At 39.9% G+C, this 204,686-nt stretch overlaps 7 protein-coding genes, 2 long non-coding RNA genes and 1 other non-coding gene across 21 annotated transcripts; 3 read left to right on the plus strand and 7 right to left on the minus strand.

Moving 5' to 3' along the window:
- Positions 1 to 10,464: 10,464 nt before the first annotated feature.
- On the minus strand, positions 10,465 to 63,899 carry COX16 (cytochrome c oxidase assembly factor COX16). Of its 6 annotated transcripts, none has more exons than XM_045396633.3 (5): positions 63,703 to 63,899; positions 56,083 to 56,154; positions 42,572 to 42,634; positions 31,334 to 31,386; positions 10,465 to 12,439 (listed from the first exon to the last, which is right to left on the minus strand). In XM_045396633.3, exons 1-4 carry the CDS (start codon positions 63,817 to 63,819, stop codon positions 31,378 to 31,380), a joined length of 261 nt encoding a protein of 86 aa, XP_045252568.1. In that variant the 5' UTR covers positions 63,820 to 63,899; the 3' UTR covers positions 10,465 to 12,439; positions 31,334 to 31,377. The 6 variants fall into 6 exon arrangements, with proteins under 6 accessions (XP_045252568.1, XP_045252566.1, XP_073853747.1 ...); XM_073997646.1 differs by lacking the exons at positions 10,465 to 12,439; positions 31,334 to 31,386 and adding exons at positions 39,536 to 39,914; positions 43,198 to 43,229 and having other exon boundaries at positions 63,735 to 63,899; XM_073997645.1 differs by lacking the exons at positions 10,465 to 12,439; positions 31,334 to 31,386 and adding exons at positions 39,536 to 39,914; positions 43,198 to 43,229.
- On the plus strand, positions 12,024 to 32,907 carry LOC102115172 (uncharacterized). 3 transcript variants are annotated; one of them, XR_006699601.3, is made up of 6 exons: positions 12,024 to 12,466; positions 14,492 to 14,581; positions 26,856 to 26,977; positions 28,382 to 28,436; positions 28,902 to 29,331; positions 30,471 to 32,907. It is a non-coding gene; the product is annotated as an uncharacterized lncRNA (long non-coding RNA). The 3 variants fall into 3 exon arrangements; XR_012415909.1 differs by having other exon boundaries at positions 32,256 to 32,907; XR_012415910.1 differs by lacking the exon at positions 30,471 to 32,907 and adding an exon at positions 29,771 to 29,949.
- A 1,205-nt stretch (positions 63,900 to 65,104) lies between the features above and the next one.
- On the plus strand, positions 65,105 to 65,300 carry LOC123574928 (U2 spliceosomal RNA). Its single transcript, XR_006700110.1, has one exon. It is a non-coding gene; the product is annotated as a U2 spliceosomal RNA (small nuclear RNA).
- Positions 65,301 to 76,893: 11,593 nt separating this feature from the next.
- On the minus strand, positions 76,894 to 121,729 carry SYNJ2BP (synaptojanin 2 binding protein). 4 transcript variants are annotated; one of them, XM_065548966.2, is made up of 5 exons: positions 121,561 to 121,729; positions 92,798 to 92,934; positions 86,536 to 86,652; positions 80,142 to 80,237; positions 76,894 to 77,604 (listed from the first exon to the last, which is right to left on the minus strand). In XM_065548966.2, exons 1-5 carry the CDS (start codon positions 121,622 to 121,624, stop codon positions 77,464 to 77,466), a joined length of 555 nt encoding a protein of 184 aa, XP_065405038.1. In that variant the 5' UTR covers positions 121,625 to 121,729; the 3' UTR covers positions 76,894 to 77,463. The 4 variants fall into 4 exon arrangements, with proteins under 4 accessions (XP_065405038.1, XP_005561717.1, XP_073853745.1 ...); XM_005561660.5 differs by lacking the exon at positions 86,536 to 86,652; XM_073997644.1 differs by lacking the exons at positions 86,536 to 86,652; positions 92,798 to 92,934 and adding an exon at positions 119,796 to 119,885.
- A 47-nt stretch (positions 121,730 to 121,776) lies between these two features.
- LOC102119524 (disintegrin and metalloproteinase domain-containing protein 21) lies at positions 121,777 to 145,579 on the plus strand. Of its 2 annotated transcripts, none has more exons than XM_005561657.5 (2): positions 121,777 to 121,850; positions 142,549 to 145,579. In XM_005561657.5, the coding sequence occupies exon 2, from the start codon at positions 142,700 to 142,702 to the stop codon at positions 144,866 to 144,868; it is 2,169 nt and encodes a 722-aa protein (XP_005561714.3). In that variant the 5' UTR covers positions 121,777 to 121,850; positions 142,549 to 142,699; the 3' UTR covers positions 144,869 to 145,579. The 2 variants fall into 2 exon arrangements, with proteins under 2 accessions (XP_005561714.3, XP_065405037.1); XM_065548965.2 differs by lacking the exon at positions 121,777 to 121,850 and adding an exon at positions 141,261 to 141,432.
- On the minus strand, positions 137,037 to 144,617 carry LOC141407300 (uncharacterized). The gene is made up of 2 exons (XR_012415911.1): positions 144,504 to 144,617; positions 137,037 to 139,128 (listed from the first exon to the last, which is right to left on the minus strand). It is a non-coding gene; the product is annotated as an uncharacterized lncRNA (long non-coding RNA).
- A 6,536-nt stretch (positions 145,580 to 152,115) lies between the features above and the next one.
- LOC123574586 (disintegrin and metalloproteinase domain-containing protein 20-like) lies at positions 152,116 to 160,305 on the minus strand. Its single transcript, XM_045396634.3, has one exon. It carries the CDS (start codon positions 156,664 to 156,666, stop codon positions 154,435 to 154,437), a length of 2,232 nt encoding a protein of 743 aa, XP_045252569.2. The 5' UTR covers positions 156,667 to 160,305; the 3' UTR covers positions 152,116 to 154,434.
- Positions 160,306 to 175,349: 15,044 nt separating this feature from the next.
- LOC101865400 (disintegrin and metalloproteinase domain-containing protein 21) lies at positions 175,350 to 178,949 on the minus strand. The gene has a single exon (XM_045396635.3). The coding sequence runs from the start codon at positions 178,637 to 178,639 to the stop codon at positions 176,411 to 176,413; it is 2,229 nt and encodes a 742-aa protein (XP_045252570.2). The 5' UTR covers positions 178,640 to 178,949; the 3' UTR covers positions 175,350 to 176,410.
- A 4,046-nt stretch (positions 178,950 to 182,995) lies between these two features.
- On the minus strand, positions 182,996 to 189,170 carry LOC102118143 (disintegrin and metalloproteinase domain-containing protein 21). Its single transcript, XM_015453943.4, has one exon. The coding sequence runs from the start codon at positions 185,736 to 185,738 to the stop codon at positions 183,510 to 183,512; it is 2,229 nt and encodes a 742-aa protein (XP_015309429.3). The 5' UTR covers positions 185,739 to 189,170; the 3' UTR covers positions 182,996 to 183,509.
- Positions 189,171 to 189,332: 162 nt separating this feature from the next.
- Positions 189,333 to 202,705, minus strand: LOC102117775 (disintegrin and metalloproteinase domain-containing protein 20-like). Its single transcript, XM_005561651.4, has one exon. It carries the CDS (start codon positions 192,834 to 192,836, stop codon positions 190,608 to 190,610), a length of 2,229 nt encoding a protein of 742 aa, XP_005561708.3. The 5' UTR covers positions 192,837 to 202,705; the 3' UTR covers positions 189,333 to 190,607.
- Positions 202,706 to 204,686: the final 1,981 nt, after the last annotated feature.

Raw genomic sequence — 204,686 nt, forward strand, 5'->3', positions numbered from 1 at the left:
GCCTCCCAAAGTGCTGAGATTACAGGCATGAGCCGCCGTGCCCGGCTACAAAAAAATTTTTAAACAAAATTGTATATGAAACAAAGAGACATCTGCCGTTCTAGAAATAACATGTCTATGGAGAAAAGAATGTCACTTTTCCCTTTTAGAAACCATTTCTTTTATCTTTTCTTCTCCCAGGAGTACCCCACTGGGAGGAATAACTGTAGTCACAGTGTTAAACATGGTAGAAATAGAAGATATTTTTCCCTAGAAAACGAATGCAGGAACAGAGAACCAAATGCTGCATGCTCTCACTTATAAGTGGGAGCTGAATGATAAGAACACGTGGACACACAGAAGGGAACAACAGACACTGGGGTCTACTTGAGGGGGGGGTGGGAGGAGGGAGAGGAGCAGAAAAAAACTATTGGGTAGTGGGCTTAATACCTGGGAGATGAAACGATCTGTACAACAAACCCCTGTGACATGAGCTTACCTGTATAATAAGCCTGCCCATGTACCCCTGAGCCTAAAATAAAAGTTTAAAACAAAAAAGAACACTTTTCTGTTTAGACTTTGTGTATCACTGCTGGTGTAACAATAATAAATATATTTTCCTAAAAAAAAAAGAAAAAGAAATTGAACTTATTTACTATGCCACAGAAAAATCAAGTACCAAGGAGGTTAATTTCAACAACACAAAGTTATAAACCAAATCCTGTGGAGTGAAAAGAATGAGAATTCCTTGTGATGATCAAAAGTTCCTGGGATTATATGGTGGAACAGATATCATTTGGGCCTCTATCTAGTTGAGCCCAAAAGGAATCATTTACTTTACTGACCTGATAGTGAAGAAATCCCGCACCTGTGTATCTACTAATTGCAAATGAACACCAGGCTTGAAGCCTTCTCCCAGAAAAAGGTATTTCATTCCTTCTGAAAAGATATAGATGGCCAGGCACCGTGAGTCAGGCCTGTAATCCCAGCACTTTGGGAGGCTGAGGTGGGCAGATCACGAGGTCAGAAGATCAAGACCATCCTGGCAAACATGGTGAGATCCCGTCTCTACTAAAATACAAAGAATTAGCCAGGCATGGTGGCAGGCACCTGTAGTCCCAGCTACTTGGGCGGCAGAGGCAGGGGAATCGCTTGAACCCGGGAGGGAGAGGTTGCAGTGAGCCAAGATTGCGCCACTGCACTCCAGCCTGGTGACAGAGCGAGACTCCATCTCAAAAAAAAAAAAAAAAAAAAAAATATATATATATATATATATATATATAGACAATGAAATACAAATGTATATCAATTTTTGAGCCACCAACTGGGTACTGCTGTGAGTATAACAATGAAAGTGATTTGATCTCTGCTCTCTAGGGGCTCATGGTCTCTTGTATTACTTTTGCAGCCTAAAGTGTGAAAATGTGGATTTATAGAAAAACTGCAGCCGGAGTAAAAGTTCAAATGATAAAATAATTAATCAGATTGCTTTGAACATACTTTGATATTAAAGAATTCATGAGAACCACTGGGAACTGTATCTACTGTGTATACGAACAAAGGAAATACCTATGCTTAAGGCAATTCTTGATAAACAGATTGGGGGTGGAAGATGAGACCCTGAGAACATGAGTCAGTAGAGCTAAAGGTGGAGTAACAGGTAGCTCAATTACTTTGCATTCACAAAGATTAGCCATGTGGAAAGCAGGAGGAATGAGAAAAGGGTGAGTTTAAACTAGAAATGTCTGAGGAACTTTTAGGAACACAATCATTAAATATATACCCTGAAATTACACACTGTTGGCACAAATTAAATGAAAACATCTTCATCACTCTAGTATTTAATAAAGTCTTCTGCACACACACACATAAACACACACAAAAAACACACACAAACACACACACATAAACACATACACACACAAACACACACACATAAACACACACAAAAAACACACACAAACACACACATAAACACATACACACACAAACACACACATAAACACACATAAACACACACACATAAACACACACAAACACACACTCAAACACACACACATAAACACACATAAACACACACACATAAACACACATAAACACATAAACACACACACATAAACACACAAACACACACTCAAACACACACATAAACACACACACATAAAAACACACACAAACACACACACATAAACACACACACATAAACACACACAGACCCTTTGGAGAGGGCTGTTTTGAGTGGAAAGAAAAGAGACTGAGTTCAACGTCTGTTTTAATGCATAATAATCACCTCAGCATAATAATAATAATAATGTAAAAATGTTGATTATGTGCCAAGTGGAATTCTAAGCTCCATACACACACTAACATGTTTAAATGCTTTATAGTAACTATCTTATTTAATAATACTCAATGCAAACTGATAAGGTAAGCAATTGTATTTTCACCATTTTGTGAGTGAGGCACCAGAAGCAGAGAGGTTAAGTGATTTGTCCAAGGTCACACAGCAGGTAAGAGGCAAAACTAGATTCTAACTTCAGCAGGCTGGTAAACAGGGTGTGGAAATTATCTGTAAATGGAATGCACTCAGTGGAATTGGAATGTGGAGTCAATGGGGGATCCTAGCGGACATGGGCCCATCTAGAAATTCACAGAAATCTTAGGGAGGGATTTGGAATTTCTGCAGTTCAGGAATGGTGGTTTAAATCAGTCTTAGCCATGTTTTAAAGGTCACCCCAACTTGTTCATTCATATTTCCTCTCTCTGTCACACACACACACACACACACACACACACACACACACACACAGAGTTCCAAGTTTCTTCATTTCTGAGAGTTCATAAACAAAGAGAGAGCTGAATACCTGTACTTTATAAACACTTCCCCATTCTCCCCAGAGCTCTGGGTCCAGCCAGCTTCCTCTTGTTAAGCCCCAGCTGGGGCTATTTGGCATTGTTTCCTTGGATACATATGATGCCCCTTGTTCAGTCCTTTTCTCACAGAGCTCTCTCACTGTCTGCCATAGATGTCCACCTGCCTTGATTTTTGTTTTTTGATTTCTGTTTTTTTGAGACAGACTCTTGCTCTGTCGCCAGGCTGGAGTGCAGTGGCACCATCTCGGCTCACTGTAACCTCCACCTCCTGGGTTCAAGCAGTTCCCCTGCCTCAGCCTCCGGAGTAGCTGGAACTACAGGCACCCGCCACCACACCTGGCTAATTTTCATATTTTTAGTGGAGACAGGGTTTCACCATATTAGCCAGGATGGTCTCAATCTCCTGACCTCGCGATCCGCCTGCCTCGGCCTCCCAAAGTGCTGGGATTACAGGCGTGAGCCCGGCCATCAGCCTGCCTTTTAAAGTCCCCATTACTCCGACCACATGGTGTTCATGCACAGAAAGCGACCTTGCAGATGATGTCCAATGTGAGAGGGGGATCTCCAACAGCAGTCCTAGGCTGTTAGCATTCACATTTTCCCTACCTCTCCTCCTCAGCAAGCTTTCCTGCCCTAGTGTCACTTGCCTTCTTTCTCCTGGCTAAGAGGAGTGCAGAATCTTCCTATAGGCAGCACTCATACCCAGGGCATCCAGGAAACAAACAAACAGCAACAAAAAACCAAATAAGAAAGGAGTGGCAGCATCTGGAAACATTTTCACCTCAACTCCAGTTTCACTTCTGTAAGACTCTGGCCAAGTGGATCTCTGTCAATCGAAGCAGCTGTGCATGTATGTAAACATTTGATGTGCCGTATACACGTGTGATTATACCCCCTCCTTATTTGGAACAGAGCCAAAATGCCAGGCGTTGTTCTGAATGCTTCATCTATATTTATTCACTTCATCCTCACCGGGTGAGGGACATGAGACCTGGAATGGTTAAATAACTTGCCCAAGGTAGTAGACGAGTGACAGGTGAGAGGAGGCTTCCTGACAACGTTTCTTTTAGTTGTCCTTGAACAGATGATTCTACACAACATAGGCCTCGCCACATTCTGGGTTTTATGTGCAGCTCAGAGGGCTCTGGGAAATAACTATTGGGGTTTACACTTAGAGTTAAAATATATTCATTCCTACCTGATGGTGAGAGTAGCCAAGATAGAGGGAGGGAAAGCAGGTCTCCATAAGCAATGGAGGAACTAGACATCCTGTGTTGGAGTTAACCATGATGCCTGAGTGGCAATGGCAGTGTGCCCAATGCCATGTGAGTCTGTCCTTGCGCGTGCCTTCACTCAGCCTCCCCATCCCTTTAAGGAAGCATCTGTGCACCCAGGAGGAGCAGAAGGTGGGAAACGTGAAACATTAAAGTGCTGTACTGCCAGAGCCTGAGCAGCTCCCTTTCCAAAAGGGCTAAATAGTGCTTCCTTACGAACAGAGCTAATTCAGAAGTGAGCATCTCTGGGTGGGAGAAACAAGGAGGGCAGGTGCCTGAACTCTAAATAGCTTTGGAGGCAGAGAGCGAGCCAGCACCAACATGAAGGAATGTCAGGAGAGTTAGTAGGCTGAGGACCAGAGATGTGTAGGGGAGAATGTGAAAGCTGACGAATTCAAGATGACCATAGAGTAGAACTGCAGAGCAAAGGCCCAAGAGCCCAGCAGTTTAAGCTGACATTCACCAGAGTAAAGGGCAACTTTCGATTACGTGTACAAGGGTCCTGCCCTTTGGGGTCTCTGTAAGGAGACACAAATGGGGAAATCCTTAAGTCCTGCCCTTTGCAATGGGAGCTGTTGAAGACCAAGAAGCAAAGTGTTCAGACAATCTTATCCAGGACCCCTAACAGGGATGTTCTCAGCTTCTCAGCAACAAGTGTGCTCTGAACACACATACACACATATGTACACACACACACATACATGTAAGTTTATGTGTATGCTTTCATTAACTCTTTTGAGACAGAATCTTCCTGTGTCGCCCAGGCTGGAGTGCAGTGGTGTGATCATAGCTCACTGCAGCCTCAACTTCCCCAGGCTCTAGCGATCCTTCCTCTTCAGCCTCCCAAGTAGCGCACCACCATGCCTGGCTCACTGTATTTTTTGTAGGGATGAGGTTTCATTATGTCGCCCAGGCTTGTCACAAACCCCTAGGCTCAAGTGATCTGTCCACCTTAGCCCTGTGCTGGGATTACAGGTGTGAGCCACTGTGCCTGGCTACATGTATGTGTACACTTAATTTCTTTTTATGTAAAATATATGCTTTAACCTCTTCCTTTCTCCCTTTCAGCCTGACATTTTCATCTCTGAGCAAGTGATTAGAGCACGCTGCTCAAAGTTTTTCAGCAAGTATCACCATTTTCTATAATGGCCCTTATTTCTGTTTGTTAATTTCCATGCTGGGGGCTGCCACCCAGGCTCATATTCTTACCCCTTTATTCCTGGACTACTGCTGCATCTGTTCCACCAGTCTCTCAACATCACCTTTTCCTTCAAGTTATCCCTGCCACATTCCCATTTCCAAGCCTTCTCCTCCTATTTAAAAATTTTTTTATAAATAGAGATGGGGTCTCACCACATTGCCGAGGCTGGCCTCAAACTCCTGAGCTCAAGCAATCCCCCTGCCTTGGCCTCCCAAAGTGCTGGGGTTACAGACGTGGGCCATCGCTGCCAGCCCAAACCTACACCTATAACAATTTTTCTGATTCTGAAATCTTCAGGGTTACCCTTTGCCAATGTAAAAAAAGTTCTCCATAATATGACTGTATTCGTCCATTCTCACATTGCGATAAAGAAATACCTGAGACTGGGTAATTTACAAACAAAAGACGTTTAATTGGCTTAAGGTTCTGCAGGCTGCACAGGAAGTGTAGCGGCTTCTGCTTCTGGGGAGGCCTCAGGGAACTTCCAATCATGGCAGAAGGCAAAGGGTGACCAGATGTCTCACACGGCAGGAGCAAAAGCAAGAGAGCAAGGCGGGAGGTGCTACATACTTTTAAATAATCAGATCTCATGAGAACTCACTCACTATCTCGAAGACAGTACCAAGGCGGATGGTGCTAAACTATACATGAGAAATCCACTCCCATGATCTAGTCACCTCCCACTGGGCCCCACATCCAATATTATAATTAATGTTGGGGATTAACTGTTGAACATAAGATTTGGGTAGGGACACAAATCCAAACCATATCAATGACCCTAACCAACTTAGTCTTCTCTCTCTGGATACCACTCTACTTCTCTGTCCCCCTTAACTGCAAAATATTTCTCAGAAGTTTCCCACATCCACTGTTTTCACTTCCTTACTTTACATTCTTTCTTCAATCCACTCCAACGAGGCTTCATGCCTATTCTTCCTCAGTAAAGTTTCCTGATGACCTCCATGTTGCTAAACTCAATGATCGGTTCTGTATCCTATTCTCACGTAACGTCTCAGAAGCATTTGACACAGGTGGACACACTCTCCTTGACTCCCAGAGTCATTCCAGAGTGAATCGTTGCAGTTTCAAAAACTAATTAGATGATACAAGTGAGCAAAATGATCCAGGAAGACAGAGAGTCCACTGAGACCTCCTTTCCTTGCCCTGGCATGCCCTGCTAAAAAGGATCATGATGGATTCCTCACATCTTTCTTTTCCAAAATCCTTACGTTCCTTCTCTGTCATCCTCTGAGCTATTCAAATTCCACTGCTTTTCAAAGGATTTGCTCAGCAACTGCTACAGGAGCCAAGTGTCCTACCGACTTCTTTAAATGCTTTCCAGGCAGAACTAGAGATGTGTTAATTAAAATGATGGCTATATTTCTCACTCACTTACACAGATACAGTTTTATAACAAGAATGTTTCTTTAGAAGCCTGGGCTTCCCAGGGACGACCTCTGGTTTTCTGCCATCCTACGATGCACATCCCACAAGTGCATCCACACCAAAAAGTAAGAAGTAAATGTGTAGAGGTCTGGGATGATTTGAATTTGCCATTTATCCCTAAGGATTTTTTTTGTTTGGAAAAGACTCTTTGCTGTTTACCAAAATGTCTTCATGCAACAAGAATTGAGAGAAATATCCATTATTCAAAAGCTAGGTGATAACTTCATCTCAGTTCTTAATAAAGTTTTATGAAGTCCCTAGGTAGTCTGTCATCTTTTTTCCATCTTTCAGAGTCTTCCTATATTTGTTTGTTAATTCCAGGGTTTTTTAGTTGTAAAGGGGGATACCGGGGACAAATGGGGACACTCCACCTTGGACAAAACTAGAAGTCCTCTACCCATACATTTTTAAAAGGATAGGTATTATTTTAACATATACATAGATCATAATTTATATATACCTCTATATACATATATCAGAGATAGATATGTGCCAGGCATATATGGTATATATAAATTATGATATATCTATATTTTCATATATAGAGAGATACTATCTCTTTTTTCTTTTCTTCAAAATTACAAACAATCTTGTAAAGAACATCTCAATATTTACTTTGCAGAGGTGGAAATGTTAGGCCAAAAAGGATAGCTATTTTAAATTTTTGGTACACTTTTCAAATTTACATCAAATTAATTAATACGCACATCACAACAGTGAATGTGCATATTTCTACACATTTTCATTAATCATGTGTAAATGTTTAACGTGTAAACATTGTCAAATGTTGTCATCTTTACACATGTCAAAATCATGTGTAAACATTGTCAAATGTTTTCATCTTTGCCCATCTGATAGGTAGAGAATTCTACTTAAGGTCTCATTGGTTCATAGTCGATATGGTTTAGCTATGTCCCCATTTAAATCTCAGCTTGGATTGTATCTTCCAGAATTCCCATGAGTTGTGGGAGGGATCCAGGGTGAGGTAATTGAATCATGGGGTCCAGTCTTTCCCATGCTCTTTTCATGATAGTGATTAAGTCTCACGAGATCTGATGGGTTTATCAGGGGTTTGCACTTTTGCTTCCTCCTCATTTTCTCTTGCTGCTGCCATGAGAGAAGTGTCTTTCACCTCTCACCATGATTCTGAGGCCTCCCCAGTCATGTGGAACTGTAAGTCCAATTGAACCTCTTTTTGTTCCTAGTTTCAGGTATGTCTTTATCAGCAGCATGAAAACAGACTAATACAGCAGTGCTTCGATATTATGAAGGTTGAAAAAAACCTAAGGGTTAAGTGGTAACTTGTAGATGGCTTTATAATTGCTATTCGAGTACTTTAGAGATATATATATATACACACACACACACATATCTCAACACACTAAAATAATAAAATCTTTGTATAATAAGATTATCTTATTATATAAGATGTATATAATAATAAAATCTTCTTGTTGTAGGCAGATGCCTACCTTATAATCCCTGGACACTAAATATGTTATTTTACATGGCAGGAAGGGATTAAGGTTGAAGATGGAATTAAGGTTGCTGATGGCTGACTTTAAGATAGGAAGATTATCCTGGATTATCCTGGGGGTCCCAGTGTAATCATAAGGGTCCTTAAAGGTGAAAAACGGAGGCAGAAGTGGAGGTCAGAGTGATGCGATGTGAGATGGATTCAATTTGCCATTGCTGCCCTTGAAGATAGAAGAGAAATGCAAACAAGGAATGAGGGCAGCCTCCAGAAGCTGGAAATGGCAAAGAAATAAATTTTATCTTTGATTCTCCAGGAAGGGTTGCGGCCCTGCCAATACCTTCATTTTGGCCCAGTGACACCTGTGTCAGATGTCTGATTTCAAGAATCGTAAAATAATACATTTGTGTTGTTTTAGCCACTAAGTTTGTGAGAGCTTGTTAGCACAATATAAATCTAATACAGATAGTAGGGTGGTACACAGATATTGCAAAAAATAGAAAGGTGGGCATGAAATTTGGGAAGCACTGTGGGCTGAGAAGATACTGAGGTACATATGCGTGTCTAGGGGTGTAACTGTCCATGGAAAGTAGGATTAGCTTGGAGGTGGACACAGTTAGCAATTTCACTTTTCTGCTGAAACTTTCTCTTAACCTAACTACATTATAGCAAACCAAAGTTAACTTGAATATGAAGCACCTTCTTTTGCTGGCCGTAAGGCCCACATTAGGAGACTACCATAGCAATATCAAAACCCTTGTTACATTCAACATTGCACCTGCCCATCAATATAATTTCAAGCAATGTTTATCCAATGGTGAAAAGCAACATACGCGTGGTGGAAAATTTCCTAGTTGGAATTCCGAAAACAGGGCATGTTAAAAAGGACTGGCAACCTGCTAATGGACTCCAAGGAAATCCCAGTAAATTGAGATTACATGTATCACCCAAATTATAGAGAAAGAAGGCACCCTGTTCTTCATCTTTTACTTAATGATTGAGGGAAGCCAGATCACTTTCCTCTCTACACAGGTTCACTTAGTAGGTTAAAGACATGAGCCTAGCTGCTCATCCAAGTATTTAAAGTGGCAAATGGGCCAAGCACGGTGGCTCACGCCTGTAATCCCAGCACTTTGGGAAGCCAAAGCAGGGGGTTCACTTGAGGTTAGGAGTTTGAGATCAGCCTGGCCAATATGATGAAACCCCATCTCCGCTAAAAACAAAAAAAATAGACGGGTATGGTGGCACACGTCTGTCGTTCCCGCTACTTAGGAGGCTGAGGCATGAGAATTGCTTGCGCCTGGGAGGCAGAGGTTGCAGTGAGCTGAGATCGCACCACTGCACTCCAGCCTGGACGACAGAGTGAGACTCCATTTCAAAAAAAACAAATAAATAAAATGGCAATTTGCCCACAAAGTGGTTACTTCATGTTTTTGTATATAGTAGCTATGTGGGCTACCACAAAAAATAATGGGGAGAAAAGGAAGTAGCACTGATAAAGGCAAAACTTTGATTCCTACAAAACAGCAGAGATATAAAGTTCAGACTAACTTACTAACATTGTTGTTCTTTAGAAAGAAAAACTATCTGTATGTAAATACACACACAAATATATATACATAAATGTACATACATGTGTATGTGTGTGTGTGTATGGCAGATAGTATTTTCCAGAGATAGCTTCCATTCTACATTTTTTAATGCTATGTAACCTTGCTATTCTGCCACCAAGAGGTGGAATCTCAATTACCCTACCCTTGAACCTGGGCTTAGCTGGCCTTAGTGGTTGTTTGTAACTACCAGAGTGCAAGAGACATGAACCTGATTACTTCTGAGGCTAGGTAAAAATATAAAATAAAATACAATAAAAATTTTTTTAAAAAAAACCTTTCACCTGTTCACGTGGAACTAAGTCTCCAGATTTTACCTCCCAGAGAAGCTCCATCTGGGAACCCAGCACCGTGCTACGAGAAGGCTAAGCATAACGGTTTTATGTAACACAGTAGTTTTTAAAAAGCAGAATGTGCATAAGGAACATATACTGCAAAACAGTCAGGGTAGACAAAGATGAGAAAGTATTAGATGTGAAAATAGTGGATCACTGGTGATAGAGGAATTTTGGGAATAGGTAGGGAAGAAGCTGAAGCAGAAAATTCAGTATTTTTCAAAAGGTTTATTGAGAAGAAAAGGAGATTGTTAGCATATACCTGGTGCTCTATTTTTAAAATACTTTTATTTTAGGTTCAGGGGTACATGTACAGGTTTGTTAAATAGGTAAACTTGTGTCACGGGGGTTTGTTGCACAGACTGTTTCATCATCCGGGTACTACGCCTAGTACCCTACAGTATTTTTTCTGATCCTCTCCCTCCTCCCACCCTCCACTCTCAGGTAGGCCCCAGTGTCTGTTGTTCCCTTCGTGTTCAGGTGTTCTCATCATTTAGCTCCCACTTACAAGTGAGAACAGGTGGTACTGGTTTTCCTGTGTCAGTTTGCTGAGGATAATGGCCTCCGCTCCATTTTCCTGCAAAGGACATGATCTCATTCTTTTTTTATGGCTGCATAGTATTCCATGGTGTATATGTACCACATTTTCTTTATCCAGTCTTCCATTGATGGGCATTTATATCTGGTACTTTAAAGTCTTCTTCAGTATGTTGTTGCACAAAGATTACTAATATTTACTAAAGAAAATAATCCACCTTGAAGATGTTATAGTAATTATGGCATTTATGTGATAATATGCTGTTTTTACACAAGATTCCTATATGGGAAAAGACCTATTACCTGAGTTCATTCTAGGAAATAGTTTTGTTGGAATAAAGAGCATTGAATCTAATGTTTTCGGTCTTTCTGGCTCCATTTGTGCCAACAAGTTAATTAGCATATTTGGCAGGCTACCAAGATAAGACTCATAACCCTTCCAAAAGTAATACTTACGTTGTGTGTAAATGAAGTGGCCTTGTAAGTACAACTGGACTTAACTCACACTGGAAGGCCTAGCTCCTGTTTCAAAGCTTTATCCAAATGGACAAGACTGAGGGTTGCAAAAGCAAACAACTTGCACATTTGGGGGAAAAAAAAGCACATAAAAGGAATTGTTTGTATTTCAACTTGGGTTTGACAAATTCCAAGGTTTAATCTTTCCATTGTTATACCTAAGTCAACCTACATTCCCTTTAACAATGGGACAAGGTCGCTTACCTCAGGGCTTTCAGGGTAGAAGGGGACACAATTATACAAGAAACATCTAAGATCATGCCAACAGTAATATACTAAAGGTACGTACAAAAGAGTTGTAGAAACAAATGACAACACAGCTATCACTTTGGGAGCCCCCACCATTTGGCAGACATTTGGCTAAGCACTTTATACATCTCTACAACGATGTGAAGTACGAATACACCCATTTCACAGACCAGGAAACTGACCCGTGGAAGATGCCCAAAATGGTACAGTTAAAGAACCACATTTAGTCCCAGTGATCCTGGGAAGCGTCCTACTGTAATAAGAAAAATGCAGGTTTTGTAATCATCAAGACTGAGGTTAAAATCTGACCCGAGGTCAGTTAATGTTGTTGTCTCCTGCCAGTCTCTCACCCTTGACAATAAAAAGAACTGTCTAAAAACTCTGCGTCCCTCGAGGCAGGGTCCCTGTCCTGGTCTCACTTGGAAGAGATTCCCTGCAATCTCCAGACTGCCCAGCAGGTGGCCCCATCACTTCCAAATCCCCGCCCCACACTTCAACAAGCCTCCTGGCTGCCGCCTCTTCAACTCCACATCATCATGCGCCTCCGTAGCACAGGATCGTGGTCTAGCGCACTGCCTGGGGTGCAAAAGTGATTACATCTCTGGCTGACTGGACACCTGCCAGGCAGACCCAGCGCGGCCTCCGGAATCTCAGCGGCCCAAGCACCTGCCAAGATGAGGACGTCACGGACCCGCCACCTTCCTGGGCCAATGGGTGACCGGGCCTCTCCTGAGGAGTATCTGCCAGGCAAAAGCAATCGATCCACGGTAACATATTGCGGGTCCAGCCGGAAATTGGAACGTCAGCGTTTTCATTCCGGAACGCCCGCGTGTAGTTGAGATTTAGGGACTTGAATCAGGTTCCCTGTCACCATCCAATTGATATGGAAACCGGTCCTTCTCCTTTTCTAACGTCGTCTCAGAACACTCCATGGCACAGAACCACTCGATAAAATCAGCTAAGGAAAAAAGGTACTTTGAAGTTAGTACTCTAGCCTCTATGGCTATTTGTCAGATGGGAAGTTTGGCAAATTAATAAAAGCTGTTTATAAAAATGCAAGGAAAGGTTAGGTTGAACCCTGATCAAAAAACATACTGTCTTGCTATCATTGAACCATTAATGCAAATGCTTACACTAAACCCGGGCACTGTGGTTCACGTCTGAAGTCCTAACACTCTGGGAGACCTAGGTGGGTGGATTACCTGAGGTCAGGAGTTCGAGACCAGACTGGCAACATGGCGAAACTCCGTCTCTACTAAAAATACAAAAATTAGCCGGGTGTGGTGGTGCACGCCTGTAATCTCAGCCCTTTGGGAGGCTGAGGCACAGCCTCAGGAGGCGGAGGTTGCAGTGAGTTGAGGTCAGGCCACTGCAGTCCAACCTGGGCGACAGAGCGAGACTCCACCTCGGAAAAAAAAAAAAAAAAAAAAGAAAGAAAGAAAAAAACAAAACAACAACAATGAATGCTTACACTTAGAGACAGCTTGTCATCTTCGTCTAGGAATGCCTATTTTCCACTCATTCAACGAACATACAGCCCACCTTGTGCCCTATCGTTAGAAGGCTTTAGGAATACTGAGATGAAAAGGTATGAGCTCTGCCTTAAAGAATCTAGTAATCTAATGGGCATCCGAATGAACGTGTGTCTACAGTGTTAGGTTAGGAAACAGCCCAGACACATGCCATTTTCCAGGGGGAGTCAGAGCCTCACCTATGATTTGGGGTGACAATCATATAGAGTGCAAGTGACATATTTCCACACACTGTATCCCTGAAATCTTTTCATCTGTCCCAGCTCCTCTATTGCCACTGAAAGATATCTATTTTAATCCCTTGTCTTTCCACCTATTAGGGTATCCCCCCATTGAGTCTCCAGAGGAGAGACTCCTAATCTCTATGCCCATGATTTACAGGGTCAAAACAGAGAAAAAAGAAAGAAACTTCATTGTGATTCTCAAGTCTACCTTTGACACTGCTGAAAGTTACCTAAGAAATATAAATAATTATGGGATTCTTCTGCTTTTGCCTGAAAGTGTTCACTCTAATTTTCTTAGCAAGGAATTTAAGACCCTTTGTTATATGACGTTGATCTGCCTTTCTGCCACTGTTCCCCCATTAACTTCATATTCCATCCTAGAGAAGACAACATTTCCTGAGTATACGAAAATTTCCACAACTTCAAAATGCAGCTGTAGTGAAATCCGGTTCATGACGTTTTTCCCCATTCTTCAGACAATGTAAATTACTCTCTCCTCAGAGCCTTTGACTCCTATATCTAGAAAAGCACTTATAGTCTATAAACACTTTTAATGTATAAATTGGTGCTTTGACTAAAGTATAAGCAATATGAAGACAGGAAGGAATCTTCCTCTTTGAATCCCCAGCATCTAGAAAAGTCCCTAGCACATGGCAAGTGTTTGATAAATGTCCTTTGAGTGAATGATGATATAGATTATTTTAATAAAAGTGTTCTGTGCCAGTGCCTTGATCAAGTTGGTACTGTGAATGAGTTTTGAGGTATATTTTGCTTGTTGGAAAGTAGTTTCTTTCCTGTTTAGGAAAAAAAGCAGCTGGAATTAGCCAAAAAAAAAAAGGTGAACTGAGGTGTTAAGGCCTCTGGCTCTGTGTTGCCCACTAGAGGAGCCTATACTCTGCCAAGTGGGGCCTGTTTAACATCCTTGGAGTGGCTCTCTTGAAGTAGGTACACTTTCTAGGGCACAAAAATGGACAATCACTGCACAAAAGCTTATTACACGTTGGGAAACATTTCTGGAATTTCTGCATGGGATTGTTCAAAACAAACCTCTCCATAGCTGACTCGCTAGCCGTTTGTTTGTTTGTTTGTTTGTTTTTAGTGAAAGCAAATTTGTTAGAAAAGTAAAGGAATAAAGAATGGTTACTCCATAGGCAGAGCAGCCCCTAGCTGGTTTTAAACTTTCCTTCTTTTGCTGCTTGTGACACATCTCCATATTTCATTTGTTCATTTCCTTTTCTAGATGTGAAATGTAAGATCATCTGAAGGGGAGCTTTGGTTCAAGTCAAATGCATGCCTCAACTTGGCAGAGCCGAAGAGATACTTGTATGATGTAAGTCAGATTATATCATTCTTCTGCTCAAAACTCCCCAGTAAATAGCTCACCATTCCCTTCAGAGAAAAGTCAAAAGACTTAAAATGGCCAACAAAACCTATCATCTGTGCCCCCCTCCTCCCTCTACCTCACTTCATCTCTCTCCCTGACTCATTTGCTTTCAGTCCTACTTGCCTGGTACGTTCCTTCAGTTACACTCCCATTTCAGGCCCTTTGCACTGATTGTTTCCTCTGCCTGGAGCCCACTTGCCCCAGCTTTGTACATGGCTACCTCGCTTACTTTCTTCAGGTGCTTGCTAAAATACCACCCTCTCAATGAGGCCTACCCTGAGCACCCTATTTAAAATTGTAACCTGCGTTCCCTCCCCCTACAAACTCTCATATTTCATCATCTTTCTTTAGTTTTTGTTGTAACACTTATCACTTTCTAATATACCATAGAATTTACTTACTTACATATTTATTGCTTAATGTCTATATCTGTCTATGAGAATATAAGGCCCATGAAGTCAGGGATCTTTTTCTGTTCTTAATATTGCTGTATTCCAAATGAGAGACTGTTGCTTGGCTCATTGTAATCGCTCAGTTAATAGCTGTCACATTAATTAATCCTTGCCATCTCTTCTGTGCTGGAATTTGTCCGTGATAGAAACCTCCTGATCTGCCAGACTAATGTTGTCCTAATATTTTATTCAGTCCAGAATCTGTAATGATTTTATTGCCAATAAAGCATGTGAAAGGAAAATAAATCTTGGGTCCCCAAATCACTAATACAACTCCTCTTTTTTTGGAGTTTTACTTGCTTCCAACAAGGAAGGCAAGATTTCCTGTTTCCATGATGATGGAAGGCAGATAATTCCTTTATGGACTTTGAGCTCCCTTCTGACAGGGAAGATGAGGTTTTTTCCCTGCTTCTAGGATGGTAGAGAGCAGTCTACAGCCTGAGACCCATCCCTAGGTAAGTACCTGAATTAGGGTTTGTCTTGGTTAAATTTAAGACTAACAACCAGCTAGTCTCAATTTCTCCTTACCATTAGAGCACTCAGTGATCTTCTAAGTTGTACCATTGTTTGTTTTGCTTAACTGTTTTTTTGTTGTTTTGGTCTTTTTTCCCATTGGGTTTGATCAACTCTATCTGACTTTGTCAAATCCAAAGGAGATTCCAAATTATAGGGAAGAAGGCCTCTGAAGTGGCTAAATTCCCATACACACACAAAAAGGTGGTATGGTGGAGGAGAAAAATGGCCAACCGAGGAAAACAAAAAGAGGAAAGGTTTTTTATTTTGACTACTAAAGAGGCTTTATTTACATAATGAGGCCACCTTTTTGCTAGCCAGGACAAACTGAAATGGATATTACCCCATACTGCAGTTTGATAGCTAAGGTTCTGCCTTCTCTTTTTTTCCACCACGATAGCCTGGGTTTGGTTCCTAAATCAAACCCTTTCTGGTTTGGTACTTGGTACTGCTGAAATAGCAGCAGTTTGTCCTAGCTGGAATATAGTAATGAAATTTTAAAAGATTTTTTTAAAGGAGCTCAATGGTTACAAGTCATCTTAATTAAAAGCTAGTGTGTGTGTGTGTGTGTGTGTGTGTGTGTTTGTATTTAAAAGGCCTTCATGGGTTTTTTTTTTTTTTTGTCCTCCTAAGACCCTGTCTTATTTTTGAGCAAAAGTTTTTTTCCTCTCAGTTGAATGAATTTTGTTTTCTTCATTAATAGCTATTGCAACAGAGGCTACTCTGGGGTTTTTAAGGAAGGGTCTAATTTAGACACTTTGAAATGTCTTTGTTAAAAAAACTTTTTTAAGTGTGCTGTAAAAGCATCACATGGTCTAACCTCAAAATAATTCCTCTGCCCAGAGCTCAGAGATCTGGTTAAAAAATAGATAGTTCCTATCTAAATAAAATTGGTCTCCTTATACAATCCTATTATAGATTTCTATAATTTTATGTTTGATTTGGCATTCATCTTTAATCTCCCTCTAGCACCACCAGAATTTTTCTCTCTGTACCTTATGATGTAAATTTTGCTATTTGATTTTCACCTGAGTTGTTTCCTTTAATATGCAAATTTAAGACTTTTTATCTGACAACTGCCTTGAGTTGTGAAACAGGTTATCAAGAATCTGAAAGTCTAAGATGGAGGGAAAAAGGTCTTTATTAATCTATAAGATGTACTTCTATCAGCATGCCTAATACATCTATGTATTTATGTGTTGTGTACACAATATTTCACAACTGAAAATATATGAGAGCTCTAATTAATTGGTTAAATAAAAATAAAAGCACTTAAATACTTTATCAGAAAAAGGAAAGACTAGTCAAATGCTTTTTCAAGTTTATGTGATTTAAATAAAATCATTAATAAATAAGTTAGCTTTAAAATTATTGGTAAAGTAGTATTAGGAATGTCTTAAGAATTATCAGCATACATTTTTATTTGCATTTATTAATCAAGCAGTTTCATACTTATCCCTGCCAAATACTATAAGGTGTCAGAATTTGGCACAGGGGTTACAAAACTATAAACCTAGCCTAATACAGATTAATCTTTGCTTGTGTGATCTTTAATAAATAAGACATTGATATTGACTTAATGAAAATAACTATATCTTGAATTATTTAGTAAAACTAATATTAACTTCTAATCTTGTGGCTATAGGCAGTATAGTCCACAGGCAGTAAGGAGATTTGTTTTGGGAAAGGACTGTTACCACCATTGTTTCAAAGCTAAACTATAAACTAAGTTCCTCCCAAAGTCCAGGAATGAATAAGGACCAGCTTGGAGGTTAGAAGCAAGATAGAGTCAGTTAGTTCATATATTTTTCACTGCCTCAGTTAGAATTTTGTAATGGCAAGTTTCATAACTTTAAATGATGAGTATCATAGTTTTCATAAATAATCTAGGTAAATGAATAAAATTAAATAATTAGGTAAATATAATGAGATAAATACTTGTAGACAAATGTCATGATTTAGAATCTAAAATTAAATTAAATGATAGATATTTCATTATTTGGGTATTTTCCAATAAAAATATATTGTAGGAAAACGTTCTTTCTAAAAAAAAGTGTCCTTTTTAAAAAGGTGAACAATTTTTGTCTAATTAAAAGCTTATTTAAAAGTTATGTATAAAACAAGGTAAAGGAACCAGGAAATAGGAGAAATGTAAAGAAAGGTATAGAGATAAAGAGGTATTTTTTTTGTAAGAAAGCTTAAAGAGAAATAATTTTACATGAGAAAGGATTGAAGCCACCTTTGTAAAAATCATAACTGAGAAAATTATGACAGTGAAAGATATCAGACCTAACTGATCCCATCTTGCTTCTAACCTCTAAACTGTCCTTGTTTATTCCTGGGCATAGGCCAAACTAGCTTTGGGAAGGGATTTAGTGTATAGTTTATATAATAGTCCTCCCTAAAAGGCTAAACTGTTCTTGTAAAACAAATGAAAGGCCACCAGCTGCCAAGTCAAGATGAGAGGGGCTGGAATTCTAAATATTACCTGCCATTACTCCACAGGTCATAAGATTTGCAACTTCCCCAGTTACTCTGAAGGTAATGTAACTATTGTGAACCTAAGATCATCCTTTTGAGATGTCTTTTCAGGGTTTTGCATTTTTAACAAACAGATGGCCCCACCTGGACATGCCAACCAGTTCTGTGGCTCCCACCCAGGAACTGACTCAGCAGATAAGAACCGCCTGGACTCCCTACGATTTCATACCCAAGCCAAACAATCAGCACTCCCAATTCACTGCTCCCGACACCCCACCCCACCAAATTATCTTTAAAAACACCAATACCAGAGTTTTCAGGGAGACTGATTTAAGTAATAATAAAATTCTGGTCTCCTGCACAGCCAGCTCTGCATGAATTACTCTTTATTGCAATTGCCCTGTCTTGATAAATTGACTCTGTCTAGGCAGCAGATAAAGTGGACCCCTTGGGCAGTTACAGAATCTTGTATGGTAAATTTAGACCTAGAATAAAATGGCTGGTTGTTTAAGAAAGAGGAATGTTCAGGACAAACCAGAAAGTCCAAACATGTCACTAATGGTCTGTGTAAGTCACAATAAAAGGTTTTATTTAAAAAAAAAAAAACTTTTATATGATCAAGTTACCTATAAGTAAAGGGCAATTATAATGGTCTTTCTAAAGATTGGGCTTGATGTAAAAAAAAACTTGTACACTAAAAAATTGATTAGAACAATAAAATTTTCTAAAGGGATTGATTCACTCTTAATAAATTATAAGAGATTTTAATTTTTTAACCCAAAGTTCAACAATTTACTGCATCTCACTGTTTTTGGTTTTCTCTCCCCTTTTAAAAGGCATGAAATAATAACACTCTCCTTGAACTCATTTTCAGCTCATATTTTTTTTCTTCAAGTTCTGTTTGTTGTGGCCTGATGCTAACAATACTTTCTTAAAGATGTAAAGGAAATGTTTTCTTACAAAATGATATTTGGTACATTGCAGAAGGTTTTTTCTTTTGCCTTTTGGTAACTGGCCTAACAGATTTTACATCTTATTAAAATAATTCCTATATCATTATTATTACAGTTTTGGTTTGTTTAGGAAAAAACCAGATTAAATTTTTTTAAAATTGAGGTTATTACATCCATGTATCCTTCTGTATGTGATTTTAAAGTACTTGTGACATTAAGTTACAAGGCTTTGACGCTTGGGTCTAAAAAGGACACCAAGTCTTACTAAATTTATTTATTTTTTGCCTTTTTCTAAAATTATACTTTAAGTTCTAGGGTACATGTACACAATGTGCAGGTTTGTTACATATATATACATGTGCCATGTTGGTGTGCTGCACCCATTAACTCGTCATTTACCTTAGGTATTTCCCCTAATGCTATCCTTCCCCCCTCACCCCACCCCATGTCAGGCACCGGTGTGTGATGTTCCCCACCCTGTGTCCAAATGTTCTCATTGTTCAATTCCCACCTATGAGTGAGAACATGCAGTGTTTGGTTTTCTGTCATTGCGATAGTTTGCTCTAAATGATGGTTTCCAGCTTCATCCATGTCCCTACAAAGGACATAAACTCATCCTTTTTTTATGGCTGCATAGTATTCCATGGTGTATATGTGCCACATTTTCTTAATCCAGTCTATCACTGATGGACATTTGAGTTGGTTCCAAGTCTTTGCTATTGTGAATAGTGCCGCAATAAACATATGTGTGCATGTGTCTTTATAGCAGCATGATTTATAATCGTTTGGGTATATACCCAGTAATGGGATGGCTGGGTCAAATGGTATTTCTAGTTCTAGATCCTTGAGGAATTGCCACAGTGTCTTCCACAATGGTTGAACTAGTTTACAGTCCCACCAACAATGTAAAAGTGTTCCTATTTCTCCACATCCTCTCCAGCACCTGTTGTTTCCTGACTTTTTAATGATCACCATTCTAACTGGTGTGAGATGGTATCTCATTGTGGTTTTGATTGGCATTTATCTGATGGCCAGTGATGATTAGCATATTTTCATGTCTCTGTTGGCTGCATAAATGTCTTCTTTTGAGAAGTGTCTGTTCATATCCTTTGCCCACTTTTTGATAGGGTTGTTTGATTTTTCTTGTAAATTTGTTTAAGTTCTTTGTAGATTCTGGATATTAGCCCTTTGTCAGATGGGTAGATTGCAAAAATTTTCTCCCATTCTGTAGGTTGCCTGTTCACTTGGATGGTAGTTTCTTTTGCTGTGCAGAAGCTCTTTAGTTTAATTAGATCCCATTTCTGAATTTTGGCTTTTGTTGCCATTGCTTTTGGTGTTTTAGTCATGAAGTCCTTGCCCATGCCTATGTCCTGAATGGTATTGCCTAGGCTTCCTTCTAGGGTTTTTATGGTTTTAGGTCTAACATTAAGTCTTTAATCCATCTTGAATTAATTTTTGTATAAGCTGTAAGGAAGGGATCCAGGTTCAGCTTTCTACATATGGCTAGCCAGTTTTCCCAGTAGCATTTATTAAATAGGGAATCCTTTCCCCATTTCTTGTTTTTGTGAGGTTTGTCAAAGATCAGATGGTTGTAGATGTGTGGTATTATTTCTGAGGGCTCTGTTCTGTTCCATTGGTCTACATCTCTGTTTTGGTACCAGTACCATTCTGTTTTGGTTACTGTAGCCTTGTAGTATAGTTTGATGTCAGGTAGCGTGATGCCTCCAGCTTTGTTCTTTTGGCTTAGGATTGTCTTGGCAATGCGGGCTCTTTTTTGATTCCATATGAACTTTAAAGTAGTTTTTTCCAATTCTGTGAAGAAACTCATTAGTAGCTTGATGGGGATGGCATTGAATCTTTAAATTATCTTGGGCAGTATGGCCATTTTCATTATATTGATCCTTCCTTTCCATGAGCATGGAATGTTCTTCCATTTGTGTCCTCTTTTATTTTGTTGAGCAGTGGTTTGTAATTCTCCTTGAAGAGGTCCTTCACATCCCTTGTAAGTTGGATTCCTAGGTATTTTATTTTTTTTGAAATAGTTGTGAATGGGAGTTCACTCATGATTTGGCTCTCTGTTTGTCTGTTATTGGTGTATAGGAATGCTTATGATTTTTGCACATTGGTTTTGTGTCCTGAGACTTTGCTGAAGTTGCTTATCAGCTTAAGGAGATTTTTGCTGAGATGATGGGGTTTTCTAAATATACAATTATGTCAACTGCAATTAGGGACAATTTGGTTTCCTCGTTTCCTAATCGAATACCCTTTATTTCTTTCTCCTACCTGATTGCCCTGGCCAGAACTTCCAACACTATGTTGAATAGGAGTGGTGAGAGAGGGCATCCCTGTCTTGTGCCAGTTTTCAAAGGGAATGCTTCCAGTTTTTGCCCATTCGGTATGATATTGGCTGTGTGCTTGTCATAAATAGCCCTTATTATTTTGAGATACATCCATCCCATCAATACCTAATTTATTGAGAATTTTTAGCATGAAGGTCTGTTGAATTTTGTCAAAGGCCTTTTCTGCATCTATTGAGATAATCATGTGGTTTATGTCTTTGGTTCTGTTTATATGATGGATTATGTTTATTTATTTGCATATGTTGAAGCAGCCTTGCATCCCAGGGATGGAGCCCACTTGATCATGGTGGATAAGCTTTTTGATGTGCTGCTGGATTTGATTTGCCAGTATTTTATTGAGGATTTTTGCATCGATGTTCATCAGGGATATTGGTCTAAAATTCTCTTTTTTTGTTGTGTCTCAGCCAGGCTTTGGTATCAGGATGATGCTGGCCTCGTAAAATGAGTTAGGGAGAATTCCCTCGTTTTGTATTGATTGGTATAGTTCCAGAAGGAATGGTACCAACTTCTCTTTGTACCTCTGGTAGAATTCAGATGTGAATCCATCTGGTTCTGGACTTCTTTTGGTTGGTAGGCTATTAATTATTGCCTCAATTTCAGAGCCTGTTATTGGTCTTTTCAGGGATTCAACTTCTTCCTGGTTTAGTCTTGGGAGAGTATATGTGTCCAGGAATTTATCCATTTCTTCTAGATTTTCTAGTTTATTTGCATAGAGGTGTTTATAGTATCCTCTGATGGTAGTTTTTATTTCTGTAGGATTTGTGGTGATATCCCCTTTATCATTTTTTATTGCGTTTATTGGATTCTTCTGTTTTTTCTTCTTTATTAGTCTTGCTAGCAGTGTATCAATTTTGTCGATCTTTTCAAAAAGCCAGCTCCCGGATTCATGAATTTTTTTGAAGGGTTTTTTGTGTCTCTATCTCCTTCTATTCTGCTTTGATCTTACTTATTTCTTGCTTTCTGCTAGCTTTGGAATGTGTTTGCTCTTGCCTCTCTAGTTCTTTTAATTGTGATATTGAAATCTTGATTTTAGATCTTTCCTGCTTTCTCTTGTGGGCATTTAGTGCTATAAATTTCCCTCTACACACTGCTTTAAATGTGTCCCAGAGATTCTGGTATGTTGTGTCTTTCTTCTCATTTGTTTCAAAGAACATCTTTATTTCTGCCTTCATTTTATTATATACCCAGTAGTCATTTAGGAGCAGGTTGTTCAGTTTCCATGTAGTCGTGTGGTTTTGAGTGAGTTTCTTAATCCTGAGTTCTAATTTGATTGCACTGTGGTCTGAGAGACAGTTTGTTATAATTTCCATTCTTTTGCATTTGTTGAGGAGTGCTTTACCTCCAACTACGTGGTCAATTTTGGAATAAGTGCGATGTGGTGCTGAAAAGAATGTATATTCTGCTGATTTGGGGTGGAGAGTTCTGTAGAAGTCTATTAGGTCTGCTTGGTGCAGAGCTGAGTTCAAGTCCTAGATATCCTTGTTAACTTTCTGTCTTGTTGATCTGTCTAATGTTGACAGTGGGGTGTTAAAGTCTCCCTTATTGTGTGGGAGTCTAAGTTTCTTTGTAGGTCTCTAAGGACTTGCTTTATGAAGCTGGGTGCTCCTGTATTGGGTGTATATGTATTTAGGATAGTTAGCTCTTCTTGTTGAATTGATCCCTTTACCATTATGTAATGGCCTTCTTTGTCTCTTCTGATGTTTGTTGGTTTCAAGTCTCTTTTATTAGAGACTAGGATTGCACCCCTGCTTTCCTTTTGTTTTCCATTTGCTTGGTAGATCTTCCTCCATCCCTTTGTTTTGAGCCTATGTGTGTCTCTGCACATGACATGGGTCTCCTGAATACAGCACACTGATGGGTCTTGACTCTATCCAATTTGCCAGTCTGTGTCTTTTAATTGGGGCATTTAGCCCATTTACATTTAAGGTTAATATTTTTATGTATGAATTTGATCTTGTCATTATGATGTTAGCTGGTTACTTTGCTCATTAGTTGATGCAGTTTCTTCCTAGCATCAATGGTCTTTACAATTTGGCATGTTTTTGCAGTGGCTGGTACCGGTTGTTCCTTTCCATGTTTAGTGCTTCCTTTAGTAGCTCTTGTAAGGCAGGCCTGGTGGTGACAAAATCTCTCAGCATTTGCTTGTCTGTAAAGGATTTTGTTTCTCCTTCACTTATAAAGCTTAGTTTGGCTGGATATGCAATTCTGGGTTGAAAATTCTTTTCTTTAAGAATGTTGAATATTGGTCCCCACTCTCTTCTGGCTTTATGTATAGTTTCTGCTGAAATACCCGCTGTTAGTCTGATGGGGCTTCCCTTTGTGGGTAACCCAACCTTTCTCTCTGGCTGCTCTTAACATTTTTTCCTTCATTTCAACCTTGGTGAATCTGACGATTATGTGTCTTGGGGTTGCTCTTCTCGAGGAGTATCTCTGTGGCGTTCTCTGTATTTCCTGAATTTGAATGTTGTCCTGCCTTGCTAGGTTGAGTAAGTTCTTCTGGATAAATTCCTGAAGAGTGTTTTCCAACTTGGTTCCATTCTCCCCGTCACTTTCAGGTACACCAATCAGATGTAGATTGGTCTTTTCACATAGTCTCATATTTCTTGGAGGCTTTGTTCATTTCTTTTAACTCTTTGTTCTCTAAACTTCTCTCCTCACTTCATTTCATTCATTTGATCTTCAATCACTGATACCCTTTCTTCCACTTGATCAAATCAGCTGCTGAAGCTTGTGCATGTGTCATGTTCTCGTGCCATGGTTTTCAGCTCCATCAGGTCATTTAAGGTCTTCGCTACACTGTTTATTCTAGTTAGCCAATCATCTAATCTTTTTTCAAGGTGTTTATCTTCTTTGCAATAGGTTTAAACATTCTCCTTTGTTATTACTAATCTTTTGAAGCCTACTTCTGTCAACTCATCAAAGTCATTTTCCACCCAGCTTTGTTCCATTGCTGGTGAGGAGCTACGCTCCTTTGGAGGAGAACAGGCACTCTGATTTTCAGAATTTTCAGCTTTTCTGCTCTGGTTTCTCCCCATCTTTGTGGTTTTATCTATCTTTGTTCTTTGATGATGGTGACCTATAGATGCGGTTTTGGTGTGGATGTCCTTTTTGTTGATGTTGATCCTATTCCTTTGTGTTTGTTAGTTTTCCTTCTACCAGTCAGGACCCTCAGTTGCAGATCTGTTGGAGTTTGCTGGAGGTCCAGTCCAGACCCTATTTGCCTGGGTATCACCAGCAGAGGCTGCAGAACAGCAAATATTGCAGAACAGCAAATGTTGTTGCCTGATCCTTCCTCTGGAAGCTTCATCTCAGAGGGGCACCTGGCTGTATGAGGTGTCAGTCGGCCTCTACTGGGAGGTGTCTCCCAGTTAGGCTACTTGGGGGTCAGGGACCCACTTGAGGAGGCAGTCTTTCTGTTCTCAGATCTGAAACTCCACACTGGGAGAACCACTACTCTCTTCAAAGCTGTCAGACAGGGACATTTAAATCTGCAGAAGTTTCTGCTGCCTTTTTTTCAGCTGTGTCCTGTCCCCAAAGGTGGAGTCTACAGAGGCAGGCAGGCCTCCTTGAGCTGCAGTGGGCTCCACCCAGTTTGAGCTTCCCAGCCACTTTGTTTACCTAGTCCAGCCTCAGCAATGGCAGACACCCCTCCCCCAGCCTCACTGTTGCCTTGCAGTCCAATCTCGGACTGCTGTGCTAGCAGTGAGCAAGCCTCTGTGGGCATGGGACCCTCCAAGCCAGGCATGGGATATAATCTCCTAGTGTGCCACTTGCTAAAACCATTGGAAAAGCATAGTATTAGGGTGGGAGTGTCCCGATTTTCCAGGTACCACCTGTCATGGCTTCCCTTGGCTAGGAAAGGGAATTCCCCAACCCCTTGCACTTCCCAGGAGAGGTGATGCTCCAACCTGCTTTGACTCACACTCATGTGGGCTACACCCACTGTCTAACAAGTCCCAGTGAGATGAACCCAGTACCTCAGTTGGAAATGCAGAAATCACCCTTCTTCTGCGTCACTCACCCTAAGTGCTATAGACTGGAGCTGTTCATATTTGGCCATCCCTTGCTAAATCTTAAACATTGACAGCAATTAAAGCCTCATCTTCAGGCCCCATAGAAGATGCCAATCAAAATAAACTTCATTGCTGAGACACAGGGCCAGAAATTAAAGCCATTCAGCTCCACAAGGCCCAGGGACTATCGTGGAAGAGTTGGGCATGTGAGATTGTGAGGGCTGATTTTAAGAGATAAAGTTAGTTCAGTTTCTCTACAAATTAACCATTAATGTCAAAGTCACAGTGATGCAAGACTAGCATATGGGTAAAATTTGAAAAACAAATTTAATTGACTTCATGCTGTTTTTATTTGGGCTTACTGTTTGGAAAATTAAGTCTTCTCTCTCAAAGAATGAAGGTTTTCTCTTTTTTTGAAATCCCTATCAATTTGGTTAAATGAATGACTTACTTTACAATGGCCTGTAATCTCATTTTGTGATATCAAATGTTTTATTTATTTGTTTTTATTATTATTACTTTTTAAAATGGAGTCTTGCTGTGTTACCCAGGCTGGAGTGCAATGGCACGATCTCGGCTCACTGCAACCTCTGCCTCCTGGGTTCAAGTGATTCTCTTGCCTCAGCCTCCCAAGTAGCTGGGACTACAGGTGTGCACCAACACACTCAGCTAATTTTTGTATTTTTAGTGGAGATGGGGTTTCACCATGTTGGCTAGGCTGGTCTCAAACTCCTGACCTCAGGAGACCCACCCACCTTGGCCACCCCAAGTGCTGGGATTACAGGAATGAGCCACCATGCCTGGCCTGGTATCAAGTATTTTAAACCTTTGATATTTGACAAACTTTCCAAAATCAAATTATAAATTATGTCTTTTCTGACCTAATTAATCCTTTAAGATATTATTAATAGGATCCCTAAAGTCAAAAAATGATATGTTTGGCTTATTTGATATAGAAATTACACAGGAATCATTGTCAAATATGAAATGGTGTTTGGTTTTTCTTTGGGCTGTATTTGAATAAATATGTTACTGGTATGTGTTCCAAAATTATGGGAAACTCCTGTTATTCTGATATGACTCAGTGTATGTTATCTGTAATAACTATAATTATGTTAAATTATTGTGTGACACAGAGGTAACAAATTTCCTTGTCAATTGTGTCTTTGACTATGGCTGCCCTTGTTGTCTTGTTTTGGTCCTCTTTAGAAGGTGGTTTTATAATCAGCTATAAAACTGTAAGGTACTCTTGAATGCAGGTTTCTGATAACTTTGGAGATTGTGACATCAGAATAGAGGGAAAACTTTCAGGGCTCATGGAGAGCTGAAATGCTCCTGAATATCAAGCAGAATAGGAATTAACTGCATGGACTAAACTAATAGAAGTCTAAAGTAATCTTTTTAACTTTTTGCTTAAAACGTTGCTGATCCTTTGTTTTGTTTTTCAGAGTCAAGAAGACTTTTAAGCTATTTACAACTTTTAACAATTGAGTAAAGTATATTCCTTTGAACAAAATTTGGAGCATTTTGTTTCTCTTTACCTGATTTCTACATAATTTGGAAATGATTTGTAAGTATTCTTTTTTTTTTCTTTTTTTTTTTGAGACAAAGTCTCACTCTGTTGCTCGGGCTGGAGTGCAATGACACGATCTCAGCTCACAGCAACCTTCACCTCTCAGATTCAAGCAATTCTCCTGCCTCCGCCTCCCGAATAGCTGGGACTACAGGCACCCACCACCATGCCTGGCTAATTTTTATATTTTTTGGTAGAGATGGGGTTTCACCATATTGGCCAGGCTGGTCTCAAACTCCTGACCTTGTGATCCACCTGCCTCAGCCTCCCAAAGTGCTGGGATTACAGGCATGAGCCACCGTACCCAGTGTGTGAGTATTCTTAATTATGATAATAGTTATTTGCATAAGTACAATAAGAATCTGTTTTCATTTGTAACAGGACACAATTGGAGAAACTGGTTATTTTACCAAGGCTTTGACTGGAATGGTGTGCTTTCCTTTAAGGAATCAAACTTGACTTATGGAGCCAATATAAGCCCCTTGGAAAAACTGGCTTCATACCTTTGTCTGCACAGTCCCTGTATAGGGTTCCTGACCTGTGGTAAGTAAAGAATGTCACTTTCTGACAGGCTCAGGAGCCCCAAGTTTATCTTGGAACCTGAAGAGGAGAGAATTCACCCAACTCATAGGTATTTAATGGTCCAAATCCATGGCGTGGCTCAGCTTTAAAAAATTCTTATGTGAGATTCCTTCTATGGAACAAAATTCCATGAAATCCAATTTAAAAGCCTATGTAAAAAATAATAATTATTCTTGCTACACTATATACAAAAAATCAATCCAAGTATAATAAAGCAAATCAGTCCTACCATGATTTGTCTTTTGTAAAAATGGAAAACTAGGCCAGGCGCGGTGGCTCACGCCTATAATCCTAGCACTTTGGGAGCCTGAGACAGGTGGATCATGAGGTCAGGAGATCAAGACCATCTTGGCTAACACAGTGAAACCCCATCTCTACTAAAAAAAATACAAAAAATTAGCTGGGCGTGGTGGCGGGTGCCTGTAGTCCCAGCTACTCGGGAGGCTGAGGCAGGAGAATGGCATGAACCCAGGAGGCGGAGCTTGCAGTGAGCCGAGATTGTGCCACTGTACTTCAGCCTGGACGATAGAGCAAGACTCCATTCAACAAAAAGGAAAACTGGAGAGAAAAAGTATGTTTCAAAACCTATAGTACACTTAGTATGGTTTGGCTGTGTCCCCATCCAAATCTCATTTTGAATTGTAGCTCCCATAATTCCCACATGTTGTGGGAGGGACCTGGTGGGAGATAATTGAATCATGGTGGGGGGGGCAGTTTCCCCCATACTGTTCTCGTGGTAGTGAATAAGTCACATGATAGTTTTATAAGAGGAAACCCCTTTTGTTTGGTTCTCATTTTCTCTTGTCTGCTGCCATGTAGGACATGCCTTTTGCCTTCTGCCGTGATTGTGAGGCTTCCCCAGCCATGTGAAACTGTGAGTTCATTAAACCTCTTTTTCTTTATAAATTACCCAGTCTTGGGTATGTTTTTATCAGCAGCATGAAAATTGACGAATACACCACCTGTTTTTAGGTTCTAGTCTTGCCTAATGTTTTTTCAGTTTTTATTATTTTCTACAGTTTGGACTGAATTCTAATTTTTCTTGGCTATAAGCCTGCAAAATAATGTTTTCAATCTTTTTCCTTCTTTTTTTCCCCCATTTTTCCTAATTTGGAACCACCAAAAACTAAGTTGTGCTTTTGTAAAGCCCTGTGAACTGAAGCTAGACAACTAAATTTCAGAAGAAAATAACAGCAACCTGTTTACATACCTAAGCCACTTTCATACCTGCCTACTGATATGTGGACTTCATAGTAATGTGGCCTATATTGATTTCTCAGGATTGTTCTTTAGTCTGATGTTGTTTTTCTCCCTTGCTCCCCCTATTTTCTCTTCATAGGATATGAGACTTCACAACCTGCTGAAAATGAGCTTTCCTCATAACTCAGGACCTACGCGTCTAGGAATAAACCATCCTAAACATGAAAGATCAGACAAAATGTGAGACCAGAGACTCATTTACAGGATTTCAATACTTTGTTACCGGATATGGACTGGTATATGAAATGAAATAAATGGCCAGATAGGTGCTAAGAATTTAAATAGTTCACTTGTTATACCAAGATTGTTTCATGAGATACAAGCAATTCAAACCTGAATCCTGCATCTCTCTTCCAAGTTATCAGTCCAGAGAATGAACTCTTGTGAACAAAGGAAAGGGAGAAATGAAGCTTGGGATTGGGAGTAGATGTGTTAGAGGCTAAGAGGTGGAAATGCTGGCCTTCTATCCACTACGGGGACCTACCACCCAAAGAGCACACCATCGCAAGGTAAGATGACTTTCCTATGAAATCCATTCCCTCCTTGAGGCCTGTGGCCTGACATAGATCTGGGACAATCTGGGAGATACACTCTAGTTACTTAATGTTAAGGAAGATTAGGAAATGGAGCCCAAGGAAGTTAAGTCCAATCCTGGGATCACAGACTGGACTCAGCACACCTGATGCTTTCAGACATCACTTATAAATAGATACTCCCTTCTCTCACTCAGGCTTCATACCCAGTGGAAAAACATACTCCTGATATCTGTATGTCCCTGATTTGTCTGCTTTTGTTGAGTCTTGAATCATGGGTAATATTAGGCATATATCCACTCCCTTTCTCTGCGTTCCCACAGGTCCCATCCATTCATTCAATAAATATTTTCTTAGCATGTACCTGCCACCTGCCAAGCATTGGTAAATTCCAGAGATATTGTACCTCTTCTAGGGCCTCGTATTCTCACCCACATTCACAAATAGAGACATGCAGACTTTATTGGAAAAAAATTAACTGGCTTCTACACAACGCTTTAAACTGAGGTGAATGGGACTGTCTTCACCTGGTAATCAGGGTAACTGGATTTCAGCCCAGAATCTTCCACCAACCAGCTGTGTGACCTCAGGCAAGTCACCTCTCTTTTCTGGCCTCATCTTTGCCTTCTGTAAAGTGAGACCCTTGGTCTAGGATGGGTGATCTCTAAGTTTCTTTCTCAATTTCCCATTTTGTAATTCTCATTCTTTAATAAAAATAGGCCCTGTATCTGTTGTAGGAAAAACTGAGATTATTATCTGGGGGAAATTGATAACCTAGATTTTTTTTCCTAGCAAACTGAGGGTCTAGTATATTTTCTGAGCCACATCAGGAACTGTGTCCTGAGCTCAAGGAATGGTATAGTACAGGCCTCTTGGACCTTCACATATCCGAACTTCAGAGAAAGCTCCCGTTAAAAGCAATTAATACAGCATACCAAAGGGAGAGAAGAGAGGTGACAACTGTAGTGGTTTTTGCCCCGCCTTGATGAGATGGGAAGGGGAATCTAGCAGGTGGGGCAGACAACGCTGCCCTTGGGGCAGTTTGTGCTTCACAGTGTTGTGAAGTCCAACTAAGAGGGTTTTGTCAAGATTCTTTTTTCTGTGTGTTTAAACAGTTATACAACAATTGAATTAGTCTGCTCGCCTAGACTCCCTGCCATGAAAATCATCAAACAAGCCTGGAAGAATCCTACTGCGGGGCCTTTGCCAGCAGAGTGCTAGGATTTCTGGAAGCTGGGCATCTTCTCACACACAGTGGCCAGCGTTGGCTTTGGAGTTTCTTACCTTGTTTTCCCAGCACCTGAGGAGAACTTTGGCCCCAAAGAGACTGCCCAGGTCTGGGGCAATGCTATTTGACATTGTATCCTCGGTCATGGGAGTAAATATGCCCCCTTCAGGTGTGGCACAGACTTGAGACTTATGCTGAGGTCAGGCCTCACAGCTGCCTCCCAGGGCTGCTGTCCCAGGTGGCCCCTTCCCACGCACCGGCCACCGTGGAGGGATTAGCACGCACGTGTATGTGTGTGTGCGTGTGTGTATACGTTTGTGTCTTTGTGTCAGTATTTCTGTGAAGGAGGCAGTCCATGGGACCAGCAGGAGGATTTGTAGCTGGTGTGTGTGTGTGTGTGTGTGTGTTTTGTATCAGTATGTCTGTGAAGGAGGCAGTCCAAGGGACCAGCAGGAGGATTTTATTATTACTGCCTAGAGACATCTGATGCAGGGGAGCCCTGGTTTCTTGTGGTTGATATACCTGGGTAAGGAAAAGGGAGCTGAGAAGGAATCGGAGAAAACTGAGCAAAAAGGATGAAGGCAGGAGGAAATAGCTGAAAGAAGACAGAAGAGCCCAGCTCAGACACAGGTGGTTAGCAGTTCCTCAGGGTTCCTGAGCAGTTCCTTTGGGGTCCAGGGTTTGTGAGGCTCTGCTGGACCACAGGCATCAGACACCCCTGAGGGAGGCAGCTCTGCACAAAGAGGATACAGTAGCTGGAGTAGCCAATTCATCCAGCCAGGAATCTTCTGGCCTCACAGCATCTAAAGGGAAAATGCAGAGAGAGCAAATCAGGATTCTTGATTATGGGACTCCCTGCGGAGGACAAGGCCCTAGCGAAAGTTGGACATCATCTAAGAGTTCTGGCTTCAAAACTCTGTATTGTGTGGTCTTTGTGCACCGTCTTGTGGAGTGAACAGTGACTCCTGAAGGCTTGCCCAGACCAGGATCATTTCCGTTGGGAGTATCATAGACCAAAGTCCATCCTCAAAATCTGGTCTCCACTCTCACAAAAGGAATGCATACAAATGTCATCCAACTGAAAGTCCTATTTCAGAAACCTTTTGTCCACTCTCCTTCTATTATTCTAGTAATGATTACAGTAGGCTAAACATTGCTTAAGTTTCAAAAGGCAGAACACCAGAAAATTTTTTAAAAAAATTGTATTATATGAAGCAATGCTTGTAGAACAATCTATCCTCTATAAGCAGACTATTTTCCTTGTACTGATCAATAACTACTCCTTTATTAACGATCTTTTCTTTCCTGTCTCTTCAGTGAGTTCCACGCATACCTCACTCAGTCACACAACTGTTGACACAGTCACAAAACTGCAGTTTGCAGATGAGGCAACTGGAACTCAAAGAGGTTATGTAATTTGTGTAAGATTACACAGTGTGTAAGTGACAAAGTCCAGAGTCCAATTCAGGGCTACCAGTTTGCATGGTTTTCCACTGAACTTCACTGTTGGCAAAAAAGAGATGTATAAAAATATTATTTAGATAGCTCCTTCCACCCACACAGAATTTATTGCTACTAATTGAATGGGCTACTGAGTAATGTTATTAAAATATTATTTTAGGTGTGACATTTTGATAAGAATGTTTTCTTTTTTTTTTTTTTTTTGAGACAGAGTCTTGCTGTGTCACCCAGGCTGGAGTGCAGTGGGGCAATCTTGGCTCACCATAGCCTCCGCCTCCCAGGTCCAAGCGATTCTCCTGCCTCAGCCTCTGCGGTACCCACCACCAAACCTGACTATGGTTTTGTTTTGTTTTGTTTTCTGAGACAAAGTCTTGCTCTTGTTGCCCAAGCTGGAGTGAAATGGTGTCATCTTGGCTGACTGCAACCTCCACCTCCCAGGTTCAAGCGATCCTCCTGCCTTAGCCTCCCAAGTAGCTGGGATTACAGGCACCCACCTACCACCACGCCCAGCTAATTTTTACACTTTTAGTAGAGACAGGGTTTCACCACGTTAGCCAGGTTGGTCTCGAACTTCTGACCACAGGCGATCTGCCCGCCTTGGCCTCCCAAAGTGTTGGGATTATAGGCGTGAGCGCTAATTTGTATTTTTAGTAGAGATGGGATTTCACTGTGTTGGCCAGGCTGGTCTTGAACTCCTGACCTCAAGTCATTCACCCGCTTCAGCCTCCCAAAGTGCTAGATTAGAGGTGTGAGCCACCACATCCAGCCAATAGGGGGATTTCTTGAGTTACTTCTTGTGTGGTACAGTATAAACCATCTCCTCTCTTCCCTATGAAATTATTAGTAAATGTTACATTTATTACTAATACTTTGTGTTGGAGTAAATTTTTTTAGGGTGGGCAACTCAAAGACAGTGGTAGAAAACAACCAATTAACTGCATTGTAAATTTAAATGTTCTCATGGACTTTCAAAGGCAAAAGAAATCCACATCTTACACTGAAAGGTTAATACATTACCAGAATCTTGGAAAGCCCAATAAAAATACCTTCCACATCAGGCCAGCTCAGCTTTGCTGTTGTGGTAGAGAGAGAGGAGAGGAGGAGAAATGAGGCAGAACATTTCAAAGAAACATTCCCTGCCCTTGTGCTTACAGTCTTACCATATCCTAATGCCACTCCTATAGGTGTTTACTACCCCACCTTCTATTGTACAGTTAAGAGAAAATGAAGTCCAGACGAAGGCGACAATTTGACTACGTCTATATAAACTCCCAGTTTCCCAACTGCCCTGCTTTTTAGGCCCCATTGAATCAAATGATATGCCAACACTCAGTTCTACCCTTTATACTCCATGAAACACCCAGTTCTAAGCTGATGCCTCTTATGAAACTGACCAGTAGGGTTGGAGCACTATTTCTCATATCTCTACCTCTTTGCTGTAGTATGATTAGGACAGTCAAGTGGCAAATAAGGAAACTCCCAGTGTACTTCCACACTTATAAGTGAGTGTTTTTTTTTTTGTTTTTTTTTTGTTTGTTTGTCTTTTTGAGATGGAGTCTCGCTCTGTTGCCCAGGCTGGAGTGCAGTGGCACGATCTCAGCTCACTGCAACGTCTGCTACCTGGGTTCAAGCAATTCTTCTGCCTCAGCCTCCCGAGTAGCTGGGACTACAGGTGCCCACCACCACGTCCAGCTAATTTTTGTATTTTTGGTAGAGACAGGGTTTCACCATATTGGCCAGGCTGGGAGTGACTGTTTTTTCTTTTCTTTTTTTTTTTTTTAAAGCCAAACATCTTTATGAAATTATCAAACTATCCTTTGCAGGCATTAAATTCTTCAGCTTTAGATTCTTCACCTTCCTTTTGCTTTGTCATATAATGACTTCACTTTCTCTTGACTCATATGAGTCTATAGGTATACCTTTCTTATAGCAACCCAGCACCCACATAAAAGCTGCATTTTCAAAATGAGATAAAAAGACAGTTTGCAAAAAGTGTAAGGTTTTCACATCTGCTGGCATAGCTGCAGTGATGACTTCACAAATTTTCTTTTCTTTTTTTCTTTTTCTTTTCTTTTCTTTTTACAAAGGCCCTTATGCTGGAGTCATGTATCTTGAAATTGTGGGCAACTGCAGCTGCAGACCTCAATCTATGGTACATATCAAGCATTTCAGCTTTTTATTATAATGTCATGACTTTTACCTGCTTCTTGGGGCACTTTGAGCATCATTAGCGGCACTCTGCATGGGTCCCATGGTGTTATTCAAGGTTTATGGTATTGCAGTAAACATGATGAAAAAATATGTGAGAACTGTAAAACATCACTTTTTACTGCAATGTAAATTTACTGGAGAGGAACTGCTCACGTGGAGATGATTAGTGGCATATGTATTCATATTTGCAACATATCCTAAAGACTCTTCAATATTTGTTGTAATTTTGTCTTTATTTCTTATTTGATACAGTTTTAAGAGTAATATATAATTACTCATATATATGAGTATATATACTCTTAAAGTATACATATATACACTTTAAGTTCTGCAGAATGTGCAGGTTTGTTACATAGGTATACATGTGCCATGGTGGTTTGCTGCACCTATCAACCCGTCGTCTACATTAGGTATTTGTCCTAATGCTATCCCTTCCCTAGCCCTCCACCTGCCAACAGGCCCCAGTGTGTGATGTTCTCCTCCCTGTGTCCATGTGTTCTCATTGTTCAACTCCCACTTATGAGTGAGAACATGTGGTGGTTTTCTGTCCCTGTGTTAGTTTGCTGAGAATGATGGTTCCCAGCTTCATCCATGTCCCTGCAAAGGACATCAACTCATCCTTTTTTATGGCTGCATAGTATTCCATGGTGTATATGTGCCACATTTTCTTTATCCAGTCTATCACTGATGGGCATTTGGGTTGGTTCCAAGTCTACCGCTATTGTGAACAGTGCCACAATAAACATATGTGTGCATGTGTCTTCATAGTAGAATGATTTATAATCCTTTGGGTATATACCCAATAATGGGATTACTGGGTCAAATGGTATTTCTGGTTCTAGATCCTTGGAATCGCCACACTGTCTTCCACAATGGTTGAACTAATTTATACTCCCACCAAGAGTGTAAAAGTGTTCCTATTTCTCCACATCCTCTCCACCATCTGTAGTTTCCTGACTTTTTAATGATCGCCATTCTAACTGGTGTTGAGATGGTGTTTCATTGTGGTTTTGATTTGCATTTCTCTAATGACCAGTGATGACGAGGTTTTTTTCACGTTTGTTGGCTGGATAAATGTCTTCTTTTGAGAAGTGTCTGTTCATATCCTTTGCCCACTTTTTGATGGAGTTGTTTTTTTCTTGTAAACTTAAGTTCTTTTAGATTCTGGATATTAGCCCTTTGTCAGATGGATAGATTGCAAAAATATTCTCCCATTCTGTAGGTTGCCTGTTCACTCTGATGATCGTTTCTTTTGTGGTGCAGAAGCTCTTTAGTTTGATTAGATCCCATTTGTCAATTTTGGCTTTTGTTGCCATTGCTTTTGGTATTTTAGACATGAAATCTTTGCCCATGCCTATACGTGAATGGTATTGCCTAGGTTTTCTTCTAGGGTTTTTATGGTTTTAGGTCTTACATTTAAGTCTTTAATCCATCCTAACTTAATTTTTGTATAAAGTGTAAGAAAGGGGTTTGTTTTCTGCATATGGCTAGCCAGTTTTCCCAACACTATTTATTAAATAAGGAATCCTTTCCACATTGCTTGTTTTTGTCAGGTTTGTTACATAGGTATACACATGCCATGGTGGTTTGCTGCACCTGTCAACCCATCGTCTACTTTAGGTATTTCTCCTAATGCTATCCTTCCCCTAGCCCTCCACCCCCCAACAGGCTCTGGTGTGTGATGTTCCCAGCATCTATAGTTTCCTAACTTTTTAATGATCGCCATTCTAACTGGCGTGAGATGGTATCTCATTGTGGTTTTGATTTGCATTTCTGTAATGACCAGTGAGGATAAGCAGGAGGATTGCTTGAGCCAAGGAGTTTGAAACTACAGTGAGCTATGATTGTGGCATTGTACTCCAGCCTAGGTAACAGAGCAAGACCCTATCTCTAATGTATATATTCTTTTTTCTATTAAACACATTCAATTCTATAAACTTCCTTCAAAGCACCTCTTTTGCTACATCCAACAGATTTGGTAAGGTTTATTTTCTATTTCATTTAGTGCAAAATATCTTTAATTTCTTTACATTTCATTACACATGTGTTATTTAGAGGAGTGTTGTTTAATCTACGAGTATTTTGGAATTTTCTAGCTATCTTTCTGTCATTGATTTCTAGTTTAATTCCATAACAGTCTGAGGGCATACTTTGTATGATTTTTATTCTTTCAAATCTGTTGAGGTGTGTTATGTGGTTGTCTGTCTTGATGAATGTTTTTGAACTTGAGAAGAATGCCTATTCTGTTGTTGTGGAGTACGCTTTAGATGTCAATTAGATATAGCTGATTGATGGTGCGCTTCAACTATGTCCTCAATGATTTTCTGCCTACTTGATTTGTCAATTGCTGGTAAGAGGATTGATTAAGTCTCTTTAAGTCTATTCATATATTTCTCATATATTTGCATCTCTACCAGTTTTTGCTCATGTATTTTGCTGCTTTGTTCGGTGTATATACATTAAGAATTTTGTCTTCTTGGAGAGAATAGGTCCCCTTTATCATTATGTAATGCCTCTCTTCTTCCATGATTTTCAGTGCTCTGAAGTCTGATTTGTCTGAGATTAATACAACTACTCAAACTTTCTTTTGATTAGTGTTAACATACTATATGTACTTTTCTCCCTCTTTCTTCAGTTCTGTTCACTCTGTTGATGACCTCATCAAAGGCACTGTTCACTTGTTAGTTTTTTAATGCAAGAATTTCCTTTTAATTCTCCACTTCTTTGCTTTTATTGCCCATTTGTTCTTGCATGTTGTACACTTTTTCCATCAGAGTTCTTAGCATATTAATCATATTTTAAATTCCCAGTGTGATCATTGCAATGTCCCTGCCATGTCTGAATCTGATTCTGATGCTTGTTTTGTCTCTTCAAACTGTGCTTTTTATCGTTCATTTTTGTTGAATGTTGGACATGATATACTGGGTAAAACGAACTCGAGTGAATAGGCCTTCAGTGATGTGGTGGTAATATATGCGGTAGGGAGCATTCTGTAAGTCCTATGATTAGGCTTCTTAGTAAGCCTAGGTCCCCAGACTGAACATTCACAAGTGTTTTTCAGTCTCCTCACCCCCATTTAGGTAAAACAGGAAGGTTGGAGGAGGCTGGAGTGGTTATTCCCCTTCCTCCAGTTGGCTAGGCACTGGTAAAACCCAATGCGATTAGGTTCTAACAAGAGTTTACTTTGGGGCCAGGCTTACATTAAAGAAAACAGAATTCTCTGGGCATATTTCAGAATAGTTACTTTCACCTACACCTGCTAGGAGCACAAGGGGATTTTTCTCTGATATTCATTATGAAAATCAGGTGGGACTCTTACAGGTAAAACTCGCAAGTGTCCCTTCTCCAATCCACACATGGCTTGGCCTCCTCTTAAGAGATTTTCTCTGTTAGTCCACGATCAGCCTCCAGGAAGTATTCAATTACCTTTAGGTATTCCTACCCAATGCTGGCTCCAGTGGTGGTTTCTGGGCAGGTGCTCCTCCAGGTAAACTATGATTTTCTGCACCTGCCTGTGTCTCCAGTTTTCAGGGTGGTGGTTTGTCCTGTGACTTCAACTCAAAGTAAGAGTTTAGTTGTTCAGCTTTTTTCTTTGCTATGATGGGAATTAAATTTTTCAAACTTTTTACATGTCAACCTGGAAACCAGAATTCCCTTATGCTTTTAAAGAAACTGCCAATTTTCTAGACGAGTTGTACCATATTACATGATACCACCAATGTATTAGAGATTTCATTTCTCCACATCCTTGCCAGCATTTCATACTGTCATTAATTTTTTTTTTTAGGTATCTAATAGATTTGTAGTGATCTCAATGTAGTCTAAAACTGCATTTCCTTCATAGTGATGTCAAACATTCTTTTCAGAGCTAATTTGCCATCAGTGTATCCTCTGCAGTGAAATGTCTCTATGTTTTTTGCCCATTTTCCAATTGGATTTTTTTAACTGAGTTTACAGAGTTATTTATTCTAGATATGAGTCTTTTGCCAGATATGTGGTTTACATGTATTTTCTCTCAGACTCTACATTTTTCATCCTTTTAACAGGGCCTTTGGCAAACAAAAGTTCGTAACATTGATGCGTCAATTTGTCAAGTTTTTCTTTTATGAATATTCTTTGGTAAGAGCTATTCAGTAAGTTGAAGCCTTTCTCCTGCGGTTTTTCCTAAAAGTTTTATACTTATTTTACGTTTAAATCAATGATCCTTTTTTGAGTGACTTGTTTAATGAGTGAATAATAAGCGGAGACTCTTTTTTTCTCCTATGAAATCCAATTGCTCCCCCAGATAACTATCTTATGAATCATGTCTATCACAAATTATTATCACTAGATAATCAACTTAATTTACTTTTTGTTAAAACCAACTTGCTGAAAAGAATACAAATTTTGACTAGGAGGAGAAAGGTGGAGTGGATTTATGATTTTATGGCAATTATAAGGGGAGTGTTTCAATGGAGACTTCAGGCAACTAGAACTCAGCATGAAACCAGAAGGCAGAAGCTGATAAAGACAGGGGTAAAAAGGAGAAAATGAGTTCAAAACAACTAACTTTCAGCCAGGTGCGGTGGCTCATGCCTGTAATCCCAGCACTTTGGGAGGCCAAGGTGGGCGGATCACGAGGGCAAGAGATGGAGACCATCCTGGCTAACATGGTGAAACCCCGTCTCTACTAAAAATACAAAAAATTAGCCGAATGTGACGGCATGTGCCTGTAGTCCCAGCTACTCGGGAGGCTGAGGCAGGAGAATGGCGTGAACCCGGGAGGCGGAGCTTGCAGTGAGCCGATATCGCGCTACTACATTCCAGCCTGGGCGAACAGAGTGAGACTCTCTGTCTCAAAAAACAAAACAAAACAAAACAAAACAATCCTCAATTCTGTCCTTTTGCCTAGGGATCAGATCATTGCAAACACCAAATTAAAACACAAAACAAAACAACAATAGAGGGCAATTTTGCATGCAAATTATGCTAAGGTATAAAGCATATCTTAGTATTTCTCAAAATGTAGTCATCTGTGGATTTACTGAACGAATTTGTCATATCTGCTTATAATCATACACTACTTCATAATTTTTGACAACCATAAATAATATAATTTCTTGACATGTTATCATTGTAATTATCAGGTGATGCTTTGGAGGCTGATTATCATACTATGTGAGGTATTACAAAGAAAATCAAGACTCTTAGCAGACTGTGATCATTTTTCTTTCCCTAATAGATTTGACAGAAAATTACTGCTTGATTTTACTGTGAGAATGAGTAGAATACATGACTCTGTTTTGGACCAGTATTTACATTTTTTATTTCAAGTTGTAAAATATACGTGGCCAACACTGTTACTTTCATCCACAGATGGAATATCTGGGAAGTATAAAAACCTGTACATGACCTTTTATCAAGATTATTTGTCATCAAATTACCCATATCCAAGTTTCCATGGGCCTGGAATTTCCTTTCCACTTGATAGGGATATACATTAGGAAGTCCAGTTGATAACATTTTTATTTTTTTTAAAAAAAGGAAAAAAGAATCAGCAGAGTCAAGTTGTCTTAGTCTTAAGGCTTTCTGGATTTCTTCCTTGGAGGACGTCAGGATCTTCCCAAGGCCTGGGTCCTCGAATATTCTTCCAGTCATCAAACTTGGAGTCTTTTATTTTCTATAGAGCCGCAGAAAATTAAAGTATAAATATTAGTATAAGAGCCCTGTGGCTTTGATTAGGACACAACTCAATGAATAAATGAGTAGAAAGTATCCGATAGGTCCTCAATTACAATTGTAACAAATAAATCAACTACAATCATAATCATTGATGAAATGTCATCTTAAGATTTAGAACTTTTCTTGTTTGTTATTGATGTTAATGCCTATCTTACTCCACCTTAACCATAAAACTATTAAAATAGAGAAAGAATCTACATGCCTTATTTTTGAGAGGACAAGGAAAAGGCCGAAGCTGGGAAAACAAAAGTACAAATTTGAAGGTTGATCCAGCACGATAATGACTGAAAGGGTTATCAGGGATGATGGTAGAAAATAAGAAGAAAAGAACAAAGATGGAGACCCTAAAGTCTTCTATGAAAAAGAAAAGACACCAAGATAATTTGTCTTATGTCTGGTCTTAGGAATGAAAAGACTTTTCCTACAGCTACCATAAGCAAAACACTTTTGGGCAACTGAAACTAGTTGTAACTACATTATGGATCATCCTACCTTCATTTAGTCTGAAGTATCTCTCAAGCACAAAAATAAAGGTGGAATAAAAGGGGGAAAATAAATGTTTCTTCACCTTTCTCTTACTGACCACCACTCTGACATTAACTTTTACATATCTGCTGTTTTGGTTGTTCTGGAATAATTGAGTAAGACAGGAAAAAAAAAAGACTGAGAAAACAAAGGATAGCTTATATCCAGAGACAGGGAAAATGATATAAATTTACCTTGACACTTGGATACTAAGCATTAGTCTCTTACTAACTAGCTATATAATCTTTGGAAAGTGATTTAAGCCACCTGGGCATTAATTCTCTGATAAGTAACAATGAAAAAGTTGGACCAAATAGTCTACATGGTTTCTTCAGCTCTTAGATTCTACAGGTCCTAGAAGAACTAGAAGGAAAATCTACTCCCAGACAAACTCTCCATAGCATCACTACTGGTATAGCACTTGTAAAACTACAAGTTAGCAAGTTACAGGATTTTTTTTTTTAATCAATGGGAAAGTAGTAAATGAAAATACTGTTCACTTATAGTTTTACCAGGAGTCTGTATTACATGTATACACAAAGGAACAAAATTCAACTAATTTAGCATACAAGAAGAATTTAAAGTATTTTCAAGTATAGTTATTAAATGATCTAAAGTTATTAAAAGATTTTAATAAAGAATAAATGACCATTATCCAGGTAACATAAGATATATATGCTTAACAGAATTGAAGAAAATTGTTAAATAACAAGTTCATGTAAAAGTGGTCTAGTCTTTAGAGATCTTTGGTGAAGGAGATTCCTTGTAGAATTCTACAAAACATGCACAGTGGCTGAAGAATGGGCTGTGTAAATGTGCTGAGAAAAACCACCCAAGACATAACACTTCACAGCCAACTGGCATAGGCTTGAGTGTGGAACAGCATGAAGAAATGCTGAGAAAAAACAGTGTCAAGAATATGGAGTTTTCAGGCCTGCCAACAGTGGAGAACTTTCTTTTAACATTTTGTTGCTAAGCTGACATCCACCTAAGACACCAAAAGGGCGGTTCTTCAGGAGTAAAAATTATGCCTGAGAATAAGATTTTATTGAGATTCACCCCAACAAAGCTTCAAGCCAAGCCTTGACAAGATTCTCTGGGGAGACAGTTTGGAGATTAAGTCCCAACAAGGGAGAAGGGTCAAGGAAAGATAGTAGCCCTTCAACAGATACTTCCCTACAAAGCACAAAATGAAGTTCAAGGTGATTAGCCAACAATTAAATTGTCTGCTAAAACAAAAATGAACACTCTTCAGAATTTTCTTCAGTGTAGTATTCACAATGACTACCTTTCGATACAAAATGACCAAACATACAAAGAAACAGGAAAATATAATCCAGTCAAAAAAATTACAAACTCTAAGACGTGAAGAACATCCGACCTCACCACATCCCATAATATAGTGTGCTATTAAACTCCTTGATTTTTGCTAATTAGATGGGTGAAAAGTGATACCTCATTACACTCTGATATTCCTATTATGATAAATTGAGCATCTCTTCATATGTTTAAGAATGATACTTATTTCCTTTTGTCCAAAAGTTTTACATGCTATGCTTTCCCATGTTCTTACTGAACAAATGAATTGTTGAACTTTTCACACTGATTTGGAGATGGTCTTCATATTTAAGTAAATGAATGTGCCATGATAAGATTAAACTATATTTGTAGGATTTCTCATATAACTTGTGACTTCATATACATTTTTTTAGTCTGAACTTTTGAATTTGTATGTATGAACCCATTAATCTTTACTTTTAGAGCTTCTGGGTTTTATATCACATTTAAATAGGCTTTTTTGACTCAAGACAACAAACAAAATTCCCCATTTATATTCTCCTAGTACTTTTAGCATTTTGCTTTTTACTTTTAAATTCTTGATCCATCTGGAATTTATTTATTTGTAGTATATTAAGTATGGATCCATCTATACTTTCTTTTCAAATGACTATATAGTTTATCAAATACTATATATTCAAGATAATTTTTTTCTGTACTATTAATACTTTTAAGGCAGATAAAACCAGTAACTGATTGTTGTAAGACAGAGACTACATTAACATACTGTACCTCATATTCCGACTCTAAAGATATTTTATTCTCTTTCAGTTTTTTTTCAAGCTCAGGATCCATCTGTAGAAAAGGAAAAAAGGTAGTAAGTTATCTAAGTCTGTTAGACTCAATTTTCAATTTTAAGTTATAGAGGAGATGGCTGAAATAGTATGGCCAAATACAAACACATGGCAAAATCTCCACCATCTACTCTGATCACATAATGATAACTAATGTACTACTGCCACCATTATTCAACTAACAAGAGTTAATATCTACTGATTACTTGTTATGTGACAGGCATTTTGACATATACTGTCTTGTTTCATCCTCACAAAATCCATGAGATACATATTATCTTTATCTGTATTATCATATGTAAGGAATATGGGACACGGGGGGGTTTGAATAACATGTCAAAGAGGCAGAGCTTGGCTTTGAGTAATGGTTCTCTGCCTCCAGAGTTCACACTATTAACCACCAACCTAAATTATATTATGGAGAAATAACATAAAAATACTAATATAATGCTGCACTTGAAAACAAAAAGGAATACCTTCCATGAGCCAGAAGTAGGTATCTACAAAAAAAAAAAAAAAAAAAAAAAAATCCATAGAGGTAAAAAGGAGCTAATGCTATATTACCTGTATAAAAAGTCTTCTGTATGTGGCAAAGCCTTCAAGAAAGAAGAGTATGATGGCTGAAATTAATAAACAACAACTACAAAAAAGCAAAGATCAAGTAAGTAAAATAGAAGCATAACCAGAGGATTTCACTGGAATAATGGATGAAGAGATAAAGACGAGATGAATGAAAAAAAGTATTTTACAAAAGCGAGACCTAAAAGTTCTAACACATAGCTAATAGGAGTTCCAGAATTAGAAAATAAAGAAAAGGGAGGGAGAGCAATAATTAAATAAAAATAGCAAAGAATTCCCCACTACATAGCAGTGAGTCCTCAGACTGAAAGAATACAGTAAGAAATAAGCACAACAAAACAAAAACATTTTTCATCAAAGTGAAATTGATTAAGAAAAAAAGAAATCACAAAGAGTATTTAGATGAAAAGGTCAACAGCACAAATTCTATAGGCAATAAAGAGATAGTATAATAATATGAGTAATTTTATGCCATTAATTTGAAAACTTAGATAAAATGGACAGATTAATAGAAAAATACAACTTTTCAAAACTGACAAAGGAAGAATAGACAACTTGAATAGTTTTACAATCTACAAAGAATTAAATCTATAATAACCTCACACAAAGAAAACTCCTGGGTCAGATGGCTGTGCCAGTGAATTATCCCAAGGAAGAAATAATGCCAATGTAACAAATATTCTGTATGAGTTATGTGGTAAGCATAACCCTGGTATCAAATTTCACAAGAAAATTAAAATAACAGGCCAGTTTCATATATGAACACAAATGCAGAATTCTTAAATAAAATAGTGTAAAAAGAATTCAGCAACCTACCAAAAAGATAGCATACCATAATCAAGTTGAATTTATTCCAGAAAGGCAGAGTTAATTTGGAAATCACAATGTAATTTGCAAATAAACTAATGTGACAGAACAGAGAATCCTGAAGCAGACTTAAAAACTTATATGAACAGCTGATTTATGACAAATGAGGCACAGAAGAGCAGTCAGGAAACAATGCTATTGTCAGTATATGATGACTGCACAATGTCTTATCTATTAATATTAGAGAATATATTCCTCATATCACATACAAAAAAAGAAAAAAATCAATTCCAAATAGAATGTAGACCCAAATACAAAAGGCAAAATTCAAAACTCTTAGTAATTCACATAGAAAAATACTTATACTTTGGAGTAAGGAACATGTTTCTTAAAAGAAAAAAAAATCATAAAGTAAAAGAGGAATAAAATATAGTGTACTAAACTTTTTTTTTTGACATGGGAATCTCACTCTGTCACCAGGCTGGAGTGCAGTGGCACAATCTTGGCTCACTGCAACCTCTGCCCCCTGGGTTCAAGCAATTCCTCTGCTTCAGCCTCCTGAGTAGTTAGGACTACAGGCACGTGCCACTATGCCCCGCTAATTTTTTGTGTTTTAGTAGAGACAGGGTTTCACCATGTTGGCTAGGATGGTCTTGATCTCTTGACCTTATGATCCACCCACCTCGGCCTCCCAAAGTGCTGGGATTACAGGTGTGAGCCACCATGCCCAGCCAACTGTATTAAACTTAAGAAAATTTGTTCATCAAAAGATACCATTAAGAAAGTGAAGACTAAAAGTTTTATAATCTGGCATGCATAAAAAAACTCCTAAAAAATAGTAGGAAAAACCCCAATAATCCAGTAGAAACAAATGAGGAAGAGGCCTCAATAGACATATCACAAAAATGAATATACAAAATAGAATATAAAAATGGCCAACAGACATATAAAAAGTGATTAACTTCATCAGTCACCATGGAAAATTTAAATTCACCTCATAATTAGATAGCAATTCATAACACACTCACCAGAATTATTTTTAAAAACAAAACAAAATTAAACTGACAATACAAAGTATTTGCAGCCTTAACGATAAATTGCTGGTAACAGTATGGACGGATGGTCATTCTGAAAAACAGTTTGGAACTATCAAATAAAATTGAAGTATGATACAACACCCTATAATCTAGCAATTCCTTTTTGTACATGTACAAGAGAAAAGCATACAAGAATGGAATGTTCAGGATGTCACCAAGATGGCAGAATAGAAGGTAACCTGCTCATATCCCCCCATAGCAACAAGAATCCTGCATCTATCCACAGTAAAAAGTCTCTCTGCAGGAGCCTCAGAATTCAGGTAGGAGGTTGTCAAACCCTGATGGAGCCAAAGACCTAGGAAGGTTGTTTTGAATGCATTCACACCTAGGTGGGTGATTCACTGAGCCTGCTTCTAAGTTCAAGCCTGGAAAACAGCCCAGTCCTTCAAGGGGCTTAGCTAACAGCCCCATTTGGCCTTCAGTCTACAACCAAAACCAGCCGCCAAGAGGTCCAGAAGGAATCACACATGCTAGTGACTTAGCAGAAAGGCTTGTCTGCCTGCTGATATTGGTCTTGACAGTAAGCCTGAAAGTGGCCCTGTGGCTCTGCTCCAACCTTCAGCTGGAGGTCCCAGCTCAGACCTGTTTACACAAGGACCCAAAGGGAGACTCAACCATATCTGGCAGCCCAGGAGTATAGGCCTCCCCAATGGGCTTGCCAACCTCCTATCACAGCAGATCCTGAGGGGGCCCAGCCTCAGCTGCAGCCTCTCTGGCCACAGTTGGGGAACTATCCTGTCTAGGGACCTGCTGGGAAATGCACACCCACCTGAGCCAATGTGACAGGCATGCCATCCTCTCTTCTACAGTAGATCCCAAGGCAGCTCAGTCTCAGCTTCAGCCCCTCCTGTGGAAGTTGAGGAACTACCCTACTGATGCAGTGACCTGCCAAATGACACATGCTCATCTGTGGCAATGAGAGGGGGTCATCAGCCTCCCCACAGCAGATCCAAAAGGGGTCCAGTCTCAACTCCAGTTCCTTTTGCTACAGTCAAGAACCCATCCTGCCTATGCAGAGAGCTGTTGGGAGGCATGCTTGTCTGGGGCACTGAGACAGTCTTCTGGACTCAAGTACCTGGTCAGCATTCCCACACAGCCCCAGTACCTACCTTGGATCTTCCACAGATCCATTTGGGCCAGGAAGCCATGCCAACCTTGGAGCCCTCATGAGACTCATGGCAAGCCTGGGCTTTGAGCACTCTGTAGTGCTGAGGCAGCTCAAGTTGTCACAGGCTCAGAGAAGACAACAGTCAGTGTGCTTAGAATCCCTGGAAAACCTTCTGAAGAAGGACAGGCACAAACAAAACCAGACTGCACAGACTAAGATAAATAGAGGCTCTCAATGCACACAAATTGTCACATTTCTTCGAGTATCAGAAACCTTTAGGAAAATATGACTTCATCAAATGGACAAAATAAGGCACTGGAGACCAACCCTAAAATGATGGAGATGTGTAATCTTTCAGACAAAGAACTGAAAATGGCTGTTTCAAGGAAGTTAAATAAACTTCAATAAAAGACAGAGAACCATTTAGAAATTTATCAAGAAATTGAACAGAGAAGTTGAAATAATTTCTAAAAAAATCAAACAAATCCTAGAGCTGAAAAATACAATGAATGAAACAAAAAATGCACTACAAAGCATCAACAGAATTCAGCAAACAGATGAAAGATCAATGAGCTCAAAGAGAAACTATTTGAAAATACACAGTAAGAAGAGAAAAAAGGAAAAAGAATGAAAGTAATAAACAGCTTACAGGATCTATGGAACAACTTAAAAACAGCAAGTATTCAGGTTATTGGAGTTAAAGTGGGAACTAAGAAAGATGAAGGAGCAGAAAGCTTCCTCAAAGAAATAATAACAGAAAACTTTCTAAACCTGGAGAAATATATAAATATCTGGGTAAAGCAAGGTAAAATGTCACCAATAAGATTCAGCCCAAATAATACCCCAAGACATATTATAATCAAACTCTCAAACACCAAAGTCAAAGATAAGATGCTAAAAGTAACAAGAGAAGTGAAGCAAACGATATGAATGACATCCATATTCCTGGCAGCAGACTTCTTAGCAGAAACTTTATAGGCCAGAAGAGAGTGGGACAATATATTTAGAGTGCTGAGGAGAAAAAACAAACTAAAATACTGTAACAACCAAAAATACTATATCCAGCAAAGTTATCCTTCAGAAATGGAGAGACGACTGCCAAACAAAAGCAGAGGTAATTTATTGCTACTAGACCTCTCCCAAAAGAAATGCTAAAGAGAGTTCTTCACACTAAAAGATAAGAACACTGCATGATATACTAATACTGCAATCCTAATGTTTAGACCACTTTTATCTTTAGTAAGAAGACAAAACTATTAAAAATAGTAACTGCAACAGTTTGCTAAGAGATTGGCAATATAAAAATGTAAATTGTGGCCAGGCACAGTGGCTCACATCTGTAATCCCAGCATCCTGGGAGGCTGAGGTGGGTGGATCACTTGAGGTCAGGAGTTCAAGACCAGCCTGGTCAACATGGCAAAACCCCATCTCTACTAAAATTACAAAAATTAGTTGGGTGTGGTGGTACGCGCCTGTAGTCCCAGCTACTTGGGAGTCTGAGCAGAAGAATCACTTGGAAGGTGGAAGTTGCAGTGAGCTGAGATTGCACCACTGCACTCCAGCCTAGGCAACAAAGCAAGACTCCATCTCAAAAATAAATAAATAAATAAATTGTAACATCAAAAATTCAAATTGTTGGAGGAAAGAGAGTTAATGTGTATAGGTTTTTATTTTGGTTTTTCCTTTTTCTGTAATCAAAGTTAAGTTGGTATCCATTTCAAATAAGTTGTTATATCTATAGGATGTTTTCTGTAAGCCTCGTGGTAACGCAAAGCAAAAATCCATGACAGATACACTAAAAATAAAAAGCAACAAATTAAAATATACTACCAGATAAAAATCACTTAATCACATAAAAAGGAATGAAAAAAGGAAGCGAGGAGTTATACAACTAGAAAACAAGCAATAAAATGGCAGTAGTAAGGCCTTACTTATCAATAATAACACTGAATGTAAATGGACTACACTCTCTAGTTAGAAAACATAGAGTGGCTCACTGAATCAAAATATAACACCCAAGTATATGCTGCCTATAAGAAATTCACCTCGTCTATAAAGATACACATAAACTGGAAGTGAAGGAATAGAAAAAGATATTCCACGGAAATGAAAACCAAAAAAAGAACAGAAGTAGCTACGCTTTTATCAGATAAAATAGACTTTAAGTCAAAAACTAAAAAGAGAATGAAGGAAATTATATAATGAAAAAGGAGTCAATTCAACAATAGAATGTAACAATAGTAAATATATATGTACCCAACACCTGAGCACCCAAATATACAAAGCAAATATTAACAAATCTAAAGGGAGACAGACTGCAATACATAATATTAGGGGATTTCAACACCCTACTTTTGGTGATGGACAGATCATCCAGGTACAAAATCAACAAAGACACAGTAAAGTTAAACTATACCCTAGACCAAATGGACCTAAGACAAATTTACAGAATGTATCATCCAACGGCTGCAGAATACACATTCTTCTCATCAGCACATAGAATATTCTCCAGGATACACCATATGTTAGGCCACAAAACAAGTCTCAACAAATTCAAAACAGTATCAATCATATCAAGTGTCTATTCTGACCAAAACAGAATAAAAATAGAAATCAATAACAAGAGGAACTTTGGAAGCTGTACAAATACATGGAAATTATACACAATGCTCCTGAACAACCAAAGAGTTAAAAAAAAAAAAAATTAAGGACCAAATTTTAAAAATTTATTGAAACAAATAAAAATGGAAACATATGAACATAGCTATGCTCATTTGTTTACCTTTGTCTATGACTGCCTTTGTACTACAACAGCAAACTTCAGTAAATGCAAAAGTTCAAATTTACTATCTGGCTCTTTACATGAAAAGCTTACTGATCCCTGACAGATTTGAAGCACAGATGAACTTCACATATATAATATTGAATAAAAGAAGTCAGCACAAAAGAATATATATAATTCCACGGATATAAAATTCAGAACAAAGAAAATTAATCAAAAGGTTTTGGGATGTATTCTAAGATGGTAAAACGAAGGAATTGATTACTACAAAAAGCACAGTAGGGCTGGGCGCAGTGGCTCATGCCTATAATCCCAGCACTTTGGGAGGCCGAGGTGGGAGGATCATGAGGTCAGGAGATCAAGACCATCTCGGCTAACACAGTAAAACCCCGTCTCTGCTAAAAATACAAAAAATTAGCCGGGCGCAGTGGCTTGCACCTGTAGTCCCAGCTACTCAGGAGGCTGAGGCAGGGGAATCACTTGAACCCAAGAGGTGGAGGTTGCAGTGAGTCAAGATCGCACCACTGCACTCCAGTGACACTCTGGGTGACAGTGCACTCTAGGTGACAGAGTAAGAGTGATTGCACCAGTGCACTCTGGGTGACAGAGTAAGAGTTCGTCTCAAAAGAAAAACAAAAAAACAAAAAATGAAGCACAGTAGTGTTTATCTTAGGGGCAAGAGGAAGGCATGGAGCAGCAGGAGGAGAGATTAGGAAACAGCACACAGAATGTGTCTGGAGTGCTAACACTTTTTACTTTTTGACACAGATAGCAGTTACTTGGGATTTCAGTTTATGATAATTTATTAAATTGTACATGTATGTTCAATACACTCCTTGGTTTCTGTATTGTGTTTCACAACAAAACAACTTAGATAAATAAAAATAATGAATTACTATATTAATAATTGCATGTATGTAAAAGGGATAAAACACAAACCTACAATACAAGTTAACTTCCTCATATGCTTTCAACTAAGAAAACAGCAAATGACCTACTGCTGATGGGCACGAGGAACTGACTGTATTATTGAGAGATATATCTGTACTTTGTGTGATTTAAAAGAAATTTTCAGTGCTAATTTTGATTGTGTGAAATGTCTGTCTTACCAGCATACATTAAAATCAAACCTCTACCTAAGATGCTACTCTATTGTATACTACTTTGATAAACTTTCTTCCTGTGTCTTTATTTTCTGTACAAAATTTATCCAGTAATCTAAAATTTATCCAATAATGCCAAAGTAATTTGCAAAACAAAATAATCAACCAAAAAACGTTATTACCTGCAGTCTCTTGGAGTTTAAGAGATAAAGACCTAATAAAGGAAGGGTTCCAAAAGAGCTTAGAGTTGAAAGCCCGTTTTTACCCTGGAAACCCTTGACACACCTAGTAAACCCATAGGATAAGAACCAAGGTTTGAAATCAGGTAGATGGCTGCTACTGGGGGTTACAGAAACCACCATACAGGGCTATAATGACAAAAAAAATAGAGATCAAAACACACACAACAGACAGTTTTGAAATTCTAGAACTGCGTAAGATAGGAGTATACCACTAGGTTGAAAATTCTCTGAAAAATAGAGCATAATTTCCTGGAGTATCAATTTAAAGTCATGTAGGTCCATGGACATTATTTATAAACAACTATAGAGGTTCCAGATAATATTGTTTTCCTCGAGGAAGGTTTTTTGTTTTCTTTTTTTTTTTTTTGTTTTTTGTTTTTTGTTTTCAATACAGACAGATTAGAGGCTAGGAATAGGGAAGAAACAGACAGGACAGCCTAAGTCTTACTTAACTGAAATCAAGCCATGACCTGGCTCACACCTGGATGATATTAAGACGGATCAGCCCTCAATCTATCTGCATCGCAGAAAAAAGGATACGCCTTTTATGGAAGAAAACAATACTATCTGGAACCTCTATAATTGTTTATAAATAATGTCCAGTATTTAATTGAAAAATTATGAGGCATGTTTAAAGATAGAATCATATAACTGAAAAAAATAAGAGAAAAATTAGATAATAAAAGCAGGTCTACAGTGATCCTTATGTTGGAGACAGGCCTTTAAAGTAACAATAATTTGTATATATTCAAGATATCAAAGGAAAAAATAGATTAAAATATGGCATCATAGAAGATTTCTCCAGAGTACTAGAATGTGTAATAAAGAATTAAATGTGCATTTTAAAACTAAAAAATATAGTAATTGAAATCACGAAATCAAGGGATGGCTTTATGTGGAGATTGAACATAGCAAAAGAGAAATTTAGTGACTACAAGATAAAACAATAGAAAATATACAAAAATAAAGTACAAAAAAAAAGAATGGGGGGAAAACGCTGAAAAATCATAATAGAAATGTTGGGCATAGTTAAAGAATAGAACATATATCTGATTGGCATCCCATAAAGAAAACTGGGCAAAAGCAACAACTGACAAGATATGAACAATTTTTGGTTTTACATTTTCTGTGGTTTCATTAAAATCTTCAAAGAAATCAGAAGATAATTTGGCTTTTTGGGTCGTTTGTTTTTTTGAGACAGGGTCTCGCTCTGTCACCCAGGCTGGAGTGCAATGGCACGATCACAGCTCACTGCAGCCTCAAACTCCTGAGCTAAATCAATCCTCCCAGATCAGCCCCAAGCAGCTGGGACTACAGGCACGCACCACCAGGCCTGGCTAATTTTTTGCATTTTTTGTAGAGATGAGGTTTCATCATATTGCCCAGGCTGGTCCTGAACTCCTGGTTCAAGTGATCCACCTACCTTGGTCTCCCAAAGTGCTGGGATTAACACATATGAACCACCATGCCTGGCCCTAGAATATAATTTAAAACTCAGTTTTTTCTTAATCAAGTACCTGGACATTTCTTGGTGCCATTTTTCAGTTTAGCATTGATATACTATAGAAAGCACGATCCTTGGTAAAATTTAACAGTATACATAGGAGGACAACAGACCTGGTACCAGTCCCCCTTTTGTTCATCCATAGGATATTTTAATAGTTCTAACCTCTGAATCAGAAAAATGTCACTTTAGTCAATTTCATAGAGCAATCAAGAGAACAATATGATAATGCATGTTCTCATTGGTATGGTATGCACAAGCTAACTCAGCAGCTCTATTTTAGACTGAGTATAGTATTGTATTTCGGGGAGATGAGTAAACTTATGATTGATTTATAAGTACTTGCCTGCCTCATCCTGGACCTGTGAGATTCAGTCTTCGTATCTGTTTTCACATCCCTGTCTCCACCATGCCCAATCTCAATTTCTTGTTTGCATATTGTGCAGTATGCTCCGTTTTGGTTATTTAATTCCTTAATCCAGTTGTATGTGTCCTTCCATATGTCATTAAAATGACAGTCATTTAGCTTCCTTTTTCAGTGATGTCTGAATCATACTGGCACTGGTATTATAACTGTTCTCATTTTCATTATCTAATCTTAGAAAACTTGGTCACAATATTTATAATGTTAAAAATTGAACTAACACCATCTGTTATAAAGCACAACAGGCAGGCAAAGTTGAAGACTTACTGCTCGCAAATGTAGCATACTTATATTGCACACTTAAATCACATCACTTGGTCTGATGCAACAATGTATGATCCATTATTGTGGATCCTTGGTGGTTAGTATCAGCACTCATGAGAAAAAATCAGCAACAGCCACTAGGGACAGCAGATAAACTATTCCAAATCGTTTTCTAAAACTTGAAAGCTGTTGCTTCCAGCTCTTACTTTTTTAGGCTTATACTTTCCCCTGTCCTTTGCACATCCTTTACAGAGAAGCCAGATGTTTTCTTTCCTGGGATGCCAAACTTTCAGTACAAAAATCAGGACTGTCTCAGGCAAACAATGATGGTTGGTCACCCCAAATCCATACTGTCCTTTCTACATCCTTTTCCAAACTTCTCAACTGAACCCATCCTCTTTTGATCCAAGTTTTTCCTTTAGGCCACAGTGTCAACCCCCCTTGACCTTAGCAATTTACCCTCTTAACCACCCTAACTTCAATCTCTTAACCCATGCAACCACTATCAGCCTCAACCAGTCTTATCCTTTCAATCCTCAAGGACAAAACTCAACCTCTTAACTCCTCTCAACATTACCTCATCTTCTCTACCTAACTGGAAATGAACCTCACCCAAACACTGACTCTTGATCACCTGAGTTTGACTTTTCAACATCAACCAACCTAGGCCTCTAAATCTCATAGGCCTTGTCTTCTGATCCTTCTCACCTCAACTATGTCCTCTCATCTTCCTCCTATAGACCTTAACCATCCCCCATTCTTTTAACTTAATTCCCTTGACTTCAACTGACCTTGTCCTCTCAACTTCAATCAACCTCATTCTGTTAACCTTACCTAACCTTGTTCCATTTACTTTGACTCCATTTCCTAAACCTCACCTGGTAGCTCAACCTCCCCTGTTCTCCTTAACTGGGTGATATGGTTTGGCTGTGTCCCCACCCAAATCTCATATTGAATTGTAGTTCCCATATGTCATGGGAGGGACTCAGTGGGAAGTAATTGAATCATGGAAGTGGTTCCCCCATGCTAGTCTCGTGACAGTAAGTTCTCACAAGATTTGATGGTTTTATAAGGGATTTTCCCCTTCATTAGGCTCTCATTTCTCTCTCCTGCCACCATGTGAAGAAGGTCACGTTTGCTTCCCCTTCTGCCATGACTGTAAGTTTCCTGAGGCCTCCCCAGCCTTGTGAAACTGTAAGTCAATTAAACCTCTTTTCTGTATAAATTACCCCGTCTTGAGTAGGTCTTTATTAGCAGTGTGAAGACAGACTAATACACTGGGTTACTGGCACTACCATTTACCCAGTCCTTAAAACCAAAACCTTGAGTCATCCTAGATTTATTCATATTTTTATATTACATACATTAGTCATCAAATACTATCAATTTGCTGCTAAAATTATTGCTGGAACTCATTAATTTCTCTTTATCATCATTGCAAATATGTTATTTCAGGTTCCATTATTGTTCATCCGTGCTACTGCCCCAGAATCCTAACAGGTCTCTTTACTTCCAACCTAAACAATATTTTCTCTTCCATTTTGGTCCCCCAAAAACCATCCACCTGTACTCCACTGCCAGCGAGCTATTTCTAAAATGAAACACTGACCATGTGCCCAATACTCCCTCTACCTTATAGAATATAAGTTATTTCTATCATTTAGTTAATTCCTGCTCATTCTTAAAGCCTAATTCAAAGGCTAATGCCTTTAGAAAACCTTCTCTGATTCACCTTTTCCAAGTTAAAACTATACAGCTCTCCTTGAACTTCTAATAATGGCATTTTACTGGCATTGCTATATTATATGTCTGGGTACATTTTTTTTATTAGCTGTCTTCCAGCCTCAATTATAAACTTTATAAGTACTAGTTTCTGAATACTTTACTTGCAGTATCTAACAAATATTAACACATGACCACTATTCAATTATTTTCCAAACACATACTTATTTTCTCCTTCAAATGTCATATACTACCATAATTTTCATCTTAAAGGGAAAAAGAAAAAAATTCCTTGACAAAGTAATTGGGATGCTAACTGAAATCTTCTAACACAGTTAAATTGAAAGTTAACTGAAAATTAAGTAAAATTGCTCATTAAATAAAATTGTTCTATTCCTTCATAGAAAGTACACATTTTTTAAAATTTAATATTTACCCTAATACCCACTGTCTTTAAAACTAGCTGATGTTGGTTTCTCTAAAACCATAAAATTAACTGAGGAAACTGAATAGGGCTTTATACTCTACTTTTCTATCGATATTACTGAGGTCTGCTAATAAAATATATATATTACTTGGGAAAAAAAACTACAAATATCAGATATGTGCCACAAACAAAAGCTATGTACTTCTGAATGAAAAAAACAGAGTTCTTATGTAACACCTGAATTTCACAATTGTGTGATTACACAGGGTGAGAATCCTAGCTCTACCCGTAAGTAGCCATGTGACCTTAGCCAACTTAATTAAGCTTTTTAAATTTTTCTTCCGTTTTTTTCATGTAAAGACCCACTATAGTTAATGTATAGACCCCCTGTTTCCTCACCTGTAAAATAAAGATGATAATATATAGACAGTCCCCAACTTGCAATGTTTCAACCTACAGTTCTTTTACTTTACAATCCACTTAATCAGGTATTAAATGCATTTTTTACTTATGATATTTTCAATTTACAATGAGTTTAAAGCAAGACATAACCCCATTATAAATCAAGGATCATCTGTGTGTGTGTGTGTGTGTGTGTGTGTGTGTGTGTGTGTGTGTATGAACTAATATAGTCCTACTACAAAGCAGACACTATAAATGTAGGTGTCTTTATTTATACTGAAAAATAGTTTTCCTTTCTTTTAGTAACAATTATTAAAGATACATATCAATATACTTTATACAATTATGAATATTAATATGAAATATAATTAGAGAAAAATAAAGCAAAATTATTGACCTATGTTTTTTAATCCCTTCTAAATCCTAAAAACAGCTACACCAGATCACATTTTGTGGGAGAATGCTAACAATATTGCAAATTTTCTAATGAAATAAGAAAGATTACTAGACTGGGTGGAAGGCCAAGGCAGGTGGATCATTTGAGGTCAGGAGTTCAAGACCAGCCTGGCCAACATAGTGAAACCCTGTCTCTACTAAAAATACGAAAATTAGCCCAGTGGTAGTGGCACGCACCTGTAATCTCAGCTACTCAGGAGGCTGAGACAAGAGAATCACTTGAGCCTGGGAGGCGGAGGTTGCAGTGAACCAGGATAGGCCACCGCACTCCAGTCTGAGTGACAGAGTGAGACCCCATGGGAATAAAAAAAAAGAAAGAAAAAGAAAGAAAGATAGATTACTAAATTAGTTACATTTCATGATTCACTGCCACGTGATCACTAATGTTATTTTAAAGAAAAAAACAAAGATCACATCTTAGCGTTGAAAAGCAAGACAAACGCAGACTGCATAGTGTACTGAGTATACAATTCTCCTAAATGAGAACATACATACAGACAGACACATGTCAAACTCTAATTATATTTCTTACTTTAATCTTCACAGCATCGTATCGGATTTGAGAAAACTCACGAAGACCAAAAGAACCTCCAACAATCAGCAACTAAAACAAAGAAAGGAAACATTTAAGCAAAACAGAAGAGCAGAATTCAAATTCAGCCTATCTATAGATTGCTTATCTAAACAACAATAGAGGCACATTATACAAAAATTCTATAGAGTAAATGCAGTATATACTGGCTAGGAAACCATTATAGCATATCATTACCAAATACCAAAATCGTCACCTTATATCTGTATTTGACCTTATGATTTAAATGACATCATAACAAGCATTATGTTATTTGACTCTTACAATAGACCTATTTTTGGTTTTTGCTAAGAAAAAACAAAAACAAAAAAAACCATTCAACAAATGAGGAAATAAAAGCACAGCCAACTAAATGACTTGCCCATTGTTAACTTAAATTTTGCCCAAGGCTGTCTCTGTACTTCTATTGCTACGCAATCTTCCTTAGTAAATAAAGAAACTGAAACCTGATCAACTGATCAGACCATGTCCATATAAGGCAGATGCCTAGCTATAACCAATCAAGCTATTTATGTACTTCACTTTCCTGTTTTGTCTATACTCCTTGCCCATATTGAAGAATGGAGCTCTCTCAACTTCTGTTTCTGAGTGCTGCCTGATTCGTGAATTTTCTTTGTTCATATAAACTCTATAAAATTATCTTTTTGTTGTTTAAGGTTTTTGTTTCTTTTAATACCATGATTACACAGGGTAAACCCAGCAGTAAAACTCGCCTTTTTTTTTTTCCTTCAAGACCAGAATTCTTTTGATTTTATGATTTTTCAAAAGAAGCCAATTGGAGTCCTCATTACCTTACCAAGTGATAAAGAAATCTCATGAAAGATTAATGCAGAATATTCTCTGTATCACATTGTATTCCCAGGTACAACATAGCTATACAGATCACAGGTAAAGAAAGTTTTCAAATTCTTACTATATACTAAAATTCTGAAACATCATCTTACGATATACAGAATCACTTTCATTTTTTTGCTGGCACCTCTTTGAGGCACAATATTTTCAAAAGATTTAAACTTCATAATTAAGAATTGTAACCACCCAATTGGTTCACCTTGCATGCTGCCTAGTCAGAGCCGATTTATCAAGGCAGGGGAATTACAATGGGCAATTGCAGAGCTGGCTGTGCAGAGACTGGAATTTTATTATTACTCAAATCAGTCTCCCCAAGAATTCAGGGATCAGAGTGTTTACAGATAATTTGGTGGGTAGGGGCTTGGGAAGTGGGGAGTGCTGATTGGTCAGTTTGGAGATAGAATCATAGGGTGCAAAGGGAGCTTTTCTTGCTGTTTTCTGTCACTGGGTGGGATGGCAGAACTGGTTGAGCCCAATTACCCATCCGGGTAATGTCAGTTGATCCATCCAGTGCAAGGTCTGCAAAATATCTCAAGAACTGATGTCAGGTTTTACAATAGGGATGTTATCCCCAGGAGCAATTTGGGGAGGTTCAGACTCTTGGAGCCAGAGGCTGCATGACCCCTAAACCGTAATTTCTAATCTTGTAGCTAATTTGTTAGTCCTGCAAAGGCAGACTGGTCCCCAGGCAAGAAGGGGGTCTTTTTGGGAAAGGGTTATTATCTAATTTTGTTTCAGAGTCAAACCATGAACTGAATTCCTTCCCAAAGTTAGTTCAGCCTATGCCCAGGAATGAACGAGGGCAGCTTACAGGTTAGAAGCAAGATGGAGTCAGTCAGGTCTGATTTCTTTCACTGTCAGAATTTCCTCAGTTATAATTTTACAAAGACGGTTTCAGTATTGGTACAAAAGTTCATGACCACGAGGAGAAACTCACTCATCATTACTTACTGTGTGTCGCTCTTATAAAACAAGCTTAGAACGGACTTTGGATTTCAGAAGACACCTGCAGATTTCCCTGGCATCTCAAAGCAGGGATGAAAAGTGTAAGATTCTCCCTGGGACCTGAAAGCTTAAGGAGATGAGTAACTCCTCCCTTCTCAGGCCCAGTCCCAAGGCGCAAGGCTACTTGCGCTACTAGCGTGCGCCAGCAGGATAGCAGAAGCAGGAAGAGAGGCGGCAGGAAGATGCGTACCTCTGAAGATTGAGAAAGAGGCCATCGTGTCCAACATAGCAATTACGTCAGACTAGGACACTTCCTGTTTACAGGAGACTATAAAACCTTTGTCTAGCCCTCAGCCCACCTGCGCCCAGGCACTCATTAAAACAGCATCCGGCCGGGCGCGGTGGCTCAAGCCTGTAATCCCAGCACTTTGGGAGGCCGAGACGGGCGGATCACGAGGTCAGGAGATCGAGACCATCCTGGCTAATATGGTGAAACCCCGTCTCTACTAAAAATACAAAAAACTAGCCAGGCGAGGTGGTGGGCGCCTGTAGTCCCAGCTACTCGGGAGGCTGAGGCAGGAGAATGGCGTAAACCCGGGAGGCGGAGCTTGCAGTGAGCTGAGATCCGGCCACTGCACTCCAGCCTGGGCGACAAAGCGAGACTCCGTCTCAAAAAAAAAAAAAAAAAAACAGCATCCACACCACCTCATGTTGTCTGTTGGTGCGCTCTCAGGGTTTGAACCAATACAAGAACCTTGTATGTGCCAAAACCCAGGAGGGGTTCTGGTCCACATCCCCCGTGGACCTACCCCTCCACCCCAGAGAGCAAGCCACAGCAGCCAGACAAAGGAAGCTCCTTGGTCTCTAGTTGCTTCTCTGTGCATGCACATTGGTCACTGATCTCACCTACTGTTTCCCCAGAAGTTTCCCCAGAAGCCTGGTTAACAGGGAAAATCCGCAGAGCCTCTCTTAGTTTCTCTGGTCCAAAAATCCAACATTGGTTCAAGAAGGCTCCGGCGTGTGCCAGGCACTCGCTGATCATCTGGTCTTAGGGGGATGCCTCTAAGCCATTTGATCCTGTTCCCGGATGGATGGACGAAAAAGGCAGCGGTGACAATTGCTCCTTTTATCATCTCCCTCCAGGACGGTCTCCTTTTTCCCTGTTCTCCCGAGCCTACCCTCTGTTATGGGAAACTCCCAGTTCTGCATTCCAAACAACAGCCCTCTAGGCTGCTTCATAAAAAACCTGCAAACCTTAGGCCTCAGGCAAGATATTCGCCCTAAGCGCTTTGTCTTTTTTGCAATACAGCCTGGCCACAGTACCAAGTAAATAATGAGTCCAAATGGCCCGCAAATAGAACATTCAGCTTTATAATGTTAACTGACTTAAGCAATTATTGCTAATGACTGGAAAAATGGGGAGAAATTCCTTATGTCCATGCCTTTTTCCACTCAGATCACAACCTGACCTCTGCAATTCTTCTTACCTGTTCAAATCCTTCCCCTCCATTCTTACCGCCCTGATCACCTTTCTCCTCCCAACTCTACCTCTTTTTCCTCATTTGATCCAGTTGACTGCTGTCCACCCCTCCCAGCCCCTACCTTTTCCTCTCAACTGTCTTCTTTAACCCCCTCAAGCCTCCTCATCGTCTTCTCAGCTGCCATCTTCCCAGTCAGCTGTATCCACTTCTTTTCCTACACCATCCCTTCCTCAGGACAATTCTAGTATTGCCTGTACCCATCATCTTCCCCCACTGCCCTCTCCTAAGGCTTGTAAACCCATCCCGCCACCATACGCCCCTACCTAAACTCCACTGCCTGTTGACTCAACCTCCCTTCCCCCTTCAAACCCTCAGAACGAACCACTATCTTAAACTTTCGGTTCATCTCCCAGTCCACCCCCCATATTCGGTGCAAGCTTCAGAAGCTTGACGACGGCCCTCAAACCCCAGAACAAGAACTTCTTAATTTAGCCTTCATAGTCTTTAACAATCATGATGAGGAAAGTAAAAGCCAAAAATGGATGGAGTTTCAAATGCTTGCCTCCGCCATCAGGGGCCCTGCAGGCCTACAGGGCCGCAGCTCCACACGGAAGCCTCCTAGCAACCTACCTCCACCTGGCACCTGTTTCAAGTGTGGCTATGAAGTCCACTGGTCCAGACAATGCCCAAATCCAGGTAAGGCCACCAGGCCATGCCCCCTCTGCGGAGGACCCACTGGAAGTTGGACTGTGAGCGGCCCCTGCAAGGACCGCCCTCATCCCTTCCAGAGCTGATCAAACCTCCTATTTGGATCTCACTGGCCTTGCCGCTGAAGACTGACGGTGCCCTGAAACGGATGCCCCGGAAACTACCATCGCTGCATCCAAGCCAAGGGTAACCCTGATGGTGGCAGTAGGCCAGTATGTTTTTTTAAATTAGTACCAGGCAAACTGCTCTGCTTTACCTAATTTTTCAGGACCCACTCAGTCCTCCCTTTTCTCTGTTGTGGGAATTGACGGACAAGTCTCCAAACCCTGAGCCACCCCTCCACTTTTCTGCTCCGGGCACACCTTTTCCTTCACTCGCTCTTTCTTAGTCCTGCCCTCATGCCCAACTCCGCCCCTAGGCAGAGACATCCTTTCAAAACTCCACACTACTCTCAGCTTCCACATTCCCCATAGTACCCAATGCATCAACCCAGACCCCTCGAGGCACCTAATGACATGGTGGAGTATCTCCAAAAATTCTTTCCTCCACAAAAACAGTGAGCATGTTTGTAAAAAACTGTCAAATAAACTTTTTTAGAACTCTGAAAATTAAGCAAAAACTTGCAACAACGTGCACAGTATTTACCTAAGAATGTTGTTATCTGAATCTCAGGAACAACAGTTAGCTTGGTGGCATTCTTAATTTGCCATATTCTCACCCCTCCACCCAAGCTCCATAACAACCATGAAAATCAACAGCCTGCAAACATGATGTAAAGCCTGGCACCAACTGGAGAGGGTAGAGAGCTTGGAGCTCTTTAAAACACCATTCCGTGAGAATTGTCATCATTCCAGCAGTCTGGTAGTTCCTAGAAGATGCTATTCACAAAGCTGTCTTTAGTTTACCTGACTTGGAGCTCAACTAGTATGAACAGACTTCTAGGAAGTGTTTGTCAAACAAACAAAAAAATTCCGAGGTAATTGTTTAACATTATGACTGTCTGATGTGGTAGATAATAGGAATAAGGTGTCCTTAGAGGACCCTGAAAAGCTCAAATATATTCCTGAGAATTTAGAAAGTCATGCAAATAAGCAGAACTGTGTACATGCCCAGAGCAATGTATATGCCCAAGAAAGACCTAAGAAGGCCCTAAATTCTCAACTTATGACTAATTTTGAAGCTCTGAGCAAGTAAGAAGTGAAAGCTGTACACTGAGCTGTAAATTGCATGGGTGAATGTTGAAAGCATGCCCAAAAAAGCATGCAGAGCCTCTCAACAAAGACTGGCAGATTTGTTGGTTTCAGGTTTTTTTTTTTTTTTTTTTTTTGAGACGAAGTCTCGCTATGCCGCCCAGGCTGGAGTGCCGTGGCCGGATCTCAGCTCACTGCAAGCTCCGCCTCCCGGGTTTACGCCATTCTCCTACCTCAGCCTCCCGAGTAGCTGGGACTACCGGCGCCCGCCACCTCGCCCGGCTAGTTTTTTGTATTTTTTAGTAGAGACGGGGTTTCACCGTGTTAGCCAGGATGGTCTTGATCTCCTGACCTTATGATCCGCCCGTCTCGGCCTCCCAAAGTGCTGGGATTACAGGCTTGAGCCACCGCGCCCGGCCTGGTTTCAGGTTTTAAAGAAACCTCTGTCTAACAAAAGGAAACACAGTCCAATTAAAAAATGGGCAAAGGATTTGAACAGACATTTCTCCAAAAAGATAGTCAAATGCCAATAAACATTTGAAAAGATGCTCAACACAATAAGTCGTTAGGTAAACGAAAATCAAAACCACAATGAGGAATCACTTCACACCTACTACAAAGGGTAATAATTAAAAAGATGGACAATAACAAGTGTTGGCAAGGATGTGGAGAAATTGAAAATTATATATTGCTGGTGGGAACGTAAAATTATGCAGCCACTTTGGAAAACATCTGGCACATACTAAAAAGTTACACAGAGTTACCATATGACCTAGCAATTCCATGCCTAGGTATATTCCCTACCCAAGAGAAATGAAAACATACTTCCACACAAAGCGTGTACATAAATGTTCATAGCAGCATTACTCATAATAGTAAAAAATGGAAACAACCCAAATGTTCATCAATTGATAAAATATATCCAAACAATGGAATTATATCCATCAAAAGGAATGAAGTATTGATATATGTTACAATGTGAATGAACCTTAAAAACATTCTAAGTAGAAGAATCCAGTCACAAAAAACCCACATGTTGTATTAGTGTGTTCATATGAAATGTGCAGAATAAGCAAATTTATGAGTAGAAGTAAATTAGTGGTTTACCAGGCCAGCATAAGAAGTAGGAAGAAATGGGAAGTGATTACTATTAGTTATGATGCTTTTTTTGGGGTGATGAAAATGTTCTAAAATTGTGGTGATGGGTCCATAACTAAGAATATACTAATACTGAATTTGCTAAAAACAACAAATTGAACTTTTTTTTTTTTTTTTTTTTGGAGAGACAGAGGTCTTGCTGGTCTGGAACTCCTGACCTGAAGCGATCCTCCTGTCTTGGCTTCCCCTAACACTGGGATTACAGGTGTGAGCCATCGTGCTTGGCCCAGATACTTTAAATGGTTGAATCTTTTGGAGATTCCTAAAATCCAAATTTGATGAATCTATATTTTTCAAAAATGTGTAAAATACCCATTACCTTTCTAAGGTCACTTATTTCCTTTAGTCTGCTTAAATGGAAAAGTTGGTCATTTCATCTGTGCCAATATTCATACAAAATAAAAATCTTTTCTGTATTTAAAAGAAAGCAGCTTCTGTTCATATGCTTTAATTATTTCATTTACTAACACATCAAGGCTTGCTGAAGCAAAATAAATTGCCCGTGATCAAAAAGCAAATAGAGTCATCTGGATTTCAACTCTGGTTGTCTTAAGCCAGCCTCAGCCTGCATTTTCACAACATCCTTAGGGAACTCAGTGTGGAATTGGATGCAATCATACAAACACGGAAGCTGTTTTCAACGTGCTTAAGAAATTATAACACAGCAACCATTCTGGCTACAATGTGGCGGGCACCGTACTCAACACTTCATTCACAAGGTGTTATCAGTTCATCAAAACAACTCTAAGAATTAAGCTAATTCACAAACTAGAAAGATGAAACAGAAAGATACCAGGAATTGGTACAGTTAAATGGAATACATCTAGTCCCAATGATCCACAGTATCGTCAAAATATAGCTAAGGTGGCGGCGAGGAAGCAAGCTTAGTAATCATCCAAACTTGGCTTAAACTGTGGTTCTGACTGAATTCTCTGAGCTTCAATTCACTTAACTGTGAATCAAGGGTAGTAACAATGACCGCGTTCGACGATGGGAATGATGCCACGCTCACAAGCAGACAGATCCTAGTACACCTGAGATCCAACTGGGAGTGGAGGACAGCGGCGGGGAAGTGCGGGGTGTGGGTAGGAAAAGACTGGTAGAAGAGCTTTCAGGAAAGCTCTCAGCCCGTCGCTAGCCCGTTCCTAGCCCGAGTGCCCCCGTTTAACTTCACATTTTACAGATTCCCTCCCAGGTATTGATCCTGCCGAGGAGGAGGGTCTCACCCCTTGCGGAAGATCCTCCTCACTCCACTCACCAACATGGGGACTCCGTAGCGGAGAGTCTTGTTCTTGCGAAAAGCACGCATCACCGCGGGTGCAAACATGACTGAAATCTTCCATCCGCTCAGAACTCCAAGCGGACCCAGCGCAGACTCCCAAATCTCAGCGGCCCACGCTGTCACCAAGAGGAGTACGTCCTTGACTCACTTCCTTTTCCTTGGTTATTTAGTGCTTGGTCCTTACTGAAAGATTTCCGCTAGGCAAAAGCAATCGAGCCATCGTAACATACTTGTGCGTCCGCCCATAAATGCGGGCGTCAGAGCGTTTTTGGTTCCGTAAATTCGGCGTGCAGTTGGGATTCAGAGATTTGAATCAGTTTACGATCACCACCAAATCGATATGGAAACCAGTACTTCCCACGTTCTTGGTCCCGACTAACGTCTTCTTAGAACACTATAATAGGCACCTGGCCACTCGATAAAAACAGCTAAGGAAAAAAGTATTTTGAGGCCAGGCGCGGTGGCCTGTGTGGGTGTCCTGTAATCCCAGCACTTTGGGAGGCCGAGGCGGGTGGATCACCTGAGGTCAGGAGTTCTAGACCAGCCTGGTCAACATGGTAAAACCCCGTCTCTATTTTTAAAAAAATATAAAAATTAGCCGGCTGTGGTGGCAGGCGCCTGTAATCCCAGCTACTGGGGGGCGGAGGCAGGAGAATCGCTTGAACCCGGGAGGCGGAGGTTGCAGTGAGCCGAGATCTCGCCATCGCACTCCAGCCTGGGGAACAAGAGCAAGACTTCGGCTCAGAAAGAAAAAAGAAAAAAAAAAGTATTTTGAAGCTGGCACTCCAGTCTCTATGGCTATTTGTGGGATGAGGAATTTACCAGTTTAATGGAGACTTTTAAAAACAAATCGCTAAAAAGATTAGGTTGAAATGTAATCAGTGTAGTGTCTTATCAGTCATTACTGAGCCTTTAATGCTAATGATTTTACTGTGAGATAACCTGTAATCCTTAGTTATTTATGAATGTCTATTTTCCAATGATTCAGCAACCATACAGGCCACCTTTCAGTGTGTCATTGAAAGGGTTCTAGGAACACTGAGATAAAAATATATGATCCTTACCTTAAAGACACTGGCGATTTCATGGGCACAGAAACAAACAGGTGTGTAAATTACTGGGATAGCTTAGGAAGCCGATCCCCCACGTGTCCCATTTGCCAGAGTGAATCAGAGTGCAGGTGATATGGAATATTATCTTCCATGCTATTCCTGAAATATTTCCATCAGTCCCTGCCTCTGTTACCACTGCAATGTTCCTTTTTAAATTCCTTATCATCTTTTCACCTATTAAATTAGCCTCCTACGTGGTCTCCAGAGGAGAAAGTCCAGATCTACTGCAGGCTACTCCCGTGAAACCCTTTTGGCTAAGATCAAGTGTAGTATCTGTTCTTATCAGTTTAATATGACACATTCTCTATCCAAGGAAAATATGTTAAATGGGTTTTTGAAGCAAGGAGATGGAATAGGAGTTTGCTCCAGCTACTCTACACATCAACCTGTATTTCAATACCTCCAGAAACCCAGGAACGGTGCATCTCTCCCATCTTATTTACTTCCTTTTGATATATCAAAATTCATGCAGACCAGGCATGGTGGCTCACGCCTGTAATACCTGCACTGTGGGAGGCTGAGGCAGGAGGATTGTTTGAGCCCAGGAGTTTGAGACCAGCCTGAGCAACAAAGCAAGACCCCATTTTTTACAAATAGTAATACAAAAAATTAACTGGGCATGGTGGGGTCTCAGCTACTTGGGAAGCTAAGGTGGGAAGATCACTTGGGCCCAGGAGGTCTAGGCTGCAGTGAGACGTGATCATGCCACTGCACTGCAGCCTGGGGGGCAGAGCTAGACCCTGTTTCAAAATAAATAAATCTCACATGGCATCCAGGTTAGTTAAGCGTATCACATCTCCTACTTTCCCTAAGATCCTAGAAGCCAAAGGCACTGCTCTAAAACTCTAGCATTTTCCTACATCTTCACTACACAAAACATCAGCCTACTGGATACTACTCCATCAAAACCCTGCACCTAAATAGTAGCTAATAATGGGTTAAATCGTATACATATATTCAGAATAATGCTAGAGTCGATAATCTTACACTTTTCAGATAAGGCAGCTATCCAATTTAAGGGAGTTTATGTCTTTAGTATCTTGTTTGTTCAATCACTCAAATCGGCATTTATTGAGAACCTTGAGATGGCCCCGAAAGAGTAACTGTGAACAGCAGGAATTACAAGTATGCTGGCAGATTGTCAGGGGACCAAATCTGTGACCCTGAGGAATGTAAGCACCTATCAAATCATACTGCATAGGTGGTAAATTTCATTGTCGATGCATAGCGCCCCTCTTGAGCATCACTACTGTATACTTCAGTTTTTCCATCTGTTAAATCGGAATAAGTGATATTTGTTATCATTTTACAATTCCCACAAAAAGGGAACACAAAATTTCTTATCAGTATGGAATCTGTTGCCCTCCCAGAAATATGACTCAAATTCCATCTGTTTCCACTGTTAATAAACAGTTAAAATGCTGACTCAGCTATCTTAACTGTCACATTTCCAAGTAAGAAGATTCAAAAAAATGTATATTAAGGAAATGGGGCATCTCCACCATCTATGCCAGTCCCTGAGGACTGGTATGTACTTGATATCCAGGCAGGTTACATTATCCTCTGGTATCTGCTCTACCAGCATTTAACTCATGCAAGTACATGGGAGCATTGTTATAAAACAAAAACAACAAAAACAAAAACACCAGTCTTCTTGAGAGCTTTAGTCCTAAAGTTTGGTTTTAGAATTATGGCCAGAGCTGGCCGGCCACAGGGGCTCACACCTGTAATCCCAGCACTTTGGGAGGCCGAGGCAGGCAGATCACCTGAGGTCAGGAGTTTGAGACCAGCCTGGCCGACATGGTAAAACCCTGTCTCTACTAAAACTACAAAAATTAGCTGGGCATGAAGGCGCGTGACTGTAATCCCAGCTACTCGGGAGGCTGAGGCAGGAGAATCACTTGAACCTGGGAGGTGGAAGTTGCAGTGAGCGGAGATGGTGCCACTGCGCTGCAGCCTGGGCAACAGAGCAGGACTCTGTCTCAAAAAAAAAAAGAAAGAGAGAGAGAGAGAGAGAAATAATTATGGCCAGAATTCATGGTTATGGTAACAGAAAGATTAGCTACTTCATGAATCTTTGTTTACTTTGATAATGCCATTGAATCTATTTTTTTTTTTTTTTTTTTTTTTGAGACAGGGTCTCTATATTTTTCAGGCCAGTCTTGAACTCCTGGGCTCAAACAATCCTCCTGGCTTGGCCTCCTGAGTAGCTGGGACTACAGGTGTGTGCTACCATGCTAGGCTTACTATCTAATGTGATTCACTCAAAAACCTTATGAAGTTGGGGGCAGAACATGATGCCAGACTCATCTTAAAAACAGGCTCAGAAAAAGGTAAGAGGCAAACACAAGGTCTCACTTTGGAAGTGGTACAAATATTCCACACAGAACTAAATTTCCTGTAGAACTGGACAACACTATCTCCTTGAAATTCTCTCCTCCTGTGGCTTTTATGGAAGTTTCACTGCCATGGCTCCCTCCAACGGTGAGACTTCTTTTTGTTGTCTTCAAATTTACAAACCTTATACTGGAGTCCTTAGTCCCGCATTTCCCTCTGTCTCAGTTACTCTCAAACTTTAGTGTGCACCAGAATCCCCGGGAAAGCATTAAAACAGACTGCTGGGCCCCATCACCAGAGTTTCAGATTTAGTAGATCATGGATGGGGCCTGAAAATCTGCCTTTCTAACAAGCTTCTGGGTGATGCTGCTGGTCTGAGGACCACACTCTGACAACCACTGCTCCATCCTCTTTCCCTAGTTAAACTCCACTTTCATGTTGGCTTCAAATTTTATCACAGCATGGAAGACTTCTGGTACACTTCCAGGTTTTCTAACACCTCAAAGTCAACATGCCACCAAGGTTTATTTTAATCCTTTTCTCCATTCAATCTAATTTCTATGGCTAGAACTAGAGTAGGTAAGAGTTGGTCTAGTTCAGTCCAACTTGAAACCAGTTAAAATTGTCCTTGATATTGTTCAGCTAGAAAATTAACTGTTTCTTCTTTAATACACATTCTCTTATGATAGTGATCATGAGCATTCCAAGTTTAGAATTACTGCTGTATTTGCCTTATTACTTTTTATGGAGTACAAGATATGGGGTAAATGGGACCATGTCTAATACATTTCTGTTTTCCATGACTTCCTTAATAGTGTAAAACCACAATGCATAATTTTCTGGAAAAACAAATGAAATGACAGGAGCAGCCAGGAGTGGTGTCTCACATCTGTAATCCCAGAACTTTGAGAGGCCAAGATGGGAGGATCACTTAAGCCCAGGAGTTTGAGACCAGCCTGAGCAAGACCCTGTCTTAAAAAAACAAAACAAAAAGCAAAACAACAACAAGGAAATGGCAGGATCTTCCCATATCATGCTATACAGTGAAGGATGAAGAATACATGGCTCACTGCAGCCTCAACTTCCTAGGTTCAAGTGATCCTCCCACCTCAGCCTCCCGAGTAGCTGGGACAACAGGTCCATGTCAGCACACCTGGCTATTTTTGTTTTCATTTTTTGTAGAGACAGGGTCTCACTATGTTGCCCAGGCTGGTCTCAAATTCCTGGGCTCAAGCAGTCCTCCCACCTCAGCCTCCCAAAGTGCTGGGATTTCAGGCATGAGCCACCATGCCCGGCCAGTAATTCTCAAACCAAACAACAACCTGCTTTGTAACACTTTGGAGAGAATCAAAGGTAACTATTCCATACAAAAGTGCCAGAGGTCTCTTCTGTACAGACAAAAGAAACTGAAAGGAATTCAAAGACAACTGCAATGTCCTGACGTACACTATTACCTGGATTACAAATGTCATCAGGTAGAGCAAAGCAGGAACTCTAGCCTGCTGGTTGTCACAGGGTTAAGCCCTATCTGAAAGCTTTCTGTCTAAATACTGTTAATTAACTAGGGTTTCCTTTTTGGGTAGCTGGATGGGTGCTTCTGTAATATAAGTCAGTGGTGAAACAGGATTTTATCTATTGAACTTTATGTTTAAAAAAACTTTCCAGAAACACTTGTATTTAGAAATATGAAGACAAATGTTTGAATTGAGAGCAAGTGAAGTGCACTTTTATGTCAAGATAAACTTTCTGAAAGGAAACCATTAAAAAATGTCCTGTCTGTATGTGTGCTTTGTGTTGTTTTAAATGCTTGAATAACATCTATTGTCTACCACTGGTTTTTTAAAAAAAGATTAGTCAAATATCATTGTACACCCAAAGTCTCCTATAAAACAAAACACAATGCACATCTAATAGAATTAGAACTCGATGCCTCAAAAATGAATCTGTTTCCTAAAATAATCACTTCCAAATTAAATAACATTTTGAATAACCCCCAAACTGAGGATATCAAAATAGAACTTATGTTATATGGTAGTTAATAAAAAGGAAAAAACTTCATATGAAGTTCTATGATTGCACATGACTGAAAACAAATATCCAACTTATGAAAAGGAAAAGAACAACAAAAAAAGCCCAAAACCAAAAACACAAACAAAAGAAAGCATAACGAGGGAATTAATCAAAATAAAAGCTAAATTAAAAAATAGGAAACAAGCAAAAATATAAGAATTGATTAGTAAAACCATCCCAGGTGATATCAGCAGAAGAAACAGTCAGTTGACAAAATCTTTTAAAAAATTATTAATATGCTTTAAGCCACTTAAGTTTTGTAGTGGTTTGTTACATAATTGGTAACTGACACACCTTTGCCTATCAAGAAAGAACAAGGCCATTCTATACATTCTATAGACTACCAATTTGACTTCAGGCCTGAACTGCTTAACATGGGTGACAGAGCAATGATGACCAATGTAAACTGCCTTTTCTCTTCATATCAAGGTCAGCTATATGCAAACTAACTTAGAATAAAGGTCAACAATATTCAGTTCTGACAAGTCCTTACTCATCCTATGGCACAAACCCACTTCTGCCTTCTATGTATCTTATAAGGCTTTGGGTGATGAAGGGGATACAAGTAAGATAGTATATGGTGGCAACTGCTTTCAAACATTGCGAATAAATACACAATGATACTGCTACTGCTATTATAAAACATTTAACCTAGTGCAGTCAATTTCCTATTATCCATAATGGAAGGATGTGATAGCATGGTTGAATCAAATTGAGTATAGTGAACCTTACTTTTCTAGAATAGTAGAAGGGCAGTGGACTCCTCATTGGCTTGAAGTAAGTTCCCAGGTGTGGAACTGACTAGTTATGTATCTTGAGCCAGTTATTAACTTCTTTAAGCATCGAGTTACCTCACCTATAAAAGTGGAATATTGATACTGCCTTGCATAGATAGAGAATTTGGCATTAAGTCATACAAAAGGACAGCCTAATGCAGTGCCTGGTACCATGGAAAGTAGAGACAGTAAGGTGCTATAGTTATGAATGCAGGTTTTGAAGCCAAATTGCCTGGGTTTAAATCACAGCTTTGGCACTTAGTAGCTGTATAACTTGGGCAAGTTACTTAACCTCTCTATGCTTTTTATCTATAAAATGAAGATAACAGCAGTTACCTTAAGAGTTGTTTTGAGGCTTAAATAAATATTATACATGCAAAGGCCTTAGAACAAAAGCTGGAATATTGATAAAAGCTCAGTAATTGTTAACAGGATATCAATGTCCTGTTCCTTATCTCCTATGTCAAAGCCTCAAACTGATCATTTAGATTTCTTCCTCTTTCGACGATTCTGTCAGAGGTGTTACCCTAAGAACATCTAGTATATAGTAAGCACTTATTAGATATTTGCTGAATGAAGGAAAAAACCCTCATCTGGCAGAAAAAAAAAAGGAGATATTTAATCAACAGTCTTCAAAATAAGGTAAAAAAAGATTGTAAAGATTCAATGACAAAGTTTTATTAAATACCAATACTGGCTAGGCACAATTAGACACATTATTATCTCATGTGCTGTATCTGGTATCAAACAGCAAAGCCTGAAAGATTACCATAGATTTTGATGGCCTCATTAACATAATTAATCTGTAGTGACAGTCCCAGGATAATAAATACAGTTTTATGTCTGTGTGTCTTCTGTGTCTTCCAAGCTGCTACAGGGCCCTATTTGATCTGAGAAACTGACTGCTGTTTACATCCAGGTAGGCAATGTGACATTAGAATCGAAGCAGAAAGGAAGCAAAACAAAATAAGGTTCATGAGGAAAATAATCTTCTAAGAATTAACATGGCCTGGAGGTAAAATGCAAATATATCCAGTAATAAGAAGCCAGATTACTGCAGATAAAAGATTAAAATAGGATTCAATTATTCATCTCCATTTGCTAATCTACAAACTAGGAAGGACTAACCCTTTTTCCTGGGCTTAGTAACTAAATTTAATGATTACAGCAAATACAAAGTTCTTTTGTAAATTATTGTTGGTTAATGATTGACTTGCATTGAGAACAAACTTTAGCCCACGCCCCTTTTGTTCTCCCCCTGCAAGAACAAAGGGAACATGAACAGTGAGGAAAACCTGGGAACAGGACTGTTTGCTATCACTTGATTCCTTTGAAGGAGCAATGCTTTCTCAAAATATAGGTTTTATATATGATCAAGTACATTAGTTACGCAAATCAAGTGCTTTGTGTTTTGTAAATAAATTACATAATACAAGAGTCTGTGGCAGTTAAGAATCTGGTTCTGCACTTTGGGAGGCCGAGACGGGTGGATCACGAGGTCAGGAATTCAAGACCAGCCTGGCCAAGATGCTGAAACCCCATTGTCTACTAAAAATACAAAAATTAGCCAGGCGTTGTGGCACGTACCTATAATCCCAACTACTGGGGAGGCTGAGGCAGGAGAATCGCTAGAACCTGGGGGGCAGAGGTTGCAGTGAGCTGAGATGGTGCCACTGCACTCCAGCCTAGGCGACAGAGCAAGACTCCATCTCAAAAAAAAAAAAGAATCTGGTTCTGATCAGAATTCCTTAAAATGCTGTCTTCTTTTTGACCACAATTGCCCTTTTGGATGTGAGTGCTGGTCTCAAAAAGATCTGCAGTTAAAAGAGGAACAGCAAAAGAGACTTACACCAAAATAGCAACCAACTCTAAAACTATTATAGGTGAGAGGTAGAGAGCTTCATAACTCAATCTTCTACTTCTAGGTGATGTTAGAAAAATACTTTAACATCAAAATCACCTACAAATATTCCTCCACTTTCATATGCTGGGCAATTTCAGTTTAGAGTGACTAAGTCTTCTTTATCTCTGTATCTTCAGCACCTAGCACATAGTAGGCACTCATCAGCTATTGCTGAATAAAGGAAAAAACCTTCATCTGACCAAGGATAAATTTCTCTAAAATTGACTATAATAAAATCTTTATGGGGCCCCACATGGAAACTACATGAACTTCACTTCCCCACATACTTGACAGCCTCTGTACTTCCTTAGTTTCATTTCTTTAAATATACTTTAAAAATTGCTTATTTACACAATAAAAGCAATGTCCACCATTAAAAAAAAAAAGTCTCTAGTTTAGAACTATCGGAATTAGTCTCAGAATAACACATCTCACTGGATTTGATGAGATCATTCTCAGATTGTTCTGTGGAATCTCCCAATTCCAGTAATGATGCTTGCAGTATCCTTTAGCTGTCTATCAGTTCTTCTGGTCTTTATTCAGGCCCAAAGAGAGAAGAAAGAAGTAGACTAAGATAAAATGGGTAGTTTGTGTATTCATGTAGTGAATATATTCAAGACACAAATATGAGACAGAAAGGTCACTTCTGCAACAAACTAAGTCTGATCAGAGTTAAGTTAGCTTCTCTCTCTGAGCCTTGATTTTTCTCATCTCTATGACAGATTCATCCTAGAAGCTCTCTGATCCTTTTTAACTTCAATGTTCTATGACTGGTTCTCATTTAATAGATGCACAAACTGAAACACTCACTAATCATACATTTTGCTGGAGGTTGATCAATCCTTAGCAAATCAGGAAGAAATGAATGTTCCACTTACTTCATGCAGAAGCTCAGAAAGCTGGGCTCTAAAGACCCAAGTTTGTTGTTGTTGTTTTGCCTGAAACAATGTATGTAATTTAATAATTTAAATAGTGTTTAGTTTAATTAAATAGTGTCTGGTTTAATGCTATATAACATTTTCAACTGAGGCTGCACACCAGAATCACCCAGTGAACTTTATTTTACTGCTGCTTGAGTCCCACCCTCAGAGGTTCCCTTTAATTGATCTGTGTGCAGCCTGGGCATGGGGACATTTACAAGCTCTCCCGATGATTCTAACCTGAGCAAAGGGAATGATGATAGGCATAGAGCAATGAATCTCAAACTTTAGCAGGAATCAGTCACCTGGAAGGATTACTAAAACACAGATTGCCAGATGCCACCCTCAGAGTTTTTGATTCACTAGGTCTGGGACTTTTTTTTTTTCTTTTCTGGGAAATTGCTTTTTTTTCTTTTCTTTTCTTTTCTTTTTGAGACAAGATCTCACTCCATTGCTCAGGCTAGAATGAAGTGGTGCAATCACGGCTCACTGCAGTCTCAATCTCCTGGGCTCAAGCAGTCCTCCCGTGTAGCTGGGCCTACAGGTGTGCACCACTAATTTGTTTGACTTTCAGTAAAGACAGGGTTTCACCACGTTGTGCAGGCTGGTCTCAAACTCCTGAGCTCAAGTGACCCGCCTAGGCAGGGTGCTGGGATTACAGGCATGAGCCACCATGCCCAGCCTATGAACTTGCTTTTCTAACAAGTTCCCCAGTAATGCTGATGCTTTTGTCAGGACCCTGCTTTGAGAACCACTTCCAGTGACAGAATATCATTGATGCTGGCATCTGAAGTCCTGAGTTTTAATCCTGATTCTATTATTCCCACCTATGGAATCCTAGTCAAGTAATTTTTTCTCTCATTTTTAGTCTCTTTCTGACAATACTTAGATCCCAGAATTGTAAGGCATGAAATAATGTACCAATCAGAGTTTGGTACAGTCCCTGGCATAGAACACAATAACAAATATTAACTGCCTTTTTCCATTATACATGGCTACATGGAACAATTAAGTTAAATCAAGAACACGTAAGTTGAAACTTCACAGGAAAACAAAGTACAGATAGTCAAAGCAAACAATATCTTATAATTATACATGTAATACAGAATTATAAATATAGAGAAATGTTTTAAGTACTTAAAAATACCTTTGTTCAATTTTCAAAACTTTGAACGTAATAATTTAGGTAGTAGGAACATCAGATACAATCTGTAGAAGAAATATTAGACTCAATCTATGAAGAACATGAATTTTTTTACAACCTATAATGGATTCTGATACCTCATCTATAATTTTAGTTTTCTATAGAATCAATAATATAATTAGTGTACCTGCTTAAAACTGTATTACATTGATCTTAAATGCTATTTAATTTCTAAGAAAACCTAAGTTATAAGAGTACATCAGAATCCCTATTATCAAGCAAAGCAAAACTTCTACCAATGACAGGAGAGGATGAATACTTTTTAAACAAATTTACATATACCAACAAGCAAAAAACTAGAGCTTTCATTCCTGCTTGACATTTTTTTCACTTTGTGCGTCTCAAGGTTCTCTCAGGAATTAGTGCCCAAACCATGAGGTGAATCCTAGGAGGTAAGCAGGCTTGCTGTAGAAGCCACTGTACATACCTTCAGAAACAGGAAGGGTACCAGAGGCTGTGCCCTCCTAGTGTGGCTGGTTGGAGTGACAACTGGAATACTGTCTGTGTTTTTCTGGGGAACCTACAATGAGTCCAGTTGTCTAAGTGAGTCTCATAGGTATTAAAAAATTGATGTCAAAAGGCACTTTATGTCAGGACTGTTTAAAGCAAGTTTCTCCCTATATCAATAGTGACCCAGAGGCAAGGTCTTACTGGACCTTTTATTTTTAAAAGCCTTCCCTTTCCAGTCTAGCCTGATGCCATTATGTGACATCTTTTCTCACTTGCTGTTTTTTGAGACAGAGTAACCCTCTGTCACCCAGGCTGGAGTGCAGTGGCATGATCTCGGCTCACTGCAAGCTCGCCTCCCGGGTTCACGCAATTCTCCTGCCTCAGCCTCCAGAGTAGCTGGGACTACAGGCACCCGCCACCACGCCTGGCTAATATTTTTTGTATTTTTACTAGAGATGGGGTTTCACCATGTTAACCAGGATGGTCTCGATCTCCTGACTTTGTGATCCGCCCGCCTCGGCCTCCCAAAGTGCTGGGATTACAGGCGTGAAAATGTGATGATTATCTGCATATTTTCTTTGTTGCTGCATCGTGTTTTGCATGGTACCCCTTTAATATTGTTTTCAACACTTAGCCTGCTGATATACTTTTAACTTCTCACCTGTTTATGAATTCTCTCAACTAAGCTGTGAGCTCCTTAAGGGTCTTTAACTTGTCCCTTTCCTCCACATAACTTTCTCAAATGCCCCAGTTCTCAGTAACTTTTCTCTTTTGCAGTCTGTAATATAAACATGACCCCTACTTACACTGTCCTACCTATGTGGCTAATAAGAGTGTTCTCTTTGCAGTTGGAACCCAAAACCCCTATGGGATGGAGGATATGCACAGTACTTCTTTGTAAAAGTGTCTTGACAAAGCTGATGTCCAATCAACATTTGTTTAATTACTAGACTGTTCAAGCTAGAAATGAAATACAATTGATTGCCTGAGTCCTGATAATCTTGCTGTCAAAATTATATAAGGCCTATAGTATGGCCAATATATTTGGTTAATGGAAATGATTTTCTTAAAACTAGAAAATTCAGCTACCCACAGTGCTTAAAACCAGCCTTAAAAGAACATTAACAGGATGGTTCCCACCTTATTGATATCACTGGCATTCTGTAGTATCCATTCATTCATATCTTCCTCCTAGGCCGCATGAAATACCTACCACATTTCCCTACCTCCTAAAGCAAACAAAACTCTTTTCCTCCCTCTTGCTGCAAAAAGGTTGATTAATTAAAAACCGTATGTAGTGTATAAAGCCTTTCAAAAATACTAGCAATCCATGCCCCCCCCCCTTTTTTTTTTTTTGAGATGGAGTAGCCATCTCAAAAAAATGTACTCCTGTAGCCCAGGCTGGAGTGCAGTGGTGTGATCTTGGCTCACTGCAACCTCCGTCTCCCAGGTCCTGGTTCAAGCAGTTCTCCTGCCTCAGCCTCCTGAGTAGCTGGCATTATAGGAATGCGCCACCATGTCCAGGTAATTTTTGTATTTTCAGTAGACATGGGGTTTCACCATGTTGGCCAGGCTGGTCTTGAACTCCTGACCTTGTGATCTGCCTGCCTTAGCATCCCAAAGTGCTGAGATTACAGGTGTGAGCCACTGCACCCGGCCTCATTTTAACTAAATATGAAGCAGAGTTGATGTGATGCCCATCCTGCCAGGGAGGCAGCTCCTTCCCTCAGGTTTGTTTGGTACTAGAACCAAAAAGATAGCCTGAGAGGGTTCAGGTGCCACCTCGGAGGCACTATCCTATCTTCTGTCCTTTTGGAGTTTTCGTGCTGGGGTGTTTGGCCCCAGCACCATAGCCCTTACCACAATCATTCCACTGTTCTTCAACAGGACTGTGAGGTATCAACAGATTCACTAGGGCAGCCCAGAGATTGGTACAATTTACCTTTACACCTCACAGTTTCTTAGATGTGAGCAGCACTGGATTATGGCAATCTACCTTATAATAACCCACCATAGTTGGTTGTTATAAGAAGAAATATTGTTCTTCTAAGATTTTTAATTAGTTGCTTCAGTTACTACATTTTTTTTCTATTTTTTTTTAAATAGATATGAGGTTTTGCTATGTTGCCCAGGTTGGTCTCGAACTCCTGGACTCAAGCAATCTCCCACTTCATGCTACCAAAGTGCTGGGATTTACAGGTGTGAGCCACCTCTCCCAGTCTCAGTCATTATTTTAATAAATGAGACTGAACGTCCTCTTATAAGGCTCACTCTGTTGCTCCTACTACATTTGCTCTTTAAGTATCTCTTTAAATTCTTCAATTAAGATCATCCCTTTTATCAGAAACTTAGACACCACAAAGTAGCTTTCTCACCTTTAATTCTCCATAGGTATCACTATACTATAATATTTACATATGTATGTGTATATGTGTATTTGCTTTTTTAAAAAAGTAAAAATGTTCTTCTTACTCTCCTTTGTCTGATATAGGCACCCAGGTATGTAATTAGAAATTAAATAAAGGCCACAATAATTTCCCAAGGAAGATCATTAAAAAGAAAAATCCTTTCTTCCTCTAATATCACACAGCTGGTCTTTATGGCATGCCAGCTAAGAAAAATGATATTGCCTATGGTGACACGAAGACTCAATCTTTCTCTCTTTGGGTTGTAGCTGAATTTCTATCGAAAGTCCTAGTAAAATATGTAACTCATTTGTTCTAAGCAAGTCTTTTCTTCAGTTTTCCTTCAAACAATACCTTTACTTTCCCATTAGAATACGAAGAATTGGAGATTCTGAACAGCAAGGTTTGGGGTGGGTATCAGTCACTTCAAATCTGGCTATGCAGACAGTGAAAGACATGGCAGAATAGCAGGGATGGAGGATGAGTGAAATGTATCTTCATTGGGAGTACTGAAAGAGAGCAAGTTTTTCAAAGTTGTTGCCGGTATCTCATGAAAACCCAGGCTGCTACCATGGTAAGGGCAAACACTGGCACCAGCACCATAAATATGGGAATACCACTTGGGTCCCCTTCACCTCGATGTCCTATAGGTCCATTCTGCACCTGTAACTGGAAGGGAAAGAAAAATGTTAACTCTGGTGACTAATGTGTGTTTACAACTGAAACTCCCAGGTTGATACATCACCTGGGTTTGTAGACTCTAGACCACCCAAAACTGTAACCCCCAGCAATACCTAGCAGGAGTCCTCTCTTTGTCCTGAGCTGATTCATCAGTGTCACAGGATCTTTGGAAAGAAAATAGGTCTGATGGGGAGGCATTTAACCTTGCTGACCTAAAGGGACCCCTGAAGGCAAGTCAGGTAATTTCTGTTTCTGTACTGCCTCTACCTTGCTATTTGTATATCGTATCAGGAAAATGAAGACATGAGATAAAACCTATGATCTTATAGAGAACTTGGATATTACTTGGTGAGGAAGACGGGGGATCTTTCTGGAAATGTTTACTTAGATAATCAGTCATCAAAATGTAGTAAGAGCAGACGTGGGCAATGTCAACATAGGTGCAATACCAACACAGGTCCAGTGCCATTACTTGAAAAATGCTTTCCAAATCCCAGAAGGCACCCAACTCCCTCCAAAGATGGGGTTTTGCCCTTCATCTGTTCATTGGTAATACTAGAGAGAGATGAAGGTGAATCTATATGGAACAGATGTAAAAAAGTAAAAAGAAATTATATCCTGGTGGTTATAATTTTCTATTGGCTAAGTGTTTCCTTTTGAGGCTGGATGGTCTTCATTTTAGTGATGGTTTTCAGGGTAGCTCTTCTTAATATCAACTTTTAGTGGCTAAGTTGCAATAATTATGGCACCATTGTATTTCAGTTAGAGTTAACTTCCTCATTACACTCATAAAACTGACACTTCAATCTGAAAGGCAAGACTGCACGAAATACCATTATACCCTCTATTCCACCTCTACGTTTTTCATTCATTTGCTGATGAGCTGTCCTGAAAGAACATGCTCAATAGGAAGGCATGGTTTTTAGGGATAGGACAATTCCCTGAACAGCAGGGTCCTTTTTATTAGGAATTATTTATGGATGTTTCCTTACAAGTGAACACTGGAAATAACTTCTCACATACCTTCCAAAAGAATTGTAATCATATTGAAGTGTGTGCCTATATTTACTTGTTCTTATCTACTGCACAAATGCTCCCATGCTTTAGAAAGAGAAGAGCCAAGGCAGAAGCAACTGACGACCAATATTATCTCTTATTAATCTGTTTTCTAATCCATTACACCCAGATTCTGCTTGCAACTGGTTGTTTTCTCAGGTATCTCTCACGTTCTGCCTTCCCTACTTTTTTAGGAACTCCTCTAAATCTTCTTAAGCTTCTAAATCCTTAGCCACTGAGTAAGGAAAAGAGTGCACCTATAAGTAGCAAACGGATTTAATTTAAAGGCACATGGAACCTGTTTTGTGAATACACTCAGAAATTCTCAATGCTATAGGAGGAATTATACCTACCCAGGCTTCCCTTTATATCATCATCCAAATTATAAAACACTAGGAAATAAGAAACAGATGCAGGGATAGGTGCTGCCTTGACTGAATTCTGAATTCCATTTCCTTTTTCCTGGAGTTCTCCTATGAACACTGAAGATTTGGTTAAGAGGGTCACCAAGTTGATAAATGAAGGGTTCATGGCAGTGACAGGGAAAAGCATATAGTGGGTACCAGAAAACCCACCATCTTTGTAGTGTTTTATCAAATGGTTTTATAAATAAGTTTTCAAGGATAGACATATGGTTCCTTCCCTACCAAAAAGTAAAATCGGCTATGTTTTTTTAACCTTATTTATTTTCCATTGGTCCATGTGACTCTTAAAATCTTTTCTTTATTTTTATAATTATTATTATTATTTTAAGAGATGAGGTCTCTCTATGTTGCCCAGGCTGGTCTTGAACTCCTGGGCTCAAGCAATCATCCCACCTTGGCCTCCCAAAGTGCTGAGAGTACAGATGTGAGTCACTACACCTGGCTTTTCATTTAACCATCTATTTTAATTTGGTTGTCAAGCTTTATCTTTAAGGCATATTACCTTGAAGCAAGGACCTCGGTTATAAGCCCTACTGTTGTGAATTTCTCCTTTTTTTTCTTTTCTTTTCTATTTCTTTTTTTAGACAGGGTCTCATTCTCTTGCCCAGGCTGGAGTATAGTGGTATGATCTTGGCTCACTGCAACCTCCACCTTCTGGGCTCAAGCAATCCTCACATCTTAGCCTCCCAAGTAGCTGAGACTACAGGTGTGCACCACTGTGCCTGAATTTTTTGTATTTTTAGTAGAGACGAGGTTTTGCTATATGGGCCAGGCTGGTATCGAACTCCTGGGCTGAAGTGATCTGCCCACCTTGGCCTCTCAAAGTGTTGGGATTACAGATGTGAGCCACTGTGCCTGGCCTGAATGTCCTTCAATGATAAGCAGAAGTACCAATGGATCCCTCCCTTTGCCTGAGAAACTCTTCAGGGGAATGAGTGTAAAACGAACAAACAAAAAGCAACACTGAAGATTACACACATTGGGTTTATTCAAAGTACAGTGCGAAAGCCTGGTGCCAGGTTTCTGGCTGGAGGTGATACCTACCCTGTGCTGCACTCTCAGAGACACAGCATAACCTGCATTACGAAAGAGGTCTACGGCATCCTGGTGCAGCAGGTTCTTTAGGTCTTGGCCATTTACCTGTCAAAACAGCAAAAAAGAGTAGTAAGAAAGGAAGAAGACTATTACAAGCCAACAATTTATTTTCAAATGGCCAAACTTTAAATAGCAAACTCATTCAGAGCAAATTGCAAGGACTAGAAGTATGGGCAAAGTTACTTAGAGCTCAGAACTTAGAACTTTTTTCATTTTCAAAACTACGTTTTCCTAGAACTGAAGTTCCACAGGCCGTCTGAAGAGAACCTAGGTAAAATTAAAAGTGGTTTCTCCTTCCTCTTAGCTTCTATGCCTGCCTCGTTTTGACACTTGGGAATCTGTTACTGTATTAGTATGTCTTCCATGAGCATTAACCTGCTTCCTTACAGACAGCATGTTCTTCCAGGTTACCACCCTATCCTTTATATTCCTAAGCCCTGGCATTGCCAGCTGCAACTGTAAAAATATAACTCTATGAAACTCTCCACCAATTTATTTTGATGTGGTATAAATCTATACTAGCCCATTCTACTGGGCTTTTCATAGTGAACAACTTCCCGTGATTCCACGGATACTCCTATCCATTACATCCAAATTACTGAATTAGTCATTTTTTAATCAAAATTTAGTAAAAACCATATTCCTGTGATGATATAAATTCTTAAAAAAATTTCAATGTAGGTCACTCCTACCACTTAGAGGTGAGAGATGTGAAGGAATACTTGTATTAATACTTTTTGCTGTTAGGAGTGACATCGGTCACATGTAATAATCTATCCTATGCTGTATTCAGTGGCACAGCAAGATTACATATCTTTTATACATGTCAATGTCATCGTTAGCAGCAGCAGCGACAAGAACATCTGATATATTTATTTTGACAGGTTCTGTACTTTACATACATTATCTCATTTAATTCTCATGCTAACCCTATGAGGCAGACATTATTTTTATCTTGTTTCCACAGATGAAGAAACTTCAAACTCAGTGAGATTCATGCTGGAGCTAGGGCTAGGATTTGTAAATAATGAAAGAAAGATCAAAGTGCCCTTGCATTTCACTGTTCTTCTGTACTACTATTCTTCCATCTTGACTCACCAACTATCCTCTGCTCAGCTAATGCTCAAGTCACTCACTTATTCAACTCTCTCATTTTCCTTGTCACAATCTTCCTTCTCCAAGGCATTCATAATCTTCCCTCTACTCTCTCTCTTGCCAATACACTTGGTGAATGAATCTACCAACACTTCTGCCCTACAGACTGTCTATCTTTGTAAACCAATAGTTTCCAACTCCATTTCACTTCAGTCACCAATTGACGTAAACTTAGACTTCAATATTAGACATGCGTCAGCTCCAATATCTCAAACTCTTAAAAACCTGACAGCAATTTCCACTCTTTTCACATTTTCTATTCATCTACTGAATTTCCTCCTTGTAACCTTTTTAGACTTCACTTGCATCCTTGCCCATCTAGGAGTTCCTGTTGTAATTTCAACAAAGTACTTGGTAAATCATTAGAATCCTTTGTCCTCATGATCTTCTGCCATCTTTCCAGTCCTGGGCCATATTCTGCAATACTTTTCTTGCCATCATTGAGTTGAATATTCTGGGAAAAAGATATATTCTCATTCTCCACCATACACCCATGCTAGCTGACTCCAGCTCATCCTTAAAACCCCTTTTACTCATTTACTGAACTCCTTAATAAACATGCAGTGATGGCTGTTCCAGACCTTTTTCCACCACCATGTCCAACCCCAGTTCTACCTCTCTCCCTAGCTAATTCCCTTATCTTTTGTGAGAACACTGAGGACTTCTGATAAATGCTTTCTACATTTTCTTTCCTTCTCCCTCAAAGCTTGTTTACATCTTCTCACTACTCCTTTCCCCTAGTCTCTGAATTAGATCTATTTCCTTTTCAAGGTGAAACCATCCATTGATGATCCTGATCACACTTCTTGTAGCCTCCTTACAAAACTCACGCAGACACTCTGTCCTTTTGATTACTTAATTATTATCTTTCTCTGCTCGTTCTCTCAACTAAAATTATATACCTCTATAAAGAAAACAAAACAACTATTTCTTGGAACCCATTATCACTCTCTTCCCATCTTCTTTCCTCTTTCTTTGACTGCAAAATTTGTTGTAAGAACAGTTTGCATGCACTACCTCTATTTCTTCAGCATTCATTCTCTATTCCCCTGTAATCTCACAATATATGAGGTAGAAGGGAAGAACATGTTTTTCTAAAGGCCACCAATGACTTCCAATCACCAAATCCTATAGTCCTTTTTGTCTTCAGACCACCTCCTCCCTTTTGTAATTTTCTCCTATCTTGGCATATGAACACTTAGCGTTCTTAGTTCTTAAATTATTCCTTTCTGGATTTCCTCTCCCCTTTCTTTCTCCTGAAGGTGAGTCAGCGTTGTTCAGTGTCAATCCTCAATCTTCTTTCTTTCTCTCCCACCGTGAGCTTTAACAATTTCAACGATAATCTGCTCCCAGATTTGTATCCCTACTTGTACTTCTGGATTTGCCAGTTACTTGCTGGATGTCTATACCTGTATACTCTGCTAGACCCTAATTCCACATATCCAAAACCTCTTTATTACTTTCCACAAAAATCAGACTACATATCTGGCTTCTTATTGCCACTATCATTCCTTCAAACTTTTTTTTTTTTTTTTGAGACAGAGTCTTGCTCTGTCACTCAGGCTGTCACAGTGGTGTGATCATGGCTGACTGGAGACTTGAACTCCTGGGATCAAGTGATTCTCCTGCCTCAGCCTCCCAAAGTGCTGGGATTATAGGTGTGAGACATTGTACCCAGGCCAGGCTAAAATTTTGATAATAGTTTTAAATTGTCTCTCTGCTGTCAACCGTCATATACAATAGATGGCCAAACTACATAGTCTAACACCATGACATCTCTCATAAAGTATTTTCTTGCCTATTTTAGACTGTTGACACTAAAAATAAAATAAAAACTTGGGTCCCCAATCCACTACTTCAAAAGAAAAAAAATTAAGCTGCAAGCTGAGTCATGCAATAAACTGCTTTTCATTTTGTTCCTAAGCAGATAGCTACAGATAACAGGTTAAATATCTCCACAGGTAATTACTCTACGTTCACCTTATCTTATGTAAAGTCCCAACTTACTAAGCAAAAGAAAATACATAATTGACTATTCCCTTGCTTGCTCCTTTCCTCTGGCAACATGTGGATTACCACACCTTCCCTCTTTGCTCTTCAGCCTACTTTTCCCCTTTAAACATTAAAGCCCTCAAAATCATCTTTGGAGAAAGGTACATACCTGTCTCCTAGACGTGTCCTTAACCTTGGCAAAAGAAACTTCAATCAATTTAGAAGACTCTTGGTTTAAAATACTCTTGGTTGAACTACTGTGATCACTTCTCTCTGATTTACTTTTCTCTAGGTTCGAACCAATTCAAATACTAGGTCTCCAGATTAATCTTCCCAAAGTACAATTCTGTTAGTACCACTTTACTGCTCAAAAAACAAAAACAAAATTGGGGAGCAAGGAAAGAGTACATACCTCATTTCTTATGCTGATATGGAGAGTCTTCTGGGAAATGGCTCTAACCTATCTTCTCAGGTTAATCTCTAATTCTTTTACTATATCCTATACTCTGGCTAAGTCACATAACTCACTGACCGGGACATAAAACATATGTTTTATCTTTATACCTGTGCTCAAACTGTATCTACCACCTAGATGCCTTTCCCTTTTGAAAAATTCTATTTATCTTCCAAGATTGATCTTTAAAAAGGATCAGTCCTGCTACCTACAGTGTAGAAATGAATACAGTTTTCTAGTTGAGGGTCTTTAATTTCATGTTATGCCTTGGTTTTCTTGGTAGCTATGCTGTAGGGAAAGAACTTTAGAATTTCTATAACTATCACAATGAATTCTCAATGACTCAATTTTCTAGTTATCTCCTGGGAGACAGAATAGGTGTGAGATTGCTGACCGTCATGAGAATGCTCACTTAAGTAATCTAGCCCATGTGATAGCTGTATTTCTCATTATAAAGAAATAAGTATTTTCTTTAGAGGCAGACAAGTAAGTTAATGATGCAGTCATGTCAATGAATGCCAAATGATGTCACAGCTCAATATCAGAGCCAAGGTTTCATAGTAGTATAAATGCAAATGACATAATTGGGTCACCACATTAAATGGTAGAAATACTGGGCTTAAAATAATCTTTGCCATAGTAGTCAGTAATAATTGCAGAGAATTATTGAACATAACCATGTCTGGAGCTGTCTGTTCATCTTACATGTATTAACTCATTCAGTCTTCACAATGGCTCTGTAAGTTAGGAACTCCTATTTTATAAGTGATAAAACTGAAGTATAGAGAGGCTATCAATTTATCTATGGGCAAACACAATGAAAGCAGCAAAGCCAAGGATTCAAACTCAAGCAGGCTGGCCCAAAAGCCTTCACTTTAAAACACTAACCTATATTAATTTACATGGCAAGCAAGGATTTTATTTTAGCAACATATTACTGCCTATCACATATATGTTGTAAATTAAATTTTTATTGGTTTTGCCATTTAGTTTGTATTTAATGTTAGACATTTTTAAAATGTTAGAGTTGAGGCCAGGTATGGTGGCTCACACCTGTAATTCCAACACTTTGGGAGGCCAAGGCGGGCAAATCACGAGGTCAAAAGTTCGAAACCAGCCTGACCAATATGGTGAAACCTCGCCTCTACTAAAAATACAAAAATAAGCCAGGCATGGTGGCACACACCTGTAATCCCAGCTACTTGGGAGGCTGAGGCAGAAGAATCACTTGAACCAGGGAGGCGGAGGTTGCAGTGAGCCGAGATTTTGCCACTGCACTCCAGCCTGGGCGACAGAGCAAGACTCTGTCTCAAAAAGAAAAAGAAAAAGAAAAAAAGTTAGAGTTGAATAAAAATATACTGTTCATTTGTATATACTGAAGTAGCATTAAAATTAAAAAAAAATTTAGTTAGGTGCCACTTCATTGACAAGGCCTTTCTAGATAACTTCACTAGATCTGACTGATTTGCTTCTTTGAATACTCTAACTCTGAAACCTATGCAACTATACTTTGAATACTATGTAACTCTCTTAAAGTCCAAATTGAACTCTGCCTGATACCACTTTATATTCTATTGTAACTTCAAGATCTATCTCAGCTGATCATTATAACTCTACAATATGTAAGAGAACTTTGTACACTTGAGCATAATAAATAGCACGTGCTTTCCTGAAGTTTGGCTGCAGAGTGCACCCTGAAAAAGCCATAAATACACAAAGCCTGACTGACATAATCTCAGTAATACATAAAGCTGCAAGGCCTGGATTCTAATAGTAGCTTTACCTACCAGTGATTCAGTGTGTAATCCTGCCCCTCATCTGAGTCTCCTTCTGCTAACAGGGAAGAAAGACATTGGTATATCAGGCAAAAGATGATGTTATAAAGGGCATAGGCCAGTTAAGCCAATTATGCCTTTCAACTCTCCTAGTTAAGCCTAAAGGTATTCTAATTTAAGAGACGTTATTCTAATAACTACTTTAAAACCCCAAATAAGAGACCTTTTAGAAATGCAAAGATAATTCTTTTTTAAAGAACCATTTCTCATCCTTTACCCAAGGTAAACCAGTCCTAAAACATGTCATGACTATGACTTTCTCCCTTGACAATGTCATTTCTATTCCAAAATTGAATTTGCTCTCCAATACTGACATCCTCTAAGCATTTTTAGATTCCAGCTGCTCAGTGACTAACCACCAAATTCTGTAGATTTTACCCTTAAATGTCTGTGGAATTCACTCCTTTTACTACCATCCTTACTAACATAGACCAATGGTTCTCAAAGTGTGGTCCCACGACCGGCAGTCTTAGCATCACCTGGGAACCTGTTAAAAATGCAAATGTTTAGGCCTCTTCCTAGCTGCACTTTAACACGCCTTCAAGGTGATTCTCAAGTCTGAGTTAGTTCTTACCTAATCTGCCTGAAAGAGTCTTTTGACTGGTCTCCACTTCCGGACTACTTCTCCTATTTAATACACCCCTTTCTACATATCCCTTGCATCTACAGATTTCATTAGTACTTTTACATTCACTGGAGTAGTAATTTTTCAAATACTGTGAAATCAATCCAGTGGGTCAAGACCAGTTGTTTGGCTGGGCACGGTGGCTCACGCCTGTAATCCCAGCACTTTGGGAGGCCAATGTGGGCAGATCACGAGGTCAGGAGATCGAGACCATCTTGGCTAACACGGTGAAACCCCCTCTCTACTAAAAATACAAAATTAGCCGGGCGTGGTGGCGGGCACCTGTAGTCCAGCTACTCGGGAGGCTGAGGCAGGAGAATGGCGGGAACCCGGGAGGAGGAGCTTGCAGTGAGCTGAGATTGTGCCACTGCATTCTAGCCTGGGCAACAGAGGGAGACTCTGTCTCAAAAACAAAACAAAACAAAAAAACAGTTAATTTTTAAAAAGTGAAATTAGAAGGAAACAAAATATCAAAATTCATCACATATAGAAAAGTATTGTGTTAAACTTTTGCTTCAAATACACACACACACATACACACACACTTAGTTGATGAATAGGAAATGTATGTTATTCCTGTTATGGGTCATAATTTAAAAGGTTTGAAAAACACTTGCCTACAGCAGTGGTTCTCAAACTTTACTGTGCACAGGTTCACCAGGGGATCTCTTAATGCAGAGTTTTACTCTGTAGGTCTGGGAAGGGCCCTGAGATTCTGCATTTCTCACAAGCTCCCAGGTGATGGCCAGACTGCTGGTCCTTGAACCTCACTTTTAGTACCAGGAGCTACTCAGCTGAGTAATCCCAGAATTAACTTGCTACTTCAGCCTCCTTAACTCATGACATAGTAAGGTTTATTGAACCTAAGATATGGCAGATTTGCAATGTGCTAGAAAATTTTGCTGACTCTGAAGGTTCAGAGAATGAGCATGGTGTTGTTCTAGTTAACTGATGAGGAAACAAAATTTTTTTAGTTTAACTCTGGTTGTTAGCATGTTAAAATGTGTTTCCTGTTTCCTGCCTTATGAAATCAGCTGAGTTAAAATTAGTTTTCTTTGATTAAGAATTTTGAATTGCCTCAGGATAATCTAAAACAAGATCTCTGACTTGCAAATGTAGAGACATACAGAAAGAATGGGCTCAATTTAATAAGCAATAGATGTAAGAATATACTCTGGATATTGTAATTTTTTACTAAGATCCTGTAATTTTTTACTAAGATTTTTTGGTCTCTTTTTTCATCAATTTTTGAAGACACCATAAAAATAGATTATTTAGATCCAATCCAAAAAAATCAGTGTGTTATAATGGAGAGGTTAACTCAGGGAACTAACTTATTAGATGCTTACTCTGGGCCAGGTACAGGACTAGGTGCTGGAGATAAAGAGATGATAAGGCAAAGACCCTTCCCTGGAGGCATTTTGTTTAAAGAATGCTGCTGTATATTTCAACATCCCTGCAGCTGATTGGATGGGGGTTTCTGCTGGGTCTTTCTCACTGATTTCTAAGGTAAGGGCAGAGACCAGTGTTTCATTTTCTTTGTAACTTTCCATAGCACTTGGCACAGTGCTCTGAAGGCCATTAAGTACAATAGTTGATAAATGTTGATGACTAACCAACTCTTTCATTTACCAAATTAAAAACTGTACTTACACAGAATATGAAATGAAGCTGGCTAATGGTCAATCTGTGCCATTGTGTTACATAAGGGGTTTGTTCCGTGTTAAAATGGAACATTCAACTGTGTAGTATGACCAGATATGTCACCCTTAGCTTAATAAAAATGTCATGTTCACTGAGGAATGACTATTCTTCACCTCCCTTCATTTAGGCAGACACACAAGGAATGAGAAACTTAGTTTACTTTTCTAAAAATAAAAATAAAATTATCCCAGGTTCCACATTGGTTTATTATTGCAACCTATTCTAATAATAAACCATTCTCATCATCATAAACACACAAAATGAACTATGGGTGAGGAATTTCCAGCTTTCATCTCGACCTCATGTCTGTTCTTCCATTGGTAATAGCCATTTTTATTTCACGGTTGTCAGATGCAACATGGCCTTAAAATCATTTATCATCATTATTTAAGAAAATTTATTTTTCTTTAAGTTTAAATCATCCACAGTGATCATAAAAAATGAAATTTCACTTTTGATGAGAAAGAGGAAACTACATGATAAATCATGCAGTTATTTAATTTTAGAACTTGAAAACAAGATAATATGTGGGAATTACTTGGGGAGAATGAAAAGATCAAATTAATAGCTAATAATAACTCCAGGAAATTTACATGTCACATAATATTACTTCTATCGGCTATCTATAATAGATACGTGCTAAGGAAGAGATATATTTTTAGCTTATCTAGCAAACATTACTAGGGGAAAAATGGGGCATATTTTACAACATGGAAAAATAACCCATGTGAGAATAGGAAAGTACATAAAAACTAAATGGGAATATAGACTAATACATAATTTAGCATCATTTTTACAGAGAACTTCAAAGCCAATAATAAATGAATACTTAAGTACATTTCACGGTTCTGGCTTCGAGGTTCACTTAAGGACAGAGAGGGAATAGGATGTCACGGGTAAGTGATGCAATAGGCGGTTTCGTAGTATTTCTTAAGGAATGGGATCTAGAAAGAAGAATTTTGAAGCAAACTCTTGTAATTCTCACTTGTCAAGGGAGGGACCTGGTGGGAGGTGACTCGATCATGGGGGTTGTTTCCTTCTTGCTGTTCTGGTGATAGTGAATTCTCATTAGATCTGGTTGTTCGATAAGTGTCTGGCACTTCCCCCTTCTCTCTCTCTCCTGCCACCTTGTGAAGAAGGTACTTGCTTCTCCTTCACCTTAAAAACATGATTTTAAGTTTCCTGAGGCGTCCCAGCCAAGTGGAACTGTGAGTCAATTAAACCTCTTTTCTTTATAAATTACCCAGTCTCACGTAGTATCTTTATAGCAGTGTGAAAACAGATGAATACACCCCCTATATGTCTTCTATCTCTGCCTCTCCTTCCCCTGGCTTTTCCCCTCTCTTCTTTTGCATGCCTTTTCCTTAAATGGCCAGAACATAAACATATCATTCCTTGTAACATATCTTTGTAATATTTAATATCTTGTATACATCTTTATATTTCTTATATTTTGGTAAAGCAAAATCCTCTTTGCTATAAATTTAGACATCTACTTTTCTCTTCATTGACATTTATCTTCCATCATTTATCAGCAGCCCCAACACTTTTTTAAAACTTGAGAGGCCTTTCAATAATTTATTTTCTCTGTAAGGAAATGGTCCACATAAGGTTCCTCATTTCAGCTTGTATCTAATAATTTTTTTTTACATTGAGGTTTATTTCCTTATTTCTGATTCTACCATTTATAGAAAGATGAATTTCAGTTTTTATCTTATTTTATTTTATTTTATTTATTTTGAGATACAGTCTCACTCTGTCGCCCAGGTTGGAGTGCACTGGCATGATCTCAGCTCACTGCAACCTCCGCCTCCCAGGTTCAAGCAATTCTCGTGCCTCAGCCTCCTGAGTAGCTGGGGGACTACAGGCGCATGCACCAAGGCATATGCCACCATGCCCAGCTAATTTTTCGTATTTATATATATTTTTAGTAGAGACGGGGTTTTGCCATGTTGGCCAGGCAGGTCTCGAACTCCTGGCCTGAAGTGATCCACCCCCGTTGGCCTCCCAAAGTGCTGGGATTACAGGCATAGGCCACCGTACCTGGCCTAATTTCAGTTTTTATATAAAACCATCCATGCAATCTACTGTTAATTCACCATGTAACTTTGTCTTTAGGATAACTAACCTTAGCTCCTCATTTACCTTTTAGGAGGCAGTATAACATAGTGGTTAAAAACAAAGGCTACAAATTCAGACTCAAACAAAGTTTGAGTCCCTTGCTGCTTACTAGTTGTGTGACTTTGGGCAAATGGCTTGGGCACAATAATCATGCCCACCTCATAGGGTTACTATAATATTAAACAAAATAAATTTCAAGTTCTCAGCATGTTACCTGACATTTAGTGCTCAAATAGTTCTCACCATTCTCATTTTGCAATAATCTACCTTTAACCAAAGCTTTTAAAATAATATAGCTCTCTTCTTTCTCTTCTTAACTCCTATTCTTCATCCACAGAGCCCAGATTCCAGTGTTCTGAGGATAATGTAATTTATGTGTCAAAATATTAAGCTGCATAGATTCTAACTACATGCTACACCTTTATTTTAACAACCCACTCTCAGCATTTCCTTACAGTACCACTGCCAAGTTGATTCATATTGGATGAATGTCTTTCCCTGGGAGCTAAAGGAAATAATCTGCTTCTAAACTTTTCACTATCCTTTTGAGAAGACAGTATATTATCACTGTCTCCATCTCACAGATTAATAAATAGGGTCTAGGAGAAGCTTAACGGATGGAAGAGAGGCAAAACAGTCAATGAGAAGGACTGAAATACTGTGGTGCTTGATACTATATTTATATTATAGATCAGCGAGGGCACATGCTTAGACATTCTTGAGCTAATTTAGGTGGCTCTAATAGCTACTTGTTCTGATTTTCTTTCTTTTTTGGGGACTAAGTGGAGTCACGGTCTTCCTGAAGAGGCATTCAGATCCATACTGCTGAGCCTGATCACTCAAATACTCAGATGCCAAATGAAGAGAAGATGGATGTTCTTTCTCTTTTCCTTTGTATCTCTGCCTTCAGGTACTACTACCAAATGGGCTGCGTGGCAGAGAAGTGTTCAGTAAGCTGGCAACTAAGAAGAGCAAGAGATTTCACACGTATGACCTGTAATCACTAATCACCTGAACTGCATGAAAAGTGAAGTGAAATTCAAATGAAACTATATAGCAAAAAAAATTTAAGGGATGAAGCTAACTTATTATAGAGGTAGGTTCAAAATCATGTCTCTGAGACTAATACTTAATTCTGTCAATCAAGACTTCTCCTGTCTATACTTCATTCATTTATTTCAATCTTTTCCCAACCTGGCCATCCTGCCCTATTCAGTTCTAAAAGAAAACAGGGAATAGTTTTCTCCTCTTCAGACTGTGGGCTTATGGCCCATCTGGAGAAGACAGGAGCTTCTGCTTAGGAGCTTCTCCTATGAGAAGCCCTATCCTATTTCAATTTCCTTTTATTTAAGTCTAGCCCTTTGAAGCCAGCTCTCCCAAGAATATTCTAGATAATATCTCACACCCTCAGCATTTTTCCATTCTTTATACCAACCATCTGTACTGTTTCCATACGAGTAATAAGTTGGCCATTTTTCACTAGTCCTGAAAGTTAATAAAAAAAGAAATTCTACAGAATAATTATCTCCAATCTACACCTCCTTATCCCCCAGCAACTGATAGTATCATAGGATTACTGTGACCTATGGTAATGTGGAGAAATGAACAATAGGGCCAGAGTTATATTTTGCATTTTAATAGTTTTTACTGTAGGCTTGTTCTAATTTATTTTAAGACCTGAGGTCTGTGGGCCCGTATTTATCAGCTAGTCTTTTTAGGTTTGCCTGAATTTCTTAACTTGTTCATTTCTTAAACATTATTAAACATTGCGCTATGATTCAACATGTTAAAAAAAAGATCTTAGGCCAGGCCCGGTGGCTCACGCCTCTAATCCCAGCACTTTGGGAGGCCGAGGAGGGCGAATCATGAGGTCAGGAGTTCGAGACCAGCCTGGCCAACATGGTGAAACCCCATCTCTATTAAAAATACAAAAAATTAACTGGGCATAGTGGCAGGCACCTGTAGTCCCAGCTACTCAGGAGGCTGAGGCAGGAGAATCACTTGAACCCGGGAGGCAAAGGTTGCAGTGAGCCAAGATCATGACACTGCACTCCAGCCTGGGTGACAGAGCGAGACTCCATCTCAAAAAAAAAAAAAAAAAAAAAAAAGGATCTTGTCACTCCCCTTGAGGAAATTCTAGAAAAGAATAAGATTAATAATTTCCATGTAGTAAGTCTTGGTAGAGACATTAGCAGGATGAAATGGGAACACAGTGGACAGATACCCAAATCAACTGCATTCCAAATTTTCATGTTAATAATGGGTGAAAAAGGGCTCTGAGTCTGAAAAGGACACTTAATTCCAACCTTCCTTCTTTCTGTTTTTTGAAGTTAAATCCAATTATAAGGGCTGACATTCCCCCAAAGGAAGATACACATTAGTGTTTTAATCAACAAAAGGAGGCAATGACGGATGAAAGACAAAATTTGTGGATTTTATATCTCTTTTCCCCGTATGAGTCCCTCGCTGCTTCCTGCCTCGTGCTTTTTGAACAAGTAACTTCACATTCTGGGCTTCACATTCTCATTTATCAGGTGAGCATAATATTGCCCTCCATGCTCAATGATAGGGTTGGAAAGAATGACTGATCAGAGTTGTTCCCATTCAGCTCTATAATCTGTATATTTCCAGACCCAAATCTTTCCAAGGAAAGGGATAGGGGTAGGACCTAGGGCTTAGGGAGCAAAGGACAGTGAAGGAGGCCGAAGCCCATTCTCACCGAAAGTATCTTATCACCCTCCTGGAGCCGCCCATCCAGGGCCGCAGCCCCATTTTCTTTGATGCGGCTGACGTAGATGCCACTGTCGTTGGAGACATACTGCTGATCTGTCCCACCGACGATGTTGAAGCCCAGCCCTGAGAAAATCATGGAGGAGTAAAAAGATGGGGGTGAAGAAGAAAGAAAGGGATTAGAGAAGATGAAGAGAAAGGGAGGAAAAGCCTACTGGGCAGGAAAGGCTGATGGAGAGGAGACGCTGGCGAGTCAGGCTGTGATGGAGCTGGTGAATGGTCATGAACAAGGTCAGCAGTATCAAGAGTATTGAGTTGCTCACTCAAATGAGGCACAACTGAAAATATAAACACAGTGATTCACCTGTTTTGTTGAATATATAAAGAAAGATATATATAGAACTTAAAGAGTAATGGTGATTACTCTAAGTTCTTTCTTTTTTTTCTTTTTCTTTTTTTTTTTTTGAGACAGTCTTGCTAGGGGGCATAGTGGCGGGCGCCTGTAATCCCAGCTACTCAGGAGTTCATAACTCAGTTTCCCAGGCTGGTTATGAACTCCTGGCCTCAAGCAATCACTACTGCCTTGGCCTCCCAAAGTTCTAGGATTACAGGTGTGAGCCACCATGCCCAGCCTACATGTAAATTCTTCTACTCACATTTAATTTTGATCCTGTTGATGGTATTCAAAGGACCCAATTCCTGACATTCCTGATATTACCACAGCAGGGTTAGTTGTGTTCATGAGAAGAAGCTATGCATTTTTACCAATTATCAAATGAACTGTTCCTAATTTAGTGTGAGAGATTCCTAACCATACCTTCCCTTCCACACTTTCCTTCTCCCAAGCTTCTGGAGAATTTATGTATGATAGTGCTTTGGAAAAATCTCTTGAGAGTTTCATTTTTTTTTTTCTTTCTATTTTGGTTGGTGGAGGCAGTGGTGTAGGTATTGGCAGAGAAACCTCAGAATCAGAAAGGTAACTGCTGTTTCATGGTAGGACTAAATCACCAAATTTACCTTCCCTTCCTTTGCTACTTCAAGTACAACTATATATAGGTTGAGTATCCCTTATCCAAAATGCTTAGGACCAAATGTGTTTTGAATTTTGAATCTGGGGGATTTTGGAACATTTGAATTAAACTTACCAGGTGAACATCCCTAATCCAAAAATCTGAAATCTGAAATGCTTCAATGAGCATTTCCTTTGAACATCATGTTGGCCCTTAGAAAGTTTTGGAGTTGGTGCAGTGAGCCGAGATCGCGCCACTGCACTCCAGCATGGGTGATAGAGCAAGACTCCATCTCAAAAAAAAAAAAAAGTTTTGGAGTTGGAAGCATTTCAGACTTCAGATTTTTGGATTTGGGCTACTCAATCTATATTTGGGTATAGTAATTGACAAGTTTTATTCACTGTAGAAAAAACTGACTACTCATTGATTAGCAACTCCCCAGTTCTTCTTCCCTAAGTCCTTGGAAACCACCATTCTAATATTTGTTTTTATGAGTTTGACTATTTTAAACACATATAATTTTAGTTATGCAAGATGAATCAAGTTCTAGAGATCTGCTGTACAACACTGGCCTATAGATAATACTATATTGTACACTGAAAAATCTGTTCAGAGTAGATCTCACGTTAAGTGTTCCTACCACAGTAAAATAAAATATTTTAAAAAAGAAAAAAGAGAAGGAAAGAAAACTGAGTATCAAAGTGCTATTTCCATGGACCAACAACTAAGTGCTAGAAAGGATTTCACTGTACAGAAACCATTGTTATAAAGGGATTTTACCTATGCTTAAAAAAAAAAAAGGAAAAAGGAACTTCCCTAGGGTTCTTAATGTCAGCTACTGGTAGAATTCAGGGCCATAGTGTAAGAGAAAGGAGATAGTTTGGAAACAAGAACCAAAAATCTGGTGGTGCAATTGGAAGGAATAACCATAATCACCAGCCTACACTGGTCACAATAGAAAAGATACTTAAAGAGACATATGCGGGGCGGGGAGGGGGCGGGGCGGTGGCTCACGTCTGTAATCCCAGCTGAGGAAGGCGGATCGCAACGAGACCATCCTGGCTAACACGGTGAAACCCTGTCTCTACTAAAAATACAAAAAATTAGCTGGGCATGGTGGCAGGTGCCTGTAGTCCCAGCCACTCGGGAGGCTGAGGCAGGAGAATGGCATGAACCTGGGAGGCGGAGCTTGCAGTGAGCAGAGATCGCACCACTGCACTCCAGCCTGGGCAACAGAGCAAGATTCCGTCTCAAAAACAAAAATAAAAAGAGACATATGTGGGCTTTCTGAAAGTTCTTCCCATTGGTGGGAGAAAAGCTTACACCTGAAGCTCACAGTATTAACATAAGCACTAGCAAATCAATTTGTGATTTAAAGAAAAACATGACCAAACAAAGACTCAACAGGAAACATTTAATTTAAAAAGCATACCTTAGCCAGGCACGGTGGCTCACACCTATAATCCCAGCACTTTGGAAGGCCAAGGTGGGTGGATCACTTGAGCTCAGGAATTTGAGACCAGCCTGGGCAACGTGGTGAAACCCCATCTCTACCAAAAATACAAAAAATTAGACAGGCGTGGTGGCACATGACCAACCTTAGGAGGCTGAGGTGGGAGGACTGCTTGAGCCTGGGAGGCAGAGATTGCAGTGAGCCAAGACTGTGTCACTGCACTCCGGCCAGGGGTGACAGAGTGAGACCTCATCTCAAAAATAAAATAAAATAAATAAAAAGCATACGTTGTGCATAAAATCTCTGCAGCTACAGAATAAAAAGAATTTATTCTCTAAAATAATAAAATAAAAAGATACATCATAGAAAGTGCTACTTCTGGAGTTTGTGACCTGGCTGGGCAACACAGCAAGACCCTGTTTCTCTAAATAAATTAAATAAGAAAGTGCTACTTCTGGAAGATGCTATTTTAACTTCCTTGAAGGGCTGGGTATTAAAAATAGTAGCTTAACTTACTAAATGATTTTCTTGGAGCACAGCACCCTCAATTTGTATCATAGAGGTGGGAAGTATTGGAGAAGGTACAGAAATTTGAGATAAAGTGGAAAAGTAGATGGAACAAGATTATTGAAGGTTTTTAAACGACTTAAAAACTGTGACAGCTTTGAACAAGTGGGCCAAGGCCAACCCAGCTCTCCCAAGCTAGAACAAACTATGTAGAGAAAATCTTTCTATGAAATCCAACATCCTCATCAAACACTACAGGTGCCTCTGGTGATCTTGGGAACAGGAAACAAATGTTAAGCAGCTGAATGCAATATAGTAGTTAGCAAGAGAAAGGACTTTGCTACTGGTTATTCAAAGTTAACTGCATAAGAAAAGGAAGAGTAGAAGAAATTTTACTGAGATTTACCATAAACAAACAAGGGCCTCTACTACACACCCCATCGAAGTCATATTATATAGGTACATTTTTAACCTGTCGCTACTTCTGTTGTAAATGAACCAAACTATTTAACATGAGAACTCCTGGACTGACCTGAAGCACTTTGTTCAGCCAGAATATTTACAGAACTGGGTTTATCTATAAGCCAAAGCACTGCTGCAATAAAAGAGTTACCACAGCATTGAGGAGTGGCATGACCAACTGAACTTAGGCCATACAGATACCTACATAATCCCCAGTTCACTTGCTCAGTAAAAATTACTGATTGAATCTCATGTGTCAGATGTTGTGTTATCAATTGAGGAAGACATAAAGTAAAACTGCACACTCCCTGCTTTGATAACAAACTGGAGTTTCTCTTTTTTCCTGTCCCTTTAAGATACTGCAGAAGCAAATCATCATTCACTATGTGTTAGGCATTATGTTATGTTCTGAGGAAGACATAAAGCTAACCTGGACAGTTCCTACTTTAACCACAAACCAAAATTTATCCTTTTCCCTGTCCCTTTTAGATATTGTAGAAGCAAATCAAAGTCAGAAGACTTGATTCTAAGTTTATAACTTACTAGATATGTGGACTGAAGCAAGTCAGTTTACCTCTGATCCTCAGCTTCCTTTTCTATAAAATGAGAGTTATAAATTCTGCCCTCTCTACCTCAATGGGTAAGTGTTAGGGGCCAATAACATAAAATATGAAAAAAATTCTTCATAAACTACATAGTAGTTGCTCTACTGGGATAAGGCGCTAGGAGTAGTTGTCCATAAATTAATGGCTGCTAAAGCTCCAAACTAGATAGTCTGACAAAGAAAGGATGAATAAATATACAGTACAAATGCAGAATCTCCAAAAAAATGGGAAGACGTTTTAAAATTCCACCCATCTATAAACAGGAACTCAAACTTATTAAGTATGTCTATGACATGTGACCTAGAAATCCCCCTTAAGACCAAGTATGATGCCTAAAATCTTTGGCAATCATCTAGCATATGGACCAACCAATTGAAACAGATGCCAGTGGGAAACCACCAGAAAGGGAAAGGCTATTCAGTATGTATCTTGCTAATTATTGGCTATGTCCCAGAAAAATCTTGCATAAGTAGGGTGACCACATATCCCAAAAGCAATTGCCACAAAAGCCAAAATTGACAAATGGGATCAATTAAATTAAAGAGCTTCTGCTCAGCAAAAGAAACTACCATCAGAGTGAACAGGCAACCTACAGAATGGGAGAACATTTTTGCAATCTATCCATCTGACAAAGGGCTAATATCCAGAATCTACAACGAAAAAACAACCCCATCAAAAAGTGGGCAAAGGATATGAACAGACACTTCTCAAAAGAAGACATTTATGTGGCCAACAAACATATGAAGAAAAGCTCATCATCACTGGTCATTAGAGAAATGCAAATCAAAAGAGATGCCATCTCATGCCAATTGGAATGGCAATCATTAAAAAGTCTGGAAACAACGGATGCTGGTGAGGATGTGGACAAATGGGAACGCTTTTACACTGTTGGTGGGAGTGTAAATTAGTTCAACCATTATGGAAGACAGTGTGGAGATTCCTCAAGGATCTAGAAGCAGAAATACCATTTGACCCAGCAATCCCATTACTGGGTATATACCCAAAGTATTATAAATCATTCTACTATAAACACACAGGCACACGTATGTTTACTGCAGCACTGTTTACAATAACAAAGACTTGGAACCAACCCAAATGCCCATCAATGATAGACTGGATAAAGGAAATTGGCACATACATCATGGAATACTATGCAGCCATAAAAAAGGATGAGTTCATGTCCTTTGCAGGGATACAAATGAACCTAGCAACCATCATCCTCAGCAAACTAACACAGAAACAGAAAACCAAACACTGCATGTTCTCACTTATAAGTGGGAGCTGAACAATGAGAACACATGGACACAGGGAGGGAAACATCACACACCAGGGCCTGTCATGGGGGTGGGGGGTAAGGGGAGGGAGAGCATTAGGACAAATACCTAATGCATGCAGAGCTTAAAACCTAGATAATGGGTTGATAGTGCAGGAAACCACCATGGCACATGTATACCTATGTAACAAATCTGCACGTTCAGCACACGTATCACGGAACTTAAAGTAAAATTAAAAAAAAAAAAAAGATTTGAAACCAAAGGGGCAAAAAAGATCTTTAATAATATATTCTTAGTTTTTCATTAACTGACAGGAAAAGTCTGACCACCCATGAGACAGAAACCTATTACAGCTATTTACAAGGTAACCAGGCTTGTAAAAATATAAAAATGTAAAAAATAAATATAAGAAACATGGAGTTTTAAAATGTAATGTTAATATTCATAGCACAACACCTCCCTATAAATAAAAACATATACACAAATATTACCTATTTACAAATATGCATGCATATTTAAAGAAATATAAAGACACATTAGAGTGGGTATTTATGAGGAGAAAGATACAGGATAGGGTTTAGGTATGAAGGGTAAAAAAAGAACCTGAGAGGAACATACTGATGATAACAGTGTATTTTGGAGCTAAGGGGTATAATTAATTCAGCTCTTAGGCATTTAAGGTCCAAAAGGAGTTGAGGGGAAAAGGAGGAAGTAAAAAGACTGGGATTCAACTTTTTTTTTTAAGTGAATGAATGAAGAGCTTAGTGAGCTCTGGTTATAATGTGCCAACACATTTTAAAATATGGCAAGATTAAAACGGGTTGCTGGGTGTCTAATTTAGATGAGCAGTCTAAATGCAAAATAGTAAAGGTAGCATAAGAATGACACCACTATAGGATTAAGAGAGAAAGAAAGTGTACCTAATAGAAGAGCCTTGGAAAGTTAAACAAGAAATACCTTCTTTTGAACCCCTGACTGTATGTCTGGACCCTGAATCTGTCTAAAAGAGCAATGGCAGATGCAACAGCTAATGTTTACCTACACCTTATTATGTACCAAATAATATGCTATGTACTTTATATACATTATCTCATTTAATCTTCTTGACAAACACAAGTACTCATTTTTTCAAAGAATTTAAAAGGTGAGGCACAGACAGATTAAGCAACTTTACAAAAACGTCACACAGCTCTTTGCAAAGCTAAGACTTAAGTCAGGCTGTGTGATTCCAAAGCATGAATTTTTAGCCATTTTGCTACAATACATCTTTGCAGAAAACATAAACTGCTTTAAGAAAAAAAAAGTGTTCTAAGCATTGCTGGCTATCTTAGGAGCTAACTGGTCTCCGGTTGGCTCCGAATAAGCAATGCTGGGATAATGGTTGTAGAACAGTCCCCAAGGGTAATATATTATAGAGGAAGAATTCACCACTATAGAGTTCTGTAACTGTTGTCAAGGTTCCTATTATTTACCTTCAGACCAGAAAAGGAAAAGCCCTTCATTTCATTCAGATTCTTATCTACAAAATCTAAAAGTTGTAAACTAAATGACCAGTGTTAACCTGTTATTCTAGAAATAACAATTCTGGACATAATTAAAATGAAACAAAATAGTTCATTAACACCAAAGATTATAGCCATTTGTTGAGCTTTGAAGACTAGATTAACAAACACTCTATTTTCCCTTTTCTTTCCCAAGATCAATCTCACTAATTTTCTCCCAGACATCAATCAAACTCCATTGGATACACAACCCCCCTGTCTGTCTTTATCTATATCATAGTAAAATAAACAACATAAAATTTAACATTTTACCCATTTTTAAATGCATAATTCAGTGGCATTAAGTACCTTCACAATGTTGTACAATCATCACCACCAACTATATCTGGAACTTCTTCAAATAAAAACTCTATACCCACTAAAAAATAGCTCCTTATTCTCCCCTCTCCCAACCCCTGAAAACATCTGTTATACTTTCTGTCTATATTAATTTGTGTATTCTAGGTATCCCATATAAGCAGAATCACACAATATTTGTTATTCTGTGTCTGGTTTATTTTGCTCAGCATAATGTCTTCAAGGTTCATTCACATTATAGCAAATTTCAGAATTTCATTCTTTTTTAAGGCTGAATTATAATCCTTTGCATTTACATACCACAGTTTATTTACCTATTCATCTGTCAGTGGATGTTTGTGCTGTTTCCACATTTTGGCTGCTATGAACATTGGTGTACAAATATCTGTTTTGAGTTCCTTCCTGCAATTCTTTTTTTTTTTTTTTCAGACGGAGTATTGCTCTGTCGCCCAGGCTGGAGTGCAGTGGCACGATCTCCGCTCACTGCAAGCTCCGCCTCCTGGGTTCACGCCATTCTCCTGCCTCAGCCTCCGGAGTAGCTGGGACTACAGGTGCCCGCTACTATGCCTAATTTTTGGTATTTTTAGCAGAGAAGGGGTTTTACCGCGTTAGCCAGGATGGTCTCAATCTCCTGACCTCATGATCCGCCCGCCTCGGCCTCCCAAAGTGCTGGGATTACAGGCGTGAGCTACCGTGCCCGGCCCCTTCCTGCAATTCTTTTGGGTATATACCTAGCAGTAGAATTGCAAAATCACATGGTAATTATATATTTAATAATTTGAGGAGGTGATAAAGTGTTTTCCACAGTGGCTGCACTATTTTACATCCTCACAAGCAATGCACAGCTACCCCAATGATATGTGTGTATGTATGTGTATATGTACACGTGTATATGTATATACATACATATATACATATGTGTATATATACACACACATATATATATATAAATATATATGTATATAAAATAGTCATCCTAATGGGTATGAAGTGGTAACCAATTGTGGCTTTGATTTGCATTTCCCTAATAGCTAGTGATGTTAAATATTTTTTCATGTGCTTATTGGTCATTGGCCATTTGTATTACCTTCTTTGGAGAAATGTCTTCTCAGCTCCTTTGCTCATTTTTGAATTTGGTTGTTTTCTGTTACTAAGCTGTAAAAGTTCTTTACATATGCTGGATATTAACTTCTTAGCAAATATATAATTGGTAAATACCATCTCCCATTCTGTGGGCTATCTTTAACTCTCCTCATAGTGTCCTTTGAAACACAACATTTTTTACTTTTAATGAAGCCCGGTTTATCTTTTGCTGTGTTGCCTGTGCTTTTGGTATCACATCCAAGAAATCACAGCCAAATCGGAAGTATTGAAGCTTTTTCCATTCTCCTAAGAGTTTTATGGTTTTAGTTCTTACATTTAGGTATTTAATAAATTTCTAGTTAAATTTTGTACATTATGTTAAGGCAAAAATCCATCTTTCACATACTTCTGCATGTGAATATACAGTTTTGCAAACACCATATGTTAAAAACGTGCACTCTGCTGTTATCTGATGATGTTATATATATATATATATATATATGCCTGTTATATCTAATTTGTTTATAGTGTTGTTCAAATCCTCTCGTTCCTTATTGATTTTCTATTGGTTGTCCTATCCATTACTGAAAATGAGGATACTGAGGTTTAACTATTATTATAAAATGGTCTACTTCTCCAGATCAATTTTTCAACATTTGCTTGATACATTTTGGCACTCTGTTGTCTTGTTACAGGAACTTTGGGGTGTCGCTTTTCTGGCAGGAGACCTCTGTGTGGCTGCCGCAGCAGGGTGGGCAGCTCCAGGTGCCGGCTCTCTGCAAGGCTACAGCTGGACCAGGCATAGCACAAGCAGCTTCTACAGCTGGCATTGGGGAACACGATGGCATTTGGAAGCCTGGAGATGCCAGGAACTGTAGGGTCCCAAGGAGAAAGTCACAGCCCTGGCTCAGGGAGCTTCCAGGTCTCGGATCCATGAAGGGTTGCAGCTTTTCTCTCCTTCTCTTCACCCACAATGTGGCAAGCAAGGGGCATGTCTCAGCCCTGATTGCGTTACAGCTCTTTTAGCCTCACCATTCGATGGATCCTGAGTTCTTGTCCAGCAACCAGGAAGAATGAGATACACAGACAAGAGGAGTGCCAGCAAGACAAAGAGGCGCTTTACTGAGTGACAGAAGAGCTCAGAGGGGACCCGCAGGGGGCAGCTCCTTTCAGCATCCAGAGTGTCCTGATGAGTGTTCGGCTCCTAGCTCTTCTCTGCTATGGAGGTTATCCCAATGAGTGTTCAACTCTCAGCAAAGAGGGTAGCTCCTCTCTGTAGGCAGGTCATCTCAACAAGTACTCAGTTAGCAGAGAGGGTAGCTCCTCTTTGGAGCTTGTCATCCCATCATCCTCTCTGATGTGGCTGAACCTGGGGCATTTATGGGCCTCAGAGCAGAAATGTGTGCTGACTGGTCCATGGGCAGCCATGGAAAGCCCATAAAAGGCACCACAAGTACCCATTCCAGTCTGCAGGACTGGCAGCCCAGCCCCCAGCCTTCAGGCCCACCTTGGCCTGAAGGTGGGGCCTCACCAGGGACCAATACCCTTCCACCCAGGAGACTGTCTGCCTCCTGCCGCCATCCATGGTGACCAGGCTGCTTGTGCCAAGGGGCACCTGCAGGCCAGTGCCAAGCTGCCCTCAGCACCCCCAGGATTGCCCTCATGCTTGCTGGTGCCCAAAGTCTGGGGGGCCAAAGCAGCGGGGGGCTGGCGTGTCAGCACTGCCCTAAGTGTGTGCACACTGGGCCCAGCTTTGACAGCACTCAGGTTGGCCCAAACCCTGCACTGAGATCAGAGTAGGTGTTTGGAGCAGGGAGAGGCCAGGCAGCAGGAAAAGACACCCCTGAGCCTGTGGGGGCAAGGGGAACCTTCCTGGGCCCTTGAGGGTGAAGAGTGCAAAAAGGCCTAGGTCCTTGCACCTGGGAGGGCGGAGCTCTCATCTGCTCCATGAAGTGTGCAGCCAGCCCTAGTTGTGCCTCCTCACAGCCTGGGGTGGGAGCTCCAGGTCCTCACTGGGTCAGGGCCAATATCCAGGGCAGGAGTGACATCACCACAGGCTCCCCGCTGTGGCCCTGGCGCTGAGGGGTGGCCTGGGGCTCCCTGTCGCTTGGCTCACAGCCCTGCCTGTGGGGGGCCTCCAGAGCAGATAGTGGGCCCCAGCCCCGGCCACTGCAAGTGTCAGGCTCAGAAGTCACCATGATGCAGGGCGGACCCCGGGGATGAGGCCCTGCGGAGCCTGCTCCCAAGGTGCAAGAACCCAGTGCAGTGCCCTTGGTGGGGTGGGTGTGGTGGGTGATCTGCTGGCCAGGTTCCCAAAGCAGGTGCCGCTCCCACTTCCCACCCTGGGGCCCCAAAGTGCGGCCCCAGCTCTGCACCCCTGGCCCAGCCCCCATGCTGTGTGTATAAGCACGGCACTGCCCCAGGCCCAGCTTGGCCTCAGGGCCCCTCTCTGCTTAACTGCACTGCTCACCTGCGGGCACACGTCTCGGCCTGGCCCCATAGCACAGCCCCCAGGGCAGCAGGCTCCAGTGGGATTCCTGCTTGTCCCTGGCTCCCGCTGGCTCCATGGAGCATGGCGCTGCCCCGGGTCCAGCCCCACCTCCTCTCCAAGCTCTCCCTGCAGTGGCAGCAGGCAAGAGTGGCAATGCAGGGCCAGGGTCTGAAGCAACAGAGGCTTCGGACCTGGGGGTGAGTTTGGCCTGGCCATGTGAGGGTGGGGGACACACATTTGGCTGCCCCAGGGACACAAGGCACAGGGGACCCACCACTGCCACTGCTGATCCCGCAGCCGCTCCTGTTGTTACCGCCCACATCTCCCTGCTGCAGCCAGTGTGATGGCACTGCCATCAATTCCCCCTCTGAAGAGTAACATCTAACTGCTGTTAAGATAGGGACGATGACTGCTCTTAACTGCTTCATGCTGACAGGGGGTGTTGTTTTGTGGAAAACAGGAGATTTTCTCTCAGGGTCCTATCTAAGGGTCAGTTTCATGCTGACAGGCGTTGTTTTGGGGAAAACAGCAGATTTTCTCTCAGGGTCCTATCCAAGGGTGCCCAGTAAAAGGGAGCCATCATCCGAGGCTCCATTTCCATGACCATTTGGAGTTTGACGGCACACCCCTTTTATTTTTTTTGAGCTGCAGTCAGAGATCACTGGTTGGTTCACCCCTACAATTGTCAAAAGCTGCAAAAAAGAGAAACATTTCCTTGACTCTGAAATACAAAACAAATGATCAGCAATATTCCAAGCAAAATTCAAAAAGGATTATTTCAGTCTTCCATCAGTTCAGATCACTCAGTCAACTCCTGTTCACAATCTCCAAAGTTATCACAAACCTGTACTCAAGGACTATAACCATCTTTTGAAGAGGATCAAAACAAGACAACAATTGTCTGTGAATGCCAAAATATCCTAGGGTCATTTCATTCAAAAACACAAATGACTAAGAAATTTGGTCACCTCTGTGGATTACAATAACCCAACACAATAACCCTAATTATGAGTGACAGCATATACTCAGACATTTGGATTTTTGAAGTCTCATACAATTTTGGAACATACACTAATATTATTCACCAAAATATAACCTGAAGAAGACTAAACTCTATCTTTATCTTGACAATTCCTTTACAAATTTTTGTTAAAGAGTAGAACAGCGCCTTAAGAAACCCTTGTGGTTTTATTCCAAAGTTCACTTTATAAAAAAACCAAACAATATCCTTTTTAATTTAGTCAGTATTCCCACACAGAATTTTGTTTTTAAGATTAACCTTTACAAACCTTCCACAATTTGTTTAAACCTTTAGCTTTATCTCACCTAATTTAAAACAATCATTTAACCCTCTAGGCAAAAATTTATATTCCCATGCCTTCTTATACTCTTACTAAAGACACATTTTACATTCTTTACACACCTTGCATGTAAATCTATTTTCAGTAGTCTCGATTACATGTTATAATGATAACTGTTAGCAATTCTTAATTTTGATGGAAAATCTGGTAAGTTATTTTAATTATTTACTTAGATGCAGATAAGGTTGATTTCCAACGTAGGCGTGTGGCATGTTCTCTAGCCTTACCCAACTGTAAAGCAGGCAAGTTGAATAATTTTCAAAAGCCAAAGAAGCAGTTTATGACTTTTGAAAAGTTCACAAATTATGAAAAATTAAGCTTCAAAATTCGAGTGCTCTTTTTAGAAACACCAGCATGATTTAATATAACACTTATGGGACATCCTCTTGCAAATATCTAGGAAAGTGGACCCACCTAACTTGGGATGGTCATAAGCAGCAACAGCCAAAACAGGGATCCTCTGAAATGTATAAAATAATTCATTTGCAAGCACAAGAAGGGGGGTAAAAAAAAGCTGGTTTTAGAACCATGCAAACTGAGAGACCTACCTTATAACTGTCTTGGTTAAAATCTGATAATAAGAATTTGAAAAGATTATTTTTTAGAGTTCTCTGATCAGAAGTCAGCTTACTTAGGGCCGGGCATGATGACTCACACCTGTAATCCCAGCACTTTGGGAGGCCAAGGAGAGAGGATCACTTCAGGCCAGGAGTTTGAGACCAGCCTGGGCAATGTAGTGAGACCCTGTCTCTTTAACATTTTTTTAAATACAAGAAAAAAAGCTTAATTAAAAGTAATATTTAGGCTATCTTTTGTGGGGGGGAAAGGACTTTCTGCTTTTTTCCTCTCTTGGATCCCGGTTCTTGGTGGGTTTTTTTGTTTTTGTTTTCAGTCAATTGAGACCCCTTTTCAAATATGTTTGATCCCTTGAGTCCTCTGTTTGTTTCCAATCTTGCTGGCATAATTTTTCCTGAGAAAAGTATAAAACTTCACTGGCCTTTTACAAAATTTAAAATCTCCAGGCTCTTGCTCTGTTGCCCATACTGGAGTACAGTGGCACAGCTCACTACAGCCTAAATCCCTCAAGCTCAAGTGATTCTCCCACCTCAGCCTCCCAAATAGCTGGGACTACAGGAGCACACCACCACACCCAGCTAATGTTTTTCTTTTCTTTTTTTATGTAGAGACAGGGTCTTGCTATTTTGCCCATGCTGGTCTCAAACTCCTGGCTCAAGTGATCCTCCCACCTCTGCCTCCCAAACAGTTAGGTTTACAGGCATGAGCCACTGTTCCTAGCTAAACTTGTTCTACTTCTTTCTACTCTGCTCTTCCTTCCTTTTGCTATTTTGGTAACACAGGAAGAAATCTAAAGGAGACTTCTAATGACTGACATCCCTTAAGGAACACAGAACACAGAAAAAACACACCATTTACTCCCTTTTTGGGGTATTCTGTCTTCTTGTGGAGTCTGAAAAGTCATGGACAGGTTCCTCTCATATCTAAAACTCTGCTCTCTTCCATACTGCATTACTTGATCTTGTTGGCTTTTGACAGTACCAGAGATTACTTTGTACTGTGAGAGAGACCTTTGTGTATGTTATGGCTGGTAAATCACTGACAAGAGCTACAATATGGAGGTGACCAACAGCAGTTGTTTATGGTGAATGGTTGTTACTACAGGCAGCTACTCATTTTATTTTATTTTTTTTAAACATTTAGGTAAGAAAGGTGTGGCTTAGTCACTTAGAGAAACGTCTTTGTAGTGAGGTGCACTACGGAAGTTTGTGCGGCCTGGTATCATGGCATTTTGCTCTTTGTGGAGACCCAAGATTCACTGTAAAAGTGGTTTCCTTGATTTGTAAAGATCCAGATGCACTGCCTTGCAAATGTGCCTGGTTTTTAGACACTTAATATCAGACCCTGAGGCAGTCCACACTGAGACAACAAGTGGTGCACCTGTAGTCCCAGGGAGGCTGAGGTGGGAGAATCACTTGGGTCCAGGAGCTCAAGACTAGCCTGGGTAACATAATGAGAGCCTACCTTTTAAAAAAAAAAAAAAAAAGGAAGAAGAAGAAACAAACAAACAAACATAGAAATTTTTTAAATGTATATGTATTAGGCCCTGGAAACTGGAAATACTTTCCTGGTCCCATTCATGAAAGGGCTCCACTTTGAAGTCAGTAATCTAATCAAGAAACGAACTAAGTATCTAACAAGATTAGTCTCCAAAATACAACTTTCTAGCACTTAGCTGGCTACTTTGAAACTCTATGTAAAATAAATTTACTTCTATAAAGGAAATCTCCATTTGTAAGGGCATCCCCCTATACCCAAGCAGCTAGAAATTTTTACAATGGGAAAGACACTGGCTTAAAGTTTACATAACAAACCTTACCTATGTTTAAAGATACTTTTCCTGGCAATCTTATCTTGATTGATTCTTTTTGTTTCAGCAAATAATGGTATATAGACATAAGTTCTGTGCCTCTGGGGGTATAAATTTTCACCTAAGAGTAATGTTTGCAATTTAGGGCTACCTAGTTAAACAGCTGTTTAGGGCAATGAATTAAGTAATCAAGGAAGTGGTAGCCTAAACAGGAAGAGATTATTTGCAAACTAGCAAATGAAGAATCTTAGAATGCCATAAGATCTGCTTCTGTCTCTGTGTCTGTATGTCTCTATGTTTATGCATCATGTGTACGTGATATTTCACTAACAAAATACATGAAAACATTCTAATGAATTTGTCAGAGGCATTTAAACCACAGCAACTCCATCTTGAATAGGGGGTAGGTAAAATAACGCTAAGACCTGCTGGGCTGCATTCCCAGTAAGTTAAGGGATTCTTAGTCACGGCGTGAAAAAGAAGGTTGGCACGAGATACAGGTCATAAAAACCTTGCTGATAAAACAGGTTGCTGTAAAGAAGCCAGCCAAAACCCACCAAAACCAAGATGGTGATGAGAGTGACCTCTGGTGGTCCTCACTGCTACACTCCCACCAGCGCCAAGACAGTTGACAAATGCCATGGCAATGTAGGAAATTACCCTATATGGTCTAAAAAGGGTAGGCATAAATAATCCACCCCTTGTTTAGCATATAATCAAGAAGTAGCCATAAAAATGGGCAACCAGCAGCCCTCGGGGCTGCTCTGCCTATGGATTAGCCATTCTTTTATTTGTTTACTTTCTTAATAAACTTGCTTTCATTTTATGGACTTGCCTCAAATTCTTTCTTGTGTGAGATCCAAGAACCCTCTCTTCGGGTCTGGATCAGGACCCCTTTCCAGTAACAAAATGGCTTTAAAAGTAATCTCTTAAATCAAGTATTTTATCAGAAATACAGAAAGTAACTCAAATGCCTTTTAGTTCACATTACTAAAGTAAGACTACTTTGTTGGTTTAATGAAAATAGCTGTAGCTTCTGATCAGCAAAATATGCATGTATGTAATGTCAGGGTTTCACAAGCTGTGGAAACTATTAACAAAGAAATAACTTGAGGCCAGGCATGGTAGCTAACATCCATAAGTCCAGGAGCTCAAGACCAGCCTGAGCAACATGGCAAGATCCTGTCTCTACAAAAATAAAAAACAAAAAATAAATTAGCAGGGCATGGTGGTGCACTGCTATAGGCCTGCAGTGAGTCATAACAGCACCACTCTACTCCAGCCTAGGTGACAGGGCAAGACCCTGTCTTAAAGACAAACACACAAAAATAAATAACTTGGGATGATGGCCAGCTTTGTTTAATGACCTTTTCAAGTCTAACTGTTAAGAATGAATAAATTAAATGAATGTAAATGGTATAAAAGTGTTTAAGCAAGTTTTTCATAATTTTAAGACTCTTTTTCAGAAACTTAAAATCATGTTATGCTAAATTAAATAACAGATAATTATAAAATGTCTGAGTCATTTATATGGCACAGAAAAGCTAAATATATTTAGATCTGTTAATAAACAGATTGAGAAGGTTATCTTTCTGGAAATTATGAAATGGTTCTATCTACAAATACTGGTATAAAACCGCTGAAAATTACCTTACTCCCTAGGTTCTTCACCGGAAAGTAGGGTTACTAAGAGTTAAAGTTATAGTTAATATATACAATTAAAATTACTGAATACAAGAGAAACAATTCTAAATACAGTGCATATGAAGAAAGTAAGATGTGAAGAAAGTTGACAATAGAGATAACTTTTCTTTACATGGTAACTTTGTGTGGACAACAGGAGGAGGAAAGAAATGTAAATTAAATGATAAGGAGGGCCAGGTAGAGTGGTTCACGCCTGTAATTCCAGCACTTTGGGAGGCTGAGGTGGGTGGACTGCTTGAGTACAAAGTTCAAGATCAACCTGGGCAACATGGCAAAACCCCATCTCTACAAAAAATACAAAAAATTATCTAGGTGTGGTGGTGTGTGCCGGTAGTCCCAGCTATTCAGGAGGCTAAAGTGAGAGGACCATCAAAGCCCGGGAGAATGAGGCTGCAGTAGGCTGTGATCACGCCACTACACTTCAAGTTGTGTGACAGGGTGAGACCCTGTCAGTCAAACAATCAATCAAATCAATCAATAAGAAAGAAGGAAATGTACATTTCTGTCTTAAGGAAGAATGCCAATATCAAAAAGTCAGCATAGGACAAAACTAAAGGTTTAAACAGATTGTAGGTTTACGGAAAAAAAAAAAGAATGAATGAATGATAATGGGGAAATAAATGTATAATAAATTTCCATCCTAAGGTAGAATGCCAATATCAAAGAGGAAGTATAGGACAAAACTGAAGGTTTGAACAGGTTGTATTAAGTTGGTGCAAAAGTAATGGCAAAAACCGCAATTACTTTTGTGCCAACCTAATAGAAGTTTTGTGGAACATGAATCGTATGAATTTTGTGAGTGATCAAGTTGGCTAAAATTAGAAGGGGATTATTTCACTTTTTAAAAAATTGAGCATCAAAATCAAAATTGAGCATTAATATCAAAAGCATACTGATGCAAGGCCAGAGTCAAAATAATGGGTTTTGGGGGCCACTGATCTGCTCTTTAATAGATTATAAAAGAGTTATGGGAATGTTGTGTGTTCACAGCTGATTGAGATTAAATGAATTTGTTTATTAAAGTTAGCTTTAGCATTAACAATATACTGATGCAAAGGTAGAATTTGGTTTTCTCTTTTAAACAATATTTTCATATACTAAGAGATAATAAAAGACTTGTTCACCTTTTGAGTAATCTACAAAAATGGAAAGAGAGAAAGATGTGTTGGTCTTGTGCTGTCTTTATTAGGTCTTTTGATTGTTTAGGAAACCAAGTCTCCTTTCTATTAAAGAATAAAGGTCTTTGCTTTCAATTATCACCTTGACTTAATTAATGACTATTATTTTATTGTGTCTTGTGATCTTGTTTTGATTAAGTGTTTTCAACCTGCATTATTTGACATGCTTTCCAAAACCAAATTTCAAATTCTAACATTAAGTCTTTTCCAAAAGGAACCCCTGGAAGGCCAACAGATATGTATTAGGCTTATATGTTAAAATCATATTGTTATAGTAGGTAGCCAGTCAGGCATAAGCAGGGCAGGAGGGGGCCTACCACCACACACACACACCAGGAACATCAGGTTACCTTTGCAGAATAACACACTCAACAACTACAGAATAAACTCTATATTTAAAATGCTTATGAAACTGCCTTTCAAAAAATTGTAACTGAGAAAATTATGATGGTGAAAGAGAGCTGACCTAACTGACTCCATCTTGCTTCTAATATCCAAATTGTCCTTGTTCATTCCTGGGCATAGGCCAAACTAACTTTGGGAGGAACTTAGCTTACAGTTTAACTTTGAAACAAAGATAACAGTCCTTCGCTGAAATAAACCCCCTTCTTGCTTGGGGACTATACTGCCATTGCAGGACTAACAAATTAGCCACAAGATTAGAAATTATGATTTAGGAGTCATGCAGCTGGAGGCTGCAAGATTCTGAACTTCCCCAAATTGCTCCAGGGAATAACATCACGATTGTGAAATCTAAGATCAGTGCTTGTGAAATTTTACAGACCCTGCACTCAATGGATCAGGCAGCACCACTTAGATCTATAAACTAGCTCATCTAGTCTTTGTAGTCCCCACCCAGGAAATGACACAGCACAAGAGGACAGCTTCAACTCCCTGTGATTTCATCTCTGACCTGACCAATCAGTACTCCCCACTTTCCGACCCTCCACCTGCCAAATTATCCTTTAAAACCCTGATCCCTGAGTTTTCAGGGAGACTGATAATAAAACTCCAGTCTCCTGTACAGCTAGCTCTGTGTGAATGAAACTCTTTCTCTATTGCAATTCCCCTGTCTTGATAAATTGGCTCCTCTAGGCAGCAAGCAAGAAGAACCCGTTGGGTGATTACACCTGCACTTCATTGAATCTGAATCATGCCTCAAAAAAGTTGAGATGAACCTGGTGATTATGTATAAAAATGCAAGCATTTTCAACATTTATTAATGACGCCTACTTATTAGGTTGGTGCAAAAGTAACTGTGGTTTTTGCTATTAAAAAATGGGAAAAACTGCAATTACTTCTGTACTGACTTAATATTAGTCAATAATAAAAGGCTAAAGTTTCTCAAAGCATCGATTTTGTATTAAGCAAAAAAAATTTGTTATAGTCTCCTCCTTACAGTAGACTTTTTCTACTATTTCCTAGGCAAATATGATAAAATGATTTTTAAAGAAATTCTAAGTATATCCCCAAGATGAAAATCAAAGTAAAAAAAAATGTAGAAGATGAAGTTTAAACTCAAAATCCCCATAATCTACTTTTCTAGCCATCTTTGGACATTCTCTACTTTGCATTATACAGTAAACAAAATTTAATATTTGCTATCACTTTTCACCATATCATCCTCACCCATCCCCACCCACAGCTACTGCTTATCTCCATGACTTTGGATGCCTTCTTCCCTTTGCCTGAAAACATGAAATTACTTGTTTAATTGTCTCATTACCCTATTGCAATATTCATTCCTAGAAGACAAGGTAATTAGTTTATATTCATTTTTGTACTTCCTGTGCCAATATAGTACCTAGTACATATACAAAGCCCAACTGGAGTCAATTGACTGTTATTGGAATTGAAAATTACACCTAGGTCAGGAATTTCTAACATTTCCAGTTATAGGGAAACCTCGCAAGGGTAAAAATGTTTCTGGGAGCTTCTAACAGGTTTGGTTTTCTTTGTTGTTGTTGTTTGTTTGTTTTGGAAAGGACTATTGCAGTAATAGGGTTTTTTAATAAACTAAGGCATAAAAGGAGGGAAAAATAGAAATAGAAGCCCCATATCCCTGAAATTACTGACACAGCTTACCCTACCCTTCCTAGATGACTCAACTCTTGCCCCATAAAGTCTAATCCCCACATAGTAGTACCCTTAAAGTACTTCAATGAATTAAATGAGTTGTTTTGTGGTAAAGTGCTTAAGACAGTACCTGGTACAGATTCGTCACTACAAATGTATTTATAAAACAAAAATTGGCTGGGCGCGGTGGCGCACACCTGTAATCCCAACATTTTGGGAGGCCAAGATGGGTGGATCACCTGAGATCAGGAGTTAGAGACCAGCCTGGCCAACATGATGAAACCCCATCTCTACTTAAAATACAGAAAAATCGGCCAGGCGTGGTGGCGAGCGCCTGTAATCCCAGCTACTTGGGAGGCTGAGGCAGAATTGCTTGAACCTGGGAGGCAGAGGTTGCAGTTAGCCGAGACCACGCCACTGCACTGCAGCCTGGGCAACAAGAACAAAACTCCATCTCAAAAGAAAAAAAAAAAAATCATTTAATCCTCACAACTCTATAAGTAGATTCTAATAATACTCTCATGTTATAGCTGAGGAAACTGGGGCAGATAGAAGTGAGGTGATTTGCACAAGGTCACACAGTTAGTGAGTGATAGAGTAAGGATCTGAACTCAAGCATTCTGGCATTTTTTCTTTTCTGAGACCGAGTCTCGCTGTGTCGCCCAGGCTGGAATGCAGTGGCACAATCTCAGCTAACTGCAACCTTCACCTCCTAGGTTCAAGCAATTCTCCTGCCTCAGCCTCCCAAGTAGCTAGGACTACAACAACCTCAAACTCCTGGGCTCAAGCAATTCTCCCACTTCAGCTTCCCAAGTAGTTAGGACTACAAGCATGCACCATCAAACACAGCTAATATTTTGTTTTGTTTTGTTTTTGTGGCAGAGGTGGGAGTCTCGCTATGTTGCCCAGGCTGGTCTTGAAATTCTGGCCTCAAGCAGTCATCCTCCTAGATCTCCCAAAGTGCTTGGATTACAGGCAAGAGCCACAGTACCTGGCTTGAACTGCAAAATTCTTAAAAACAGGGATCATTTTTTATTCTTTATTCTAGTGTCCATGATTCCTAATCATAGTGTAGGCACATAATAAATGCTAAATACATTTTTAAAAATAGTTTTACTTTACTTTTCAGTCTTCTGAAACCAGCAGTTCTGACCCTATCATCTAAGTATGTTTGGCTATTTTTCCCTCAATAAATAATTGTGTACTTATCACATGTAATCATTGACCACTTTTCTGCCTAGTCACATGGCTTCACAAAATGTTTCTGCAGTTGAACATCTATCAGCTTGCCTTTCTATTTTCCCAATGTAATTCCTAGATTTTTTACTGTAGTTTTTCTTAAGTATTGTTTTGAAAAGATCTTAATAGGATCTGAAAAGATCTTAATAAAGATCCTTGAAGTAATCTTTAGAGAATTATTCCATTTACCTGACTCTCTCCAAGAGGTGTTCCATCTACTCCTTCTCCTTGTTTCTGGTATCTTAGCCAGTTTCCTATCCCTCATAATACAATGTGCCCATCCTCATTCTCTCTCGAATTGTATTTAGTGAAGAACCATGTATACCAGTTTTTGAAAGCTGAAACAGATCACGTTACTGCTTCTCTTTATTTAAAACATCCCATTATGGCAGGCACAGTGGCTCATGCTTGGAATCCCAGCACTGTGGGAGGCTGAGGCGGAGGATCACTTGAGCCCAGGAGTCCAAGGCATGACTAGGCAACATAGTGAGATCTCATCTCTACAAATAATTAAAAAAAAAAAAAAAAAGTAATCAAGTGTGCTGGCGCATGTCTGTAGTCCCAGCTACTCAGGAAGCTGAGGCAAGAGGATCACCTGAGCCCAAGAGGTCGAGGCTGCAGTAAACTGTCATAGTGCCACTGCACTCCAGCCTGGGTGACAGAGTGAGACCCTGTCTCAAAAATAAATAAGTACGTCGGGTGTGGTGGCTCACACCTGTAATCCCAGCACTTTAGGAGGACAAGCGGGTGAATAACTTGAGCTCAGGAGTTTCAGACCAGCCTGGGCAACATCATGAAACCCTGTCTCTATGAAAAATACGGCTAATAAAAACATTAGGTGTGGTGATGCACGCCTGTAGTCCCAGCTACTTGAGGGGCTGAGACAGGAGGATCACTTGTACCCAAGAGGTCAAGGCTGCAGTGAGCCAAGATCGTGCCACTGCACTCCAGCCTGGGTGACAAAGTGAGACCCTGTGTCACAAATAAATAAATATAAAAACATTCCATTATATTATTCTTACATCTATCGGTTTGTTCAGTCATTTCATGAACATTTACTGACCACCGTGTGTCATGCACTAGACAAAGCATTAAAAAAACATTAAAGACACATGCATGTGTGTGTTCACTACAGCACTATCCACAATAGCAAAGACATGGAATCAACCTAAATGTCCATCAATGGTAGACTGGACAAAGAAAATGTGGTACATATACAACATGGAATACTTTGCAGCCATGAAAAAGAACAAGATTATGTCCTTTGCAGGAACATGGATGCAGCTGGAGGCCGTTATCCTTAGCAAACTAACAAAGGAAGAGAAAACCAAATACCACACATTCTCACGTATAAGTGGGAGCTAAATAATAAGAACACATAGACACATAGAGGGGAACAACAGACACTGTGGCCTACTTAGAGTGGAGATTGGGAGGAAAGAGAGAATCGGGAAAAATAACTAATGGGTACCAGCTTAATACCTGGTACAAATCTGTAGAACAAACCCACATGACACTGTTTACCTATATAACAAACCTATACATGTACCCCTGAACCTAAAATAAAAGTCAAATGAAAGAAAATAAAATATATGTTGTTTGAATCAGAAGAGCTCAAAGTGAAGTAGAAGGAGGAGACATAAGTGAGAAAGCAAACAGAAAAAAAAAAAAAAAGTTATTTATAGTGATTCAGAGCTTGGAATTTTAAGTCACACAGACCTGGATCCAAATCTGCACTTAAAAGAGTTGTATAATGCAGAAGTCAAGGTTTCCTCATTTCTGAAATGGGGATAATAACCATTTCATCTCTTCCTTTTTAGGAGGGGACAAGATAAAGTGCTTAGCTTGGCAATACATGGGAATATGTTACAGGCAATCTATAAATGATGTATAATATAGACAATAAGAGAACATTTATCCCGGGTAAAGACTGCTTCCTGGAGGAGGTAACTCTTGAACTGAGTCCTAATCAATGATTAGGAAGTAGAAAGAATCCAGATAGAACCTCAGAGAAAGGTTAAGTTTCCATACTAACACTAAAGACTCTCCATAATCTGATCTCCACCTACTCAGGTTACTACTCAGCTACCTCTTCTCTCTTGAATCTCCTAAAGGAAACTTCCCTTTTGTCCAGGCCAGTTTGCTCACTAACCTCAGAATATGCTCTGCTTATTTTCTTCTCTCTATTATTGTTTATGCCATACTCATGCCTGACTCTGGCCCTAGCCTAAAGCCTGCCCATTCCAGAAAACCCACAAGTTCCACCTTTTAATTGACCATTTTAATGGTTCTCAGCAGTGGCTGCATTCTTGAACTTTCCCAACACAGGGTCAGATTACCATGCTCCTTTCCACATTTCCTTTGCCCTCCCACTAACTACCTGCTCATCATTTTCCTTAACTATCTGCACCTTTGCAGTGAGATTTAATTTTTCATATGTGGACATCATATCTCTATTGAATTGTAAACTCTATGAAGGTGAGACTTCTTGTAAGCAAGATAAAATAGAGCAAGGATATAGCATTTAGTCTCACATCCATTTGATATGTGAAGAAAGGAACAGATTCAGAAAACTACTAGCAACAGTTTCAGTTAGCATAAAACCCAAAGCTTATGACAGGTCTACAAGGGCTTAAATGATAGAACTTAATGGGGCATCTTGATTTTTGTTACTTACCTTGATATGCCCTCAACTCTATCAAAAGCAAGCAATAAAAACTTTCCACTGTAGGTTGTGTTAGTCATTTAAGATGCCTCAAATGCTTCTGGGAGTAAGGCATGATATAATAAAATAAAGGTCAGGGGAAATGTTGGCAGTCAACTTCTTAAACATGGCTACTGCCGTGGAAAGTAGTATATGGTATAGCAGAATTAACACACCTGGGTTAAAATCCTTTGAAATTTACTAGCATTAGAAACTGGGCAAGTCCTTAACCTCTCTCAGGCAATTTCCCAGTCTAATAATGTGGATTAAATATTTACCACTCAGGGTTGCTGTGAAGATTAAATGAGTATGTATGTATGTATAGTATATATGCGGTATATATAATATATGTATATGTAGTAATTAGCACACTACCAGAAAGACAATACCTCCTTTAGCAGTCATTATTAAAACACTGCCATCAACCCATCATCTTTTCCAAAGCCTTTAAAGAAAGTAAGAAAATAAATATTCTCTTCCCTCTTTAAAGATGGCATATCAGGAGTAACTTGCTGAAACCCACTGGGGACTCGGACCTAAAAATAAGATTCCTAATCATAGCACTCAATGTACAGTAAGGTTGTCTTTATGGACAATCTCTTACCTGTTGCAGTGTAAAAAAAAACATATTAAGAGTCTGGTCATACTTTTTAGAGTAACTGAGTTTTAAGACTCATTAAGAGACTTTCAATTTGATAAAGAAAAAGTGAGAGCCTTAGACACTATAATCAAGCTATAGAAAAAAAAACAGCGATCCACAAAAGATAAAAGATAAACTGTTCAACCCTTGAAGACACTTGAGATTGTAGCCACTGCCTTTGAAATTCTTCAGCTCATACTATTAGTCCAAAACGGCAGGAATCAAATAACAAAACAAAACAAACAAAGCCCCAAATGGTAGGAGTCATAAAATAACATGTGGAATGAGCCAGAGAATTATGAACTCTTGGAGATGGAAGAGACCTCTGAAGTCATCTAGCCCAAGTCCCTCCTTACAGTCGAGAAAGCAGACAACAGGAGAGATTCCATGCTCTCAGGCTGGTGCAAAAGTAATTGCGGTTCTGCCATTGAAAGCAGTGGTACTTATGGTTGGGTGGGGTGGCTCACGCCTGTAATCCCAACACTTTGGGAGGCCAAGGTGGGTGGATCACTTGAGGTCAGGAGTAAAGACCAGCCTGGTCAACGTGGTGAAACCCTGTCTGTACCAAAAATACAAAAATTACCCGGGCGTGGTGGCAAATGCCTGTAATCCCAGCTACATGGGAGGCTGAGGCAGGAGAATTGCTTGAATCTGGGAGGCAGAGGTTGCAGTGAGCCAAGATCGTGCCACTGCACTCCACCCTGATGACAGAGCGAGACTGTGTCTCAAAAAAAAAAAAAAGAAAACAAAAGAAAGTAATTGTACTTTTGCACTAACCTAATACATGTCAAGCTTCTTTTGCCTCTTCACTATTGTCGTAATTTCCCCAAGATTTCATTACTTCCCTTGCAGTAAGCAGATCAGTCAGGAAAAGGTTCGACTGCCTTATAATATGGGCCCAAACACCAGAAATATCCACAATTCTTGTCCCTGACAGAACATAAATGGGCAATGGCACACATGTTCTTGGACCTGATTAAACCATCAGGTTCCAGGGTACACAGCTGTACAAAGAGTGGACAATGCTGTCTACAAAAGAAATGCACACTTAGAATTAGAGGATTTTCATATTTCTTCTATAGAAAGAAAGATCCTTATGGGACTACCAAAATTATGTGGAAGTTTCTAGTGGTGATTAGTTTCTAGTGATATTTTGTTTCTAGTGGTATTTTGAGACAGTCTCCTTCCTATTTATCTTCATGATCATACCAGGAAGAAAAGCTGAATTAGACTCTGAGAAGAAGAGTATCACATACTAGGAAACCAGTTCCGATAAGTGATTAACATGAAACATTTCCTTGTTAACTGAACCAACCAAATTTCAAATGACTGTTTTCACCCAAGTTCATTCCTAAACTTGAGGCTTTACTCTCCCAGTAAGTTCACTGACTTACATAATTAATACATGCAAATGCTTATGAAAATTTAGGAAGCCACTGAGTGAATAAATACATTCATTTGTAATAAATAAGTGATACAGAAATCAAACCATTTTTGGGTGAAATATACTAGCTAGATATAATTATTCCCTTTAATTAGTCCTTGAAGCTTGTCCTAATGCCAATGTTTTGAGAAAATACTAACACTAGGAAATTTATGACTGCAAATGCCAAAAAAAATGAAGTGAAATTATATTGAATTTTTAAAAGATTTCATGTTTAGAACAAGAGATAATATCAGGGTCCTGCTCTGCTTTAGACAGGAGATCTGAAAATACTGTGGATGCCCCAGCAAAAAGACTATGTCAAAGTACATTAAATTCTTAAGCAAAAGGCAAGAATCAAATCTCAAGCATCTGGAGAGGTAGTAAAATAACTGAAGATATGTAGGATAAAGAAGAAAGAGGCAAAACAGGAGCAGAACAACTAGAGCCTTTAAATAAATACCTGGACAGCAATCAGAAAAGGAACTAGCATTGTTTTAGTTGGTCCTAAGAGAACAAGTTACCAATGGATTAAAAGTACAAAAAAACAGACTTTGGTTTAAAAGTAACTCTCTGTTAGCTCAAAAGTCAATAAATATTAACAGTGCGTGAAGGATAAATTTACATAAAATAGCAAAAAAATGAATCCAAGAAACTTGGGCATACCAAATGAACCTTTGACAAAAGTTTAGGCGCACATAATCCATGACACTAATCCATTAAGATTAGTGATAGGCCAGGCATGGTGGCTCATGACTGTAATCCCAGCACTTTGGGAGGCCAAGGTAGGAGGACTGCCTGAGTCCAGGAGTTCAAGACCAGCCTGGGCAACAAAGCGAGACCTCGTCTCTAAAAAAAAATAATAATAATATTAATAATGATATTAGTGATGGGTTATATTACAATAAGTAAAACCAACTTCCAATTATTTATAATAGAAAGGAAGGCCAGGCACAGTGGCTCACACGTGTAATCCCAGGACTTTGGGAGGCAGAGGTGGGTGGATCATTTAAACTCTGGAGTTCGAGACCAGCCTGGGCAATGTAGTAAAACATTGTCTCTACCAAAAATACAAAAAAATTAGCCAGACCTGGCAGTGCACACCCATGGTACCAGTTACTCAGGAGGCTAAGGTGGGAGGATTGCTTGAGCCTAAGAGGGAGAGGCTGCAGTGGGCTGAGATCACGCCACTGCACTTCAGCCTGGGCAACAGAGTGAGACCCTGTCTCAAAAAAGAAAGGAAAAAGAAAGAAAGAAAAGAAAAAAAGACACAAAGTATGGATAATTCTGAAAGTTATATTTTATAAAGAATAATCTATCCATGATGATTAAGCTACTGCAGAACTGCAGTGAGAAAAGGTGATGGGCTGTCCTAGGTGGTGGCAAGGGAAAAAGGAGTGAAAGGATTTCAGGAACATTTCAGAGATGGAGCTCATAGTACCTGATGATTTATTAGAGACTCTTGGAATACAGTATTAGTAGGATCTACTGTGTCAGTTTAGCTATTTATCCATTAACAATAACAACAGTACCCCCTCTTTTCCTTTCTCCGCCATCGTGGTGTGTTCTTGCTTCCACTTCTCGCCATGTCTTCTCACAAGACTTTCAGGATTAAGCGATTCCTGGCCAAGAAACAAAAGCAAAATCGTCCCATTCCCCAGTGGATTCGGATGAAAACTGGAAATAAAATAAGGTACAACTCCAAAAGGAGACATTGGAGAAGAACCAAGCTGGGTCTATAAGGAATTGCACATGAGATGGCACATATATTTGTGCTGTCTGAAGGTCACGATCACATTACCATATCAAACTGAAAATGTCACCACTCTCTGGAGAGTTCGACGTATTTTCCTCTCTGAATCTATTATGAATGCATTGGTTGGCTGGGTTCAGTAATAAATATGTGAGGACTTTCATTCCAAAAAAAGAAAAAAAAACAATAACAACAGTAGGAAACACATACTGCTTACCATAGGTCAGGCAATATTGTAAACATTTTACATAGATTAACTCATTTCATTCTCACAACACTATGAAGTATATTTATAACCATCCCCATTTTAGAGATGATAACCTAAGGCTTACATCAGTTAGGTGAGCCAATAAGTATCAAAGAATCAGTAAGCGGTTAGATACAAGATTTGAACCCAGATACTGTAATTCCAAAGCTAAAGCTCTTAATCGATCAACTAAATAGCTGTAAAGGAAAATAAACAAAGTCGAAAGAAGGCAGAATGTAGTAATGTCAAGAGCCCAGTTTAATGAAGAGCCTCAGTGGGGTAAGAGGATAGCAGTTTGGCTGCTCAAAATCACATGAGGTGTTCATAAAAAAAACTTAAATAAATAAATAAATAAAATAAATCCGTACTGAATCCAAATCCCTGCAGATAGGAGATAAGAATTAACTTTTTTTCTTTTTTTTTTTTTTTTTTTTGAGACGGAGTCTTGCTCTGTGCCCCAGGCTGGAGTGCAGTGGCGCGATCTCGGCTCACTGCAAGCTCCGCCTCCCGGGTTCACGCCATTCTCCTGCCTCAGCCTCCCGAGTAGCTGGGACTACAGGCGCCCGCCACCTCGCCCGGCTAATTTTCTTGTATTTTTAGTAGAGACGGGGTTTCACCGTGTTAGCCAGGATGGTCTCAATCTCCTGACCTCGTGATCCGCCCGTCTCGGCCTCCCAAAGTGCTGGGATTACAGGCTTGAGCCACCGCGCCCGGCCTTTTTTTTTTTTTTTTTTTTTAAAGCCCTGGGAAATTTTGTGGCGGAACCAAGTTTGAGAACCTGTGTAATAAAAGATTTCTAAGGGCTCTTCCTGCTTTAACATTCTAGTTGGCACTGTAAATGAATTTCCCAGAAATCAAAGGAGCGAGGGAGGGATCCTAGCTGCAGGAAAACGGCTATGCATTCAGAGTCTACACCGCTTATGCTCCCATTTTACTAAACGGTCCCTCATAGCGTGAAGGATAGAACAGGCAACGGTAGGAAGGATGTGGTGTCCACGACAAGCAGGCTAAAAAAGCAGACTTTTAAAAAGACTTTTCTAGCACGATTTGCAGAAAGAACCCTTTCGTGACTATATATATTTGTGGTCATCCGACTGGATTTTGAGGTGGATTCCTCAGATCCGTATCTGGCTAATGATGGATTTCAACATATTTTCTCTAAGCACCCCAAAGCGTTGCACGAAACCTCTAGGTTGGGGCCTGCCCCGAGGCCAGGTGAATCCGGCTCAGCAGCAGAGATGTCTGCAATTACACCCTCTAATCCCCTACTATCAGATATGACCCGTTCCGCACATACCTGAGGGTCCTCTGGTAAGATTGATCTCTTCCTCAGCGACCAAATAAACCACTCTTCCGTTCATGATTTACAGCTCGTCTGGCTTCCTACTCGGGTCAGCTGGAGTTCCGCACAGGAGAAGGTGAATCAATCTCGGCGCTGCTGCCCACAGCACAGCACTTTCGGTTTCAGCAGCCTCGAGACCCGGAAAAGGAAGCCCGAAGGACTCAGAGCGCTGGGAATGCTGGGAATCGTGGTTCCTGCCGCCAACGGATTGCAGTTTCTCACCAGTTCCCAAGGCCACGCATGAGGTGAGCAAGGGGCAAGTTATTCTAATTTGCCATTGGAAGGAGGTGGGAAGGGGGTGGCTAGTAAAAGTAAGGGACCTAAATAAATTGATATTGTCGAGAAAAAAATTTTTTAAAAAATCCCCTGCCATCCTAGAAAATCTCCACAAATTTAGAAAAGAAAAAAAAGTTGTATTATTCTGTAAACATCGAACCAGACCGGAATGAGTGTCACAGGCAATCCACTAATGAGATTGCAAAGAGAGACAACAATATCACCTTTTATGTAGCTAAAGCACACGCACGTTCTCAAGTAAGACGAGTTAACATGGTTTGATATTCAATTTTTGGTAGTTCACCGTTGGAGTGGCCGTCTGTGTTGGTTAATTGCCTTTATCCAAAGGAAAAATAAAACGTTATCTCTGTGACAAACAGGTACTTACGGCTTGGAGCAAGTCGCTTAGGGTAACTCCCGCGAGCGTGGATCATAGGGGCACTGTCTACCTTGATAGTTACATTTCAAGGAGTTGGCTCCCGGGACCTGAAGAAAAAGATTCCTGGGTTCTATCTGACAAGAGGCTTATTTAGCTTTTAAAAAGTTACACACACACACACACACACACACACACGCACACACACACACGGATTATAATTAGAATTTGCTCAAGAAAATTTTTTAAGAAAGGGGACTAGGGGAATGGCTCATCCTTTTGGCAACTGGGAAAATTCAGTCTTTTTAATGTTTTAACTCTTACAATAAGGTTAACTCACGACTTAGGTATAACTTTAGGCCAGTCTTCCTGACTTTTGGAATGAGATATTCCAAACTGAACTTGAATGAAACTTCAGGGGTCAAAAACACAAAAGCCTAAAGAACCAGGAAGGTGACAACCTTGTGAAGCAACCTGGAGTTAGACCACAGCGATTGGTGGGGATCTTAGAGGAGTAGAAAGTGCAAGGCCAATATAAAGACATTCAAATTTATAGTAAAAAACCAAAGCAGCAGCAACTATGTTTACCAAACAGAAGGAGATAGGGGCAGATTCGGCAGGAAGGCCTCTTGTTTGCTCACTCTGAGAGAAGTAAAGATGGAATAGTGGAGGCTGGGCGCAGTGGTTCACGCCTGTAATCCCAGCACTTTGGGAGGCTGAGGTGGGTGGATCACCTGAGGTCAGAAGTTCAAGACCAGCCTGGTCAACATGGTGAAACCCCGTCTCTACTAAATATACAAAAAATTAGCTAGGCGTGGTGGCGGGCGCCTATAATCCCAGCTACTAGGGTGGCTGAGGCAGGAGAATTGCTTGAACCCCGGTGGTGGAGGTTGCAGTGAGCTGAGATTGTGCCATTGTGCTCCAGCCTGGGCAACAAGACCAAAACTTCGTCTCCAAAAAAAAAGATGGGGCAGTGGAAATAACACAGATTATGACTTACAACCTGGGCTCAAGTTTCCATTCCATTCCCTTAAACTTGTCTGTCTTTGACCAAGGAATCCTACATCTCTGAACTCTGTTTCCCCATCTTAAAATGGGATTGATAGTAGCTCTTTATATGTTGGTTGGATGAGTGAATAAAATTATCATTATAAAAGGCAGAGAATGATAAATTAAAAAAGTAAAATATAAATAAATGACATTGGGGGCTGGGTGCCGTGACTCACACCTATAATCCCAGCACTTTGGGAGGCTGAGGTGGGCGGATCACTTGAGGCCAGGAGTTCGAGAGCAGCCTGGCCAACATGGTGAAACCCCATCTCTACTAAAAATGCAAAAAAATTAGCCAGGTGTGGTGGTGCGGGCCTGTGGTCCCAGCTACATGGGAGGCTGAAGCAGGAGAATCACTTGAACTCAGAAGGCAGAGGTTGCAGTGAGCAGAGATCGTGCCACTGCACTCCAGACTGGGTGTCAGAGCGAGACTCCATCTCAAAAAATAAAGAAAGAAAATAAAATAAATGACATTGGAATGCCAAGAGAGAAAAGATAGAAATGGGGAAAAATAGAAATGGGGAAAAATCAAGAAGTCATCAATGAGGAGATTTGTAAGGAAAAAAAACACAGGGTTTCTTTTAGACCACTGTGGGGGTGGGGGTGGGAGAATCACCTCTCAGTACCTGGGAAAATTGTCCTTTTCATCTGGGCACACAGCTTCAAATGAAATACGTAGGGCAGTGAAAGAAAAAAGTATCCTAAACAAGTTGAGGAAATACTGGTAGTAAGTAGAGTGAGAGATGGGGTGTGTAAATTGCCTTTATTCCCTAGTAGAAGTATGGGAATAATGGTGTCAGAGGCTTTTGAACTGGAGCGACTCCATCTTGAATAGGGGCTGGGTAAAATAAGGCTGAGACCTACTGGGCTGCATCCCCAGGAGGTTAGGCATTCTAAGTCACAGGATGAGATAGGTCAGCACAAGGTACAGGTCACAAAGACCTTGCTAATAAAAGAATGTGGTAAAGAAGCCAGCCAAAACCCACCAAAACCAAGATGGCGATTAAAGTGGCCTCTGGTCATCCTCACTGCTCATCATATGCTAATTATAATGCATTAGCATGCTAAAAGACACCCCTACCAGTGCCATGACAGTTTACAAATGCCATGGCAACATCAGGAAGTTACCCTATATGGTCTGAAAAGGGGAGGAACCCTCAGTTCCAGGAATAGCCCACCCATTTCCCCTAAAACTCATGAATAATCCACCCCTCGTTTAGCATATAATCAAGAAATAACCATAAAAGTAGCAAACCAGCGGCCCTCGGGGCTGCTCTGCCTATGGAGTAGCCATTCTTTATTCCTTTACTTTCTTTGTAAACTTGCTTTCACTTTACTCTATGGACTTGCCCTAAATTCTTTCTTGCATAAGTTTAAAGAACCCTCTGTTGGGGTCTGGACCAGGATCCCTTTCCAGTAACAACGGAAGAACAAGGAAGCTAGCTGGGCATGGGCATGGTGATATGCTTGTAGTCCCAGTTACTCTAGAGGCTGAGGCAGGAGGATCATTTGAACTCAGGGGTTTGAGGCTGCAGTGAGGTATGATTGAAGCACTGCACTCTAGCCTCGGTAACAGAGCAAGACCCCATCTCTATTAAAAAATGATAAAAGTAGGCCAGGTGCGGTGGCTCAAGCCTGTAATCCCAGCACTTTGGGAGGCCGAGACGGGCGGATCACAAGGTCAGGAGATCGAGACCATCCTGGCTAACACGGTGAAACCCCATCTCTACTAAAAAAAAAAAAATACAAAAAACTAGCCGGGTGAGGTGGCAGGCGCCTGTAGTTCCAGCTACTCGGGAGGTTGAGGCAGGAGAATGGCGTGAACCCGGGAGGCGGAGCTTGCCGTGAGCCCAGATCACACCACTGCACTCCAGCCTGGGTGACAGAATGAGACTCTATCTCAAAAAAATAATACTAATACTACTAATAATAATAAAAGTAAATAAATTTAAAAAAAAAAACAATGAGGGAGCTTTAATATGTAGGAAAGCAAATGACAGAGAAAATGAGATTCTACTCAGAGGAAACAACTGAGAAAAATTATGGAATCAGGCCGGGCGCAGTGGCTCGCCCCTGGAGTGTAGCCTCTACTTCATGGTCCAAGATGCTTAAAATGGATTTGGAACTTCATCATATCTACATTTCAGGAAGGTAATGAAGGAAAGGCAAAGAAGACCTCCTGGAAATGTCACAGACTTCTTGTAATCTCAGGGATGGAAATGTGCCAACCATAAAAATCAAGGTTATTACTATCAACTGAAAATGGGAGAATGGATATTGGGATGCCATTGGTAGTCTCTGACACAAGAAGTGACACTTTCTGTCTGAACTAACCTTTCTGTTTATGACCTTGAGTTATGTAAAAAATATGGAATGAAGTGGCAACTTCAATCTATCATTCACAAAATTAGTGGAAACCTCGCCTCACCTTAATCACACCTTGCTCTATTTTTGCATACTTCCTGTCATATATTCACTTTGTCTTTCTAATCTCTCTTGTCTGCTTCAGTCCCCCCCTACTTCAGTATTTTACTCTATCAGCCTCTTTGATGACCAACTCATGAATATGTTTGTATTTGAGACTTATCCACCTCTCCTTTGACATAGCATTTGTTCCAACTTTTTGCCCTTACCTATTTAGTTTCAAATTCCTGCATATTTTATTTTTTCTATGCTTCCTTAGCTGATGAAACTCCTTTCTGATTGACAAACTTTTTTCTTTATTGTATTATTATTACATTTAATCAGATGATATTAGTTTGTTAGTGTTACTGTAACTAATACTAGAGACTGTGTAATTTAAACAATGGAAATTTATTTTTTCACAGCTGTGGAATCTGGAAGTCCAAGATCAGGGTGCTGGTAGAGTTGGTTTCCTCAGAGGCTTCTCTCCTTGGCTTGCAGATGGCCATCTTCTACCTCTGTCTTCACATGGTCTTTCCTCTGTGTGCACACATGTCTGTTTCCAAATATCCTCTTCTTATAAGGACACCATTCATATTAGTTTAGGGCCCACCCTAAGGACCACATTTTAACTTACCTCTTTAAAGACCTTTTCTCCAAATATGGTTACATTCTGAGGTACTTCAGCAGATGAATTTTGCAGGCATACAACACAGCCCATAGCACAGATTCCAGGGAAGTCACAGCCTTTGGCATTGCATATCTCTGCTCTGGCCCATTACATGTTGACTTTAAAGTTTAGACCTGATAGCAGTATTATTGCTTTAATTTTCAAGTTCTTGCAGAAAGTTGCACTGCTAACCCCAGCTATTGATGACAGCAGGTATCCACAAAGCATTTACAATTATTTTATCTTCTATTCTCCTTTTTGATTGGTACTCTTTATTCTTCTGTATATGTATGCTATCTTTATAAGAAGTCTAATTCAGACCCCTGGCTGTAATGCCATTAATATGCCAGCTGTCATGTCTCTTCACTGAACTTCAGTCTTGTGTAACCCAGTTGTCTACCTGACATCTCAAAATTTAGATGCCTAGCAAGCATCTTAAATTATGATGAAATGAGAATTCCTAACCCTTATACCCCTAAACTGATACCTCCCTTAGCTGTTCCCCTTCCTTGAGGAACTCAGTTTACTCAGTTCACATGAATATCTTAAGAACAGCTTTTGATTCCTTTCTTTCCCTTGCATTCTACATTCAACCCATCAAAAGTATAGTTGTTGCTATGTATGAAATACAGTCTATCTGACCATCTCTGATACTACCAGCTTATTACAAACCATGAGTATGTACTGCCACTACTTCTACTGTTCTTTCTGAAAGTTTTTTCTGCTGCTCACTCGATACCTCCCATCTGTTCTTCCCTCAACTGGAGCAATCTTACAAAGATGTAAATCAGATCACATCATGCCCCAATCTAAATCTTTCAGTCATTTCCATCTCATGTAGGAAAAAATCAATATCCTTAACATTGCCTCTAAGACCAGATAATCTGCCTTTGTCAAGCTCCCTAACTCATCTACTACCATAACCCCCTTCCCTCATTCATTACATCTACACTGAACTTTCTTGTTTCTCAAACAAATACATTTGATTCAGTTTAGATCTTTGCATTTGCTGTGCCATCTGCCCCACTGCTTCTTGTTCACTGCTTTATCTCCAGTACCTATAAGAGTTGCCAACACAAACTTGGCTTTCTTTTTGTTTATTTTTTTAAATTATTTTTTGTAGCAATAGGGTCTTGCTGCATTGCCCAGGCCGATCTAAAACTCCTGGCCTCAGGCAATCCTCCTGCCTCAGCTCCCGCAAAGGGCTGGGATTATGGGTATAAGCCATCATGTCTGGCCTTATAATAGGCTTTGAATGAATGAATGAATTTTAGTGATGATGAAACTTAAACTCAGTCACTTGCTAAATGTCACACTGCAGTTGTCATTTGCTATCTCATCACCTGCTGCAGTCACTAGTGTACTAGTTCTACTGCCTGAATTCCTCTCAGCTGTTCTCACTGACATTGCTGATGTGCTCAAAATGAGTCACATACACCAGTGGAATGGAAGAGAAAACCCAGAAGTAAACCCATATATCTACAAAGGACTAATTTTTTGACAAAGGTGCCAAGAACATACATTGGAGAAAAGACAGTCTCATCAATAAATGGTGCTAGGAAAACTGGATGTCCATATGCAGAAGAATGAAAGTAGACCCTCTATCTCTCAACATATATAAAAATTTTAAAAATGGAGTAAAGACTTACATCTAGGACCTCAAACTGTGAAACTACTACAAGAAAATATTGGGGGAAACTCTACAGGACACTGCTTGGGGCAAAAACTTCTTGAGTCATACCCCAAAAGCACAGGCAATCAAAGCAAAAATGGAAAAACGGGATCACATCAAGTTAAAAACCTTTTGCAAAGCAAAGGAAACTATCAACAAAATGAAGAGACAACCCACAGAATGGAAGAAAATATTTTCAAACCACTCATATGACAAAGGATTAATAACCAGAATATGTAAGGAGCTCAAAACAACTCTATAGGGAAAAAATCTAATATTTCTATTTTAAAAATGGGCAAAATATCTGAATAGACCTTTCTCAAAAGACGACATACTAATGGCAAACAGGTATATGAAAAGATGCTCAACATCATCAGTCATCAGCAAATCGAAACTGTAATAAGATATCTTTTTATCCCAGTTAAAATAGCTTTTTTTTTTTTTTTTTGAGACGGAGTCTCGCTCTGTCACCCAGGCTGGAGTGCAGTGGCCGGATCTCAGCTCACTGCAAGCTCCGCCTCCCGAGTTCACGCCATTCTCCTGCCTCAGCCTCCCGAGTAGCTGGGACTACAGGCGCCCGACACCTCGCCCAGCTAGTTTTTGTATTTTTTTAGTAGAGACAGGGTTTCACCATGTTAGCCAGGATGGTCTCGATCTCCTGACCTCGTGATCCGCCCGTCTCGGCCTCCCAAAGTGCTGGGATTACAGGCTTGAGCCACCGCGCCTGGCCCTTTTTTTTTTTTTTTTTTTTTTTTTTTTTTGAGACGGAGTCTCGCTCTGTTGCCCAGGCTGGAGTGCAGTGGCGCAATCTCGGCTCACTGCAAGCTCCGCCTCCCAGGTTTACACTGTTCTCCTGCCTCAGCCTCCCGTGTAGCTGGGACTACAGGCGCCCGCCACCTCACCCAGCTAGTTTTTTGTATTTTTTTAGTAGAGACGGGGTTTCACCATGTTAGCCAGGATGGTCTCGATCTCCTGACCTCGTGATCCGCCTGTCTCGGCCTCCCAAAGTGCTGGGATTACAGGCTTGAGCCACCGCGCCCGGCCTAAAATAGCTTTTATCCAAAAGACAGGCAATAACAAATCCTGGCGAGGATATGGAGGAAAGGGAACCCTTGTACACTGTTGGCATGATTGTAAATTAGTACAACCACTATGGAGAAGAGTTTGGAGGTTCTTCAACAAACTGAAGGTAAGTTACCAAAAAAATCCACTAATCCCACTGGTAGGTATTTAGCCAAAGGAAATGAAATCAGTATATCAGAGATGTCTGCACTCCTGTGTTTATTGTAGCACTATTCATAATAGCCAACATTTGGAAGCAACCTAGTGTCCCTCAACAGACGAATGGATAAGGAAAATAGTACTCCATTGTGTATATGTATTACACAACTCCTGGTCTCTATGGAACTTTCATGGTGTGCTACGTTGTGTCAGATGGCTGGTAAATGAAGTTCATTGCCCCCTTTGGACCTGGCCCTGTTTATCATAATAGATGGATCCCCGGGTTTCTCAGTGGGGTGTCTGCAAAGTTCTGGTGTGGCCAGATCAAAGGCGGCCTGCTTGATCATCGTGAACTTCCTTCTTGACCTCCTGGGATGAGGGCTCAGATTTCTCCCTTTGGGGTGTAGCCTGGGCATATCGTCATCTGAGTCTGGCTGCTCAGGGCCCAACCTTGGTAAAGGGGAGTAGATTGGGGTATGTGGAGGAGGAATTTCTATCTCCTCTGGTGATTCCTGCAATACTGGTTTTTCCTGTTGCTTTCCCTTTGTCTCTGTAGCTGACAGCAAAACTGATTTTCTTTTTTTATCTTAGGCTCGGCTTGAGCTACCAGCATTTTGCAATAAGCTGCCAAGCAGGGCTGCAGCCATGCAGGTCAAATTTGGACTATATTTAGCCATGAGTCAATGTTAGGAGATTGGTCTGGATGCCCTGGCTGTCCTCCAATCCCAGTGAACACCTTAAATATACAGCCAATTGTTTCCCTATCTATAGTTCCTTCGGCCAGCCATCTGACACTAAAAAAGGGCCGCTCTATTACACAGAGAGTTCTCAACCTCTTGGGGGTCAACTTGATCCCATAATCTCCTGCATAACCTTTCCTGAAGTTCTTTAACATACATTCTAATGGGGTGGGTTTTGACAACTTCCCTCCCATTTCCTCCCAATTATTGCACAATTCACTCACTCTTTTACTTTCACTTCAGACTAATTAGACCATCCCCCTCATGGGAGTATTTCAGATGCCACTTAGCTTAGCATCGGAAGGTTTGTATAAACCCCAGACCCGGACCCCACACTTACTAAATTGTGGGGTGCTTCCATAAGCCATATGTGGTAGCCCTGAAAGAAGTTTGCCACTAGTACTGGTCAGTCCCACACTTCACTTGGGGCGTATGGTCTATGCTAAGAAACCTGCAGCCCCACACACTTCACTCCCCACATAGGTTCCTTTTGAAACCGCCTCTTTCACACGCATTCACACACTTTCCCGCTCCCAGTTCCTCTTTCCTGGTTGGGGTGTAGGTTTCTTCCTAATTAGAGAGCCACTCTCGCATCCTGCGTCGGAGCACTAGGTACACCCCAGGAGGTGGTCACCAGGCTCCCCTTCCATCCTTATGGGATGGGTCCTGCCTCAGGCCCAAACCTTACCATGCTCCTATAGTGCGCTGTCCCTGGAATTGTCCTGTAGCCCCTTAGGTTCCGTTGCGCTGTCAGGGAGGGGCCCCAAGTCGTGGGAGAGCTGCTTCCTTCTCCGGGTTTGAGATCCCCCAGTGGCACATGAGGTCACGGGTCTCCCCCAGCCTGGGGCCCTAGACCCACAGGCAAAGGAGACAGCAAACCTGTCGTCTCCACTCCTGCCCGGCTCGCCAAAATGTTGTGGGAATCAGGAGACCAGAGAGAGCAATGGGTGGAACAGGAGGATTTTATTAGGTGGTCACTGACTCAGTGGATTCATATCCAAAGGCTGCACCAAACAAGACAGGACTTGACTTTTATACATACATCTGAAAAGGGCGTGAAACCCATAAGGTGGATAAGCAAGCTTACAGAAGCAGAACAAAGGCAGTTCATGAAACAGTGACAGGTTTTACAACTCAGGCATGTCTTGTGACCATTGCCATACTGCACAGCTGGAAAACAGGAACTTACAAAATCCTTGCAAACTTGCAGAAATAATTGTGGGAGCAGATCAAAGGATAATGGTATAGGAAAAGAATTTCAAAGGGGAAAACTGTTAAGAACAACTTGTTTTTCTTATCCTTGCTCTGGGTTGGGGAGGTGTTGGGAGAGTCTCTGGAGCTCATTCCTTTGGGCTCTGGCTTTTCACATAGTATTATCAAGGCCCCACTAGGGCTCTGCCTATTGTTGGCATTGGAGTGAGTCAGCCAAGTACAGGAGTACTTGTTTTTCCCTTTACTTATTTTTCTTTTTACATTTTCTGCTTCATTAACTCACATGATCACAAGGTCATCAGCAGGCTAGGGGCAAGGAGAGCCAGTCCAAGTTGTAGAACTGAAGAACTTGGAGTCTGATATTCAAGGGCAGGAAGCATCCAGCACAGGAGGATGGAGGCTAGGCCAGTCTCTCTTTTCACAATTTTCTGCCTGCTTATATTCTAGCTGGGCTGGCAGCTAATTAGATTGTGCCCACCCAGATTAAGTGTGGGTCTGCCTTTCCCAGCCCACTGAGTCAAACATTAATCTCCTTTGGCAAAACCCTCACAAACACACCCAGGATCAATTCTTTGTATCCTTCAATCCAATCAAGTTCACACTCAATACTAACCATCACACCACTATTTTCTCTTCACAGGATATGAGACTTTACAGCCTGGTAAAAATGAGCTATTGTGACCTACACATCTAGAAATAAGCCATCCTAACCATGAGAGATCACATGAAACAAGACCAGAGACTCATTTCCTTGTAAAATGCTTTCTCCAAAGATTTTTAAAAAGAAAAGGGGGGAAATGTGAAAGGAAAATATCTTGGGCCCCCTCAAGCTGGGAACCACTGAGGGCAAATCTGTCTCCCATTCTATTCAAAGTCATCTCTGTGGTCACAGAGATAGATGCATATTTTGATTGCCTCCTTTGAAAATACTTATCAGAAACTCAAAAAAAATGCAACCATCTATCTCTCACCTACCTGTGATCTGGAAGCCCCCAGTGGGGGGGCCTTGCTTTGAGTTGTCTCCACCTTTCTGGATGGAACTGATGTGCATATATTGATTGATGTCTCATGTCTCCCTAAAATGTATAAAACCAAGCTGCGCCCCAAGCACATGTCTTCAGGACCTCCTGAGGCTGTTTCATGGCTGCATCCTCAACCATGGCAAGATAAACTTTCTAAATTAACTGAGACCTGTCTCAAATTTTGGGGGTTCAGAATCCATAAGTCTCTTTTTATTTCTTGATGATTAAAGTCACATTTACTAAAAGGCATTATAGCTTTTATTTTTTCTTCAAAAATATTTGATCCTAGTGTTTATCCTTCTTTAAGTCAATTAATTAGAGCTCTTTTTAAAAATAGACATCACACACTACACCTATATAACCACACAGATAAGCAGAAGCAGATCCAGTAGTTATCAGATTTTCAGTTCTGCAATCTCCTAGTTGAACTGTTCACCTCTGAGTGGTCCCTTTAAGAGCATGGCTAGGAAAGCATGCAGTTTCTAGGGCCTAAAAAACAGGTATAGCTGAAAGACAAAATCAGATTTTGAGAAGGATTCATCTGCCTCCAATTCCTAGGGCTCCATGAGGAAAACAGGGGTCTCTCCCAAAATGGAATCTGTGGCACCTTTTCTGTTTTTCCCAAGAAGCCCCAGGCCATCAGAAATTATTTTAGGGCCTCTCATGCATGCCGTAAGGGTGGCAAGATACAATGGAGAAAAAGAATTCACCTGAGAAAAAAAACTTTTTCCACTAAAACAAGATCCAAGAAGAGAAAAACATAAAGGCCTTTTAAATATACCTATAACTTGGATATCCACTTTTAGTTAAGATGAACACTCTTTAAGAAAGTCCTTTTAAATCCCTTATTATGCAACTTTGGCCATGCCAAGGAGTCAATATTTCTAGCTTTTGAACTTTATGAAACGTAACTTCCCAGGTGCTCACAGAAAGGAAAATTCAAGGTGGTTCATGGAAGGGAAGAGAATCAACAAATGGTAAAGGTCACACAGGTATCAAACCAGAAAGGACTCATTCCCTAAGCCAGGATTGAACCTGGGCCACCGTTGTAAATGGCAGAGGCTAAAACAAAGCACTGCCACATGGTTACAGGTCATGCTTCTAAGTATGTAAAATATGATGGAGGCCTTCAGCAAAGTTTGCCACTGACCAGTTTTCCAGGCTGGCTCGAGCAGAAGGCCTATGGAGTCCTAGGCCTACATCCCATCCTAAGGTACCTCTCTTTCTTAGAGAACCATATAGAGAGGCATGCAAAGCACACCAGATTGGCTACAGCTTAAGACCAACCTCCCGAATCCTTTTTCATAATTAAAACTTTACAGAGAATATAAACAGTGATGCTTACCATTCCCTTTACCAGTTTGCACAGGGGGGCGGGGGGGCAAAAGCTCAACTGGTTAAAAAAAAAAACCCTCCTACCCTTTTGCCAGCATGTCAGGCTTCTGTGTTCCCTCCCCACTGAGCTCAATCCCAAGACAACTAGTTTAAGGCTTGGGAAGTTAACTTTTCCCAGTTTGGAGGCTACATCTGAGGGGAGTGTCCTGCAGCATGGGGACACAAGCATCCATCTGTGAACAGAGGAGGAAAAAGGAAAAATATGGCATTTTTTAAAAGGAGCCCCAGGACTCAGGATGCATTCAAAGAGGTACAGACTGAAGATGAAGGGCTACTCATCTAGAAAGAGGGGAGCAATGTGTCCCTGGTTCCCTTCTCTTCCTAGCGAATACCCAGGTAGAGAAAGCAAGGCATGTCTCTTTCTTTCTTCCATCCTTATATTTCTGAGTTCCGGCAACCACAACAGGTTACCGCCCATGGGTATCAAAGCAGCTTTCACCCATGTTAACAGATGGGTCTAGGGGGTGGAATTATCTTCTCTTACCCACATATGCCCTATCTCCCCTGCTGTCAGTAGCCTTTGAGTTCCTGAACTTGGAATTGAGTTTGGGTAAAAAATGTTTCTGGGGGGTTGAATTGCATGGACTCCTTATAAGCTGAATGCTAAGGTGAAGCTGTGGATTTGAGTCCTTCTCCAACAAGGGATAGAAAAGAGTGTCTTTGAATTGGGGTCCCAATCTAGTAAAACATCTTCTGAAAGGGGGGAAAAAAAAGCCTTTCACATAAAAGTTAACTTCTGACCTGGTAGAGAAAGGAAAAAATAACCTAAATGCTGGGCTGTGTTAATTGCTGAAAAATGGAGAAAAGAAAAAGATGCCTGGGGAAGAAACCTCTTATTCTTATGCAAATGAGTTTCTTCAACTGGGAGAGAAACTTTTAATTGCTGTTTCTTCCCTGGGGCTTGGACCGAGCTAGACCCCTTGGCCAGGGGAGGGGAAGACTCCATGGGTATGTGACAGGAACGCTGGCCAGCTGTTGGTGCAGAGTGTGGGACCCTGAGGCTGCTTTGGGGCCCGGGCAGTTTCCTCTACCCTCAGAAGAAGTGTGAGGACAAAAACGCTCAGAAATGAAAGGGAAAGAGATTTTTGGGTCCGCACTTTACTCGCCCCTCCTCATGTCCCTCTACGGGCTACCAAATGATGCAGGATTTTTTGCTCCTTAGTTCAGCTGAAATCCAGGTTTCTGTCTCACAACCAGGAAAAATTAGGCACTTGGACAAATTGAAGGATGAGGAGGGTAGATCTCTTAGGCAAAAACAAAGCTCAGCAAAGAAAGAAGGGGTCCCGCCAACATGCTACCACCTCACAGATTGAAGACCAGGCCACTTCACACAAGCTGAAGAGGCTGGGCCCCTCCCCCAGCATAAGATGTAAATTCCTGATGGCTCCACCCCATTCTTCCAGTGAATATACGGGCCCCCAGTTCATTGTGAGCCTGCTCAGGCAAGACCATGGGCAGTTTCCCTTATCTGCCTCCTGCATCTATCAGCTCTATCTTTCCTAATAGACGGATCCAAGTCTCATCATTGTCATCTTCTCAGAATTCTCCTTTTTCTCCTTCCTTACACAAAATGTACTGTGCCACATATACTTCTCTTAATCTTGTTTTTTAAACTTACTGACCCTGGAAATCATTGAATATTAATGTAAAGAGATAATCCTTTTTCATTTATGACTGCATATTATTCATGATGTAGAAGCATTGCTGTTTACTTCATAGCTTTCTAATGATGGAATTAGAATTGTACACAAAGCTTTGGTAGTACACATTATCCCACAATAAACAATTTTGTACAGATCTGATTTGATCTCTTTGGAATGTAACCGTTTATATTAACACCTCCTAAAAAATGACATACTTAGGTATAAATCTAACAAAACATTTGGTATTAACTATTTCTCTATGTTCAAGTTTGCTGATTTTTTTCTCTATTCTCTGTCCTGCTGTCGAGTCGTCCAGTGAGTTTGGATTTGGTTATTGTACTTTTCAGTTCTAAAATTTCTATTATTTTCATTTTTATATTTTATATTTCTTTCCTGAGACTTTCTCATTTTTTGCTCCAAGTTTCTATTTTTTTCATTTTAGTCGTATTTGTAATTGCTCATTGAAGCAGTTCATGATGGCTATCTCAAAATGCTTATCTTTTTGTTGTATGTCTATTGGCATTAAAATGTTACATACTTCTCCAGATTGCTTGAGGTTAAAAGAAAACTCACGGATTCACCACCATATTATTCCTTAGCTCCCAGGGTAGGTAGCTTCTCTGCATGATTTTCTCTACCTTTCTTAACCTTCTTATGTTTGTTTTCTATTTAAAATACAGTGTTTTTACTTGCACAATAAGTCCTCACATCAGCAACAGGTTCTCAGAAACTGTGACTTTAACAATGCAAAGTAACATATAACAAAACAAATTTTTATTTGTCTCATCAGTGTTGTAATGAAACACATTGGACAAAACAATGTTATTTCAGTACCTACTGTACATTGTTTCACCTAAAGTTGCAGTTTCCAAGAACCTATTCATGACATTGAGGACTTACTGTACTTACTAGGAGTAATAGGAAGAAATGTGTCTATTCTATCTTTTCTGGAACCAGAAGTTCTTAGTGCTGATTCTACAAAGAAATAAATGTTGTCCGGGTGCCTGTAATCCTAGCACTTTGGGAAGCCAGATCACTTGAGCCCAGGAGTTTGAGACCAGCCTGACCAACATGGAGAAATCCTATCTCTATAAAAGATACAAACAAAAAAAAAAAACAGCTGCACTTCAGCCTGGGTGACAGAGTAAGACCCTGTCAAAAAAAAAAAAGAAGAAGAAGAAGAAGAAATAAATGTTATTCCTTCTTACAGCTAGAGAGATCAAGCCAAGCTGCTTTCAGAAGCTTTCATTCTTTTCCCACCTGTAGATCTTGCAGGTTACTATTTGTTGAAGCAGGAATTCTATTCTTCCTCACTTATCTTTCTCCCTGCATAGGGTTTCTTTGCTCTGCTTACTAGTGCTACTGGCTTGCTACTAAGCTTTTTCCATGACTGAATGTATGTGATTTCCTCTACTCTCATTTTTTGGGGCTATGTATACTTAATTGTAAGTGATGTCTGGTATAAAAGCAGAGGTTATCCACTGAGTCCAGCGGAAGACAAACCTCTTTGTATCTATCCCTCCTAAGGCAGAGGTGTCTCCAGTTTTGCCTGTATGAGCAAAACAGTTTATAAAAAGGAACCTCGTCAGATTTCTAAAGAAACCAGCATAAATAGTAGAATCTTTTCCAGCAGGAAGTGGAAGGGGACTGTAATTAAAACTGCTTCTAATTGATGGTTATCTCATGAGGCTCTGATTCTACCAGGTAAATTAAGAGTTGACAAGAATCTAAAACAGAAACTCCCAAAGTTAGAGTTAATATTTTATTAAATTAGTCCTTATCCTGTGTAGTTTTTATATATTGAACTCACCTTATTGATTATATATTTTAACAAACACTATACCATAAATTCTCCACCAACCATTTTGAGCATATTTTTCTCCAAAACATTATAGTCTAATAGGAGATGCAATTTTTAAAACTCACGTATAAAACAGAAAATAGCAAGGATATAAATTTTGTCACACAAAAATGTATTGCATATTATAGTTATAAAGAGAGTTACAGGATGTTAATGTTTTCTGGATTATTTAGGAAAGATTTGATAATGGAAGTGGAATTTGATCTTGCCCTAGAAAGTTACCGTAATTCAGTTCAATGGGAAAAGTGATTAGACAGTCTAGACCAATGCAATGGCATGAGCAAAATTACAAACCTGTGCTGTCAGGGTTCATAGACTGGAGGTGAGGAGACAACCCAATTCCAACTGGATTGAATTTGGAAATGAGTATAGAAATAGCAGGATGAGAGCAAGATATTCTTGAGAGTCTATTATTATTTCTGTAGAATTGAAAGTTCCTTGTTGCTAAGTAGCTAAATCTAGAATTTAGTCACCTGAGAGACAAAAGGGAGAGGGCTTATGTTTCCCTTTGCTCTGTGGCCTCAGCTACAAACCATTGATAAAGGGTGGTATAAACCATCTACACAGAAATGGCCATGGAAACTACTGTTTCTTCTGATGGTAAGTCATCAAGTTTGGTTCTATGCATAATTTGGTATCCAGAGTAGTCCACTGGATGCTGTGAAGTCTCTGAATTTTTGTTTTGTTTTCATTTGTAAAGATATGAGTGACTTGAGCATGGGTGTAGGTAGGGTGATGAACTATTCCAGTTGGGTTGGGACTGAGGGGATTGCTGGGTGCAGGACTTTCAGTTTTAAAACCAGGACTGTCCTGGGAAAATCAGGATGAGGTAGTCACCCAAATTGCCAGTAAGGAATAGAAAAAGTAGTAGAAGATGAAGATGCAGTTGAGAGTAGGGAAAATTGATAGAAACAGTCCTCAAGTAGGTGGGAGAGATGATCTGGAACTATGAGGGGCTAATGAGACTAGAGAGGGAGTGAGGTAGAGAAGAGGTAGACGTAGGTGGATTCCGATGGTGAAAGGCCTAGAAACCATTTTGTCTTTGAATTTGGTATATATATCTATCTCATACTCCAGAGAAAGAAATCCATTTTATATTGTGACATTGTGGCCTTCCACACACTTAAACCCAAATATTTGGCACTGTGTGTTCAAGAGTTGCTAAGGATCTTCTAGGGATGCCTTCTGATATTTCTGTTCTATTCCCTTAAGGAAAACAACTGCAGGCTATAACCAGCTGAATTACTTCCATGACTCTAATGGGACAGATACTAGTGACAGACAGATAGGAAAATAGTGCATTAGGGCATTGGAATAAGAGGGAAGATGGGTAGAGAGGGGTCTTGATGAATTTGAAACAGCTGTGGGGAAAGGAAGAGTTTATCAAACATGAATAAGTGGGCTGTTAGCTCACTGGACAGTCCACTGATGTTAGAGGACATGGATTTAGAGTGGGACCACCTCACAGTATCCCTGGTAGAATGATGGTACTTCAGGAGCTTTGGTCTCTGTAAGCCCTAGGAATGAAGACAATGAATCTGGCTTACAGATATTTTTGAAGTTATTCTGTTATTGCCTGCTCTCATGCTGAGCTCCAAGAAAAAGAATAATATGATACGAGTTTGTGTAGCTTATCAGTCCTTTCCACAACATTATATCTTTGATTAGTGCTTCCCATTTTCAATCTTCCCAACCACAACAACTGTCACTCCATAATAAGCAGAAAACATATCAAGAGAAATACCGAGAACAAATCTGGCAGTTAGAATTTCCTCCCAATTCAGAGATCTTTGTTCTTTGAAGTTTTGTCTATGAACTTTGCTTTTCTCTTCCATGCTACTTGCACCTCATGGAATAAGGTGCCTAACTTGCAACAGTGAAAACCGCCCAGATGAATCCAACCTCTTTAGGCAAGTTGATGGCAAGGATAATGTTCAGACTGAAACAAGTTTTCCCCATCTTCCAGCATCCACATAGCCAATCTAGGACAAGAAAAGAAAAAAACCTTAAATACTTTATATTAGAAAGAAAAGGTACTTGGTTAACTAACTCTACTGTGATTGAGAGACAATGAGAATGGATTTTCAGCTATTGGCACTATACATAAATGATGAAACTCAGAATATTGAGGAGGTGCGAATGCAATATCCAGGAGAATAAAGAAAACAGCAATGTGGCATAGAAAGTTTTGAAATATCTACTGGATTTTATATCTCTATTCCTTAGGCTGGGGATCCAGGAGAAGCCATTTCAGTTTTGATTTCTATATTCTCTTTTTAAGCCTTTCACAAACACATTGGTTTTGGGATTTTTTTTTTTTTTTCCAGAGTAGCATTGGTGTCTTTGATGTAGGAGTGGAGAAAGTATGTGAAGATTTAATGCAGTTCCTGCCCATCCCCGACCCCCCAACAATCTCTGTCACAGTTAGGACTTTAGAGAGTTAAAGATTTTGGCATACAGTGCTTGAAGGGATTAAACTGGTAGCAGAGCTCGAATGGATTGGAAGACAAGAACATTGAATGAAATGGGAGACGATGAAAGAAAAGTGGGTTCTCTTTGAGTTTGAGAAACAGGTATAGCAGAAGTAAGGGGGAGAACTGGGAGAACTAAAATTGTTGGTAAATTGCTTAGGATATATGAAATTGTGTGTTGACAAGGTATACATTATGACTATGAGTGAGTGGGCTGAATTACACTGAAGATGAATTGAAGAGGTTAAAAAAAAAAAAACTTAAAAAAACCCTGTCTTGTTTTCAGATGGGTTGTTTTCAAATACTTGCTAATAGTACTTTAAGATGAGGGTAGGATTTATGGTGGAAAATAATTTTATTAGTTAGGGGCCAGAGCCTTTCAGTTTTGTCCAAGTGTGATAAGGGTGGTTGAAGAGACATCTGAAAAATAGTGTAGTCTGATATTGCAGGATAAATGATTTGGCGTTGATGTTGTGGGCTGTGGAGAACAGGAACTCTGGACCTTGTGGTACATGTGATTTCTGAGGATGGGGTTTCTCAAGAGGAAGCCATTAGGCAAGCAGTAAATTCTATTAAACCTCAGGTTTAATAAGGTAAGTAGATGTAGGGAGCTTTCTGTGAAGAGGTTCAGGATGGAGTTGGTTCATTCTCTCTCTCGCTCTTTCTCTCTCTTTCTCTCCCTCCTTTTGTCTTTAAAGGAAGACTCTGGAAAGCACAAGGGAAGTTATAAGAAGAGAATATAAGGAAACTTGAATCAGGGCAAAGAAAGCATTGATTAGAAATGGATTCAAAATCCAGGAGATGATTGGTGTTGCGTCAGGCATGTTCATTTGTATATCTTCTATGTAAGTCTTCTTAGATTAGCTTGATTTAAATGCTTTTCCTTTTTGTTCTTATAAGAAATGGCACCTACCTTCATCAATACATTGATCACAGTCAGAGATGAAATTAAGTTTTTGGGCCTGATGCACCTACAAGATGAGGGCCCACTTTGAGAAAAACAATACCAAGTTACAATTGCAGAAAATAAGTATGAAAATGAGGATCTATTTAGCATAGGAAAGAAGCCACAACAAATTATAAATATTAAAAGGTTGAAAACGCCATAAACATCACAAAATTTAATCCCCTCATATTTATACTAATCAACTTCCTGACTCACTTCCATAATACCTTTTCCCTACAGTTTTCAAATTGCTTCTTATTTAATTGCCTCCCTTAAGAGAATTATTTTGTTATAATTTCTATAGCAAGAACTGAAAGGCATTTGCCTTTCCTTAGTATGTTTAATAGAAATTTAGTTTGTATTATTAATAATTTAGAAAAGAAAATTCAGCTTCACAGCTTGTTCTTGGTAATGAGATAAATAATTAAATTTACTATTGTCAAATTTTAGAAAACCTTTATTAAGTCTTTTATGTGTGCAATGTAATATTTCAGGGTGTTTGAGATTTTTCTTGTATAGTGACTAATTTTGATTACTTATAATTATATGACTTTCATAAAGTCCATTGCTGAGCCCCTTACAGGGTCTTTATAGAGGTCTGTACAATGAGGATCCCTGAAGCATAAACTTTGTTATCTGGTTTTGATCATATTATATTATAATTATCTGTTTTTTGTTTGTTTCTACACATGCTCAGTGCTTATTAGCCTCACTTTTGACAGTCATTTGAGACTATGATGAAATATATGGACGGACACTCTCCTCAGCAAAAAAAAAAAAAGTCATGAAATATATAAAATATCGAATACAATATTATAGACCTCCTGAAGCTTATTCTTGCTCCTGCCACAAGTTTCTACACTAAATTGGTAATTTATTTAATGCTCTGTATTTTGATTTTCTTTCTCTAATATCTAGAACAATGTCCTGCACTTTATATGCTCCAAACACATAAAGACTTGTTTAATAAATAGAAAAAGAAATAGATAAGTATTGCCAGCCAGACTGTATGACAGGTGCAGAAATTCCCTACTTTCAAAAACTCTTGGTAAATATATTTGAGCAAACATTGGGACTCTTCCCTGGCAATCCTAAAATGCCAGACTCTCCAACGGTTTTGCCCTAATAAGACAAGAGTTCCTTTTCCCAAGACCTTTAAACTGCACAGATTCTCATTTTCTCTTCTGAAAGCTTTTGCTTTTGTCTTTGGGTTTCTCCTATGGCTAACTGGAGAGAACAACATTATTCTCTCCTTACCTTAAATCACGTCAATGTTTCCTGAATTTTTTTTTCTTTTCTAAAAATTATACTACAATATGAATACATTTTAGTAGCATTCACTTACAATCCAAGACATTTCACAATTCCTCCTCCCTCTTTCCACTTTTCATTGTACATAGAGCTCTATGAGGCATTACAGAGGATACTAAAATGAAAGAAAATCATAAACCATGCAGTCAAGAATCTTTCAGTCTAATGAAGTTATGAGTAAAGGTGAATACAATGAGGACTAGTAAATAACTTTGAGATGAAGAAACTAAAGTAAATCATAAGACTGATGCAACTTGACACAGAATTGTGATTGTTTTTGATGTTTCCAGTTTGGACAGTCAAAGGAGACACTATCAATAGTTATTGCAAGGGCAACAGGTATAAACTAATATTATCTTGGACAAATTGAGATATAGAGTCACCCTACTCTTAAGTTTCTTTACTTTTGCTTTTACTTTTTATTATGGACATTTTCATACTGCCTGTAAAGACTGAGATAACTATTTACGTACCCGTCTTCCAACTTCAACTATTATCACCATGTGGCCAATGTTGTCTTTTCTGTACCCCCTAACTTCCCACCCTTATTTACTAAAAGCAAATCCAATGCATTTTCTTGATTCATAAACCAGTTTTTCACCACTCCATTCTTTTTCTCTCCTGATTTCCTTACTTATCACCTTTCCAACCCATATTTTTATTTTTACTTCCAGCACTGCAGTTCTGATCTAACTCTGCCAGGACACAGATCCATAGGGTCAGCCCTGCATCCTGAGCAGCTTAGAGGGAGGAGCCAGACCAGAAGTGCCTCACACTTTGTCCTCTTCTGCTCTGGACAGATGGCTCCATGACGACAACTTCATAATGGCAGTGGATGGGACACTAGTGTACATCAGGGTCGCTCTTCTGCTGCTCTGGCTTGGGGTGTTTTTGTCCATTTCTGGCTACTGTCAGGCTGGGCCCTCCCAGCATTTCACTTCCCCAGAAGTGGTGATCCCCTTGAAGGTGATCAGCAGGGGCAGAAGTGCAAAGGCTCCTGGATGGCTCTCCTATAGTCTGCGGCTTGGGGGAAAGAGACACGTTGTTCACATGAGGGTCAAGAAGCTCTTGGTTTCTAGACACCTCCCAGTGTTCACCTACACAGATGAGCATGCCCTCCTGGAGGATCAGCCCTTCATCCCAGATGACTGTTACTATCATGGTTACGTGGAGGGGGTCCCTGAGTCTCTGGCTGTGTTCAGTGCTTGTTTTGGGGGCTTTCGAGGGGTATTACAAATAAATGGCCTCACTTATGAAATTGAACCCATCAGGCACTCTGCCACATTTGAACACCTGGTTTATAAGATAAACAGTAATGAGACACAATTCTCAGCTATGAGATGTGGCTTAACAGAGAAGGAAGTAGCACGCCAACAGTTGGGATTTGAAGAGGCTGAAAACTCAGCTCTGGAACCAAAATCTGCTGGTGACTGGTGGACCCATGCATGGTTTCTGGAGCTAGTTGTTGTGGTGAACCATGATTTCTTCATTTACTCTCAAAGCAACATCTCAAAGGTACAAGAGGATGTATTTCTTGTTGTCAACATAGTGGATTCCATGTATAAACAGTTAGGTAGTTATGTAATTTTGACTGGAATTGAAATTTGGAATCAAGGAAATGTTTTCCCAATGACAAGCATAGAACAGGTCCTGAACGATTTCTCTCAATGGAAACAAATCAGTCTTTCCCAACTACAGCATGATGCTGCACATATGTTCATAAAAAATTCACTTATAAGTATACTTGGTCTAGCCTACATTGCAGGAATATGTCGTCCACCTATTGATTGTGGAGTTGATAATTTTCAAGGAGATACCTGGTCTCTTTTTGCCAACACTGTGGCCCATGAGTTAGGTCATATTTTGGGTATGCAGCATGATGAAGAATTCTGTTTTTGTGGGGAAAGAGGTTGCATCATGAATACTTTTAGAGTGCCAGCAGAGAAATTCACCAATTGCAGTTATGCTGATTTTATGAAGACCACTTTAAACCAGGGATCATGTCTGCATAATCCTCCAAGATTGGGGGAAATCTTTATGCTAAAGCGCTGTGGGAATGGTGTGGTTGAAAGAGAAGAGCAGTGTGACTGTGGATCCATACAGCAGTGTGAACAAGATGCCTGTTGTCTGTTGAACTGTACTTTAAGGCCTGGGGCTGCCTGTGCTTTTGGGCTTTGTTGCAAAGACTGCAAGTTCATGCCATCAGGGGAACTCTGTAGACAAGAGGTCAATGAATGTGACCTCCCAGAATGGTGCAATGGAACATCCCATCAGTGTCCAGAAGATAGATATGTGCAGGACGGGTTCCCCTGTAGTGACAGTGCCTACTGCTATCAAAAGAGATGTAATAACCATGACCAGCATTGCAGGGAGATTTTTGGTGAAGATGCAAAAAGTGCATCTCAGAATTGCTATAAAGAAATCAACTCTCAGGGAAACCGTTTTGGTCACTGTGGTATAAATGGCACAACATACCTAAAATGTCATATCTCTGATGTCTTTTGTGGGAGAGTTCAATGTGAGAATGTGAGAGACATTCCTCTTCTCCAAGATCATTTTACTTTGCAGCACACTCGTATCAATGGCGTCACCTGCTGGGGTATTGACTATCATTTAAGGATGAACATACCTGACATTGGTGACGTGAAAGATGGTACTGTGTGTGGCCCAGGAAAGATCTGCATCCACAAGAAGTGTGTCAGTCTGTCTGTCTTGTCACACGTCTGCCTTCCTGAGACCTGCAATATGAAGGGGATCTGCAATAACCAACATCACTGCCACTGTGGCTATGGGTGGTCCCCTCCCTACTGCCTGCACAGAGGCTATGGGGGTAGTGTTGACAGTGGCCCAGCATCTGCAAAGAAAAGAGGATTTTTGCCACTGATTGTGATTCCTTCTTTGTCTGTTTTGATTTTCCTGTTTACTGTTGGGCTTCTTATGTATCTGCAACAGTGTTCTGGTCCCAAAGAAACTAAGGCTCATTCATCAGGTTAAGAAAATGTCTCTAATTTAATATTCCATGCATTATTACAGTTTAGTCTCTTGGCAGTAGAAATGGTAGTACATCCCTGAAACAGCATATTTCTGACCATTTCCAGAAAGCTGCAAAGATCTTCCCTTACGTCAGAACCACAAACATTGTCATTAAGTTCAAGTTATTCTTAACATGTTTCTATCTATTGTTCATTGTTTTAAGCAGCAAATAAAGCTACATTCCTTCCCTCCCTTTAGTCCTTGTTGTGTTTCTTGTGCACAGAGATGACTTATGGGAAAGGCATGAGATGTGTCTGCATCAGAGAGTCCAGGGGTGAGGCTTACCTCTCTACTGACATTTATCAATGTGGGAAAATTACTTACCTTTTCTGATGTTCTGCTTCAAAATCTGAAAAGGTGTAGGGGTGATAATAATATTTGTCCCCCCCAACTTCTTTTATTTGGTAACCAAAAGAGAGAAATAAGTGAATTTTTGTTAAGTATAAAGAAATTGTTATCTGATGAAATTTCCTGATTTTGCTCCCTGTGTGCTTCCTAGCTTTTTGTCTTAATTTGGCAGTTTGGATATCCTTTTGGATCATTTGCTTGCTTCACATACCAAAATATAATCTCCATGACGGCGGGATTGTTTTCATCTGTTTTGCTCACCATTGTATCCTCAATAGCTGGAACACTGCACAGTGCTTACTACTCAATAAATACTTAAATGAAGTCATGAATCTGAATGGAGTATTAAATACATGAAATTATGAAAAGTAAAAATAATATTTTGATACCTTGGGATGTCATTCTGATCCTCTTTTATAAACTACTGGAGCTGTTGCTCAAAATTAAACTTTGAATATTTAAAATGCTGCTGTTTGTACCTGACGCATTTTGCTGGTCTTTTCTTCCCCCAATGTATCTTCTCCTCTGTCTATTCTCCATGTTTTTGGAAAGCCTGTCTCTTGAAAACACAGAATGAGTCAGATACCCTTTGTATTGATCAGTTAACTTCTGAATGGCACTCTGTAAATTGAGTCAAAATACCTTTTGCATATCATTTTTCATTATGCGTTGCCAACTTTGCATCTTCTATTTCATGTTTCAATATATTTGGCTGTGTCATTCTCTGCATATTCTCTGTACATGAAATCTCCAATTCCCAAAATGCTGTTTACCACCCTGCCCCTACTCCCTTGCCCTGGAAAACTCCTATTTTCTCTCAATAGAGGTTAAATGTTATATCTTCATAGAAGCATTCCTTATGAAATGGTAAGTGTTCCACTTGTGTGCCCTGTCACTTTGTGGTCACCCCTTTATGGTTTGATGCCCTCTAGGAATAGAGATGGAGAGGGTCCAACAATGTGTTAGCAAAAAGAAGCAGAGGACAGCTACTGGAGCCACACGGAGGGAGGAGTGAACCAATAATACAATCTGGTCAAATCAGAGAAAGTTCCACATGTTGTAAGTGTACACATCCATATGGAGACAAAAGATAGCTGCTCCAGTTTATTGATTCTTTGTTGAAAGGCTTTATGGTAAAAAACCATTGAAGTTGATTAAAGTAAAATTTGTCAGCCTAATGTTCTTTTATATTTGCTGAGTTTTGTATTTCTGCTTGAGATTACTTTGAAATAATCCATTGTTTCTGGGATTATGTTGGTTTCATCTTTTATGCTTAATTGTGGAATTTATTTTGCTATAAGGAATGAGATAGGTATCTAATCGTATACTTTTCCAAATGGGTAGCCTGTTGTCCTGATACACTTCATAGAATAAATCCTTTATCACTGCTTTGCTGGTAAATTGGGATCCTGTATTGTATTTTAAAGTTAATTTGTTAGAGTCACCTTTTTTTACTTTTAATTTTTACAAGAAGCAGTGCACTTTGCAATATTCTTATTTTAAGAAAAGCTGCATAGTTATTTTATATTCACTGAGTTAATTAGCGCTATATCAGTCAATTATACCAGGATTGGTGGGTAGAATTCACCTGTTTATAACAAACATAGAGTCTTACCTCCTGTTTTAATTGGGATTGCCCAAAAAGCAGACCCAGAGACAGGATTTAAGTGGAGTTACTTTTCTGGGGAAGCACAAAACAGGGTAGACTAATGAATAGATTTTCTCTGTGTACAACTGGAGCCATCCCTGTGCGCTTTCTGAGAAGTCATGTGAAACACAACTTTGATTAATACTCCATGGTTCAGGAGAAAGCTGTAAGGAAAAGAATATCTGAGATATAAGCACGTGAAGTGGTAAACTCTCAGAGCATGGAGATTGTCTACTGTGGCTGCAAGTGAACTCAAGTGGGACGAGAAGATGTAGGGTGGGCTTTCAGCATCTACTGTACCCAGGTTCCTTAGAAAACATATGCTGAGGCAAGGATTAAATCTAAATGGTTTACTTGGAAAATACAATCCTAGGGAAATGAGAGTAAAAGTAAACGTATTTGGGGCTGGAAAGTCTGGTACAGCAGATGCTGGTGGTACCTGCCTGTATCCTCTTAGGCTGAACCTTGAGGCTGTCTGTAGCATGGATGACAAGTCCTATACACACTAATGGCTTTCTGCTTTACGGGGGTGTGCTCAGTGCACTCATGGAGGAAGCTGGAAACAAGAAGGAGTTAAATCATCTGAAAGCAACTCTGGACCAATGAGAGATGTTGTGTGAATGAGCATGGTAGTTTCCCCAGTCCTCATGGGACTTCTATGTGGTGTTGGGATCCAAGACAGGGTGTACATTGTTAGTATAACAGGAACTGGTTCTCTCTACCTTCAAAAAACAAACAAACAAAAAAACAAAAACAAACAAACCCAAACAAACAAACAAAAAAAACCCAAAACCCTTTTCTTTTCTTCACAAAGTCCTCTTTGTTCTTTGAGCACTTATTGAAAAAGCTGACTGGAGACTATCTCAGTCTATTCAGTTCTCCCTCTGATCCTCCACTATGGACTTTCTTTCAAACTGTGTCTTATTGTTATTAACCTTTACTGTTTTCTTAACAGTTTAGGCACAGAACTAACATCACTTTGCACGAGTTTTCCAAACCCTGGCCACGTGAACTAAGCCATCTGATTGCTGGTATATCAGCATCTAGATTATACAAAATTATCTGAACTTATTTTCATTCCTGCTGATGCAAGTGCCTGGTGGGTCAAGTCCAGAGCATGGACGCATGACAAAGTATGGCTTCCATGAAAAGAAAACAACGTCACACTACCTCTCTTTTTGGTGAGTTGGACACCTGTGTAGAAGGTTGAGGAATGTCGTTTGTTTAGGTAAAGATATTAGAAGGGGATTTTTCCCTTTGTACTGAAAGCAGAGATGATGCAGGATCTTTCACAGGTAACTTCCCAAGGCAGTAGCACAATCAAACCCTGTGACTTGATGCCACAGATGGCACATAAGCCTCTCACGAAGGTCATAAATGGTCTTGACACTCCTATGGTACAAACACTTGCCACATCACCAGATGTTATGGATGGCCCAGAAGTCAGCCCTGTGCAACTTGGATTTGCTCACTTGCTCTCCTCATTAGACTGATAGGCACCAAAGATTACATGGTGATAGCATGGTGAGTATTCAAAAAATGTGGAATAACTTGGCCAGGTGACAAAATCAAGCCCTATAGCTGCCAAAACCAAACTAAAGATCTCCTATATCTGATATTGTGCAATCTGTTCTGCTCCTATGGACTGACAGAGACACATACAGATTCACAGATGCCAATATGACAGAAGACCAGGCACAACAAACCCCAATCTGTTGGGTCACAAATTTGACTCTGATATTATTTGTGAACCACACTGGTCTTTTTATCTTGCGTGGTGACAAGGTCTATGAAGGGTTCTCACCTACATGGTCAGAATGATGGGGACTCAGATACCCAATGCCTTTGTCACCAAGTACTCCTCCTTCAATGCCAGCCAAATTATAAACTTGGGCTCCTTTTTTTATAAGGTAATGCCACACAAGCGTACTAAATGAGATGTTACAGAAAATCCCCTTATATGTCAGAATTCTAAGTTCCTTTCCATGCTGAGATCCATTTTCCCAGGCTTTGGAACTTATGAGAGGGAAAGGGCAATTCTCAATGTTTCCATGGTAATAGAACAGGAGTCAGTATTACTATGCAAGCACTGAGAAGACTCCAACCAGAAGTTAACAGTTTAGCCTCTGTCGTACTCCAGAATCACCATGTCCTGGATAGAATGACAGCCCAAGAAGGAGCAGCATGTGCAATCATTGGTGAGGAACGCTGCTTATATGTAAACCACCAGGGACAAATAGAATCTAATCTGAACTTTTTGAAAGACAAGATAAACACTCTTCGTCATATAAATGAAGCTAAACCATTCAATTGGCCTGACCCATTGTCAGGGATAGGAGACTGGTTGAATGGAGTATGGGTAAATGTGTTTAGATTGTGCTTTTCTGCTTATTAATTCTCCTTCTAATCTGTGTTCTTCTCTCCCTTTGCAGATCCCTTGCCACTCAGCTGCTAACACAACTCTTCTCTCCACAAATACCAACTCAGCTTTTAATTTGAAACTGTTACGGAAGTTTCAGACAGGAAAAATAAAGGAGTTAAAAGTGTGCCACTCTAAAATATGCCAAATTAGTGTATTGATTACTTCAAGCTCAAAGCACTTTGGAAACTGTAGTTCCAGAAGTGACTATCTGACCTGCCTTTTCCTGCATATAGCAAGCCATAAAACTTCCATGGAGAAAGATGCCTTCCCTGTGCCAGGACAAGAAAATAACCGTATCCCCAGGTTTGGAAATTTTTGCTGCAGTAGACCTGTACAAATAAACTAAAGTAACTCTTATCTCCCACTAGCTTTATAACTCCTCCTTGACATTCCACACCAATAGATCTCCTAGTGACTTCCCTGGAATTCACTGTCCCTAGCTTAGATCTTTTTGTGTCATGGCCCCAGTCCCTGTTGGACGGAACAAAGGGGGTCGCACATGGAAATAAAGACAAAGACAAAAGAGTATATTTGGATGACGGGGTCAGGGGGCTCCTTGCTTTTAGTGAACAAGGGCCCTGAGCTTATAGCTTCCTTCATATTTATTGAGAAAAGGAGATAGGGAGAAGGAGGTGGTTGTCAGTAGGCTGCTTGACTCGGTGCAGGCCTGCACCACTGTATTCTCTGAACAGTAGTCTTTAGATGTTCCAGTAGATAACCTCAAGGACAACGGTACCAGGGAGTGATTGTACTCAGCATACCTTCTGGCGGCTGTGAGTTTTCCCACATCCTGCATTCATGACAAACAGTTTGTTGTTTGATCATATAGCCTCCAGTGGAATGCTGAGTAGGTTACAACCCACAGGCTTTTGGCTCTCTACACTGTTGTCTTGTCATTTCTTCACAAATTTATTGTTCTTTTTCTAAAAGTATAAAAACTTTCTGCTTTGACCATTATTTTGGGTCTTCTCACTCTTGAAAAGATACTCATGTATATGAATTCTCCAGGGGCACACAAACAGGTGGCCATAGTGGCAGAGATGGAGGTGCATTGGGCTCAATAGCATGGACTCCCACTTGCCAAGGGAGTTAATCAAGACACTTCTCTCATGAATGTCCAACTTGCCAGTGACACAGATCAAGGCTGAGTTTCTGGGAAGGTGCTATTCTTCAAGGAAAACAAACAGTGAAATAGTGAGACATTGACTACTTTGTGCCCCTTTTATCCTGGGAGGGCCACCGATTAGTTCACACAAGAAAATATACATATTCTAGTTATGATATTGTCTATAGAGCTCGAGCCTGCACCACTACTGTGGGCATACGGATTGTAAGATCTTTAAGCATGGAGTCTCATACAACTTGGCATATGAATAGAGGATTCATTCACCCTTTAGTGTATGAGGTGCAGGAATGGTACATAGCAATGAATTATATTGTTTGTATCATATATTCAATATTTAGTAGCATCTATTCTCCTAAAGTGCTGAGAATGGCCTGCAGAAGGCAGAGCCAGAGTGCCAGCTCAGAAACAATATTCTGAAAGAATTGAGTGCCAGCCTTCACAATGCATTGTGTATATTAAGTCAGAGATTCCTACATGGTGTTGTATATGCAATAGAAAGAATATATGGGGCCCAGAACCAAGGAAGAGAAGCCGGGTGGCCTCACTTATCATCACACTTGATGATCCACTGATCTGCTTCCCTCCTTGCAACTACCTGTTCTCTAGGCAGGTCTTGGTCCACAAAGAGAATGCATCTTTGCCAGAGGACCCAGCATAAGTTCCATAGACCTGCAAGCTGCCCTCAGGGCATCTGGGATATCTTCTGTTCAAGGACCAGCAGGTAAAAAGAAGAGTCATTTTGGCAGGAGTAATTGACCCTGAAGAGCAGGGAAGGTAAGGCTGCTGAGCCCCAGTAGAGGCATGGAGGGTTATATGGAGAAACTAGGGGATTCACTTGGGAGCCACTTGGAACCACCCAATGCAATGGTAACTGCGAATGGATATGTGCAGCAGTGTTGACCTCCCGGGATGAAGGTGCAAAAGATTTAAAACAAACATTAGCAAGTGCTCTGGGTCCTCCCTGACTGCCACTTTTGTCCTTTTTATTTTTCCTTCTTCTCTTTATTTTTTTAAAGTTAAAACAAAATTAATGTTATAAAGATGGGGTCTTGCTTTGTTGCCCAAGCTGGTCTCAAAGTCCTGGGCTCAAGTATTCCTCCCACCTTCGCCTCCCAAAGTGCTAGGATTATAGGCATGAGCAACCATGCCCAGCGCCCTCCCCCAACCCATTTTTTAAAAAACCATATACCTCTCACAGCCCATGGCTATCCAAAAACCCACAAGGTTTGTAAAGACGGTTCTCAGAATTATTGTTCTGTTGGTTATTAGACTCCAAAGAAGGTACAAGTAAATATGAATAGTCTCCATCTATGGGTTTTGGTTAAGGTGAACACTGGTGCTAAAATTGAAAGGACAAGGACAGCTACTCAGAACGTTCCCATCTTGTAAAAACCTTGACCCTGCTTCACTTGTGACATCACCTGGTCTTCAGGTACTCCCTCATGTAGTTCAATTGAATAAAGCCTTTAACCTCTATGTGAGTCACTTTAAAAAACTTATATAATATATATGTTTAATAATTTTGTGTTGTTACTTGGAATAGTTTTGTGCAAAATGCCAACACTGCCCAGTTTTGTGCCAAAGACAGCATTATCAAAGAACCCTAATTTCCGTGGGTGGAATGGTCAGCCGTGCTGTTGGTATCTGATTCTTTTTTTCCCTCATTTTTATTTTTGTTCTTGATTTCCAACTTTTATTTTAAGGTCAGCGGTAGAGGTGCAGGATAGGCTATGCAGGTTCATTACATGGGTAAACACTGCCATGGCAGTTTGCTGCACAGATTGTCCCATCACCTCACTTTCTTTCATAGCATGGTGGTTGCATGCTTTGACTTTTTCTAGGTACCCTTTTGTCAGACTGAAGTCAGCATTTTCCTTCCATCTTTCAGAGTTCTGTAGATGAGCAGAGAGTTTAGGTAACTTTCCTAAGGTGAGAAAAGACTCTTCTATTATCTCAAATTTCTTCTACTATGGAAACTCCTATTCAACCCAAACACCTGGTCAGATCTGTGTAGACATATGGTCTGGTGCAATGTTGATCAATCTGTTAAATTCTTAAGTGGCGTGATTTCATCAGGTATAAATTTGAACTGGAGTGCCTTTGGTTACTTGGGGCATGTCAAACTTGTGCATTTTTGTGTCACCTTAGAAGAAAAGGGTAGCAGAATAGCTGACACTCCACAAATAACTTACTTTATTTGGTATGAAGAAACCATGAAAAGAAATATTTTGAACAATCTCTAGTCTTGAGTCCTGTTTTCAACAGCTTCAATGATCTTCCTTTCCCAAAGGCCTCCTCCCTTCTGTCTACCTCTATTTATGCTTCTGATTCTCACCTCCCTTCTATCCTGATCCCTATCTTCTTGAAGTCCCCCTTGCTTCTTTTCTTCCACATCTCCACCTCCCTTGTACTATGTGACCTGGAACATCACCTCTTGTTGGATATGACAAGCCTTAAAAACAAGAGAAAAGTTTTTAAAACACACACACACACACAGACACACATACACATACAGACATACAGTGTCACTCTGTTACCCAGGCTGGTGTGCAGTGGTACAGTCATGACTCACTGTAACCTCCAGCTCCTGGTCTCAAGTGATCCTCCTGCCTCAGCCTCCCAAGTAGATGGGTCTACAGGGACACACTATTCCACCGGGCTGATTTTTAAATTCTTTTAGAGACGGGGTCTTGCTATCCTGCTCAGGTTGGCCTTGAATTCCTGGCTTTAAGTGATCTTCCTGCCTCAGCCTCCTGAATAGCTAGGACTACAAGCATGCGCCACCATGCCTAGCTAATTTCTTTATATTTTGTGTTGATAGATTCTCACTATGTTGCCCAGGCTGGTCTCAAACTGATACTCCCTCCTCATACTCTGGAATAGCTAGGACTACAGGTATATGCCACCATGCCTGCATAATTTTTTTTTGTTTTTAAATATTTTATAGAGACAGAGTCTCACAATGTTACCCAGGTTGGTCTCAAACTCCTGGCCTCGAGGAATCCTCCCACCTCAGGCCCCCAAATCTCTGGGATTATAGGCGTGAGTCACTGTACCCCACCTTAGTGCACTATTTCTGAAGCGATTCTTTAGGTAAGATTTTGTGTCTGTACATTTATCAGACTGTGAGTTCCATCCTGTAATTTATAGATAGGCTGGGCTCAGGCAATTCCTGGAGATTTAAAATATGATGTCCCATACCTTTAATTTCCAGATAAATTGAGAAGTGATTTATCAGTGAATAATGACCCTTTCTGTAATAGTTTAACAGTAAAGACAAAAAGTCAGAGACATTACATATGGAATTCCCCAGGCTTAGCATAATGCAAAAATACTGAGAATAATGAAAATGATAGCAGATAGCATGTACCAAGTGCCCAGCACTTTGGGAGGCCAAGGTGGGTGAATCACGTGAGGCCAGGAGTTTGAGATCAGCCTGGCCAAGATGGTGAAACCCTGTCTCTACTAAAAATACAAAAATTAATCTGGTGTGGTAGCATATGCCTGTAATCCCAGCTACTCAGGAAGTTGAGGTGGGAAAATTGCTTGAACCCCGGGATGCAGTGGTTACAGTGAGCCGAGATTGTGCCACTGCACTCCAACCTGCCAGGCTACGCACCAGACACCCTACCTCAAAAAAAAAAAAAAAAAATTAAGAATGTGAGCAAATGTATATTAGTGTACATGGGATTTGCCACAGGGGTATCTAGAAAACATTAGCCTCAAATCTTAAATGAGTACAGGTCCTCTTGTTAGTGAATCTAGGAGTTTCTGCCGTCATCTAAATAAGTATTGAGAATATGACCAGACAGGAAATGTTAAGTAAATTTAAACACACAGACCCTTTTTAAATTGCCAAGTGATTTTATTTCAAGATGACATCAAATTGCTAAGAGGTGATGTAACCATCATAATGACTATTGATTACAACTCCCAGTAAGTGTCAATGAGATTTTCTCCATTGTGTGGGCTCCCATTAGTATTTACTCCTCAGGTTCAGTAGTTTGCAATACTTTCTCTTCCATAAATTCTATTGCTTGTAAAAAGCCACCAAAGAGAAGCGAAACCAGTAAAAGGATGTAACGAGTAAATATTAAAAGTAGTGCTCGGTTTGTATTCACAAGGATGCTGCCTGCAATATGATATTGTTTGTCAGGTGGAGGGCCACTATCTATACTACCTCCTGTTCCTCTCAGTTCACATGTTGGTGGTTGCCACCCAAACACACAGTGACAATGTTTTTTGTTGTTACATACTCCTTTGTAATTGCATGTTTTAAGATCACACTCAAAATGCAGGTCTTGATAAAAAGTACAATTGTGTTTAAGACAGTAGCTCCCTGGGCCACACGTTGCACCATCCACTACCAGCCCCATTTCTGGCAAGTCTGTTCCCTGGTGTGCTTCATAGCCAAAGCATTTTTCTTCTTTTATGTCGCGTACTAATATACTACGAAATGTAGTGTGCTCACCTCCACCGGGAATCTCGCTGACACCACTACAGTGCAACATTCCACAAAAAACATCATCTTCTTCACATGGAAAAGGTTTACTTCCTCCTCGCTGTAGAATAACCCCACAGTTTCCAAATCGGTCACCAATCCTATTCAATTGTTGATAGCACGCTGGGGAGCCGTCTTTCACTTGGTAGCCAAAAAGGGCTTGACACTGCATATCACGGTCACTGCAGTTTCCTCTTACACAAACAGATACTGCTGAACATGGGGTTCCATCCTGGACATAGACGTCATTTGGACACTCTTCGTTTTTCCCATCACAGTATTCCGGTAGATCACATATACCACCCAAGTCTCTGCAAACCACTCCAGGGGCAGCATATTTACACTCACGGCAGCAAAGTCCTGTATTGCAAACACTGCCAAGAGAAAGGATACAAGAGGTCTCACAACATCTATCATTGGCACAATCTTTAAGGGAGCCACAGTCACATTCTTCCCTCTGATTTTTGATCTTGTCTCCACAACGAGGAGCTACATAAGGAAAATTAGTGTATGGAATATTTGGTGCACTCAAACAAAGATCCCATCCATTCAACCTGAGTTGAATCCTCTCATAAGAACAATTGCTCATCATATCATTAAGATCAGGAACAGGAGCCATGAGACAGTTGGTTCGTCGAAAACAATAACAACCAGCAGAATCATGTGTCAAGCCCAAGTTATGACCTAGTGCATGCGCTGTTAAACATGCCCCCCTAAATAAGTGATACCTCATTAAATACACAAACATTGCTCCCCAGTTGGGGTTGCACATTCCATTAAACTGGGCATAACAGTCCTTGTTTTCAAGTTGATATGCTGTAAAAACAACTGAGGTATCATGTTCAATTTTTGTGTACCATCTAAATAATTTCCACAAACCAAAGTTTTCTACAGCAGTTCCAGCAGATACTCCATAAAACTTTATTAAATCCCTTTTATTCCATATGCACAAAACACGTACATAGACATTTAAATAAACTGGTTTGAAAATGGTATGTATGATACTGTTAATAATCACTACATTCTCTATTATGTGTGACACATTAGGGTTCCGCTGGAATAATCCATTAGTAACCGTGTAGTGAATTTTCAAGTTTTTTCTATGATGCCTCCACAAATAAACGTGGCCCGCTCTGGGAGTTTCAGACAGTTTTACCTTTTCAGATTCTTGATCTCTCTCTCCCCCTTCAGTCTTACATCTACTAGCCTCTCCCGGTCTTTCTTCTGACACAAGCAGGGATACTACATGCTCAAATTTGGAAGAAGCCTCCAGGGGTTTGATTTCATAAGTCAAGTCATCCACCTGCAGCATGCCACGCAGCCCTCCATGGCAGGTGTCCAATGTGGCCACAGACCCAGGAACCCCTTCCAGGTAGCAGTCATAGTAACAGTCTCGCGGGACAAAAGGGTAGTTCTCCTGCATGGCCCCCTGGTCATTATCAGTAAAAACAGGTAAATGTCTGGGCATCATGTTCTTCTTGAGCTTCATGTGAATCACGTGCCTTCGGCCCTGGAAACGCATGCTGTAAGAGAGTTGGTCTGGCATCTCAACTCCACGCCTCCTGTGGGGCACTTTCCTGGGGATTACAATTTCTGAGGAAGTAAAGCGCCATCCTGGTGGGTCATGAAAACAATAGACCTGGGACAAGAGTGCCCAGAGGACAGGCAGCCAGAGAGCACCTGTCAAGGGGTCCTGGACCCAGGCAGGTCCCATGAATAAGGGAACCTTTGACCAAAGAAAATGCAATCAAATGGGAGGCACAAAGAGGATCCCTCAGTCTTCAGGCTTCTCCTCAGGGCAGTTATGATGAAAGCAGAGTGAGTCTGCAGGCTTGGCACCCCCTGATAGGTGAGTGGGAAGGGTTAGGCTATTACATAACAATGGTGTGCTCGTCAGGGGAGGCTGTTTTCAGTGAGCTGGAGAGGTAGGTAAGGGGGTCAAAGGAAGAGGAAAAAAATGGCAGGAATTCAGAATAGCAGCATATAACTGAGCTGAAATGTCCCATGTCCTCTAAGGGAAGTCATAAGTGGGGTTTGATGAATAAGTGGGTTTGATGCAAGTTTAGGACACTTAAGGACATTTTTCTCAAGCCTAAATGAGGAAAGGTCTCAACATGTAATTAAAAGAGGGAAGCGTATCCAATGATAAGGAAAGTGGAAACTTCTCCTTAAAAGAATTTTGAGTGCTGCAATAAACATATGTGTATAGGTGCTTTTATAGTATAATGATTTATAATCCTTGGGTATATACCCAGTAATGGGATTGCTGGGTCAAATGGTATTTCTGGTTCTAGATCCTTGAGGAATTGCCACACTGTCTTCCACAACGGTTGAACTAACTTACACTCCCACCAACAATGTAAAAGAGTATCAATTTCTCCCCATCCTTTCCCGCATCTGTTGTTTCCAGACTTTTTAATGATTACCATTCTAACTGGCGTGAGATGGCATCTCATTGTGGTTTTGATTGGCATTTCTCTAATGACTAGTGATGATGAGCATTTTTTTTCATGTTTGTTGGCCGTATAAATGTCTTCTTTCAAGAATTGTCTGTTCATATCCTTTGCCCTATTTTTGATGGGGTGATTTGTTTTTTCCTTGTAAATTTGTTTAAGTTCCTTGTAGATTCTGGATATTAGACCTTTGTCAGATAGATAGATTGCAAAATTTTTCTCTCACTCTGTAGGTTGCCTGTTTACTCTAATGGTAGTTTCTTTTGCTGAGCAGAAGCTCTTTAGTTTAATTAGATCCCATTTGTCAATTTTGGCTTTTGTTGCAATTGCTTTTGCGATGAACAACTTCAGCAAAGTCTCTGGGTACAAAGTCAATGTGCAAAAATCACAAGCATTCCAATACACCAAAAATAGACAAGTATAGAGCCAAATCATGAGTGAATTCTCATTCACAATGGCTACAAAAAAAATAAAATACCTAGGAATACAACTTACAAGGGACCTGAAGTCCTCTTCGAGGAGAACTGCAAACCACTGCTCTAGGAAAGAAGAGAGGACACAAACAAATGAAAAAAAATTCCATGCTCATGGATAGGAAGAATCAATATTGTGAAAACGGCCATACTGCCCAAAGCAATTTAGACATTCAATGCTATTCCTATCAAACTACCATTGACTTTCTCCACTGAACTAGAGAAAGTTACTTTAAATTTCATATGGAACCAAAAAAGAGCCCATATAGTCAACACAATCCTAATCAAAAAGAACAAAGCAGCAGATATCACTCTACCTGCCTTCAAACTACAGTACAAGGCTACAGTGACGAAAGCAGCATATGATACTGGCATCAAAACAGATATATAGACCAATGGAACAGAACAGAGGCCTCAGAAATAACACCACACATCTACAACCATCTGATCTTTGACAAACCTGACAAAAACAAGCAATGGGGAAAGGATTCCTTATTTAATAAATGGTGCTGGGAAAACTCGTTAGCCATGACAGTAGATTTCTCATCAGAAAACATGGAAGCGAGAAGGATGTGGCACAACATTTTTTAAGTACCGAAAGGAAAGAGCTGTCAACCATGCATTTTATATCATGTGAAACTGTCCTTCAGGAATGAACAGGAAATAAAGACATTCTGAAAGGAAGGAGAACTACAAGAGTTTGCAGCTAGCGGATCTACTGTTAAAGATTGGCCAAAGGACACTGTGGAAAGTAGTTTGGAGATTTCTCAAAGAATTAGAAAGAGAACTTCTATTCAACTGAGCAATCCCATTACTGGGTATCTACCAAAGAAAAAAAATTGTTCTATCAAAAAGACACATGCACCTGTATGTTCATTGCAGCACTATTCACAATAGCAAAGACATAGAACCAATCTAGCTGCCCAACAATGGTGGATTCGATAAAGAAAATGTGGTACATCCACACCATGGAATACTATAGAGCCATACAAAGAATGAAATCATGCCTTTGCAGTAACATAGATGCAGCTTGACACGATGCGTATCCGTGTCCCCACCCAAATCTCATGTTGAATTGTAATCCCCAGTGTTGGAGGTGGGGCATGGTGAGAGGTGATTGAATCATGGGGATAGTCCTTCATGAATGGTTTAGCATCATCTTCTCAGGTAATGGTGAGTGAGTTCTCATGAGATCTGTTTGTTTAAAAGTGCGTAGCACCTCCCCCTCCACTCTCTTTGTCCGTCCTTCTCCAGCCATATGAAGTGATGGCTTCCCCTTCACCTTCTGCCATGATTGTAAGTTTCCTGAGATCTCACCTGAAGCCAAGCAGATGCCAGCATCATGCTTCCTGTATTGCCTGCAGAACTGAGTCAATTACCTTCTTTTCTTTATAAATTACCCAGTCTCAGGGATTTCTTTATAGCAGTGTGCGAATGAACAAATACACAGATGGAGGTAACAGAAAACCAAAAACCAAATACAAATAAGAAATAGCTATAACAAATAGAAATAAATAATGAAAGAGAAGACTTAAGCATTAACAATAATTACCTTAAATGTAAATGATCTTAATACACCAATCTAAAGACAGAGAGAAGCAGAGTGGGTAAATAAACATGACACAACACTATGCTGTGTATAAAAAATTCACTTCAAATCTAATCAAATAGGCCGAATGTAAAAGAATTGAAAAAGATTTACCATGCAAACACTGATTTTAAAAAAGCAGGAGTGGCTACATACTTTCACACACAAATGAGTACAAATATAACTGAGGCAATCTGAGTAAGCCCAGGAAATTGTATTGATGTCAACAACCTAGTTATGTTATTGTACTGTTGCAGGGGCTCTTGAAAAAAGTATGGTGAGAATAGATAGGGCTCAAGGACAGTATCTCCAATTGAACTTTTAATGAACTCCCATAGGCGCCAAGAAGGCGGACAAATAAGGAAGAGCATAGAGACAAGGAACTAAGCAGAAGGTTACATCCGTGTAAAGAAAGTTTGTTTTGCATTGTGTTCTTTCTGCTGACGTGGGATTTATGGACTATAAATAAAGTGAGGTGGAGGCTCTGGGCGCGGCCGCCATGTTCTCTGTATGTCTTCTTCTGTGTTGTCTTGTGTGTTCATTCCTTTGTTTAGAAAACACTTGGACCCCAACAACTGGCACAGCGAGCAGGATCCGTGGCTCCACGAGAGCAAGGAACCGGAGGGGGAGCACCCCGGGTTTGTAAGTAAAACAAAAAAAGGGGGACCCACGGGAAAATTATGGGGAATTCTATCTCTCTGACCTCAGAATATTTACGGCTGTTTCAAGGACTGTTGCTGTCTATAGGAGTAGAAGTGAAAGAAAAAGACTTTGAAGTGATTGTTTGCCCATGTTGAACAACATTGTTACTGGTTTCAGTATCAGATTAAAGTGCAGCTGAATTGGAGAGAATGGTTACAGGTAGTAAAGCTTTGCTTAGAGCTCACCAGTTAGGGGATACTATGCCTCTAAATTTGTGGACCTTGTGTAACTCTATCACTCAGGCATTAGAGTTACTTGAGACTGATTCAGAGTGTGGTGATGTAGCCACAGGAGGAAAGGCATCTGAGGATTTGGAAAAAATAAATCTGAAATGGAGCCCATTTATGCCAGGGTAACAGAGGATGGGGGGGTAGCAAACGGGGGAAAAGAGGAAGAGCCAGTTCTTCCTTCTTCTAAGGGGAATTCTGACATGCAGTGTATTATGGAAATGCTTCAACAGATATTACAGATACATTCTTCTAATTCACCTTTGCGAGCTTTCCCTGTTTCTTTTCCTTCTGCCCTGTTAGAAGAGGATTTTCCAGTGCCTCCAAACCCCCAGCTTCCTTACCTTTGTCTGGCAAAGTTTTCTCAGTGCCTTTCCCGCCATTGGGGGAGGGAAAAAAGGAAAAGATAAGAAAATTTAAGGAGCTGGATCTGTTTCCAATTATTCGTACTTCTTTTGCTCCTAATGCTCAGTTTCCAAATGGTGGCAATAATGTCCAATTTAATGCCTTACAACTTAAATTTTTGAAAGAAATGAAAGCTACCATTTCTAACTATGGACCTCAATCTCCTTTTATCCTTGGTCTTCTTGATGCTTTTTCATCAGAAAATTTGATGATTCCTATAGACTGGGAGACTTTGGGGAAGGCTTTTCTTGATCGTTCTCAGTGGTTACAATTGCACAGCTGGTGGATGGACAAGGTGCATGTACAGGCTAGAAAAAAAATGCTATGTGTGATCCCCCAGGACCCACTGAGGAACAACTCACAGGCACGGGCCAATATGCTACTCTTAATGCTCAGGCTGGCCTAGATGATGTTGCCCTTACTCAAATCAAGACTTTGTTTTTAAGGGCCTGGAATAAGGTAGAGATAACAGGAAAATCTTCCCTTTCCTTTGTGAAGATTTTACAGGGCACAAATGAACCATATTCAGATTTCGTAGTCCGTCTTCAGGATGCTGTCTTGAAAACTGTGGGTGTTGGCCCTGCTTCAAAAATTTTGTTACAAAATTGTCTTTTGAAAATGCTAATGCTGACTGTTAAAAATTGTTGAGACCGTTAAAGGCTAGTGGGGCCAATTTAGATAAATATATTAAAACTTGTGCTGGTGTTGGAGGGGCTATTTATAATGCTCAATTATTTGCTGGAGCTTTGTCTAAAGCCTTAAAAGAAAATAACAAACAAGGTGTTTGCTTTCAGTGGGGTAAACCTGGACATTTCAAGAAAGAATGTCGCAAAAAATTGAACACTTTTATCCCTCAAGGCAGAAAGCTGCCTTCAGAGGTGTACAAATGTTGTGGTAAAGGTCAACATTGGACAAATGAATGTCGTTCCAAAACTGATAAAAGTGGAAATTTACTGTCTCCTCTCCTGGGAAACGGGAGCCGGGGCCCACAGGCTTGGGGCCCCAACAATTACAATACAAGTCTACTACAATACCCAGTGAGCAATGACCTACAACATCAAGGAATGAATTCAAGTCCTCCTTAAGGATCCCACACCTTACCCCAGTTTCTCAGCTTTATGCGGCAACTAAGCAGAGCGCCGTTGCTGACTTAGCTATTACTCAGCCTTATACCTTGTCTCCTAATAGAGGAGTATATAAATTAGCTATTAGAGTGTGTGGCCCTTTGCCAAAAGGACATGTAGGACTTTTGTTAGGTCAAAACAACAGTGCTATACAGGGGTTAATGGTGATTCCAGGAATCATTGATCCTGATGTTACTAATAAAATTCTTATTATGGTACAAGTCTCACAATTTATACGCCTAGAGGCAGGGGAGCGTATTACACAATTACTTTTATTGCCTTTTTTTTCCATTTCTATCTAGAGAGGTATCTCGACAGGGAGGGTTTGGTAGCACAGGAAAAACTGTTTTTTGGGAAACTTTAGTTTCTAATCAAAAGCCCTTATGTTCATTGCACATTAATGGAATAGTTTTTAAAGGGTTAATTAATACGGGGGTGGATGTGTCTATCATTTGTTTAAATTAGTGGCCTATACAATGGAAAAAAAAAAGACAAGTTTCAGTTATACTCACTGGCTTGGGTGCTGCTTCTGTGGTTTATCAAAACGTAGAACCTTTAACCTGTGTCGGTCCTAAAGGTCAACAAGGTCAAGTGTTTTTTTATATTGTTCCTATCAATATTAATCTTTGGGGACAAGATCTTTTACAACAATTTGGTGCTTTTTTAAACATTCCTCATATTTCCTCAGCTGCCAAAAATATGATGTTCAAAATGGGCTACAATCCTTTAAACTCATAGCCACTGTTCACCAGCCTCAAGTTTTATAATTAAAGTGAAAAACTACCGCTTCTGTTTAGGTGAAACAGTGGCCATTATCTAAAGAAAAACTTAGGGCTTTAAAAGAGTAAGTCAAAAAACAATTGGCCGAGGGGCATATAAAGCCAAATACTTCTGCATGGAATTCCCCTGTCTTTGTCATGTTAAAAAAAAAAAAAAAAGTGTGAAAAATGGCGTTTATTAACTAATCTTAAAACTATAAATGTTTACATAAAATGGTAATCTTAAAACTATAAATGTTTACATAAAATGGCATTTATTAACTAATCTTAAAACTATAAATGTTTACATTCAACCTAGGAGAAGCTTACAACCTGGCCTTCCTAATCCTTCTATGATTCCTCAAGATTGGGTACTCATGGTTATTGATTTAAAGGATTGTTTTTTTTTCTATTCCTTTGGATCAAAAGGATTGTCAGCGTTTTGCCTTCTCTGTCCCTGTTTTTAATAATTCTCAGCCACTTTCTCGATATCAATGGAAAGTTTTACCTCAAGGTATGTTAAACAGTCCTACCTTGTGTCAAGAATTTGTCCATCGGGCCCTGGATCCTGTTCAAAAGCGTCATCCTTCTGTTCTTTTATATCATTATATGGATGACGTTCTTCTTGCTGCACCCACCAGAGAAAACCAGCAAGATGCTTTTGCATCATTACAAACTCAGCTTTCTTTCTACTCACTTAATATTGCCCCAGAAAAAATTCAAGTGGATTTTCCTATTCAATATTTAGGTTATACCTTGGGAGCATGAAATATTCGACCCCAAAAAATTCAAATTTGACATGATCATTTAAAAACATTAAATGACTTTCAAAAGCTTTTAGGAGACATTAATTGGATGTGTCCTGTTTTAGGAATACCAGCGTATCAGTTACAACATCTTTTCTCTATTCTAGAAGGAGACAGTCACTTGGACAGCTCACGTCATTTAACTCCTTTGGCTTTACAGGAACTCCAGCTTGTAGAAGAGCAACTTCAAAAGGCCCATTTACATTATATCCTTCCCGACGTTCTCCTTTCCTTTTGTTTATTTCATACTTTACGTTCTCCCACAGGAATGATTCATCAAACTAATCGGCCGCTAGAATGGATCTTTTTGTCCAATAAAATGTTGGGGTCCGTGCCGGGGGTGGTGGAGAATGAAAGAACACACAAAAGACAAAGACACACAGAGAACATGGCGGCCGCACTCAGAGCCTCCGCCTCACTTTATTTATACTCCATAAACCCCACGTCAGCAGAAAGAATGCAATGCAAAACAAACTTTCTTTTCCCACATGTAACCTTCTACTCAGTTCCTTGTTTCTATGCTCTTTCTTATCTGCCCACCTTCTTGGCGCCTACGGGAGTTCATTAAAAGTTCAATTGGAGATACTGTCCTTGAGCCCTATCTATTCTCAGCATACTGTTTTCAAAGGCCCCTGCATTTCCCCCTTTTTGTTTTTGTTTTGCCTCAATCCTAAAAAGGTAGCCCATATTTGTTCCTGTGTTTTCTTTTGTTTTTGGAGGCGATGGAGGGAGCATCGAATCACCAAAAGAAGTAGACTCAATCCAAGTGCCCAAAGCAATATACTTCCAGAGATTGTAGAAATCCATGTTTTCATCTGGGTCCATGGGTTAAAGGCAGCAAGGCGCTGACCTAGCTCTGCAGGGTTACGGTTCCAGACAACACATGTAATTGTTGTCGAAATGCTTCGGAAATGTTCTGAATGAGCTCTTGGATGTCCAAACTAATATTTTTATGGCCTACTAATAATTTTCGGATTACAGTCCAATTTTGAGAGATGTTAAAAGGTACAGGCGTTACACAAAATTGAGTGGAGTTCCAATCGCATTGTAATGTCATCCGAGTACTGAGTACAGTGAGCTGATCTCCAAGCCATGTCAATGCTTTCTCCATGTTGTCCAATCTTTCAGCAAGTTGAGAGTCAATGTTTCGTTGTTGAAGCCATAACCGGTGAGATTGTTCGTGCCATTGCTGCATAAATTCAGCATTTTGTATGCTTTGATGAAGAGCGAGTCCTGCTACGGTCACAGTGGAGGCGATGGCAACAAGACTCATCACCGAGGCAATTATAAGTCCAAGGGCACGGCAGGTTCGCTGAAGAGAAGTCCAAATATAAGTTTCAAGAGGTGATGCCCCCCATGGTCACGTAAGGTTAACAGGTAGCCAAATTTCCTTACGAGCCCTGAGGATATAAATATCCCCAGTAAAGTTGTGCCACCAGGAATGATTGAGGCAAGATAAAAATGTACACATATCTGTACAACTAACAATCTCTGTATCATTATCCCATGTCAAATTCCCTGCTAATAATAGGTAGGGCTTACGGACACAAGCAATAATATATCAGGAGGTATTTCGATATAACTGAATATGAAAGGAGTTAGTTGGGTTAGAAAGATTAAGGGACATATTCCCCACAAAAGTGCTAATGGCATCGCCTGCAGCTAACAACTTCCAAAGATGACTCTGTACTTCAGGCCTCCTTCACGCCATACCAAGGTTTCATTACTGTTAGCAGCAATACTTTTATTTACCCAGTGTCATTTCAAAGGTATGTGACTAAATTTTATTTGAAAATCACCATGCACACTCCAATCAGTTATTTACATTCCATTGTATTCTAATAAAATCCGGGTTTTAGTTCTCCGACATTGTTGTCACTCCAGCACCTCAATATTAGGAGAAACCTCTAGAATAGGACAAAAAAGTAAAGAACTAGGAATAGTTTCATTACTATATACAGTATGATTATATTACAAACTTCTAGTTACAATAATAACAGTATTAGCAGCCACATGACTATGATTATAAGGAACAGCCCAGGCTTCATGCGATTTTCGGAGACAATGAGAACTATTTCCCATACATATTGGAAGTCCTTCCACTCCAAATTGATATATGTTGTTTATAATTCCCGTTTCCCGTTCTATATTGTCCTTGTCTATATAGGGGGACGGCATCCAAGTAGTGTCATTGGTGAAAACCTTAATTTCCGCCTCCCCTCAGGTGACTCCCTGATACAAGGGCGGAAAGGGAATATAAGTCCAATATTCATACAAAGCCTCACTAAGGGAAATAAGTCCCCCGCCGAGGCATATCCAACAAAGGAAGAAATGCATGCTGAATCCAGTTTTCAACAGGGTTTCAATCATCTTGTAGGAAACCACTCAGGTCCGCTCCCTGTAAGGACAAGAGCATAGCCCCGTCCCTGTTTTAGAACTTGCCCTTGAACATACTTACCTTCTTCATTAGGATACCAAACCTTTAAACTGTCAGCAGGGACTATCACCAAGGGAGGTGAGGAAAGATGGGTTACGACAGCAGAATCTTGCAATTGTCTCCATTGATTCAAAAAAATTAAGGTAAAAAGAACCTTCAAAATCTGGTTTCAAAATCTGGTTTCTGGGGGGCTCATTTCCCCCTTTTTGTTTTGTTTTAATAGTTAAGTTTTTAAAGTTAAATTTGCGCGCTCAATGATGGCTTGACCTTGACTGTTGCCCGGGATACCGATGATATGTTGAATATTGTATTGCTGTAAGAAAACTTGTAATTTACGAGAGACATAGGCAGGGGCATGATTAGTTTTAAGTATAAGAGGAATGCCCATGATGGCAAAACAAGCTAAGAGATGTGTAATAACAGAATCAGCTTTCTCAGATGTCAATGGAGTGGCCCATTGAAAATAAGAAAATGTATCAATGGTATGATGAACATACTTAATTGTTCAAAAGAAGGGACATCTCATGGATTAACCCCAGGATGGAAGGATGGCATGCTCAAAGGAGCACAGGAAGGACAAGCTCGAATAAGAGAACGAGCTTGTTTATAAGTTAAATGAAACCGTCGTTGAAGGCCAGAACTATTAGTGTGATGTAGAGTATATTTTTGTTCTGCAGCATGTAGGTGGCCTATTAAAAGTGAATCAATTTGAGTATTACCATGAACTAATGGTCCAGGAAGTTGAGAATGAGAACGAAGATGAGTGATGAATAAAGGAGCTCGACGTTGGCTCAAAGTAGAAGATAACAAGGAAAAGAGTTTTTGAAGAGAAGAAGTAGCACAAAGAGGTAAAGTGGCCTGAGAAATATAAGAAGTAACATAAACAGCGTATTGAGAATCACTAACAATGTTACAACCAGTAGTAGGGAAATCAAGTAAGATCATCAGAACAGCAAACAATTCTCCCTGTTGCACCAAGGGATAAGAATAAACTGTAACTCGAGATTGATGAACACTCCAATATCCAGCCTTATCATTGCTACTAGCATCAGTAAAATAGGTAGGACCTTGAACAGGAAATACAGAAATTGGTGAGAAAGGCAACACAGAATGTTGCCTAAAAAATGAAAAGATCGGAGACTTAGGATATTGGGTAGAAAATTGTCCAACAAAAGAAGCGCAAGCAACTTGCCAAGAATCAGAAGTTGCAAGAAGATAAGTGATCTGACTATCAGTGAATTGAGAGATAATTAAGGAAGGATCTCCTCCCCATAGTTGTTGACAGTGATGCCGTCCTTTGATGATCAGTTCAGCTAAACGATCGATATAAGTAGCCAAGCGTTTAGATATTTTATTGGACAAAAGGATCCATTTTAGTGGTCGATTAGTTTGATGAATCATTCCTGTGGGAGAAGGTAAAGTATGAAATAAACAAAAGGAAGGGCCTTTTGAAGTTGCTCTTCAACAAGCTGGAGTTCCTGTAAAGCCAAAGGAGTTAAATGGCGTGAGTTGTCCAAGTGACTGTCTCCTTCTAGAATAGAAAAAAGATGTTATGACTGATATGTTGGTATTCTTAAAACAGGATGCATCCAATTAATGTCTCCTAGAAGCTTTTGAAAATCATGTAATGTTTTTAAATGATCACGTCGAATTTGAATTTTTTGGGGTCGAATATTTTGTGCCTCCAAGGTATAACCTAAATATTGAATAAGAAAATCCAGTTAAATTTTTTCTGTGGCAATATTAAATGAGTAGAAAGAAAGCTGAGTTTGTAATGATACAAAAGCATCTTGCTACTTTTCTCTGGTTTTAACTTTGTGGGATAATGGCAGGATTAGGAAGACTGGGCTGTAAACTTTCCCTAGGTTAAATGTAAACATTTATAGTTTTAAGACAAGACAAAGATGAGAATTCCATGCAGAAGTACGTGGCTTTAGATTCCTCTCGGCCATTTGTTTTTTGACTTACTCTTTTAAAGTCCTAAGTATTTCTTTAAATAATGGTCACTGTTTCACCTAAATAGGAGTGGTGGCTATGAGTTTAAAGGATTGTAGCCCATTTTGAACATCATATTTTTGGCAGCTGAGGAAATATGAGGAATGTTTAAAAAAGCAGCAAATTGTTGTGAAAGATCTTGTTCCCAAAAATTAATATTGATAGGAACAATATAAAAATAAAAAAAACACTTGACCTTGTTGACCTTTAGGACCGACACAGGTTAAAGGTTCTACGTCTTGATAAACCACAGAAGCAGCACCCAAGCTAGTGAGTATAACTGAAACTTGTCTTTTTTCCCATTGTATAGGCCACTAATTTAAACAAATAATAGACATATTCACCCTCGTATCAATTAACCCTTTAAAAACTATTTCATTAATGTGCAATGAACATACGGGCTTTTGATTAGAAACTAAAGTTTCCCAAAAAACAGTTTTTTCTGTGCTACCAAACCCTCCCTATTGAGAATACGTTCCCCTGCCTCTAGGCATATAAATTGTGAGACTTGAACCATAATAAGAATTTTGTTAGTAACATCATGTCCTTTTGGCAAAGGGTCACACACTCTAATAGCTAATTTATATACTCCTCTATTAGGAGACAAAGTATAAGGCTGAGTAATAGCTAAGTCAGCAGCGGCGCTCTGCTTAGTTGCCGCATAAAGCTGAGAAACTGGGGTAAGGTGTGGGATCCTTAAGGAGGACTTGAATTTATTCCTTAATGTTGTAGGCCATTGCTCACTGAATATTGTAGTAGACTTGTATTGTAATTGTTGGGGCCCCAAGCCTGTGGGCCCCGGCTCCCGTTTCTCAGGAGAGGAGACAGTAAATTTCCACTTTTATCAGTTTTGGAACGACATTTATTTGTCTAATGTCAACCTTTACCACACATTTGTACACCTCTGAAGGCAGCTTTCTGCCTTGAGGGATAAAAGTGTTCAGTTTTTATGACATTCTTTTTTGAAATGTCTAGGTTTACCACACTGAAAGCAAACACCTTGTTTGTTATTTCCTTTTAAGGCTTTAAACAAAGCTCCAGCAAATAATTGAGCATTATAAATAGCCCCTCCAACACTAACACAAGTTTTAATATATTTATCTAAATTGGCCCCATTGGCCTTTAACGATTTTAACAATTTTTAACAGTCAGCATAAGCATTTTTAAAAGACAATGTTTGTAACAAAATTTTTGAAGCAAGGCCAGCACCCACAATTTTGAAAACAGCATCCTGAAGACGGGCTACGAAATATAGATATGGTTCATTTGTGCCCTGTAAAATCTTCACAGAGGAAAGGGAAGATTTTCCTGTTATCTCTACCTTATTTCAGGCCCTTAAAAACAAAATCTTGATTTGAGTAAGGGCAACATCATCTAAAGCAGCGTGAGCATTAAGAGTAGCATATTGGCCCGTGCCTGTGAGTTGTTCCTCAGTGGGTCCAGGGGGATCACACATAACATTTTTCCTAGCCTGTACATGTTCTTTGTTCATTTACCAGCTGTGCAATTGTAACCACTGAGAACGATCAAGAAAAGCCTTCCCCAAAGTCTTCCAGTCTATAGGAATTATCAAATTTTCTGATGAAAAATATCAAGAAGACCAAGGATAAAAGGAGGTTGAGGTCCATAGTTAGAAATGGCAGCTTTCATTTCTTTTTTAAAAATTAAATTGTAAGGCATTAAATTGGACATTATTGCCACCATTTGAAAACTGAGCATTAGGAGCAAAAGAAGCACAAATAATTGGAAACAGATCCAGCTCCTTAAATTTTTTTTTTAATTAAAAGTATATATAATATATAATAATACTCATATCCCCAAATATAAAGAATCCCAACATATTAATAGGAAAAGGTAAATAACCCAACCAAAAGTAGCAGAACAAAGAAATGACAATAAACCTATATGTCTAACATCATTACTCACTAGGAAATATGTATATTAATACCAAATTAAGAATCATACATACATAATACAATGGTTAAAATTTAAAAACACAGAAAATATCAAGAGGTAGTTAATGTGTTAAGCAACTCGAATACTTAACTTCTGTTTGGAGTGTAAATTGGTGGAACCTATGCACCCCTATAACATAACAATTTCCTAGCTGGGGTTATTAATACTATATTAATATTAATAGTTAATATTAATGTGCTTATTGACTATTGAAATACTCATAATATTTTAACAAACAATAAGATATACATATACACTGGTTTTGACATATTAAACAGATGTTTAGTATAAATTTAAAGTATGTCTGATGTGAACAGGGCTTCAACTTTGCCAAACAAAGGTAAAGATAAGGAAGCCGGGGGGTTGGAGGCTCTGGAAAATCCTCTTTTAACAGGGCAGAAGGAAAAGAAACAGGGAAAGCTCGCAAAGGTGAATTAGAAGAATATATCTGTAATATTTGTTGAAGCATTTCCATAATACACTGCATGTCAGAATTTCCCTTAGAAGAAGGAAGAGCTGGCTTTTTCTCTTCCCCCCTTTTGCTACCCCCCCATCCTCTGTTATCCTGGCACAAATGGGCTCCATTTCAGATTTATTTTATTTATTTATTTTTTTTTTTCAAATCCTCAGATACCTTTCCTCCTGTGGCTACATTACCACACTCTGAATCAGTCTCAAGTAACTCTAATGTCTGAGTGATAGAGTCACACAAAGTCCACAATTTTAGAGGCATAATATCCCCCAACTGGAGAGCTCTAAGCAGAGTTTTTACTACCTGTAACCATTCTCTGGGATTCAGCTGCACTTTAGTCTGATACTGAAACCAGTAACAATGTTGTTCAACATGGGCAAACAATCGCTTCAAAGTCTTTTTCTTTTACTTCCACTCCTATAGACAGCAACAGTCCTTGAAACAGCCGTAAATATTCTGAGGCCAGAGAGATGGAATTCCCCACAATGAAAGCTTAAGAAGGTTCCCCTTAACAAGATCTGGGCCTTACCCGCCCCTAGGGGGTTCCCCTTCTTGTTCTCCCCTACTCACTTATGACCCTGCTCGCTGCGCCACTTGTTGGGGACCGTGCCGGGGGTGGTGGAGAATGAAAGAACACACAAAAGACAAAGACACACAGAGAACATGGCGGCCGCACTCAGAGCCTCCGCCTCACTTTATTTATACTCCATAAACCCCACGTCAGCAGAAAGAATGCAATGCAAAACAAACTTTCTTTTCCCACACGTAACCTTCTACTCAGTTCCTTGTTTCTATGCTCTTCCTTATCTGCCCGCCTTCTTGGCACCTATGGGAGTTCATGAAAAGTTCAATTGGAGATACTGTCCTTGAGCCCTATCTATTCTCAGCATACTGTTTTCAAAGGCCCCTGCAGGCCGCTAGAATGGATCTTTTTGTCCAATAAAACAGCTAAACGCTTGACTACTTATATCGACTGTTTAGCTGAACTGATCATCAAAGGACGGCATCACTGTCGACAACTTTGGGGAGGAGATCCTTCCTTAATTATCTCTCAATTCACTCATAGTCAGATTACTTATCTTCTTGCAACTTCTGATTCTTGGCAAGTTGCTTGCGCTTCATTTGTTGGACAATTTTCTACCCAATATCCTAAGTCTCCGATCTTTTCATTTTTTAGGCAACATTCTGTGTTGCCTTTCTCACCAATTTCTGTATTTCCTGTTCAACGTCCTACCTTTTTTGCTGATGCTAGTAGCAATGGTAAGGCTGGATATTGGAGTGTTTATTAATTTTGAGTTACAGTTTATCCTTATCCCTCGGTGCAACAGGGAGAATTGTTTGCTATTCTCATGGTCTTACTTGATTTCCCTACTACTAGTTGTAACATTGTTAGTGATTCTCAATACGCTGTTTATGTTACTTCTTATATTTCTCAGGCCACTTTACCTCTTTGTGCTACTTCTTCTCTTCAAAAACTCTTTTCTTTGTTATCCTCTACTTTGAGCCAACGTCGAGCTCCTTTATTCATCACTCATCTTCGTTCTCATTCTCAACTTCCCGGACCATTAGTTCATGGTAACACTCAGATTCATTCGCTTTTAACTGGCCACCTGCAGGCTGCAGAACAAGAACATGCTCTACATCACACTAATAGTTCTGGCCTTCAACGACGGTTTCATTTAACTCGTAAACAAGCTCGTTCTCTTATTTGAGCTTGTCCTTCCTGTGCTCCTTTGAGCATTCCATCCTTCCATCCTGGGGTTAATCCATGAGGTACTCAAGTTAATCAGATTTGGCAAATGGATGTCACTCATGTCCCTTCTTTTGGACGATTAAAGTATGTTCATCATACCATTGATACCTTTTCTCATTTTCAATGGGCAACTCCGTTGCCATCTGAGAAAGCTGATTCTGTTATTACACATCTCTTAGCTTTTTTCGCCATCATGGCATTCCTCTTATACTTAAAACTGATAATGCCCCTGCCTACGTCTCTCGTAAATTACAAGTTTTCTTACAGCAATACAATATTCAGCATATCACCGGGATCCCGGGCAACAGTCAAGGTCAAGCCATCATTGAACGTGCAAATTTAACCTTAAAAACTCAACTGCAAAAACAAAAAGGGGGAAATGAGTCCCCCAGAAACCAGATTCTGAAGGTTCTTTCAATGGAGACAATTGCAAGACTCTGCTGCCGTAACCCATCTTTCCTCACCTCCCTCGGTGATAGTCCCCACTGACAATTTAAGGGTTTGGTATCCTAATGAAGAAGGTAAGTATGTTCAAGGGCAAGTTCTAAAACAGGGACGGGGCTATGCTCTTGTCCTTACAGGGAGCAGACCTGAGTGGTTTCCTACAAGACGATTGAAACCCTGTTGAAAAGAAAACTGGATTCAGCATGCATTTCTTCCTTTGTTGGATGTGCCTTGGTGGGGGACTTATTTCCCTTAGTGAGGCTCTGTATGAATATTGGACTTATATTCCCTTTCTGCCCTTGTATCAGGGAGTTGCCTGGGGGGAGGCGGAAATTAAGGTTTTCGCCAATGACACTACTTGGATGCCGTCCCCCTATATGGACAAGGACAATATAGAATGGGAAACGGGAATCATAAACAGCACATACCAATTTGGAGTGGAAGGACTTCCAATATGCATGGGAAATAGTCCTCATTGTCTCCGAAAATCGCATGAAGCCTGGGCTGTTCGCTATAATCATAGTCATGTGGCTGCTAATATTGTTATTATTGTAACTAGAAGCTTTCAGTATAATCATACTGTATATATTAATGAGACTATTCCTAGTTCTTTACCTTTTTGTCCTATCCCAGAGGTTGCCCCTAATATTGAGGTGCTGGAGTGGCAACACTGTCGGGGAACTAAACCCCGGATTTTATTAGAATACAATGGGATGCAAGTAACTGATTGGAGTGTGCACGGTGATTTTCAAACAAAATTTAGTCACATACCTTTGAAATGGCACCGGGTAAATAAAAGTATTGCCGCTAACGGTAATGAAACCTTGGTATGACATGAAGGAGGCCTGTCGCCACGTATGCCTCATCTTAGACACTCTTTACAAGTACAGAGTCATCTTTGGAAGTTGTTAGCTGCAGGCGATGCCATTAGCACTTTTGTGGGGAATATGTCCCTTAATCTTTCTAACCCAACTAACTCCTTTCATATTCAGTTATATCGGAATACCTCCCGATATATTATTGCTTGTGTCCGTAAGCCCTACCTATTATTAGCAGGGAATTTGACATGGGATAAAGATATGGGGATTGTTAATTGTACAGATACGTGTACATTTTTGTCTTGCTTCAATCATTCGTGGTGGCACAACTTTACTGGGGATATTTATATCCTCAGGACTCGTAAGGAAATTTGGCTACCTCTTAACCTTACACGACCGTGGGGGGCATCACCTCTTGAGACTATATTAGGACTTCTCTCCAGTGAACCTGCCATGCCCTTGGACTTATAATTGCCTCGGTGATGAGCCTTGTCGCCATTGCCTCCACTGCGGCCGTAGCAGGGCTCGCTCTACATCAAAGCATACAAAATGCTGAATTTGTGCAGCAATTGCACGAGCAATCTCACCGGTTATGGCTTCAACAACGAAACATTGATACTCAACTTGCTGAAAGATTGGACAACATGGAGCAAGCCTTGACATGGCTTGGAGATCAGCTCACTGTCCTCAGTACTCCGATAACATTGCAATGTGATTGGAACTCCACTCAATTTTGTGTAACGCCTGTGCCTTTTTATATCTCTCAGAACTGGACGGAAATCTGAAAATTATTAGTAGGCCATAAAAATATTAGTTTGGACATCCAAGAGCTCACTCCAAACATTTCCGAAGCATTTCGACAACAATTACATGTATTGTCTGGAACTGCAACCCTGCAGGAGCTGGGTCAACGCCTTGCTGCCCTTAACCCATGGACCCAGATGAAAACATGGATTTCTACAATCTCTGGAAGTATATTGCTTTGGGCACTCGGATTAGGTCTGCTTCTCCTGGTGACCTGATGCTCCCTCCGTCGCCTCCAAAAACAAAAGAAAACACAGGAACAAATATGGGCTACCTTTCTAGGATTGAGGCAAAACAAAAAGGGGGAAATGCAGGGGCCCTTGAAAACAGTATGCTGAGAATAGATAGGGCTCAAGGACAGTATCTCCAATTGAACTTTTAATGAACTCCCGTAGGCGCCAAGAAGGCGGACAAATAAGGAAGAGCATAGAGACAAGGAACTAAGCAGAAGGTTACATCTGGGTAAAGAAAGTTTGTTTTGCATGTGTTCTTTCTGCTGACATGGGGTTTATGGAGTATAAATAAAGTGAGGCAGAGGCTCTGGGCGCGGCCGCCATGTTCTCTGTATGTCTTGTCCTGTGTTGTCTTGTGTGTTCATTCCTTTGTTTAGAAAACACGCAGACCCCAACATACTATAGTTTAATAACTATATCTTTCTTCCATTGGGAGAAACTAGGTAAAAGCTATATGAGATCTATTATTTTTATAACTATGTATAATTATCTCAATAAAATTTTCAATTGAAAGTTTGAATGAGTAGTTTAAAATCTTCCTAAATGGAAAACAAGCTTTGATGGTTTTATAAGCTAAACCTAACGGTCAAGAAATAAATAACTCCAATGTTGTATCATTGAACATTCTTCAATTCATTTTAAGAGATGGTATAATCATGACACTCAAATCTAAGACAGAGGGCACAAGAAAGAAAATTATAGCTTGCTCTCAATCATGACCATGGATTTAAAAATCCTACAAAAAATAATACAAAAAATTACCCGGGCATGGTGGTGGGTGCCTGTAGTCCCAGCCTCTCGGCAGGCTGAGGCAGGAGAATGGCATGAACCTGGGAGGTGAGGCATGCAGTGAGTCGAGATTGCACCACTGCACTCCAGCCTGGGTGACAGAGTGAGACTCCATCTTAAAAAAGAAAATCCTGCACAAAATATTAAGTCAGATTTATAGTATATTACAACCAAGTTGAATTTATTTTAGTAATGCAACATTGTTTCAACATTTGAAAATCAATCAATATAATTCAGTACATTAAAGATTAAGGAAGAAAGACTATATAATCAGATCCAATAATGCAATTACTTGGCTAAAATCCAACATCTATTCACCACTAAAATAAAAAACAACCATTAGCAAACTAAAATGAACCTACAACAAACATCATACTTATCTGTGCAACAATGTAGCATTCTCTTTAAAATTTATTACAAGACACAGATTATGTATTACCACTGTTGAAATTCAAGGTGCCTATGACACAAAGATTTTTAAAATCTTCCTACCATGTAAGTGCCAAAGTAGCCTTTTATGCTTCTTTGTTTAACACTAACAATAAAATGGACAAATAACAAACATCTCAAATGTAACCAATCAGAAAAAGACCTTAAGGCTGGGTGCGGTGGCTAACGCCTGTAATCCCAGCACTTTGGGAGGCCAAGGCAGGTGAATCACTTGAGGCCAGGAGTTTGAGACCAGTCTGGCCAACATGGTGAAATCCTCTCTCTCCTAAAAATACAAAAATTAGTCAGGCATGGTGGTGTGTGCCTGTAATCCCAGCTACTCAGGAGATTGAAGCGGGAGAATTGCTTGAACTCGGGAGGCAGAGGTTGCAGTGAGCCAAGATCGCACCACTGCATTCCAGCCTAGCAGCCTGGGCGCCAGAGTGAGACGCTGTCTCAAAAATAAGGAAAAGAAAAAGACCTTAAGAGTGTTAAAGCAAAGTAAATGTATATTAGTGCACACAGGATTTGCCACAGGGGTATCTAGAAAACATTAGACCCCAAATCATAAATGAGTACAAGTCCTCTTGTTAGTGAATCTAGGAGTTTCTGCTGTCATCTGTAGAAGTATTGAGAATATGACCAGACATGAAACGTTAATTAAATTTAAACACACAGACCCTTTTTAAATTGCCAAGTGATTTTATTTCAAGATGACATCAGAATGACTAAAAGATGATCTAATTGTCAGAGTGACTATTGATTATATCTCCCAGTAAGTGTCAATGTAATTTACTCCATTGTGTTGTCTCCTTCCCTTTCTCTTCCATAAAAATGTAATGCTTGTGAAAAGCCACCAAAGAGAAGCGAAACCAGAAAAAGGATGTAACGAGTAAATATTAAAAGTAGTGCTCGGTTTGTATTCACAAGTATGCTGCTTGCTATACGATATTGTTTGTCAGGTGGAGGGCCACTATCTATACTACCTCCTGTTCCTCTCAGTTCACATGTTGGTGGTTGCCACCCAAACACACAGTGACAATGTTTTCTGTTGTTACATACTCCTTTGTAATTGCATGTTTTAAGATCACACTCAAAATGCAGGTCTTGATAAAAAGTACAATTGTGTTTAAGACAGTAGCTCCCTGGGCCACAGGTTGCACCATCCACTACCAGCCCCATTTCTGGCAAGTCTGTCCCTTGGTGTGCTTCATAGCCAAAGCATTTTTCTTCTTTTATGTCGCGTACTAATATACTACGAAATGTAGTATGCTCACCTCCACCGGGAATCTCGCTGACACCACTACAGTGCAACATTCCACAAAAAACATCATCTTCTTCACATGGAAAAGGTTTACTTCCTCCTCGCCGTAGAATAACCCCACAGTTTCCAAATCGGTCACCAATCCTATTCAATTGTTGATAGCATGCTGGGGAGCCGTCTTTCACTTCGTAGCCAAAAAGGGCTTGACACTGCATATCACGGTCACTGCAGTTTCCTCTTACACAAACAGATACTGCTGAACATGGGGTTCCATCCTGGACATAGACGTCATTTGGACACTCTTCGTTTTTCCCATCACAGTATTCCGGTAGATCACATATACCACCCAAGTCTCTGCAAAGCACTCCAGGGGCAGCATATTTACACTCACGGCAGCAAAGTCCTGTATTGCAAACACTGCCAAGAGAAAGGATACAAGAGGTCTCACAACATCTATCATTGGCACAATCTTTAAGGGAGCCACAGTCACATTCTTCCCTCTGATTTTTGATCTTGTCTCCACAACGATCAGCTACATAAGGAAAATTAGTGTATGGAATATTTGGTTCACTCAAACAAAGATCCCATTTATTCAACCTGTGTTGAATCCTATCATAAGAACAATTGCTCATCATATCATTAAGATCAGGAACAGGAGCCATGAGACAGTTGGTTCGTCGAAAACAATAACAACCTGCAGAATCATGTGACAAGCCCAAGTTATGACCTAGTGCATGTGCTGTTAAACATGCCCCCCTAAATAAGTGATACCTCATTAAATACACAAACATTGCTCCCCAGTTGGGGTTGCACATTCCATTAAAGTTGGCATAACAGTCCCGGTTTTCAAGTCGATATGCTGTAAAAACAACTGAGGTATCATGTTTAATATTTGTATACCATTTATGATATTTCCACACACCAAAATCTCTTACAGCTTTTCCGACAGGCATCCGATAAAACCTTACTAAATCCTTTTGATTCCATATGCACAAAACACGTACATAGACATTTAAATAAACTGGTTTGAAAATGGTATGTATGATACTGTTAATAATCACTACATTCTCTATTATGTGTGACACATTAGGGTTCCGCTGGAATAATCCATTAGTAACCGTGTAGTGAATTTTCAAGTTTTTTCTATGATGCCTCCACAAATAAACGTGGCCTGCTCTGGGAGTTTCAGACAGTTTTACCTTTTCAGATTCTTGATCTCTCTCCTCCCCTTCAGTCTTACATCTACTAGCCTCTCCTGGTCTTTCTTCTGACACAAGCAGGGATACTACATGCTCAAATTTGGAAGAAGCCTCCAGGGGTTTGATTTCATAAGTCAAGTCATCCACCTGCAGCATGCCACGCAGCCCTCCATGGCAGGTGTCCAATGTGGCCACAGACCCAGGAACCCCTTCCAGGTAGCAGTCATAGTAACAGTCTCGTGGGACAAAAGGGTAGTCCTCCTGCATGGCCCCCTGGTCATTATCAGTAAAAACAGGTAAATGTCTGGGCATCATGTTCTTCTTGAGCTTCATGTGAATCACGTGCCTTCGGCCCTGGAAACGCATGCTGTAAGAGAGTTGGTCTGGCATCTCAACTCCACGCCTCCTGTGGGGCACTTTCCTGGGGATCACAATTTCTGAGGAGGTAAAGCGCCATCCTGGTGGGTCATGAAAACAATAGACCTGGGACAAGAGTGCCCAGAGGACAGGCAGCCAGAGAGCACCTGTCAAGGGGTCCTGGACCCAGGCAAGTCCCATGAATAAGGGAACCTTTGACCAAAGAAAATGCAATCAAATGGGAGGCACAAAGAGGATTCCTCAGTCTTCAGCCTTCTCCTCAGGGCAGTTATGATGAAAGCAGAGTGAGTCTGCAGGCTTGGCACCCCCTGATAGGTGAGTGGGAAGGGTTAGGCTATTACATAACAATGGTGTGCTCGTCAGGGGAGGCTGTTTTCAGTGAGCTGGAGAGGTAGGTCAGGGGGTCAAAGGAAGAGGAAAACAATGGCAGGAATTCAGAATAGCAGCATATAACTGAGCTGTAATGTCCCTTGTCCTCTAAGGGAAGTCATAAGTGGGGTTTGATGAATAAGTGGGTTTGATGCAACTTTAGGACACTTAAGGACATTTTTCTCAAGCCTAAATGAGGGAAGGACTCAACATGTAATTAAAAGAGGGAAGCGTATCCAATGATAAGGAAAGTGGAAACTTCTCATTAAAATAATTTTGAGTGCTGCAATAACCATACGTGTATATGTGCCTTTATAGTATAATGATTTATAATCCTTTGGGTATATACCCAGTAATGGGATTGCTGGGTCGAATGGCATTTCTGGTTCTAGATCCTTGAGGAATTGCCACACTGTCTTCCACAACGGTTGAACTAACTTACACTCTCACCAACAATGTAAAAGAGTATCAATTTCTCCCCATCCTTTCCCGCATCTGTTGTTTCCACACTTTTTAATGATCACCATTCTAACTGGCGTGAGATGGCATCTCATTGTGGTTTTGATTGGCATTTCTCTAATGACTAGTGATGATGAGCATTTTTTTTTCATCTTTGTGGGCCATATAAATGTCTTCTTTCAAGAATTGTCTGTTCACATCCTTTGCCCTATTTTTGATGGGGTGATTTGTTTTTTCCTTGTAAATTTAAGTTTCTTGTAGATTCGGGATATTAGACCTTTGTCAGATAGATAGATTGCTAAAATTTTCTCTCACTCTGTAGGTTGCCTGTTTACTCTAATGATAGTTTCTTTTGCTGAGCAGAAGCTCTTTAGTTTAATTAGATCCCATTTGTCAATTTTGGCTTTTGTTGCCATTGCTTTTGTGATGAACAACTTCAGCAAAGTCTCAGGGTACAAAATCAATGTGCAAAAATCACAAGCATTCCAATACACCAAAAATAGACAAGCATAGAGCCAAATCATGAGTGAATTCTCATTCACAATGGCTACAAAGAAAATAAAATACCTAGGAATACAACTTACAAGGGACCTGAAGTCCTCTTCGAGGAGAACTGCAAACCACTGCTCAAGGAAAGAAGAGAGGACACAAACAAATGAAAAAAAAATTCCTTGCTCATGGATAGGAAGAATCAATATTGTGAAAACGGCCATACTGCCCAGAGCAATTTAGACATTCAGTGCTATTCCTATCAAACTACCATTGACTTTCTCCACTGAACTAGAGAAAGTTACTTTAAATTTCATATGGAACCAAAAAAGAGCCCATATAGTCAACACAATCCTAATCAAAAAGAACAAAGCAGCAGATATCACTCTACCTGCCTTCAAACTACAGTACAAGGCTACAGTGACGAAAGCAGCATGATACTGGCACCAAAACAGATATATAGACGAATGGAACAGAACAGAGGCCTCAGAAATAACACCACACATCTACAACCATCTGATCTTTGACAAACCTGACAAAAACAAGCAATGGGGAAAGGATTCCTTATTTAATAAATGGTGCTGAGAAAACTAGTTAGCCATGACAATAGATTTCTCATCAGAAAACATGGAAGCGAGAAGGATGTGGCACAACATTTTTCAAGTACTGAAAGGAAAGAGCTATCAACCATGAATATTATATCATGTGAAACTGTCCTTCAGGAATGAACAGGAAATAAAGACATTCTGAAAGGAAGGAGAACTACAAGAGTTTGCAGCTAGCGGATCTACTGTTAAAGATTGGCCAAAGGACACCGTGGAAAGTAGTTTGGAGATTTCTCAAAGAATTAGAAAGAGAACTTCCATTCAACTGAGCAATCCCATTACTGGGTATATGCCAACAAAAAATAAATTGTTCTATCAAAAAGACACATGCACCTGTATGTTCATTGCAGCACTATTCACAATAGCAAAGACATAGAACCAATCTAGCTGCCCAACAATGGTGGATTCGATAAAGAAAATGTGGTACATCCACACCATGGAATACTATAGAGCCATACAAAGAATGAAATCATGCCTTTGCAGTAACATAGATGCAGCTTGACACGATGCGTATCTGTGTCCCCACCCAAATCTCATGTTGAATTGTAATCCCCAGTGTTGGAGGTGGGGCATGGTGAGAGGTGATTGAATCATGGGGATAGTCCTTCATGAATGGTTTAGCATCATCTTCTCAGGTAATGGTGAGTGAGTTCTCATGAGATCTGTTTGTTTAAAAGTGCGTAGCACCTCCCCCTTCACTCTCTTTGTCCGTCCTTCTCCAGCCATATGAAGTGATGGCTTCCCCTTCACCTTCTGCCATGATTGTAAGTTTCCTGAGATCTCACCTGAAGCCAAGCAGATGCCAGCATCATGCTTCCTGTATTGCCTGCAGAACTGAGTCAATTACCTTCTTTTCTTTATAAATTACCCAGTCTCAGGGATTTCTTTATAGCAGTGTGCGAATGAACAAATACACAGATGGAGGTAACAGAAAACCAAAAACCAAATACAAATAAGAAATAGCTATGACAAATAGAAATAAATAATGAAAGGGAAGACTTAAGCATTAACAATAGTTACCTTAAATGTAAATGATCTTAATACACCAATCTAAAGACAGAGAGAAGCAGAGTGGGTAAATAAACATGACACAACACTATGCTGTGTATAAAAAATTCACTTCAAATCTAATCAAATAGGCCGAATGTAAAAGAATTGAAAAAGATTTACCATGCAAACACTGATTTTAAAAAAGCAGGAGTGGCTACATACTTTCACACACAAATGAGTACAAATATAACTGAGGCAATCTGAGTAAGCCCAGGAAATTGTATTGATGTCAACAACCTAGTTATGTTATTGTACTATAGTTTAATAACTATATTTTTCTTCCATTGGGAGAAACTAGGTAAAAGCTATATGAGATCTTTCTATTATTTTTATAACTATGTATAATTGTCTCAATAAAATTTTCAATTGAAAGTTTGAATGAATAGTTTAAAATCTTCCTAAAAGGAAAACAAGCTTTGATGGTTTTATAAGCTAAACCTAACGGTCAAGAAATAAATAACTCCAATGTTGTATCATTGAACATTCTTCAATTCATTTTAAGAGATGGTATAAAATCATGACACTCAAATCTAAGAAAGAGGGCACAAGAAAGAAAATTATAGCTTGCTCTCAATCATGACCATGGATTTAAAAATCCTACACAAAATAATACAAAAAATTAGCCGGGCATGGTGGTGGGTGCCTGTAGTCCCAGCCTCTCGGCAGGCTGAGGCAGGAGAATGGCATGAACCTGGGAGGTGGAGCCTGCAGTGAGTCGAGATTGCACCACTGCACTCCAGCCTGGGTGACAGAGTGAGACTCCATCTTAAAAAAGAAAATCCTGCACAAAATATTAAGTCAGATTTATAGTATATTACAACCAAGTTGAATTTATTTTAGTAATGCAACATTGTTTCAACATTTGAAAATCAATCAATATAATTCAGTACATTAAAGATTAAGGAAGAAAGACTATATAATCAGATCCAATAATGCAATTACTTGGCTAAAATCCAACATCTATTCACCACTAAAATAAAAAACAACCATTAGCAAACTAAAATGAACCTACAACAAACATCATACTTATCTGTGCAACAATGTAGCATTCTCTTTAAGATTTATTACGAGACACAGATTATGTATTACCACTGTTGAAATTCAAGGTGCCTATGACACAAAGATTTTTAAAATCTTCCTACCATGTAAGTGCCAAAGTAGCCTTTTATGCTTCTTTGTTTAACACTAACAATAAAATGGACAAATAACAAACATCTCAAATGTAACCAATCAGAAAACGATCTTAAGGCTGGGTGCGGTGGCTAACGCCTGTAATCCCAGCACTTTGGGAGGCCAAGGCAGGTGAATCACTTGAGGCCAGGAGTTTGAGACCAGTCTGGCCAACATGGTGAAACCCTCCCTCTCCTAAAAATACAAAAATTAGTCAGGCATGGTGGTGTGTGCCTGTAATCCCAGCTACTCAGGAGATTGAAGCGGGAGAATTGCTTGAACTCGGGAGGCAGAGGTTGCAGTGAGCCAAGATAGCACCACTGCATTCCAGCCTGGCAGCCTGGGCGCCAGAGTGAGACCCTGTCTCAAAAATAAGAAAAAGAAAAAGACCTTAAGAGTGTTAAAGCAAAGCAAATGTATATTAGTGCAAACAGGATTTGCCACAGGGGTATCTAGCAAATATTAGACCCCAAATCATAAATGAGTACAAGTCCTCTTGTTAGTGAATCTAGGAGTTTCTGCCGTCATCTGTAGAAGTATTGAGAATATGACCTGACATGAAATGTTAATTAAATTTAAATAAGAAAAAGAAAAAGACCTTAAGAGTGTTAAAGCAAAGCAAATGTATATTAGTGCAAACAGGATTTGCCACAGGGGTATCTAGCAAACATTAGACCCCAAATCATAAATGAGTACAAGTCCTCTTGTTAGTGAATCTAGGAGTTTCTGCCGTCATCTGTAGAAGTATTGAGAATATGACCAGACATGAAATGTTAAGTAAATTTAAACACACAGACCCTTTTTAAATTGCCAAGTGATTTTATTTCAAGATGACATCAAATTGCTAAAAGATGATCTAATTGTCAGAGTGCCTATTGATTATATCTCCCAGTAAGTGTCAATGTAATTTACTCCATTGTGTTGTCTCCTTCCCTTTCTCTTCCATAAAAATGTAATGCTTGTGAAAAGCCACCAAAGAGAAGCGAAACCAGAAAAAGGATGTAACGAGTAAATATTAAAAGTAGTGCTCGGTTTGTATTCACAAGTATGCTGCTTGCTATACGATATTGTTTGTCAGGTGGAGGGCCACTATCTATACTACCTCCTGTTCCTCTCAGTTCACATGTTGGTGGTTGCCACCCAAGCACACAGTGGCAATGTTTTTTGTTGTTACATACTCCTTTGTAATTGCATGTTTTAAGATCACACTCAAAATGCAGGTCTTGATAAAAAGTACAATTGTGTTTAAGACAGTAGCTCCCTGGGCCACAGGTTGCACCATCCACTACCAGCCCCATTTCTGGCAAGTCTGTCCCTTGGTGTGCTTCATAGCCAAAGCATTTTTCTTCTTTTATGTCGCGTACTAATATACTACGAAATGTAGTGTGCTCACCTCCACCGGGAATCTTGCTGACACCACTACAGTGCAACATTCCACAAAAAACATCATCTTCTTCACATGGAAAAGGTTTACTTCCTCCTCGCCGTAGAATAACCCCACAGTTTCCAAATCGGTCACCAATCCTATTCAATTGTTGATAGCATGCTGGGGAGCCGTCTTTCACTTCGTAGCCAAAAAGGGCTTGACACTGCGTATCACGGTCACTGCAGTTTCCTCTTACACAAACAGATACTGCTGAACATGGGGTTCCATCCTGGACATAGACGTCATTTGGACACTCTTCGTTTTTCCCATCACAGTATTCCGGTAGATCACATATACCACCCAAGTCTCTGCAAAGCACTCCAGGGGCAGCATATTTACACTCATGGCAACAAAGTCCTGTATTGCAAACACTGCCAAGAGAAAGGATACAAGAGGTCTCACAACATCTATCATTGGCACAATCTTTAAGGGAGCCACAGTCACATTCTTCCCTCTGATTTTTGATCTTGTCTCCACAACGAGGAGCTACATAAGGAAAATTAGTGTATGGAATATTTGGATCACTCAAACAAGGATCCCACATATTCAACCTGTGTTGAATCCGCTCATAAGAACAATTGCTCATCATATCATTAAGATCAGGAACAGGGGCCATGAGACAGTTGGTTCGTCGAAAACAATAACAACCTGCAGAATCATGTGACAAGCCCAAGTTATGACCTAGTGCATGTGCTGTTAAACATGCCCCCCTAAATAAGTGATACCTCATTAAATACACAAACATTGCTCCCCAGTTGGGGTTGCATATTCCATCAAAGCTGGCATAACAGTCCCGGTTTTCAAGTCGATATGCTGTAAAAACAACTGAGGTATCATGTTTAATATTTGTATACCATTTATGATATTTCCACACACCAAAATCACTTACAGCTTTTCCAGCAGGCATCCGATAAAACCTTACTAAATCCTTTTGATTCCATATGCACAAAACACGTACATAGACATTTAAATAAACTGGTTTGAAAATGGTATGTATGATACTGTTAATAATCACTACATTCTCTATTATGTGTGACACATTAGGGTTCCGCTGGAATAATCCATTAGTAACCGTGTAGTGAATTTTCAAGTTTTTTCTATGATGCCTCCACAAATAAACGTGGCCTGCTCTGGGAGTTTCAGACAGTTTTACCTTTTCAGATTCTTGATCTCTCTCCTCCCCTTCAGTCTTACATCTACTAGCCTCTCCTGGTCTTTCTTCTGACACAAGCAGGGATACTACATGCTCAAATTTGGAAGAAGCCTCCAGGGGTTTGATTTCATAAGTCAAGTCATCCACCTGCAGCATGCCACGCAGCCCTCCATGGCAGGTGTCCAATGTGGCCACAGACCCAGGAACCCCTTCCAGGTAGCAGTCATAGTAACAGTCTCGCGGGACAAAAGGGTAGTCCTCCTGCATGGCCCCCTGGTCATTATCAGTAAAAACAGGTAAATGTCTGGGCATCATGTTCTTCTTGAGCTTCATGTGAATCACGTGCCTTCGGCCCCGGAAACGCATGCTGTAAGAGAGTTGGTCTGGCATCTCAACTCCACGCCTCCTGTGGGGCACTTTCCTGGGGATCACAATTTCTGAGGAGGTAAAGCGCCATCCTGGTGGGTCATGAAAACAATAGACCTGGGACAAGAGTGCCCAGAGGACAGGCAGCCAGAGAGCACCTGTCAAGGGGTCCTGGACCCAGGCAAGTCCCATGAATAAGGGAACCTTTGACCAAAGAAAATGCAATCAAATGGGAGGCACAAAGATGATTCCTCAGTCTTCAGCCTTCTCCTCAGGGCAGTTATGATGAAAGCAGAATGAGTCTGCAGGCTTGGCACCCCCTGATAGGTGAGTGGGAAGGGTTAGGCTATTACATAACAATGGTGTGCTCGTCAGGGGAGGCTGTTTTCAGTGAGCTGGAGAGGTAGGTCAGGGGGTCAAAGGAAGAGGAAAACAATGGCAGGAATTCAGAATAGCAGCATATAACTGAGCTGTAATGTCCCTTGTCCTCTAAGGGAAGTCATAAGTGGGGTTTGATGAATAAGTGGGTTTGATGCAAGTTTAGGACACTTAAGGACATTTTTCTCAAGCCTAAATGAGAGAAGGACTCAACATGTAATTAAAAGAGGGAAGCGTATCCAATGATAAGGAAAGTGAAAACTTCTCATTAAAATAATTTTGAGTGCTGCAATAACCATACGTGTATATGTGCCTTTATAGTATAATGATTTATAATCCTTTGGGTATATACCCAGTAATGGGATTGCTGGGTCGAATGGCATTTCTGGTTCTAGATCCTTGAGGAATTGCCACACTGTCTTCCACAACGGTTGAACTAACTTACACTCTCACCAACAATGTAAAAGAGTATCAATTTCTCCCCATCCTTTCCCGCATCTGTTGTTTCCACACTTTTTAATGATCACCATTCTAACTGGCGTGAGATGGCATCTCATTGTGGTTTTGATTGGCATTTCTCTAATGACTAGTGATGATGAGCATTTTTTTTTTTCATGTTTGTGGGCCGTATAAATGTCTTCTTTCGAGAATTGTCTGTTCACATCCTTTGCCCTATTTTTGATGGGGTGATTTGTTTTTTCCTTGTAAATTTAAGTTCCTTGTAGATTCTGGATATTAGACCTTTGTCAGATAGATAGATTGCTAAAATTTTCTCTCACTCTGTAGGTTGCCTGTTTACTCTAATGGTAGTTTCTTTTGCTGAGCAGAAGCTCTTTAGTTTAATTAGATCCCATTTGTCAATTTTGGCTTTTGTTGCCATTGCTTTTGTGATGAACAACTTCAGCAAAGTCTCAGGGTACAAAATCAATGTGCAAAAATCACAAGCATTCCAATACACCAAAAATAGACAAGCATAGAGCCAAATCATGAGTGAATTCTCATTCACAATGGCTACAAAGAAAATAAAATACCTAGGAATACAACTTACAAGGGACCTGAAGTCCTCTTCGAGGAGAACTGCAAACCACTGCTCAAGGAAAGAAGAGAGGACAACAAATGAAAAAAAAATTCCTTGCTCATGGATAGGAAGAATCAATATTGTGAAAACGGCCATACTGCCCAGAGCAATTTAGACATTCAGTGCTATTCCTATCAAACTACCATTGACTTTCTCCACTGAACTAGAGAAAGTTACTTTAAATTTCATATGGAACCAAAAAAGAGCCCATATAGTCAACACAATCCTAATCAAAAAGAACAAAGCAGCAGATATCACTCTACCTGCCTTCAAACTACAGTACAAGGCTACAGTGACAAAAGCAGCATGGTACTGGCACCAAAACAGATATATAGACGAATGGAACAGAACAGAGGCCTCAGAAATAACACCACACATCTACAACCATCTGATCTTTGACAAACCTGACAAAAACAAGCAATGGGGAAAGGATTCCTTATTTAATAAATGGTGCTGAGAAAACTAGTTAGCCATGACAATAGATTTCTCATCAGAAAACATGGAAGCGAGAAGGATGTGGCACAACATTTTTTAAGTACTGAAAGGAAAGAGCTATCAACCATGAATATTATATCATGTGAAACTGTCCTTCAGGAATGAACAGGAAATAAAGACATTCTGAAAGGAAGGAGAACTACAAGAGTTTGCAGCTAGCGGATCTACTGTTAAAGATTGGCCAAAGGACACCGTGGAAAGTAGTTTGGAGATTTCTCAAAGAATTAGAAAGAGAACTTCCATTCAACTGAGCAATCCCATTACTGGGTATATGCCAACAAAAAATAAATTGTTCTATCAAAAAGACACATGCACCTGTATGTTCATTGCAGCACTATTCACAATAGCAAAGACATAGAACCAATCTAGCTGCCCAACAATGGTGGATTCGATAAAGAAAATGTGGTACATCCACACCATGGAATACTATAGAGCCATACAAAGAATGAAATCATGCCTTTGCAGTAACATAGATGCAGCTTGACACGATGCGTATCTGTGTCCCCACCCAAATCTCATGTTGAATTGTAATCCCCAGTGTTGGAGGTGGGGCATGGTGAGAGGTGATTGAATCATGGGGATAGTCCTTCATGAATGGTTTAGCATCATCTTCTCAGGTAATGGTGAGTGAGTTCTCATGAGATCTGTTTGTTTAAAAGTGCGTAGCACCTCCCCCTTCACTCTCTTTGTCCGTCCTTCTCCAGCCATATGAAGTGATGGCTTCCCCTTCACCTTCTGCCATGATTGTAAGTTTCCTGAGATCTCACCTGAAGCCAAGCAGATGCCAGCATCATGCTTCCTGTATTGCCTGCAGAACTGAGTCAATTACCTTCTTTTCTTTATAAATTACCCAGTCTCAGGGATTTCTTTATAGCAGTGTGCGAATGAACAAATACACAGATGGAGGTAACAGAAAACCAAAAACCAAATACAAATAAGAAATAGCTATGACAAATAGAAATAAATAATGAAAGGGAAGACTTAAGCATTAACAATAGTTACCTTAAATGTAAATGATCTTAATACACCAATCTAAAGACAGAGAGAAGCAGAGTGGGTAAATAAACATGACACAACACTATGCTGTGTATAAAAAGTTCACTTCAAATCTAATCAAATAGGCCGAATGTAAAAGAATTGAAAAAGATTTACCATGCAAACACTGATTTTAAAAAAGCAGGAGTGGCTACATACTTTCACACACAAATGAGTACAAATATAACTGAGGCAATCTGAGTAAGCCCAGGAAATTGTATTGATGTCAACAACCTAGTTATGTTATTGTACTATAGTTTAATAACTATATTTTTCTTCCATTGGGAGAAACTAGGTAAAAGCTATATGAGATCTTTCTATTATTTTTATAACTATGTATAATTGTCTCAATAAAATTTTCAATTGAAAGTTTGAATGAATAGTTTAAAATCTTCCTAAAAGGAAAACAAGCTTTGATGGTTTTATAAGCTAAACCTAACGGTCAAGAAATAAATAACTCCAATGTTGTATCATTGAACATTCTTCAATTCATTTTAAGAGATGGTATAAAATCATGACACTCAAATCTAAGAAAGAGGGCACAAGAAAGAAAATTATAGCTTGCTCTCAATCATGACCATGGATTTAAAAATCCTACACAAAATAATACAAAAAATTAGCCGGGCATGGTGGTGGGTGCCTGTAGTCCCAGCCTCTCGGCAGGCTGAGGCAGGAGAATGGCATGAACCTGGGAGGTGGAGCCTGCAGTGAGTCGAGATTGCACCACTGCACTCCAGCCTGGGTGACAGAGTGAGACTCCATCTTAAAAAAGAAAATCCTGCACAAAATATTAAGTCAGATTTATAGTATATTACAACCAAGTTGAATTTATTTTAGTAATGCAACATTGTTTCAACATTTGAAAATCAATCAATATAATTCAGTACATTAAAGATTAAGGAAGAAAGACTATATAATCAGATCCAATAATGCAATTACTTGGCTAAAATCCAACATCTATTCACCACTAAAATAAAAAACAACCATTAGCAAACTAAAATGAACCTACAACAAACATCATACTTATCTGTGCAACAATGTAGCATTCTCTTTAAGATTTATTACGAGACACAGATTATGTATTACCACTGTTGAAATTCAAGGTGCCTATGACACAAAGATTTTTAAAATCTTCCTACCATGTAAGTGCCAAAGTAGCCTTTTATGCTTCTTTGTTTAACACTAACAATAAAATGGACAAATAACAAACATCTCAAATGTAACCAATCAGAAAACGATCTTAAGGCTGGGTGCGGTGGCTAACGCCTGTAATCCCAGCACTTTGGGAGGCCAAGGCAGGTGAATCACTTGAGGCCAGGAGTTTGAGACCAGTCTGGCCAACATGGTGAAACCCTCCCTCTCCTAAAAATACAAAAATTAGTCAGGCATGGTGGTGTGTGCCTGTAATCCCAGCTACTCAGGAGATTGAAGCGGGAGAATTGCTTGAACTCGGGAGGCAGAGGTTGCAGTGAGCCAAGATAGCACCACTGCATTCCAGCCTGGCAGCCTGGGCGCCAGAGTGAGACCCTGTCTCAAAAATAAGAAAAAGAAAAAGACCTTAAGAGTGTTAAAGCAAAGCAAATGTATATTAGTGCAAACAGGATTTGCCACAGGGGTATCTAGCAAATATTAGACCCCAAATCATAAATGAGTACAAGTCCTCTTGTTAGTGAATCTAGGAGTTTCTGCCGTCATCTGTAGAAGTATTGAGAATATGACCTGACATGAAATGTTAATTAAATTTAAATAAGAAAAAGAAAAAGACCTTAAGAGTGTTAAAGCAAAGCAAATGTATATTAGTGCAAACAGGATTTGCCACAGGGGTATCTAGCAAACATTAGACCCCAAATCATAAATGAGTACAAGTCCTCTTGTTAGTGAATCTAGGAGTTTCTGCCGTCATCTGTAGAAGTATTGAGAATATGACCAGACATGAAATGTTAAGTAAATTTAAACACACAGACCCTTTTTAAATTGCCAAGTGATTTTATTTCAAGATGACATCAAATTGCTAAAAGATGATCTAATTGTCAGAGTGCCTATTGATTATATCTCCCAGTAAGTGTCAATGTAATTTACTCCATTGTGTTGTCTCCTTCCCTTTCTCTTCCATAAAAATGTAATGCTTGTGAAAAGCCACCAAAGAGAAGCGAAACCAGAAAAAGGATGTAACGAGTAAATATTAAAAGTAGTGCTCGGTTTGTATTCACAAGTATGCTGCTTGCTATACGATATTGTTTGTCAGGTGGAGGGCCACTATCTATACTACCTCCTGTTCCTCTCAGTTCACATGTTGGTGGTTGCCACCCAAGCACACAGTGGCAATGTTTTTTGTTGTTACATACTCCTTTGTAATTGCATGTTTTAAGATCACACTCAAAATGCAGGTCTTGATAAAAAGTACAATTGTGTTTAAGACAGTAGCTCCCTGGGCCACAGGTTGCACCATCCACTACCAGCCCCATTTCTGGCAAGTCTGTCCCTTGGTGTGCTTCATAGCCAAAGCATTTTTCTTCTTTTATGTCGTGTACTAATATACTACGAAATGTAGTGTGCTCACCTCCACCGGGAATCTTGCTGACACCACTACAGTGCAACATTCCACAAAAAACATCATCTTCTTCACATGGAAAAGGTTTACTTCCTCCTCGCCGTCGAATAACGCCACAGTTTCCAAATCGGTCACCAATCCTATTCAATTGTTGATAGCATGCAGGGGAGCCGTCTTTCACTTGGTAGCCAAAAAGGGCTTGACACTGCATATCACGGTCACTGCAGTTTCCTCTTACACAAACAGATACTGCTGAACATGGGGTTCCATCCTGGACATAGACGTCATTTGGACACTCTTCGTTTTTCCCATCACAGTATTCTGGTAGATCACATATACCACCCAAGTCTCTGCAAACCACTCCAGGGGCAGCATATTTACACTCACGGCAGCAAAGTCCTGTATTGCAAACACTGCCAAGAGAAAGGATACAAGAGGTCTCACAACATCTATCATTGGCACAATCTTTAAGGGAGCCACAGTCACATTCTTCCCTCTGATTTTTGATCTTGTCTCCACAACGAGGAGCTACATAAGGAAAATTAGTGTATGGAATATTTGGATCACTCAAACAAGGATCCCACATATTCAACCTGTGTTGAATCCGCTCATAAGAACAATTGCTCATCATATCATTAAGATCAGGAACAGGGGCCATGAGACAGTTGGTTCGTCGAAAACAATAACAACCTGCAGAATCATGTGACAAGCCCAAGTTATGACCTAGTGTATGTGCTGTTAAACATGCCCCCTTAAATAAGTGATACCTCATTAAATACACAAACATTGCTCCCCAGTTGGGGTTGCATATTCCATCAAAGCTGGTATAACAGTCCCGGTTTCCAAGTCGATATGCTGTAAAAACAACTGAGGTATCATGTGCAATTGTTGGATAAACTTTACGGTATTTCCACAAACCAAACAATTCTACAGCAGTTTGGGCCGGCCTCCCATAAAATTTTATTGCATCCTTTTGATTCCATATGAACAAAACACGTACATAAACATTTAAATAAACTGGTTTGAAAATGGTATGTATGATACCGTTAATAATCACTACATTCTCTATTATGTGTGACACATTAGGGTTCCGCTGGAATAATCCATTAGTAACCGTGTAGTGAATTTTCAAGTTTTTTCTATGATGCCTCCACAAATAAACGTGGCCTGCTCTGGGAGTTTCAGACAGTTTTACCTTTTCAGATTCTTGATCTCTCTCCTCCCCTTCAGTCTTACATCTACTAGCCTCTCCTGGTCTTTCTTCTGACACAAGCAGGGATACTACATGCTCAAATTTGGAAGAAGCCTCCAGGGGTTTGATTTCATAAGTCAAGTCATCCACCTGCAGCATGCCACGCAGCCCTCCATGGCAGGTGTCCAATGTGGCCACAGACCCAGGAACCCCTTCCAGGTAGCAGTCATAGTAACAGTCTCGCGGGACAAAAGGGTAGTTCTCCTGCATGGCCCCCTGGTCATTATCAGTAAAAACAGGTAAATGTCTGGGCATCATGTTCTTCTTGAGCTTCATGTGAATCACTTGCCTTCGGCCCCGGAAACGCATGCTGTAAGAGAGTTGGTCTGGCATCTCAACTCCACGCCTCCTGTGGGGCACTTTCCTGGGGATCACAATTTCTGAGGAGGTAAAGCGCCATCCTGGTGGGTCATGAAAACAATAGACCTGGGACAAGAGTGCCCAGAGGACAGGCAGCCAGAGAGCACCTGTCAAGGGGTCCTGGACCCAGGCAGGTCCCATGAATAAGGGAACTTTTGACCAAAGAAAATGCAATCAAATGGGAGGCACAAAGATGATTCCTCAGTCTTCAGCCTTCTCCTCAGGGCAGTTATGATGAAAGCAGAGTGAGTCTGCAGGCTTGACACCCCCTGATAGGTGAGTGGGAAGGGTTAGGCTATTACATAACAATGGTGTGCTTGTCAGGGGAGGCTGTTTTCAGTGAGCTGGAGAGGTAGGTCAGGGGGTCAAAGGAAGAGGAAAAAAATGGCAGGAATTGAGAATAGCAGTGTATAACTGAGCTGAAATGTCCCTTGTCCTCTAAGGGAAGTCATAAGTGGAGTTTGATCAGTAAGTGGGTTTGATGCAAGGTTAGGACACTTAAGGACATTTTTCTCAAGCCTAAATGAGGGAAGGTCTCAACCTGTAATTAAAAGAGGGAAGCGTAATCAATAAGGAAAGTAGAAACTTTTCCTTGAAAGAATTTTGAGGATAGACTTGGAAATTAGAGAAATCAAATGGAGTTGAGGGTAATGGATGAACTGGAGAGTAAAATGTCATGAGAAAAATTAGGGTGTGTAACTATAATTTATCAAGTTAAACATATACCTACACTATGATCCAGCAATTTCAGTCCTAGGAACTTACAACATAGTCTTGTCTATGAATGTTCACAGCAGCATTATTCATAAATGTATTCTGCAACCTGGAAACCAAGAACTTGTCCTTGATAGGTGAATAGATAAACACACTGATATATTCATTCATTGAAATACTCCTCTGTTATAACACGAACAAACTTCTGAAACATGCAAGATCAAGGTTGAATTTCAAAGAAATTATGAGACAAGGCAGACCAAATGGAGTAGTTAATGTATGATTTAATTTGTATGAAGTTCTAGGATACTTCAAATTAATCTATGGAAATAGAAATGTAATTATTAGTTTCTAGATGTATGAGCAGGGGAATGGGGCATAAAGAGACCTTTCTGGAAAAATGTAAAGTATCAGTCAAATATATTGATTGCAATGGTGATTTCAAGTAAAAGCTCATCAAGCTGCACCCTTAAAATCTGTGTGTTTTATCATAAGCTAAGGATACCTCAAGAGTTAATTTTCTATAAAGGATTTGACTTCAACTTCTTTCTGACTCAATCCAGAATTAGCACATCATGAAATTATCTTAGAAACCATCTCCCTTTCCTTTTCAAATATAGTTTTAACATAGAATTGCATGAAAACAGACTCAATTTGGTATAAGGAAGTTACCTAAAGCAGTTTACCTCATTTATTTTTCTCCTCTTATGAATCATACCTTTTAGCTGGGAGAATTTATACAAAGTAATATTTAGAAAAGAAGAATATATTAATATTTAAATGTGTTGTGTGCAACATTGAAAGATTTGTTTTAAATTCAGTGCAGTCAGAAATATTTTAAAAGTACAAGAATGAGTTGATCTCAGCCTGAAATAAACTGGCCACAATAAAAAAAACTAATTTCTAAGAAGAAAGTAATGTAGTAAAAGTAGAAAGAGGAATAAAAGTAATTGTAATGGTAAGAATTATAAAATGTACTAATTTATACATTATATGTATATTAATAATTATTGAAAAATAGGAACAGATAAAAAGGGTTGGGCCCTTTGGGGAGCAGTAATAGCTAGTTATCCATTTATTATTTGATGTGATGGGAAATTTTGACTGGAATCTGTAAGAGGGGGGATGACATGAGGGAAGTCATATTAGAAAGATAATTAGGCTGCTTTTTACATTCAGGTACTGTTTTCACCAAACTGTCAAACCATTTTTGTCCTCTGCTCTCACACTGCAACAACAATCAACACTAAAGAAGACTTCTGTGACCAAGTGCTTTTGTTTTTTTTTTCACACACAACAAGCAGCAGATACCAGCTATGTGTCCTTCAAATCAATTCTGACACCATCTACCTGGGTATAGTGTCAGATCCCCCAGGTTGGACGTCCAGTCACCAGCTTCAGCTACCAGTCACACGTGTAGGCCTCCAGAACTTCTGATCAACAAGTTCCAATTTGGGGTTCCCATGACTCCTTTTTGGAGTTTGGTTAATTTGTTGGAATGGAATTCAGGAAAACACTTATGCTTACCCAGTTATTATAAAGGGTATTATATAGGATATGGAAGAAGAGATGCATAGGGTGACATATGGTGCAAGGGGCACAGAGCTTCCATGCCCTCCTTGTGCACAATCGTCAAGGAGCCCCCACATGTTCAGCTATCCAGAAGCTCTCTGAACCCTACCATTTTGAGTTTTTGTGGAGGCTTCATTATATAGGCATGATTGAGAACCATGTAAAAATGTGATTGGAAAAAGTACATGATCTAAACCCAGCAAGGCCTGTCTGTTCAGTCTTGGCCTCTGTGTTTACCATTCTTTCTTTAGGATATTGGGCAGGACCCCCTCTGGAATGAGGGTCTTCTGCCCCATAATCAGATTAGTCCTGCCTTGGGTAGGTGAAAAAGGACAGGAAAGGGTCAGAGAAAGAGAGGGATTCTGTTTCTTCAGGTATGTTTCTGAGGCCTAAAGCACTCCAACATTAATTATAACAAAACTGTAACAAGGTTGTGGGCATTGTAAGCTAGGGACTATGGATGAAAACCTGTGTGTGTGTGTGTGTGTGTGTGTGTGCGTATTCATAATATCACAGATACTGAAAAGATACACCAGGAAACCCCCCAGTCACAATGTTGTATAAATTAGCAGACTATTTCAATGATGTGAAGAGGACTGTTTGGGCGTACAGACAAATTCTAGAAATGAGTTACGTTTGAGTAATCATGTGTGTGTGTGTGTGTGTGTGTGTGTTGTGTTTAGTCTTCTAAAAATCTTGAATTTAGTTCTCTCTTTGTGTGTCTCATCTGGCTTTTCATGAATTAGTATGTATTATTTTTGAAATCACAGATGTTTTAAAAAGTTTTAAGTGAGAGTGAGATCAGTAAAGTATCAGGCTAGAAAACTGCAAGCTCTCCTTCCCCCACAGAAACATTGAAAAGGAAAAAACCTTCAGATGGAGGAAAAGAGGAGGATAGGAGAAGTTGGTAAATGGGTATGAAGTTACAATTAGAAGGAGTAAATTCTGGTGTTCTATTGCACAGTATAGGGACTATGGTTGACATTAAAATATTGTATATTACAAAATAGCTCTTCAAAAGAGAGGCTTTTGAAGGTTCTCACCTCAAGGAATGTAAATGCATGAGGTGATACGTACATTGACTACCCAGATTGGATCATTATACAACATAGATATGTATCAAAACTTTAAATTGTACCCCATATATATAAACAATTACAACAGTTCAATTAAATAAATAAATAACTTTTTAAAAGAACTTTAAAACGTCTGGAGTGCAGATATCTCTCCTTCATTGCTGGTGGGAATGCAAAACGATACAGCCAATTTGGAAGGCATTTTGGCAGTTTCTTACAAAGCTAAACACTGTCTTACCATATAATCCAGTTGTCACACTCCTAGGTATTTACACAATGTATTGAAAAACTTAATCTGTGTACATATAGCTATAGCCAATTTACTCATAAATTGATAAAAATTGAAAGCAACAAAGATATCCTTCAATAGGTGAATGAGTAAACAAACTGCAGTACATACATACATACATACATACAATGGAATATTATTCTGTCATAAATTCAAGCCAGAAAGAGGCATGGAAGAAGTAAATGCATAATACTCAATAAAGGAAACCAGTTTGTAAAGCCGACATACTTTTATGTTTCCAATGTTGTAAAAGGCGGTACTATAGAGATCAAAACTATCAGTGGCTTCCAGAGTTGGGGGCGGGGGGAGTGTTAAAGAGATGGAATGAATAGCTGGCACACAGGGGATTTTTATGGAGTGAAACTATTCTGTATTATGCTGCAATGGTGGGTACATGACATGTGTTTTACAAATCCATAGAAATGTACAACACAAAGGGTAAACCTAAATGTAAACTATGAGTTGAGTTAGTAACAATGTATTGATATTGATTCATCAATCGTATCAACAGTACCTACCAATGCAAGATGTTAATAATAGGGAAGAATGTGGGTAGGGGAGATAGGAAGTAAATGGAAGCTTCCTGTACTTTCTATTCGGTTTTTCTGTAAGCCTAACAATGCTCCAAAAATGAAGTATATTAATTTAAAAAATTTAAAAATAACCCAATGTGAAAGCAGGAGCAGAGGTGGAGCAATATGGTGGAACAGAAGGCTCTACCAATTGTTACCCCTACAAGAACACCAATTTAACAACTATCTACCAAAGAACCAAAATTCACGAGAGCACTCCTAGTACCTGGTTTTATCTTCATATCACTTTGTATCCCTGAAAGAGGGACCGAAGAAACAGAAGAGAACAGTCTTGAATTCCTGACACCACCACTCCTGCCCCAGGCAACTGTAGTGGGGTGCAGAGAGCATCTCTGGATGCTGGGGGAGAGAGAGCACAGCAATTGGAGGGATTAAACTCAGTGATGTCCTGTTAGAGCAGAAAGGAAAATCGGACTGAACTCAGCTGACACTTGCCCACACAGGTAGCATTTAAATAAGCCCTAGCCAGAGGGGAATTGCTAGTCCCAGCAGTCTGTACTTGAGTACCTGCAAACCTCACCACTGAGGGCTACAGTGCTGTATGTCTCTAAGTAAACTTGAAAGGCAGTATAGGCTATAAGGACTGCAACTCTAAGACAAGTCCTAGTGCTGAACTAGGCCCAGAGACAGGGGACTGGGTTAGGGGGGCGGGGAGGCACCTGACCAACTGAGACACCAGCCAGGGTGGCTAACGGAGCACTGGCATCACTCCTCCTCTAAAACCAGACTTCACAGCTTGCAAGAGACCTGGTTGTCCTTCCTTCTACTTGAGGAGACGAGTGGGAAGAGTGGGGAGGACTTGTTTTGCAACTTGGATATCAGCTCAGCTACAGCAGGATAGGGCACTGGCCAGAGTCATGAGGCCCCTGTTCAGGCCCTAGCTCTTGGACAACATTTCTAGACACATCCTGGGCCAGAAGAAAACCTGCTGCCTTGAAGAAAAGGGCTCAGACATGGAAGCATTCATCACCTGCTAACTAAAGAGCCCTTAAGCCCTGAATAACCAGCAGCAATACCCAGGTACTATGTCAAGGACCTTGGGTAAGCCTCTGAGACTTGCCGGCTTCAGGTGAGACAGCACATTACCAGTTGTAGTGGCTACTGGGAGAAATTCCTTCTGCTTGAAAAAAGCAGAGGGAAAAGTAAAGGGGACTTTGTCTTCTACCTTATGTATCAGCATGGCCACAGAGAAGTAGAGTACCAAGTGGGCTCTTGGGGTCCTTGATTCCAGGACTGGACTCTTGGATGGCATTTCTGGACCTGCCCTGGGCTGTAAGGGTGCCCACTGAAGGGCAAGTCCCAGGCCAGGCAGTATTCACCACAGCTGACTTAAGAGACCTTGAGCCTTTAGGGACAATTACCAGTAGTCTGGCAGTACTCCTTGTGGCATGTGGTGATGGTGGCTACGGAGTGAGGCTCCTCTGCCTTTGAAAAGGGGAGGGAACAGTGAAAAAGATTGCATCTTGTGGTTTGAGTGCCAGCTCAGCTGCAGTAAAATAGAATACCAGGTAGGCTGCTAAAGCTTTCAACTCTAGTCCTCAACTCCCAGAGAACATCTCTGGACCCACCTGGGGTTTTGAGGAACTTGCTTTCTTGAAGTAAAAAAAACACAGGCCTGGGTGGCTTTTCCACCTGCTAATTGTAGAGCCCCAGGACCTTGTGTAAACACAGACAGTAGCAAGGGATTCATTACAGCAGGCCTTGGGTGAGACCCAGTGCTGTTCTGGCTGCAGCTCTGACCCAACAAAGTCATAGTGGTGGTGGCCACAGGGGTGCTTGTGTCACTTCACTCCCAAGCCTCAACTCTTGCCCTTTGTGCACCTACAGGCTTAACACCACAAAGAAGTCTTGGCAGCTTCCAGCTTGCACCCTCTGGAGCAGTGATCTGAGATGTATCTGGGGCTCTTTTAGCCACAACTGGAGCTGGAGTGGCTGGAATGCAGGGAGCAGTGTCCTTAGGTTGCACAGGGCAGCGAGGCCTGAGGACCAATGCCCAGACCATGAAACCATTTTTCCCTCCTAGGCTTCTGGGCCTGTGATGGGAGGGGCTGCCATGAAGGTCTCTGAAATGCCCTGGAGGCATTTTCCCCATTGTCTTGGCTATGAACCTTTGGCTCCTCTTTACTTATACAAATTTCTGCAGCCAGCTTGGGCTTAAATTCCTCCCCTGAAAATGAGTTTTTCTTTTCTACCACATAGCCAGGCTGCAAATTTTCTACATGTTCATGCTCTGCTTCCTTTTAAATATAAGTTCAAGTTTCAATTCATTTCAGTGCTTATGCAAATGAGCATAGGCTTTTAGAAGCAGCCAGGCCACAGCTTGAATGCTTTGTTACTTGGAAATTTCTTCCACCTGGCCAGACACGTTGGCTCATGCCTATAATCTCAGCACTTTGAGAGGCTAAGTTGGGTAGGTCGCTTTGAGCTCAGGAGTTTGAGACCAGCCTGGGCAACACAGCCAAATCTTTCTCTATAAAAAATACAAAAATTAGCTCTATGTGATGGTGTGAACCTGTAGGTCCAGCTACTTGGGAGGCTGAGGCTAGAAAATTGCTTGAGCCTGGGAAGCAGAGGTTGCAGTGACTGAGATCATACAACTGCACTCTAGCCTGGGTGACAGAGTGAGATCCTGTCTCAAAAAAAAATTTCTTTTGCCAGATAACCTAAATCATCTCTGTCAAGTTCAAAGTTCCACAGATCTCTAGAACAGGGGCACAATGCCACTAGTCTTTTTGCTAAAGCAGAACAAGAGTGACCTTTATTATAGTTCCCAATAAGTTCCTCATCTCCATTTGAGACCTCCTCAGTCCAGACTTCACTGTCCATATCTGTATTAGTCCATTCTCACTGCTATAAAGATACAACCTGAGACTAGGTAATTTATAAAGGAAAGAGGTTTAATTGACTCACAGTTCTGCAGGCTTAGCAGAAAGCATGGTTAAGAGGCCTCAAGAAACTTACAATCATGGTGGAGGACTAAGGGAAAGCAAGCACATCTTACATGGTGGCAGGCAAGAAGCATGAGAGCAGTGGGAACATCTACTTATAAAACCATCAGATCTCATGAGAACTCACTGTCATGAGAAAAGCACGGGGGAACCACCCCCATGATCTAATCACCTCCCACCAGGACCTTTCCTCAACACCTGGGGATTACAATTTGGATTACAATTCAAGATAAGATTTGGGTGGGGACACAAAGCCAAACCATATCATTCTGCCCCTGCCCCCTCCCAAATCTCATGTCCTAACATTCCAAAACCAATCATGCCTTCCCAACAATCCTCTGAAGTCTTAATTCGTTCCAGCATTAACTCAAAAGTCCAAATCCAAAGTCTCATCTTGTGAAACCAAAAACAAGTTAGTTACTTCCAAGATACAATGGGGGTATCATTGGTTAAATGTTCCCATTCCAAATGAGAGAAATTGGCCAAAATAAAGGAGCCACAAAACCCATGCAAGTTCAAAACCCAGAGTGTCTGTGGTTTTTCCAGGTACACAGCGCAAGCTGTCAGTGGGTCTGGGGTCTGGAGGATGGTGGCCCTCTTCTCACAGCTGCACTAGGAAGTGCCCCAGTGGGAACTCTGCATGGGGGTTCCAACCCTACATTTCTCTTCTGCACTGACCTAGCAGAGGTTCTCCATGAGGGCTCTGCCCCTGCAGCAGACTTCTGCCTGGACTTCCAGGCATTTCCATACATCCTCTAAAATATAAGTGGAGGTTCACAAACCTCAACTCTTGCCTTCTGTGCATCCACAGGCCCAACACCACGTGGAAACTGCCAAGGCTTGGGGCTTGCACCCTCTGAAGCAATGCTAAGCCATACCTTGGCCCCATTTAGCCACCACTAAGGTTGGAGTGGCTGGGACACAGAGTACCAAGTCCCGAGGCTGCACAAAGCAGCAGGTCCCTGGCCTGGCCCACAAAACCATTTTTGCCTCTTAGTCCTCCAGGCCTGTGACAGAAGCTTCCCAGTAGGTCTCTGACATACCTTGGAGACATTTTCCCCATTGTCTTGGCTATTAACATTCGGCTCCTCATTACTTATGCAAATTTCTGCAGCCAGCTTGACTTCCTTCCCAGAAAATGGGTTTTACTTGTATACCACATAGTCAGACTGCAAATTTTCCAAACTTTTATGTTCTGATTTCCTTTTAAACATAAGTTCCTCATCTCCATCTGAGACCAGCTCAACCCAGACTTCATTGTCCATATCACTATCAGCATTTTGGTCAAAACCATTCAGTAAGTCTCTAGGAAGCTCCAAACTTTCCCACATCTTCCTGTCTTCTTCTGAGCTCTCCAAATTGTTCCAACTTCTGCCTATTACCCAGTTCCAAAGTTGCTTCCACACTTTCAGGTTATCTTTAGAGCAGTACCCTATTCTACCAGGACCCATTTACTGTATTAGTCCAATCTCCCATTGCTTTAAAGATACTACCTGAGTCTGGGTAATTTATAAAGGAAAGAGGTTTAATTCAGTCACAGTTCTGCAGGATTAATAGGAAGCATGGCTAGGAGGCCTTAGGAAACTTACAATCATGGCAGAAAGGGAAGGGGAAGCAAGCACGGCTTACATGGGGGCAGGTGAGAGGTGCAAGAGAAGGGGAAGCTTCTACTTATAGAACCATCAAGACTTGTGAGAACTCACTCACTATTATGAGAACAAGATTGAACCATGGGCCAGGCATGGTGATTCACACTTGTAATCCCAGTACTTTGAGTGGCCAAGGTGGGTGGATCACTTGAGGCCAGGAGTTCAAGACCAACCTGGCCAACATGGTGAAACCCTGTCTCTACTAAAAGTACAAAAAATTAGCCAGGCATGATGGCACGTGCCTGTAATGCCAGCTACTTGGGTGGCTGAGGCACAATAATTGTTTGAGCCTAGGAGGCAGAGGTTGCAGTGAGCTGAGACCATACCACTGCACTCCTGCCTGGGCAACAGAGTGAGACTCTGTCTCAAAAAAAAAAATTGAACCATGAAGAAACCCAAAACCTGTCCAGAACAAAAACAAGTAATGAGATTGAAGCTGTAATAAAAAGTCTCCCAATAAAGAAAAGCCTGGCACTCAAATGGTGTCACTGCTGAATTCTACCAAGTATTAAAGAAGAATTAATACCAATCCTACTCAAACTATTCTGAAAAGTAGAGAAGGGAATACTTCTAGACTCTATAATGCCAGTATTACCCTGATACCAAAAACAGCTAAAGACACATCAAAAAACAAACAAACAAACAAACAAACAAACAAACAAAAAACCACAAAACACTACTGGCAAATATCTCTGAAAAAATATTGATGCAAAAATCCTCAACAAAATACTAGCAAACCTAATTCAACAGTACATTAGAAAAATCATTCATCATGACCAAGGGGGATTTATGTCTGGGATGCAAGGACAGTCCAATACATGCAAAACAATCAGTGTGATACATCAGATCAGCAGAATGAAGGAAGAAAACCATAAGATCATTTCAATTGATGCTAAAAAAGCATTTGATAAAATTCAAAATCCCTTCATAATAAAAACTCAAAAAACTAGGTATAGAAGGAACATACAACAAATAAAAGCCATATATGACAGACTCACAGCTAGTATCATACTGAACGGGAAAAGTGAGAAAGCCTTGCCTCTAAGGTCTAGAATACGACAAGGATGCCCACTTTCACCATTGTTGTTCAACACAGTACTGGAAGTCCTAGCTAGAGCAACCAGAGAAGAGAAGGAAAGAAAGGGCATCCAAATTGGAAAGGAAGAAGTCAAATGATCCTCTTTTACAGATGATATAATTTTATATTTGGAAATACCTAAAGACTCCACAATAAAACTGTTGGAACTGATAAACAAATTCAGTAAAATTGCAGAATATAAAAATCAACATCCAAAAATCTGTAGCATTTCTATAGGCCAACAGTGAACAATCTGAAAAAGAAATTTACAAAGTAATTCCATTTGCAGTAGCAACAAAAAGTTAACTACCTAGGAATTATTTTAACCAAAGAAATGAAAGATGTCTACAAAGAAAACTATAAAGCACTGCGAAATAAACTGATAAGGACACAAAAAATAGAATATATTCCATGTGTATGAATTGAAAGAATAAACATAGTTAAAATGTGCATATTACCCAAAGGAATCTCCAGACTCAGTGCAATCCCTATCAAAATACCTATAAGATTCTTCACAGAAATAAAAAAAAAATCATAAAATTTATATGGAATTTATATTTTTATCATCTGTGAAGATTCTTCATGAAAAAAAAGGCAGGGTGCAGGGGTTCATGCCTGTAATGCCAGTACTTTGGGAAGCTGAAGTGGGTGAATTGCTTGAGCTCAGAAAGTTTGAAACCAGCCTGGGCAACATGGCAAAACCCTGTCTCTACAAAAAAATACAATAATTAGCCAGGTGTGGTGGAATGGGCCTGTAGTCCCAGCTACTCAGGAAGCTGAGGTGAGAGGATGGCTTGAACCTGGGAGGCAGTGGTTACAGTGAGCCAGGATCGCACCACTGAACTCCAGCTTGGGTGACAGAGCAAGACCCTGTCTCAAAAAAGAAAAAATTAAGAAATAGAAAAAACAATTCTAAAATTTATACGGAACCACAGAATAGCCAACACTATCCCAAGCAATAATAACAAAACTGAAGGAATCACATTACCTGACTTCAAATTATACTACAAAGCTATAGTAACCAAAATGACATGGTACTGGTGTAAAAACAGACACAAAGGACAATGGAACAGAATAAAGAAGCCACAAACAAATCATCACACCTACAGTGAAGTCATTTTTTACAAAGGGGCCAGGAACATACACTGGGGAAAAGACAGTATCTTCACTAAGTGGTGCTAGGAAAACTGGATATCCATATGCAGAAGAATGAAACTAGGCCCCTATGTCTCAACATATTCAAAATAAAATCAAAATGGGTTAAAGACTTATACCTAAGACCACAAACTATGAAATTACTACAAGAAAACATTGGGTAAATTCTCCAGGACAATGCTCTGGGCAAAAAATTCTTAAGGCATACCACACAAGCACAGGCAATCAAAGCAAAAATGGACAAATGAGATCACATCAAGTTAAAAAGTTTCTGCAAAGCAAAGGAAATCATCAACAAAATGAAGAGACAACCCACAGAGTGGAAGAAAATATTTTCAAAACACCTATCTGACAAGGGATTAAAGACCAGAATATATAAAGAGCTCAAACAACTCTAAAGGGAAAAAAACTAATAATCCAATTTAAAAAATGGGCAAAAGATCTGAATAGACCTTTCTCAAAAAAAGACATACTAATGGCAAACAGGTGTATGCAAATATATGCTCAACATCATTGACCATTAGCAAATCAAAACTATAATGAGACATCTTTTTACCCTAGTTAAAATGGGTTTTATCTTAAAGACAGGCAATAACAAATGCTGGTGAAGATATGGAGAAAAGGGAAACCTCGTACACTGTTGGTGGGAATGTAAATTAGTACAATCACTATGGAGAACAGTTTGGAGGTTCCTCACAGAAATGAACATAGAGCTACCATATGATCCAGCCATCCCACTCCTGGGTATATACTCAAAAGAAAGTAAACAATATATCAAAGAGATACCTGCACTCCTATGTTTGTTCCAGCACTGCTTACAATAGCTAAGATTTGGAAGCAACCTAAGTGTCAATTAACAGATGAATGGATAAAGAAAATGTGGTACATATACATAATGGAGTACTACTCAGCCATTA

This window comes from Macaca fascicularis, chromosome 7 (assembly GCF_037993035.2).
Source record: "Macaca fascicularis isolate 582-1 chromosome 7, T2T-MFA8v1.1".
Taxonomy (NCBI): Eukaryota; Metazoa; Chordata; class Mammalia; order Primates; family Cercopithecidae; genus Macaca; species Macaca fascicularis.

Excerpts from the sequence above, each read along its gene's own strand:
- COX16 (XM_015453945.3), bottom strand. The coding sequence starts at position 63,819 with ATGGAAGATTTCAGTCATGTTTGCACCCGCGGTGATGCGTGCTTTTCG. Across the intron at positions 42,635-56,082 it reads ACGATGCTGTGAAGATTAAA|ATGGATCCTGAGCTTGAAAA; the intron begins GTAAGAAATATA and ends CCTTTTCTACAG. Across the intron at positions 39,915-42,571 it reads CTTTAGAGTCGGAATATGAG|AAAATAAAAGACTCCAAGTT; the intron begins GTACAGTATGTT and ends GCGGCTCTATAG.
- SYNJ2BP (XM_065548966.2), bottom strand. The coding sequence starts at position 121,624 with ATGAACGGAAGAGTGGTTTATTTGGTCGCTGAGGAAGAGATCAATCTT. Across the intron at positions 86,653-92,797 it reads AGGGTGATAAGATACTTTCG|AGTCTCCCTCTGTTGCCCAG; the intron begins GTGAGAATGGGC and ends TTTTTGAGACAG. Across the intron at positions 80,238-86,535 it reads CCCGAGTAGCTGGACTACAG|GTAAATGGCCAAGACCTAAA; the intron begins GTGCCCGCCACC and ends CTGTTTTGACAG.
- LOC102119524 (XM_005561657.5), top strand. The coding sequence starts at position 142,700 with ATGGCAGTGGATGGGACACTAGTGTACATCAGGGTCGCTCTTCTGCTG.
- LOC123574586 (XM_045396634.3), bottom strand. The coding sequence starts at position 156,666 with ATGGGACCTGCCTGGGTCCAGGACCCCTTGACAGGTGCTCTCTGGCTG.
- LOC101865400 (XM_045396635.3), bottom strand. The coding sequence starts at position 178,639 with ATGGGACTTGCCTGGGTCCAGGACCCCTTGACAGGTGCTCTCTGGCTG.
- LOC102118143 (XM_015453943.4), bottom strand. The coding sequence starts at position 185,738 with ATGGGACTTGCCTGGGTCCAGGACCCCTTGACAGGTGCTCTCTGGCTG.
- LOC102117775 (XM_005561651.4), bottom strand. The coding sequence starts at position 192,836 with ATGGGACCTGCCTGGGTCCAGGACCCCTTGACAGGTGCTCTCTGGCTG.